At 40.1% G+C, this 243,793-nt stretch overlaps 1 long non-coding RNA gene across 1 annotated transcript; it reads right to left on the reverse strand.

The window, feature by feature from the left end:
• Window positions 1-62,939: 62,939 nt before the first annotated feature.
• LOC123478495 (uncharacterized) lies at window positions 62,940-243,414 on the reverse strand. The gene is made up of 4 exons (XR_006653704.2): window positions 243,076-243,414; window positions 164,823-164,920; window positions 70,513-70,640; window positions 62,940-65,029 (listed from the first exon to the last, which is right to left on the reverse strand). It is a non-coding gene; the product is annotated as an uncharacterized lncRNA (long non-coding RNA).
• Window positions 243,415-243,793: the final 379 nt, after the last annotated feature.

The following is a 243,793-nucleotide window of genomic DNA, read 5'->3' on the forward strand; positions in this document are numbered from 1 at the left end:
TGTCTATTTTTACACCACTATCGCACCACCAATTACCATAGCTTTATATTAAGTCTTGCGATCTCATAGTGTAAGTTCTCCCACTTAGTTCATCTTCAAGATGTTCTTGACTATTAGAGGTGTTTTATATACATAATGGTACCAGCTTGTCAATTTCCACCAAAAAGAAAGCTGAAAATTAGATTGAGATTCATTGAATCTATTGGTCAATTTGTGTCAAATTAAAATGTCAGAAATATTTAATAATATAATTCTCGAACATGGAATACTAGTCTATTTGTTTAAGTCTTAATTTCTCTCAGCAATATTTTATAATTTTCAGTATTAAGGCCTTGCACAATCTCTCTTAGAATTATTTTTTAGATATTTAATTTTTCATAATATAATCAATTTCATTTTCTAGCATTTGATGCTAGCATGGACAGGTAAAATTGATTTTTATATATTGACCTTTATCCAAATGATTTGTAAAATCGACTTATCAATTTTGTTTACAAATTCTTTTGGATTTTTTTATGCATAGTATTATATGATATTAAATAATGACAGTTTTGCTTTGTTCTTTCCAATGCTTGTTTCTTTTATTTATTTTAATTGCTTTATTTCACTGACTAAGGCTTCCAAAAATTATGTGGAACTGGCAACACAAGGAGGCAGGCTTCCTTGTTATGTCCCTGAGTTCAGGAAGAATGTGTCCAATGTTTCACCGTGGAGTACAACGTTCACCATAATACTTTTATGCATACCCTTCATCACATGAAGAAAGTAACCTTTCATAGTTTCTGAGAATTTCTTTTAAAAGAAACTGAGAAGAGAAAATTCTAAAAAGAAAAAATACTTCAGGAATAATAAGTAAAATGAGTACAAAAGTCTAAAGTGTAAGAAGAATAACAAGTACAGAAACTAATAAATGGGTAAATATGTGAGTAAATTTAAACAAATTCTTAATTTAATTCAAATTTAAGATAATGTCTGGTTTGTGGGGGGTTTCAATAAAAAAAAAACATAGGAATGTGGCAGGAGTTTAATTTTAATGCTTTTTATACCATGAAACCAATAAATCTCTCTCCTCTCTCTCTCATTCTCAAAGAGACTCAGAAGAATCAACAATCTCTAAAATACACGGAAATGATACTACACTCCAAACCAGACCTCAAGACCACATGGTGGCACAACAGAGGACAGGATACCCGATGGCTTTCTAGAACACTCAGCATTTTTTCTTTTACCTTTCTGAAAGAGAACACTTCGGTGACAAAACAGATGTGAGAAGGGCTGAGATGTCACAGACTCTAACTTGGGGGAAGTAGAGAAAGACGGAGCAGGAAGTGCCCAGGGGAGCTGCAATGGGTGGTCCTCAGAAAATGCTTTAAAGTGAGTCATCACTCCAACAGACGATAGTGTCTCTGAGCCAGCCTGTGAAACTTGGCAGCCCCGGGAGCATCGATAGAAGTCCTGAGCTGGTTATATTCTGACGTTCAGAAGCAGCCCCTCTAAACAAAAGCACTATGGTCTGTGGTAACAACAAAGAGAGATTCAATAAGATATTATCAAAAAGGGAGGGGGGATAAACAGCGTAACCATTTTACAGATGATTTTAATTCACGAGGAAAGTATGACTGCAAAGCAGATAAAATATAGAAACCAGGCTTCTGGTTTCAGTTCCAACATGTGAAGAGTTTAGAAAACACTACTTTCATCCCTAGAACAAGAGAGAAATGAACGAACTGAAAGCGAAGGACATCCCTGAAACCATGCGAGAACGGAAATCGCAGGGCATACCGCCAGGCTGAAACCCGGGGAGTCAAGTGCATCCAGAGAAATGCAGCCCCTGAGAGATGCTTTCCTGGAGCAGAAGCTGGTCATAAGCTGGGTGCTATAAACTGGTATCAACATTAAAACAATGATTTTGACAAATGCTAGAGACAGGGTGTTGACAGGTTTGAAGGTGAGAAGTGTATCTGAGGCCACAGTCAGAAGGAGACGTCCACAGGATTTTTTCTAAAAATTCCAATTTAGTGGGTGACCTGGATATCAGATAATCCAAGATGACCAAGAATTATTTTTAAAACCACATATTTCAGTGATGATACGGAACTTAGTGATTAAAATTAATAATTATTACGTAAATGCCATTAAGTTTTTTAAAAAATTGTTAGAGTAAAACATTCATTTGGGGACTAACCATTACTTTTAGAACTTTTAGCATAAGAATACGTGGTAACATACTTTTTACTATAAAATAGTCCATATGAAGTTGAAAAATAATTTTGAAGTGTCATGCTTCTTACCTTAACAGAAATCAAGTTTTTCTAATAACCAATAATCCTGAAAACAGCCAATTTTAGTAAGAATAAGAAAGTTTAATATTATTATAGCAATAATCTTGTGCTACTATCATCCCCCACAAAAAAATAGATATTAAAAAGATTTAAGAGTTTTGTTATAAAAGTTCAATTTATGTCTGACTGCTTTACATGACTACTTTTAATGTCAGTTAATAGTGACAATGGGGAAAATAGGGGAAGGTCCACCAAGGAACATGTATAAAGGACACATGGACAAAGCCAAAAGGGGTAGGTTTGAGGGTGGAAGGTGGGGATCGGTGGGGTGGGGGGTCGTGGTAGGATGAAAATGGAGACAACTATACTTGAATAACAATAAAAAAAGAAAAATATGCAAGTTTAATCTTTAAAACAAAAGGTTCGTGAAAACTGGTAAAAAGTTTAATAATATGTTGTTTTTTAATGTTATAAAAATTTTAAGAGAATTTTGGAGTTTTTTGTTTAAATTTAATATGTTTATTGATTCTAAAGAGAGAATGGAAGAAAGAGAGGAGAAAGAGAAACATTGATGTGTGAGAGAAACATCAACCAGTTGCCTCCCGTATTTGCCCTGACCGGTGATTGAACACACCTTAAACAAGAATAGAACCCCCAACCTTTGGGCATACAGGATAATGCTCCAACCAACTGAGCCACACTGGCCAGGGCAAGAATTTTGTCTTTTAAAAACTGAAGTACTTTTATACAAACCTAACAATGTATAGGACCTATATGTTAAAAACTATAAAACAACAATGAAAGAAATCAAATATCTAAATAAATAAGAACTAGATGCTCCATATTCATCTATTGGAAGACTTCATATTGTTAAAATATCAATTCTTCCCAATTTGATATATAGATCCAATGTAATCTCAAAATCCCAGCAAGCTCTTTTTGTAGATATTAACCAAAAGATTCTAAAGTGTATTTGGAAAGGCAAAAGTGCTAGAGTAGCCAACACAATTCTGAAAAGAAAGAACAAAGCTAGAGGATTCATATTTTGCCCAATTTCAAGATTGAATAGAAAGTTACATTAATCAGGACAGCATGGTATCAGTGAAGCATAAACATGCCCATCAATAAAACACGACAGAGAGCCCAGAAATAGACCCACACTAATACCGTCAACTGACTTCTGACAAAAGTGCAAAGCAATTTAGTGGAGAAAGGATTTTTTTTTCCAATAAATGGTGCTTCCAATGGATATCCATATGCAAAACAAACAAACAAAAACCCAACAACAACAAAAACTCTATACAGACCTTCATCCTTGCACAAAATTAACTCAGAATGAATCATAAAAAATGCAAAACTATAAAACATGTGGGAGAAAATATGAATGACCTTGGATTTGGTACTGAGTTTTCAGATACAACATATCAAAAACATGATCCATGAATGAAAAAAAGTTATCAGACTTTTCAAAAATTAAAACCTTCTACTATATAAAAGATACTAATAAGTTTGAAAGAGAAGCCTCAGACTGGAGAAGATATGTGATAAAGAATTTGTATTAATATACAAGGAACTCTTAAAACTCAACATTAAAAAAAGAAACAATCCCCCCCTCCAAAGGACAAAAGATCTAAGCAGAAAGCTCACCAAAGAAGATACACAAATAGCAAATAAGCATAAGAAAAGTTACTCCACATCATTTGTCACTAGAGAAAGGCAAATTAAAACAACAACAAAACTACTATGCACCTACTAAAATGGCTAACATCCAAAACAATGGCGCTATCAAATGCTGAGAAGGATGTAGAGGATAGGAACTCTTACTTACCGCTGGCTGGAACGCAAAATGGTATGGCCACTTTAGAAGACAGTCCAGCAGTTCTTATAAAGCTTATGGACTTAAATATGACCCAGCCATCAAGCTCTTAGTTATTTACTCAATTAATTTGAAAGCTTATTTCTACCCAAAAGCCAGTATGCAAATGTTTCTAGCAGTTTTATTCATAATTACCAAAAAGCATTAGCAGTCTAGGTGTACTTCAATAGGTGAATGTATTAACAAACTTTGGTACATTGATACAGTGGAATACTACTTAGAAATCAACATTCATGAGCTATTAATTCACTCACAGGATGGATAAATCTTAATGTGCATTGTTAAGTGAAAAGGGCTAGTCTGAGAAAGCTATACACTGCATGATTCCCATTATACGACATTTTGGAAAAGCCAAAAGTAAAGCAGTAGTAAAAAGGTCAGTGTTTGCCAGAGGCTCAGGGGCAGAAGAGGGTAGCATGAGTTAAAAAAAGAAAAAATGGTGATTTTTGTTTTGAGCATGGTGAATCTATTATATATATTATAACTGTAGGTTTGTGACACTATGGAAATAACTCACCATTCTGGATATCACTAAGGATGTTCATGATTCATGGGAAGAGGTCAAAATATCAGCATTAACAGGAGTTTGGAAGAAACAGATTCCAACCCTCATGGATGATGTTGAAGGGTTCAAGACTTTATTTAGTGAAGGAAGTAACAGTAGTGGAGCCTGAAGATGTGACTGAATCTCTGCAATCTCATGATAAAACTTGAACGGATGAAGAGTTGCTTCTTATGGATGAGCAAAGAAGGTGGTTTCTTGAGATGGAATCTTCTCCTGGTGAAGATGCTATGCAGATTGTTGAAACGACAACAAAGGATTTAGAATATACATAAACTTAGTCAATAAAGCAGTGGCAGGGTTTGAGGGGACTGACTCCGGTTTTGAAAGAAGTTCTACTATGGGTAACATGCTGGCAAACAGCATCACATGCTAGATAAATCATTAATGAAAGGAAGAGTCAGTCCATGCAGTAAACTTCATTGTTGTTGTATTTTAAGAAATGGCCACAGCCACTGCAGCCTTCAGAACCCACCACCCTGACCAGTCAGCAGTCATCAACATCGAGGCAACACCCTCCACCAGCAAAAACTCTACAACTCGCTGAAGGCTCAGATGATGGTTAGCAATTTTTTAGCAATAAAGTATTTCCCAAACTGTGTATATATTGTTTTTTAAGACATCTATTGCATATTTAATGGACTAGAGTAGAGTGTAAACACAGCTTTTATATGCATTGGGAAACTAAAAAATTTGTGTGACTCACTTTATTTCAATATTTACTTTATTGCAGTGGTCTGGGACTGAATCTGCACTAACTCTGAGGTTTGCCTGTATGGGTAGCAGTCTACAATCTAATGATTGGATTTTGTTATATAAGTGAAATATAATGAAATTGGTAGGCTGAGAAAGGAAGTGAGCAATACAAGAGATAGAGTAAAACAAAGACTTATAACATATTGCTGGTGAGAAGGAGGAGCAGAAATAACTAAGATGTTTGGCTTTATGGAGTGGGCTGTGGGAGAGTGTGGAAGGTCTCACTAGGTGGAGGTGGGACATGCCAATACAAACACCCTTCAGGCAGCTGTATGTACAAGTGTAAAGCTCGGCAGAAATGTGAGTGCTAGGGAGTAGTGAAGAGTCTGAAGCTATTGATTTAGAAGAGGCCCTCCAAAGACAAAGCACAGAGGTAAAGAAAAAGAGGAAGAGACTATAATTTGACCTCCGTGTACTCTATTGTGTGCTCCCTTTGAATTGTATCTTATGCATCTGAAAATTACATAATGTTATCCACCAAAAGGAGAGAGGGGGGCACAAAAGAACTAGATGTGAACAGCCAAAGAAATCAAAGACTTTTGTCATTAAAGGTTTAAGGAGAAGGAACTGTTCAACAATGTAAAATTTTACAAAGCTTTAATTCCCCTTTTTGGCTTCTTTTTCACCAATTATCAATCATCGAATCACACAAAATCTTTTGCGAAGATCATTAATGTATATAGGTGATCCAGCACTGTCAGACCTGAATCAAGAAAAAAGTAATGTCTATTTCCACTTCTTACCTTGCCTTAAAGCTAGTTACCTTCCTCTGTCCCTCAGCAGAGTGAAATAGCTGCCATTTATAAAATACAGTTTAGGACAAAGTTTCTACTAACTGAATTATACCTACAAATATAACAGCACATTAGAAAATGTTTCTCAGAGAAAATGAGACAAATAATAGAAATGCAATTCTGAATGGACTTCCAATTACTGAGCTTGATAAGGGAAGAATAGAACCCAACCAAAGCAAAATGTTAGGATAAAGGTACCATAAGTGGAAAATGCACAAGTACCAAGGGAGATTAATGCTAAGTCATTGAAGACCACTTAAGAGCAAATTCCCAAGAATTTAATAAAGTACAAGGTTTTTCTTTTTCTCAGAAAATAAAACTGCAACATTGCTAAAAGAAGAAATATTCTATGCTATTGTTTCAGCAGACCTCACTTAATTTCATTCCAAAATCAATTCTAAACCCAAAAATGATGTTAACAACTTTATTGAAGTATAATTGACATACAATAAACTTTGTATATTTAAAGTGTACACTGTGCTGTTTTGATATATGTATATACCCATTAAACCATCACTACAATCAAGATAATGAACCTATCCATTTCCCCCAAAGTTTTGTTGTGTTTCTTTGTAAACCTTTACTTCTCCGTCTTGACCTGGCACCCCACCCATATTTCTAGCCAACCGCTAATCTAATTTCTGTTGCTAGAGATTAGTTTGTATTTTCTAGAAGTTTATATAAATAGAATCCTACATTATATTAGATTCCTAGGACTGCCATAACAAATTACCACAGGCCAAGTGACTTAAAACAATAGAAATTGATTCTCTAACAGTTCTAGGGCTGGATGTCTGAAATAAAAGTACAAACACAGCCGTGCTGCCTCTGATGTCTTTAAAGAAGATTCCCCCTTTGCCTCTTCTAGCTTCTGATGGTTGCTGGCAATCCCTGGCATTTCTTGGCTTATGGCAGCATAACTCCACTACCTGCCTCTGCCTTTACATGGCCTCCTCCCCAGCGTCTCCTCTTTGTCTCTGTGTGTCCCCAGATCTCTCTTCCTTATAGGGCACAGGTCATTGCGTAACCCAGCAGAGATTCTATTTTAAAACGTGCTCACATTCACAAGTACCAGAGGTAAAGATTTCAGTATATCTTTTGGGGGGTTACAATTCAACCCTTAGGAGTCCACCCTATGGTCTCCCCAAATGCATGTCCTTCCCAACTACAAAATATATTCACCCCTTCCCAACCTCTTCAAACATCTTAACCCATTCCAGCATTAACTCTAGATCCCAACTCTTGTCTAAATATCATCAGCTCAAAAGGTCTCAGATCATCTAAACTAGGTATGGTGAAACTGAGTAGAGTCCATTCTGGGGTAAAATTCTTCTCTATTTGTGGACCTGTGAAACCAGTAAACAAGTTACCTGCTTCCAAAATATAATCATGAAACAGGTATAGAATAGGGTAGGTATGGCCATTGCAAAAGGGAGAAATTAAAATTACTAAGCCTGTCAGTTACCTTGCGTTATTTAAAAAATTCTTTCAAAGAGCAGAATTTTAAAATTTTGATTGTCAATTTATCCATTTTTCCTTCTATTAATCATATTTTGGGTGTTATATCAACAATATTTTATTTAGTTTCAAAGTTCTTACGAAGACCTACAAGATTCTAAATAAACTCCCCTCCTCCATTATCTTTCTGACCGCATCTTTTACTATGGAATTTTCTTTTTCGCACTCCTCTGCAGCCAAACTGGCCTCCTACTTCCTTCCTACCAGGGGTGTCCAACCTGCGGGCCGTGGGCCGCATGTGCCCCAGGATGGCTGTGAATGCGGTACAACACAAAATCATAAATTTACTTAAAATATTATGAGGTATTTTTGTGATTACATGTTGCAATGCATTTAATGTGTGGCCCAAGACAACTCTTCTTCCAGCATGGCACAGAGATGCCAAAAGTTTGGACACACCCCTGCAACATACCAGAAGCAGTACAGTGTCAGGGCACTTGGTCTTTCTGCTCCTTTTGTCTGAGATTCCTGAACATCTGCAGAGTTCATCCCCTGGTTTCCCTCAACTCTGTAAGTATCCACTCAGTGAAACCTACCCTGGCCTTTCTTGTAACAACTGCAAACCCCCAACATTCCCAATCCCACCACCCCTGCCTTGCTTTTCTTCATATTACATTCTATCATGCCACGTAAGTTCTGTTGGTTTTTATCTTCTAGTTCCCCCACTGGAATTTATTTATTTGTTTTCCATTTAAAAAAATATTTATTGAACTTATCAGGGTGACATTGGTTAATAAAATTATGTAGGCTTCAAGTGTACAGTTCTATAATACACCATCTGCATACTGTAGTGTGGGTTCACCACCCCAAGTCAAGTCTCCTCCTGTCACCACTGACCCTGTGAATCCTGGACCTTCAGAATCGATGAGCATGATGAAGTAGTTTTTCATGCTTCTAGGTCTAAGATGGCTTATTACACAATAATAACTGGGGTTCTGGAAATGAGTTTATCTTCTCAGTCATCTATGTTATTTGCATATTTAAGGCAAAAATAACTTTCTCTGAACCTGATTAATATGTCTTAGAATGTCTCCTGGACCATCACCATAGGTAGAGCAGATAATATAATTAAAGAGCTTAAAGATCCTGTTATTTATACCTCTAGGGTGACACAGTCACACTGATGGACAGAAAAGGTAGACCTTCTTTTTCTGTGTAATTCAGGTGATAAGATTTCTACCTCCCCACTTATTTTTGGTATAACTTTTTAGTCACGTAGGAGATTCCTGCTTATTCCTAGGTGTACGTATGTGATAGGAGGCCATGCTCTATTAGGATGAGCAAACTGTATGCCTTGCTTTTAACTAACCAGAAACCTCAGTGCCACTCCAGAGGCAGTCTTTAAACTTACTCCATCCCATTGTTCATGGAAATTTAGTCTGAGTCCATGTTTACCATGGCTATTTGTTTCTCTAGATCTTTCTAACTTTTCCCTGGGCTTCCAAGCTATTTATTCATGTCAAACTTTATTGTATTAATGTACTTATTTGCATACCTGTGTAGGACCTTTCTTAACCTCTCATTTCCTACTCCCAGGGCACCATTAGTGTCTTTTCTCTGAGTGTTCTTGTAGAGTTAAGAAATAAGTAAGCATTATGTAGCCTCATACTATCCTTCTAGGGTTCAAAAATTGAAGCCAGACACTCACGGTAAGAGCCAATGCTTATTACCACTCTCTTGGTATAGTGAAATATGATTACTGTATTTTATCTATACTTAATAATTACAGCAATTCCACTTTCATAAAGGAGAGAAGACAATCTGTATATAAATTATATCTTTTGACCATCTTGATGAACCAATGTAGGGCTGGGCTACAGTCCTTAGTGAGGATGTGTTAAAGTCTTCCAAACCCCTAATTTTCATAGATACAGATGTTGTCACTGTTTTAGGGTGACATTCTACTTAATAAGCTGGTCTACAGGTCAGAGACAGTACTTCATTTTCAAGGCTAACCTCCAAAATGCATGCATCAGGTTGCCTTTAATTTGAATAATATGATGTTATGCCCAAGAAAAAGAACCAAAAAATGTCACTTTTGGATTCTCGATAGTGCTGAGTGTTCATATACTAATTGTATTTATATAAGCACTCAAAGTACCTATACAATTTAAGACACAGGATTTGGGAAGTTTGGTGAATAGGGCTAGTAGCAGAATTATTATAGATTTACCAAACTTAAATATGGAGTAACTACATTTTGGTAGGAATTCCTCCTGTGGTCTCGGAATTATATCTAAAGCTGAGATAGTGTTATTTAACATGCAACCTAAAGAAAGCCAATAGTCTATCTCTAAGACAGTTTCAGGAAAAAGGGAGGGATTAATTATATCAAATTCATATGTTTAAAAAGACAATGATAGGGAAATAATTACTGTCTGATCTAGCAATTAGGAATGGTTTTTGGTAAAATGGTAGGAATTGATGCCAAGATGCAATTGAAAAATTGTATTCTTGAAGTATTTTTTGAAAAAGGAAGATGAGAAAGTACATAGGAGCTAAAATTAGATGCTCTGATAAAGAAGCCAATAAAGAGAAATTTAAAATATTCAAAATGGGAGGCTGAGCAAGGTTGGAGATGATAAATGTCGATGAGCCAAGATCAAGGTCACTGAACTGGGGCTCAAAGAACATGCAAATAAGTTGGCTGATATTATCAGAGAAGTGATTTGTTCAGTTTTGTAAAGAATGTTCTAAAAGTAGTCAGTTAAAGGGTCCCGGTGAAATTGAATTCCCACTTGTGAGCTCCTGTTTAGCTCATTGGTGTCACTTCCATTTCCTTGGAGCCGTCACAAACCGAGCATACAGCTTTGTAACTAACATATTTCATGACACGTTTTGTAATGAGCTACTGGAGACTTTATTACAATGGAAGCTAGTAATCATTTTATAGCACTGAGTTAAACATTTTTAAAAGCATATTGATTTCTACATTATCAATCAGGCCTTCCCATTTCTATGCATAATGCAAATATCAAAAATATGGAATTCTTTTAAAAATTACCAGAAAGTGTTAGAAGATGAGGCCTCATTTATACTTTTTCACATATCAGATATTTTTAAAGTTAATTTCATTTGGCCATAATTTATAGAAGAATAATAAAGCATACTTTCAAAAAGAGTTTAACTTTTTGCATTTCTAGATTATAATCATCCCTCTGTCCTCAGAGTCTTGTAATTTGATAGCATGCCACTCAATAAACAGCCCAGTTCTGCAAGTCTAATATACTTCTATCACATTTTATTATTAGGTGATTATTAACACTTAAACCCAGTGATTTTTTCTTGCCCTCTGTTAATACATACTGTCGTCCCTTACAGAAGAGATTAAAGGAAACAGAGTGCATGTGTTCTCCAAGGAGACAGATGCAATTTGTGATAAACTGGCAAATAAGCCTCATGAATCACTCCTACACAGTGTCCTTATTTTGATCCAAACTTTTAACTTGTGCAAAAAAAAAAGTACTGCTGGAGACAGAACAAGCCCAAACAAGACCATGCAGAGAGAATCCACTGGGAAGATGTCCTTGCTCAGATGACTGAAGTACCACATCTAGGTTTCTACACCTAAGTCACAGCTACCTTAGATTTGAGGAGCCCGTAGAATAGTCTGTTTGACCAAATGGTGAACAGGATGCCAAATATCTCACCAGATGTTTAGCAATTGCTGTGTTAGCTCTGGTGTCAGGGTTTGATGAGCTAGTGATGGGGCTTTCCCGGCCACTCCCACTCTGGACCCTTGGACCTAGCATTTACTCCATCATGGAACCTCAGAACCAAGAGAATTCACATGAAAAGGAATCAGGAAAAAATTAAGTGAAAGTCCAAGCCCATTGGCATCAGTGTGAGTGATTAATAAGGGGGAGTAAAATGTCAAGTAGCCTTTGAAGTCGAGCAGAAGGGCAGTACTGGAGAAATCCCCTCAAACGCTTTCTCTTACCCTCAGTCTCCCTCTAAGATGTGCTGACTCCCCCTCAAAGTCAGGACTCCAACAACAGAGAAAAATGGTCTTATGAATTATATTGGGCCACTTCAATATTTGGGAAAGTAGTAATTCCCCTGGTGGCTAAAACCTGCCAGGGTGTTATGGGAAACACCACAGTCTTGTTCGTTCAGGAAGGGGACATTTCAGTGTCTCTAGTCCTTCACTAGTAACTCCAAGTAGGGAAAGGCAAATGAACCTAAAGAAGGCGTCACATATCAGACAGTTCTGGGTTCTAGGTTCCTAAGCCCATCATTTTTACTTAAGTATATACTATGCAACTACTCATAAAGTACACAGGATGAGTTAACAAGTGCTTAATTGGTCTCTTTTTTTCCTTTTAAATCCTTAAAACTCAACTAATGGTACTTCAGAAGTCTGATTACCAGGGTTTTCCATGAAAATGCCAATCCTTTTAGCCCTCCTATTCATCATATTGCTGTCCGGGAAGCTGGGAGTTTGAATTTTAATTTTTCTCACTGAACAGATTTCATGTACCAAAATTACCTCAGAATTTTGCTTGACAGCGTTAGAAGCCACTACTAAATTACCATTCAAAATTCATTTCATCTACTTGCTAAACTGGCTCAGTAATTCATCTTCACAAACCATTCTAAAACACAGTACAAGAAACAACTATTTTTGTTCCCCCCAGATCAGAATAATTTATTTCCTGTGATGTTCTGGTGAACATACAATAACCAGATCTCAAAAAAAAAAAAAAAAAAAAATCGAAGCCCTAACGTGTAGTACTTGCCAATTGCCATAGAGTAAGTTCTCCAACCTTGACCCATTTCAGATTCCCACACAATCACGGAGCTGGGGGAAAATGTGCACAACCGCCTGATGACAGTGCAAGCAAACTTCGGTGCTCCCACTCATTTCCAAAATACTGGCGACACCCCGCACTCCCTAGACTGTTTCCAGTATTAACCTCAAGATACATCTCAATGTACAATACACATGCTGTATAATTGTACAGTCTTAATACTTACCAATAAAAAACTACCAGGCCTGGAAGAAAGTGCTAGCTTTATATATGATGTGATTAATAAATTTTCATTATACAGTAAGATGGTTATGTATCATACAAACTTCATGCTGTTCTCTTTGATTTTTTAGGCTCTATCAGGAACCTAGATGCAAAACAGTTACTGATTCTAAAACATCCTCTCCTAACCTTACCCTTCCCACACTTACATGCAGGAGCAGTCTTCCACACCCATGAAGGTGGCTGAGTTTGTATCTGTGTCCTTGCAATTACCAGTAGTCCTCCTGGCTATGGCAACCCTTCCCACAGTTAGTCATCGCCACTTACTTTTGGGGGGCAGTTCAAGGCCTTTCAATCTGGGCCAGTCATGCTCCTGGCAGTTCCTCGCTTCATCTTTAATTTCTCCATCTCACATCAGAACAACTTGTCTATATTTTTATTGATTTCCTAAGGACCATAACCCACCTCATAAATTAATTCACTGGTTCGTCATTATCAATACCACAATACTATGGTATGTCACTGCTCTCTGTTTCATTGTATCCCAAAACATGTTGAAGTCCTAACCATCTGTCTCTGAGAATGTGGCCTTGTTTGGAAATAAGGTCTTTGACTGATGTCCTTATAAAAAGGGGTAATTTGGACATGAAGGCAAACACGCATAGAGGAAAGACAATGTGAACGGACACAGGAAGAAGGTGGTCATCTACAAGCCAAGGACCTATTCACCCCTTGTAAGGAACCAACCCTGCCAACACCTTGATTTCAGACTCGGCCTCCAGAAATGTAAGACAATAAATTTCTGTCATTTAAGCCACCCAGTGTATGGTACATTGTTATGGCAGACCTGGCAAATTAATACAGTCACAATCGGAGGAGGTATGTCCCCAGTAATTTTTTACTCATCGGATTTGGAGAATTAGCTATACTTCTATTCTTATAAAACTTGAGCAGATTGTAGGTTATTCTAATAATGTCATTCACTACTTTTTTTCCGAGTGCTTTCACAGTAGGAAGAAAAAGAGTTACAGCTGGGCATAACGCACAACCTGGCTCTATCAATGAGAGAGACATGGGAATGTGAGCATCATTAGTTGTAGATGCCTTAGCAGAAAAAAATGGCTGAGAAATGCTTTTTGATATGAAACTACTATTAACCTGCTAAAGCCCTTACTAACCTTACTGAATGGGATTTAAACATATTAGTAGAGACTTCACCTTAACCTCTTCCTCTAATGAAGTAGTTTCTGCAAGTAAAAGCAAACTGGTGTGGAAAATGGTCTGGGTAAGAAAGTCCTCCTTGGAATTCTTTGGATGGACTCCATGGTCACCACAAACTCCACCTATATTAGTGGCAAGCTCTGAAAATGATTTTCTAAACCCAAAGGCACAAAAACAGAAAATGACACTGAAGCAACAGTCAAAAACTCTCATTTATTGAGTCAAAACACGGGAGAGCTGGGAAGTATCTGGGAAGCTCATATCTCATAGAAAAGAAGCGAAACCTAGAGTGCTTCCCCAAGGTTGCAATTACTGGGAAAACTCAACCTCGTTTCTTAGTTTCTTACATTCTAGCCCAACAACCAGAAATAAAGTTTATGAGCCTGATCATATCTCTTAGTCACTTCAAGAACTTTTATGAAAATGCATATCCCCAGGCCCCAACCTTAAAAATTCTGATTTAAATCTCAGGTTTGGCTCATGGATCTGTAGTTAAATTATTGGGGGGTCTGGCTACGTAGCAAGGTTTGGAGTCACTGTTGGAAAAGATTCTGCTCAGAGACCTATTACCTTTGGCCACCTTCTAATTCCACTTGGACCCAGCCCTGAGTGATGATTACCCCATCTCTCATCCTGAGAAAGACGCTCAGGTTCCCTGCTTATAATGCCTGGCACATTCACACTGAGACTTACACTGTAGAAGCTACTTCCCCTGAATCCTGGGAAGGTTCTAAGTCACAAAATATTTTAGGGCAGAAGAGGAACAAACAAAACCTAACCAAACCTGAAATTTCTTAAAACAACCTTTTTGAATGCTCTTATTTCATTCCCGGCATCTGTTCCTTAATGTGCCTGAGTGCATTCAAACTGCGGCCTCACAAATAGCCATTTACTCATTCACCAAGGGCAAGATGATTTATGTAGGATGGGTTATAAGCACATATTACATTTATTCTCTATCATTAGTATACCTCTTAGGGGGAGGACAGTTGATTTTAAAACAACACAAACATAAACCCCCCCAAAATTAATAAAACTATGACTTAGTGAATCATAATTATTTATAAATTTTGATAGTTGCAACTGGCACATAGGATTTCCTGGGGGATGTAGAGATGTAGGAGAATGCAGGAGAGAGCTGAACATAAGAAATTTGGAGCTGTGAATAACTTTGTGCTGGTGGTAGAGGTTGAAAGCTACGTGAATAGAATAAGGTTGAGTCTATCCTCTAGACATCCTTTCTCACTCTTACACTTGAAGATCCCATGAAACACGAAAAAGAGAGACTAAAACTCTAAAATTTGAGACATAGTTGTACTGGAGAGTTCCCCTTTGAAATGTATTAAGAGGATGTTCTTTCCTTAAACAAAACTGCATTCTAAAGCAACTCTGTCACCTGGCAGTGTATCTGGCAGAATTAGTGAGTAGGAATGACCTTTACTCAGTCTGTAATCTGTACATGTAATTGACGACAGCCTCCAAAATTTACTAACATCTGACCTGGCACTATTACATTTTCAAATGTGTATCATAATGATTCATTTAAAAACATGTAAAAGTAAGCTTATGCAGTCTTGGATATAATCACTTCTTCATATTCTCAGGATGTAAAAGAAGAGAAATTGGCTTTTCAAAATCAATACAGAAGCCTAAACCTGATGGATTATCCATTGGAACCTGTTCAGCTAAACTGCAGAGTCCAGTCCCAACATGGTTCTCCGTCGAGCTGGGTTACAATGGAAGGATCCCACCAACCCACCTCCCAAGGAAGGCTGCGGAGCAGTCCCAGTGGGTGAGAAATTAGAGTCCAGGCCCGGTTTAGGATGAGCCAAGTTCTACATGAGAGCAGAAAGAGATATGGCTCTAAATGCCAGTCCTGGTTCATTTTTCTACACTCTTTACATGTATAGTTCATGAAAGCCTGGAGTTGAGAATTCTAAGAGCCTGAGTGTCTTGGCGGAGCAGCAGGAGCCGTGATGGGAGAAGAGGAGTAATGGTGGTCACCACGCAGGAGGTGAGGGATGCTTCTGGATGAACTCTGTCCTGGCTGGTTGGGCGAGGGAAGCAGTGGTTATTTGGATTAGACCAATTATTCCGGGGACAGGACATCTTAGACCTCTGGGCCTTACTATCTTCCTGTGTGAAATGAGGGTGAAGAAGAAAGTTTTATGGTGAAAGGGATGCCTTTCCTTCCAATGGCATGATGTCCTGATGAAAGATAGGAGCAGGTTTCCAGGTGGGAGGCACTCACATGGCCTGGACTAGGCCAAGTGACCAAGGTGACAACAGGGCACACCAAGCTTCTGGTCACACTAGGGCCTACACGACTGGCATCAGCCGGGTCCTGGGACTCCCCTGTCTGCAGACGCACAAAGGGGTGGGACTCACTGGCTCAAGAATGTTCAAAAATGATTCACTTTTTAACTATTTGCATATACCATATAACAATTTGGGTGTTTGTAGGAATTTGTTAAAAAGGAAGGTGCGCAGAGGGGATGGGGGAAAACTGTGTGCATGGGGTAAGCAAGTGCTGAATACTTCCATATTAAATAAGCTAACTCAAATGTCAACATTTCGTAGCCATTCAGTCAGGTGCCATGTTATATATATAATATCCTTGTTTATTTTGCTACTAGAGACTGGTTTTTACAAGCCTGCATTCTGGATTACATTTTCTAAATTCTAACCTGGGTCTGTCATTGTATAAATCAGAAGCTCACACTTTCAAATATTACTTAATCATTAATGACTTGCATGGATATAATTTAAAACACATAAACACTATTCAGCTTTGATTGCCTTCAGTACACAATGGAGACAGAATAACTTCTCAAAGCAGTCATATCTACAAAAGTAACCACCCATGCCTACTTTAACAATAGCTGTCTAAGGAGTGAAACTGGAGCAAAACATACACTTGTAACACCTTTTCATTAAGAAAAAAGTAGAATCACGTCCAGATATGATTTACTGCCATGACTCACCATTTCCCCAATCCTCTTCACAAAAATGGGGGAAAGAACCTAAGTGAAACATTAGCTCAAAGTTCACACTGAAATCTTACAAAGCAAAAATTCCCACTTCTGTTTTTCAGTTAGTAGGAAAAATCAAACATTGACATCACTTATAACTGTGATGGTAACAGATGGAACCTTTCCCTAATCTATACCTCAGCGCCAGAAATCTGAGGCACAGGTGTCAGCTGTACAGACTTGAGACTCCATCTGAAATTTCTGGACGGTAATTGGCATAAAGGTTCTCAGGACAGAACCCAACAAGCACTCTGTAACTATTAGTTTTTCTTCCCATTTTCCTTCTAACATTACTAACTCACCTGGTCGTAATTAAGTCTTATTCCCTTAAGCCTTTAGAGCTTGAAATAAAATACGAACAAAATCCACTATCACAAAATATTCATAAACAAGAAGATCCAACTTTTTTCACTCCCTTTTAAGTGCCCTGTGCCTATGAAAACCATTTTCCTTAGCTCTACCCCTTGTCTACCTGTGAGTCACCAAGGGGGTCCTCTGTATTTCCTCTGCATGACATCATGTGCCCCTCACAAGGATCCCCCACATTAGCCTTGCAGGGATCCAGAAGAGATTTCTAGGGATCCATATACCATCATTTAGAAGGGAAATATTTGCTCCCGAGTACAAACAAGTACATGCCGGAAAGTGAGTAGTATAAAACGACACTGCCATAGGATGAATCTATATGTCATTAATTTTTTTAATGTTTATTTATTTTACTTCCTGCAAAACATGTTTAGTTTTTTCTTTTCTTTTTTAACATCCAAAATTTATTTATTTTTATTGTTGTTCCAGTACAATTGTTTCCATTTTCCGCCCAGCACTCCCCCCCCACCCCAGCCATCCCCACCTCCCACCCTCGATCCTACCCCTTTTGGCTTTGTCCATGTGTCCTTTATACATATTCCTTGACAACCCTACCCTCTTTTCTCCCCATTATCCCCTCCCATCTCCCCTCTGGTTACTGTCAGTTTGTTCTTAATTTCAATGTCTCTGTTATATTTTGATTGCTTGTTTGTTTTATTGATTAGGTTCCACTTATAGGTGAGATCATATGGTATTTGTCTTTCACCATGTGGCTTATTTCACTTAGCATAATGCTTTTGTGCCATTACAGTTGTCCCAATTTTTCCTCCTTTCCCCCCTCCCACCTAGCACCTCCCACTCCCTCCAGTGATCCCCCCCTCCTTTGTTCATATCCATGTCCACGGGTCATGAATATAAGTTCTTTGGCAACTCCATTTCCTACACTTGCTCTTAACATCCCCTTGCCTAATGTGACTTTGTTATCGTACCCTACAATCTTGACCCCTAGTCTTATTACCCTGTTTTTTGTTTTTTCTGATACTTTGTATCTCCTTTACCATGGATGATTGATTTAAAACCTATACTGTGCTGTACACCTAATACAAAATAATATTAAATGTAAACTGTAATTGTTAAAAATGTTAAAAATAAATAAATAAAATAAAAACCTATATCTATACTCTGCTTTACACCCATTGGCTAATTTGTCACTGATGTTCTGATGCACAAAACTCTTACTTTTTATTTAGAAAAAAACATTGAAAAATTAATATTCAATATTTCACTGCTCTGAGAAATTTCTGAAAGAAATTTTTTCCTGAGTCATCTAGTGGCCTCTATTATGTTTCATAACTTTCCTATAAAGTATCTCATTTCTTCATTCAACCAATATTTATTGAAAGTGTACCACGTGCCTGGTACTATAGCCACCAAGTACTGAAGCTATAAGAGTGAATAAGACAGATGATCCCTGCTGTCACGGAAATTCTATCTAGTGAGGAAGACTAAAACTGAGTAAGCTAAAACTGCTCTTAAAATTATCTGAAAAGATGAACAGGGTGTGATGAAGATTAATAAAGCAACTGGAAGAGGAGATCCTCTGGGGGGCAGAACAGTCAGGAAAGGCCATTTCTGCTTTGAGGAGGTGACGTGTGAACTGGCACTTGACAGACAAGAAGAAGCAACCGTGCCAAGGGCTGGAGGAGGGACACCTCCAGGAGTGAGACTAGCTCGTGATCTCTTCCTCAAAGTACACTGAGGACCTTAACTAGTGCCTGGAGGAAGGAGGGCCCTACGGTGTAGACATGATCACTTCTCTGAGGTCCTCTTCTGTCAGCCCTGATGGACCATCCAGGAACAGGCCTGCACCTTGACCCAGGGATGCTCTCACACTGCCTGAGGGTGACCTGCCATGTCGTGCCCACCAAGACGTCCCTCCAGGGTTTACCCATGTGGGTAAAGAACTCATTAATGGGTGACAACCAAAACTTGTCATACTGACTTTGCTTTCTGAAACAACGTCAGAGTGCGTGGCGCCACAGTGACTTTCAAGCTGTGCTCTGCAAAGACAGAGGCTCACTCAGAGAACTCCTTTGCAGGAGGCCAAGGAAGTGATGCTCTGCCTCACTGTGAGCCCTTTCATCTGTGCGGCGTATTAAAATCTGTTCATGATTTCATGTAATGAGTTTTCTGAGTAAAAAGGATTTTAAAATCCATTGTTTTTTAGTTCCTGCCTATTCCAGAAAATTTAAATGAATTTAAATCTCCCAAATATGGGAGGGGGTGTTGGCACATGTTTTGGGGTTCTTCCAGGCCACTTCCTATTTTTCCATTCACTAAACTAAATCTTTCCTGGTTCCCTAACTCAGGCCCCTTCCGGCTCTATTCCTTGCCTCCAGTTCTCGCTTGGCCTATGAACTATATGATGAGCCAAATTTTTCCTCCATTCTTTAGGACAAAAATAAATAAAGCAAAATAAAATAAAGCCCCTTATAATTAAAATACAGCACTCTTTGATGTATAAGGTTAGCTGGATCCAAAACCAAACATTTTTAACACTAATTCTAAGGAAGTTACTGATTTTTGTAGGAAAAAAATTGAGAAAAATAATTAAAAATTCAACTTGCCAACTTTTCAAAATAAATATGAGAAACATGCAGTGTAATCCAAACAGAAAATAAATCAAAATACATAGGATAGTTTATTATGATCCTCTCTTTTAAGAAATACACCTCCCACCATCTCTTTACTCTAGAAGGGCAATAAAGAGGACACTATCAAGAGTTGAAAGGAAAGATTAAAAAACACAAAGTCTGAAGAAAGTAGAAAGAGGAGAGCTGGACTATTGAAGATAGGTTTTAGTTTGTTTTGTTTTAAAAAAGATCATCTTTTAAACTTTTGAAAAACTGCTACCTCTAAAATGACTAGTCAGATATTCCGCATACATTTCTGTACAGTGATTTCAGGTCAGCCATCTATGAAATAAGGATCCTTAGAAGGCATCTGTCACTACTTCTTATGAAAATTTTGTCGATGACTCATTGCATTCTAAGCCCAGATGGACTGGTCCCTGCTCATTTGCAGGGCAGAACTTCACAGCTTGCTGGACTTTCCTTTCAGCGTTAGTTAAAAGGTACAAAGGAACAAGCTATCCTGTTCCTTTGTTATATTCTGGCTTATAACACAGTGCAATGAATGAATAGAATTAAAGTCAGCTAAGTCACTTAGAAAATTAGTGAAAACCTCAGAGTCATAAATCAACAAGATTTATATATGCAGTGAAACCTAAGGAAATTATCTGTTATTTAATTCTAAAATAAACATACCTGAAGACATAACCAAACTACCCCTCATTTGAATTATAGAGCTTAGGAAGCCAATATATATTCTCACAAAACAAGACAGGAATTACTGGCCTGTTTGCACATGAGCTGCCCATGGAAGGCTTTTGCGAACCACCATAAATCTGTTCTTACAACCTGCCCAAACCCAGCTGATTAACTGAGTTTCCTCAACCGCTTGATATAGAAGAAAATTTATAATTGCATATGCAAGATGTTCTTCTGAGTTTATTTGGAAAGAAAACTTATATTAAAATGAAACTATCAGCTTTCAATTATATTTTAGAGCAGATACAACATTCACTTAACATTTTAGGTCTTAATAATGATGAAAATTAATTCTGTGATCTCCAATCACTTCTTGAAATTCAAACCTGGGACTCCATTGGAGCGCTAGAGATATGAGTAGAAAGCCTTTCTGAGAACAGTTTGGAAAAGAGGTTCCCAGTGGAATAAGAAAGCAATCACATCTCCAAAGAAATCTGAGGGACACCACTTACGCAGGCAAAATAAAGTCTTTAGTTCCAGCTCAGCAGCGGCTCCCATTCCTGCCTGTACCAGATAGCACCACAGTGATTTAGGGTGAGGGATAGCACAGTGCTCACACATCTTTACCCAGACTCTACTCCCTCAGAGAATGACATCGTGTCTTCAAGCACAAAATTTTTGTCTTTGTGAGACCCTATGTCCTCAGTTGTCCCTCATGTTGCTTCACCAAAAAGACAAATTCACTTTTCGTGTATCAATACATACATCTTATTCTGACGTGCTTCATTTCCCACTCTTTAAACACTCTCTCGCTTTAATTTCTGATTTCCTGCCTGTACTGTTTTGTAAGGGACACTGAGGAAAACACTTTAATTTTCAAAACTTACCCTCAACTAAATGTTCCATTAGTACTGTTATCATTGTAGAAAATTGCAGTAGCTTTGGATTTTTCCACTAATGGCTGTTGCCCTACCTCCTGGGGAGAACCTCTATAGAACAAGTACACTGGATATAGTCGACCACAGTAACAGCATTGTAAAAATTGTATTGGTTATCTGTTTTTTACCATCTAAATTCAAGTTTTTAAAAACTGTGAGTACCAGAATATGAAACAACTATATCCTCACTAGGTGGAGGTGATGATAGCTCTCACACTAATTTAAGTATAAGTTTAATTTAAGAATCCTCTGGTTCAGTCACAGATATCACTAATCATTAAATTATAGACTGGATTATGCTTCATGTTTCTTCACTAAATGTTTGATTACCAATAAGCAAAAAGTTGAAGTTCACCTGTTGTTAAAAATAGTGTAATACAGCACTAATATGCCAATCTAACTGATCCAACAATCCAATTATATAATAATTAATAAAACTAATAATAACTAGTTTATCTTGAAAATAGTTTTCCTGGGAATGTTTTTCATGAAGAAAATACCATGGTTTAATAAGGATACCTTATCTTGGTACATCAAGATTTTATTTAGCATGAAGTATTAGGTTAAAGCATATGGAATTATTGAAATTTGACTGTTTTGACCTGAGGAAAAAAAAATTGTAATTCTATATAGTTCAAATTTATACCACAAGGATTTAATGGTAGTCAACCATTTACAAACTATAAAACATCAACTTTATCTGGGTGAACCTAATACTTAAATAAAAGCCAACTCTCATAAAATATTTACAAGGTGCTATTTCTTGGCCTTAACATTTTTAACAATTACGATAATTTTCACAATACAAAATGTAGATATTATCATCCTCATTCTATAGATAAGAAAATTGACTTTGGAGAATGTGGAATATGGATGTTAATGGTATTTCTAGTAAGGTCTTAGAAGGAAATAATGAAGATTTTATTGGACTCTAGAGGAAAGGTTATTCTTATTATAAAGTATTAGAAAATTTGGCTGAACTGTGTTCTACTATTACATGAAAAGGAGGGTAAACTATTGTAGGTAGAACTGTGTACCTCAGAAATATATATTTAAGCCCTAACTTGCAGAATCTGTGGATTATTTGTTAAGAATCTTTGCAGATGTAATTAGTTAAGATGAGGTCATATTAAATTAGAGTGAGCTTTCAATAAAATATGACTGGTGTCCTGTTAAAAAGAGATGACACAGATAAACAGACACACAGACACAGGAAACACAGGGAAGAATACCACGTGAAAATGTTGGTAGAGAATGGAGTTATACTAACAATGAGCCAAGGAAGCCAAGGATTGCTGGGAACTACCGGGAGCTAAAAGAGAGGCATGGAAAGGATTGTCCCTCAGAGCTCCCAGAAGGAACCGACCTTACTGACATCTTGATTGTACACTCCTGGCCCCCAGAATAATGAGAGAATAATTTTCTGTTGTTTGAAGCCACTTAATTTTGGTGAGTTGTTATGGAAGCACTGGAAAACTAATTGAGAGAGACAACTGTAAGTTCAGCCATTTAGTAGGTAATAAAGAGAGGATTCGACCCCAGCAGACAGACTCCAGAGCTCATGCTATCAATCACAGTGGGGTACAGTCTCCACAGTCACATTCATCATCTCATTTTATTTTTATCACATTCTATTAGATAGGCATTAGGGGTTATATTTTATAGATGGGAAACTGAACCCATCTATAAAATGAGGATTACAAGACAGGAAGGCCAGGGTTTGAGACCACATCAAGTAATTTCAACGCACTTTCCACAAAATCCAACCCGCATTTGGTAAGAATCCATATGCATGTATGAGTCAAAGGCTTAAGCATTATGTACCACTTCTGCAAATTCTACTTGGTAGCCTAGATTTCTAGACCTCCTCTAGTATTCTTTCATGGGGATGCATTCCAATAGCTGTATTCGGCAGAACTATTACCACTGCAACTGTTGCCACATTAAAAGTTTACTCTTTGCCTTGCAGAACTTTTTAAGTACCTATAGTAGCTGATGGCCCCAAAGAACTGAAGGAAGTTTGCAATTTTCTGTTGCACCTATAAGAAGACTGCCCCCTTCAATAGTTCCACAAGGTGCAGCTAAGATACAGTAAGAGGTTTGGGTAAGTTCTGAGAAGTATAGAAGGTTATACTGTTGTTCAGCAAATAGATACAGACATACCACTTCTACAGAAGGATAACACACTCCCACCCTATTGACATTGGGCTTACCCATATGACATGCTTTGGCCAATGGGACTTTTAGTGAACATATCACAAGCAGAAGCTTGAAATGGACTCAAATGGGGCTTGCCACCTTGTGTCTCTGCTATTTTCAAGGAAAGAACATGCCTTGAGTAGCCCATGGGAGCCAGCAGGAACAACAATTGTTGTGAAGCTCAGCCATGCCTAGCTTAGATTATCTGAACCCCAACCAACCCGCAGATACCTAAGGGAGAAATAGATGTTTATTACTGTATGGCAGCAATATGTTTGTGGTTGATAATTACGTAGCTGGTCATAGCTGCTCAATACAGCACAGAGATCTTTAAATATTATTATTATTTAGGGAACTATATTTTAATTTTAAAAAATCCCCTAGTCTCCAAAAACTTTTTTATTTTCTCCTGCCTCTGAATAACCTTGGGCAACTGAGCCTGTCTTCCAGGTGCCACATGCTTTTTATTTTGTCTGGTCTCCCTGGTCTGAAAGGCAGTATTAAGAGATTCAATCCATTGGGAAGAAGAAAAAATCCACTTCACAACCCACTGCAAGAAAGACAAGCCCTCAGCTGAGGCAAGGTCTAGCCCCAGCGTATACTAACTGAGGCATCAGTCTTTTTGTATGGACTTTCCACAAAGCACATTCTCTTAATTGCTCATCATTTACTACATTTGTGAAAAATATTATTATGCAAATTTACATGCTTTGGGATTACTTTTCTTTAGAAAATAAATAGTTATAGAAAATACAATTAATTATCTCAGACAATCTAAAATATTCCCACTGCTTGTTGCCCGTGGGGGGAACCTGTCATATTAATAAATTCCACCTGTGTAGTTAAACATTGCTTATACTGTGAAGTTGCCTCTATCCAGGTATTTCACTTGAAATAAGGAAAGGCTAAAAATTTTAGACTGTTCAGGAGTCTGTCTCTTATATAAAACTGAACTTTTATAAAATGGTAATTCTTATGCAGGAAATTCTAAGTTCTCATGTCTTTGTTGTTTTGTGTTTTTTGTTTTTTGAAACTTACCAACAGTGGGTAAACAATCATCAACAGTGGTCTTGGTGATAAATCTCGATGATTACATTATACACTTAAACAGTATTTGTACAAAAGAGATTAAGTACCAAGAACAAAAAGGGTTATTATATGATGGAAGGGAGGGTCCACTTATCACAAAGCATTCACTCTAAAAACACTTACTTAGGTGAGATGTTTTCTCAGCCCACACATTAATTCAAAGGAATGGAAAGAGTGCTGTATTTGAAGTATGATTAATATAACAAGAACAATTACAACAAAGGCCACCTTACCTGTCCCCATGTTAGAATGCCAGAGCAAAGTAAATTATGTGCAAATATACGTGAAAAATACAATGGAAACTATTCTTATAAAATGCATGTTATGGGCCCTGGCTAGTGTGGCTCAGTGGATTGAGTGCTGACCCATGCACCCAAGGGTTGCCAGTTCAATTCCTTGTCAGGGCACATGCCTGGGTTGCCCGCCAGGTCCCTGGTAGGGAGCACATGAGAGGCAACCACACACTGATGTTTCTCTCCCTCTCTTTCTTCCTCCCTTCCCCTCTCTCTAAAAATAAAAATAAATAAAATATTTTTTAAAATGCATGTTATGGGTGTGAAAAAGACAGTTTCTTTGCCCCAACAAGTTGAGACAAAGAGCAGAAATGTGTTCTGTGTAAAGCAAAAGAATTTAACTGTGGCCACTGATGAGGTACACTATGTTGCTCTATTTTCCCTCTACAAATTTAGGGTAAGTAGACAACTTCTCTAATCAGTAAAACAACCTCATAAACAGGCAAAGCATGGCATTTAGACTAAAGGAATGGGGAATGGGGACAGCCTAGTGACAGACCCCAAGACCTCAGGTCTGATGATGGCCCTGGCCCTGGTCAGCCATTTGTACTTGGGGAAGGTCATTTCAGACCTGCAGAGGGCTGAAGGAAATATTTTCCCTGGAAGTTGTGGAAATACTCAGCGCCAGCGTGTGGCAGCTCTCTTCCATGCTATCAGGCACAGGTCTCACCTGAAGAATGTTCCAAAAGGAAGGATCATAATTGGTATATTTAATACTCCTGTGGTCTGCAGTGCTTTGTTCTCCTCAAGCACTGCAAGAAAGAACTGGCAGAACTAAAAATCTTCAGGATAGGGTGTCCAACATTAGGTTTTTTTAAAAAATTGATTTGTTGTCCTCCTCCCCACAAAACTTAAAGCTGTACATCATTCCTGCTTCACTTATTAAAAATGCATACCCCAAACCCCACATGCCAGGAATTCTTATTTAACAGGATTTGGGGACGACCTAAGATATTGCATTTTTATAAATCCCTCCAAAGAATTTGAAGATGGATAGTCTGTAACCCACCCTTCACACTCCCACCCCCCATATGCCATCTTTCAGCCTGGAGGGATAAGTAATAAAAAATTAAAAGCAGTTATTATAAAAATAATTTTGTTATCTATATTTTCTACATTGGTGTGCATATTCATGCAACCAAATAATCAATCACAAAGGATTTTAAAAGAAATTGTTTTAAGATCATATGGAAGATCTCATGCTGTTTAGAGAACACATTAGTACCCAAAACTGTGGAAGAAAGTGGCTACTTTTCTCATGTAATTCAGGACAAGCTAATCCAGTCCTAGTCTTAAAGAAATGAGAAAGAAGGGATTTAGTAGGTGCTTCCAGCCAAGATGGAGGCATATGTAGATACACTTTGCTTCCTCTCACAACCAAAAGAAGGGTAAAAACCAATTAAAAAAAAACAACCAAAACTGCCAGAAAATAGAACTGTCTGGAAGTCAAACAACCAAGGAATTAAAGAAACATTCATCCATACTGGTAAGAGGGGCAGAGGCAGGAAGCCGGGGTGGCAAGGACATGTGACAAGGTGGTGGCTGGTGGACCAGGATATCCCACATTCATGAGAGGATGAGCCAGGAGGAGCAAATGGGGAGTGAGACAGACTGAGCAACCGAGAGTCTCAGTGTGGGAAACTAAAAACTCAAAACCTCTGACTGTAAAAACCTATGGAAGTTGCGGTGGCAGGAGAAACTCCCAGTCTCACAAGAGAGTGCGTTGGAGGGACCCACAGGATCCTAGAATGTACACAAGTCCACCCACCCAGGAATCAGCACCTGAAAGGGCACAATCTGCTTGTGGGAAGCCAAGGAAGTAACTGAAAGCAGGGAGAGAGCTAAGCAGGCATTGTTCCCTATTTGACCCTTCCCCCACATACAGCACCACAACACAGTCAAGGGGGGTTGCCCCACTCTGGTGAATACCTCAGGCTCCACCCCTTACAACATAACACGTGTGATAAGAAAAAGAACTGTGGCCCAAATGAAAGAACAGAACAAAATTCCAGAAAAACAACTAAGCAATGAAGAGATAGTCAACCTACCAGATGCAGAGTTCAAAACACTGGTAATCAGGATGCTCACAGAAATGGTTGAGTATGGTCACAAAAAGAAGGAAGAAGTGAAGGCTATGCAAAGTGAAATAGAGAAAAATATACAAGGAACCAACAGTGAAGGGATGGAAACTGAGACTCAAATCAAAGATTTGGAACAGAAGGAAGAAATAAACATTCAAGTGGAACAGAATGAAGAAACAAGAATTCAAAAAAATGAGAGGCTTAGGAACCTCTGGGACATCTTTAAGTGTTCCAACATCTGAGTCATAGGGGTGCCAGAGGAGAAGAGGAAGAGGAAGAAATTGAAAATCTATTTGAAAATAATGAGGGAAAACTTCTCTAGTCTGGCTAAGGAAATAGACTTCCAGGAAGTCCAGGAAGCTCAGAGAGTCCCAAAGAAGTTTGACCCAAGGAAGCACACACCAAGACACATCATAATTAAGTTACCCAAGATTAAAGATAAGGAGAGAATCTTAAAAGTTGCAAGAGAAAAGGAGACAGTTACCTACAAAGGAGTTTCCATTAGACTATTGACTGATTTCCCAAAAGAAACCTTACAGTTAAGAAGGGGCTGGAAAAAAGTATTCAAAGTCATGAAAGGCAAGGACCTACATCCAAGATTACTCTACCCAGCAAAGCTATCATTTAGAATGGAAGGACAGATAAAGTGCTTCCCAGATAAGGCAAAGTTAAAGGAATTCATTATCACCAAGCCCTTACTATATGAAATGTTAACGGGACTTATCTAAAAAAAAGAAGGTGATCAAAAATATTAACAGTAAAATGACAACAAACACACAACTATCAACAACAGAACCTAAAAAGAAAAACAAAAACAAACTAAGCAAACAACCAGAACAGGAACAGATTCACAGAAATGGAGATCACATGGAGGGTTATCAGCAGGGAGGAAGAGGGGGGAAAAGAGGGGAAAAGGTACAGGGAATAAGAAGCATAATTGGTAAGCACAAAATAGACAGGGGAAGGTCAAGAATAGTATAGGAAAAAAGGGAAGCCAAAGAACTTACATGTATAACCCATGGACATGAACTAAGGGTGGGGGGCGGAATGCTGGCAGGAGTGGGGGTGCAGGGTGGAGGGAGATAAAGAGGAGAAAAAATGGGACAACTATAACAGCATAATCAATAAAATATACTTTAAAAAAGACATTTAGAAATGAAAATGAAGACAATGGAGTAAAAGAAGAAGGGAAGACAGTAGAGAAAGATTAACAAAAAGAGAAAATGGTGTTACTATTGTCATAAATTGAATTTCACTTTTTCTCCAATGTTACTTTTTTGTTTACAAAGTCCCTTACTCATTCTTCATCCCCTCACTGTTATCCTTTTGTCCTGTATTCTTATATGTTCTCCTCGGATACCAGTAAGCAATTTCAGAAACTGAATCTAAAGAGAAAAATTACAGCTTCCAGAAATGAACTGTATTTGTGTTCTGCTGCTCTCAGCCCAACTCTCCTGGATCAGCTGCTTTTTAAATGCAACTGGCCATTTGCCTCCAGAACAGCACAAACACCAGCACAGAATAGCTCTGTGTGGTGTTCTTTCCTCCTGCTCCGCCACGTGCTCTGCGACACATCCTAGCAGGACTAAGCAGTGGTCAGGCATTATGGGAGAGGGACCAGTTACCTTCCGAGGCCCCAGATGCATGATCCCCATTGTCACTCTAGGCTCATCATTCCAGCTTTTTAACCTTAACATGTGGCAGGCTTCTTTTAACTGCATCTTTTTAAGAAAAGAAAAAGAAGCAATTGCGAAGAAATAAAATGATATTTTTGGATAAATTATGCATGTTTTATATTGAATATTTAAATTTAAACATAAGTATGCATGTGTCAAAAAATAATGAGTAGCTGGTGAGTCTGGTGCCCTCTGTTGTCCATATCCCCTCATGAGAGTGTGGGTTAAAGCCTCCATCTTTAGTAGCTTGTTAAAAAGTTTCTGAGTTCTTTGTTATTGTTGTCATTCAAGTTGTATGCAATCCACTGCATCTGTATTCAGACAGTGTCCCCACACAAATCCACATCAGTTCATGCCAGACTGGTCTCTGCCTTAGATCAAGGCCGATACATACACTAAAAAGTTTCAGGTTTCTGTCCACAATTATTCAAAGATCAGACCTCAAAGACAGAGCTTTTATCAATTCAGGAAAGCAGAGGTTCATACAGAATCAATAAGTGCAACTCTCCCCCATTTCTACAAATAGGTCTGCCATAAGCACCTGTAAATAGCCTGGGTGTCATGCTCACAAGACTTTTTTCTCCTTTGCTCTTGTAGGACTTTTATGGATTGCCAGGACATTTTTTAGAAAAGCAAAACTAATTCTTAGACTGAATGCTACTTGAAAAATTATTTTCTTGTACTCTGAAGTCATTTAGCAAGTTGTACTCTAAAATTTTCTGCATTTTCATTGCACCGACTGTAACAAGGGAGGAAAATATTTATTAATTCTTCTCCTGACATTTTGTTCCTTGGTTTAGCTTGAGTTCCAAAAGGATCTGAGACTAGGGTTCAAGAAGAGTTTATTTTAAGAAATGATCCCAAGGAAGAGGAGTTGGGACTTGGAAAGAAGGGTAAGTCAATCCAAATGCGAATTTTCAACCTAGTCACTTCTGTGGGTGATGGGGACTCCACCTCCCTGGAAACCCATGTGAAGAGCCATGTAACATAGGTTTCCAAACTTTCCAATCAAAGGACGAAAGAGTGCGGTATTTATCTACTAGTGTTTAGGAGAAATGGTGTAAGTCAATAACCAAGAATGAGCTTATGCCTAGAATCAAAATGAAAATTGCTCTGGATAGACCAAAAATTGCATCTTTTGAAGGAGATGATAGGAATTAAAATTGTCAATTATTCAGAAATGGGACCCAGAGAATGGGAGAACATATTCACCAGAACATCTATAAGGGGTTAATATCCAAAATTTATAAAGAACTTACAAAATTCAACATCAAAAAAACAAACAACCCAATTAAAAAATGGACAAATGACCTGAATAGACACTTCTCCAAAGAGGACATAGAGGTGGCCAATAGAGATCTGAAGAGATGCTCAATGTCACTAATCATCAGAGAAATGCACATTAAAACCACAATGAGATATCATCTCATACCTGTCAGAATGGCTATCATCAATAAATCAACAAACAACAAGTGCTGGCGAGGACATAGAGAAAGGGAAACTTCTTCACTGTTGGTAGGAATGCAGCCTGTTGCAGCCACTGTGGAAAGCAGTATGGAGATGCCTAAAAAAATTAAAAATGGATCTGCCTTTTGACCCAGCGATCCCACTTCTGGCAATATGTCTGAAGGAATCCAAAACACTAACGTGAAAGAACATAAGCACCCCTATGTTCATTGCAACGTTATTTACAGTCACCAAGATACAGAAGCAGACCAAGTGTCCATTAATAGATGAGTGGATAAGAATAACTATGGGACATTTACACAGTGGAATTCTACTGAGCCATATAAAAGTAGAAAATTTTACCCTTTGCAACAGTATGGATGGACCTGGAGAACATTATGCTAAGTGAAATAAGCCAGGCAGAGAAAGACAAAACCTTATGATTTTGCTCATGCAGAATCTAATGAACAAACGGAACTAACAAGGAAAGTGGGGACAGACTCCTGGATGGAGAGCAGGATGACAACTGGCGGGGAGAGGTTAGAGAGTGAGGGGATTGAGCAAAAAGGAAAAAGGACTTGTGAACATGGACAACAGTGTAGTGATTGCTGGGGGGAGGAGAGTATTAGGTGACTAAATGGTAATGGAAAATAAAATAAAATAAAATAAATAAATAAAATAAAATAAATAAAATAAAGATTAAATGAAGAAAGAAAGAAATGAGACTTAGTCTCAAAATAATTTGACTACAGGAAGCACGATAATGATGATTGCACATTTTAGAAATTCTAGACCATGCTGAGCACAATACAGTACTCTGAGAAGAGTCATCATATTACTTTGAGAGGGATATAAATCATAGAAAAAAAAATTTAAAATTGTGAAGTTAAGATAAATTATCAACAGCATATTTTCATTAGTAAGGGACTTTTTAAAGGTGTGCATATGTGGCATACTTAAGAAGCTTTCAAAAACAGGTTTCTGTTGTATCATTTGCCATGGTCAGCTATAGAATCTTGCACTGCATGGTTGATTAAGTATGTTTTGTAAATTTGTCCAAATGATTTCTGTGGAACTCAATAAATACTATATTTCAGCATATATACATTACTATGCTGGATTTATAGCATGGCTTAGTAAAAGTATTATCATCTCTAGCCACACATTAAAAAAATAAGGGAAGGCATGGCAGAAGGAGGCTTCCAATCATACCTGTTTCAACGTTTGGTAGGTTGAACTGGTGAAAATAAGAGATTCTCCATCAAAGTTAACTTAGCTACCATAATCAAAGATAAAAAGCAGGTTTGATTTAAAATGTCATTAGACCTGAGAACTCATAAATGTCTATATTATAGGGAAAAAAGAGCTGGCAGACAGAAAGAGAGAGAGACAGACAGAGCACTAGCTTGCACTCCAGTCACACGGAGGGAAAGGAAGGGAGGGAGGAAATTCAACTGACAGCGTTTTTCTCCAGATTCTGTGTGGCAGCCTAAATTCCTGAGGCAGCGTGCATTTCTTTCAGGTCTGTGACCTCATTCTGAGGCTTTCCAAAAGTCGTCTTCTTAAATATAAGGACTCTAAAATATTATTTCCGAAATACCCCAGTTCCCAGGTAGACAGAAATGTTTTCATAGCAGAATGGAAAGGGGGTTACAATTTAGTCATCTGATCACATTATCGGAGAGCTCTGCTCCTGTCCTGAGGTAATGTTAACAAAAAAAAAAAGGATTCAGTCTCACCCATTTTTAAGTGTTGCGTGGCTTGATGTTAGTGGAAAAGAAATACGTATCACTTCTCAAGAGAAAACCTGGACACAAATGGACAAAAATGGAAGTTGCTAAAACAAGGGCCCTAAGGTTACCCAAATTTTACCTCAGTTTTGTCCAAGTGGAGCAAAAATGTTCATATTATCCCAAGAGTATGACTTAGTTTAACAGAGTAGAAAGTAACCAACATTAACTTATGTTTTGTTACCATCACCCTTGTGCCAAATAACACCCATCAACAGCCACTATAGCACCTGAAATTCCAACAATCGGGGTCATTCCTCAGGGTCAAGGCATTTTCTTCCTATAGATTGTTAGAATAAATATAATGTTTGAAAAGGGTAAAAATTTATACCTTAGTTTGGATTCTGTTATACCAGTGTTTCCCGTACTGAATTCATCAAAAAATTTACTTCTGAAAGACTTCACTAAGACTTTAATATGCTAATGAGCATTGTGGATCTTCAAAAAGGTGGTAGAATATGTAGGATTTTACTAATTTATTTTGCCAAGGAACTCATGTTTTACCCCCTCCCCCACCGAATTTGTATCTACTAAAATCTGAGAAAGTATAGTTCATCAGATACACTCTCATCAAACAGAAAACAGGATCCTGTGGTCAAGAAACAAAGGACGCTTAAATCTAAATGGGAGCTAGGCAGAAAGGACAGACAGATGGACATGGCCAGGAGCAGACCCAGCACGGGCCAGGATGTGAGGTCTTGGGCCGCCCGAGGATGCAAGTGAGCACTAGGGAAATGAGAGGTATGGGAAAGGTCTGGGCACAGGGACAGGGGGCAGGTGGGAGTGAGAAAAACCCACAACCAACTTTGTCAACTGCATGACCTTGCCCAGGCAGGTACTGAGACAAAGCTCACCATGAACAAATGAAGTCTAGTGGCCTAATTAGCCCAGTGCTCTTAATCACCTAAAGCCAATCAAGCAACCAGTCTGATCACACTGGCTATATCAGGAATGAACCCAAGTAATATAAAAGGTTATGTTTTTTATCTCTTAGTTTGTCTACAGGATATTAAGCCTGTCTCTGTTAGAGAAGAAATTGAGTGGGAGTATTGTTGGACAGCCTTCAGAAAGATCTAGAACCAGGCCCCTTACCATAATTCTTCTTATCACACTAGGGATGCTATTTCTCGTCTCCTTCAGTATCCAGAGTCCTGGGTCCTGCCTACCCCCTTAATTCTAACCCTGATAAAAACCTTTTCTTACAAATATAACTGTTGAACTTATATACATCATGACTTAAAATATGGCTAGGGCTTAAAATTTTACCCCTTCCTGGGGCAGCTGCATGTTCATGATTCATACATATGTTCAGAGACAGGTGTTCTTTCCTGACTTTCCATCCTAATAACAAGGGCATTTTCCTCCTGAGGCAGCCAAGAAGGACCAAAATCCCATTCTTCTCTTTCTATAATTATTTAATCTTTCTTATTATTTATCAAAATTGTGTTTTCCTTTAGAGTGTCACCCAGTTGACAGTAGGTATGTCTGTTGTGAAACTGGCCCTTAGGGATCTAGTAATCTAAGACAATTACATTAGCGCTCCTGAAAATAGCACTGTTCCAATGTAGCAAAGAATTATTTTTTTACAATAACTAGCTTTCTGCAAAGTGTTTGATTTGTATAATAACAAACAGGCCAACCTGTTTGTGAAAAGAGGAAACTGTGAAAGAGGAAATCATTCGTGGGAGAGAAACAAGAAAGGGATTAACAGAGTCATTTTAAACTTAGAGTTGCTTCCATGTGTTGACTTAATTAATTTGGCAAATGACAGATAACATCGAATAATATCATTATTCAGTCAAAAAAAAACTGAAAAGGAATAAAGAATCTAAGTTTTCCATGTTAGACTATAACCCAGAATTCCAAACTGGCATCAGAAGCTTCAGTTTCTTAACCTAAAGTGAGAATCCTCATGGTGTAAAAGAACAAAATTAAAATGAAAAGTCATCACCATCATCCGCAGTGTAATAATCATCAGGGCAGCTGGAATGCTGAAGAGCGGATGCTAGCCAATGTCACCCGATGTATCTCTGCGACGCACTGCATGAGCTCAAGCAAATTAACAAGAAAGTTTAACCTTTGTTTCCTCTAAGAAATATGGGAACAATAATAGCTTCTGCACAGACTGGGAGACTAAAATGAGATCTGATATATATAAAAACTTTTTATATTCCGTAAAGCGCAAAATTGCTAGTTATAGTAAGGGTTTATAATAAAAAGCACTCACATTTCCACCAAGCTGCTTTGCACCCAGAAATCTCAATGAACTTTGTCTGCAACCTATTTCCAAGATAGAAGCTTTCTCCAAATTTCCAACTATCCTTCCTCAGAGCTCACTCTGACTCTACTCCAACATCCATGTGGGTCATTTCAATCAGGCATCCTATCAGCTGTCCAGAATTTTCAGCCCTTTCCCCAGTACTCTCAAGGTCCAATCACAGTCAGCACATTGTGAAATGCGTAATTACACTAAAGATTTCTGGATATCACTGGAGAGTGTCCATTGGCTTCCACCATCTCCATCTGTGCCCTGATATGTGACCTTCTCTGCTGAGAGCAGCCCATGGTAAGTGCAGCCTATTCTCCCATTACAAATGCTTACCTCTTGGAAAGTAGTCTCTTTGGTCCCAGGTAATATAATTATCACTGGTTTACCTTCTGCATGTAATGAAGATAGGACACAACTGAAAATTATGATAGCAAGATTGACCTGTGATCATATCCACCCTTGCGAGTTATTGAAAATGTATTTCTTTTTAGTTCTGCACTCAGGAAAATGAAGTAATCCTGAGGCACAGATTTGAAGGTGGGAATACAGTACAGACAAGAGGAGTCTATGGTTCTTTTACTTGCTCTACACTCTAAGGAAGGGGAGGAAGAGGAGAAGGGCAGTTCTCCACGGAGACATCATTGGCTTTCTTTATGAGACACCTCAAGTGGCTGCATTCCATCTTCAAAAGATAGAATGAGCAACTACTCAGTATTAGAGACCTTTTACTGAGATGATTGAACGAGTGATATTTTGGAAAAAAAATTTTCATATATACCAAAGCCTGCAGAAAATTGTCCAGCCTTTCTAAAACTACAGATGAGATATATGACTCTCCAGAGATTCTGAACTGATGCATTACAATGTTCTTACTTATAATGAATAAGGGAAGAAAGATCAGAAGCCTTACATATAACTTGAGAAAACAGACACTTGCATGCAAAGAAATATATTTGTTCTCCATGCCTTCCTAAAAAGTCTTTCCTTTCTCTCCTAATAGTACATGGTTTAGTTTGTTTATAAATAATAAAATTTTGTTTATGTTAGCCCTTCACTGTCCCCAAACACCCTTATTTCCATTTTCCAGAAATCTTGTATGGTTGAAAAAGATTGATCTTATGATTATTTCAATTTTTTAATGAGGAAACTGAGTCTCAAAGAAGTTAATAAACTTAACGACCACATAGCTAATACCTGGCAATGCCAGAACATAAACAGGTCTTCAGATTTTTCATCCCATAATCCCATGCTTCAGTGAAACAAATTTAATGAGACATGCAGCAAATCAATGCAAAAACCAAAATCTTATGTATGACATTTTGAAGCTAGAGCAAGTCTTCACATTATCTAAAATAGTTTCCTTATAAGCATTTTAGTTCCAATAGGACACTGTTAGAGTAAAGATACATCTATGGGTCACAGATAAATATTAGAACCATTGATATTCCTCACTGTCAGATTTTCCTAAGAACTGTCTTTACAAAGCACATTCATGCCTGTAGTTTTTTCTTCTGCAAACATGCTGTCAAATTTGAAGAATAGAAGCAATATTGATTCTGTTGTTGCTTTGGCCAGGATGCTTTGTTGCAGACAACAAACCCTGTAGCAACTATAAGCAACTATAGTAGCAACTATAAGCAGAAAGTTATTCATTAAGAGACAGAAACAGCCCACAGATCTTTGCAAGGACTGAAGAGGTGGATTCCAGGCTGAGCTTCTGGGGAGGACCACCAGAGCCACAAATCAGAACTGACCTGATAAAGAAACTGCTGCTTTTGTCACCATCAGAAAGTGGCTAGGTCCTAGGTCAGGACAATAATGCCAGTAACAGAGGCTTCCTCAATATCTGCAAGTTTGTGTGCCCCCCAAATTCATATGTTGAAATCCTATCTAGCCCCTAGACGATTGTGTTAGGAGGTAGGACCTTTGAAGGGCATTTAGGTTATGAAGGCAGGCCTTCTGGAATGAGAATAGTTCCCTTATAAAAGAGGTTCCTGAGAGATCCCTTGCTTTTCTTCTGCCATTCAATGAGAAGTCTAAAGCATGGAAGAGGGCCATCACCCAACCACGCTGGTACCCTGATCTTGGATCTCCAGCCTCCAAAACTGTAAGAAATAAATTTCTATTGTTTACAAGCTACCCAGTCTGTAGTATTTTCTTATAGCAGCCCAAACAGACTAAGACATTTCTCTGCCTCATTACTTGTTGCAAAATGGGAATTCAATAGCATGCCTCTTTCAATTCTAATGAAGTCTCTCATAGGCATATCTGATAGGTAGAATCCAAGCCACTTATTCTTGTTCAGAAACAAAGGTTTCATTTGTTGGTTTCCACTGGGATTGCAAAATTAAATTGCATGGAATTATTACAAAATGGAAAAGCTTTTAAAAATATTTTGTGGGGCAGATCCCAATTGGTGGACGAGTAAGTGGAAGGTACACTAACCTCCTCCCAGGACCAATCTGGAATAACAACTAAATTGAAGAGAAATCATTCTGAATAACCAACTGAACACTAGCTGTAGAGAAACCTTATAACCAAGGACAGACAGAAGAAACCACTACACCACCACAAGACTGATAGGGAGTGCAGAGGAGGCACAAGAGGGCTGGCTGGGCTCCCAGGGTGGCAGCTGAAGTTCCAGAGGGACATTACAGTGGCTAGGGGTACCCCCTGAGAAGTGTGGAGTCTAAACTCCAAGCTGGGCTCCCCATCCTACAGCATCATAGCTGGAAAGGAACCCAGACAACATCCAGTTGTGAAGAGCAGCAGAGTTTCTGTCTGCCAGGGAGAGATGGCTGGAGATGGAGAGAGCCTCTTAAAGGGCCAATGGACAAAATTTTGTTTGCAGCCACTTACTCTAGGCTCCGTCAGAGGGAGGGGAGGAAGGATTAGAGACACTTGAGGAAACTCTGATGTTGGTGGCTCTGGGGAAAGAACTGAGGAACAGCTGCCAGGATCCCTGTGCTGAGTCATTCCCCATACTGCAGAAGCCATATTTCTCAGGCAGAGCACTTCTCTCTAAATGCCATCAGCCTGAGGGGAAGCAATAGCCCCAGATATTAACCCATCTTACCCTGTGGCACTTAAGCCTTGGCTGCTGATTACCTTGATTAGTTTAATGACTGATAAGATCAATATCTAATTAGTTTAACAGCTAAGGTGGAAAATACAATGAAGCAGCCAAAATGGGAAGACAAAGGAACAGACCCCAAAAGAAAGAACAAGAGAGCTCTCCAGAACAGATGAAGTGGAGGCATGCAAATTATCAGAGAGTTAGAGTAATGATGATAAGGATGCTCAATGGCATGAGAAAAAGACGTAGAAAACATAAAAAAGGACGAATCAGAAATAAAGAACGCAATATCTGAAATAAATAATACACTGAAAGGAGAAATAGTAGGTTTGATGAAGCAGAGGATTGAATCAGTGATTTGGAAAATAAGGTAGAAAAAACACCCAGGCAAAGCAGCAAACAGAAAAAAAATTTAAAAATGAGGAGAGCTTAAGAAACATTTTGAACAACATGAACCATAACAACATCCGCATCAAGGGAATACCAGAAGGAGAAGACAGCAAGCAAGTGATCAAGAATCTATTTGAAGAAATAATGACCACAAACTTCCCTAATCTGGTGAAGGAAAAAGACACACAAGTCCAGGAAGCTGAGAGAGTCCCAAACAAGTTGGACCCAAAGAGGCCTACACTGAGACACACCATAATTAAAATGACAAGGCTAGAAGATAAGAAGAGAATCCTAAAAGCCAGAAGAGAAAAGCAGGTAGTTACCTACAAGGGAACACCAATTAGGCTGTCATCTCGTTACTCGGTCAGGATTATTTCAGGCCAGAAGGGAGTGGCATAAAATATTCAAGGTGATGAAAAATAAGGACCTACGACCAAGGTCACTTTCCTCAATAAGGCTATCATTTAAAATTGAAGACAAAATAAGGAGCTTCCCAGAAAACAAAAAGCTAAAGGAGCTTGTTAATAGCAAACCAGTACTGCAATGAATATTAAAGGCTTGGGAGAAGAAGAAGGAGGAAGAGGAGGAGAAGGAGGAGGAGGAAAAAGAGGAGGAGGTAGAAGGAGGGGAAGGAGGAAGGAAGGAGGAGGGGAAGGAAGAGGGGAAGGAGAAAGAGGAGAAGAAGAAAAAGAGAAAGAAAAGAACAAAGGAAAACAATCTAACAATAAAATGGTACTATGTACCTATCTGTCAATAATTATCTTAAATGTAAATGACTTCAATGCTCCAACCAAAAGAGAAAGGGTACCTCAGTGCATAAGAAAACAAGAGCTACATATATGCTGCCTCCAAAAGACCCACCTCAGATCAAAAGATACACACAGACTAAAAGTAAAGGGTTGGAAAAAGATATTTCATGCAAATGGAAAAGAAAAAATAGCTGGAGTAGCAGTACTTATATCTGACAAAATAGACTTTAAAAACAAGGCTATAGTAAGAGACAAAGGACACTACATAATAATAAAGGGAACAATCCAACAGGAGGATATAACCCTAGTACACATTTATGTACACAACATAGGAGCACCTAAATATGTAAAGCAAATCTTGATGGACATAAAAGGTGAGGTCAACAGAAATACAGTCATAGTTGGGGATTTAACACCTTATTGACTTAGGTGCATACATCTTCCAGGCAGGAAGTCAACAAGAAGACAGTGGGCTTAAAAAACACACTGGATCAAATCGATTTAATTGATATCTTCAGAGCATTTCACCCCAAAGCAGCAGAATATACACTTTTCAAATGCACATGAAATGTATTCTACGATAGACCACCTGTTAGGAAACAAAACAAGTCTCAATGCATTTAAAAAGCTTGAAATCATATCAAGCATCTTCCTTGACAATAATGCTATGAAACTAGAAATAAATCAAAAGAACACTGAAAAACATGCAAATACATGGAAGCTAAATATATTAAATAATGAAGGGGTCAACAATGAGATCAAGGAAGAAATCAAAAGATACATTGAAAGAAATGAAAATGAGGGCACGACAATGCAAAATCTGTGGGACACGGGGAAAGCAGTCCTATGAGGGAAAATCATAGCATTACAGGACTATCTCAAAAGACAACAAAAAGCTCAATAAACAAACTTCACATGTAAAGAAACTTGAAAAATAATGGCAAACAAAGCCGAATGTGAGTGGAAGGAAGGAAATAATACAGATCAGAGCAGAAATAAATTAAACAGAGTCTAAAAAAATGATACAAAAGATCAATGAATCCAAGAGTTGGTTCTTTGAAAAGATAAACAAGATAGACAAATTTTTAATGAGACTCATCAAGAAAAAAAAAAAAGAAAGGACCCAAATAAATAAAATAAGAAATTAAAGAAGAGAAAGAACAACTGACACCAAAGAAATACAATGTATTCTAAGAAAATATCATCAACAATTACATGCCAACAAACTGGACAACCTAGATGAAATGGATAAATTCCTAGAAACATATAACCTTCCCAAACTAAATCAGGAAGAATCAGAGAATCTGAATAAACAGATTACACTTAGTGAAATTGAAGCAGTAATCCAAAACCTCCCAACAAACAAAAGCCCTGGACCAGATGGTTTCATAGGTGAATTTTACCAAACATTCCAAGAACTAACACCTTTCCTTCTCACACTATTTCATAAAATTCAAGAGGAAGGAAGGTTCCCAAACTCATTTTATAAGGCCAGCATTATCCCATTTCCAAAACCAGATAAAGATAATAAAAAGAAAGAAAGAAAGCTATAGGCCAATATCACTGATGAACAGCGATGCAAAAATCCTCAACAGAATATCAGCAAACCAAATACAGCAACACATCAAAATATCATATACCACAATAAATGGGATTTATTCTGGGAATGCAAGGATGGTACAAGATTCGCAAATCAATAAATGTGATTCACTACATAAACAAAATGAAGCATAAAAACCACATGATTATATCAACAGATGCAGAAAAAGCTTTTGATAAAATCCAGCACCCATTTATCATAAAAACTCTCAGCAAAGTGAGATTGGAGGGAACATACCTAAATATAAGAAAGGCCGTATATAACAAACCCATTGCTAGCATCATTTTTAAATGGCAAAAAATACAAGCATTCCTCTTAAGATCAGGAACAAGCCCAAGATGTCTGCTTTCACCTCTCTTATTCTGCATACTGGAAGTCCTACCTACACCAATCAGACAAGAAGAAAAAACGAAAAGCATCCAATTGGAAAGGAAGAAGTAAAACTGTAATTTGCAGATGACATGATACCGTACATAGAGAACACTAAAGATTCCACCAAGAAATGACTAGAACTGATAAATGAATTCAGCAAAGTAGCAGGATACAAAATTAATGTCCAGAAATAAGTTGCATTTTATATGCCAATAACGAACTAACAGGAAAGGAAATTAAGAAAACAATTCCATTCAAAATTGCTTCAGAAAGAATAGAATGCCTAGGAATAAACCTAACCAAGATGTAAAAGGCCTGTACAGCAAAAATTATGACAGTCAAGAAAGAAATTGAAGAAGACACAAATAAGTGGATGTTCAATGTCACTAATCATCAGAGAAGTGCAAATTAAAACCACAGCGAGATACAATCTCACACCTGTCAGAATGGCTATCAATAAATCAACAAACAACAAGTGCTGGCGAGGACGTAGAGAAAGGGGATCACTTCTGTACTGTTGGTAGGAATGTAGACTGGTATAGCCACTGTGGAAAGCAGGATGAAGATACCTCAAAAATTAAATATGGATCTTCCTTTTAACCCAGCGATCCCATTTCTGGGAATATATCCGAAGGAATCCAAAACACTAATGTGAAAGAACATAAGCACCCCTATGTTCATGGCAACATTATTTACAGTCACCAAGATATGGAAGCAGACCTAGTGTCCATCAATAGATGAGTGGGTAAAACAACTATGGGACATTTACACAATGCATTGCTACTTGGCCATAAAAAAAAAAAAGAAGAAAAATTTACCCTTTGCAACAGTATGGATGGGCCTGGAGAACATTAAGCTAAGTGAAATAAGTGAGTCAGAAAAAGACAAATACCATATGATTTCATCCATATGTGGACTCTAATGAACAAACTCAACTAACAAGGAAAATGGGGACAGACTTACAAATGGAAAACAGAAGATAGGTAGTAGGGGGTGGAGGTTAGGGGGTGGAGAATTCAGCAAAAAGGAAAAGGGACTCATGGACATGGACAACGTTGTGATGATTGCTGGGGGGTGGGGGGGGTGAGGTTGTAAGGGGACTAAATGGTAATGGAAAAAATACAATAAAGATTTTTAAAAATATATTTTGTATAATAGGATATGGCAGAAGTCCTTAACAGTGTTTAAATGTTTAAATGAGAATAATAATAAAATCTAATACATGATATTGCCATATGGACTAAGAGAAATAAAATACTTAAAAGGCTTAATACAATTATTACAAAGAAAATGATCAATAAATATTGTATACTATAATGTACTGGGGTGTTTAATAGAACCTCTCATATTGTTCTGGAATTGACAACTAGGCCTCTCAACTGAGGACACAGGACTGATTAATACCCTATTTCCTAATAAAGATGTGGGCAACTGGGGATCCAGGTGGCCCCTCTAAGATTTTGTCAGAGATGAACATGTTCTCTCCGTTACCCCAAAATGTCCCTCAGGACACTCTCCCATATACCCATGGATATCAGCAGGAGCCTGGAGAGGAAGAAAGGAAAGAGGCAGATGGTCTACAGAATTGTGCACGACTGATTCTGAGCTCCAGTCAGGGGTACTGAAGCTTTTCCCCTGGAAGGAGGAAGGAACGTGAGAGCTCACCCACCAAAGTCCAGTCAGGGGTTCTCCAAAAAGCCAACTGTATGATGTGGGGGTGTCTACAAGAGAGACTATCATCTCATTTCCCAGTGTTACTTGCTAATCTACCCCTAAGAGCCTGTCTGAACAGGTAATTGAACACAAATGGCAGAAGTGAGGGAAGAGAGGGAATGCCATGTGGTGTCCTGTGATTTTGAGTGAGAGAGTGACATGTGATGTGTGAACTCCATAGAGGTCAAGAGAACACTGTGGAAGGTAGCAGAGCTTGAGCTCTGAGCTCATACCCAGGTCCAATTAGGAGGGCTCTCTGTTGCTTCAGGAAGCAGCAGGAGTTTGTGATCAGGTGATGCATTGAAAGTGAAGGAAACTGGAGGACAAGGGAGGAGTTTAAGCTGGAGACAGATCTTCTATGAGTGTAACTGTGAAGTGGGAGTCCCTCCCACAGGACCACCTAAGGAGCTTATACATGTGCCCGAACATCCATTTCTATCCTCCCCTCTCATTCCATCTCCCTCCTCCTTAGCCCAACACACCAGAGAGGGAAGAGGGGAGGGAAGTGGAATTTAATACTAAGTTCCCCCTTCCCCCACTATATGCTCCCTCAGGCCTCTGATAAACCCTGAGCTAGGAACAGCAGGGGAGGCGGGATTAGAGTTTTATTTTGCACTGGACTGGACATAATAACTGCAGTTTATTTGAAAGCTCTGAGATCTAATCAGGATGTGAGTAAGGCCTAGGAAAATCAGATTCAACAGAATGAGGTCAAAGGCACTACTTGAGAAGAAACAAGAGCCCTGCATGTCTCTATCCCACTAGGATAAACTTTCAACAACCAGTTACAATTGGATTGCTTTTATTATATGTTCCTATTCACTCCCCTATTTGTATACCAGGCCTTGGTTCACATTTTGAAAGAGAAGGTAACTAGAACAAGATACGCAGTGGTCTCAAGCAGTGCCATGAAAGCATCCTTGGAACATTTTCTCACTCAACATAGGCCCAAGTTTTCACAGTCTATGGCTGAGGCAGATGGAGGAAAACCATCTAAATTTTCTCTTCTTCTATCACACTTTTTTCTCTAAAGACTTATTTGCAAATAATACTGTAACTGGAACAGTATTTAGGGGAAGTTATCTTCATACTTTCTGTCAGACCATGATCTGCTTCCCTGTACCCCTTAATTACAATATTGGAATGTTGTTGAATAGTATCTGAAATGTAAGGACTATATAACTCACACGGGAATTGTTGAAGTGTAAATGCTGATTTTATAGGTTTGGAGAGGAACCTGAGGTACTGCATTTCTCACATGTCCAGGTTGGTGGATCACAACTTGTATAGCAGGGCTCCAGGGTAGAGAACACTTTGCTTCATTAAACGAGAAAACCCTTCCCCAATACAGGGGAAGGTGGGGAAGCAAAAACTTTCTAGCTCCTCTGAAAAGTCATCAGTAAGAGCGAGCAGGAGTTCTATTTATTCTGCCATTAGAACATCGCTCAGACTATGCTCTGTATGCTTTGACACTGGATTTTCACATTCACACTGGTCTCTTTTTCCATGGTAATGTTTATATCACCTGATCATAGTCATACTTTTCTTTCTAGTATTGGAGATTTTCCTAGGCTATTTAATAAAATTCATTTTGCACCTGAGAAAACCAACTGCAGTCAACATGCAAAAGGTGACTTCAGTGTCAAGAGGAGCCAACCTACACATTCACAGAAGAGGGGAAAAACATTTGTGGAAACTTAAATTCAGGGGTATCATTTTGACACACAAAAATGTGAGAATTGTGGCTGTAAAACTTCCTTACAAAGAAGGCTTTCAGGACTATCCCTGCCGGTGCCTGATTCTGATTGAGTTGTTCTGGAAGTGGGCCTGGCCACCAGCATTATTTTTCAGACCTTCCCCGAGAAGTCTAGTGTCCCCCTGTCCAAGTAAGGTTAGAAACCACTGGTCTAAAGTGTGCTCTTTAGTAGAACCACACAGCTAGTTGGGGGCAGAGCAGGGATTTGAATCCAAATGCTCGCCTTCCAGAACTCAACCCTATGCTGACATGTTCTTTCTCTTTTCCCTTGTTCCAGATCCATGGAATTATCTCCATGATCACCCAGATCTCAACTTTATGATTACCTGTGATTACTCTAAACTCGCTTCTGTAATACTTTCCACCATGTACCCTTCATCTAGGGAGTTCTCTCTCTCAGCCCTCATACACATGCACATTGAACTCTTCCCTCCTCATGTGCCTTTGCTATCTGCCTAATACTAACATAGCACTGGAGTTTAAAATCTGCCTTTGTTAGTATTGGAAAGTTCATATTGTTAAAGCTGAAAGGGTCTCTGGGATCAGTAAGTCTGGCCCCGCTTTACTGCTAATAATTACACTAGATTTCCCGGATGAGATCTTCTCAAGTACATACATTTACTGAAAGAAATGCTGAATGCAGTGCAAAGCAAATGCTTTGACATAACATACCAGAGGTATTTTTGTTCATTGGAAGAAAGAGGCTTACAATTGCCAAAGTTGTCTGTATAAATCTTGATTTTTCCTTTTACTGTTGTGCTCTGACCGATATATTCTGAAATCCAAACCCAGGGCTCATGTGGAGAAAAATCTAGACATTCAGCCTTTCTTTCAGGGTAAAGAAATAGGCCAAAAATTGCTAGGAGGGGATTAGCAAGTGATGCAAAATCCCAAGCCTATCTAATGGTCTGTGCCTTGTCTCAAAGCCCCAGATCACACTGGTGCTTAAAATTGAACATATACATGGGAAAGAATAGCATTAAAAAGATTGGGCAACTTGAAAGTGGGGAGCATTATCTTCAATTACTAGCCCTCTTCTGGAAGCCCAGACATGAATGGGGAATGCTCTCCCACAGTTGAATTACTTGACATATTTGAGGTTAAATCTGAGTATTTCATTAAAGTGGAAATTAAAGCCTGTTATGAACTAGTAATCGAGGGTTCCAGTGCTGCCCTGATAACAGCAATTCTCTACCTCAGATTTCTCGTCAGTAAACTGGGAATAAAGCACTTGCCCCGTGACCCTCATTACATTGGCCCAAGGATAACATAACTAATTGTATGTGAAAGAAATTTGGAAAACAAAATGAATTATCATTACTGTTTTTATTCTGTAGCCACATAATGTCCTTTCGTAGTAACTGGTAGATTTAGTTTTTCCTACAGGCAGAAGTGGCAGGTGTGCTGGGTCATGGTTTTAAGAAGGGATCCATGATGTGAGACCTTAGAGGAATAGCTTAAAAGAAAAGAAAAAAAAGCAGCTGCAGTAGCTGTCACACGTGGCCCACTGCTGACTTGTTCAAACGATCAAATCCCATGTGAGCAGACAGCTTGACTAGAATGCTCAAGCAACTTTTTCTGACACAAAAGTTCTTTGAAGTCATTGCTCCCACTGTAAGTCATAAGAAGTTCTGGGCATTGATTCTTTCTGAAAAGGAAATTGGATAAAAACCTGACCCGGAGAAAGATGACCCCAAGTCATCCCTCAAGTCTCACTGCAGGGGGCGCTGAAATAGGCACGTGTGGGTTTTTGACAATACGTACACTCCAGGAAACTTATAAGGAAGCCTGAAGGTATTGCTAATAAACAAAGTTCATGAGTATAAGCAGTTTCTGTTTTAACTTGAAAGTTAGATGGGGCCGCAAAAGGAATTGCAAATTAGAAATTACACCCCAAGCCCTAAGCATGATTTTTAATACGACTAGTTGGCAGTAAATATTTTTGCCATATTGCCAAGTGAGGGCTGTTTGACTACTGTGTGCTTTTGATACTCTCTGTGTTAGTACATACATATGGTGCAGGAGCTAGCACTATTTTGCTGCATATAAGAAAGCATTGATGTAGAAATAAAAATATGCTTAACATAAAAGTAACACCTGGTGAAAAGTAATCCAACACTGAAAATAATGAACCATATTTGAAAGGTGCTAGTTAGAAGACGACTCTGTGTGTGTGGAATCACTGCTGGTTTTCATGCTCGTGCCTTCCTTTGAACTGTGTTTCTCTTATCATCCCAGTCCAGATTCCCCGTGGTAATATCAAGTCCAACATGTAATAGGCTGCCTTCAGTTTCTCACCCACAGTGTCACAGAATGCTAAGAGCCAGAGGAGACCTGTGGAATGGCTAATTCTGGACATCTGTGTCCCTTCCCTCTGGCTGAGCTCATGGCAGTCATCACCAACCCACCATGGCCCCTTCTTTGATGAACAGAGACATAACCTAAGTGACCTTCTCAATGAGAGTCTGTTACAATAGGTGCATCGATCAGGGTGCCAGCAGGCAACAGATGGTATGGCCAAATTAAGATAATTCAGAGAGAGTTTAACAGACAATTTATCAAGGGAAAATTCATCAGTTTGTAAGATGCGGTGGGACCACAGAGGTCAGAGGCAAGAGGAACAGCAGAGAAATTCATGTAGGGATGGTCTGCTTGAGAGTAGTTATGTCCCTTGGTTGAGAGACAACAACAGCCCAAGGTCACTTCAAAGAAAAATCCAAGATCACCCAATCCCTCTCTCCAGGTTCTAGCTGAGGCTCAGCATTTACCCAACCCAACAGGAAGCCAGAAAGGTAGGAAGCCTTCGGATATAGTCATTAAATGTCAGCCACCTGATCCAGGCGGGTCAGAGAAGGATGGGGAAGGCATGGGTGGGTCTGGACAAAGGCAGTTATCTAGTGCCTGAGGTGGTCTGCCCTGGAGCAGATAGCAATTAAGTAACAGAAGAGAGACAAAAGCACAGACTTTGTATCCTTACTTTCAAGGCTTCTCTTTGCATGCCAGTCTGTGTCTCTGTGGGTGGGCCCATGCACACAGGTGAGTACACAAGTGTGCACGTTGAAGACAGGAAGTTCATCTGGCACCCTGGGACTGGTTAGCTCAAAATACCACAGTTGGTCCTTCCGTTCAAGCTCGAGTACCCTGTGAGCTAGAAATCCAACCAACATGAGCAGAGGCGCTGCAGCTTAAACCAAGGGCAGGCGGGGCCCTCCAGTGCCCTGACTCAAGAGCCGCAACGTGACCCTAGGGACTATTGCTTTCCTTTCACCGGGTAACTCATGCGGCTGCTTTCCAGACCCACCTGAGTCCCAATTAGCTCACCTGTCTGCCTCATGCCATCACTGAAAATGTCAACCTGTCTTCAGCTCGATGTCATTTTGGAAGTCCTGTGCCCATAATTACCTCAGTGTCATGCCCCAACCTCTGGTGGTATTTGGTGAAAGCAAACAAAGGGGATTTATTAATGACTGGGCTATTCATGATTGTTTAAAATGCCACAAATTTCTCAGTCACTACCGTTAGATAAAAGGCTTCCCTCTCCTTTTCTTTTTTAAGCTCAGAGCATGAAAATACATGTTGAACGTGCAGATTTGGGTTGAGACAGCCCTGTGTGTACTGAGACTTCCAACAGGACCACACTTCTACAAATTCAGTGAAAAACGTTTTGGTCTGATATTAATACAGTATGTTTTGCAAAGTACTTCAGTTTTCTACTCCAATTTCTTAATGCATAGACTGGATATTAAATTTCCATACAAATTACTGCATGTTTATTTAGCTTCATATGAAGAAATCAATTGCCACTAAGACAATAAGCTAGGATTCACATTCAATTTTCACATTCAATTCACATCAATTACTGACTCTCTGCTGGGTACAAAGAATGATACTATTTGCTGAATAAACTCAACAATAGGTAAAACAATTATCCTGAAACATTCCTGTTTCAAAGCTACTCTGTCACTAAAAGTATTGGAAATGTCATTAGTAAATATGAACGATACTGGTAAATATTCATAGTTTTTAAAATTATATAATTTATGTGAAAGAATTTTCAACTAAGAACAATTTCTAGATCAAAACCACTAATGGAAAGTCTGTTTCTAAATTACAAGAGGTCACAGAACAAAGGACCAATAATATAAATAATCATATCCGCATACACATGTTGGCATAGCATTCTCATGCATTAAGTCCTTTTGCATCCACATGAACCTCTGGAAGAGTTGAGGCTTAGTGCTTAGGGCAGGTGAAAGGCAATGATGTCAACAAAGGGATAAGAGAGGGGAAGAAAAGGAACTACATTTACAATTACTTCCCAATACCATGCCCCTCCTTTATTTTACCATATTAATTTATGAGAGAAACAAAACTCCTCCCCAGTTACCCAACTAGTTGCTGATAGAGCCAGAACCCAACTGCGGGTTTCTCATTCCTCTGGTGCTGTTTCCACTACCTTTCTCCTGATGATTCTCCTACACGTGGATTGAATTCCTAGCTCTTACCTTTCAGGGCAGGATGCTTCAAAATAAATGAAGATCTACTTTAGTTAAACCAAAACAATCTGTGTTAGAAATCAAGAGCAATTAAAAATCACATAATATCTATTTGTCTGAGCTAATCTTGCTTCAACAATTACTGGCCTAATAAAGTAATGATGATTCTAGGTTATAATCTCCAGGTGGTGGTTTATTGTAATGTAGAAATCATTTCTTTAGATACAAATAACTTCTATTTGAAGAACTCAAACTGTGTTCAAAGCTACATTCAAAATACCTTGAAAATGGTGATGAACCCTGAAGCCAGCCCAAACAAACATAATTAGTGAGTGGGCAAATAAAAATGTAATTGAAAATTAACAAGGACAACAGACACAACTAATCCAATTCTTTTAGGACATTGTTCCCATCTATATGTGGTTTTTCTCCCATTCCCACTGCCAACAAGCTAATACAGGCTCATGCTGTTTCTGATTCTGCCTTATAACTTTTGCTCCTCCCATCTGTCCTCAATGTAAAGTAAAAGCAGGGGTGGGAGATAGTTTCAGTAAGTGAACTAACATTCATTAAGCCCCAACTAAGTTTCAGGCTTAGAACAAAGAACTTTATAGATGAATTTTCTCTTTTGAATGGATATCCTTTGAAGTGGGTAATCATCTCCCCATTTTAGGTGACAAAACTAGGACTCAGAGAGGTTCATCACTTCCCTAAGATGCTGCAACTAGTAAATGGTAGAACCCAAAATATCAGGCTACAATCTTTTACATATCTAATCTCATCCCCGATCTAGTCCATGCCTAAACCATACCTATTCCTACATTATTGGATCATATTGGTCATATTGGGTTGGCCAAAAAGTCCACTACATTTTTCTGTGCAATGGCTCTAGTAGTGCTTAGGTGTCTTTAACTTCATTCAAAACAATTTTGTTAGATTGTATTGTGACAGCTGTCACATCAGAGTGAATTTAAAAAGAACTTATTAAAGTTGGCAAATTTCTGCACAACCATTTTAATGTTGAAGGTGGAAGAAAATACACAACATTTTTGGTGTACTATGCTTTATTATTTCCAGAAAGGTAAAAATGCAACTGAAATGCAAAATAAGATTTGTGCAGTGTATGGAGAACGTGCTGTGACTGATCAAACGTGTCAATAGTGGTTTGCGAAGTTTCGTGGTTCTACTGACATTTTGGCCACATAAATCTTTGCTGTGGGGCTCTAATACATTGGAAGATGTTTAGCAGCACACGCCTCCACCCACTAGAAGCCAATAGCCAGAGACAGCCGACATACTCAAAATATCCAAATCAATAAAGTTGTTGGTGAAAATAAAAAATGTGTCTTTTATTTTACAGAAAAAACTAAATGGACTTTTTGGACAACCCAATATTTTACTAGCACAATTGACATGAGTGACTGACTCCCCTGGGAGCTACAGCAAAGCCAGTCCCTTTGATGGATGATACTTAGGTTCACAATCCTTTCCCTGGCTTGTACATGCTGCTTCCTCCACCGAGAAGTATGTGTCAGTCATGTGAGACTCAGCTTTGGCTGAGTTTCATCTCTACAGGAAGCCTTCTTTATGTCACAGCTTGATTTCAACACCCTTCCTCTGCTTTGCTGTCCCCATTAGCATACCTCTATTATAGATCATACTGTAATCCAGTCTAGCGTTTGTCTGTCCCCCCAAAAGACAGTGAGCTCCTTGAGAAGAAGGGCTGTATTTTGTTCATCATTATCCAGTACCACATGCATCTTCCCACTGTAGGTTTCCAGGCTGAAGCAGGCAGAGCTGCGGCAAGGAAAAGGTATCACACTAAATGAAGGTTAGAGCTTTCACCATGTGTTCAACCGGAAATTGTACAGCATTGAGGCTAAGTTTGTGACTTAGGTGTATGGCAGAGGTCTATTACTCAAGAGTGAAGGGAGCCTCCATAGGACGTGATGGGCTATTATCCAGTGGTTGAGAAAGCTTAAAGGGCAGAGGAAAAATTCTATAATTTTGCATTTTTGTTACATCAGGCTTGTTCAACAAACTGGTCACTTTGTGCCTAGGACACTAAAGAAATTTAAAAAGTGATTTTCCTTGTCCTAACTATGAAGATTTCCCATGTTATTTCCTTAAAATCCAGGACATTATTCACCTTTCTAAATGAGCAAATTTTCCAGATGCCAAAGCCTTCATCTTCAGAGATCCAAAAAGTGAGAGGAACTGACTCTGCCTTGAGAAATTTTGTTCAGTGTAGCTAACACGTTTTTTTTATGTATTGACTCTGTGCTAAAAAGGAATGTGGCGGTCTGCTTATGCTGGACATTGTATAGCATGATAAGGAGTTCTACATATATTTTATCACTTAAGTCTCATAACAACCATTATTCCTCTTTCCATTCAATGGACATGGAAACCAAGAAGCAACTTTAAATATTCCAACATCCAAATCATAGGGGTTCCAGAAGGAGAAGAGGAAGAGGAAGAAATTGAAAATGTATTTGAAAAAAAAATGGAGGGAAACTTCCCCAATCTGGTGAAGGAAATAGACATGCGAGTCCAGGAAGCTCAGAGAATCCCAAAGAAGTTGGACCCAAGGAGGAATACACCAAGGTACATCATAAGTACATTACCCAAGATTAAAGATAAGGAGAGAATCTTAAAAGTTGCAAGAGAAAAAGAGACAGTTACCTAAAAAGGAGTTCCCATTAGACTATGAGCTGATTTCTCAAAAGAAACCTTGCAGGCAAGAAGGGGCTGGAAAGAAGTATTCCAAGTCATGAAATGCAAGGACCTACATCCAAGATTACTCTACCCATCAAAGCTATCATTTAGAATGGAAGGACAGATAAGGTGCTTCCCAGATAAGGTCAAGTTAAAGGAGTTCACCATCACTAAGCCTTTACTATATGAAATGTTAAAAGGACTTATCTGAGGAAAAGAAGGTGATTAAAAATATTAACAGTAAAATGACAACAAACTCACAACTATCAACAACTGAACCTAAAAAAACAAAAACAAACTAAGCAAACAACTAGCACAGGAACAGAATCACAGAAATACAGATCACATGGAATGTTATCAGCAGGGAGGGGGAATGGGGGAGAAAGGGGGGAAAGGTACAGGGAATAAGAAGCGTAAATGGCACATGCAAAATAGACAGGGGGAGGTTAAGAATAGTATAGGAAATGGGAAGTCAAAGAACTTATACGTATGACTCATGGACATGAACTAAGATGGGGGAATAATGGTGGGAATGGGGTTACAGGGCAGAAGGGAATAAAGGGGAGAAAAAATGGGACAACTTGTAATAGCATACTCAATAAATATATTTAAAAAAATAAATAAATTGGGGTGGCTGAAAGTCAGAGAGAGAGCCCTGAGGTCGGCAGGGAGAGGAGGTCTGACTGGAGAAGGTGGTGGCAGAGCAGATGGAGCTGCAGAGGACCTGCCTAGGCACCCAGATTCATGAGAGATGCTTGGAGCTGAACCATGACTGGGAATGCTGAGCTGCAGACTTCTGCTTTTCTGAAAGACAGTACTGCTGAGTGCCATATTCTGAAACAGGACTGGTTTGGCAAAGCAAGGCAGGACTATGTGTTTTGGGTTGTTTTTAAAGGGAGTGGGACTTAATGGCAGAAATCTGCCATTATTTTAAATCTGTATAACCTTAAGTAAACAGCCCCTTTCCTTTTTCACCAAAAAGAAAAAAGAAAAGGAGAAAGAGAGAGAATGGTTAGGAGTTCCAAGGAGCTCTTTGGGAAGAATGAGAAGTTATCTCAAAAGAGATGTGTTGGCATCTGGCTGTGAGGAGCCTTGTATGGCCTGATGAAGAGCCTGAGCACACCTGTGGCCTGCAGGGTGGGGGACTGCTCTGACAGCATCCATGGAAGATGGAGAGAAATTCAGGACCAGAAAGTGCAGACCTGTTAGACTCTGTTGATGAGAGTCTAAGGCAGTGGCAGGGAGAAAGAGAGGAGAGAGGCTTGCATTTAAAAGACAGTTCTGAAATAGAAGCAATAGTATTCAGTGAACAACCAAATATTAAGAGTAAATAAAAGGGAGGCAAAGAAGGTGATTCTGGGGCTTGTTTTGCGAGACCGGCTGGAGGGTTATGACAATGAGGAGCGGGTTTCCAATGTCTGGAGGTAGCTCAGGTGAAAATGTCATTGGTGGAATGTTATCTGGCAGCCTTTTGCTAAAATTTCCTTTTTTAGCCCACATGTATAGACTGGCATCTGGGCTGAAGTTTTAGAACTGAATGAAATTACCTGGGATGGGTATAGAGCAAATGAAAAGAAAATTGACTTTTTTTTCATTTTTTTCAATTTATATTCAGGTTCTTTTGATTAAAATGACATTTTGTTATTCTTCCAAATACAAATTCTGCCCTGGACAATACATTTTTATTCTCTAAGGTTACTTTGTATTCTTTATTTATATTTTGTTTTCATACTCCTCAGTGGGTTCCTTCCATATGAAATATAAGCTACACACCTACACAATTTTAGTCATGGTTCTCCAGAGACACAGAACCAGTGGGAGATAGATAGATGATTGGTAGATAAATAGATAGATAGATGATAGATAGATAGATGATAGATAGATAGATAGATAGATAGATAGATAGATAGATAGATGGATAGATAGATAGATAGATATTGTAGAAATTGCCTTATGGAGGCTGAGGAGTCCCATGATCTGCTGTGAGCAAACTGGAGACCCAGGAAAGCCAGTGGTGGAATTCAGTCCAAGTCTGAAGTCCTAAGAATTGGGGGGCTAATAGTGTAAGTCTGACCTGAGTCTGAAAGCCCAAGAACCAGGAGCACCCATGTCAGAGAGCAAGAGAAAATGGATGTCAGCTCAAACAGAGAGAGTGAATCCACCCTCCCTCTGCCTTTTTGTGTTACTCGGGCCCTCAACAAATGGGGTGATGCTCACCCATACTGATGAGGGCAACCTTCTTTACTTGGTCTACTGATTCAAATTCCAATCTTTGCTGTGGATACCCTCACAGACTCATCCAGAAATAATGCTCACCAGCTCTCTGGGTGTCCCTTAGCCCAGTCAAGTTGACATAAAATTAACCACCACAAGTCCACCCTTTGTCAACTAGGTACCCATGTGCATGTCCTTGAATCATACTTAAACTCTAGATAAAAACAATAACAAGGTCGTAATTCCACCTAACATAACACAGCTATCCTACAAACAATGGAAAATGCACTAATATCTTCCCCCAAAAAGGAGGTAAAGTCTTTGAGTGATATTTACTCTTTTCCTTACATCCCATAACCACTGTGATGTAAAATCAATGATTCTTAAATATTTATGTCAAGACAATACATCTTAGTACATGATAAGGGGATAAGAGCAGAAATAGAACAAAGATGTGTACTTAATATACATACATATACACACAAATGTATTCATAAAAATGAGGAAATACTCATGACAATTACAGTCCTCATTTCTATAACTGGTTCTGTGGTTGTAGCTGATATTTATAACTACCTTCTTCTACTACCCATATGTATTTCCTTTGCCCTCAAGCAAGCACCTCAGCTGGGTATGGTTATTTACTTGGCAGGATGCCCCAAACCTCCATTCCTGAGGAGTCTGGGTCATTAATAGTCTTGTCTAAACTGTGTTGTACTTTTCAACTGAACTTATTCACAAGGCATGGTAATACTGAGAGACAACCTCAGGGATCTCCTGTATTGCAGACATGGTCTCCCTTATCTCCACTGTGGAGCAGAAATACAATTTCCCCTTGATAGTCAGGACCAATCACCCCAGCCAGCACAGTAACTCTCTTCTTTGCCTGCTGATTCAGAGGCATGAGGGGTACAACGTGGCCAGGTCTTAACTTCCAGTTCAGAGGACTCATTATTGTGTCTCCTGGTAGAAGCATTCCTCCCTGTGGAACTAAGACCTCTAGGCCAGCAGAGCATAAAAACGTAGGAACAGGAAGCAAAAATGTTGCTAGTGGGTCGTCACTACAGGTAATAATGAGTGGTGCTACTCCCATCTCCATCCATTAATTCCTGGACCCCTGAATCCGGGCTATGGAAGAAACAGCACCATATATTACATGTTGATTCAGAGCACATACAGCCTTCTGGAGAACCTTCCCCATCCCTGCCGGGTACTACCTCCTAGCTGATGCTGTAGCTTAGTCTCAAAAAGCCATCACGCTGCTGTATCAAGCCAGCTGCTTCAGAATGGGGAAGACCATGGTAAGACCAATGAATTCCATGAGCATGACCCCATTGGTACATTTATTTTGCTGTGAGGTGAGTTCCTTGATAAGAAACTATCCTGTATGCAAATCTGTGTGCCAGTAAGGACCCCTTCCAATAAGAACAAAGCACTCCCCCTTCCTGATGAAAGTAGTCCAACATAATCAACCTGCTGTCAGGTAGCTGGCTCCCCACAAGAAATAGTGCCACATTTGGGGTCTCAGTGCTGGTCTCTGCTCCTGGCAGATGGGTCATTCCACAGTGGCCATAGCCAGGATGGCACTGGTGAGTGGAAGTCCATGCTGCCAAGCCCATGCACAACCTCCGTCCCTGCCACTGTGGCCTCTTTGTACATGAGCCCATGGGGCAAAGCAGGGGGTTCGGGATAAAGACTGACTTATAGCTGTAGGATGGATCATCCTATCCACTTGACTATTAAAATTCTCCTCTGCTGAAATCCCCCTTTGGTAAGCATTCATATGGAGCTGCACATACATATAAATTTCTCTTAATTTTCTTTCTAAAGTATACATCAGATGTCTTCATGTCATCTGGGAGTGGGGGTGGGGAGGGTGTATGCCCATTCTGAAAAGGCAGCAGACCTCACTTCTGGGACTTTCATCTCATTAGCTCACTTCAGCATCGCCAAACTATATTTATTAAGCTTTAGATCACAGACAGCAATTTTGCAAATCCACTTGTAGTAGCCAGAACCTTTTTGGCAAACTATCGAGTAATGAGCAGTTGGAGTTTTCCTTGTCTTAGGCAGTGCTATCTTCTCTGGCTATACTGGCTCCCACTGGCTTAGTAAACATAATAGGAAATGAATTATTTATATTGGTCTTCATTAATAATTAATAAAACTACAGGTGCCTCAGGTTTCCAGGCTTCCCAGCTCACATCAGTGAAACTGGTACACAATTGCCTCCTCCCAAAATATCACAATTAAATGATTGCTGCTGCATGTTTGGTTTTAATTCGTTCGTGCTACCTTCTCTGAAAAATAATGAGGTACATTTTTAAGTAGACAAACACGTTATGATTTGTGAGCTTTTTGTTTTTAGGGCGTTGAAATTGCATCAGACTCATTCTTTAGCTTCTTATAGACATCTAAAGAAATATTTATTAGTAAATTATTCTAAAGTTCCAGGAAAGAAAATGAGCAGTAGAGGAGTGTCCTTATAATCCTTTCGAATCCAATTTTTCTTGTAGTCACTTTGCCTATTACCCGCTCTGACTTTACCTTGTCACCATCCCCCCCACCTTCCTCTCATCCTTTTATGTGGACACTCTCCCTCTTCACTCAGTTATTAACAACAAAGAGTTAATGAGCATAGATTGTACTTTACAGAACAATTCATAACACTATTAATAATTTATTATATTTCTAAAGCTCTCTTAGAAAGTTTTTCAATGTTTTCAAAAACATTATTTTATTTTCATGGTCTATGCTAGTCTCAGTAGGGATACAAAGATGACTGAGATCCTGTATTCAGAGTAACGAAGTCTAGTAGTAGAAATAACATATCTACACAAGTGATCAAACCATGAATCAGAAAGTAGGAAGTGCATGTTATTCTCCACACAGAGCTCTCTGAAGGCAGGATACTGTCTCCTCTCTCTCGATTCCCAATATGTAGCTCTGCAGTTGGCACAGTGCTTGCAGACTGAGGAGCCTAAGTGTCATTCCTTTTACCCTGTGTGTCCCTACCTGTGTTGCCAGCCCAAGATAAGGCAGTAAAGACAACAGACTACATCCCTACCCTTGTGGTGCTGGCATTCTAATGGGAGAAACAGCCACTAACATGGAAGCAAACAAAAAAATTATAACAAATTTGATAAGCTCCATGAAGGAAGTAACAGAGCGATGGAACAGAGGGCAATGGGGGGTGAGCAGAACAGAGGATGGCTTTGGATCAGGAGATAGGAAGACCCTCTAACTTGAGAAGGCAGTGAGGAATGGAAGATCTGCAGGATGAGAGGGAGCCAGCCATGGAAAAAGCAGGTAAGGAGTACCCAACACAGAAGGAACAGTAATTGCAAATGCCCTAAAGTAGGAAAGCATGAGAAGGAACTGTAGGAGGACAAAAGCATTGCAGAAAGGCCAGGTGAATTCCAGTAAGAGAGAAAGGTACTTTGGTCTAGGAAGTGGACGTAGAAAGACACAGGTAGGTTTAAGATGGGTTTGAGACATGGTTTTCTCTGCTCTTGATTCTCTTGCAAATAATCTGTTACTTTCTGTCTTCTAGGAACTCTTCTCATTTTCTTTTCTTCCATTACACTTACAGATTTTTTTCAATCTTTTAGAAAAACGGAAAATACCAAATCTATTTCAAAGAATGTTGACTAGAAAGGAAAATTTGCTTTCACCCCATTCACACTCTAAGACTTGAGCTTCCTGCATGTTCTCACAGTGTCAATTTCCACCGTGTCCTACTCCCACCCTTCCCCCCTCCCTCCCCTCCTGTCACTGCAGCATCGATATAGAAACCCCAGGGCAGGAAATGAGAGGCCTGGGTGGAGTGCTGTCACGTTTCATCTGTGTGAAGACAGTGAGACCCTGGTCCCACAGCAGTGACTGGCATAAGATCAGTTGATGCCAAAATATTCTGATGAGGTATCTGAAAGGCACCTGACCTTTTCAATATTCAGAGTCCTCCCTGAAAATCATGAAGTAATTAAAGTTCCAAGTCAGGGTGACATGGGCAACAAGAGATGAATATTGTATACAGTGACAGTTTTAAAATGTACCCTTCAATTCACCTTTCTTGTCAGCATCCTATGCTTCCTGCCCATTCATGCATGTGTGTGTATGGGGTCTGTTGAAATGGGCGTATTTGTATAGTGGTTCTTTCCATTTCCAAGATGACCCAGATAATTTCTGTGTGCAATACTGGTTAGAGAGCAATCTAGCTGTTAAGTTTTACAAAAAATGACTTTTTGAGAAAAAATTTAAAAATAGAAAGTTGAGTTGATATCCTTTTTAATTTCTCCAAGTTTGAACACAATCAAATTATTTCAAGGTAATATTAAGTGCCAAAACATTGTTTTTATAGCATCTGATGACCATTTTAGTACCAAGCTGATGATGCTTGCAGGCCATAGCTTTCTGGCACCAGAATAATTGCAGCTAACCAATGTGACTGACTGAGTGTTCAGATGGAGGCAATCCCAATTACTGCTATCAATGATCTCTCTACACACATGATGAATTCCACCATCGCAATAAGTAAGCGTGTGTTAAAAGTTGGACAAGTTGCATACATCCATGCCATAATGTTTGCTAAAATATCAAGAAAATCATTTTCATTGAAGTTTAAGCCAGGCAGTAAAAGACAAATCCCATGTGATCTTACCTGTAAGTGGAATCTAATCAACAAAACAATCAAGTGAGCAAAATAGAACCAGAGACATGGAAATAAAGAACAAACTGACAGTAACCAGAGGGAAAGGAGGAGGGGATAATGGGGGAAAGAAGGGAAGGATCGAGTCAAGGAACATGTATAAAGAACCCACGGACAAGGACGAAGGTGGGGAGGGTTGAATGTGGGAGAGGAGGGGTGATCAGGGCATGGGGGAGTAATGGGGGACAATGGGGATGACTATAACTGAACACAATAAAAGGGTTTTTTTTAATTCAAGTTTACACATCAAAACAACTCTTTACACAATGGAAAAATGTCAGTGGGCCCCAACTCCTATTAGGCCATGTAAAAAATGGTTTATTTTGAATTTTACAATACTATGGAAACATACTCATAGAAATTTGTCATATTTTATTTCCAATTATCTTCTAAGAAAAGAGAATTTTGCTATTTGAAGGAAATCTATTGGTTAAACAGAAGAACACTTTCATCCTTCCTATAATGGTCTTTGATGCTACTATAGGCAGTTTTAACTAGTAAGTGGGACTATCAGTTTGAATTTAGAGCTCTTACATAACTAAATCGCTCTGCCTGACAAAGATAAAAGGGAATTGAGAATCCCAGTAAGAGCTCTAGAAAATGTGAGCCAGGAGCAAGAAGGCAGAGCATAGATGGGACAGGAAAGAAGGGGGAAACCTGGTAGCTATGAGGATGAGAAGATGGATGTGGAAGACCACACAGGGCTCTCTGAGCTCCCTGTAAAATCAGTGAGCTGGCCCTGTGCAACGCAAACGTCCCCCTTGAACTATGTTTATTTATCGTACAATGAACTAAGCAAACATGCAAACAAAAAACAAGCTCATAGACACAGACAACAGAATGGTGGTTACCGGAGCGGAAAGTGGGTGGGAGTTGGATGAAGAGGGTAGAGGGGATCAAATTCAAGGTGATGGAAGGAGACCAGACTTCAGGCAGTGAGCACACAATAGAGCATACATATGTTGTATTATGAAGTTGTACACCTGAAATTTATACAATGTCATTAACCAGTGTAACACCAATACATTTAATAAAATTAAATTTACAAAAGAAAGGACAGAGAAGAGGGACAGCAGCTTACTATAGCAATGTCACAGAAGCCTTGGGGATCCTGGACACATTCCCCAATGTCCCAACCACCATAATTTAGTCATGAGGGACAAACACTGACATGAGTGTGGATCACATAAACATGAGGGAACTTCAAGGTCTGGGGTCCCTTAGCTTAAATATCTCACTGGTTACCTGTCACCAGGGGACTGAAGGGAAGGCTGCCTAGCTTCCTTTCTTTTATGCAGCTACAAATTAAAAAATTATAGGTTATACGATAAATCATCCTGACAACCAGGTACAGTGTGCAAGAATGTGTGTAGATCGGGGAATCCATTCTTAGCAGCCCGAGAAAGACCCTCATTTACTTGCAATGAATGAATTCCTTGAGTTGATATTGTAAGAAGTTTGAAAACGGGCTATATTTCTCCCATTAATTATATTATGGAGGAAGATTATATATAGTCTAACTGTTAACCTATTCCTCCCATATACCCTCTTTCTCATCCCTGGGCTAGGAGAGGGAAGTACAGCTTTATCCTTTTTATCTGAAGTTCTTCACAAAATGCAAGTGAAATAATTTCCCAGAAAGAATGGAGAGTGTTATTACCAAAAGAAGAGGAATGAAAGGAAGCTGGGAGAAGGAAAAAACAACACATGCCCACCAAAAAATGCCCCATCTCAGGTTCTGAGTTTGAAAAAAGAGTAGCAAAAAAATATAAGTAGTTTCTGTTCTTGAGGTGCTTAAAATGTGTTCCAATAAATAAAATGCATACACATAAAAAGGTGCACAGCTAAGCTGGTAGGTCCTATTTAGACATGATAATTGAGTAATAAATAAAGATGAGAAGAGCAACAGAAATATTATTGACAGACAGGAGGAACTGTTGGGGGGGTTAATTTCTAGTATAAGGATGGACTTTAGGGGGCTTATATAGCTCTAAATAGTAGACACAATTTTGTGTGAGTGTGGCTGGGTAACACACAACATTGTAATGAATGTTTCTTGCTCCTTGTATTTCTCCCCATGCATCTATTGGACACTCACTAAATACAAAGCACTTTCCTATGCTTTAGAAGTACAGCAATGAACAAAACAGATCAAATTCTCCACCTTCAAACAAATTCTCTCAGTAAGACAAGACTTGGGATCAATACCGCCTGGTGTTGATGGGTGAGAGTGAGCAGTGCTGCCATAGAAGGAACAAGAAAAAAAAAAGACTCCAAATTCCTGGCTTTCCAGTTTTTAAAAACATTTAATGTAGGTATTTGAAGGAGAGTCCTTTTATTTGTAAACACTTTAAAAATTAAAACAGCTGAATTGGCATTGCAAAGTAGTGGACGCTTTGTGAAGCCCTGTTCCATCTCCAGATGCAGCTGGATGCTCAAGTGCATTTGCAGGCCAGGCCGTCTGCCGTAGACCCTGAGGCCAACAGGGCCTCAGGGGGTTCAATACTGATCTAATAAAATGTACGACTGATGTGTAGCTAGAATAACTGAGCTTCACTTTATCCCTGTTGCTCACTGCTGCTTGTGTCTATGCTCATGTTACTAACCTTTCCTATGTGCAAAATGTGAGCCATCATCCAAGCCTATATTAATCTAGGGTACAGGCTTTCTTTTTTCTTTTAATTAATTTTTTATTTTGACAATTTTCAAACCTATAGAAAAGTCGAAAGAAAATTACAATGAACACTTGCATATTCCTTACTAAGAACCAGCTGCTGATAATATCCTGCCTCACTCCTTCCAATCACCTCCCTATCTTCTGCTTCCCTTGGCTCACTCCCTTCTTTCTTCACTGCCAGTAACATGGAGCTGAGTCCTCCTCTCACTGCTGTCTCTCTGGTTCTCCCTCTTCCACGTATGGAGGCCCTCCTGATCACACTGGCCCACCGAAATAACCTAGATAATTTCTCCATCTCGGGGTCCTTAACTTCACTGCCACTGAGAAATTCTTTTTATTTTGTAAAGTAGCATGTGCCTGGGATTCGGACATGCACATCTTTGGGGGCTGTTGTTCTGCTGCCACAACATCCATCGACAATGCTTGCCTACATCAACTTTATCACGCTGGAGATGACAAAGTGATGATTGTTCTACCATTCATTCTGTATTTATTAGGTGGCTTTACTCTATTTGAAAGGGGGAAATCTTCTCTCTCAAGCTCTGTCTCTCTCCTCTACTCCCCCACCCACCCTTTTCCTTCTCCCTTTTCCATCCCCCTATTTCTGGATATCACTGTGAACTCATGAACCTCTTTATATGTATTAGCATTACTATTCATATTGTGTTCTTGACAAGCCCCAGTAGTCTTTGAACACTTCACCATTTCCTGGAAAAAGAAGTTCCAGTCTCCCTTTGTACTTTCCCACTTTAGCTGTTTCTTTGAGAAATTCTTTTTTCTTTTAGTGAATTCAGGAATTCACTACCTTAATCAGTGAATTGAGGTAGCAAATACAAGGCCCGCAGGCTGAATCCAGTCCTCCACCTTGTTTTATCTGGCCTGGCACCTTGTTTCTGCCCTGTGGCAGTGCTGAGCTACTCGCCCTAGTTAACGAGTAGTTACATTTATACAGTCCTAAAATTACATTCGGCCCTTTGAAGGCAATCACCAGGCTGATATGGCCCCCGGTGAAAATGAGTTTGATGCCCCTCCACTAAACAAATATGTGTTCAAATACACTCCAATTAAATATCTTCTCTGTAGTTATGTTGTCAATTTGATATGCAGTTAGGATTATTTCTTTCTGTCCATAAACAATTTTAAGGTTTTGTTTCCATCCTTTTTCACTTGAATTTTTTTTGAATACATAAATTTATGGTTTTAAAAGTCTAAATATTTAAAATGTGCACTAGGAAGTCTCACTCACTTCCTTGGTCCTTTTACTCCATTCCCACCCTTCCCCACTGGTAAATCATTTTCATTATTTTTCCATTTATGCTTTGTATGTTTTTAAGTAAGGAAATACATGTACATTTTATCATCTTCCCAGAAGGAGAATACTTTATGACAAGGTTATTTCTCCTGTCTGAACCAGAGCCTCCAAGTTGTTTCAGAGAAAGGAAATGAAGAGAACCTAGCACTGGTGTCAGAAGTCCTGCACCTGCCCATGTCCCAGGGACAGAAACAGAAACTGCTTTGGGAGTTTAACAGTTAAAGGATTAACCAGTAAAGGGAGAGAGGTACAAATTCCACCTATGTGCCAGGAGCAGGGGTGGGAGGGTTGGGGGATATTGGTCAGGAAGGATCAGGGCCCTAGAGGGCTTGGACAAGCCCCGGCTCCTCGGTCACAGAGAAGCCAGAAAGCAGCCACACTTTGACACACACACACTTTGTCAGAGCAAGAATCTGATAGTCTGGACAAAAGGATGTAGCAGGGACGGGCAGTGGGAACTATGGCTGATCGGGAAAGCAAGTGATGATGGACCAACAACCAGAAGCCCCAACACGCCGGCTGTGTGTCTCAGGGATACCTGCTCAGAGCAGATCAAGCACAAGAAGCAGCCCTGGCTGGTGTAGCTCAGTAGATTGAGGGCTATGAACCAAAGGGTCACCAGTTCAATTCCCAGTCAGGGCACATGCCTGGGTTGCAGGCCAGGTCCCCAGTGGGGACCACGTAAGAGGCAACCACACATTGGTGTTTCTCTCCCTCTCTTTCTCCCCACTTCTCCTCTCTCTAAAAATAAATAAATAAAATCTTAAAAAAAACAAAACAAAACAAAAAGCAGAGCCCCAGGGTTTAGAACTAACTTCAGAAGGAGGAAGAGGGGAGGAAATGGCATGATTTTATTGCTATTATTTTAAGTCCCAAGTCACAGAGAAGTCACTGAAGGGATGGTTTATCGTCAGTAGCTGGATTAAGTTTCTGCTATCAGGAAGAATGCAGGCTTGAGATTGAGATTAAATGCAGTTACAAGTGTACAAGGAAAAATCACAGTTTTGCACACCTCTTAGTGGACTTTGGGGACACTGTTCCTATTGGCGTTTTTCTAGGGAGGAAGCCTGTAATTTTAACCAGATTTCCAAGGCTCCTGGACCAAAGCAGGTAAAGAACCCCTGTGTGTGTTTAACAGAAACAATGTAGGGCAAAAAAAAATAACAATAATAATAAACCGAGGAGCTCGTGTCACTGTAGCACAGCATTTTACATTTCATGGGATCACTGGAGGCTTTAGCTCTCCTCTGCTCCACCCTCCTGCTGTCCTCATTACCATTCACCAGAATTACATTCACTCTGCTGTAACTATCATGCAGACCTCTTCTCTCTTTCTGTTTTTCTTCCCACCTGTTTTCCCTGGTAGCCTTACGTGTTTGTAGTTGTATGATAAATGGTGTTTCTTTTATCCTAATAATCATTAATTTTTAGTCAGTTACTCTTCTAAGTATTAGTTAATTATTCAACTAATGCTTATTGTGGTTAGCATGGTCCTTTTCAACATGCAAATCTAGAAGGTCAGTTAAAGTTGGCAGTGTTTGCTTTATACATTTACATTTTGAATAAAGCAAAATTCTGTATTAATATATAAAGTGCATTTATGTCCATTTTGGAGGAGTTTAACGAGGGAAGCGGTGTATCGTGGAAAAGCAGGAGGTAAGGCAGCGCTCAGTGATCTATGCTCCAATTATCACCCTCTCTAGAATTTAGCTATGACGCCCTAACCAGTGTGACTTGGTTGGTTGGGTATCATCCCACAAAGCCAAAGGCCACCAGTTCAATTCTTGGTTGGGGCACATGCCTGGGGTGCAGATTCGGACCCCAGATGGGGTGTGTACAAGAGGCAACTGATCAATGTTTCTGTCTAGCTTTGATGTTTTTCTCCCTCTTTTTCTCCCTCCCTTCCCCTCTCTCTAAAACTAAATAAATTTTTAAAATCTGAATAAAAAAAGAATTTACTTGTGTGACACTGCACATCTCTGGCTATATTCCCGTGCATGTGAAATCAAGGTGTTAAGTGACTATGAGGCAGCCGTGTGGCAGGGCTCTGGGCCAGGTTAAGGGGAGGACAAATAGAGACTGACAAATCTTTTGATTAGCTTCTCTCCGTGGTTCACCATCTTGTTTTCACATACATTCTTCTAATATCTTTGTCTCATAGCCTTAATAATTTTCATGTCATTGTTTGCTTAAAAATGTGTTGAAAATACACATATTTTGGAAATCATGAACTAAGAACTATTATTACTGTGTCTACTAACTTGTGCTTCTAGACAATATGACACTTAGGTCAATTTCCAAGCAAAATATAAACACATAAATGACACTGTTGTCCCCTTTCCCCCACTAAGAATTTCCAGTCCCGTGGAGGGTTAATATAGAGTAATATACCTAAGAATGAAGAAGAGGGAATTTGGAACCTTTAAAAAAAATACAAAATAAAAAATAAAAAAAATACAATAACTTTTACATTTTAACAACAGTTTTCAAAATCTTTCAAATATTAGGGTCAATGAATTTGGGGCTTCTGTGCCTGACTCCCCACAACCCTCTCCCTACACTGTCCTTGTGGGGCAGTGAAGAAACACCAATAGTCACAATATACACCATCATGTATAAACATTTTTTCTGTTTTCTCAAATCAGTAGTTTGAAATTTGTTATTTCCACCAACAGGTGGAAATTTCCGCCAGCAGGGATTCCACTGGTCTTGCTTGAGCCATTGCAGAGCCCGGCATTCTCCACCACTGGACAGAGAGGGGGTGCGTCCTCAGTGACTGTCTTATCCACACCAGACAGAGTGGAGCAAGATTCATCTCCTGTGGGAAAGCAGGATCTTGTTACAAAAAGAAGAGGAAATAGATGCTGGACACAGATGTCAGATATCTACTCTCGCATGACAGGCAGAAAAGCCCAAGTCTTTACCACTTTGCTCAGCCCCCTGCCAAAATCCTATAGCGCTTTGGTTCAATAAATGTCCTTACCCGTAATTTTGATTATCCTTGGAAAAGGTGTGAAATGCAGCCTTAAGGCTAATAATCCAGGATGGAGCTAAAGTAGGATCACCCTTGTGAGTATACAAAACACAGAGTTTATTATTGTATTATTTGTTAATTACTGTACTATTTTTCCATATGAACAACTGTAAACCTACTTTTGCCTACCTGTGTATTACACTTGGTTTTGTTTCCTGTAAATTTCAGTGGGGGTGGGTCAGTGTTAGGCCTGATTTTCTAAATCTTGACACTGATTCTATGTATCTGCTCAAAACAATGAAACAGAAACTCATCTTCATTTAAAAACACGTTTTGTTTGTTTGTATTGTCATGGAGCCTATAAGATTAGTCAAAACTGAAAATTAAGTATATTTACCCCAAAGTCACATGGTACACAGCCTGAAACATGACTTCATCCCATGTCCCAAGCCTACCTGCAAGGGTTAATGATGTGAACCAAGTATGACAATAACTCAGAAAATATAACCTCAAGAATATAAATGCTGAAGTCTTATGATATTTGCCCAAATACCTGAAATTTTAATAATAAAAACTCTTCACATTATCAATTTAATTTCTTTTCTAAAGTAAATTCCTCCTCTATTGACTCACAGAAAATGAAACTCCTAAAATATATATTAAAGCGTATCTCTTCCCCCTACCCAGTTCTTTGTACTTCTTATTCTGCTCAGAAAAATATGCATTGAGAAATGCATATTTTTCAAATTTAGAGGCTGGACTAAGCAATGCATTTTATGCCTTATTATGTCAACATTTTAGCCAAAATTTACAACACACTAAGCTAGAAATTTTTAAAATGTGCTTCCAGTTTGATAGAAAATGTCCAGGCTGACTTCAGGAGGGATCGGATATATCTAAAAGGGGGGTCTCTGCAACCCAGACTTCCTACTTCCCACTTTCTTGGGCAGCTAACTTTTGTGTGTTCTACATTTTAGATTTCTCCAGAAAGTTTCTTTGAAGAAAGGATGCCAAGGATTTTTTTTTTGAAAGTGCTTGAAAATAATTAGGCTAACACACCACATTTTTATCTAGCTATGTATATACTTTGGAGAGAAAAATGGCCATTTGAAGTTGGTAAGGGGTGTTTTGATTATTAGGGCTCAATTCTTTGTCATTATTTTCAACCATCAACTCCTGCATTTCACAGCTTTCTCAAATCAGCTGGTGAAGAGAGTATGGGAAATTTACAATAGGAAAGTCCTCTTACAAACACAATACCCTTCGTCTCTAAACAATTCGGTTTAGAATTGCTACTTTCTCTGAAGTATTCCTATGGCTTGGGGTTGACCTAGTAGCATTTCTACCTCTGGTCTGTCATGAAATTTTTAAGACACACTTCAGCTCAAACATTCACTCTAAACTTCTCTAAATAAGTCACTTTAAAAGAGAATGTTATTTGTCAGGGTATTTGCACTTTGGGGCTAAGAGTTTGAAGGATTTTATAAACCTAACTTCTGAAAAGAGCACTAGGGGAAAAAAGTAGAATTTCTATAAACTTTTCCAGACAATATCATATATTAATACTTGGTCGAAAGCAGCTACTTTCTGCACATTTGTGATATACTATGGCTAAATATTTGGAGCCTTAAATTATACTTGTGCTGATCCCCATAACATTTAATCTAATTGTTGTTGGGTTATTTCCTCCTTCACTTATGGCCATCCCTGGACATTTTTCATACTGCCTCCTTGTTAAACTGCTGCTTCATGGAAATCACTTTAATTCCTCTGACAGGAAGTGGGCGGTATACATGTGGTTAATATCTCACAGTAGGGAACCACTCAATTACCAGCTCTTTCACTCACTAAGTGTATGACCTTGAGCAAGTTAACCCCTCTGTACCTGAGTCCCCATTTGTAAAATGGGAGTAAGAAGAGCACCTACCTATAGGGTTATGGTAAGGACTAAATTACGGTATCTGACCCAGTAACTGCTGTAGAAATATTAACCAGTGTTATTATTTATAGTTCTCAGTAATAGAGTTAGGAATTCCATCTGGCTTCCAGTTGTCTCTCAACCCAACCAGAAATTAGCTAACTATTCAATTATTTAGAGACCAAAGTCATTGTGCTTTGTAAGAGAACTTTTCTAGATTTTTCCCTTTGGTGGTGATTCAAAGGAGGATATAAAGTATAGAAGCTGGTGGATAAAAATCATGACAAATAATGTTATCCAAATTATCAGCATCAAGACATGGGAAGAAGAATCTCCAGCTTGTGTTGCATTTTCAATCAAAATTATACAAAGGAAAGTTAAGTCTAGTTCTGCTTTTCAAGAGAATCATTTATAATTCTGTCAATCCTAAATAAATATGTCCCAATCCTTTTTAAATGTGTTTTCAGTCTGTATCTAGAGCACTTCTTAACATGTCTCAACAGGTTGTCTCCACTAAACCCACTAATGCTTTTCAGTATTTATATTAAATGTCCCTGTCCAGACCTCTAAGGAGCTTCTCTCATGCTAGATCTACATTTTTTAACAAGCCCTTCTTTCTCATATCTAGCTTGTTTGTGGCTTTATTGCTATTAATCAGATTCCTGCCCAGTCTTTGGTTTTCCAAATGTAGGTCTAATATCTGTTGTACCTTTTCAGTAGCAGCCCTTACTCTCGCCCTAGTTCCCTAACCTCTTCCCCCCCATGCCTACCCTTCATACGCACATGGTATCTCTCTCTCACTCTCTCTCTCTCTCTCTCTCCCCCTCCCTCCTTCCCTCTGTCTCTCTCCAATTACTTTATTTTCTGGTTTTCTCTAATACCTTCTTTGTTGTTAACTGGCAAAATTACCTACCATATTTCCAGTACTAATGTATCACAATTTGTAGGAGAAATAAAGATAACATCTTGTTTTCATTATCTCCCTTGCAGACATGCAATATTTTGTTTGACCTGTAGGCCTCAGCCAAATATTTAACAAATATCCTCATAGAACATTTTATACTGATTCCCAAGTCGTTCCTCATCAGAGTTCTGCCTTCTAAAGTCATCAGTAACTTTATAAAACTTAGAGGTTTACAAATTGAGAAGTGTGGACAACAGTGCTGATTTGCCACCGAAACACTGATGAGTTAACTTGCCTTAATCTCAACAGGTAAAATAAAGAGAAAGATATCTAGTAATGAAGAAAAAAATATAGTGTAGCTTTGGTTTTCTATAGGGGGGTGTTCATCACTATTTTGGAATTTCAGACATTTGTTAGATATAATATCAAATATAAGTTGATAATATGAGTTGAGGATGGCAAAAATGAGGTTTATGGGAAGTAAGTGGGGCATATTCATCAACCCCAAGTGCCCTATTCCACCTGTTCACTTAGGGCTGTGACAGAGTCCCTGGGCCTCTGTGCCTTTACCCTTCATAAGTGAGTGAAGAGAAGACCAATACTTCACCCTTGAAAAGTCAAGAACTGATTATCCAAACAGACTTGTCCTTTTCACTTTGAAAAAGCATGAAGGGAACTATTGATATGGTGATTCCCAATGTGTGCCTGAAGCTATAGAGAAAGAGATGTGAAGGGAAGGTTTTCTGCACTTTGAAATGCCTACAGAAGGAGGAGAGCACACAAAGGCGGCTGTTTAACCTAGATGCACCAACACCCTGCAGTCGAATTCATCCGCTGTGCACAGGGCATGCACCATCCTGCTTGTAGAGAAAAACTGCTTGTTCCGAAGGGGAGAAAAGCAAAGCCTGGCTATTTTTTCTGACTTATAATTCTCCCTCAGGGCAAAAAAAAAATGTTTTCAAATGTATTGATTATTCTGAGCCATGAGATTGAAAACAACCAAAAAAGGAACTTTAAAAATATCAAATGAAAGGCCTGTCTATAGGTTCTGGAGGGAAATAAGGGTATGCTACAAATGATTTCTGATATCCCAGGGAAAATGGTAATTGCTTGCGTAACTCTGGAGTACATATTCATTGTTCTCTTTTTGGAATCTTCTAGTCCCCAAGATCCCTGTATTTTTTAAGACAGTGGTTCTCTACCAGGCAATTATGATCCCTGGGGACATTTGGCAAATGCCTGGGACTTTTGCAATCTCTGGGGGTGGGGTTGCTTCTGGCATCTAGTAGAGAACAAACATCTCCCAGTGCACAGAGCAAGCCCCCACCACACAGAAATTACCCAGCCCGAAATGTCAGTGAGGCCAAAATTGAGAAGCCCTGCAATCAGAGATGAAAAGAGATTTGAGGAAAAAAGGCTGACACAAAAACCTGACTCTGTGGCAGTGCCTCTGCAGGGAAGCTGGTGAGCACCTCACTTCCTGGTTCCCCTGCAAGTCCTAGGGACTCAGAAAACTGAGGGACCAAGGCCAATAGAGCACAGTGTTATTCTACAGAGTGCAGAGCTCTGCAGTGCTGGTTGGGTGGGAGAATGCCAGGAGGAACTGAGGCCAACTCTGAGCTTCATCATCCTTTCCCCTGAATGGGAGGCAACCGGTCACACAGAGCAAGCCTGACCTATCTTACCTACCCAGTCAGTGCCCAGGAGCTGCAACCCACCATGCTTAAGTACCCCTTCGATACTGCCAACTCCTGGGAAGTAGAACTGAAGAGCCCTCCACTCTTTGGAAACATGGCATGTGGGTATTACCTCCAATCACCAAACCTCATAAATGTCAAAAAGGCTTGTTTGCACAGGAAGAGCACTGCAGTGGGCAGGTCCAATATTCAAGGCAGTTGTTTGTGGTTCCTTAAATTCACCACACAACTGTCTCTTTGACCCCATCTCCCATGCTTCCCTTTGCCAGTCATTCTGCTCAAGCCACACTGGTCTACTCTCTGTTCCTCCAAAGTGCCAAAAGCTCCAGCACTAGCTGCAGCACTTGCATGCCCTCTGACCGAATGCTCTCTGCCCAGAAATCCCTTACGTTATCCAGATCGCTGCCCAAATTACACCCGCACGGATCACCCAGCGCTGCACCTCTTACCCTCACAATGCATCAAGCTCTTATCCTGACTTACTTTTCACAGCACTTATCACAACCTGCCATTGTACAGGTGTACCTGCTCATTGTCCCTGTCCCCTCTCCATTGGAATACAGGCTCCATGCGGGCAGAGATCTTGCTCATTGTTCAGCGTTGCATCCCAGGGCCCGAGATACTGCCGGAAACATTATAGCCACTCAGTAAAATTTGTTAAATAAATATTTTAAATGGCTTCCTGTTTTCTTGCTCTCTCCCTATTTTCCTCCTATTAATTTTTTCTAAAACTCTGAAAACAACCATTTTCTGATTTCTTTTATCCATTTTTATTTCCTTTACTAAGTATTAAGTCACTGTTACTTACCACTTTCTTGACTCTTGGAGGTAAAAAATTTGCTGAATTTTCAATAAACAAATGCTGAACACCTGCTGTGACAGTTCTGGGAGCCACCGGAAATACAAAGAATGGGAGGGAGGGAGCCTGGACTTGACCTGTGGGAGAAAAGTAGGAGAAGTAAAGCATTCACAGCAACTCTTTAATGTAAGGACACATACAACCTATACCATGATGAAGAACGGAGGTCACAAAGAGGTCAGGCGATTCTACACACTGAGCTTACAAAAGGCTTCCTGAAACAACCAGTATTTGAAATGAAACCAGAAAACAAAAAGTGTTATAAGGCAGGATCGGGGGCAGGGGAAAGACAGTGCGGGTAGAATTATGAGGACATGCATGGAAGACGTATTAGACAATCAGGGTTTGGTGACATGGCAGACACGGAGATGAAATGAATTAACCAACCTGAATCTCAATGAATCAGCTGAAATATGGTGAAAAAAAAAGCTCCATGACTTTGTGACTATGATAATAGTGGTAACATTTGACGCCATTCACAAAAATCAGAAAGGGGTGAGAAATGATTAGTTTGCTTTCTGTCTTCTTGAGTTTAAGATTCCAGATCCGTTCCCAGAGGGAGGCAGAGCCTTGTTCCTGGCTGCGGAGCTTCAAGGCTTTGCTCTGTGGCCCTCCTAGAAACTCTCTCAGCCAAATGCTATCGTTTGTCACACTACTTTTCATTATAAAGTAACCAGAGTAGATTCTGCTGTTTACCAACATGACTTCTGATGATGCAAAGCCCATCAAGCTAAAGTTTTCCCACTTTATTTTTTATAAATCTCAATTAATTCTTTTAGGTTGGACCACATGAAATTGCCATTATTATAGGTTAAAAGTGACCAAATACTGGCAATTTGATGGTAGCGCTGTGGTGACAAGCCCATACTCTGGAATCAAACAAACCAGGTTTAATCCCTGGTTCCAAATTCATCAGCTGTGTGATTTATACTCCATAAGACTCTGTTTCCTCACTATAGAGTGACAACAGTAACCTGAGTGGTTTAGAGAAGTTTTGAGGGTTCACTGAAAAGGTGGATGTGGCATACTTAGCACAACACCAGGCGTATTTTATCTTTCTTTCCTCCTACTCCACAGGACATGAAGTCCCTCCTTATCCTTGAGGTTTCTTACTTTTTTTCTCTTCTTCCATGATCATTACTCCCTTATTACCTCTTTCCCACACCATGTATCAACTTCCCCCACTCTCTGCAATCATGCCCAGGCCTTCAGATCAGACCAAAACTTTGAGTCCTGCTACAGCCTGAATATTCATGTCCTCCCAAGATTCTTATGTTGAAACCTAATCCCCAATGTAATGGTGGACCCTTTGGGAGGTGATTAGGTTATAAGAGCAGAGCCTTCAAGAATAGAATAAGAGCCCTTATATAATAGAGGTCATGTGAAGGACACCATAAAAAGACAGCTTTCTATGAGCTAGAAAGTAGGCCCTCACCAGATACCAAATGTGCCAGTACCTTGATCTTTGCCTTCCAAACCTCCAAAGCTGTAAAAAATGCATTTGTTTGTAAACCATCCAGTCTATGGTCTGATTGCAGCAGTCCAAACTAAGATCATCCCATCAGTCCCTTCTGGACACATTGTTCTTTTCTTCATCCTTTTAACCAACTTTTGTAAGTATGTAATGTATAATCTCTGATTCAGCTTCCTGGGGGCCTACCCCATCTACAACTCCTTGAAGTAGAATAATTAACCTACAACTCTGCTGAAATGGTCATCTCAAACATCACCATTACCTTTAAATGAACAAATTTATCGATCCTTTCTAAATTGTAGTCCCTCTTGATTTCTTTAAATTATGTGAAACTGGTGGAGGATCCAAGATGGTGGCAGAGTATCTAGATGTTACACTCACCTCCTCCCGAAACCAAACTGGAATTACAACTGAAATATAAAATAATCAGCCCTGCCTGGTGTGACTCAGTGGATTGAGTGCCAGCCTGTGAACCAAAGGGTTGTCAGTTCAATTCCCAGTCAGGGCACATGCCTGGGTTTCAAGCCAAGTCCCCAGTGGGGAGCACATGAGAGGCAACCTCACATTGATATTTCTCTCTCTTTCTCCCTCCTTTCCCCTCTGTCTAAAAATTAAAAAAAAATAAAATCTTAAAATAAATAAATAAAATAAAATAATATACCTGAATAGCTAACTAAAGTCTAGCTTAACAGAAGTCTTACAACCAAGGATTTACAGAAGAAGCCACATTGAGACTGGTGGGAGGGGTGGAGACACAAAAGGGGCCGGCCCTGCTCTCATGGGTGACGGCTGAGATTCCTGAGGGGTATCTCAGCTGCAAGGGCTCATCTCCAGGGAATGTGCTTCCCAGTCCAGAGCACCAGAAATGAGAAGAGGCGGCCACCTAACATCTGGCTGTGAAAAATCAGTGGGGATTCTGCCTGTCAGGGATACAGGCACACCCTTAAAGGGCCAACGCAAAAACTCTCCTTCATAGCTACTCACCCTGGCCTTAGAGGAAGGTGTACAGAGCAGACCAGAGTTGTGTGAGAAGAGACTGGGGGTTGTGGCTCTGGGAAGAGCACTGAAGAGACAGCCAACAGGATACCCGTCCTGACTCACTCTCTCACACCACACACACCATTTTTCTTGGGTGGAGCACTCCCTTCCAAGTGGCATCAGCCTTGGGAAAGCAATACCTCTACCCTCTGGACTGCCTATAGCTCTACCACGCAGAGCTTGTGCCCTGCTGAGGAGCCAGCTGCCTGTGCCAGAGTATAACAGTCTGGGCATACACAGGGGTGTCACGGAATGAGCTGTGTGTCTTTGTGGTGGGGGCCATTCCACACACTTTCCTGTGAACCTGACTGGTTCAGGAAGATCCGCTAGCCCCATCCACCTGACTCCCTGTGGCCCCATCCTGCTGATATCACGTTCTGGGAAGAATCTAGAATAGTCTGAGTTATCACATTTTGCCATGTATAATACACACTTTTTTTCCAAAATTTTTGAGGGGAAAATAAGGATGAGCATTATACATGGGTAGTACTAATTCCATATCTATATAAATGTTTTTAATTCTTTTATTTATGCTTATGCATTAAAAGTATAACTCTAGAAAGCAATAACAATATCCATATGTAAAATAGTACCCTGGAATGCAATCATTGGTTTTGTTTCTAAATATAAATAAATAAATAATTGAATTAAAAAATTAAAATTAAAGATTTTTTTCCTGAAAGTTTGGGCCAAAAATGTGGGCATGCATTATACACAGCAAAATATGGCATGTGGCTCTAGGACAGGGGATATTTTTCCCTCATACACCTGACTGGTGCAGAGCCCTCCCTTCACACATCCAAATCTTGGTCAGTTTGGGCCTGACAAACTCTTCTGGCCTCACCCTGATAACTCCTAGAGATACCACCCAACCACAAAGCTCTGCAGGCACCCAGTGGGTGACAGCTGGACTTCATATACCTTGGAACATTTGCTGAGTAGCCTCAGACACAGCACCAGCACCAAGTCTGCACCTATACCAATCTGGTGAACACCATTCACCTCTGTCTGGTGAGTCACTGAGAACCTACCTCAGGCAACTCAAGTACTGCCAAAGACTGTTTCAGTGACTGAGCCTAACAAGCAGCCAGCAGATGGAGGCACGTAGAGGCAGGCAGAGGCGAATCTTTGGGTACCTTGGGAATTTTCCTGACCTGTTCCTGGACCTGGTGCTGGTAAAGTCTGGCCTTGGTGCACAGCTTGGTCCTTTCCACATACACCCAGGCCCAACAGAGACAGCCACAAACTGTGGATTGCTTTGTAGGTTGCAAGAGATTTCCCTGGGCCATTCACAGGCAGAGTCTGACATGGTCTGCACCAGAGTTTCTTTCAAGGGGCTCCAGAACCAACGCACCCAGTGGCCAGCCTCAGACAACATCAGAGCAGGATCCAATTAGCTTTACAAGTGGCGTATGCAAAGGGAGGCACCAGACCCTGCAGAAGCAAATTCTGCTTCATGTGGTCACCACCTGCAAGGCAGCTTATACACTGTGGTCAGGGTTGATCTTCATAGTCAGCCAACCTGAGAGTCAGCCCCAAGCACAAATGAGTCAATAGCAATCAAACATTCATTTCAAGTGCATAGGGAACATTTTTTAGGATAGACCACATCTTAGAACACAAAACAAGTCACAATGAATTTTAAAAGATTAAAATCATGTCAAGCATCGCCTCTGACCATAATGGTATGAAAGTAGAAATCACTTACAAGAAAAAAAACCTGAAAACACACAAAGACATAAAGGCAAAATAACATGTTACTGAACAAGGAATGGGTTAACAACCCAAAAACTATGGGACACAGCAAAAGCACTCTTAAGAGGCAAGTACATAGCATTACAGGCTTACCTTGAGAAAGAAGAAAAAGCTCAAATTTAAAACACCTAACTTTGTACTCACAGAAACTTGAAAAAGAATATGAAAAAGTGAAAGTGAGTAGAAGAACATAAATAATAAAGATCAGAGCAGAAATAAACAAAATAGTCTACAAAAACAATACAAAAAAATCAATGAAACCAAGAGTTGGTTTATTGAAAAGGTAAACAAGATTGATAAACATTTAACCAGACTCATAAAAAAATGATAATAAAGAGAGGGGACCCAAATAACATAAATTAAGAAATAAAAGAGGAGGAGTAACAACTGACACCACAGAAATACAAAGGATTGCAAGAAAATATTAAGGACAACTATATATGCCAAAAAAGGGATAATCTGGATAAAATGGATAAATTTCTCGAAATATATAAACTTCCAACACTGAATCAAGAAAAATCAGAGAATCTGAATAGGCAGAATACAACTAGTGAAAATGAAACAGTAATCAAAAAACTCAGCAAACAAAACTCCTGAACTGGATGGCTTCACAGGAGAATTTTACCAAACATTCAAAAAAAAACTAACACCTATCCTTCTCAAATAATTCCCAAAAATTCAAGAGGAGGGAAGACTCCTAAGCTAATTTTACAAGGCCAGCATTATCTTAGCTATAAAACCAGATAAATACATGACAAAGAAAGAAAATTATAGGCCAATATCCCTGCTGAACATAGAAGTTAAAATCCTCAACAAATCATTAGCAAGCCAGATCCAGCAATGCATTAAAAAAATCAAATACCATGATCAAGTGGGATTTATTTAAGAGATCCCTGATTGGTAGAACATCTGCAAATCAATAAATGTGATGCATAATGGGAGGGGAGGGGGTATTGAAGTTGGGAGGTGGGAGTGGGTAGGGCTGAGAGTAATGGGAGAAAAACAGGGACAAGTGTAACTGAACAATAAAACAAGAATATGGAAAGTAAGATAGGGAGACATTGAGAAGGAAAAGCAATGAGAATTGGCAATGTAGGCATGAAAGAGCCACCTAAGAGAATTTCAAGTCTTGCAATCTTGGAGGGGTTTTATGACAGAGTAGGTGGTTGCCACTTTCCTTTTTTGTTTGTTTTTACTTCTACTTTATTTATTTTTAATTGAATTTATTGGGGTGACATGGGTTAATAAAATTATATGGGTTTCAGGTATACAATTCTATAATACATTATTTATATATTGTACTGTATGTTCACCACTTCAAATCAAGTCTCCTTCAATCACCATTCAAAGACAATTAGGGCAGGGATAGGATTGGGCTTGGGAGGTGGGGGTGGGTGGGGTGGGCAAGAGTGGTGGGAGGAAATGGGGACAACTGTAGTTGAACAACAATAAAAAAATCACCATTTATTGCCCCCCCGTACAGTCTTCTACCTACCCCAACCACTGTTCACCTCAGGTACTCACCATACTGTTGTTTGTGTGTATGAGGGTTTTTGTTTAATCCCTCCACCTTTTTCATCCAGCGTCCTAACACTTCTCCCCAATGACAGCTATCGGTCTGCTTTCTGTATCTAGGAGTCTGTTTCTATTTTGTTTCTCAGTTTATTTTGTTCATTAGATTCTGCATATAAGTGAAATCATATGGTACTTATCTTTCTCTGACCAGTATATTTCAATTAACATAATACTCTCCAGTCCATCCATGCTGTCACAAAAGGTAAGATTTCATTTTTTATGGCCAAGTAGTATTCCACTCTAAATGTACCATGGCTTTTTAATCCAGTCATCTATTGATAGGCACTTGGGCACAGTGCTGCAATGAGCATAGAGATGCATATATTCTTTCAAATTAGAGTTTTGGGTTTCTTTTTTTTTCTTTTAAATCTATTGTTGTTCAGTTACAGTTGTCCCATATTTTTCCCCATTGCTCACCCCTACCCCATCCCCCCCAACTCCCACACTCAATCACCCCCCATTGTCCATGCCAATGAGTCCTCTATTTGTATTCCTTTGCTTGACCCTTCTCCTTCATTCCCCCATTACCCCCTCCCTCCTCCTCTCTGATTACTGTCAGATTGTTCTTTATATACAAGTCTCTAGTTCTATTTTGCTCCCTTGTTTGCTTTGTTGATTAGGTTCCACTTATAGGTAAGATCATATGGTATTTGTCTTTCACCACTTGGCTTATTTCACTTAGCATAATGCTCTCCACTTCTATCCATGCTATCACGAAGGGTAGGAGCTCCCCCTTTCTTTCTGCTGCATAGTATTCCATTGTGTGAATGCACCACAGTTTTTTGATTCATTCATTTACTGATGGGCACCAAGGCTGTTTCCAGCACTTGGTCATTGTAAATTGTGCTGCTATGAACATTGGGGTGCATAGGTTCTTTTGAATTGGTGTTTCAGGGCTCTTAGAGTATAATCCCAGCAGTGGTATTGCTGGGTCAATAGGCATTTCCATTTTTAGTTTTCTGAGGAAATTCCATACTGTTTTCCACAGTGGCTGCACCAGTCTGCATTCCCACCAACAGTGCACTAGGGTTCCCTTTTCTCCACAACCTCTCCAGCACTTGTTGTTTGTTGATTTGTTTATGATGCCATTCTCACCTGTATGAAATGGTATCTCCTTGTGGTTTTAATTTGCATCTCTCTGATGGCTAGTGATGCAGAGCATCCTTTCATATATCTCTGGGCCCTCTGACTGCCCTCCTTGAAGAAGTGTCTGCTCAGGTCCTTTGCCCATTTTTTAACTGGATTGTTTGTATTCCTGGTGTGAGTTCTCTCAACAGAAATACTACAAGCCAGAAGATGTTCTTATTTTTCCATATTCTTACCACTTTGTCTACTTAAATTTTTAAATCAGCCTTTATATATACCTAAAATATATCACCAAAGTGAAAATATATGAGTAAATTTTTTTTTTTAGTTTTTAAATAAATGAGTGGGCAGAAGAGGGAAATGACTAAACAAGGACAACAGGGATGGTTCAGACTGACTGGTTGGCACCCTCTAAAACTAGTTCTATTAAAGCAATTGCTGCATTCATTTCAAAGTAGGCAGAGTTAATCCATCTGATTCACAATCTGTGCTTGTGATGCTTTCTCTGGGCATGTGCCTGACCGTCAGACACGGCAAGGAGAGGCAGGGAAGGAGGTGATGGGCTTTAGAAAAGGAGAACTACAAGGGAGACGTGATTAATTGGCTTCCCCTGCTAAGGTCTTATCGGTACCATACACAATGTGCCACATATCTCAGGAGAAAAATCTATTTCTGGGGCCCTTGATAAGCCTGCTTGTGGTCATTGCCTTTTCGCTTTAAGCTCTTTCTCACTAAATAATCTCCTCTGAGTCTTACAATATATGATATGTTTTTTCCCAAAACATGTTTTCCATGAAATCTTTAAACTTAGTCTTCTTCTTAAATACATTCCTTATTATCTCAAGTTCAAATTTGGATCTGTCTTAGAATAAATCCAAAATTGTCACCAAAGGGAAATTATAACAAATCTGACTGTGTAATTCTTTAAATTTCCAATTATACTCAGTTCTTAAATTCATTTCTGTATACCTACATTTCAGAAACAATTGGTACTTGAGTGAAATATTCAAAGCATTTTGCATGTTTTTGAAGAGTTTGTTTCTCAATTCAAAAGGAACACAATTCTGAAGTGCAATTTATTTTTAATGCTTTCACCAAAAGCACCCAGGAGGATTTCATTTTTGCTTTCCTTGAACAAATCAGATCAATGTTATTATGACAAGCTGGCAAGGGGACATCTATTTTAAAACTTTTGGATTGTTTAAAAAGTAATATATTCATATATGAAAATAATATATTCATATATAATATATTCATATATTAATATATTCAATGGTTCTTATTGGAGCATCCTTTTTTTCTTTCTCTTAACATAACTGATCTCTCTTTATTCTATGTTCTAGGATCTTTCCATTTTTCCTCATATAGGAACTAAAAATTTTTTTCTCCAACCTACAAGACCCAAAGTTTTGTATACATTTTTTCCAGTTAAAGTAGAATTTTTCATTTCTTGAAACAAAATGAAATAAGAACAAAGAGAAAAATGAAGCTAAGATCACCTTGCCATAAATGACTGAAAGCTACAGAGAAAATGAACAAGGAAAAGCAGAAACAAACATCAAATGAATATAAATGGATCGAGTCAGACTGCAAAGAGAAGCAAATAGGTCACTGAGGAAAGTGGCAAGGGAGCAAATGTTTAGAAAGTACACAAAAAACCCTCTGCTCAGCTCTTCTTACTTCACTGCACTTCCTGTCCCCTTCTTGGTAAACTTACAGACCTTTTTTACTTATTTTATTCATGCAAATTTCCCTTGCTCTCTAGAACTCCACTTTGCCTTTATCAAGGGCAAATTCAATTGATAAATATTTGGCATTGTCCACCCGGCCACATGGGACTATAAGGAGGCATGAAGAAGGCACTAAGTCATGAGTGAGGAGGCCTAGGTTCTGTTCCCAGCTCTACATCTCAAAAAAAAGTGTTTCTTTCAAAAAAAACTAAGAAAAAAGATGCATGGTCATTACACCCTATGTGATGAGGTATACAAATAAGTTGCCCTAGCAAATGCTAGATGTTAAGAAGGTATCAGCACCGTGAGTGGGGTTAAGAGCTATCCACAGAAACATTAAACCAAACTCAGGACCCGGCGTACGGTAAGTGTTCTGTAAATATTTGTTGAATGAGCAAGTGAATGAATGACATATTAATGAGTGTATGTAGACAATGCCAGACCAACCAGTGAAATTAAGAAAGAGAAACTTAAATTGTTTGTAATAAGATATATATAGTTATGGCTCTCATGCAAACATAAGATGAACATGTGTGAAAGGTTTTAATTCATTGATTTAATGAGGAATCCAGTATGATGTATAAAACGAGTTCAAAGGAGAATCTGAACAACAAACTCATATATGGGCAATCAATAATGCTAAAATGGCCTGGCCAGGTGGCTCAGCTGGTTGGAGCATTATTCCATACACCAAAAGGTTGTAGGTTCAATTCCTGGTCAGGGCACATACCTAGGTTGTGAGTTTGATCCCAGGTCAGGGCATGTACAGGAGGCAACCAATGTTCCCTTTCTCTCTCAAATCAATAAACATCCTCAGGTGAGGATTTCACAAAAAAAGGAAAGAATGACAAAATGAATATGCTAATAGATGTAAAACTAAGGAATATCCACATGATAAGCATCAGTTACATCTCCACTGAACACAATTTGCTTGCTTCTTTATGGGGTAAAATAATTTGCATTACCATCAGTTTTCTACAACTTCCAGAGTTGAAAAGTAGGTCAAAGACAATGAAAGATACGGACTTGTGGACTGAGAAGACCCCAAAAGAGCACTCTAGACCATGCTCTAGCTTTCACTGAAAGGACAACTATCTGGCAATCTTTTTGCCTATTTCATCTTTTTTCACAAATGTTCTTGATATAGTAGGACTATGCATTCTTTTTTGCCTCATTGTTCTTTTATTGGCTCTTCTGGCAAAACTCCAACCCCTCATGGACCCAACTATCTGCTTTCTCCTTGCCCACACTTCAGAAAAATCCCATAATGATAAAGACCATAAATTCACAATGACCACCAGCAAATGAGCCCTTGATAAAGCTTTCAGGAAGTCTACTGCATCCCTGTGGTTATTTTACTTCCCATTCTAAACAACACCCATGTCAAGTATTTTCTTCTCTCAAAAAACCTCAGATCACAGTAAACTTCAAAATATTTAACTGCCAGGAAGGAATGCTGTCCACCAATCAGAAAAGGGGCTGTATGGAGCTTTGGTTCTGGACCATACTATCCTCTAGATGTGAAATCAGGGGTCCTGGGTAAGAATGGGGCACAGAAATCAGGACAAGTAGGGACTCACAGCATGGCTTAGAAGTATTCCCATATTTTAATCATCAATACGGCCATATATCTCCATGACTCCAATTCACTTATTTCCCCCCAGTATCAAGAGATGACCTCACCTTCTACTCCACAGAGAAAATTAAAGCCATCAGAAATCCCTTAGTTTTCCACTCACAGCCCTATCATCCCACCATATCTACCCCATTGCCTGATCATTGCTGGGTATAGAAAGGAAACTGTAAGACACACAGAGAGTATATCCTACATTTGTTACAAACAGAATAACAGGGGAAAAAAAGAGAGAGAGAAAAGATTGGACTGAAATGATGCAGCAATACAGAAGAAAGAGAAGAGACTGAAGGGAAGTAGATACCATTGGTTGTCTCTTTTATGTTTTATAAAAACTGCAGGACAGTATGAACAAGAAAGATCAAATACACATGGCTTCTGTAAGAGGATCCCTTCAAGGAAATTTTGTTGTAAGTGACATCAAAGGTTGAGAAAGTCACTTCCCAGCATAAGTTATTAGGTAGCCTGATTATAAATTCAATTCAAATGAACCCAAGGGACATTTGCAATATATCAAATCCCTAAAAATAAGGAATTTATGTGTGCTTCGGAATAGTAGTGGAATGGAATTTCTCTTGAGGCCAGCACCAAGATGCATAGGACCAGAAATGGTAGGAAAACTTTCCGTATTTGCATTTAGTAGACAAGGATAAAAATTCTGTATATGTCTTCATTCTGTGTTAGAAGTGAGTCTAGATAACACTGTGAAAGAAACAAACCTCTAACAAGAATTCAAGAACTGTAAAGTGTGGCATGGAATACTGAAAATTGACATTCTTAAAGACAGTTTTTATATTTTAACCAGTAGCTCTTAAACTTGAGCGTGCATCAGAATTTTCTAGAGGACTTGATAAAACAGACTGCTGAGCCCCACTTCCAGAGTTCCTATTCCAGTAGGTCTGGGACTCAGCCTGAGAATTTGCATCTCCACACACACCCAGGGGATACTGATGCAGATGGTCCAGGCACCACACTTCAAAAGTTGCTGCTCTGAACTATATCTAAAATTAACCCAATGGAAAAATACTTATTTGAGTGAATGGAGGGGAAATAGATTAATGGCAAATTAAGAAACCAGTCCTGAAGAAATAACTTCTAGAAGCCTTGAACAAATGTAATGCTGATGAACTCAGTATATCACAGCTGAAGAAAACAAACTGTCCTTTCTCAAAGTCCTTTTGCCATATTTTTCCAGACGGCACATCATTTACTTTATACTTTGCTCACCATCTGCTCAGTTTTTATGGCTTTTGCCATTTCCCTGGATTTCTCTGTCACTTACACCATGGTCCTTCGGTTATTTCCTGATATTTGTTTAGCCCTCTTTTTTCTCAATTCTTTGGAATGCCTCTTCCCCAGGGAGCATTCTTGTTGTTCTGATTGGTATCAGTAAGTCATTCACTCCACTAGACTCTTCCCATTGTTTTGATTTTTCCCCAGCTAATTTCAACTTACTGAAGGCCAGGCTAATGGAAAAGTGAACATTCTAAATTAAAATCAGACAACCAAAGTGATATAGATGGGATAGTCTCAGCTCAGAATGCGCCCTGTCTTATTTTCGTACAGTCAACAGAGTCCACTACAGACTGTGAATGGATTATTTACCTGACTTGCTCTCCAGCTGGCCAGAGACACCTGAAGGACAATAAATCCCAACCAGCCTTCTGCATGAGGCAACAATGGATGAGTTTGGGGGGTACTACATAGAAGAAGTCCATTCAAGTATCTAAAATTCTATAAGTAAAAAGAAGACACTATAGCCACTCCTGTTTTTAAGAAGAGTTAATAAGAGAAGGGAGGTGAAGAGAATTATGATTTTTTACAAAAAGAGTGCTGAAAAGGTCCATTTGCCTGTGTGCATCAAAGCCCAATAAGACATGAGCAGGAGTTTGCAGCCAAGAATGGAAGGATTTATTAAGGACATGGTGCCATGCCTGGAGTCACAAGTAGCTCATGCTCAACGACCTGGCTCCCCGATGGCTTTCCAGGGGATGGATTATATAGGGAAAAAAATCATTAATCATGGTGATGAATAGAGTTAGGGTCCTGATCTCTGCTGACTGGTTGGTGCTAGGGTCGGGGGTAAGTGATCATTGCGTCTGGCCCTGATGTCAGCTGTGGAGCTGTTCTGTCAGCTTCACAAAGACTTGTTCTGTGGCATCATTCCACTTTCCTGGTTCCAGAGCTAAACCACAACTAAGACCAAGATACATTTAGTGTGATTGAAAACTCCGTGTAAATAGTAGATAGACCAAGAACCTTGTTTCTTGGCCTGCTGGGTGTGGACCAGAACCTCACAGTCCTGAGGGCTTAATGATGAAGCAGGGGAGAGGATGATGGGGGAGTCAGGTGAGGCCAGGTTGAGTCCAAGGAAAAAAATCAAAATAGAAGGCCAGGTTAAAAATAAGGTTTCAGCATAGTTACAAAGGGGAAATGAAGCTATACAGAAGTTTGCACAATCAAAAATTAATGGATGCCTCTGTCACCTGATTCAGAATTTAGTAACTTGTAGTGGGGAAGGAATAGTGGGAGGAAGAAGGTAGTAAATTAATGCAGCATAAATACATCTGAAATAGCAAAGAAAACCCATTAGTAATTTTTAAAATTCAAACAGTAAAGCTCAAGTATTAAAAAAAGTTTTCCTGCCACTTGAAATTGATTTCTAAAAGATTATATTTCTATACCATACAACCTCCCTGCAAGCAAACAAATTAGTTTCTAAGAGATTTTAAGTATTGTTGCTTTGTTTGCAATGCTCAGTTTTACCCAATTTAGCTAGGTTATAGTCCCTGGTTATTCAATCAAACACTAATCTAGATAGTACTAAAGATATTTTGTAGATGTGATCAAAGTCTGTAATCAGTTGACTTTAAGTAAGGGGGTAATTTTCAGGTAATCAGGGTGGTCCCAGTTCAATCAGCTGGTAAACCTTAGGACTAGAACCCCTGCTTCCCCGAAGAACAAATTCTGCCTGTGGACCACAGCTTTAGCTTGGACCTGAGCATTTGGCCTGCCCTCCCTGGTGATTTCAGACTTGTTTAGCCAGCCCTCACAATCCCATAAGCCAATGTGGTGCAACAAATCTCTTAATATACAGGGTCCAGCATAAATAACACCCCTTTTTATTACAAAATCTTTTATTACAAAATCTTAAGCATGTAATTCTGTAACATAACAATATCATACACAAGCACGCCATATGACATTTTAGGTGAAATATTCAAATTAAAACTATAAATTACTACCCCATATTCTTACCCTACCAACCACACTCAAGAAGGTGTTACTTCTGCGAGACCCTGTGTATCTTCTGCTGGATCTGTGTCTCTGGTTGAATCCTGACGGATACATTTTCCTTGCATAACATTATATCACATATCTGCCTCCTGCTGATGTCCCTAGGCCAGTGTCTTAGACACACTACATCAGGTCTCTACCTTCTAATAAGTGAACATGCCAGAGAAGCATGACTTCGTAACCATTAAAAGTTAGTAGAGAGTTTCTGTTTAAAGGAATGATCACAATCCAATTTCCCAATTAAGTGAGAAAAGAACTTTTTTTAATAGAGGAAAAGCATTGGGTACTACTCATATGCCAGAAAAAAATTATATTTATTTTTTTGTTGTTGACACGATTACAATGTCCCCCATTTCCCCCGTGCTTTGCCCTCTTGTACCCAGCCCCACCCTCAGCCTTCACTGCATTGTTGCCTGTGTCCGTGGGCTATGCATATATGCACCTGTGTTCTTTGGCTAATCTCTTCCACCCCTCCCCCTCTGAGATCTCACAGTCTGTTCCATGTATCCATGCCTCTGGTTCTATTCTGTAGCAAAAGCAAAGACCTGGTCTGTCCTATTTATCATCATAACTCCAGTGATCAGAAGTGTCAGGCACAGACCCAACCTCAATAAATATTTGTTGAATGGATCAAGTTTTTGCTATGATCATGAAGTTTCCAAACATAGCCATGCTTCTGTGCCTCTCTCAAAAAAGGACAATATCAAAACATCAAAGAACATAACCCCCCCCCCCCTTTCCTCTTTCCCTGAAACTAAGGAGACTAAAGGAACAATCTCTGAGAGAACGCAGCTCAACTTCCAACACTTGACTAGACATAAAAGACACCCCCTGTGAGGATGGCACATAAAAATGAGCAGGCGATGGAAACGTTTGAGCAGTTTCAAAGAAAGTGAAAAATTGGGGAAATCACAGCAATTAACTAGATTGTACTGTGACAAATACTGTAAAGGTTGCAAGATGTAATTTATTCAGGTTCTTAACTGTATTTGCAGGTATGAAAAAGGAATGATATGAGTTAGAAAAGATTGCCTTCAGATGAAAATCGAGAGAGATGAGCTTCACTAGAGGCAGTAAGTGGAATTGATTAGGTAAGAGCAAAACAAGTAAATGAATTGGAAAACATGTTTGACAAATTCTCCCAGAATTCAGTGGAAAATTACAAAGAAACAGAAATACATTGAACCGAACACTGGCAATGTGGACGGTGTCTAGAATATCTAGCACAGAGCACTTTAAGAGGAGAGAAGGGCCAGGGCAGAAGCAATAATTGAACAGCTCGTGTTAGCTGAAACAAGTTGCGATGGGAGGGAAGAGAGAAAAATACTTTAAACTAGGAAGATGATATAGCAGAGTAGATAAAAGAAGCCACAAAAGCCTGGGCTCAAATTCTGACCCTGCCAATTACTAGCTTTTTGCTCTAAAGCATGTGACTTAACTTCATGGAACCTATTTTCTCATCAGTAGGTGGGGATATTAATATTTACAGAGCTGCCGCCAATATTAAACAATCTATGTAAATCACTCAGCATGCTAATTGAAAGACAGTAGGCACACGAGCTGCTATAAAATGCTAAATTTTTAATGTAGACAGAGGAATATGCATTCAAAAATAACCACCAGAAGAATAGAAGTGTCTACTAAAAATAGCACATTGCAAATAAACCTAAATAGGAAAAAAAAGGGGGGGGGGACAAGAAAACCTGTGAAATAAATCAGAAGGCTAAATAAAATAGAATAGATAGTATAAAACCAAATTATCAGAAAAACAATAATAAATTATAAATTCACATAGCCACAGTTACAGTAGAAAATATGTACACCTCTGTCAGTTCTTGACAGAGAAATTAATGTAATAGTAGAATTGATAAGAGGTATATGCCAAACTTTGTATCTGTAGAGCATATACATTACTTTTGAATATTCAGAGAATATTTACAAAAAAATTGATCAAATTTTAGGCTACTAATAAATTCTCAATAATTGCCCCAAAATGTTTAAAAGTCACTGGGGCAAAAGGATAAACCAGGTAGGGAGCTGAACTGAGAAACCCTCTGACGCTGGACTCAGCACAACATAGAAGTACATAGTTTACTTCTACAAATTCTTTAGATAAACAAAGCAAAAAAGGAGACTTTTGTTCTGTGCTGGTTCTCAGACAGAAGCCTATGTTGTACGAATGAGCTCTTGCGTGGATGAAAGGCAGACCTCGTGAGGGACACCAGTGCTTGCAATCAATAGGGTGACATTTCACACATCAAGGCTTCTGTTTTTCCTTTGAGTTGCCCTCCAGTTACCGCATCTCCTAAAGCATGTTGGAAAACACTCCAGCCACCGCCACCCAGTTATTTGCCTATCAAGGGGTCTCTAATGAAAGCAGTGACTTCCCAAGCACTACCAGATTAATGAGAAATCTTCAGACGGAAAACAGGAATGACCTACCTAAAAATCCTTATGATACTTTTGCAACTATGATGGCTTACCTCTTGTATCAAATTAGTTGTCCTTGCATATACATTCAAATATATTTGGACATAACTTGCCTTTCAAAGGAGATGCTGCCTGAGGATGAGTGAATTGGAAGAAAATTACTGTCCCACCGAGAACACACTGTACTCATTCTGTTCCCCTCACCGCATTATTCCTCCCTTGGCCTCTTTATTTCACAAGTGCCTCCTTGTCCTTCAAGGGCCCTTATTTATTCTACACAACTTCCTAACTCCCCCAACCATGCCAGCCTTTCTTACCTCGAATCTTGCCATTCTCATAATTTAAGCCCAATTTAACACTTAGTTATTTCTTATATAAGAACCATGTCTTACTTTCTTACTAAGCCTCACAGAAGCCGGAACAATGCTAGATGCACAAATGTAGAGAATTTAATTGAACTTTATTTAATTTTCCTGAATATGTATTTGAAATGTTTTCTTTTGCTCTCTATTTATGGTTCTTTTCAAGTTACTTTAGATCTGTGATTCTAATGATATGACTGTATTACATATTACTATCAGATTTCTGCTATAATAATAATCATTAATTTTATGATTTTTACAATAAAAATATTTTAAACTATATCATATTAATGGGAAACTTTATGCAACACAATTTTCCTTTGAAGCTAAAAAACTGAGGATTAATTAACTTAAAGATAATCTAATTTTGGCATTAATATCTATACATTTTTCAGTAATTAGAAAACCCTATATAACATAAGAATTTAACAAGTACAGCTGTTAAATTCATAATTCGTAATGCTTAATGTGAGTGCAGTTCTAAAGGCTTTGAGATTAGTGATTTGCATCAAATCAGCAGAGCAATACAAAGACAAATGCTATTCCAAAATACTAGTAATAAACAAACCAACAAACTGAACAAGCCTTCATTTGAACAATGGCACGAAAAACTATTTAGATAATGTCATTCTTTTCAACCAGGCTATGAGAAGAGGCTAAAACAAAATAGTCAGCCCGATTGAAATAACAATTGATGTCTTACAGGAACGATTCAGAAACCATTCTTTTTGGTCATATTTGGGAGGTTTCAGATATTATTTGTTTTCTTATTTTAGTGCCTTTGCCCCTTTTGTTCTTTACAATGTAGGACACCAAAAACTAAATAAACAACAGTAACAAATTTTAAAAACAACCTGAAAACATTAGCATGTTTGGTTTGGGGCGGCAACGAGGCTACGAAATTTCAGAACACCTTTGTGGCACCAGGAACTCCAGGTGCCTGCCTGGGTCACAAGGAGGACTCTAGCTCTGTTTTTTCCCTGCACTCCCACAGGTATTTAAAGAATTTATTTATTTTATTTTTAGAGAGAGGAGAAGGGAAGGAGAAAGAGAGGGAGAGAAATATTGATATGTGAGAGATATGCTCATCAGCTGCCTCTTGCACACCCCCAACTGGGGGCCTGGCCTGCATCCAGACACGTGCCCTGACTGGGAACTGAACCAGTGACCCTTTGGTTTACAGGCCAGCACCCAATCCACTGAGCCACACCAGCCAGGACAAGTTCCTCATTTGATCTAATATTTCACACCGTCATCCAAGAGAAATTGGACTATGCCTTCTATGCTTACTAGAACAAAATATTAAGAAATGGGGGTAACTATATTTAAAGTTTGACTCCTTAGTTGCATGAGATTTTCTTCTAAGTTCTTCTAAAATGAAGTCAGAGTTTTAAAAAAAATTTAATAAAAAATAAAATGAGGTCAGAGAATATGGTCCAGAAGAAACTGTCTTTATAGTTCAAACACAATTTTTTGTAAATATTTCATAAGCTAGAAAAATATATAATTTTAAAATATTTATGAATATATACACTGTTTTCTCCAATTGTTGGGAGCAGTCAGTGTTCAAAAGATAACAGTTGGATAAACGCCATGATACAGTCGTCCAAACTCACAGAATGTATGCACACCATCAAGAACGAACCCTAATGGAAACTACAAACTTTGGGTAATTACGGTGTGTCAGTGCAGGCCCATCAGTTTTAACAACTGCACCATCCCAGTGCGGGACGTTGACGGCAGGGGTGGCTAGGCGTGTGTGGGGAATATGGGGAAACCCAGGCCTTCCTGTTCATTTTGCTGTGAACCTAAAACTGCTCTAAAAAATAAAGTTTATTTTTAAAAACCATTAGATCAAGATGGGTAGTTATATTTTCAGATCTTCTATATCCTTACTGACTTTTGTCCATTTATACTGAGAGAGGAAAAAATTACCCCATTACGGCAGTTGATTTGTCAACTTCTGCCCATATTTTAGTTTGATTTTTGTATTTAGTTTAATTTATATATTTCCAATCTATGTTACTGTTTCCAACTTAGAAATTATTATCAATAGCTGCCTGAAAATTTGAAACTTTTATCAACATGTAGTAAACTTCTTAATTTCTAGCAATGCTTTTCAACACTGAAGTCCACCTTTTCTAGTTAATGTAACACCAATTTTCTGTTTTGCTTTATTTTTCCTGGTATATCTTTTCCCATTTCTTTACTTTTACTCTTTCTAAGTCCTTATAAATTGCACAGGACTCTCGGTCTCTTATAAACAGCAAATTGTAGAATTCTTTTTAATCAAGACTGAAAATATTTGAAGTTTAACAAGGAATTTACCACACTTACATTTATATGATTACTAATATAGCTAGATTATTTTTATACCTTATTTTGTGCTTCCTTTTTGCCCCAATATTTTTTGTTCTTGGTTTTTTTTTTTCAGTTCTACATTGGAAGATATAACACCCTACTTCCATTTTTGTTGATTACCTTGAAAATTTTAATATGAATACTTAATTACTGAAGTCTAAAGTAAACCAATAACTTTAAAATCTTCACAAAAACACCAGCATCTTAGGGTGTTTTTATTCCCATCGTCCCCTTCCTGATTTATAAATTGTTGTCCAGTGACTTAGTTCTGTCTTTATTCTTAATCCAGAAAGTAGACATTGATACTGTGATTCTAATGTGTATGTAATTTCCCTGTAATATGTTTTGTTTCTTTGTTTCTCTATGCTCCATCTGAGCAATTTCCTCACTGATACACTCCAGTTTACTAACTGGTTTACTTCTCTTCAGTATGTCTAGCCCGCTGTTTAAACTTGTATGGCCTTTCTAATTTGAGTTATGTTTTTATTTCTCAAAGCTCTCTTTCAGTTCTTTTTCAAGTATCCCTGATTATTTTCAACTGACAAGTGTTCCTTTGTCGTACTTTCAATGACTTCTTTTATTTCCTTAGACCATACTATGACCTGATTCTTTCATATGTGGTATCTGAATGTTCCAACATCTTTATTTTTGAAAGTTTGATTCTGTCATTTGTTACTTTGGCTGACTGTTGTTTATAATGGCTTATTTTTCATATGTTTTGTGATTTCAAAAACGTAGCTGTAGGATTTCTTTGAAGTCTTGGTTTAGAATGTTCTCCTCCAGAGAAGATTTGTTTCCTTCTGATTATATTTTCTATGGGTTCCCTAGAGAATGTGATTTCCATCCCCAAATTCATGTGGCTGCAGGATGGAAATGAGGAATTTTATGGCAAGATGTGTTTTCCCCACCGTACCCAGAGCTAAGGCAAAAATAGACAGTATGCTCACCACTTGCCTCTATGAGGTGGGCTTTTTCCTAATACACTTACAGGGAAAATCAGCTTTATTCAAGGGCCTTTGGTCTGATCTCTACCCTCAAACTCAGCTATTATCCACCCATGCATACAGGGTACAGGTGACCCATTAAAGTGTGACCTACTATGACAACTGCCCCTCGGCAAAAGCCAGCTCTGACATTCATTTACCTGTCTGGAGTCATGCTCTCGCATTGCTTTTAGCCTAGTATAATTTCCTTTACTGCAAGATTAGCCATTCTAAAATACAGTTTAAGAAGCATTTTGTATATTATGCTTATATAGCTATCTGGAGAATATATTCCACTACATCGATTGAAAATCAAAGTTAGCCCTTTTTACTTATAATTCTGCAAGAACTTTGGATGGTTCCCTAACTTACTCCACTGAAAAGTGTGCACCAGTGGTTTCGAACAACACCTATTCTAAAAGAGAGCTTCTAGAACATCTGTTCTTTCAAGGATTGACTTGATGAGCCTTGGGAATCCATGGGGTTGATCATGCTGCCTTATCTATGAAAAACAATTACAAGATGCCTCGCTTTCAACAAACCTCATTGTTATCTCACTTTGTCAGCAACCAGCCCATGAACAGGGTAGGGAAGGCATTACGTGTCCTATGTACAAGTAATGAAAATAGCAGAATGCACACTTCACTGTGAGCAGCTTGCGGTGGGACCCACACGCAGAGACTAAGCGCAAAAAGTCTGGTCATTTCTTTCACAGTCCTTTGCTCTTCCCGGAAAGGCTTTGCATCCTAGACAAACTGGAACTGGTTTGTTTGTGAATAAAAGCTAGTAAAAAAAAGTGACCAGTAGAAACTTCAGTAGGCATCCTAGAAAAATATTTTGCTTATAAATGTAGAGATAAGCACCCCATGTTAACAAGAAAATTAAAAAGAGAACTTATTAATGCTGATGCAAGTAACAAGGTTCAGAAAACTCTGTTTTTCAAAACTTGCACCAATGCTCTTGAATTATGAGCAACAACACGTCAGCTACTTCAGACCTCTGTGTCTGGAAATTGTCACGGATTCATAATAGTTCTCACTGCACCAGCCTGATAGTATCTTCTAAGGGATTTGTCGGTCTTGACTGAAGCACAAATAAACTGGTGGATGGAAAAGGGCACATTTTAATCAAAGCTGAATGCTCACACTTCAAGACAATGGCAGCAGCTCGAACAAGAAAAATTCGTGTAAGTTTCACCTTGACATCTCAGGAATTTAGCAAACTGCCACTGTCGTTCTTGTACATTTTGTTCCTAAAATGCCCTCAGCCCAGTTTCCTATGATGACTCTGAAGGCTGCCTTGGGAACGATGACAAAATTGGGCAGGGGCCTGAGAGCTCATTCCACGGGGCCCTTCAGCAGGCAGCAGGAAACATCTCCCAGCAGGCTCCTATATCTCTGCACCCTGGCCCACATGTGGGACTCTGCTCTTCCCCAGTGTCACATCTAACAAGAACACGACATCCAGAAGGGGTCCAGTTTCAGCCCCATCCCAAAAAGATCAGACTCTTGCTAGTAGCCTAGCAGACGTCAGTCACAAGGTGCAAGTAGTAAGTGAAGGTAACAATCACGCCTCTCCTTTTCCCAAGTTGCCTCTCAGTTCATACACACTCAACATCAAGCCAGCTTGAAATCCCTCTCCTCAAGCGGTTGGTCCCAGGGGCTTTGTCCTAACACTTCCTCTGTAAGAAGGCTGAGAGCTTTCCTGTTTCTATCCCTGCCTCTACCCTTGAATTTTACAAAGTGGCATTTACAGAAAATACAGACCTCTCTCTGGCTTAGTACAAACTGCCTTGCCTAACACAACTGTGATGTATTATTATGCTGAAGGTCCCCGTCCCCAACAGGGGTAAAGGCATGAAGGGTCAGATGGGGTGAAAGGAACAAAGGACCTTACTCTCCAGTAGCACACTCACCAACCACGGACAGGATGACAAGTCTTACTACATTATAGTTGGACTTAGCACAACGGCTCCTAGCAAGAGATGTCTCAGGCCAATCATCAAATCACATCCATACAGACAAAATCCTAAGTGATATTTTACTTGGACATTGAATCCAAATAAAAGGTAAGGTTTTAGATGTAAAGACATTGCCAGGTCTTACTTATTTGCTTACTTGGAAGGTCTAGGATTCTGGGAACCAGAAACCTGAGAATATCTTACTTGAATTCATTTATGGCACTGGGCCCCCTCCACCCCTCAAGTTATGAGGAATAAGCAAGTGGGTAGGGATTCAGTGAGGGAAGGGATATGAAGCCAGCAGGAGACCCCTCTGTTCATAACCTCTTGATTTACTTTACCTGCTGCACACCCCCCATAAAGATCAACTGTGAACCCGATATCATCCATTTGAGAAGAACTCCAGCTTTTAAAATGAATTATAATTTCCCAACTGCTCTTGCTCTTCATCCTGGGAGGTAGCACCCAACAGCCATTGTATTTATTGCTGTTCCAATTCTGCATTGCTTTTCTGCATCCCATCATTCCACCAGACATTTGAGAGTGGGAAGAACACCTTGGATATTTGCAAATGCCTAGGCAGATTTGCCAAGACACTCCAATAAGCATCTGATAACATCTACAGAGAGGATGCTCTGGGTCTTGTGCTGTGCAATCTGAGTTTGGTGAAACAAGACCCTCCCTAGAAAAGGTTACAGGCGACAATAAGGAAAAAGGAGATTCAGCAAAGTAGACCGATAATTGGCTAAAAGACATCACTAATGGAAGGAAGAGGAGGCAGAGGAATAGAAGAATGGGAGGTGTCTTCTGAAACATAGTTTTCCCATCAACCTTTTAAATTAAAAATTATATGAGCACATTCAGAACACTCGAAAGGGGGGGGGGAGTCATCCATAATTGCAAGGCTTAACAAAATCTTCTTGCTGAATTATAATTTTTGTCCCTATGGATCTGGTGTTCTACTTAGTCACTGTCATCAGGGACATACTATGCCTGAGTCTTGGTGTTATTTCTTTGTCTTCCTATGCATGACCTTCACTTTTCCTGACTCACTGTCTTCTAAACATCTTTTCTGGGGTGCTTCCTTCAGACACATTGTGCACCTCTGCTGCACCTTGTTTCATGACCTGGGCCTCCTGTGAACCAGAGTGACCCGCTTCAAAGGGCTCTGGACAAACCTCAGAACACACGCTGTTGCCGCTACTGTTATGGGTGCTGCGTGTCTTTTTTCTCTGCCTCTTCCTGCCTCTGTATCTTCCCACTCTTCACAGTGCCGTGCTGCTTACTCCTGGGAGAGGAAAACAATAATTCTTTGTCCATGGTAGAAGGAAGAATTATTTTTGTCCTGCTATTGTGAAAACCATGTGTCTTCTCATTAGCTTCCACATGTGTCTTTGAAAACAACTTCCCCTTCCCTTTCCTGGAAATTCGAGCAGGTGCACTCAATTGCCCTTCCTGTTTCCCATTTCAAATACTTTTTAGCAACTATTTGGCACATCAAGATAATTTTCTGGCCCTAGGTGATGGCTACACCTGTTAGAGATCTCCACATTGTAATCAGTTAATATTTCTTACCAAAATATATGGTTTAAACGTGTAATATAAACGCATTTTAAGAAAATAGGGATTCAACCTTTGAAACCTTCATGTCACTTGATTTGAGTCACAATGAATCATAAATCATGCCTGCTGTGATGTAAATATGCATCGACACCATTGCACAAAACCACTTATGTTCGAAACTCCAGTCGTTAGAATGATAAGATCTTTGACCTCAGTTGTTATTATTGTTTCAGATTTTTGTTTGTTTCAGGGGCAGTGGGGTCTGTTCCTCTAGGGCAACAAAAAATGAGGGAAGGATCTTACCCGTACATCATTGTGACCACCACATTTGTTTCCTACTGCTGCTATAACAAAGTACCACAACTTTCACGGCTTAAAACAACACTAATACATTATGTTTCGAGTCTGGAGGTCAAAAGTCCAGAATGGATCTCACACAGCCTAATCAGCCTCCAGCAGAGTATCCATTTCCATGCCTTCTGCAGCTCAGACAGGAGGCCAGCCTGGTTTGGCCACGGCCCCCTTCTACCTTCAAAGCCAGAAATTCCATCACTGGGAACTTTGCTTCTGTATTCATCTCTTCTGCCTCACCTGCCTCCCTCTTTCCCTTATTAGGACCCCTGTGATTACATCAGACCCACCCTGATAAATGCAGGATCATCCACCTCCCTTTGTGAAGATTCTCAACCAGTCACATCGGCAAGCCCCTTTGCCATGTAAGGTAAGCTACTCACAGACTTCTGGGATTGGAATGTGAGAAGCCATTATTCTGTTTATTACAGCCACTGTTGTCACCTTCTAATATGATGCCACTGTCAAAACGTAGTGTTTGGACACCACTGTCCTGGATGCTCACAAAGCCCTTCATCATATTCTCTCTGCTGAGAACGGGCTCAGCCACAAGCCCCGCCACTGTCTTTAGTGGTCCACCTTGGGGCCTGGGACCATCATCAGATTTAGCACAAAGGAGGTTACCTTTAGTGAGAACAGCTTCATGGAGAAGGGCAGGGCAGGGAGATTGCTGGGCAAAGAAGTGAGTGAGAGATGAGAACACTGAGAAGATGCTTCCCCAACGTTTGTGCATAGGAGAAGCAGTAAATGAATATAAATATAATTTGCTTAAGAAAAAACCGGCTAAAGCAGGTTAGACTGAAATTTGTGAAATCACATAAAATTACAGTAGTTTTGGTTCCATCTCTTGGTTGGTCTCTCTGACTTGATTGTTCTCCATACAAACTATAGAATAATTCTGACAAGTTCCAATACATTCAGCTGGTGTTTTATTGAATTTAATATATAATTTCAGAAGGATGCCCATCTTTTCTATATTGACTTTTCTCATCCATGACTATAACATACCTTTTATCAACCCCTCCCCCATAAGGATCCTGCCCATTTTTCTTTTAGTTTAATCTTATTTTGTGTGTCTCTGTGTGTAAACCTATATTTTGACCAGCTGGTTCTCAAGTCTGAGCATCAGAATCACCTGTGGAGCCCTTCAAAAATATGTGCGCCCAGGATGCACCCCTATAGATTTTAATTCAATGCTGTGGGATAAGCTGTGGCAACATTCTTTCTCTTAAAAGTAATTTTGACACACAGTCAGGATTGAGAACATTTGGAAAATACAGGAAAGTAGATACTAAGTTTAAAAACTTGGTGCTTTCCTTCTTGGCTTTTCCATATTTTTAATAGTATTGTATCTAATGTCTTAACACTAGTCCCAAAGCTAATTAAAATGTCTTTTAAGTGTCATTTAGTTGCCTCCATTATATTTCATCTTATGGACGAATTTACTTAACTGTTCTCTACACTTACCCTCATTTCTCTTATAAGGAAATACCATATTTGGGGGGGGTGTAATAAAGAAAAGTACATATTCCAGAATCCTAAATATTTCACTTTTTCTTGCTAAAACATTCTAGAATAGACACCTTTGTTGAATTTATACTCTTTACCATATAATCTAGCAGATGTCACGGGGAAAGGAACGCTGGTCTACATCAGCGGTGTCACGGGCCGATACCAAACAGGCGGACGCGCGTCAGCAGTAGCCCTTGCTGCTGAAGTGAAGCAGGGGCTCTGATGGCATCAAGTACTTAAGGGAACACTACAGGTAAGTAATTTGTTATGAGGTATTTAAAAATGTTTCCTTGGTGTTAATAATACCGGATATGTTTGACTTTGCAATTTGTAACAAAATTGTGCAAATAGTGTTCTATAAAAGCTAGTGGAGAGGTTTCTGGGCTGAAATGAACTTATAAATCATGGTGGATTCATACAATATATAAACTGATATAGTGCAGTTATAATAAATGAACTCTAAGTACTTGTATCCCAAAATATGGTTGGGTGATTAAAAGAAAGTTGCAAAATGATATTGTTCAATTTAAATAAGGATTTTTAACTCCAGAATGGTGCTGTGCATTGTGTAAGAGCTAACACATAGGAATTAGAATTATGAAAGACTCAATTCATAAATTGCTACCTCTGGGGAGGACAGATGGGAATGAAAAAGTAAAGGAGTGTAAGGGGAACTTCAACAGTATCTGAAATACTTATTCTTTCAAACAAAAAGAAAAATATAACTGAAACTTGTAAAATATTACAATGAAAAGATACTGGGTGATTTTTTAAATAAATATTTGTTATGCTAATCTATACAGTTGGGGTTTTTTAATTTTTAAAAAAATTACTAGACTAATTCAGAACACTGAATTCTAACGTTAATTTTCACATCCCAGTTTGATCAGGAATACACGTCTTACCTTCTCTGTTCTTGAGGTCTTTTTGTCAGTGAAGGGAAATATTAATGTTTGCCCTTCCTCACGTTTACACAGATAACTTGCTAAAAGGGGCACTAACCTACAGGACATCAAGTTCTCTGTAGAATTAAAGCACTTAAGTCAAGAAAAAAGCTTGTTTCCCCTCTAGTAAAGAACTGCTCATCTACAGCAACAGGAAGAAAAAATCAATTGAAGGTCACACAAGTTAAAAGTAATTCAGTTTAGCTTTTTTTGCTGTCTGCGTTCAGCACAGTAAAACACTCTGTATACTGATTTTTTAAAATTAACAGGAAACATAAAATGGTACCCATAAATATAACAGTTAAAAATAAACTTCCTACGAATGGGCAGTTACAATATATTCACGGGGCTGTAAAGCACAGCACAGAGAATACAGTCAATAATATTGCAGTCAGGGAGTGTGGGGCCAGGTGGGTACTGGAAATATCAGGGGGACCACTTCGTAGAGTACATGATTGTCAAACCACTGTGCTGAACTCCTGAAAGTGATTCAAAATAATGTGGAATGCAAACTGGAGCTGGAAAATAAAATTTAAAAAGAAATAATACCATTCATAGCAATAAAAACTAAATAAATAAGAATAAACTTCCTTTTTTATTATTTCTAAATAAGGGAAACAGGGCAAGAAGAACGAGAGAGAGAGAGGTAAAGAAAATGAAATAGGAGAGAAGGTGTAAATAGAGCAACGGAGGCAGAGGGACACGTATCTAAGAAAAAAGCGAGTTTAGTCCTGAAAGAGAAACATGCAGAGAAGGACCATCCCTACGCACACAGCAGCACCTACCAACAAAAGGAGGATGGAGAGAGCACACAGAGAGTGGCCCTTACTTCTAGGAGAGAAAATCTGAGTCACGGTATATAATCAGACTAGTTTACAGCTCCCACATGCCTTGCATAAAAACCTCTCCATTCCTTATCCACCAGCCCAGCTCAGTTCCCAGTCCCCAAGACCAACCCTGCTTGAGTCAGGAGGGATTAGCCGTTTGTACGGCTGTGCTTCAGTAAGTCACTAGTCACACTGGCTCTACCTTGATCTTTCTTCAATTTAACCCACTGAGGTTCTTCCCTTCTAAATGGCCCAGTTTATCTTTTACCAACATGGTTCTGACTTTAACACTCCTCGAGTCCATATTATGATAACCTGCCTGTTTTAACTGCCAACTATTACTCATCTGGATTTCCCATTTCTGCTTTTGTTCGCCTGTTAGAACTTAATAACACTTCATCTTGGTCTCTTATGGTAGGTGGTCTGCTCACCTGGGAAAGGTTGCTAGACCATCAGATGCTAGATTTAGCTTGCCCAACTGATCATCATATCTGCATCTTCAGCTGGGGTTACTCTTTGAATTAGTGGGGAGGTCTGGTTCTAGGCACTGGTCTCCCCCAGACATGGCCAGATATATTCTGAGAGAAGAGAGAACACACCCAAACCCTCATAAAGCAGCAACTTGGGACCTTACATCACGTGATCATTCATCACGACTGGTCTGAGACTGTCTCGGGGTAATTATTAATAGCCCTCCCTTCACTCTTGGAAGTGTCCTGGTTTGGACAATAAATTATATGGTCATCCTCAGGCTGTTCCCGCTAAAGACTTCTAAATCCATATTTCACTTTTATAGCTATAGTTAAAAGTGGGATATCAATTTTCAACTGTATTTGAATAGCTGATTAATCAGTCTAAATCCTGAGTGCAACCACTGACTGAAGATTTATCGCTCTAGTTTAGAAACTATGGAAGAAAATATAGGCCACCAGAAGAGAACAAAAGCAGTAGGAGATATTGCAACACTATTGCACTCAGAAGAAAGAACTATTAGAAATAAAAGGAAATGAAATAGAAACAACAGAATTTGAAAGCAAATTATGAGGCACATACGACTGTAATAAAGCCTTAACATGCTTATTTCACTGGTTAGTTCTAAATCAAGATCTTTCCTTTCTGTTAACACCTGACTCCTGGATCCCAGCAAAACCCCTCACTTAAGTGTGTTTGGGAATCCCTTTTGGTGTCTTACCTAAGCTCACACTCAGGTCTGTCCACCTCGATCTGCTCCAGGCCAGAAGCCTAATCTGGGCCCTTTGGAGATGGCCTCCTTGCCACTGCCAGCCGTGCGGCGCTTGGCAACATTAAACATTCCACAGCCCCTAGACAATATTTATGTCCTCTCCCCAACCCGCACCACCACCACTGCCAAAGGTACCGTCTCCCAGTGGCTCACTATGCCCTACAGGTTCCCTAGTGTACCCGAGACATTGAGCAAACAAATCTGGGGAAAGTATTCCTTTTTACTGTACTTCTTCTAACCAATATTTATTGTTGGCAGCATTGTGCTGGGCACTTGGGCTACAGCGGTGTCCAAAGACAGGCACGGCATCCGCTTACAAAGGGCTTACAGTTCAGGGAGAAGACTAATGAACACTTCTGCACGTTTCCAGTATGTCAGGAACAGTGTAAAATAACTTACCTGTGTTTCTCCTTTGTCATCACAAAACAAGGAAGTAGACATTTTTATTTTCACCACTCTGTAGGATGCTGTGGGAGGCTGAATGACGGCCACTCAGAAATCCCTGGAACCTGCGCATGTTGCCTTGTAAGGGAAGAGTCTGCGCAGATGTGGTGAAATCAAGAATCTTGGACTGGGGAGAGCAGGGGCGTGAAACTCATTTTCCCTGGGGGCCACATCAGCCTCTCGGTTGCCTTCAAAGGGCCGAATGTAACTTTAGGACTGTCTAAATGCGAATACTGCTTAACTGTTAAGCAAGAGCTCAGCGCTGCCGCCAGGTAGAAACAAGGTGCCGGGCCAGATAAAACAAGGTGGAGGGCTGGACTTGGCCCACGGCGCCTTCCTGCTTCTGTCCTCTCTCCTTTCTCCAAAAGAAAATCCTCATGAAAACAGATTCTTACAAATCAGTTTCTTTTAGGCCACCCAATAGTTCCATAAATAAGTAAGAGAACGACTTTAAATAACAATGCCCTAGATTTACATTATATGTCAAAAAGTATCTCTAAGGTAATTAGTCAACTCCCTAGGTAGAAGAATATTAGATAAAAAAAGAAAACCAAAAGGCAAGTAATAGGAACATTCTCAAAGTAAACAAAGCTATTCTCCGGATTCTTTCCTCAATGTTGTACGTCACATGTTTATCTATATCCAAAATATGCAAGATCTTACTTATGATGCAATTATTCTAGTGCCTGCATCTATACTAATTCAGTGAACTGACCATTTCTTGAAAGAACGTCACTAAAATATGCGTTAGAGACATTCCCGAGGAAGCTTTGCACAACTGAAAGTCACTTTTTTAGTTTGTTTTAGAGCTGCTGTGAGGTGTCTCCCCGGAGTCACAGATTTAATTTTATGAAACATTAGGAAAACAAAAATTAGCTCAGTGTTTCAGAATGTGGAGGCAAGGACTTCATTTTACTTAATCTTGGGCTTTGAGCTCAGTGGACGTGTCTAATCACCTCTGAATGCAATGTTGCAGCAGAGAGAGATACTTTTTGATTTCATACATCATTTGTAACTTCTACAGCAATGTTACAAAACCAATGGACATTCTTCTAAACCAAAGACATAATATCCTGATTTGTTACTCCACTGGTCACTGGGAATTCTGTCCAAGTATAAATAGCTTACATTTCCATAAATAGTGTTAACAAGTGTTTAAAACATGATCAAGCACTTTTATCTTGACCTGGAAGTCTCTTCTCACTGCTTCTCTAGTTCTTCTCTCTTTCCACCCTTGAAATACAGCTGTTGCCTCAGGTTTAATGGGTGGTCTTTTCATTTTCCTACATAAACAATTGCTTTTCTCTCAACTACAATGTCATTCATGGCCTCAAATATCACCTGTCCTCAAAAATCTCCTCTATCCCTGATTTTTTTAATAAAAAACTTTAAACAAATAGAAAAAAGCTAAACTTATCTTTAACATAATAATAGCATCTGTTTAATAAAAAAATAGGGCTATTAATGGGGCCCCATTAATGTCAAGAACAAGGTAAGGACAGTAAATAATTCTACTGTTATCTTTATATTGTTCTAGAGGAACTAGTCAACACAATTAGGCAAGATAACAAAATAAATTGTATAAAAATTATAAAAGGAAAGGTAAAATGATTTCCCCTTCAGGTAACATGAGTCAGGGGGCCACCATGTCTCACAAACCCAGGGGTCACCATTCCCATTGTATACTGGTTGCATCGTGTGGCAAATAATAGAATCCACTGAAAACTATTACAGACAATGAGAGAATTTAATAAGGTGACAGCAAGAAATTAACATACAGAAAACAATAGTTTGCATGTATAAAACAATGCTAGTTAGAATATGTAATGATAGAAAAAACTTAATTTATAATAACATAAAAATATTAAATAGTAAATACTTTAATGTTAGGGTTATAATAACAATAAAACTATTTAATGTTGTTATTATAACCCTAACATTAGAAGGGCAATGTGAGACTTCTGGTTTTCGGTCCAGCAGGTAAGGACTTTTGAAGTTGTCACTCTGTCCTGACAAGTAAAAAACTAAACAAGCTCAAAAATCAACATCATCTCCGAGATCTACAGAGAAGTGAGGTCACAGGGCAAACCACTGCTCCAAGGATTGGAGAGACCAACAGGAGACGTGGAAGATCACAGCTTAGAGAGCAGAATCTCAGAAGAATACACCTCTCAAGAAACCCGTGCCAGGGAAGGAAAACCTAAACTGTAAATGAAAAACTGCAGAAGGCTTAGTGTGAAAAAGTCTGAGAACTGAAAACTCAAGGGAGCTGAGTCACACATAAGACTCCACACTTCTGGGGGTTTTACCTCCAGGAGCCCTGCCAGGTTCTCAGAGTGAAAATCAGAGAAAACATGCGTTCAGAGCTTCCAGCCACAGGAGGAGGACAGAGCCATTTTAAAGTACACCAGACCATTCCGTTCTTAACAAAATCTGACCTTGAGAGAAACTATCTTACCACACCCTAGCCTGTTGTGGTTTGATCAAGGCCTAACTGATTTGGGAGAAGAACAAATACCCAACTCTAGTCTATTCTAGCCATCCCGTCCACCTAAATTTGGGGGAGGTAGGTAGGAATCCATGAATCGCTGGAGAGGTTGGCAGTCCAGGGGCACAGCTCACTCACTAAAAGACTAAAACATCATATGAGGCTATAGTATGCTTCCCCACCCTCACACCTCACCACCTCACCACTAAAGCCTTATTTCTAGCAGTTCATTTTACCCAATACACCTGGCTTTTAACAAAAAACTACAAGGCCAACCAAAAGATAAAAAACACAATTTGAACAAGCAAAGAAAGCATCAGAACTAGATTCACATATGGTAGGGACATTGAACTATGAAATCTGTAATTCAACACAACTAATGTTAATTTACTGGGGGCTCTAATGGAAAAAAGAAACAACATGAAAGACCACATGAATAATGTAGGCAGAGAGATGGAAATTTTAGAAAGAATTTTAAAAAATGCTAAAGATCAAAAACACTGTAACAGAAATGGAGAATATTTCTAATGGGCACAATAGCACACTGTACATGCCTGAGAAAAAAATCTCTGACATTGAGAATATGTCAACAGAAGCTTCCAATACTGAAAAAGCAGAGAGGAAAACTATGGGGGGGGGAACAGAAGAGAATATTCAAGAACCATGGGACAACTACAAAAAGTGTAACAAATGTGATAAGAATACCAGAAGGAGAAGAAAGAGGGAAAGAAACAGAAGGAATATTTAAAGTAATAATGACTGAGAATTTTCCCAAATTAATATCAGGCACAAAACCACAGATCTAGGAGCTCAGAGAACGCCAAGAAAGATAAATTAAAAACTGCAACGAAGCAAATTATATTCAAATTGAAAAAAATCAAAGAAAAAATTTATTTTAAAAAACCAGAGGGGGAAAACACCTTACCTATAGAGGAGCAAATATAAAAATTGCATCTGACTTATCCAGGAAACCATACAATGAAGAGAAGAATGGAGAGAAAAAACATAAATCTACACTTCTGTATCCTTCAAAATATTTTTCAATAGAATAGGAGAAAAAATAAATAAAGACTTTATCAGCAAATAAAAATAGAGAAAATGCATTGCCAGTAGAACTGCCTTACAAGAAATGTTAAAACAAGTTATTTGAAGAAAAGGAATATAAGTCAGAAACTTGGATCTACATAAAAAATGGAAGAGCATTAGAGAAGGAATAATTGAAGTTAAAATAAAAACCTCTTTTTAATTCTCAATTGATCTAACCGATAAGAGTTTGTTTAAAAAAGAAGCAATAATGTATGTATAAATGAAATAAATAATAGTAAGGAAGGGTGTGATTTGGATTATTTTGCTATTATTAGGTATCAGCACTACCCATTAAGCTATATGGTACTATTTGAAAGAGGACTTGGTTTAGTTGTAAATGTACATTGCAAATTCTAGGGCAACCACCAAAAGAGGAGGTATGATAAAGAAGGAGGGAAAAAAGAAATCATATCAAAAGATCAAGTAAAACCACAAAAGGCAGAAAACAAATGGAAAGCAAAAATAGGGAGAAATAACCAGGTTACCCCTCAATAGAATGGAGACCATATATGACAAATACACAGCTAACATCTATTCAATGGTGCAAAGCTAAAAGCTTTTCCTCTAAGACTAGGAACAAGACAAGCATGCCCACTTTTGCCCATTTTATTCAATGAAGTACTGAAATTCTTAGAGCAATTAGACAAGAAACAAAAAGACATCCAAATCAGAAAGGAAGAAATAAACGTATCACTGTTTGCATGTGATATGATACAGAAAACCCTAAAGACACCACCAAAAAAAATGTTAGAACTAATCGATGAATTCAATAAAGTTGCAAGATATAAAATCAATACACAAAAATTAGTTGTGTTTCTATGCACTAATAATAAACTATCAGGAAGAGAATTAAGAAAACAATTCAGAATAAAGTACCTAGGAATAAATTTAAACAAGTGAAAGGCCTTACAATGTCCATACTGCCCAAGGCCATCTACTTACTCAGTGCAAACCCCATTAAAATTCCAATGGAACTTTTCATAGAGATAAAACAAGCTGTCTTAAAAATTTGAAAGAAATCACAAAAGATCCAGGATAGCTAAAGCAATTTTGAGAAAGAAGGACAATGATGGAGATATCATGCTTCATGGTTTCAAGCAATATTACAAAGCTATAGTAATCAAAACAGTATGGCATTGTCATAAAACCAGACACACAGATCAACACAACAGAATAGAGAGGCCATCAAGAAACCCATGCATATCAATCAATTAATTTACAACAAAGGACAAAGAATATACAATGGAGAAACAGTTTCTTTAATGAATTGTGTTATAAAAACTGGATGGCCACATGTGAAAGAGTTAAGCTGGACCACTATCTTAAACCATACACAAAAATCAACTCAAAATGGATTAAAGATTTGAATGTAAGACTTGAAACCATAAAACTCCTAAAAAGAAACATAGGCAATAAGCTGTATGATGATGCTTTTTTTATCTGACACCAAAAGCAAGGGCAATAAAAGCAAATTTAACAGTGGGACTACATCAAACTAAAAAGTTTCTGCATAGCAAAGGAAACCATCGACAAAATGAAAAAGCAAGCAACTCAATGGTAGAAAATATTTGTAAACCATAATCTGATAAGAGATTAATATCCAATTATATACAAAAACTCATTCAACTCAAAAGAAAAAAGTGAAAATCAAATTTTAAAAATGGACAGAGTATCTGACAAGACATTTTTCCAAAGAAGACATACAAGTGGCCAGGAGGTACATGAAAAGGTGCCAGCACTCTAGTCATGAAGGAAAGGAAAATTAAAACCACAGTATCACCTCACATCTATAGGGGTAGCCATTATAAAAAAGACATAACAAGTGTTGGCAAGATGTGAAGAAAAGGAACCCCTGTGTGTTGCTGTTAGAATGTAAACTGGTATGGCCACAATGGAAAAACAGTATAAAGGTTCCTTAAAAAATTTAAAAAGGAAAGTACCGTTTAATTCAGCAATTTCACTCCTGGATATATATTCAAAGGAAATGAAACAGGATCTTGAACAGATATCCTCACTCCATGTTCACTGTAGCATTATTTGCAACAGCCAAGATATGAAAACAATCTACATACCTGTCAGTGGATGAATGGATAACGAAATTGTTGTATATACGTACAATGGAATATTATTCAGCCATAAGATAGAAGGAACTCCTGCCATTTGTGACAACATGGATGGACCTTGCGGGTATTGTGCTAAGTGAAATAAGTCAGACAGAGAAAAATAAATACTGTATGACCTCACTTATATGTGAAATCTAAAAAAGCCCAACTTGTGGGGAAAAAAGTAGAACAGTGATTATCAGTGGAGGTGGGGACAAGAGGGAGATATTGGTCAAAGGGTAAAAACTTTCAGTTATGAGATGAGTGAATTGCAGAGATCTAATATGCAGCATGGCAATTATAGTTAATAATACTGTATTATATACTTGAAATTTCTAAAAGAATAGATATCAAATGTTCTCACTACACAAAAGAAATGATACTTATGTGATGTGTTGGAGATGTTAGCTAACACTCTGGTGTTAGTCATTTTGCAATATACAAATGTATCAAATCAACATACCATATTTCTTAAACTTATCAATATATATTATATGTCAATTATGTGTTAATAGAGCTGGGGGCGTGGAGAGAGATGCTCTCACAATTGGTAGCTTGCAAATATTTGCAGATACAATCTTTTTTTTCTTTTGCTTTCCTTAATTGTCATACTCATGATGAACAGCTTACATCAAATGTTCAAGTCTTGTATATTTCAATTCCTTCCAAAAATAAGAACATAGATGGGGTACAGCAAAAACTTAATGTCCCTTACATTGTTTATTAGACATTCTGATTTTACATTTGCAGTAGGGGTAAAATTGCTTAATAGCAAATACATAAAAGTATGTCTAGAAAATCAGGGTTTCCAAAGAAGATATTAAGAATCTCTCAGGCTTTTTTGTGCTATCAGAGATAAAATAATGCCATTAGCTAGTTATCTACAGCTGAAAAGATGGATAGTTTTACTTTGTCTGTATAGGTCAGCAAGAGAAAGCCTAGTAGCTGACATTTTTCTAATATTATAATATCTGAAACACCAGAACAATTGTAAAAGGGGATTACTCCAGAGAAATAAAATGATCAAATGGTTAATTAAAAATTAAAAATAATTTTATAAAGTGATACTTTCACAGATATAAGGTTAACTTCTGAATAATTTAGTATCCTGTTGAGATACTAATTATTTCAAGGGTGGGAGAGAGCGGGAGGCAAGGAGGGAAGGAGGGGAAGAGGGAGGAGAAAGAGAGATCAAAAAGTACTACTAAATTAGGAGAACCTTCGAGATGTGAAATGTAATTTATGGTTCACACCAAATAAATGAGCTTTTTGGATCTGATGAGCTGGTGTGTAATTCAGCCTGTAGGTAATATGTAACACCTTTTTCTTATAGGTTAGTTGTACTTTAAGAACATTTCTAACCAATTCAACAGTTTAGTTTGTTGATTTACTTTTAAGTGTCTTTAGTAACTTGTGCTCTTTAGTAGCTTTCCCCATTAAAGGTGATTAAAGATGGCTGACCAAAAAGCATTTTGATGGCTCATAGCAGCAATATCAACAATATAACATATTTGAAGTGGGAAAAAGGTGCTTCCTAGAGATAGCTGATTTGGACTTTATTAAAATGCAGAGAGAGAGGAAATCTGTCTTTCCCTGAATTAGGTGATTTTCATTCCATTGCTTATAAATTACACTAATTAGACTAAATTAGACTAATTAGGTAACATTAATTAGACTAATGTTACTGGGCGATGATCTTTCAAACTTGAATAGAAACAGAAAGTCACAAGTTATTTTCTCATTTTTACAAAACATTTTTTCCATGTGCTACTATTTCTGAAATCAGAATGTGATTCATAGTGAGGTGCAAATTTGTTTCTTTCATCCATGATCCCCTCTCTCCCTCAAAAAGAACCATTCTCAATTTGATGATGCACCTTAGAATGAACAGGGACTTAAAAACAAAGAAACAGGAGAACCTACATATAACCTGATGAACAAGGGAATTCAATTTTTAAGAACACGCTAACAGAAAACAATGGTAATGTCACTCTTACCTAAAAGGAAGTTGTGTCTCAAGATAATGTCAACATCAAAATTACAACTAAAATATAGAACAGCTATCACTCAGAACCATCAGAAATCGAGTTGAATTGAAGTCTGACAACTACAGAATTAAAGAAACCACATCCATCCAGACTGGTAGGAGGGGGAGTGATATGGAACAAGCTTGTCCCACATCCATATATAGTGGGTAAAAACTCAGGAGGCATATCTTGGGAGCAAGGAATCCCGGCCCCACACCGGCCTCCCAGCCCAGGGTTTCAGTGCTAGGGAGATGAATCCTTATAACTTCTGGCTGCAAAAACCACCAGGGATTGAGTCAGTGGAAGAAACTTCTGGAGTCCCAAGTAATTCCCCTTAAAGAACTCTAAACAGGCATACTCAGACTCCCTCTGAGCTCCCGCACAGGGATAGCAGCTTAAAGGCACCAGTGGCATACCAGGAGGAACTGGAGCATCTGGCATTGAGGCAGGGGCCAGGGAACAGCTTTCTCCCAGACAGAAAGCCAGGCAGAGACTGATGTCCCTTTTCTGAGCCCTCTCCCCACTGAACCACAGAGCTGGTGGTTGGATGCCATATCTGAGACTCCATCACGCTGGCTAACACTATTTGCCCTGACCTGAGACTCTGTCCCACCAGTATACAGGCCCACCCAAACTGTCAGCTTTGACTTTTCCTTATGAATGGCTAGTCTTGGCTCCTAAATCCTATCAAACAAGCAATAGCTGACTTTAGGCAGGGTGCTCTGGGAAAAACACAGGTTGGGGGTGACCTTGGCCTGCACCACCCAGGAAACCCCAGGGCCAGGACCCTCAGTGGACAGCTACAGACTATACTGGAGCATCACCACCCTGCCCTTGCATAGCTGATCCTCCACAGAGGGTGGAGATTGGTGGTCAGCAGTCACAGCCAGTCCTTGCAGCTGACCGGCCTGGATAAATCCCTCCCATTGACCTGCCAACAGCAACCAAGGCTCAACTACAAGACAAAGGTGTACTCAGCCCACATGAATGGTGCACCTCAAGTACCCAACTTGGATGATAGTGGAGTCTGTGCCACTGGACCCTACAGGACATCTACTACATTAGTCCACACCACCAAGACACAGAGTCAAAGCAGCTCTACCTAATACATAGAAACAAACACAGGGAGGCTGCCAAATGAAGAGAGAAAGAAACATGGTCCAAATGAAAGAACAGATCAAAACTCCATAAAAAGAATTAAACAAAAAGGAGATAAGCAATCTATCAGATGCAGAGTGCAAAACACTGGTTATAAGGATGCTCAATGAACTTATTAAGGACCTTAACAGCATAAAAAAGATCCCAACCAAAACAAAGTACACACTAATTCAACATGTCACCTTCACAAGTGTTATTTGTAACAAATTGTCCTCAGTCCTAGCTGCATCTTAGAACCTTAAGAGCTTTTAAAAATACAGTTTCTCAGGCCAGTTACAGGCCAATTACTTCAGAATCTTTGAGGGTAAGGCCTGGACATCTGTATTTTTTAAGTCCACCCAAGAGATTCTGATGCACAGTGAATATCAAGACCCACTGTTTTCTTTTTTTAAGATTATTTATTTATTTTTAGAGAGCGGGAAGAGAGGGAGGAAGAGAGAGAGAGAATCAACGTGAGAGAGAAACATCGATCAGTTTCCTCTCAAATGCACCCTGACCTGCAATGCAGGCATGTGCTCTGACTGGGAATCGAACAAGCAACCTTTTGATTTGCAGAGCAACATCCAACCAACTGAGCCACACCGATCAAGGCAAGAATCACTGTTTTTCTACACTGTCTCCAAACATCCACAAGTACTTGGAATAGAAGCTACACTGGCATGTGTCATATTCTTTTCCATCTAAAGAGATAATACTTCCTAAAATTTATAAAGCACAAGGGGGAAATAGCCTAATAAAAGGAACCACTTTCCTAATACTTTAAATGAGGAAAAATGATCATAGAAGTAGTAGGTTTTGAAATTCATCCTTCTGAGTAACATTAAGAATTACCAAGACCTCAAGCTCTCAGCCTTGGACTTTGACTTTTGGTATAGTTGTCAATGGTGTCAAATTTTTAGTCCCATCCAGCAGACAAAAGATGTGGCCTGCCACAGTACAACCAAATCAATATTTGGAACTGTAAGGTTTCATGCTCCATAACCCAAAGTTTTCCTGGAAATACACCTCTCCACAACTGCTCCTTTTTACCATGAGACCCACTTTAAAAAGAATGCATCGCCTTTTATTAGTGTCCCTGCTCATGAAAAGTGCCTCCTAGGCAGTCTGTGTGCCCCAGAGAGTAACTTTCAAGTTTCCTGTAGCAATATCCCTCTGCGTGGGGGACAAGCTAATAACTTTACCCACCCTGACATCAAATTCTCTTTGGCTAAAGTGGTATCTGAGAAACACCCCCACATCTCCAAATTCTAAAAGGATGTGTTCTGTTTTCTTTTTCTCAACTGAGAAGATGTTGATTCACACAGAGCTTGTGAGAGGCCCTAAGGGACCACTTTGTCAGCATTCCGTTAGAACATGGAGAGAGGAAACGGATTATTTTCAGAGTACTACAGGTCTGGCCAACTGCTCACTGGCTGCACACAGAACCTTCCATCAGAGGATTCTACCACGCATGCAAGTGCGTGATGATGCCGGCATGCATGCGTTGAAGGTACCCACACAAACGCCACGTGCCCGCCAGCACTGGAGGTGGACTTGATCCTGGGGACGTAGGTGGGAGAGAGACACTGTTCTAAGTAGCTGCTACTTCATTCCTTTGCAATCAATACTTTTAATTTTATTGGGGGTGATTATGGGAATGCTTAGAATGTTTTTTTCTACAGGTCCACAGTGGCTTCCCTATGGAAATACCTCTGAGCTCTAACTAAAACAGTAATGATTTCAATAAGACATAATGTATCATTTTTCCTTCCGCAACTTACTGAATGCAAACCTTGTTCACCCACTCCCATCAGTCTATCCCTGACTGGTAAAAGAAATACTTAGAATAATGGTGTAAAGATAGCTGGGTTAGAGAAATGAGGCGTAAATAGTATTTATTTCTAATTGTACTTGTGTGTGTGTGTGTGTGTGTGCGTTGGACAGTCAGTTATTAATCATGAATATATTAAGCACACTCTAGGTCAAAACGCAGGGAACTGTGTCAAGGAATCCAAATACTTCTCAGTTGCCATCCTCTTCAAGGAACTTACAAGAAATGAGAAAGATTTCCATTTTGAAAGTACCTGTTTCAGAAATGGTTTGTAATGACAAATAAGCAAGCAGAGCACCCAGGGAAATTCTTCATATACCTTGACCCTTTTTCATTATTATTAAAATCATTAAAATATCTGCTGGTGACACATAAAATACCTAAAATGAAAGAGAATCATTTGTTTTGGTACAATGTCTGTTACCAGAGTGCAAAATAGCTTGTATGGGATCAGTAAGTGAATGTGTGATATCAGCATAAATGTGGAAGTTGTGTTGGTTTACACATGATGTTTTTTGTAGCACATTAGTGTGTGCCATCAAATATTCTCAGATGAACTCATGCGCGCTGACACAGATGCATACAGCAAGTCGCTGTACATTTGCCCGTGTCCTTCCTCTTACCCAGCTAGGTCATGGACTTTGTCTTAGAAGGGCTACTCCGGGTTCTCCCAGATCAGGGCACATTTTCCTCTTGTCTCCCTTACTCAGCAGCCTCGCTCTTGCCTTATCTCTTCCCCAGCCTTCTATTATTGAAGTACCTTTTTTTTAAAGGAAACTCCTGCATCTACTATAGTGTTTCTCATTTCTTAGGAATTTAACAGGTCTTTTGAAACCCTACCAGAACTAATATTAGAATTTTTCTTGTTTTCATTAGCATTGTGATCACAAAGTGGCATAGGTTTTGAGTGATCTGCCCCAAATCTGTTTTCCCCATGAGTTCTGGTACATTTAGTGCATGACTTTGCAGAATACAAGGTTTTCCAGGAACACGTATGCAGGCCAAATGGGAACTCAAGAAAGATGAATCACTGTGGGCACTGGAAGATGATTGGGGATGGCATTAGCATTACAGAGCTTGATTCGGAGGTTGACGGAAGAGCAAGGCTCAGTTAAGCACAGATGAGGCAAGAGGTGGGGGAATACAACAGGGGCAAAGAGGGAAAAGCCATGAATGTAAACCAAGAGTGTAAAACCATCAGTAAAACGAGATCAAATAGGTTTGCCAAGAATATAACAGCCTAAGGTCCTAAAGCTTCTTCTGTAAAAAGTTAAAAGCCACTGGAGACTTCAGGGTGGAGGTGAGGAACAGGCGATTGGCAAAGGAATTCCCTTTTGGTGAAGCAAGGGCTTCTTGAAATATTCTAGATTGTCTTTGTTTTTTTCTGTTTCAAAAACTGAGGTCCAGGTAGATGACTGACTTGTTCATGTTCACATTTATTCATGGCCTGTGTCTCCTTGTCCCCGAGCCAAAGTTCTATGACTATACAAAATGCATTTAAATAAGAATCTGATGATTATGGCAATGAGCCAACAAAGACCTGGTCTATGCAGATACATATGCTAGAAATAGAGGGGAAAGAATTTACTCATGAGACTTCAGGAAGAAAGGATCTCTATTTAGGCATAGTGAATGATGAATGAGTGATGATTTCTGAGGTGGTAACTTTACATATGTCATTGTGTATATAACAAATTACTAGAGGTAATTCACATTTGTCTTTGGTGATATTACATAAAGCACTAAGGTAATATTTGATAACAATTAACAGGTACTTGCAGGGTTAAAAATGTAGACAGTATGTGGCTCATCTCTGATAATAAGATCAGATTGAGGAAAAAAGAAAAGTTAAACAAATTATAGGATGGTGGAATTATTCCACGAAGCTGGAGCAAGACTGAGTTCTACTCTACTTTTTCCAGGAAGGGAATTGTCAAAACAAGAAGACCCTCCTCCCTCCACGATCTGGCTGGCTAGGAAGAGAATCAGTGAAGACACTCCAGTTGTGCTAAGGAAGCCAGACCATCACAGCCACATGGCCAGCAAAGTATATGCGTGGAACCACCTGGTGCAATGATCTGGTCCTCTAGGGAGACCTCACCAGAGCAGCATTTCCTTGGTGCAGTCCAGCTTCTAAGCCTAAAATTATTATTTTTGTCTGTTTTCCCAGAGTTTTCCATTCTATGAAGGACTAACACCATTCTCTCGCGTTAACCAAACCCACAAAAGACTGATGCATCCACCAAAATACCAATGAAAAAAGTGGACCGCAATACATAAGTAAGTGCATTTTCTCTTAAAATCTGTTTAGGAAGCCAAAACATAATCAAAAAGTGTTCAGTGTACATAAAAGCAAAAAGAGGAGAATCATGCAAATGACCTTGAAGTCCATCAGTGATAGTCTCAAGCATCGCCATGCAAGCGGATGTAGCTCTGCCAAACAGATGAGAAGGCACATGATCACTGGTGAGGGATGCAGTAAACTGGCTTTAAAGAACCATTTTCATGAAATGTTTTATAAAGAACAACTTGCTGTTAGCTTCGTGAGCAATTATAAGCAACTACGTAGGAGTTGCAGTTAGAATCTTGACATGATATGCAAGTTAAAAATAATTCAAAGAAAATTTCCCTTTGCTGAAAGCTCATGTTTGTCAAAACTATTCTAAGAACTCTTTCCAGGTAATTTCAGATTAATCTGATAACAGCTGCTAATTAGACTATGAAGGAAATTAGTGAATTAATTGTGGTTATCTTGGAACAACAGTCTTCCAGAAAATTGGGATGGGAAGGAGACTTGCTTAAAGTTGCTTACTTCAGAAATAGGAAATTGAACAGGAAGTCTGGAGAGAAAAGCAAACAGCATTATTGGAAAAAAAGCAAACTTTCTAACACTGTCTATAAATGTGACTTACAGAATAATATTAGATAAAAACAAAAAATGTTTTACTCAATTGGATTTAAAATGTATTATTAAAATTAATGGCACAAAAATGTGCATCAAATTAAAATCTTACATACTCTCTGCAAAATCTCATAATTTTATGTTTGGTACAATGTTTCATTACTCTTCCAAGCCTGGCTTGGACCTTTCAGATGTTTTCAAATTTTTCATCTTTTTCATTAAAAGAAGCTTGCACTTTATCTAATGTGGTACAATGATAAAAAGATCAATATAAGGCAATGAGCTCTCCTGTCTGCTAATGTTGCCAAGATACCCACTCTGCCAGATAATGTCAAGTTCTGTAGAGAAGTTTTCTTGGCACAAAGGGATTTGATGGTACAGTGCAGCAAAATGCCTAATTTGGCTGTTATTTCCAAGATGTCTGGCTTTTTCCTTTGATTCTGACCCTAGAAGGTAGCCATCCCCTTGTAGAGCCTTCCCTTCCTCTTCAAGGTGACTCTTTGTGACAGCAATATACTTCCAGCAGGCTGGCCTTCCTGAGTGCAGAAAACATGACTCTACTGCAGGAGTGAGTAGGTGTGTAGATATAACACACACATGCAAGAGAAGATACAATCACAGAGGCTTGTATCTCCCTCAATTACAAAGAGTTCTGATTGGCAAGTTAATTCAGCCTATCATTTTCACGGTCTGAAATGTGTCTACTTGAAAGCTAGTAGTTTCTCTTTTCTTTTTTCTTTTTTTATCCCTACCTCCTTTTTGGGCTAAATTCTTCACTTCTACTTATTCAGACAATCTTTCCATCCTCGTTTAATTACTACTCACTCATTTACTTACTGATACATCACATAAATAGTTCCTAGGCAAGAAGACTATGCTAAGGATTGGTGACAATATAAAAATGTAAGACATAGTCTCTGGTCTCCAAATGCTATACTCTAAGTAGGGAGAGAAAACAGGTCCATTATACGGTTAAATGAAGGTATGGATTATTCAAATAGATTCTATACCACCAATAATTACAGCAGAAAGTACTTCTAGACTTCAGAGACTGAGAAAATGGGTGTGGGCAGGAGGACACGTAGCAGTGTGGGATGGAGCAATGAGAGGCTACTTGCGGATGGTGGACCTTTTCTTTTTATCCTCACCAGAGGACATTTTTTTCATTGCTTTGAGAGAGAGAGGAAGAGGGGTTGGGATGGGGAGAGAGAGACAAAGAGAAATATCAATTGGTCACCTTGTCATATGTGACCAGGAATCAAACCCACAACCTGGGTATGTGCCCAGACTGGGAATTGAACCCACAACCTTTCAGTCTACAAGAGGATGCTCCAACCAACTGAACCACACTGGCCAGGGCAGTGCAGTGGACCTTTTGACCCAGACAAATTCTCAGTGAAGGATAAACTATGGCACCTCCCACTATAAGACAAAATTGTTAGACAGTATACACGGAGGGTTAGAGCCTGAACTGAGAGCCAGGGGATCTGTTTCAAATCCTGGGTCTGCCACTCAACAACTACAGGTAGGACATATAACGTCCCCGTAACTCGGTTTCTCATCAATAATTTAGACTTGTGTGAAGTATGAGATACTGGACCTCACACAGAATAAGTGCTCTCTCTATATATGTTTTCCAATATTATTACTATTACTACTACTACTACTACTACTACTACTACTACTACTACTACTGTTAATTGTTGAGGAGACTGAGAGCTTCTAAAGACACATATAGCTTCCTGGCAGCACTCCTGGCCACAGAGATGTGGATCTAGTCTTGAATGCACAAGACAGGTCACTCCCCCTTTTTAGTAACAAGATTCAATCAACAGAAACAGTAATTTTGGTGAGGGGAGTTTTAAAAAGTATAAGCAGAAGGGAGAAAAAGAAGAGGAAAAACAGGTGAGGTGATCAGATCTCCAATTTCAGATTATTCTTTCCTAACCAGCTCAAACTACTAACCTTGAGCCTTGACTTAATAACAAAATGGGCACAGCTTTCTTCTCTTCATGTTTTGGTAAAAATTTACAAATTCAAGAGTAATTTTCCAAAGACTTTCTTTGTCTCTACCTTCTTATTTTGTGCATTAACATCAAAAGCTGGCTCAGAAGCACAGCTTGTTTTTCTAAGCACCCTTCTCATTTCCCTGTAGAACTCTGTCTAACCCTTCATCCTTGATAATATCAATAGATGCTTTAACTTATCATTATGAGTCCCAGAAAAATGCCATGTACTTTGCTCTTGCATGTCTTGACTAACATTTAGAAGTATTGTTGGTGGCAGCTGGCCAAATGCTTTTTGGTGGCAGCTGGAGAGGGTGAAGGTCTTTGATATTTAGAGTCAATGCCTCAAATTGTTGTTTTTATGGAAACATTTGGAAGAAGAATTCATGAGCTGGGAATGCCCATGAGATAGAAAGGCAGGACATCTTCAAATGTAGATAAGAACTGAAATCAATACTAAATGCTGGGAACAGCAGGGATGGTAAGTTGGAAATTGAGTCTTTGTTTATTTTAAATGTGCATTTCAATATCACATTTATATGTCATTCTGTTAAGGAGACCAAGATAGTTCAACTAACCCGAAATAATTACCATGTGGGACATTTCAGAGGAAACATAAAACAAAAATTGGAAGTATTATTATCATCATCATTATCATCATAGAAGCAGTATCGGTACTAGGTGACAAGTACTTTGAAACAAGTTTCAGACTTTGAGGAAGCTCATGTATTAAATAGAACACCACTTACATAAAGTTGTGTTATTAAAAAATCAAGAGTAAAGAGAGCTGCCATAGGAGAGAAGAAAGAGAGACAGAGGGAAATGGGAAAACCATTTGATGAGAAAGGCAAGTTAATAAACACATCAGAATTAAGCAGAGTAACACTGGTTTCCTTTGCATCTGAGCGCTACCAGTGTGGAGATCAGAATGGGTTTCTCCTCATTCCCTTCTAAAGCTCACGGTTGCTATTCCAATTGCTGCAACTGTTGAAAAGAGTTGGGAACACCAGAAATCCAACATACTCTTCAAACTTCTTCAGAATAAGACAGAACACTTAAATCCTGCATTCTAGGGATGTGCATGGACATGGGTGAGGGTAGTAGCATGTAAATTAGGAGCATTTAGAATGATCTAAAGCCCTGGTATTATCCAGAAGGAGAGTAACAATGTTTATTATAGATTGTGTTGACTATGATACATAGCTAGGATGAGTACTAAAAGAATACACAGAGTGTACGCAAATTCAAAGGAGTAGACGGAATGAGAAAAAAATCCAAAAGATCGTAGGAAAGAAAAATCGTAATAATCAAGCAGACAGAAAACTCATAATAATATACTAGGAAAATATTAACCCTTCAGACATCACAGGGCTTGCTGCCTCACTTCAGTCAGGTCTCTGTTCAAATGTCATTTCTTTACGGAGCCTTCTAGGCCCGCCCTTTGTAAGGTAACAAGTGCCTGACATGGCTTTGCTCTATCACAGTGCTTATCTCAACTGACTGATTAACTCCTCCATCCCACAGCACCCTCTCTCGCTCATTCAATGACAGCAGCACTTTTTGGTGTGTTTTCTTTTTGTCACTAATACATCCCTAGCACCTAGAGTGGTACCTGGTACACAGTAGGCATTCTCATTATTGTTGAATCAATGTGCAGAATATAACTGCTTTTATCATGACATTCAGACAGTCACAGGTGACTTTCATCATCACCTTCATCCTTGTCAGCCCCTGATGGCCCTTCCCCACGGGAATCAGGTGAGCAATAGCTGCTCAGCCCTTCTCCTGTCAACAGGGAATTCTGAAACATCTCAGCGCCCTTTCTTCCTAGTGAAAAGGGAGAGGAGGCTTAAATATATGTTAAAATTCACTGGGGGTTATTTGTGTTATTAAAATATTACTAAACTTTGTTTGGGCTGCTTAGTGTTCCCTGTCAACAGGTTTAAATCATACTACTAAGCTTTCTTTTTGCAACATTTGTTATTTTAAGAAGAGACTATTTTAAAGCAAAAAATACGAGTGCTTCTTTAATATCTGTGTTCTTGGGGGCATGGGTATGTCTAGCCATTTATTTTGGGCATATTCATGGAATTTAAGAGAGCCCATTTTAGAAAATCACTGCATTCTCACCCCATTATACCTCCCATTAAATTACTTACGTTTTGTTTCATTCTGAAAAATAGCTTGTCATAAACCAATTCTTTGGACCTTGGAACCCACATTTTGCTTAGAGAGGGACTGAGTATAAAGCCACAATTGTTAAATTTGAAGTTTTTCAACCGGTAGTTTGTTGTCTTTTTTTCCCCCTGAAATTATAGACAAATGTTAAACTTTGAACTGTCATCTCTTCATCGCCAAATAGTCAATCCTTCCCTCAGGAAATTGCTGCTTCTAAAATCACTGATTGTATCTTTTCAATTGTACTATATTCCCAATATGAAATTTTAGTAATTGTAACTTGGCCAGAGTGAAATAAAAAAAAAATATGTCAAAGCCAGGCATTTTATAAATAGATGTCTTATATTTTAATAAAAATATTTTTAAAATATTCCTTTCTTGAAACACAATATCTCAAAGTCTCTTTCTAATTTTAAAAGATATTTCCAACAAATGGAATGTTTTAAAAAGAGATTATGCCTTTATTATAAAGAAGAACCTGAAATAGTTCATTGATGTTATAATGTTTCTCAACAATGGGCAAGTTTTAGAACTGTGCTTCCTTCAAACTACTGTCTCAAATAAATGTTTTCTTTTATTTCATCCACAGTGTTACAAATTGTGGTTAAAATTACACCTCCTGCCAAGAAATGGTTACTGAGCATGACAATTTGGCTCCTTCAGTTAAAGCTACATGAGTAGAAGAAAATATAATGGAAAAGCTTCATGACATTGGACTTGGTAATAATTTTTTATATATGACACAAAAAGCAACAAAAGCTAAAATAGGTAAATGAGACAACATCAAACTTAAAAACTTTTGCACATCAAAGGGCACAATCAAGGGAGTGAAAGGCAATGTATGGATTGGGAAAAAATATGAGGTTCGAATCATATATCTGAAAAGGCATTAATGTCCAGAATATAACAATAATTCTTACAACTCAAAATCAAAGATCTAATAACCAGATTGAAAGAATGGGCACAGGATTTCAATAAACATTTTCCCAAAGATGATAAACACATGGTCAACAAACATGTGAAAAGATATACAACATCACTAATCATCAGAGATGCTCATCAAAATGACAAGATATTATCTCACACCTTTTAGAGTGGCTACCAAAAAGAAAAAACAGAAAATAATAAGTGTTGGCGGAGCTGTAGCAAATACGGAGGACACCTCTCACCCTCCTGCCACGTAAGGACATAAAGAGAACACGGCAGTCAATGACGCAGCAAGCAGGCTCTCACTAGACACAAATCTGCTGACGGCTGATGTTGGACTTCTCAGACTCCAGAACTCAACTGGTACAATACAATCAATGAACATCAGAGAAGGATAGCAAGAAATATTTAAAAAGTCCATATAAAACAGTCCATAATGAAAATAGAAATTGTAGTTTGACCCATAGCAGGCAACTAGAAGACTGCATTCTTCAGCCTTCCTTGCCACCTAGTGTGGCACACAAAGCGCGGGCCAGTGGGACATGGGAGGTGCTGGTGCAAGTTGTATTTCTGTATTTCTAAATCCATTTGAGTAGCTTAAACACATACACACATCTACAGAGATATACACACTCACAATGTCATTATGGAGAAGGATCTAAAGTTCCTTACGAAGAAAATTATATTAAAAGGAAGAAATATATTAACAATAGAAATTTTTATAAAATCTGGCATAGGCCAAGCACTGAAATTATTAGTCATATATACTAGTATACAATATGTCCATATGAAATAACAGAGATGCTGATATCTTTTATGAAATAAAATGGGTCACATTAAAATGCTTTTTAAAATTATTTTAAGCTAAAAACCATGTTTATCAATAACAACCTGAAGAGGTAGGAGAGTGCTGTAGTACACAGGAGAATATTTGCAGTGAGAGATTTAAGGCTGACTGCTGCATACATGGAGATTCTAGTTTCCCTTCAGTGGACTAAAAACCCAAAGGCAGCAAAGTAAAAGATGCCAACATTTGGAAGAAAGAAAGATGACACCAGGAGGGGGGATTTCAGCAGGACTTGTTTTTGTTGAAAGTACATGGAGAATAGTATTAGAAATATAACCTGTAGCAGCATTGTGGTCAGCTGAAAAATGGCCCCCCAAAATATCAGGTCCTAAACCCAGGAACCTAGAAATGTTACGTGACAAATGTAAAAGGTCTTTGCAGATGCAATTAAGTTAAAGATCTTGATATGGGGAGGTCATCCTGGATTATAAGGGTGGACCCTAAATACACTTACACATCCTCATGTAATCTTTGAAGAATTAGAGAGATTTTACACACACACACACACACACACACATAGGATAAGAGATGTGAAATGCAGTAGAGAATTTAAAGTTTGCAGTGATGTGGCCATAGGACAAGGAATGCCAGCAGCCACTGAATCTGGAAGAGAAGGCAAGGAGCAGATTCTCCCTACGATCTCCAGGGGGGATGCTACCAATACCTTGATATTAGCCCAGGTATATTAATTTCAGTCTTCTTGCCTCAGAATTATGAAGGAACAAATTTCTGTTGTATTAAAAAAAGAAAATATGGAAACTTTGTGCCATGTGCACTATTTATTGAATTGCAAAATTGTGGAACCAGCATGGAAAACAGTATAGAATTCCTTAAAAAACTAAAAACAGAATTATCATATGATCCAGCAGTCCCACTTTTCAGTATATACCCCCCAAAATTGCAGGATCCCAGAGAAATGTTTTCACCTCATATCCACAGCAGAATCATATTATTTAAAATAGCCAAGAAGTGGAAGCAGCTCAAGTGTCCATTGACATAAATGTATAAACAGTGATAGATGTAGATGTAGATAGACAAGTATTTATGTAATAGAATATTACTCAGCCTTAAAAAGGAAGGAAATCCTGTCACATGCTACAACATGGATGAACTTTGAGGACATTGCGCTGAGTGAAATAGGCCAGTCACAAAAAAATAAATAAATACACTCTCTATGATTCTGCTTATATGAGGTAAAGTAGGCAAATTCAGAGAAACAAAAAGTAGGAAGGTGATTAGCAGGGGCTGGGGGAACAGGGGTGGGAGGCAAGGGGAGTTGTTGTTCAGTGTATACAGAATTTCAGATCTGCAAGGCAAAAATTTCTGGAGATCTCTTTCACAACATGTATCTACTCCACACTACTGAACTCTATACTTAAAAAGAATTAAGATGGTAAATTTTGTGGTATACATTTCTTACCACAGTATTTGTAAAGCTGTGTGAGTGGTTTCATTGGCCACATTATCCAAAGAATTGGTGTGACCCTTCATGAAAGTGAGCTCTAGACACATGTCCACGGAAGTCCTTAGAGAAAACAGCCATTGCTGACCCTTCGACACTCAGCCCAGAACTAACTAGCATATGATGGGAGAACAATACCAAAAAAAAAATCATGGGTCACCCATGCAATATAATTTAAATAAAGTCCGAAAAATTCTGTGTGATTCAAAATGTCTGCCCCATAGTGTTTGAAAATTTCTCTTCTGCTTTTGCATGCTGCCTTAGGTGCTTTCCATTAAAAACTAATGGAAATAGTTTCCATTAGTTTTCCAATAGTAGATACTAATAAGTATCTACTTCCAATGGACGATTAGCAAGAAATAATTGGGTCTTATGGTGTTTTTCCTTCAGCTTACAGAGACTTGCCACAATGAGGTATGACTGAGGAAGAAAGGATGCCCTGGATACTTTAATGGAAGCCAACCTAGGTGGAGTGTTCCAGCTCAGATGCTAGAGACACTAGAGAGGTAAAAGGACGAAAAAGTAGAGAGGGAGACTCAGACTAATAAGTGCTCCAGCTGGACATTTGAAAGTTCTCTGAGCCTCTTTGGTTCTGTGTCCCACAGCTGGGGAATTTCAAGCAATAAGTTTATTCCATTTAAATAATAACAGGCTAGTAAAGTACAAACTTAATTATAGGTTGGGCTAACTTTATTGCTTGCCTTTCATTTGTTGTTAATACAAATGTAATATTTTGTATACTTTAGTATTTTATGTACTTTCTGTATTTTAGGATAATGTATTTAGTATATTAATACTTTAATATTTTATTTCAATACAATAAGTTGATGGACTATTAGGACAGCATGCTTAAGGACATGCATATGAAGATAAGTTTTATTATGAAAATAGTGCCAGGAAAATATCTATAAATAAAAAGTTTAGACATATTAATCTGAATAGTTTTTTTATAGGGTTGATCTTTCTAAATATTTTTTTCTGTTTTATTTACTGTGCCACCAAACTCTATAGGTCAGCAGTTCTCGAACTTAAACAGGCATCAGAATCTCATTAGAAGACTTGTTTAAAATACAGGTGATTGGGTCCAGACTACTGAGTTTCAGCCTACTCAGAAGTTGTGGGATAGGCCCAATAATTTGAATTTCTAGCATGTTCCTAGATGAGGCTGATGTTACTGGTCAGAAACCAGAATTTCAGAACCCTTGCTTTAAAATAAATTGTAATTTTTATATAATAAGCTGAGTATATTGACCTCAAATGTATGCATTGTTGATAGATGACATGTCTGTCTGTCTGTCTTGGCATACAGCTCAGTGGACACCCCAGCACATCACAGCATACGGTCCCTCCCAAGTCCTTTCCAGAATGGTTCTGCTGCTGTGTGAAGCACCAGTCAGCCTGAGGCTTGTGGGCATGCTGGACTCTCGTGTTGGCAGCTCTCTTTTATGAACAGTACATACAGGATCCTGCTAAAATCATAGTCATTTCACAATTCATAGTGAATGATAAAATAAAACTGGATAGCAATTTGTCCATGAAGAGGAACCACTGCTAGTAGGCGGGCTGCTTAATGTTGCCTTGAAATACATCAAAACAGAACGACGACAGCAAATGAAGGGAGCAGAGATAGAGGGCAGAGAAATGAGCAAAAAAGAAAAAGGACTCATGGACATGACAACACTGTGGTGATTGCTGGGGTGAGGGGGGTATAAGGGGACTAAAAGGTAATGTAAAAAAATACAATAACGATGAAAAGTAATTAAAAAAAAGAAAGTAAAGAAAAAAAATGCACCTGTGCTCTTTCTATTTTGTTTTCTGTGAGGTGACATATAGAAAAAAAGGATAAAAAATGGATCTTTTCATAAGCAAGATGTAAGGATAACACTAATTAACACTAATTCTTAGCAAGAGAACCAACACATTTTCATACTATATACATCAAGCACATATATAGCACTTTAAAAAAAAGAAGCAAAGTTTTAGCATGCAATATTTTCTTCTCATTTATCCTGACAGAATTAAAAATAAATTATCCGAGAGGATGCAAAAACCAAATCAACACCTTTCACGGCTAAATGTTTCAGTCTTCCTTTAGTTGACAAGGTTAGTACACAAACACTTCAGTCGGCTCTGAGATAACTTCTACGAGTTCCGCCCTGACAACCTTCTCACCTTCTCTTCCAGCACTGCGCATGGCTCTCATCATGACACCTCTCTGTGTGGACACCTTGCCTGGCTTTGCTGGGAACAATCTGAAAGGAGGAGCTAAAGTTTTAGCCATTACTAACGAGCCTGACCTTGTGCTGGGTGAGGGTCAGGTGTGAGAGGTGGGGCTGGCATGGAGCCAACCTGGCAGGAACCAATGTCATACTATGCTTAGTACGTTCTAGAACACGGTATAGGCATCTTTAAAAATACTTATTGATAGATTTGGTTATTTTGTGATTGAAGGAAACTTAAAATGTGCTAGACATAGTCCTTTGGAGTCATTCCATCCATAAATACTATATTATCTGCCAGGAAATTCACTCATATAACTTTGACGTCCTAATAAATTTCAAGGTTCCAGGAAAGGAAGCATTTCAGATGCCAAGTTTCATATAAAAGTCACCACTTTGCTTCATCACCCAGAATGCATTTTCTCTAATATAAAATATAAATGTGATAAAGATATATGCTATTTTATATATTTTTTAGATGTAGACATCTTTGCTTTTAGAAAATTTCTAAGTGCAGGGTTGATATTCATTCCAACATTGCTTGTTGTTATTTTTAAAGCCTCCTGGTGACAACTGAGCCGGACAACCAATTTGGCTCATTTTTAAGGCACCAAAGAAATCAATTGGTGACTTTGGCATCACCTGACCATCTGACTAAATTGTGCACTAAGTCAATTCAGTTACAAAGCTGGACAACAATTTTAAGAGGGTGTGTGTTTCTCTGCAAACCTCTAAAATGCCTTTAAGACTGAAGACCACATTTAGTTGCCCTTGATTCAATAAACACTTAAGTATGAACTCAATCCAGTGAAAACCATATGCAGAGGTGAGCAAAAACAGGTTTATAGTTGTTCATATGGAAAATAATGCAATAATAAATAGCAATATAAGAATAAACTTGTATATGCACAACTGTAAACCTACATTTGCCCACCCCTGTATTATGATCGTGGTGGTGGTTACATGATCCTAAACATGTGTGAAAACTCACCAGATTATCCCCTCAAAATAGAGAGTTGTCACCAGAAGGCTTTAAAAATAATACAGTAAGGAATGCTGGAATGAATACCAACCCTGAACTTAGAAATTTTCTAAAAGCAGTCAAAGATGTTTACATCTAAAGGGCTATTTTCAAATCTCATTGTTGGAACCCCTCCTCTCCCTTCGAAAATGCTTCCAGAAATTGAGATAAAGATATTCTCAATCTGGGAGAAAGGGAAGAAAAGAGTAGATATTTGCAATCAACTAAAGGAAGCTCTCCCTGGAAAAATATGAAAACAAGCTCCATGGTTCTGGCTTCTCTTCCCTGGAGGAGGAATCTGCTCATTATTGAAGAACCAGAGAGGGAGCTCAGGTGAGGGTTTGCTGACTAGGGAAGTGCAGTATGATTACAGCAGTCATATCAAAAAAAATTGTGGGGAACAGCATTACTAAGAGGGGTATATTTACTACCTAATTTCAAACTTAAAAGACACATGCACATTTCTATTTTTTGAATTTAAAAAGTCATTTGATTAGAATTTCACGGTATATCTTGTCGGACTGAAGCAGTGAACAGATCTGATATCAGAGTGCCGTAAAGATGGCCTATCATTCTGAGAAGACGTGTACAAGGAAAAAAGATCACATTTTTGCAGAAGCAAAGCACATGAATTAAACAGACATATTTTCAGGACCTTTCAAGCCAGTTCTGAACTAATGTCATTTGAACCAAGATTATCTAAGAAGTAAAACTTGAATTTAAAAAAAAACACTTTTTTTCAAAGAAGAATCAGAGCTTCAAGGACCAGCAATATGTGTATGTTTTTAATGGTATGTCAGGTGCTCAAGTAAAAATAAGTCAGATAAAAAAATGTTTAAAAATTCCTAGCTCTGTACTTCTGGTAGAAATGCTGTGTAATATGGATGATATGCATCCGGTGAAGACCAGTATGATTAATAATGGGGAGCCGAAGCACCCAAATGGCAGAAGAGTAAGCCAGGCTGACTGCTCAATGTCAGAGCCAGAGTGGGGCTGCCTGCCTCTGAAAGGAAGCAGAAATAATGTGAACTGAGGAGGCTGCTGCCTGAGGATGCCTGCACGCTCCAGAGACAGGGAGAAGCAATATCAGCTTCCCCACCAGGACCTTAGTTCGATGTCCACGGTTCAGTGCGACTGATTATCAGAGTGAGACAGAAAACTCAACACAAGACCTGGAGGTATCTGAAAAATTGCCAGGTAGGAAAATGTGCAGGCAGAGAGAGGGAAAATTAATACAAGTCAAGTTGCAGGTGCAAACTAAAACTCCAATGTACTAAAAAAGCCAAACAAATGAATAATTGGAAAAATGAATTTACTCTAAGCAAAATAAAAATGAAACAAATGGGGTAATATGAATTTCATATCAAGTCAGAATAGACAAAGTTTGTAAGTGGTTATTCTGTGAAATAAATATACAGGTCCACATATGAAAACATTTATGCAGCATTATTTGCAGTAGGGAAAGAACAGAAAGTCCATTAAAAATAAAATATGCACAATGGAAAAGTATGCAGTAGTCAGAAGTAAAATACAGTAACATGGATAGAGCTCAAACCAATCAAACTGATGACAGGGTTTGCTTGGATTGATGGTAATGGTGGACCACGGCATAAGAAACACAATCAGCTGGTCTAACCCACCTAAAGCACTTGAAAAAGGAAGAATATGAATGAGTTGATTGTAGTTTACCATTATAAATTTTCTTTTGTAAAATTTCAACTGAGAATAAATTAACACACACTTTTGGTAACACCTTACTTCAGAAAAAAAAATTCTTAACTACTGAGCATAGAATACAATGAAGAAAAAAACAGTTCTCTTCAATATGTGGGATGTATTACTTCCACATCTCTTATTAGTTAACTGGGACGCATAACTCAACAAGGATTTGAGACGTTAACTCCAAATGGCAGGAAATCCCCATTAGAAAGCTCAATGTAACAAAAATAGGAAAGTTGTCCTCCTGAGAGACATTATCTGTCACTTTTTAAAAAGCTCATGTGTTATCCTGTAAATGCGAGGGAACTGACCACTTGTGTTCCCACAAGCTTCCCTCTCGATAAACTGCTACTCATCCTGTGGTTTTCAAAATATACTCACTTTTTAAAAAGTAAAATATGGTATCACTGAATAGCTGAGTACTTTTCATACCAAAATATCTTTCATGATTATTGTGCTCAGGAATATTATGGTTTGCTAAACAGGACCTATTCCATTTCTGTCCAGTAACCTACACTGCGACGGTCTAAACCCCTCACAAGATAAATAAACTTGGACAGTGTTAGAATCCGACAGGCCCATCACATTGTCCCTCAGAATTTGGGTTAGAAATAAGCTCACAAATCACAGAAGCACCTTGGGAAGTATGCGTCTGTGCTGCTGGCCCGGACGAGGGCCTGGATTTTCCAGATAAACTGTGAAGCGCGTCCACTGAACACTGGAAAAATACTATGATAGGGAATGATCCAATGATGATGTTTTGGGACAATAAAATCTGGGCCTGAATTAGCCCACAAAATTGTTCCCACCACTTAGTCTTAATTCAACAGTTGATTTAATAACATCCTACTATGGATAATATTCTCAATTAATAGGGCATGGTTTTAATGGTGGGAATCATTTACGAGAATGAATCTAATTGACAGGCAGGTTGACTAAATCAATGGGGCCATATATAGTCAAACCACTGAACAGATCAGGCCTGTGGATACTAATTTATGTACTAACCACTTCCACCAGTATTAACATCTCCATTTAGATCCCTTTTAAACAAAGTCTCTTTAACCTGTCAATAAGTTACTCTAGGTCAAATTCCCACGTACAATCTTCTGTATTCCCTAACATCAAATTATTCTCCTAACTTGTCTTTATTTTAATCCTCCACTCCTTATAAAAAAAAATAACGCATTTATTCCTTTACTTGTATTTTATACACTCAGGAGGTTTTGACCCATTGAAAATACATGCATTTATATATTATATAGTTTGATCTTTATAATCGTAGCCTGACTAAAAATTATCCTAGTTAGCAAAAGCAGTAACAGCAAGTTGGTGACTTAGAACCAACTCCCCACAAGTGGAAAGGTAACTAAAACCAGTGCATGCACGAGAATCACTAACAAACCACAAATGCCTTCTCATTTCCTGGCCTTTATCAACAACTGAGTTCATCAAACATGTCTCACACCTTCAGTGCATTGTTTTATATTTAGCAAAGTGCTCTCCTACCAGCTGCCCTGCATGTTCTTAACAGCCAACTATGAAAGTAGATGGAATATATTTACACTCTCATATTTTAGATAAGGAAATAGGCAAGGAGATAATGTATTCATTCATTCAAAAATACTGAAATCCACAAAGGAACACAGGGACTGTGCCAAAGCTCTAGAAGCTCAGATATGCAGAAAACGTAATCCACAGAGTCCACAGGTTTGTGGTAAAGAAAGAATAAACAGATAAGCATATGAAAAAGAAAACTACCACTTAGTGAGGGCCTCTATACGATGTGTCAAATGTTGTACACAGTTGTTTTACAGTTAAGAAAAATTAAAATTTGGAGAGGTTAGCAATTAGCTCGAAGTCTTATGGATAAGACATGTTCAAACCCTCACTGCATGATCCTGAAGCTTGCCTTCCAGCATAATAATTAGTGCAATGAGCTCTATATGCTCTAAGAAAAGAACAGAGTACAATGGGAATTTGGGGTTTGATGGCAAAGGGAGCAGGTGAAGGTAGAAAACGAGGTTTTATATAAAAGAGCTTTCATCAGTGTGGTAGAATTCTGAAAATGACCCCACCCAAATTCTTTGTCCAGGGCACGCTCTCCCTGGGCACGCAGATCCAAAAGGCTAAGGCATTAACAGCCAGGGAACGGCCCTCAACCCACGGCTGACAACACTTGCGAACAAGTGCACCAGCTCCTTCATCTTCGATTACTCCAGGATGTGTTCCCCATGCAATCATGCTCCAGCTGCCCTCAGTGGTAGCCAGCTTGGTAAGTGCTCTAGAGCAGCCAAACTCGAAGAGTGGATAATATGAACAAAGGCAGAGATGCCTGAGTGATGGGGCTGAGGTGCCGTGTTCTGGAAAGATACTGGGCCAGAATACAGAGACTCACACACACTCTCCGAAGGACTCAGGGACCACTTCTGGAGTCAGTGTGGCAGGAAGTGCAGCCCATTTCTTCCCTAGTAGCTGAGCACCGAGTCATATGACCAACTGAAAAATTCCATTTCCCAATCTCTTTTGAAGATAGGGATGGCCTATGAAGTGAAAACAAAAGCTCTTAGTGGAGCTTCTGAGAAGCCCCTTTTCACACCCCCTCCCTTCTTTCCTGTTAACTGTGAATGGACATGATCGCTGAAGCTCTAGCAGCCACCTTGAGACCCTGGGGGAAAGAGCAAAAGATCAGTAGAGACGTTAACAAGGAAACTCTTGGGGTGCTAATCCAACACGAGCAACGATCTACTTCAGGCTTAACGTTAAAAAATAAAACAAAACTTTCAAGCTGCTGAAGTTAGGTCTATATTACCAGCTAGGCCAAGTGCATAACGGACAAAGTGACAGATCTGAAAAAGGTACTCAGATTTTGACCGTTTGCCTACTGCTCTGACACAACAAGGACAGAGCGACCCCCACCTGCCATGCCACTGGAGAGACATGACCACGAAATCTCGGTTCATCGTACAGAAGCAGCAGCAGGCCCAGCAAGAAGTCTCGGGACACGTGGCAGAGGCACCACAACGCCTTCCGCACTTTAATTACAGAACCCCCACGCCAACTTTATATGGCCATTTCACATTTACTTATGCAGAACCTTCCGTGTTCTCAGAGTCACTTCAGGAGTGTTAATGAGGCACCAAGCAACAGTGTTTGTGGTCTCTGCGTGGTTTGATAATGCCAACAGCACAAATGCCATGTCAGCATCACTGAAAAACTTTTATTCCACCAAGCGCTGAAATCACTAATTATATGGAAAAGAAATCCCCACCCAAAAAAGCAATGTTATTTTTGCTATTGCTCTGAAAAGTATAATACAGTTCACTGGTGCGTGGGGGAGTATTTCTACCACGGCATCTCACTGCTACCGCCATCACACAAAAGGAGAGTTGCAATAAGATAAATTTTGGCACAAGTTTCGATAGGTAAATAGATAGATGATAAGAGTGCTCTTTGGCATGTCATCAAAGCAAAAATGCTACTGTTTCACTAACACTTAATCAAGTAAACTTTTTGGTGCATTGATGTCATCAAATTCAATAAATGGCTCCACGTCATGGGTTGCTATTTTCCTTGGTATATTAATGTGTGTTTCTGTTACGTTAGAGGGATCTGATATTAAAAACAAGAAGGAAACATGATCAGAAGGGCCTTGTGCCACCCGGAGAAGATATCTGAAGTTCCTCAATATTAAAAGATATTTATCAAATATATTGCCAATGGGTTTAGAAACATACCTATGAAAACATGCTATCTGTTGATCTAAAAGCATTTCTCATGTCTACAAGATCATTCATCTAAATGACACTTGGAATGGCATAAACAAATTTCCTCTCTGTCTCCCATATTTATTCAATTTAGAAATCCCAAAAGCCTTTATTCTCTTCAACCTTGCAACATTAATATTGATATGAAAAGACATGATGATATTTCTGCTTCCTGCTTTAGCCCTGACAAATTGTTCCAGAGTTACACTTTCCTTACCGTGTTGATTTTGTGACTTTCAGGGGCATCAAATAAGGAATGCCAGGGCCAGCTCAGCCTTGTAGCTTTTAGAGAGCTGCTCCTGCCCCACACTAAAGAAACGTCACTGTTAAGAAAAGTAGCGCCACTGTCTAAGGCACAAGTGAATGGCAATCACATTAAAGCGGGGGCAGAAAAAGGAATTCAAGAAGAGGTTTTGTAAAGGAAAGCAAAAGTAAAGGATTAAATTTGTCCCCAGATTTTTTCTGTATTATTTCTTCAGGTCTAAGAAGTGATTTTAAGAAGCCATTATCAATACAATGACACTTTTTGCAAAGGGGGTAAGTCACTACTTTTAATTGCAAGGTGTACCCCATTTCGGGGGGGTAGGAGACTGAGGAAACATGTGACTAAGAAGAAAGGTTACTTGTCAGACTTTGTCTTCCTGGTGGTGCTCAGTTTCAGGCACTGCTGTGTCCAACCCACTCGTTGAACTGCTTGCTGTGTTTCATAGTGATTAGCATCTCCGGTCCTTACCCCAAAGCCTGAGGTGCCCCAGGTTGTGCCATTCCTAATTCCCAGCTCAAGTGGCTGCTCTCTCTAAAGGTGCCCTCCAGCTCCCCACCTTTCACAAAGGCCAGCTCTGAATTCCAACACAGTGACTAAGACCCAGGGACAACCTTACCTTCCTCTCCTCTTGAGGGACCTCAGCCACTGCTTGAGAATCTTACCTGTGTGGTCCAGACCAGCAACATCAACATCAGCCAGGAACTTGTTAGAAATGCAAATTCTCAGGACACCCCTCAACATCACCCCTGACCTACTGAATCAGAAACTCTGAAGGTGAAGTTTTACCAAGAATTCTAGATGATTCTGAGGCAAGACCAAAGTTGAAAACCACTGATCTAGGTCATTTCTCCCAGAGTATTGCTATCAAAGGGAAGTTCTCTCTGGAAAATAAAATTAATGGACTAGCAATAGCTAACACTTCTTGAGGGATTGCTATAAGCCAGGTACTGTTTTAAACTCTACAAGTTTTAAACCCATTAGTCCTCAAAATAACCTAATGAGGTAGTTATTATTCTCATTTACATTTTGCAAAAAGACTCAAAGAAGTTCCTCCATTCAAAGACACACAGATACCACATAGAGAAGCAGGATTTGGGCACAGGTATCAGCTGCAGAGACTGGCTCTCATCTGCTTTGTTACACAGCCTCTGACCACCTGTGCATCTCAGAGGTACAGCAAAGCTTTCCATAACAGGGTACCGGCCACACTAACCATTAGGGTTCTTAACATGGGCTAATAGAACCTTCAAGGCAAAAGTTTGAAATAGTCCAATTTCCCAGATGAATAAAGATAAGGCAAATCTCACTAATCTAAACTTTGTTGATTTGGAATTAATAATTGGGTTAAATTATATCTAATACTTAATGAATATAAAGTAATATTTCTCCTTGTGAATTTTCAGGCTTCTGCTCACAAGTAAGAGAATCCAATTTAAAAAATCAGTCACATGCTCTGCCCAGGTAGTGAGCTGGAGCACAGTCCTGTGCACCAAGAGGTTGTGGGTTCCATTCCCTGTCAGGGCACATACCTAGGTTGCTGGTTTGATGCAGGGTCAGGGCACGTACGGGAGGCAACCAATCGATGATTCTCACATGGATGTCTCTCTCCCTCTCTCTCTTTGCCTCTCTCTCTCAAACAAATACACGCTTCCTCCGGATTTAAAAAAAAGAAGAAGAAAAACAATCAATCACATTTTATAAAGCAGGGACCCCAAAAATGGGCATTCCTCTCTTTGTGCCTTTGGTCCTAAAAGAGTAAACATTGAGCTGTCTGCTTTCGCCCTGTGTCAAACACTCTCAGTCAAAAGAAGTAATATTAGAAGTGACGATCTATAGAGAAGAAACCAGGAGAAACCCCCTGAAGACTCTGCTTCCGGTGCACTTGTGTCGGAGGCCTGGTGGAGGAGGCCGGGCGTGGGGGAGCTGTGGGGTGCAAAGCTGACAGAGCTGTTTCAGTCAAAACTCTGTGTGACATGGGAGGCAAACTCTGATGACATTGGTACCAACATGAAATGTGCTCCTCGCGTCTGCATGGAACAAAGGGCAGGGTTCCCGGAATGCAGCAGTGCCGACCTATTCAGTGGGGCACTGCAGCACTGAGCAGAGGGAGCAGGGTCACCTGGCAGGTGCCGCTACACCCCGTGGGAGACAGCCATTCCCAGGGGAAGTGGTTTCTCTGCAGGCTCATTCAGGAAGCCGAGCCAACAGCAGACACCTGGGCAGCAGGTGCTGGAGAGAGAGACCAAGGAGGAACCAGCAGAGGCCGTTCCTGAGCAGGTGGACTGGATTCGTTCTGAGGACAAGTTATCCGCCCTGGCAACTCCCAGGGATGAACTGCTGTGAGGAAGGGGGGTTTAATAGGTTCCAAAAGACCTGCAATAGCCAGAAAACTTATGAGACAGGAAATGCCAAGTGACATGTTTATATTGAACTACAATATTACTTCTGAAGTCGTGGTATACCCTTTTCACAATAATTCCATTTTTAGTCATTCCACTAGTTAGCTTAAAATAATTGTGGCTTAACTTTCAGGTTAGCGATTAATTGTTGAATTTTTATTATGTCATGTGAAGAATAGCACTAGGCTTTATCTTGACTGCTTGACCTACTTTATACCTGCATCATAAAATTATATACTGTCTAAAATGTTTTAACCTCCTTGAGGGAAGAGTAGCAAAGAATGTGTGGACATATGTTAAAACAAGTACAGTGAGGAAATGCTTTAAGCTATAGTTTCTAAAAGGGAAATTGAGAGTTTTTACCATAACCTCTTTGTCTTTACCCACCATGCTGAACTATTCACTGAGTGTGTTCACAAGCCTCAATATCTTACTCTACTCCTAAAAAATTATGAATCATTTAAAACAAATAAAAGATGTTAAGTGATAATACCCTTGACATATAAAAGACTTGTCGAGGAAATTCTAGGACCTTTAAAAAAAGCTAATTCATTTGTTTCATAATGTTAAAAAACTCAATTTAATAAATGAAAAGAGTAAAGTTAAATAGTACAAAATATGTCATATTACAATTATTATTTTGTGGCAAAGAGCATAGAAATTATTTCTACTATGACATTTTTCCTTTCACATGCTATATAATCAAGCAAAAAAGTTGTAGCTCTATGGTGTTTCAAGACATATTTCAAAAATTGTTATTTCCTATGTCATTTCTAATTACAGGGTGGGGCAGAATAGGTTTTAGTTGTTCATATGAAAAAATACAATAATTAATAAATAATAACACAAGAATAAACAGTTTTATGTACGCACAACTGTAAACCTACTTTTGCCTTACCCTGTATATAGAAATAATTCCAAAGGAAATCACACAGAAGCACCTCTTCTTTAAGACTAGGTTAGATTCTGAAATGTTGTTCTAATTAAATCTACAGATCTGTAGCTTCAAACTAAAGGGTTTTAAGTTTTCTGTCCCCAGATGCAGTTCCTCAAAGTGAGTGCACAAATTAGTCCTCAAAATGGAAAAGCTACCGTGGACAAAGACAACAGGTTTGGGTGGGATGGCAGGGCGGGGGAGGATTGAATGTGGTAGGTGGGGATGGGTAGAGTAAGGGAGGGTAATGGGGGAAAAATGGGGACAACTGTAATTGAACAACAATAGAAACAAAGAATAAAAAATGGTAAAGCTAGTCATAGTCTTCTCCTTCTTGATGAAACATAATCTATCATCTTTCTTTTTCCTCAAAAGTTGACCAATTTCATCTACATTAAACTGTTGAGGCAAGTTTGAGGTAAACCCCTCGGCACCTTTGTGGGTACACCACTTAACTCCTATTAGTTTAAGGTGGTACTGAACAGAATGGGGGTTACACCTAGGATGCCTTAATGTACAGAAACCAACTCTCCATCAACGGCTCTTCCCTGTGCTCGGTTTTAGGTACTCAGACAGTATTAGAGCCCCAGACATTCAGCTGACAGATGGCACTCTACGAGCAACCTCTCATGCCTTTGGAACCAGGCAGCCCCTTCACATCCACTCAGATTTGATTGTTTGGTTGGTTTTTTAACTTAACTTTATTGGCAACATTGTTCAAGCACATTACTTAAGTTTGAGGTGTACAATTCTATAATACATCCTCTGTACATTGCATTGTGTTCACCACCTAAAGTCTAATCTCCTTCTGTCAACATATATTTGACCCCTTTTACCTTCTTCATCCTCCTCCCACACCCATTCCCCTCTGACCACCATTCTGCTCTCTGTGTCTATGACTTTGTTTGTTTTGTTTACTACCTTCTGTTTTATGTCCCCCATATGAGTAAAATCATATGGTTTTTGTCCTTTGCCGTCTGACTTATTCCACTTAGCATAGCATTCTCAAGATCCATCCATGTTGTAATAAATGGTCGCATTTCAACTTTTCTCATGGCTGATTAGTACTCAATAGCTATTTATATGTATATTTGTACCATGTCTTCTTTATTAAATTATCCACTGAAGGATGCTCACATTGTTCCCATGTCTTAGCTACATATATAATGCTGCAATGAACATAGGTGTGCATATATCCTTATGAATAAATGTTTTCAAATTTGGGGGGCAAATACCCAGAAGAGGGTTTGCTGGGTCATATGATAACTCTATTCTTAATTTTTTGAGGAATTGCCATACTATTTTCAATAGTGGCTGTGCCAGTCTACATTCCCACCAGCAGTGTATGAAGGCTCCTCTTTCTCCACATCCTTTCCAACACTTACTTCCTTCTTATTGGAATAGTCATTCTAACAGGTGTGAGGCATATCTTATTGTGGTTTTGATTTGCATTTCCCTTATAGCTAGTGAATTTGAGCATTTTTTCACGTATCTGTTGGCCCTTTGTATGTTTTCTTGGAAGAAGTGTATGTTCAGGTCCTTTGCTAATTTTTAATGAGATTATTTTTTCTTGTTGAGTTGTATGGGTTCTTTATATATTTTGGATATTAGTCCCTTATTGGAGGTATTACATGCAAATATCTTCTCCCATTCAGTTGGTTGCTTTTTTGTTTTGTTGATGGTTTAGTCTCCTGTGCAGAAGTTTTTTAGTTTGGTGTAGTCCCATTCTTTTCTTTTTGTTTTTACTTTCCTTGCCTTTGGGGTCCAGTTCACAAAAACCTTTCTGAGAACAAGGTCCATAAATTTAATACCTGTTTTCTTCTATGTATTTTACTGTTTCAGGTCTTATATTTAAGTTTTAATCCCTTTTGTGTGAATTTTTGTGTATGGTGTCAGATAGCAGTGTGGCTTCATTCTTTTGCATGTGGCTTTCCAATTTTTCTAATATCATTTGTTAAACAGGTTTTACTTTCTCCATTCTTTATTTTGGCTCCTTTGTCAAAAATTAGTTGTTCATATACGTGTGGGTTTATTTCTGGGCTCTCAGTTGTTTTTTAAACACTGTCTCAGGATTAGTCCTAGCTCCAATTTTCGTTCTCTATACTCTTGCCGCACACAAAGTTTAATGCTACTTGATTACCTGCCCTTGTCTCTTTTTGAAGGAGATGACACTTTTCCACATTGCTTGGACCAGTCTTTGGCCTTCTGAATCACTTTCACAGTTGAAGAATTCATTCCACAATTGCCTACACTGTGGCCTTTTATCACACTTACACTGCTTAAATTATCTCTCATTTGGCTTCTGTCATGATCCTAACCTTAATGCCAAGGCGTTTAATACTCTAACGACTGTGGCACTTGGAGAGGAGGGAGTTAATGCTTGAACTCAACTCAAATCAAAGTTCAAATAAAGCAAATGATCAGAGTCAAAAAAATGCAGTGACCATGAACAACAAAAATGGCTATTTGTTGACGACTGGCAGAGCTAATGAACTTTCCCCTGGCGCATAGCTTTGTTCACATCTATGGATGCGATTAAGTAGAAAATAATAACATTACAACAGCTAAGAGTTTGCTGAGTAGTTACTACATGACTCATGCTGTGCCGTGGACTTTACACCATCACTTTTAAAATTTGCCACAGTCCAGAAAGGCAGATACTTCTATTGTCAATGTTTTACAGAGTTGAAAACTGAGATGTAAAACAATTGTTAGCATTCTTAAGCCTCACAGCTAGGACAAGCATTTGATTTGAATCCAGGTGTCTGAATATAGTGTGCAGATTCTAAATGTCTATAGACTAATACATCTCAAGTTGTACAAGGGTTTTGTTTTTATGAAAAAAATCACTACTTTGTCCTCAATTCCAGTAGAACTCTAACTTCTCAAAATATATAGTTTTGAAAGTACAAAACTACTATTCGTGCAATACAGGTATTTACTTAAAGTATCTCATTTGGTAAATTAAATATATAGTGCAAAAAATCTATATATCAATTTTTCAGTTTGAACTCATGGAAAATAATTGGAAGCTATAACTTGGAATAAACATCACAACTTTTTTATGATATTCACATTAAAATGAGAATGCATTCACCAAAAATATAGATGATCATAAAATGCAAGCACTGGATCTTTACATATTATATTTTACTAAAGAAATAAGTCGAAAGCATGAAAGCTAAATAAACAGAAGTAAATTCATTTTAAAGGAAAACTTTTAAACATAATATATAACACTAAAATATATTTGGTGTTTTATGTGTATACACAAATTTTTATGAGGGAGACCATTTTTACAATGTTAATGTCAATTACATCTCAGTTAAACTGCTGGGGTGGGGAGGAGAAAGGCCATCTTAAGAATCTTTTCAGAGGCGACAACTAAGAATTTAAGCCCTGGTTGTGTAGCTTAGTAGTATAGAGAGTCATCCCCATAAGTCAAGGCTGCAGGTCAATCCATGGTCAGGGGCACATACAAGAAACAAAAAATGAATGTGTAAATAAATGGAACAACAAAGTGATCTCTCTCTCCGCCTCTCTCTTCCTCCTTCTCTCCCCCTCCCTTCTTCTTTCTCTGAAATCAGTAAATAAAATTTTTTTAATAATTTAATAAGAAAAATGTGTGACAGGACCTACATACTTCCCTGACCCAAGTTTCAAACCTGTCCAGCAAATACGTTGTAACCCTGTCTGTATTTGTACTCCTAGCTGCTGTGCAAATACACTCTACAAATACTCTACAAGTGGACAGCAGACCCTTGTTTAAAAACCAGTGACATGGAAGCCCCTGTTCTTAAGACAGTTCATCTTTAGACTCTTCTTAAAGATTGTTAAAAGTTCTTCCTTATTGCCCTGGCTGATGTGGCTCAGTTGGTTGGAGCTTGTCCAGCAAACCAAAAGGTTGCAGGTTTGATGCTTAGGTTGCAGGTTAGGTCCCCGGCTGAGGCACGTACAAAAGGCTATGGATTGATATTTCTCTCTCTCCCTCACTTTCTCTCTAAAATCAATAAGCATGTCCTTGGGTGAGGATTTAAAAAAATTTCTTCCTTATTTTTAGTTGAAATTTAATTCCCTGAAACATCCACTTTATCTGTCCGTGGGAGCCTCAGAGTTAGACAACTGGGTGGACAAACCGACTGTGTGGTGATGAACCGATGTGTAAAAATTCCTGCCCAGCAGAGGACTTTACACAGCCTGTGGAGCTCAGCATAGAGATGCCATCATTACATGGTTGGCCCCGATTTTCTTCCTCTGGGGACTTTCCCACCCACGTGACCCAAGCTGGTTGATCAAAATATTCTGTTGCCCTGGATGGCAAGGTCGTTTGGGGCATGTACACTAGGAGGGGAGGAGGGATTTTCTCCCATTCTGAGATTGCAAGCTGTGCTTGAGAACGATGCTGTGCAGAGCCCAAATCTGAACACAGCACGACAGGAACGTAACCACTTTATTTGAAACTCCGGACGCCTGCAGCTATGCCTTCATCCTTTCTTGTTAAATGAACCAATAAGGTCCATTTTTAAGTTAGTTTGAGTTAGGAGTTTCAATCACCTTCCACCAAAAGAATTTTGGTGGATACATCCAAGTGACAATTTCACCTTCTTTACAAGTTTTTCTGGCACAGACTCTAACTGGAAGAGAAAGGCTGAAGGGAGTGCTGGCTGGTGGAGGAAGCAGACTATAGAGAAATTGGAAGTTGTGTGATAGGCAACGGAAAATTGGAAAGATGAGAGATGAGGAACTGTCCCCTGGACCTGCCTTACTTTAGGCAGAAGCTTGCCTGTGTGATAGAATTTCTGGAGTGTTACAAGGGGCCATTGTGCCCCAAAAGATCCTGCATTAATGACCCGTGATACTCCAAAGTCCCTTTACAAAGAATAGAGGCATTACAAAACTATAAATGAGTTGTTAAGATCTCTGGCAAGCTCAGGTGGGAAAAGGAGAGAAGTCACAAAAACTTTAGGAAGGGCACTGTCCTCAAGGTGGCTGGGCATTGGAGGAGAATCGAGTGACAATCTCCACCCACTTCATGTTTTCCTGAATACAGGCCCTGCTGTCACAGCCCAATTCTCAGGAACAGGAAGAGAGGACCCCTGCCTGTAGCTTATCTCCGCAAGAGGCTTTATTCCTGGCTAATGCCATAGTGTTAATTAAAAATGTCCTTGAAGATTTCTAGAGAGGATTCCAGGACAAAAGTCATGTCCCCAAATATCTTTCTTGCTAGACCCAGAAAACTGCACTATAGTGTTTAATAAAGATAAATCTATCCATTGACAATAATTAAATCTAAACTATTAAAATATAGGTAACTAAAAATGTAAAGCTTCATCCCAATGCAATGTCTCACCCAGTACGTTCTGTTTTACACCTTTACTCTTCCTGTACGGTTCTGCATAATTTTCAGTACAAGTGTAATCTTGTATCAGTAAGTGTATCTTTCATCAGTACAGCTGGAGAGTAGGCTATCAAACATATGCTGGGAATAAACTGCCTTCTGTTCTCTTAGACACTTCCGTTTTCCTTCTCACTTTCTGTGCTGAAAAGTCACTTCTACAAATATACTCCATGAAAGGTAGCAAAGAATTGAAATGACATTTCACTAGCAGTGAATCAGCATCTCTTCCCATTGAAACTGGGAAGAGATTCTTCAGAAGTATGACGTAAGCGCTGCCATATATGGGAAAGTGTAAGACTTTAGAAAATGGTAGTCTGGAGTGTGGGAAATACCAGTCACACCTTCCCTTTGCTAGTTGATCTGCCACGGAATTGTTTGGTGGGTTTGCAAATGGACAAAATCCTTGGGCAAGTCTGAATACAATATGAATATAATATGGCCCTGCTGAGAGTAAAACTGAATCCTCTGGCATTTGAGATGATTTCCGGAGTCATCAGCCCACCTTCTGTCCTTCTGAAGACTCTGTATTAAGGAAGTAGTTTCAGTCCATCTGGTTGAAAACAAAAAACCAAAACCCCAAGATCATAGGGTGATTATGTTATAATCTTTGAGTGAATATAGAAGATGATTAAAACAATTATTGAGTGCTACCAGGTTCCAGGCACTGGGCAGGCATTGGGGACACTGTGATGAGTAGCCAAGAATGGTCTCTCTCCCCACATAGAATAGATTCTTGCAGAGGAAAACTTCAGATATACTTTCAGGGTGTTATAGGAACATTGAGCAAGTAGGAGTTGAGCTGAACCTTGAAGGACTAGGGGATAATTAGCTGAGGGGGTTAGGGAGGGTATCCCAGACAGAGGACAAAGTGTGTGAAAGGCCCTAAGGGAGATGGAGGCATGGGTCTCAAGGAAAAGAGAGATCAGTAGGGCTAAAGCATAAAGGTACAGGGTCAGAGGTCAGGATATGGTAGGGTAAATATGTCCTTGAAGGTCACGTTAATTTTTTTTTATTTTAAAGATTGTATTTATTTGTTTTTACAGAGAGGGGAAGAGAGGGAGAAATAGAGGGAGAGAAACATCAATGTGTGGTTGCCTCTTGCACATCCCCCCACTGGGGATCTTGCCCACAACCCAGGCTTGTGCCCTGGCTGGGAACTGAACCAGTGACCCTTTGGTTCACAGGCCGGCACTCAGTCCACTGAACCACACCAGCCAGGACTTGTTAAAAATGCCCAAATTAAACACTGACCTCAAATCTGTTCTACCTATAGATTCTTCCCTCTCAATAAATGGCAACTCTATCCTTTTAGTTGCTTGACATAGTCTGTGACTCCTCCCTTTCTTTCATATTCTACACTGAATTCATCAATAAAATTTATTCACTCTATCTTCAAAATATATCCTTTACAGGACCACTCCTCCCCATTTTCATTCTAGTACCCCGGCCCAGGCCACCATCTCCCCTCTCAGAGACTGTGACAACAGTCTGGTAAGTTGTTTTCCTACTTCTACCTCTGCCCCTAGGAGCAGCCCTTTTAAATCATGAATCAGACCACATTGCTGCTCTTCCAAAGATTCCCACCTCATTCCTAGTGAAAGTCCACGCCCTTTCTAAGGCCTCTGAAGGCCCCACATGGTCTGGTCTGCTATTAAGTCTCTCACTTTGTCTCCCAACACTCTCATTCTCATTCTATATGCCCCAGACCCAATGTCTTGGCTTTGTTTGAAAGGCAGACATGATTCCCTCTCCGAGCCTTGGCACTTGCCATTTCCTCTGCCCATATTATCTTTCTTCAAATATTTTTGTGTTTCATGTCCTCTCACTTCAAGTTTTTGCTCAAATGTCCTTTTAGGGAGGCTTCCCCTAACTAGCCTATTTAAAATTACAACCCACCCTTTCTCTTTCCTTTACCTGGTTAATGCTTATCCCTAATATATCACAGTAAATATTTGCACTTATTTACTTTGTTACACACACACATGAATGCACGCTCCATTAAGAAATTTCTGTCAGCTGTAGTCACTGTGTGATCTCTGGGTCCTGGAATATTGCTTGGGACAGAGTAAGCACTCAATGAATATTTGTTGAATTAAGGCTTTCATCCTAAGAGCAATAATAATCCACTGAAAATCTTCACACAGTCATGGTCAGATAGAAGTTCTTAAGGTCTCTTCAGCTGCCTATGAAAAGAATGTTCTAGAGGGGAGTGGGGAGGGGACAGTGAGGAGAGGGGTTTACAGGAACTACTATAAAGGACAAAATCAAGGGTGAGGGTGGAGGCGGGGGAGGGATGGGGAGAAAATGCAGACAACTGTAATTGAATAATAATAAAAATTTTAAAAAAAGAGAAAAGAATGTTCTAGGAGAAGGGGGCTAGGTATGGTGGGCAAAAGTAGAAGCCTGGGAGAAAACTAGCTCATCTTCATTTGTAAGAAGTTAGTAGAGAGAACTGAAGAAGTGAGACTTTCTAGATCAGCAATGACTCAGTATGGCAGCAGCTTCTGAGATGCCCCCTACTCCTCCACCCCATGATCCATGCCAGCCAGTATTCACATCGTTACGTAGACCCCTCCCATGCTGAATGGGGCTGGCCCTGAGGTCACTAAATGTGACAGAATGATGCTACATGACTTCAAGTCCAAGTTACGAGGCCTTGCAACTTCCACCCTGGTGTCTTGAAACTCACTCCTAGAACCCTGAGCCACTGTGTAGATCTCTCTAAGCCCCAAATGCTAGAGAGATCACATGGGAAGACCACATGGAGAAGTCCTCAGGCTTCTAAAGAGAAAGATGCCCTACCAGTCCCCAGCTGTTCTAGCCTCTAATTATTTGGTCCTAGACCAGGGGTGTCAAACTTGTTTTCATGGGGGGCCACATCAGCCTCGCGGTTTCCTTCAAAGGGCCGAATGTAATTTTAGAACTTTATAAATGTGACTACTCCTTAACAGTTAAGCGAGAGCTCCGCACTGCTGCCAGGTGGAAACAAGGTGCCGGGCCGGATAAAACAAGGTGTAGGGCCAGATTCAGCCTGCGGGACTTGTGTTTGCCACCTGTGTCCTAGACCCTGGGAACAGAGACGGGCTTTCCCACTGTGCAGGGTCTGAATTCCTGGTCCTCAAAACCAAAACAAAAGTAGTTTAAGCCACTAAGTTTAGGCGTAAGCAGCAATAAATAACCAGAACGCTCAGTGAAGACATTTCTTGTTAGTGGGATTTCACCCACCAGTCATAGGTTCAGGGTTAACTTACTTGAAGGACAGAATATTTCAGGTGCCTTCTATGTTTACAAGCCTAGTTAGGATGAGCAAAATGGATCACTGTAATAAAAGAAAAATACAGCTGCTTCTGAGTAGTTCTTAATCTAAATTGTTAAAAATGTACCTGCCTGATTTTTCCCCAGACAGATTTTTCTTGTACCTGAGCACTGCAAGAAGTTCTGAATTTGCTTGATTAACTGAGGGAACTGTATTACCGTGGCATCTTCCTTTTCCAACCCCTTGCAGAAGTTCAGAGCAAACCAGCCGGAATCAGTGTGATCTCTCAAGGACAATGAGTTAATTGTTTGCTCTGAAGTTCATCAGAAAACTAATTGGAACTGTTATTTCAGGAATATTTGATGCCTGAACTCTTTATGCTTTTCTGTACACATCAAAGACTAAATTGTGATACCAGAGATCTTAAATTATAAATGGAAATAGAAGCAAATGAAGTGCCCTTTTAAATCATGAACAGGGTTACATAATAGCTTAAAGTAAATGACAAGAAAAACTGGTGACGTTTCATTGAAACATGAAGACAGGAAGAAGGCAAAAGAGCTCTACAGTGACATTCTGAGTTCTTGCACAGAATCCAAGCATAGTTATTCTAGAAGCACTCATTAAATTGTATCTTGGAAAGCTGGTATACCTGCAACAAATTCCGCCTGTGGTAAGCTTATGGCAGATGGTTGTCCTGCCCCAAGTCTGAGCCCTATGAAAAAGAAATGTACCAAAATTCTCATGAGTCTAAACCCGAGCTACCTCAACCCACCCCAAAGGAACAGTAACACAAATGCATATATAGTCCAACTCTTGCTTTGATTACTATGGGCTCCCCAATGACCATCCTGAGCTTCATACTGCATAAGAGTGCTAGGCTAATGGTGAAAGCCCATACCAAGGATAGGACAATATTAAGAGGTCAACATGACAAAGGCTCCCCATCACCTACAAAATAAAGTTGTATTTCCTTAGTCTGACACACAAAACCCGCTATGATCTCACCCTTGCTTCTATCTCTAACATCCTTTCTTGTTACAGCTTTTCTAATCACCACCATCCTTACTTGCTCGCGTGCACACATACACCCACACACTTTTCCAACAGTACTGAACTAGTTGCAGTTCCCTGAAGGTACTGTAGTGTGTCAGATATGCACAACTTCGTTCACATCCCTCTCCCAGACTAGCATCTAGCACGTCCTTGCCCCTTTAAGACTCAGTTTAAGTATCACCTCTGCTGTGAAACTCTTCCTCTCTTCTCTCCAGCCAGACTCTTCCCATTCTATCCTTCAAGCCCTCAAAAAGCCCCAAATCTCATTCTTTCACTTTGCCTCCCTACACCTACTCAGCTGAGTCACGTGGGGGAGCAAATAACCTTATTTAATTATTTCCAAATCAGAATCACCTAAAACACAGGCCTTGTCTTGTATGTGGAAAGAATGGAAAAGAAAGAGCAATAGCCCCTACAAAAAAAGGAAGAGACTTAAGAACTTTAGCTTTTGGGGACAATGCGATTGACTTCATCCTTGTGCAGAATAAATCATTTTCCACTTCCTGTCAGCAACATCACTCGTAAATGAGGCCATTCTAAAGCCTCACCCTCCACCATGAGGGTAACTAACTGCCACACGTTACCCTCAAATCATACCTTGACATTTGTTAGGCATAATTTTGAGTGACAAATAAACAAAACCATGGCACAGAAATCTGGGGACCACAGAACTATCCAGCCTATTTTACAAAACTCCCACAAAATTGCAAAAAAAAAAAAAATCCACAATGAACAAAACACCAGCTCGCCGCTGTGCATAACTCACTTCAGCAGCATTCTCTCACAACACAGAATGCTGCTCCCAGATACTGTGCGGGTATAGGCACATGCAGGGTATGTCATTGAGGACATGTCCTTGAATTATTAAGAATTGTTGAGGTGGTCAGAACATCTGAAAGGGATTATAAAGCCAAATGCCAATCTGGTGAGGAAATAGAGAGAGAAGGTCAAGATGCACACTTACTAAGGAGAAATGGTGACAAAGTCATCCACCTCTATCTCTGGGAGCAAACGGAGGTTAAAAACTGCCCGAGAGTGCAAAGTAATACTTAGGATTGGCTTCTAGTCTTTGCCCATTTTAGGCAGGAGCTATTATCCCAGCTCCATGGGAATTCTAAAATTTTGAACATTTATAGATTTGCTCCTGAGTGGAAGGTGCCTTAAAATGTTGAATTCCATAGAAATTTTCAAAGTAATATTATGGTCACTCAACTTTCAGCTCAGGCTTTAAATACTATGACAGCCATCATGTAAAAATTATAGTCTGTATTATTATCTAGTCAATTTTCTTTAAAAGAATGGCCACTTATTAGGATGGACACAAAACCTCCAAGAATAAATGGGGCAGAAAATAAAGTTTTAAAGTGATAACTACTGGAAATCTTTGTCATTTTGAGGCAGGGTAGTATGAGCTAGGAAAATTCCTGGGCCAGTCGAATGAGGAAACTGAGACAAGAAAATCAAACAAGGTCAAACAGTTGGAGTAACTCAGAGCCAGCTGGTGAATCACAAGAACATACCTCCCCTAACCAAGGACACTCGGAAGTGCATGGCTTGTACGTCCCCTTCGTCACCAGAGAATACACAGCTTAAATCTCCCTTGTCTGGGAGACAGAGAACAGAGACCCAGTTACTGCCATTTGTGCAAGCTAAACCCAAGGACAGATGAAGTCAGGGGAACAAATAACAAAAACCCCATTAAAAGCCAGGCAGACCCAAGATAAAACTAAAACAATACAGCAGACCAAAGAATATTCTCCCAACCCCCACTATGTGTTCATTTTGACACATCAGCATATTAAAAATGCACCTGGAAAATTAGTGAATATTCTCTTAAACCCTCCCCTAAGATTCTCACCTACAGAACAACAGTAAAAAAGATTAAAAGCCCTCAGGACAAAAATTCGGGGTTGGCTCACCCTAGAGCATATCCATACCCCTTCTCAGGCATAGACCTTTCATTTCCTCCTAAACTCTAAGGGTCCCAAGGAGACCTGAAGCCAGGGGAGGACCAGGCAGTGGAAGCTTGACCCGGGCTTACCCCTGATCCTGTCTCCAAGGACCCCCTTTCTCTAAATTCCCAGTGGGCTAAAAGTAGCCCCACCTTGGCTCACTTCTTTTCTATAACTTTTCTAGGGAACCAAAGCATAGTAGTGCCTAGGCTCTCTCCTATTACTTCTTCTACCCTAAATCTTTCCTTCCTTTCACTGTCCCCAGCCTTAATAAACATATTCTCAAAATCACCTGGACTCGTGTCGTGAGATCTTTCCTACACAAAGTCCAGAACCCACACACCACGGGCCGGCCTGAGGCAGACCCACTGCAGGCCAGTGCCTGTCCGGTAATAATTTCAGGGAGGCCCTATCCCATAAAGGGCATTTAAAGTAGAGACTCATCAAACGCAGTACCTGGGAATTATGGAACGGATCTTTGGGAGATGGAACTACTTCCACTCGAGCATTTGGGAAGGAGATGAGTGACTGTCTTCCCCTCTTCACTTTAATTCTGAATAGTGGGCAATAGTGCCCTGTTGAACTGAGGTGGGGAAGGGGATAATCAAACCAATGTTAAACAATTCACCATTTTGTAAAGCTTTTTGTTCTGGAACTTCTCAAACACACCCAAAAGCTGAAAGAATGGTCTACCTCCATAGTCTTACCAGACAGCTTTAAGAACTAGCAACATTCTATCCTTCAGTTTCATCTATCCACTTTCCAATCTTTTTTCCTAGAGTAAATACCAGACTTTATATCATTCCACTAAAAATACTTCTGAATCTGTCTCTAACAGATAAGAACATTTTAAAATAACAGCAGCAGCATTTTCATAACAAACATAATTTATAATTATTCCTTAATATCATCTAACCCCCATTCCCTACTCATTTTTTTCTGATTAGCTCAAAAATGTCTTTTGGCATGGTGTATTTGAATCAGAATCCAAACAATATTCACATGCTCTGTTTGGTTGATATATTTTATGTCTCTTTTAATCTATAGCATCTCCCCTCTCTTTTTTCATGACACTTGCTGAAGATTTAGATTTGGCTGATTGTACCTTCATGGCATTATTTTAAATAACACTCTATCTGTCATATTTCCTATGAACTAGTAGTTTAGAAACTGAACTAGATTCAGATTCAAATTTTGGGGCAAAAATATTTTAAAGGTGATGCTGCAAGTCACCTCAGGAGGCAGGTAATGTCTGTCTGTCTGACTTTTAGTGATGTAAATATTGTTTAGTGGTTTGGATGATATTATCCTGAATTGTCTATAATACAGCACCCCATTAACATTTCACCTAACGATTTCAGCATCTAGACTGCCTAGATCCATTCTTTCATTGGTGGTTAAAAATGGAAATATCCAAATCTTTCATTTCTTCACCTTTATTTTCTGCTATTCTTCTCTTCTAATAAGAGGAAAAAGAGCCCTGACTGGTGTGGCTCAGTTGGTTGGAGTATTGTCCCACAGACAGGTCAGGGGTTCAAGTCACAGTCAGGGTGCGTACCTGGGTTGTGGGTCTGGTTCACTGGTCATGGCGCATGCAAGAGGCAACCAATCAATGTTTCTCTCCTTCTCTCGCTCCCTCCCTTCCCCTCTCTCTAAAATCAATAAGCATGTCCTCGGGTGAGGATAAAAAAAAGAAAAGAAAGGAAGAGGAAAGGGAAAGGAAGAGGAAAGGGAAAGGAAAGGGGAGGGGAGGGGAGGGGAGGGGAGGGGAGGGGAGGGGAGGGGAGGGGAGGGGAGGGGAGGGGAGGGGAGGGGAGGGGAGGGGAGACAACCTTTCATACAGAAACAGAAAATCAGCCTGACACTCAGACCTGGACCTCAGTGTTCTCTTGTTGGACACAAACAATCTCACAGAACATCAAGTCATCTTGTGACTTTGAAGTGAGGCTAAAGAAAAAAGACTACTTCATAATGTTGTTTAATTACAGGCAAAAACAAGGTCACCATGTAGACCAGGACAATCAAACCTCCTCCTTTTCCAAATACTATGCATGACTGCTGCTTCCATGACAATGACAGCTTTGGCTTTGCTCTAGCCTACCCTATAGGATGAATTAAGTGCCAAGTCATATCATTCTTTAAAGATTTATTAAAATACCCAGTCATAGAATTATTCTCCCTTCCAGTCCAGAGCAAACCCCCTCTTCTCTGAACCATTCCCAACATCTTACCACTGCTCAAATCCTGTAATACTGTTGGTCCTTTCTAACTTCCTGTTATTGAAATGTCCCACAGTTCCCCAAAGCTCAGTTTCCTTCCCTGCAACAAGTAAGAAATTTGACTTGCTAAGTTCTGGCTCTGCTCCTAGTAGCCTAAGACATGGGGAATAGGAGTGCATGGGAGGGCCATTTACACCTATATGGTTATCAGGAAACATAGTCTACACAGGAAAGACAGGACACACTCAGTTCTTTCACTTTCTCACTCTGCAGAAGAATGAGTTTGTGCTCTGGCAACCTACCACATAGTGAACTTTCTTCCTTTTCAAAGTATTGATACCGCTTGAATTCATAGATTTTCATTATTGCTGTAGCCGTCTCTCTCCCTCTCAGGGATCTGTGAGCTCCTGGATAGGGACACAACGTGGTCCAGGATCTTTAAGCTCGTCCAGTTTCAGGGGCTGGCTGCAGCACAGGCACACTAAACTCGCCGGCATGGAGGTGCTGGACATTTTAGACCCCTACATCCCTCAGACTGAGGACCCACCACCCTGGCCCCGTCCTGGCCCCGTCCTGGCCTGGGGACCTGACATGAGAGTCACAATTTATGGCAGCCATTTTTTAATGCTCAAATAGTCCCTTCTTTGACCAGTAGGAGACCCTTAAAGTTGAATTCTGTGTCCTATTGACATGTCTCAAGAAGTGTTTAATGGCCTATGCTGTCAGGAAAGTAGTGTAGATGGCCCAGGCTTATTTTCTGCTTAAAAGAAGTATCTAGTCTGGTTTCTCCAGAGAATAGAACCAGTATGAGAAAGAGAGAGAGAGCGGATAGATCTGCTATAAGAAATCGGTTCATGCAGTTATGAAGGCTGAGAAGTCCAAGACCTGCAGTTGGCGAACGGTGTAGTCCTAGTCCGAGCCCAATGGCCTGAGAACAAGGAGCGCCAATGGTGTTAGTTCCAGTCTAAGTCTGAGTGGAGGGTGGGGAAGACTGTGGTCCCAGCTTGAAGACAGTTAGGCAGAGAGAATTCTTTCTTTTCTTCCATAGAAAGCTAGTTTAATTTCAGTAAACCTCAGTTCTACTAATAAAGGAAAACTATTATTTTTTGAAATATTCTTGTAAGTGAGAATTCTTTCTTTTTCACTCTTTTACTGTATTCAGGCCTTTAACGGATTGAATGGGGCCCACCCTCTTTGGGGAGGGTGATCTGCTTTACTCAGCCTACTGATTCCAATGTTAATCCCACCCAGGAACATCTTCACAGACACACCCACGATTAACGTTTACACAAATATCTGGGCACCCCATGGCCTGGTCACGTTGACAAAAAATTCATCGTCGCATCAAATTAGCCATTTCTCCATACTATTCACTTTAAGCAAGAGACTAGAGTGGTGATATCTTGCCAAAAGACAAGCTTTGTGCTATATCAAGGGACAGGCAGACCAGAGGGATGGGCAGACCCATATAAGAACATCAGGGGTAGTTTCAGTTACCATACCTTTACAAGAACATAGATGCAAAGCAGTTTTAAGGAAAAGCCATAAAAAAATGATTGGAAAAAAAATTTTTTTTAAATGTGTCCAAAGAGGGACTATTAAGGAACTTACTACAAAAGAGAAAACTAAAGAACTTTTTCATTACTGTCCTTAAATAAGAAAATTTTTTCCAAAAAGATAAGTTGGGCAGTCAGCACCATGCTACAAAACTCTTGGCTAAACTAGAGAGAAGAGATTAAAGCAAGAGACATTTGGCTACACCTGGAGAATGTCAAAGTCACCCAGTCTCAGGTATCTAGAAGTGGCCTATTCAAATCTGGAGACTAGCTCTAGGTGATTGAGGAACTTACCTAAGTGCCAAGACCATGCAGCGCCTAAAGTTCCTTCTGGGAATGTAATTCTCTGTCATTTAGTTCAAATAGATTCTCTCCTATTTATTATGTTCCAGTTAAAGGTGAGATCATATGGTATTTGTCCCTCACCGTCAATAGAAGAAAAAAGGAAACAAAATATAACCAGAGCCATTGAAGTTAAGAACAATCTAACAATGGTCAGGGGGGAGTGGGGAGGGGACAGTGAGGAGAGGGGATTACAGGAACTACTATAAAGGACACATGGACAAAATCAAGGGGGAGGGTGGACGCGGGGGAGGGAGGGGGATTCAGCTGGGGTGGGGTGGAGGGATGGGGAGAAAAGGCACACAACTGTAATTGAATAACAATAAAAAATTAAAATCATTAAAAAAAAATAGATTCTCTCCAGGTGATGCAGTGGAAAGTTGATAAGCCTCTCTCTCTAATCCATCCCAAAAGGCTCCACAGAGGCTGGTTTATGGCTGCCTTTACACAGAGCAGAGGATGGTCGGAGGTGGTGGGGAGGGTGGCTCATTGCCCCCTGCATGGAGATAGGCCAGCAGCTCCAGAGACCACTCTGATGTGAAAAGGAGCAACAAGCTCCTCCAAGAGCTAAAGAACCCTAGAGGACATAAACACGAAGACGGTGCTTCCCACAGGGAATAACTCTGCAGTTTGCAGCCATCCCAGGGGAGAAAGTACGATCAGGACACTGAATGGAATCCCTCTCCTCTAATTTAGTAGGGGGGACGTGGGAGCTGGGTAACTGGAGGGAAAAGCACTGACAAGAATAAGTGTTTAAAAGGAGGATTTCCTCAAGAAAGGTTGACTCAAGGACAGCAGGGGAACTGCTTTTGTGAGCTAAGGGAGCAGGATGGTGGAATTTCACAAGGAAAGCACAATGTGACAGAGGAAATAACTCCAACAGTCTTAATAAGGCTACAGGTTTGGGGTTTTTTTCATTCCTTTCTAAGCCTAGAAGCTACTTTCTATTTTTATACCTTTTTTCCTTTTTTGATGGGTAAGAAAGGAAAGCAAGGTAAAAGTAGACTGTTTCTTTAATAAATTGTTTGACTACACATCATGAAGCCAAGATTAGATGTTAAAATACCTCTACAGTCGATTTCTCTTCCACAGTTATCTGTTGCTTCCATCCTGTATATATAGATGTTCAACAAGAAGAAAACAGTTTGATTCCATTCCCTTATTATGTAACTAAATGGTGCCCATTCCCGTATTATGTAACTAAATGGTGCCCATCAGTGCTATTTCTTGGTGGGATTGTGATGAGTTGATGCACTTAAGTTACCACAAATCCTGTTGATGAAATGGTTACTCAGAGACTGATTCAGACAAAATCTTGAATCTAGCACCTGCATCCTTTATTCTGATTCTTATCCTATAAAAAATGTTTGACCAAGGGGAAAGCCCTGACAAATAATTTCAAGTCTTCAAGGACTTGTTGGTAGTGTGCTGAGCGGTGCCCCCCAAAGAAGATACGTCCACATTCTAATCTCTAGAACCTGTAATATTACCTTCGATGACAGAAGAGTGAGTAATATGCCTCATGTGGCAAAATATGTACTAAATTTAAAGGTATTGATAGGAGGACCTTTCTAGATTACCCAGCTGGGCCCTGAAAGCATACATGCCCCTGTAAGACAGCAGTGGAGGAGTTTGGGACAGACACACAGTGGAGAGACCCACAGGGAAGAGAGGGCAATGAAGGCAGAGACTGGAGTGATGTGTCCATAAGACAAGGAATGTCAAGGCAAGTCAGCAGATACCAGAAGTGGAGTTGGCAAGGAACAATTTCTCCTCTATAGATAGCCTCAGGAGGGAGCCTGGCCCTGCTGATATCTTTATTTTGAACTTCTGGCCTCCATGACAGTGGGAGAATACATTTCTGTTGTTTTTAAGCCATCACGCTTGTGGTGATTTGTCATAGCAGCCACAGGAAATTAGTGCATATTGTCTGTCCAATTCCTATTGCCTTCTATAGAGTAGCCCGTGATAAAGGACTCAGCCTAAATTGCATGTTTGTACTATGTAACCAAGACCTCCAGCTACAGCTGATGGGAATCAAAAGTAGACACTGACCCCAAAAGCCAATGGACTAAGATGAGCCAATCAGATTCTCCCTCTTAAGAATCTGAACTAAGAGACATAAAAAACATTGTTAGACCATGTAGGACACAAGGGCTGTAGGGCTGCATCAATTTGAGGCTAGAGTTAGTCTCATTTTCAAGCAAAAGTGACAGTACAGGTAAGATGCTAAGTAAACTGAGAAATGGAAAAATGAAGAGCTGAGCAGAAAAACGCAAATACCGGACACCTCACTCCATACTTCACAGAGAAACTAAGTGCAATCAGATAAGAATAATAATTTCCCCACCATCAAACTGTCATCCTAACTGGATCTATGCCCACACAGTCTTTTGCCCATTACAAAGGAAGGATTGTCCTTGCCCCTGTCTCAGGAAAACCCTTCTACCTAGATTATGGATCCCAGCTCCTTGCACCTGCTCAGGGACTTCACTGCAGCAATTACCCCTTCTCTCAGAGACATGCCCTTCTGCACCGTGGGCCCTGAGAGCCCACATCCTCCTCCGGTGACCACCAACATCTCTGCTGTCTTCCAGCTCTTCAGGGAGGTTGTCCATCCTCACTGTATCCGTTTTCTTGCCTCCAGTTTTTGCCTCAACCCCATGCAAAAGGATTTTGTTCCTAATGTTTTATTGAAAGCGCTCTTATTAAACTCACATATGACCACAAAAGCCCTCAGTTTGCTTGACCTCTCAGTAGCATTTGACAGCATTAATACTTCTCTTTGAAACAATTTTTCAGTTTTATGTCAGCAAGTTTCCTCCTACCTCCTCTAGTCTCTTTCTTTGTCATCTTTGCTGGCTTTTATTCCCCCAGATCTCTAATCACTGTCAGGCCTCCAGGATTCTGCCTTTGACTCTCTTCTGACCTTTGTCCATACTCTCTTCCCAGAAAATCTCTTCTAATCTCTTGGCTTTAAACAAAGTAAGCACATTCTGATACTGCAACTTTTCATCAGCAGTCTAAATTTGTCCCTGAGCTTCAGAGTCAAACATCCGACATCTCCCTACTCAGTATCTCCCTACGGCTAATAATTATCTTACCCTTAACATGGCCAATGAGTATTTTGATTTCCTAGCCCACAGCTTCCTACTCTGGCTCTTTTCAACAAATGGCACCATCATCCTCTCAGGTGCTCAGGTCAAAAATCCTACAAATCATCCTTAATCCCTCTCCTTCCATCATATTCCATATCTAATCCATCTGCAAATCCCATGAGCTCTATCCCCAAAACTTACCCCGACTCTGACCACCCCTCACCAGTTCTTCACCACCACCTCCTCATCATCTCTCACTAAATTTCTGCAACAACTTTTTAACTGTAGTCAGTTATACAGACATCAGCAAGATCAGTTACTGTATTGCTTATCACTGTTTGATTAATTTCCATTGCATCCACATTAAAATACAAATTTCTTACCAAAACCTAAAAAGCCCTGTATGGCCTGTTCCCTGCTTACTCCTTTGACCTTATTTTTCACTTCTCTCCTTAATTCTTGCATTTGAACCACACCAGCCTTATTTCCACCCCTTATACATTCAAGTTCAGTTTTGTTGCAGGGCCTCTGCCCTTCTTGCTCCTTCTAGTTGGAAGTATCTTCCCCAGATCTTCATATGCGTGACTTCTTATAATTCAAATGTCACCTTCTCAGAAAGGCTTTTCCTACCTACCTCAGCCAAAGTAGGACCTCCTGCCCCATAACTGTGTCTTACATGTCCCTATTTTATTTTCTTCATAACATTTGTCAGTATCTAAAATCATTCTGTTAATCCATTTGTGTTCACTTTTTGAAGTGTCCCATTGCAGCGTCAGCTCCTTGAGGCATAACTGAATTCTTCACTGTGCGCCCCCAAGTGCCTGGCCTATGTCAGACCATCAGTAACTATCTGCTGACTTGCTGACTGATACACAACCGCTCTGAGATGCTTTAGTTCCCACCTCCCTTAGACTGGGTGGTATACCACTTCCTGTACTAAACATAAGGCACTAATTACTACATTCTTTTAATAATCTCCTTTAATGTGTAATACTAGTCTGAGTTTCTCATCTTCGTATGAAACAGTCTTGATGGAATTGTTGAAATAATGTCGTATCCTGAATTTGGACATTCATTGACGATCCCTGACAGTAAGGCTAAGAGTGTAGAGGGGAGGCAAAGACAACACAGTGGCACTCCTGTCACCTGTGCTGACACACTTGTTTTCTTGATACAGATTTTAAAATCTGACTTCCAACACCCGTTGAGGAGTTAAGAATGCTATCTCCATAGATTCTACCCACTTTCTACAGCTATATACTTCTTCCTAGGAGAAGAAATAAAACCTTAGAGATGTAAAAATCTATTTCCTGACTTTGTCAAGGTCATTGAACATAAACAAGGTATAAGAGTCTATCCAATCATTAAATATAAGGCAGCGTGAAAACAGCACAGGCCCAGGAGACAGAGCTCTGAACCATGGTCCTAGGCTGACCTTGGCAGGCGACTTAGCCTCCCCAAGGCTGTTTCTCCCCTAAATAATAAGGAGGTTGGGCCAGTTTACCACATCACTCTCTGTGAGTATTACCCAACTTCTTGGTTTTTCTTTTTTCGTTGGTTCTATTTTAAAAACTGCTTTTTCCTCTCACTTTCCTAGGAGAATTCTGGCTCTGGAAAAGCAGCTGGCTAAGTTTCACTTGCAAAGCACTTCTGATCACACAGAAAAGCATGCAGCTCCCCTGGCAGCGAAATGTGTGATGGTTGACTTGCACCTTGCTGGCTGAATCCACGCAACGACAAGTGGGAGTTTTATTGGGTTCGCAGCACTGAAGGATAGCAGGCCTTCTCTTTCTCCTAACTCTGGGGTATTTTTGTTTGCTTGTTTGGCTTGAAGAAAAAAACACATTTATTCAGGTGTTCAGTTCACAGAGCGAGGGTGGCTCCACACCACTAAATTGTGTGCAGTGAAATCCAAACTGCAAGCTGTAAGCCCCCACACACTTAGACTGAGCAAGCCAGCTTCTCACCAGGGATTTTCAAAGGTGAGGCGAAATGCAGATGGCAAATGCCAGGCTGTGCATATCTTCAGCAACACATACGTGTTTGAACTGATCTTGCCATGACTGCAGGTTAAACTGAAGTCACCTACATGTGAATCTCTGGGTACCAGGCCTTACTGGGATGATGTCTGAGCCAGTTTTCACCTTCATTGAGCCCTTTCTGAAGTTCTCTTGGCTTCCCATGAAATGAGGACAGGATGATGGTGAGATAGGTAGTCATAGGTCAGTCCTTGCCCACACTCGGAATTGTACACGGCCTCCAATGAGTGCCCAGATCTGTTTATAATACCATTTGCCAATGAGGAGAACCAAAGCTCTTGGGAGACATGACTACTTCTAGGACTGAAGCAGGAAATACAGAAAAGGAGCCTGTAGGATATAAAGTACAGCATAGGGAATATAGTGAATAATATTGTAATAACTATGTATGGTGCCAGGTGGGAACTAGGTTTATCAGGGCGATCGTTTCACAAGTTAAATAAATGTTTAATCACTGGATTGTACAACACCTGAAACTAATATAATATTGTACGTCAACTATAATTAAAACTAAAAGATTATTTTTTAAAATGAGCTTGTAGCTTCTTGTATTTCTAGAAGTAAGGGAGTTCTCAAAAAAACAAACAAAACTTTAAAAACACAATGATGGGATTATGTCAACAGGACAAGGAGCCAACTGAAAGAGCTCCCAATGGCCAAAGCTAGAACAGTTTGAGCAACAAAATCAAGTAGTGTTGATTTATAATCCAACATGGATACATGGATGTATAAAATAAACATCCACGTATCCATATTGATGTGAATAAATGATTAAATAACTAAGTAAATGGTGGAGAAGAAACAAATCTCCCATGCAGAATTCCCAATAATTTATGTAGATACTCCTCCCTCAAGGAGTTGAAGTATAACTCCCCACACATTAAGTGTGGGCTTTTTATATAGTGTCTTCCTTCCAAAGAGCATAGGAAAGGGAAAAAAGAAACTTCCCTAGTGGAGAAGCCTGACAAGCACACAGCACCTCAGACAGTGGTCAAGATTCCCAACAGCAATGGGGGCACGTTGACAGTGTGTGATGAGGGCAGCACTTTGTCTCTGGGGTCTTCCTCCCCAAAATCCAAAAGCCCACTGTAATTGTGAGAAACACATCAGACCAATCCCAAATGAGGGTCATTCTACAAGACACCTGACCAGTACTCCCCAAAACTTTCCAAGTCGTCAAAAACAAGGGATGTTGGAGATGCTGCCACCATCACAAGGAGCCCGAGGGTAACACAACAACTAGATGTCCTGTGGTCTCCTGGAGGGGATCCTGGTGCAGAAAACAAACATCAGGGGAAATCTGGGAAATCTGAATAAGGCATGGACTTTAGTTAATGACAACATATCAATCAATATTGGTCCACTAGTTGTGATAAATGTACTATACTAATGTAAGATGTTAATAATGGGGGAAAGTGAGTATGGGATATGTGAGAACTCTGTACAATCTTTGCAAGTTTTCTGTAATCAAAAACAATTCCAGAAAAACTTACCTGGTTCCAATTAAGTCAATAAAATAAAGGTGTAGGGCAATTTTTTTCTTCTTCAACAATTACTTCCTTTATGTCTGCTCTCTTGGTTTTAAAATACCTTAATGTTACTTCTTGCCTTTTCCAACAATTCTTTCTCTCTCACTTTCTAGCATATTTTTGCATTTCATAGAAAGAATAGGATTTTTTTTTACCTTAGGCCTGAGCTTTTCTCTCCTTCCCTTTGGTGTTAAAATCTGAAAACCATATAATTCACTCTGGTATCAATGTGATTCCATTTGTAAAATCTGACAGCAAAATACATTTGCAACATTTGTATTTATCTCTCTCAACATCAGTTCTCAGGTGCACCTTGCAGCCATGTACAAAGATTTCTCCTCTTCAGCCCCTGATTGACTTTCCAGTCTGTTCCCTCTACCAGTAGTACAGAAGCTCCCTGGGTTCCCTCAAACACTATGAAGAGTGGAGGCCCTTTAGTTCTCAAATAAACACGGCTTGTGTAGTTAAGGATTTCACATGCTGGGAAAAGGCACTGATTAAACCATCTTTTGGTGAGAATGGAGGGAAGGGAAGACCTAGCACTTGTCTTAATTATTCAGTCCTTGATATTTCACTCATTTTTTGAAACCTGCCTGGAACTAGTTTAAGATTATCCTCAATTACTTGCTAACTTTGGAGCAGAGTGACCAGTAAATTCATCTTACAAATTACTGATGCAAAGTTATATTTCAGGGATTTTTCCCCTACACCAGGGGTGTCATTTTCGCTGGGGGCCACATCAGCCTCGCAGTTGCCTTCAAAGGGCCAAATGTAATTTTAGGACTGTATAAATGTAACTACTCCTTAACTAGGGGCAAGGAGCTCTACACTCAGCCCTTTGAAGGCAACCGCAAGGCTGATGTGGCCCCTGGCAAAAATGAATTTGACATCCCTGCCCTAAACTATACCTCTACGAGGAGAACATTTTCATACATGTGGTATGTAAGGATGCATGAGAAGTGAAGGGAGGTATTTGTTAATCAGCACTGATAACTGCTCACATAGTATGAATTGAGCAATAAAATAAATCCCTATTGTCCTTCAAAATCTCCCAGCAAGTCTGAGATAGTACTGGCTACTGAAATCTTCATCATAAGAGTTGTTCCTTTAGTTTAAATGATATTCCTAACCCTGGATCCCTGATTCTCCTAGGGTCCCAAAGGCTTTTTTTAATACCAAAAAAAAAAAACCCCAAACCCCCCCACACACCTACCAATGCACAGTACTGATACTTATTTCAAGCTAAACAGAAGCTCTAATTAACAGGAAAGTACATCCTTGGTTATAGTTCTTCAATTGACAACATTCTTGTAAAATTTGGGCTCAAGGGAAGAAAATTGTAGGAGAGATTATCAGTGGTAGAAAGACTTGGTAAGACTGGATTATAGTCTTTAAAAAGGGGTTCAGCCTCAAGAAAGCCCCTATAAGTGGACAGAATTAGGGGAACTGAAGTACAGCCCCGCAGACCTCCTCTAAGCTTCTCCCATGGGAATTTAATAGACTGATGAATTACCACCTCCAGCAGGCACAGAGGGAGGACAAGGTCCAGGATATACACTTGTCCTGTTCAAGCCCAAATGTCTGGAAAGCCAATATGGTTGGTGATCCATGCAAGCAGATGGAAAGGAGATGGGGAAGAATGAGACACTAGGGGCAGGGGCCAGGGCCATGGCAGCATGAGAAGAGACCCAGGGCCACAGGGCTCCTAGCATAAGCACCTGGTACAGGAGAGTGGAAAGAATGTGGAGGGAATGATGGGAAGGAGCTATGTGGTAAGTTGTTTGAGGAACAGTGAGTAACAACTTGCCCATACACACATAAAATTACTTCTAAACACACTTAAATCTTCACTGGTGTGGCCCTACTTCTATTTTATTCTAAAAAGAATGTGGTAAGAAATAATCTATTGATATTGATATAGATGCAGACATAGATATAGATATGATATAGGTAGAGACATATAAACCTATATTATCAAACTTCAAGCCGCACTAAAAGTCTAATGCAAAGGGCTTCTCTAGACCTAAGGCCTTGTTCGCCGCTATTGTACACAGGATAGCAAGTGCCAGGCATGTAGCAGGAACTCCGTGAGCATCACGGAAGTAAAGGGAGGTGGAGGGAGAGAGCAATGTAGAAAACAACTAACATTTTTGTGTAGGTTCTGGTTTTTGTCAGGCACTATACTGGGAGTTTCACATGGATTATTTTTATTTAATCCTGGTAACAAGTTCATAAAATAGATGAAAGAGATGAAATAGAGAAAATTGGTGAAATAGACTCCCATTTCATAAAAGAGAAAACAGATTCAGAAAGGTTAAGTAATTTTACTGAAGCTCATACCACTAATGACTAGAGGAGTCGGGGTATTTCTTTTCCATATTGAAGCTCTAGAGTATTTCACTTAAAAAGCATTTTCGCTGCTTTGAAAATGGAGTCTATATAGGAAATAATCTAATAAAAAAGAACACTGAAATATTACTAAACTGGTTTCTGGTTAACTAAAGGATTATTTAATTTAATTAAAATTTAAAGTTACAATCTAATAAAATATTCTTTGTGGCCATTCCAAAGCCTTGAAAAATAAAATCTCTATCTGACATTTATTCTTTTACAATTGCTTTAGGGCTTAAAATAAATGTTTACCAGTTATTTTATACACACACATATCATTTGAAGGTAAAACAAATTGAAGAAAAGACGTCTTGTTCGGCATGTGGGGTTTACCAGTTGCTGCAGGGACCCCCAAAAAGCATTTAATCAAATGTCTAAAAATATTTCTTTAACACTTCAAGTTCAGTTTTGTAGTTATGGTGACCAAAGTACTCTTCTTTATTTGAACTTTTGAAATTACCCCCAAGTGGATGAAACAAGTTTTAATTTTGCAAGCCTCATCTAAAAATGTCACTACAGAGAAAGCACAATGATGCTTCATTTTATGGGAAAGGGTATATCTTTAAAAAACTATCTTTTTAAGGCTGTGTAAGGTCTAGCATCTGCTGTTGTTTAACCAGAATTCCATTCATTCATACAATACCTGAAGGCCTGCCAGCTACCAAGCACTGTACAATGTACCTAGTAATGAAAATACATCCCTGCTTTCTAAAGACTTCCATTCCAGGTGAGGCTAGGCACAAGTAACAAATGAATGAACAATATAATTTCTAAGAGTGGCATGATTTCTAAAAATAAAATAACATAAAGCAGGGAGATGTGACACAGCGGCACACTCACGTAGGTGGGTGTGCCACTATATCGCGTCTGTCTAAAAAAGGAGTTCCAAAAGACGAGCTCTCCAGGGAAAGTCACCCAGCCAGGATGTGACTCTCCTGTTCAAGGACGGAAATAAGGCCCATGGGGCCAGAAGGTGGTGAATGGAGCAGTAATATGAGATGAGATCAGAGAGGCGGGCAGGGACAAGGACAACAACGGGCTGGATTCTCAATGCCTGGGAAGCAGCGAAGGCTTTAAGCGGGAGAATGAGGAGAATGAAGTACTGGGATTTAGCTGTTCAAAGGTCACTCCAGATACACTCCAGAGAGTAGGGGGCTTGGAGGTGGGCAAATAGGTTGCATGACAGTTTAGGATAAGCTTTGTGGAGTCAGGAGACTTACAGGTGCATGAAATACGTGGGGCAAGGGACAGAGGAGATCAAAAGTGAGTCCTAGCTTTTTGACTTGGGCAGCCCAAGGCAAAACCTATTTCCTGCAATGGGAACTATTTCCTAAATGTGTGTGACCACAGAACACTTTCGTCTGCTATAATTCTTAACAAGACATAAAGCACTAGAGTCTGCGAAGCACAGATTAAGTATGCTGTTTTAGAGTTTAAAGAAGTATCACTCCATCCTTTCCTTGGAACCTCGTCACAGTCCTATCCCCTGAGGGAAACTGAAAAGCAAAATGTGGTATTGCTTATAGGAGTTTTTACTTTTTTTTGTAACTCTTACAAGTGATGTTAATGAGGTGACTTTTGGACCACAGCTAAGGGGGGGGCTGGTTGCCAGGAGAAAAAACCGTGTGACGACAAAGTTAGATCTGTTAGCCCCACCCCTGACCTCTGGGGTGGGGAGAGAGGCCAGAGGTCGAATCAATCCTCACTAGCCAATGATTTAATCAATCACCAATCATGTCTGTAATGAAGCCTCCATTTGGGGAAAAGAAAAAAAAAAACCCACCAAAAATGAGGTCTAGAGAGCTTCTGGGCAGGGGAACACAGGGAGACTTGGGGAAAGCAGTGCTCTCAGAAGGGGCATGTAGCCTGGACAGGGAAACTCCTGCCCTTTCCCCACCCCTCGCCCTTCGCATCTCTCCCATCTGGCTGTTCCTCAGCTATGTCCTTTTATAATAAACTGGGGACATAGCAAGTAAAATGTTTCTCTGAGCTCTGTGAGCCACTCTAGCAAATTAATCGAACCCAAGAAGGGGGTCATTGGAATCTCCAATCTATAGCCCATAGGTCAGAAGCCCAGGCGACAACCTGGATTTATGATTGACATGTGAAGGGGGAGACTTGTAGGACTGAGCCCTCAACCTGTGAGGTAGTGCAGACACTGTGAGAATTGGGTTGACTTGTAGGATACCCAGCTGGGTCAGCAAATTGCTTGGTGATGATGGGGAAATCCTACAAACACGTATTGGAATGGGGTGTAGAATTGAATGCAGAATTGTATATAAACAAGTCTCAAATCTGACAATATTTTAATGTGATTATTTGCACTATAACTATAATTCTAACTCTTTCTGGCTAGATTCACCCAAATAACAATGACTGCCATTTATTGAGCCCTTGCTATTTTATATACACTGTCTAAAAGCTGTATGTAGATCAGAACATTTAAGCAGCATTTCAGTCCTGGGAAGTAGGTATTATTATATTAATTTTACAGAGGAGAAGTAGCCTGAAGTCACACAAGCAGGAAAGGGCAAGTGTCTGTCTGTATTTAATCCTGGGTTTGTTTCCTTAAAACTTGGCTCCTAGAGCTAGAGTCCAAAGTATATTTCACCATCAAACAAATGGCAATGGTAGGTAAGAAAGAAAAGCAACACAACAAATGTATCTACTCTGTTAAGACTTAACAATTAATTATTTCAAATCTCCTTTTCCTCTAAATTTTGCCTAACCGCTGAAAAATAATGACAACATCTAAAGATGAAGAGAAAATCGACCAAGAAAGAGATTTGTTTTTTCAGGAGGTAAGTAAGTTCTCTAGCCTGAGTTGATTTTATTTAAAGCTTAAGAAAAAAAAAAGTGTGAACTACTAAAAGAAAACATTGTTGGAAGAGGAGGGATAATGAGAGAGAGCATCCAGAGGTCACAAGGCAAAAGAAAATTCCCAGACTTGATATGAATATGAACTGGCATGTGCTGGGGAAGGCTGGCCCCCAGAGAGGGACAGAACATGTCACCCCGTTCATCGGCTGTGCCCGCTGTGGCCATCAGCAGGGTGAACCGTGGACAAGACCTCCTTCCACCTGAAGTCCACCTTCTGACAGTTCATAATGGCTGCTCACCGTCCTCTGCTCTCCAGGGGATCTTAGGTATAGACACTTCCAGGTTCTGTCTGCCCGAACAGCATTTGCAGTATGTGGACGGGAGATAGCCTGTCCCCAAATTACTACAAGGACCTGGCGTTTCCCTTGGTGGGGGTGGGGAGAGCTTGTGTAAGCAATAAATAGGAACTCTATCCACCACAACCATTCCACAAATCTAAATTAAAAGTCACGTCAGCATCTCTCACAGTTCCAACTACATCTTCAAAGTAAAGAGAAGAGGAAATAACAGGTATAAAAAAAACACCAGGTTTTGTTTCTTTATTGTTCTATGGGGTTGTTTTGGTTTGTTGGTTTTTTTTTAAGTTTTTGTTTTAGCAACTAGAGCCACTAGCACTGAAGATAACTGAATATTACAATGTTTATTTTTTAGTTGATTGAAAAATCCTTAACTTTAGGTGCCTTGGGGAACCAGGTTGCTAGAAAGCAGTCTTAGTTTTTTGAGTGAATCTTTCTTTTCTAAGTTAATTCAATTAAATCAACATTTATTTAGTGATTATTTTGTGCCACACATTGACAGACACAGCAGACATGATAGTGGATGTAATCCCAATCTTTGTCTGTCTGTCTGTGCGTATCTGTGTGTCTCTGTGTGTGCACATACAGGGCGGGGCAAAAGTAGGTTTCCAGTAGCAAGCACACAAAGTAGTTTATTCTTATGTCTTGTATTATTGTTTTACTTTCCATACAAACAACTGTAAACCTACTTTTGCCCCTCCCTGTATATAAAATCATGCCTAACCTTCCTCTGTGTCTGACTCTTTCTCGAAGGTTATTTTGCAATTCAGTCTTTCTCTTCCAGGCACTCAAGCCACTTACTCAAGATAATCTAATTTGCACACTTAATGACATGTTCTCTAGTCCACCTTCCAAATCAAAACACCAAATAGGACTGAGACAGTATGACCTTGTGCCACCCTTGAGACATCCTAATCAGAGCTACATGCTCTCCAGTTCACAGGGCTCTGATATTCACCATACGGTTTTTGAAATCAAAATGTTCCTACTTTCAGGAAAACATAAAAGAAGCCATGTATTGGTGACCTACGTTTCTCCGAGTGCCTGCTGAGGGATTTGTCCCCTGAGAACGGACTCAGAGGCTTAGCCGGCACCTGCATTACCTAACCTAGGGGACCTACACACCAGACTGATGCTGAGATAGCAATGGAGGAGCCAAGATAAGAAACAGACCAAGCGCACCTTTATACCTACGAGCATTTAAAGCGCTATAGGCCTTTTTCTGAGGTACACGGATATGTGCACTTGGCACATGGCTGACCAAGGTCAGCCAGCTATTTGCTTTCTGAGCCTTCAAATACCAAGCCCTCATCACCTGCTTTGAATATGCATTGTCCAGATATGCAAATTAGTACTTGCCTGTTAAATAAGGGCATTAACAAAATTACTTCTTCTAAAATCTTCATTTTAATTAAAATTAGTCCTACAGCCTCACAGGGCCCCGGCACATTTCTTTAGGCTCTGGATGTTATTTTTTTATTGGATGCGAACCTAGGGCCTTGGGAAAAACTGGGGAAGCTTTTGTGAGTTTCGAGTGTTTTCATTTTGTTTCATTTCATTTTTGTTTTTTCCATTTTTTTTCCTACAAACCTAAGACAATCAAATGTTTGTCTTGGCTGTTAGCAAAAAAGCTTTAAGACTATATAAAAGAAGTATTCAAAGTTAAGTAAAGCATTAGAAATGCTATATTAAATCCCTAGTGGTAACAGAATCCAGCAAAATATACTAACATAATAGAAGTTTTGATGACATTAAAGTCATAAAGGAAAAACAGAATATCCTTCTGTAATTCAAAGAAGACAAGTGACATTTTTACCACCATCATCGGGAGCTTCACTGTCTTGGTAGCTGCTGTCAAAGGGGTGTCTGACCTCCCCTTAGCCCTGGCCTTTGTGATGACGGTGCACGGTCCCCTCATCCGTTTGTCCCACAAACCTGTAAAGCAGGTAGTGCTCTCCCAACTCACAGGAGAGAAAAACGGAAGCTCAAAGAGGGTGAGCACATCATCCAACGTGACACAACTTAAGTGACACAGTAGACACAAACCCTAGTCTCTCCCACTCCAAAGTGTGGGAGAGCCACCAGCGGGGCCACCCTGCAGGAAGCACTCACGGTTGAGCACATGTGGTTTCAAGGGGAGAGCAGCTAGCTCCTCCTCCCTTTAGGAGGATACGATTTAGGACTGAGATCATCTCAGAATATGTCTCTCAGACCAAAGGTGAATCTCTTGCCCCAGGTTAGGTCAGAGCAATAGGCACCTTGGCCCTTGGATTTCCCACTCTGGTCCTCATAAGTGTTTATTTCAGAGTTTCACTTTGGCATTATTAACTTAGCCAGGCAAATGTAAGCTAATCAGATGCCACTTGGGAACACCTATTTTGTTTATTACTAGAATGTACTCTGGTGTTAAGGACAATGGGTCACTAGTTCTCACGGTTCTCCTTTAAGAAGACTCAGAGCAAACACTCTCCTCAGGTTTTGAGGCCAGGAAACACTTATGTCTTTCTTGAGGAACAGATGTTTCTACAGCTATTGTGAGCCTTGTGCCTGATCATGTTTCCCTTTTCCCTTTGACAGCTAGGAAGCTTAAAACCAGTGGACTGCACAAAGTTGTGCAGACAACAGCATAGGAAATACAGTCAATACTATAGTGACAACTATGTACGGTGACAAATGGGTACTAGACTCACAGGGTGATCACTTCATAAGCCATATGAGTGTCTAATCACTACGTGATACACCTGACACTAATGTAATAATGCCTGTCAACTGTAATTAAAAATTTTAAGTATTTAAAAATAAAATTAAAAAATAAATTGTACAGAGTGTTAGGCATTGCCTCATGTATAATTTCCCAGGCTTAATTTCACTACCCAAACCTTTCTGCCCATTTTTCCTCATTAATTTTTTTCTCCTATGGTGTTTTACTGCAGGGGTTTATGTATTGCTTTCCAAACCCTATCCTGAATAGAGGAATTCACTCATTTTTTACCTATTTCTATGTGCCACAGAATCTGTGTGCTTGGGAGAGATAAATAGCCCCATGGACTGAGAGCTCCGCAAGGCCAGGGAAGACCTTACTCATCTCTGCCTCTTCAGCACAAACCTCCGCTTCGCACAGCCTTAGCACTGACTAAACACCTACTGAACTGAATTTTCAAATGTTCCCAGGGAAGCTTTGAGAGAGTCTGAAAAACTACTTAGAACTTTGAACAACCATCTCAGCGCCTTAGTCACCATTAGATGAGAGAGCTGTTTGTCTCTGTTCCGACTCTTGTCATAAGTGAAAAGAGAGATTGTCTTATACTGCAGCACATGTCTGAAAATGCCAGTCCCCTAACAGACTGTTCCTAACATAGTGTCCCTAATACAGCATCTCTTACACAGCACACCTATCAGAGCACCCACATAGTATGGGGGCTTAATAAGTGTTTGCTGAGTAAATGTCAAAAACTGAGCATCTTGCTGATTTTGTGTGTAGATATGAGAACACGCTTTCTTCTGACACCACCCCCCCCTTTGATTCTCCTCAGTAATCTGTTGAGTAAATGGAGCAATGCATGGGACTGAAAATTAAGATGTTGGGCTCAGACAGTCTTGGGTTCAAATCCTGCCTGTGCCATTAACCAGACTTGCAACCTTGCACCTTCTAAGACAGCAAGTTATCTAACCCCATCTAAGCCTCCAATTGTTCATCGCTAAATGGTGATTAGTCACAATACTTACTTCTAGGATCACTATAAGGATTTAATGACACCTGTCAGTGCACAGAATTTGATGCCCTGTATATTGTGAATACTCAGAAAACAGGGACTGTCCTACCCACTTTCTGATACTCATTCCAAAGTCAAACATCAAACACCCGCCCTTAGAAAACTGAATCGTGAGTAGCATGTGTGTGACCGAAACACCCTCTATGTATTTCAAACCCTAACGGCATCTCAGACTTGCTCAGTCCACCCTCCTTCCCCAAGTCCTGAGCCCTGTGAGTTTCCACCCTCCTCCCACTATGGAGAGTTGGTGTGGGAGGGTCAAGAAGGGAGCAAATAACTTCAAAATTCTCTTAGTCTAGGAATAATTGAAAAATGACAATGGCTTCTTAACTATTTCCAAGAGATATTGAGAAATAGGATTGGAATTTAAAGAAAGTGTCATTAACAAGATTGAAATATTTGAGAGCTTCATGGCTGATTTCTGAGGATTAGATTTAGAAAAACAAATACTCTTCTAAGTGAAGCATGAACTGAATTTATGAGTTAGAGATAATTCTTTGCTTTGAAAGATAAATCTCTTCACAGTGATGACAATATAAAAATGTGTTTGCATTTAATTTAGTCTTTATGAAAGACATTGTATACTTACCTACATAGAACTCAGTCTCAGAGGCCTAGAAGTGGGTGATTAGTATAATCTCTCGCTGAAGCCTTATCTTCAAGTCACCACAAACCCATCTGGGTCCTCTGTGTGGAGGGAAAAGAGAATGACATTAGCATCACGTCTCCACAAAAATCGACTTTGCATTTAGAGACAGGGTGAAGAAACCACTGAATAGGCTTGGTCCTCCTGAGCACAGATGTGTGTGTCTCTGGGGACTTGGGCTTCAAGGTCACCAGCACCACTGTTGGGGTGTTCTGCAGCTACCCAAACTGGGGTACAAAGAACTCATGTTCAGACTCTTTGGGTCCATCTCACTTTCAAGGAGCCAAATTGAGTGTTCTCTCTTTCTTCCCACCCCACACTCCCAAATGGAGGCTGGTCCTCTGGGCTCAGAAACAACACAGTCTTTGTTGTTTTCCATCTGATAATTACAAGTGGGCGGCCAGATGGCGCTACCAGCTGGATTATACCCTGAACCCGTGCGGAGCCAACACGAAGCATGAGGACACCACCCGGAGACGGTGGCCTCCTCCCAGAGCGGGCTGGCCCTGCTCACAGACAGCTTCCATCTGAGAATGTACACTTGTGTTTGCGTCCGTCGCTCTGTGCTTAACAGCACGGACTTGGAGCCGACTGCAAGGGCTGGAACCACTGTGTGATGTTGGGCACGTCGCTTTCTTCCTCCCGCTTACTTCAGAGAGTTGTTGGGATGAGTACGTGAATTAATGTGTCTGTTCATCTGCTGGAGCTGCCATAACAAAATACCACAGACTGCGTGGTTTAAACAACAGACATTTACTTTCTCACAGTCCTGGAGGTAAGAATGTCCAAGTGGCTGAAAAGAACAACCCAGCGGGCCTGGAAGGGAAGAAAATATTTGGGGGAAAACCAATAAAGCCTACAAAGGATAACATCTGACAGTTAAATGCTGAAGCATAGTTTTTCTAATACCAAAATAGGGTTAAGAACATGTTTATAAAACATAGGAAAATTATCTAATTTAGCTCTAACGGATAGGGTGTTTTTTTGTCTTTCCCTGTTGGCGGGTGGCTAAAAGCAGTATAATTATTCTTTCCACTCCCAGCCAGGCCAAATATGGGAAAATAAGCAACTACTGCCTTATAGGGTAGGGGTAGTGGGGGACAGGAATGAGGGAAGGCCGGAGGACTGGCAGGGGCCTCATTTCCTATGCTTGGGAGATGGCATTTAGATCTGCCCAGGCCACTGTGGAAAGAAAGAAATACCATAGAACAGGGGCCTAGACAAACCAAACATGTATTTCTCACAGTTCGGGAGGCTGGGAAGTCCAAGCTCAAGGCACCAGCAGGTTCAGTGCCTGGTAAGGGCCCACTCCTGGTATAGACGGCTGTCTTCTGCCAGGTCCTGCCATGGCAGAAGGGTTGAGAGAGCTTTCTGGGCCTCTTTTATGAGACACGCATCCCTTCCATGAGGACTGTGCCCTCTGGAGCTAATCCTGCCTCTTCATATTATCACACGGGGAATCAGACTTCAACATATGAATTTGGGGGGACACAGATTCCAGTCCATAGCATTCCACCACTGGTCCCCCCAAATGTATGTCCTCCTCACATGTAAAATACATTCATTTCACCCCCAAAGCCCCCAAAGTCTTAACTCATTCTAGCATCAGCTCTAAGTCTGAAGTCCAAATTATCACCTAAATACCACCCAAATGAAATACAGGAGAGACATGAAGTTCAGTTTATCCTGAGGCAAAACTCCTCTCCGGCTGTGAACCTGTGAAACCTCACAAGGTGAGTGCTTCCAACGTAAAAGACATCAAGTTGAGAGTTCAAAACCTGTTTTGAGCAGTGGAAAACGCCAACCCGACAGGTGTGTTGCATCAAATGGAGAGTACTTTCAAGGTGACTGAAGTTTAAACATGTGAGAATAAATACACAATTTTTGATAAATAAATTCTGGGAGGTTTTGGGTCCCCCCTCATATGAACTCCACAAAACCTCTCTCTGCTTCTTTTTGGTGGTCCCTTTCCTGGACTTGGATAGTTTCCCACAATCATGTGCTGATCACAGTCAGATGAAGCCTGAAGGAGGACCCCTAAGATCTCCAGAGCCTTTCCTCTGTCCTACTCCCCATTTACCAGTACTCTGTCCTATGAATTCGGGCCACTTCAGCCTTTCTGGACATGGACATCTAGCTCTATCTCTTCAATCAGGGAGCTCACTGGGCTCCCTGGGGTTCCTGTTCCCTACATCGCAGCCTGGAAACTCACTCCAGTCGCTGAGCTGAAGAAATCACATTGTTCACCCTGTTTGTTTGCCCACTCACAGAAATCAACATACCCCATTGCCTAATACACAACATGTTAAAACCGTCATTTCATATATTTTGCCATGTTTTTAGATGAGAGGATAAACCCAGTCTCTATCATCTCTCTCTTCTAGAAGGACATTTTTTAAGAAAGAAATTGGCTCCTTACTTCTTGCTTTATCACCACAAATTCAAGTTACATAAAATGTTATTCCCTTATAAAAAAATAAGAGGTTAGATTAAACTGAGAAATATGGCACTCAGAAAATTAACTCAATTTTTATTTTCATAAACTGGAAAACCTATAGTTCAAAACCATCTTTTATTTGCAGTTTCTATTTTTTAGTTATCTTTATTTTCACTAATTTTTATCATGATGGGATATATTTAACATTCTAAAATAGTTCCAGTATGTTCATATTGTATTTTTAATATACTCTCATGGAATTTTCAAACTGGAAAAAGACTTAACCACCCTGAAGATTTTTTTCTACATGACAAATAGACCCAGAGAGCTTTTCTGGTACACTATAACACGGTTACCCAGGAGCAGAGTAAAAACCCAGAGTCCATCTCTCCTGTCATGAAATCACTGATGTACTAAGAGATCAACTAGGGAATCCAACTCAGTGCCAGGCACTGCTCTAGACATTTTCTGCCAAACTGTTTTCTTCCCCACCCTAGTGATGCTCCCAGTCTAACAGTGGTGACAGTCTTTCAAAGGATGATTAGAATGCAATGTGGAAAATGCAGCCATGGAAGCGAGCACAGGATGCAGTGGGAATAGGAGGGGAGTGATTTTGTTGTTGCTGCTGTTTTCAAAGCCACAGAGGTATTTTCCCTCTTAATATTAGACATAAAATTTTCTTCAACTCTTTGTTGAATTGTGGCATACATACAGGAAAGTGTGTAAATCGTTTTCATAAAATGAACCCACCCATGTAATTAGCACCCAAGTCAAGAAACAAAACATTACCAGCACTTGGAAAGTCTCCTTCCAGTCCTGCCATCTCCCCACCCCAAGGTCAACGACACTGGTGACTGTGCCTGAGGGAGTGGAGCAAGTCACCCCCCAGGAGGGGCCACACAGGCTCCATCCCCATTCATTTCCTCTCTCAATTGCACCAAATGTCCCTCTTGTTAAAGCCCTCTAAAATCTTCCAAAATTCACAGATTCCACAGAAACTCTTCTATATGATTAAATACAGGATATCATTATACTATCTGTATTATTTAGATAATTCATGTTTAAAAGATCTTTTTAAATACTATCAGGGGGGTTTTACTTAACAACTTTCCCTGAAGCATATACGTACCTTTAGAATCACTCCATGGATTATTTTTTAGGCATTAGCAAACACAAGTGTAAAAGTTTTGAGGTATGACACTGATGACTATAAAAATCAGGCATAAACAGTCTTGTCACATCTGGAAATAAACTACTCAATCTTTTCTTTCTCTTTCAAAATAATTAAAGTCACGATGTTTCATCAGTGAGTAAAACAGAAACCTATAATAATGATCAACTCTATCCATTTTCCTGTCCAAAACAAAATAAAATGTTGATTCTAACAAGACAATGTACTGGTGAACGTGGTTGTTCCTTGGGAAAAGGGACGATGACAGAAAGTGTGTTGCAGAGACTCTGCTTTTAGAGTCCTGACAGGGGCTCTCTTTTCCCCGTTGTCTTCATGACACGTGGTTCTATGAACAGCAGTAGTCCCTCGGGTTTTGTCTTTTGGAATGAGGGGGCGCACAAGAGAGGCAAGTGGAGAAAATACGTAATGCTATGGAAATATCGATGGCCAGAAATGCTTAGAGTGTCAACACTCAAATTTCTACTCGAAGAAAGGTATGGTAGGGTTGCTGTCAATACCAATCCTAGTTAATTATTAAATTAATTCTTAATGTGGATCAATTTTCTTTTAAATTAGCACTGGGAACTGAACCTATGAAATGCTACTAGGGGATGAAAGTTCAAGAAGTGGAATGCTGCTGAAGAGGACAGAGCCTGGCTTCTGCTGCTTGTCCCTTGGTTATGTTTCACAAAATCAAATCTGCCTTTCATTCCTTCATTTGACTCTCTCCGTTAAAAAGAAATCTGTAATGCTTCACAAATTTTGTAATCCGCAACTCAAACAATTGTCTAGCAAATCATCAAAACCAGATGCTAGTGTATCAAATTTATGTGGAAAATGCTAGTTACTGCCTAATTTTAAATCACTCCAAAAGCCCTAGCAGTGATTTGTTATGTCTGAGGATAATATGTTTGTGATTTTAATAAACATATGAATCTTACAAAGTCCTACAGATAGCCCTACCTTCACAAAATATCTGTTTTATTCCAAAGTTGGCGGGGGTACTTCTGGTCAAGATGCAGGTGTAGGCAAACATGGCTCACTTCCTTGAACATCCAGATCAAAATTACAACTAAACTATAGAACAACCATCACTTAGAACCATCAGAAATCAAGTTGAATGGAAGTCCAACAACTACAGAATTAAAATAAACCACATGCATCCAGACTGGTAGGAGGGACAGAGATGCAGAGTGGGTTGGTCCACGTGTGGTGGATAAAAATACAGGACTCTTAGGAAACTAAGGAGACTAAGACTCTGGGACTCTTAGGTGCAAAGAGTCCCAGACCCACACCAGGCACCCCCAGCCCAGGGTTCCAGTGCCAGGAAGATAAGTCTCCATAACTTCTGGCTGTAAAAACCAGCGAGGATTGAGTCAGTGGAAGAAACTTCTGGTTTCCCAAGTAGTTCCTCTTACAGAACCCATACACAGAGTTACTTGAACTCAGTCCCTCTGAGCTACAGTACCAGGTTAGCAGCTTAAAAGGCACCAATGATTTGGAACATAAGAAAGCAAAAATCAACCAAGAAAAACAACAAGAACAAAGAATACAAAAAAAAAAGAGGGTAGTGTAAGCAGCCTCTGGGACAACTCCAAGCATTCCAAAATTTGTATTAGAGGGTTGCCAGAAGGAGAAAAGAAAGAGCAAGAAATTGGCAATCTATTTGAAAAAATAATGAAAGAAAATTTTCCTAATTTGGTGAAGGAAATAGACATGCAAGTCCAGGAAGCACAGAGAGTCCCAAATAAGATGGATGCAAAGAGGCTCACTCCTAGACACATCATAATGAAAATGCCAAAGGTTAAAGTTAAAGAGAGAATCTTAAAAGGACCAAGGAAAAAGAAGTTAGTTACCTACAAGGGAATTCCCTTAAGACTGTCTGCTGATTTCTCAAAAGAAACTTTGCAGGCTAGAAGGGATTGGAAAGAAATATTCAAAGTCATGAAAAGCAGGGATTTATAGCCAAGACTGCTCTACCCAGCAAAGATATCATTTAGAATTGAAGGACAGATAAAAAGCTTCCCAGACAAGGAACACCTAAAGGTATTTATCGTCACCAATCCATTATTATATGGAATCTTAAAGGGACTTAAGTAACAAAAAGGTTGCCAGATGGAAGGGGAGTGTGGGAGAATGGGTGAAGATGTAAGAGGATGAAGTACAAATAGGTAGCTACAGAATACCCATGGGGATGTAAAGTAGAGTGTAGGAAATGGAGTAGCCAAAGAACTAATACGCATGACCATGGACATGAACAATGGTGTTGGGAGTGCCTGAGGGACTGGACAGTGATGGGTGGAGGGGGGCAATGGGGGAAATATTGGGACAACTGTAATAGCATAATCAATAAAATATAATTAAAAAACAAAGTTGGCTGCAAAAGTTGGCTATTTCAATAATTTTCATTATAATTATGGAAATTATTTTGCATGTTCCCTCTTGTTCCTTCCTCAGAATTGATGGGTAAACATAGGACAAAATGTATTTTGATGTCATTGGATTTAGAGTTTTCTCAGAAGGACAATCTGTGGTGCTGCTAATTCTAGAACAACATTGCTCTTTTATCCTTAAGTGAGGTGCCCGTTTTCTTCCAGATGTTCTAGCTCGGGAAAGAATCTTTGTCAAGTCTCATCAGGGCTCAGAAGATACTCGTAGATCCCAGAGAGGCCCTGATCTTTTGGAGAGCAATTTCAAGAGCAGGTAGTGAGGCTTTGAGGACAGAGGCAAGCTATTGATGCTTATCCTTCAGTGAAAAGCATCTGAGCAGGAAATATCTCAGAGAGAAGATTTGGATTTTTTTAGTTTCAAGGAAAACCAAACACCACTCTAGGGGTGGGATGCAGACCCTGAAAGTGAGGAATCACCATTCTATACCAATTCCACCCCAACCCTGAAGTAAAGTCACCTGAGGCTGCACTTTCTTGTTTATGCATGAAGGACTAGGGCAGATAAACGTTTATAATAAGAGATCCAAGAGAGTGGAAAGGGGTGCCAGGGCATTGAAGCTCTTTTAGTGTCAAAGACCTTTGGCTTTAGCTAGTCTAAAAGCGGCAATATTTACTTCAACTAGCCATTACTTCTTTATGTCTATTGAAGAACCACATGTATTTAGGTGCCACCATCCACTGGAACCTCTGCTAGAAGTGTGTGTATGTGCATGTGAGAGAGTAGGATAGAGGAGAGGAGGGGAGAGGTGGGGAGGGGAGAAAAAAGAGGACATTTAAAAACTAAGTACTGGGATGCATGGTTACCAGACTTATCATGGTGATCATTTCATAAGATATACGTATTGAATCACTATGTTGTATACCTGAAATTAATATAATATTGTATATCAACTATAATTTAAAAAATAGCCCTGGCTGGTATGGCTCAGTGGATTGAGTGCCAGCCTGCAAACCAAGGGGTCACCGGTTCAATTCCCAGTCAGGGCCCATGCCTAGATTGTGGGCCAGGTCCCGGTGTGGGGCACATGAGAAGCAACCACCCACTGATGTTTCACTCCCTCTCTTTCTCCCTCCTTTTCCCTCCCTCTAATAATAAATAAATAATATCTTTAAAACAATAAAAAGAAAAAAATCTTAAGCAATTCCTTCAAGTTATAATTCAAATCGAACTCTTACCTCTGGAAACAGCACTTAACAAAAATAAACCTATGAACTAGAACTATTTGAGAGACGATGAAACAGGTCTTAATACAATTAAACAACAGACCTACAGTTGTGGTCTTGCCACAGCCTACCATCAGTCCCCGTTCAGAGCTTCACCACATTTTCTTCCCTCTGGAGCATGAAATCAATGACTCCCAAGTTATAATTGAGTATGTATGATTCTTCTTGCTAGGTGTTACTCCAACCAACATCCTGGCTACATGTTAACTCCACTGAGCAGAAGGACAAGGCCTCCTGAGGTCAAGGCAGGAAGCTGCCTTGGAGGCTGACCCTGCAAGGTAGCTGCTTCCTCTCTCAGTTTTCCTTGTCTTCTCTGCCAGGGAAATGCCTTCCAAAATCCTTTTTCACTCCTGCTCTCAGGTAAAAGCACTGCACTGCCAGATGTTTTTAAAAGTCTGTTGTGTGCATAATGGTAAAAAAACCTCACCTTTGATTTAATTCCCCAATTTGAAAATAAAGTCATTCAATGAGATCACCCTGTCATCCTCAGACATTTTATGAATTAGTACATTAGGTACCTTAACATATATGTACTCTTGGCAAGCAGGATTGAGAACAAATAATTCTGCAATAAGTGGTTAAAATTAATAACTAAAAAGTGACTAATTGCACACTAAGGACCTATTCATAGAGTAGAGCCTTTTGTAGAATCTTAGAAGTCTTTAGTTCTCTTAAAATAAAGACCTATTATACTGAAGCTTTAGTAGGCACAATTTCTAAATGGGCCCATTAGGGTTGGAGACTGTGATTTCAAGTTTTGCCAAATACATATATAAATATGGCCTCTGTGGAGTCCCTCTTGCACAGTTATGATTTTATGGTTCATTTATGAATTCTCAAATGGGTCAGGATTAGCTCTGTTGAAGTGTATTTTTCTCTCTGTGAGGTGATTACTTGACTCAACACACAGTCATACTAAGACTCAGTAGTAATACAATGTACTGTATAATGTACTGTGTACTGAGCCATCTGCCCAAAAGTTGCACCAACTTTCTCTTCCCGAGGCCTTGCAAGGTCTGAGATACTAAAAAGCAGGAAAGAGGCATAATTCTGGTAGAGACCATTCTCCCTTCTACGTACAGCCAGTGAAATTGGGGACTTCCCATAAAGGATTCTGTTTCACGTTTCACCCAAGTCCCTTGGTAGACTCACTCACCTCCACTCACTCTTCCCCAGCAGAAAGGCCAATCACAGCAAAGCAGATGCAGCAGAGAACAAGGAGAGGAGAGCACATTCCCTACACTACTCACCCCTTCTTGCCATTCAGCTTCCCTCTCAACCGTCTGGAACACCTAAGGCACGTCAGAATCACCTAGAGATCTGATTTAAGATGCAGCTCATGTTCCACTGCAGACCTACTGAAGTAGAAATGGGGGAGGCGTGGCCACGAGTCAGCGTTTGTAATAAGTCCTTTAAATCACTCTTAGTGCTCTAACCTTTTAGAACCTCCAGTCTCTGCACTGCTTTATGGGAACAGTAAAAACACCAAATAAGTAGTCCAGGTCTCCTTGCTGACAATCCACAGCCCAAATACCTGGGTTCCCCAGACATCATTGACACGATCCAGCAAACCCTTTATTCTCTCTCTACCACAGAGGGCATAGCAGAGGACACAGCATGAGGGTACCCAACACTTAGTAGAGAAGGCAGGCAAGTGCAAGTTCCTTTATTTCAACACATTCCCCAACCAACAGAGCACCCCTACACGAAGCTTGGCTTTACATCAACTCTACCTGACTTGGCCATGTCTAACTTCCATTATGCCTGAATCAGGAATCTGTGTTTATCAGCCAGTCAGTGAAAGACAAATACCATATAATCTCACTTATAGGAGGAATCTAATGAACAAAATAAACTAATGAGCAAAATAGAACCAGAGGCATAAGATCATGGAACAGACTGACCGATGTAAGAGGGGAGAAGGGAGAGGGGCACTGACTGAAGGAAGGTGAAGGGATTAGTCAAAGAACATACATGAAGGGCCTGTGGACTTGGACAATGGTGAGGGAACTTATTATGGAAGTGGGGGCGGGCTGGGTGGAAGGGTTGAAGGGGGAAAAGTGGGACAACTATAATAGCATGAACAATAAAACATTCAAATGTAAGCTTGTCTCCAGTGCTTCTTTCTCTAATAAGAAGACTCACACTGAATTCTTTTCTCTCCTTCCCTTCTGGCCCCACTCTTTCCTGAGTCTCTCTTAACTGTTAGTAGCTTTAGAGAAAAGTCTAAATGAAGTTACTTCAGAACTTGCACTTAATAACTAAGTGGGTTTTAGCTTAATAGCAGAGATAGTCCTTACCATGGCTATACTTTTTAAAAGTATATTTTGTTTCTTTTTAAAAGTACTCTTTGTGCTATTATAGTTGTCTCACTTTTTTTCCCTCTACCCCCTCCACCCACCCTGTCCCCCACTTCCGTAGTCAGTCCCCATACCATTGTCCATGTCCACAGGTCCTTCATCCATGTTCTTTGACTAATGCTCTCACCATCTTCCAATCAGTCCCCACCTCCCCCTCCCTTCTTACAACTGTCAGTCTGCTCCCCGATGCTGTGCCTCTGATACCATGTCTATCCTCTAAATCATCAAAGTGCTAGGAATCAATTACTTTAAAAGAAAGGGATCAGTTTATAAATTTCTTCTTAGACTACCCTGTTGTACTATTTATGACAATAAACTTATTTTGCAGCACTGTAGGAAGTAAATACCACAATCACATTCTATCTCATCATCAGGGCCAGCATCTGCCTTATAAGCATCACTAAAGACTGATAACACAGCTTCAGACAGTGAGTCCAAATTCACCTTCCTTGTAATGTACTCTTCTTCCTTAAATATGATGTCAAAGCTAGTGAACTTCATTTTGTTATTTCAAAAATTAAATAAAATTGGAACATTTTGTTTCATTGTGGATGGTTAAATATTCAAAAGATTACTCCACTGAAAATTGCTCTTAGAATCACTCTTAAGCAGGTGATTCAGCAAGTAGCTGTGTTGCTTTGATAAATGAGCAGCACATTTCTGATGTGTTAAAATGTTTGAAGTACGCTGAAAAAAATCCTGAATCTCATTCTGAATCAGCAACCACACTATCTCCCATGATTATTTTTAAAAAATACAACAGAACGAACTAACATATGTTGGACAAAATGTTATGCAAATTTTGATATTTTCTCATGAGTACAAATTGAAATGTGGCTTAGTGTTGCAATTATCATTTTACAGGTGACGTTCGCAAGGAATTTGGTGATCAAAGACTATAATGCATTTAAAATTTAACTTAAAATAATGAAAAAACAGATTTTGCCTATTGCAAAAGTAATGTAAAGAGATTTAAAAATAAGATTAAATAAACAAGCAAGACTTAAAAGATAAATAGAAGAGAACTATAATAGTATTTTTATTATCCAGCACTATCCAACCACTCAACCCTTAACCACACTGAGTGGTTACATAATAAATATCCAACACATTAATATTTTGGTAACTGTTATAGTAATTTTTTGTAAAACAGTTTAGTATCTTCTTCCAAAATATTTGTAGAGCATTTTCTATATACTTTCATAAACTATTTATGAAAATAAATGGGATCTCCCTTTTCTTCTAAATGGTTTTTAGTGAATACAGAAAAGCAGTACATACTTTATATATTTATTTTATAACTGAACATAAACTCAGTGACCTCTCTTATGAGTTGTAATCTTATCTCAGTTACTTCTCTTGAGTTGTCCAAGTAGGCAGTTACATTTTTTGAAAAAAGTATTTTTTTCTCTCCCCTACTTATATTTATATATTTTCTTATTGAAATGTCCAAAATCATGTCAAATGAGAATAGTATCTTGGATATCCTTAGGATATTCTTATTTTTTCACAAATTTCATAGAAATGATAGTAGAGGTTTCTACTAAGTATGATGTTAGCTACTTGTTTAATATAGATAATCTTAATCATGTTGTGAGCTACCCTTCTTTGTCTACTAAGATATTTTAAAATCAGAATTGATATTTATCTCAAATATTTAGATATCTAGTAAGGTGGTCAAATCTACTTTTCATTTGACTCTTTGATAAATTCCAAATAAGTTTTCTAATATTTTAATATAGTGCTCATCTACTTGTAATTATTTAGTATTACTAATCTGCTTTAAGAATTGCAGGATTTTTCTAAAAATAACTTTTTAAAAATATCTTAATTATTATTTCTGATTGCAAAAGTACTACTTTAATATTGTAAAAACATTAAAATAAAGAAATATAAGTCCCTGACCAGTGTGGCTCAGTTCAATGGGCATAGTCTTGCAAACCAAAAGGTTACTGGTTGAATTGCTCGTCAGGGCACATGCCTGGGTTGTGCGTTTGGTCCCCATTTGGGGCTCTTGCAAGAGGCAAGTGATCGATATTTCTCTCCCTTTCTTTCTCCTTCCCTTCCCCTCTCTCTAAAAACAAAAAAAATCTTTAAAAATTAAAAATAAATAAGAAGGAAAAAAGTGGAATTCCTCCATGATTCCTCCAATTCCTCTCCCCCTCTGAAAATCATCACTATTCATTCTTTAGCTGTTTTTGAGTTTAGCTAATTCCCTACTAATGAATATTTAGAAGACTTCAAGGTTTTGCCATTATAAACAATATTGTAATGAATAATCTATATAAACACACATTCCTCTGGTCATATGAAGGGATATTTCTTTAAAATAAATTCCCAGACATAGAATTGCTTTTGTAAATGTTCTATTTTAATAGATATAGCTAAATTTTCATTTCAAAACATTGCACCAATATACATTGCCACCAACTAGTAATATGTAAAAGGGGAACTGTTTGTCTACTTTTGACACATTGGAACAACACGACAGTTGAAAAAGCTGTCTCATTCTTCAATTTGTATTACTTCAATTATTAATGGGAATGCAGATCTTTTAACATGTTTAATAGTCATGTGTTCCTTATTGTGTGAATTATCTCATTGTGAAATTTGTCTATTTATCTATTGAGTGGTATGTCTTAATTTTTAAGTGTTCATTGGCCTTTGACTGCCAGTAGGTGGGGCTAACAACTTCCTGTTTGTCATTTCTTTTTTGATTTTATACTGAATTTTTCTGTGCACGTTTGTTCCCGTTATTTAAGGAAGTGTTTGGTAGTATGGTACATTGGAAAGCACTTAGATCTGAAATCGAACTGACTGGGCTCAGAATTCCATCTTCACCATCTACTTCCTGTTATTTAACTTCCCTTTGCCTTGGTTCCCAAACCTGTAAAAGATATCTACTATTAAAATCTATATGCCTTATCAGGTTGTGGGTATTAAATGGGTAAAAGAAAATTTAAAGAGCCCAAAGAGTGCCTAGCACTTAGAAAATGACCAATAAATAGTTAGCTCTTATTACTGTTTATTATCCAAATTTCCTTTATGAGTTTTGGATTTCAAGTCAGTTAATAACTAGGAAGACTTGCACAACATATATAACAAAAATAAATAGACAACCATGCTGCCTTCTATTGGTTTTATAGTTTTTTGTTTGGTTAGAGGGGTTTTTTTTATGTGTACATCTAACTCAGTGTTCTATCCAAAATTTATATCAGTGAATTCAGGTTTATTAATTTCCAGATAACTACACAATATTCCCAGAACTTTTTTTCTAAAAAATACATATTTTTCTCATTGATTTAAAATATCATCTTTATCATATAAATTTTTAATTTTTTTCAATTACAGCTTACGTTAAATATTATTTTGTAATACTTTCAGGTGTACAACAGTGGTTTGACAGTCATATACTTTACAAAGTGGTTCCCTGATATTTCAAGTACCCACCTAGGACTGTACATAGTGTTTCAATATTATTGACTGTATGCCCTATGCTGTATTTTACATCCTCAGGATTATTATGTGGCCAACAATTCATAGTTCTTAATCCCTTCTTTTTCATCCATCCTCAACCCACCCCCCTCTGGCAACAATCAGTCTATTCTCTGTATCTATAAATCTGTTTCTGTTTTATTTGTTAGTTTAGTTTGCTCTTTAGATTCCAAAGATAAGTGAAATCATGTGGTATTTGTCTTTCTCTGTCTGATGTATTTCACTTAGCATAATACCCTTTAGGTCCATCAATGCTGTCAAAAATAGTCAGGTTTCATTCTTTTTTATGACCGAGTCATTCTCCATGGTGTATGTGTACCACACCTTCTTTAAGTATTCATTATTGATGGTCACTTGGGTTGTTTCCTTGGCTATTGAAAATAATGCTGCAATGAACATAGGGGCGCATATACCCTTTTGAAATATTGTTCTGTGTTTCTTTGGATATATACCCAGAAGTGGAATTGCTGAGTCATAAGGCAGTTCCACGTTTAATTTTTGATGAACCTCCATACTGTTTTCCACAGTGGCTGCACCAATTTGCATCCCCACCAACAGTGCACTGGGGTTCTCCTTGCTCCATATCCTCACCAGCACTTGTTTTATGGATTATACTTGCTTTATGGATTATAGTCATTGTGATCGTTGTGACATGATATCTCATTGTGTTTTTAATTTGCATTTCTCTGATGATTAGTGACATTGAGCATCTTTTCATATCATATTTTTTAAATTTACCTTTAGAGTATCTCAGAATTACATTGTCTAACACATTTTAGTATTTGTCAAGGTAAGCTCTGTTAATATTACGTCATTTAAAATTTCTTGTTCATTCTCACATTTACTTTCTTTCAGATACTGTTTAGAGTCATTTTATCAAGTTTCAGAAAAGTTTGTTGATAATTTAGAATTACATTGTTTATAGATGATCTAGATAAAACTTACATTTTTATAATGTTGATTGGTTTACCCTACCTAAAATCAATGTATTCTAGTTTTTCAAAAGCTTTACTTTTCTAATAATTTCAATGAAGTACCAAATGGCACACTTTGAGTCTCTCTATTTAAGACAAAAATTTAAGAACACATATAGCCCCTCCCTCATTCGCACCATATTAGCTCCCCTTCTCAGTCTTGTTGATGTTTCTATGATTTCTCTTGTGATTGTATAAGTTGAAAAAACGATGTTACACTAATCTTTACAATTTTATTATGTATTATTTACTTTAATAACCAGATTTGAATCTATTATTAGTTTCTAAACATAGAAGGTAGTGTCCTTTGATAGATAAGTGGATAAAAAGACATGGAGCATATACACAATGGAAGACTCCTCAGCCATAAGAAAAGGTGAAGTAGTGCCATTTGCAGCAACATGGATGGACCTTGAGAATATCTGCTCAGTGAAATAAGTCAGTCAGAAACAGCCAGGAGCCATGTGATTTCACTCATATGTGGGATATGAAACTGAAAGCAACAAATGAACAAACAAGAAAAACAAACAACTCATAGGCACAGACAACAGTATGGTGGTTACCAAAGGGAAGGGGTTTCGGGGTTAGTAAAGGGGGTCAAATATATGGCAGCGGAAGGAGATTTAACTTTAGGTGGTGGTCACACAATGCCATACATAGGTGATGTATCATGGAGTTCTACACTTGAAACCTACATAATTTAATTAACAAATGTCACCCCAATACTATACATAGATACACATATCTATATCTATATCTATATCTATATCTATATCTATATCTATAGATATTTGGGTTTGAAAGAAAATTGGTCATATCCAGGAATGCCCAAAACAATAAGTAAACTCAGGGCCAAAAGAAGCGGGAGTTAGGGTTTAAAATGATGGGAAACACTGCCGGCCAAGGCCTAGGCCCCCAGAATAAAGCTGAGAGCCAGTGAAGTGTTGTCCCATCAGCAACGGGGAGGGAGAAAAACAACACGAAGCGCAGGGAAACCGTGTGGAAGCACTTCACCTGTGCTGCTCTGGACAGGAGCCACCCGCAGAGAATCAGCACTCAGTCCGCCCTCCACTGGGGGCCAGCGGGCTGAATTCAATTCACACTCCCTCATGGTGAGCTTGGGACACATTACTACTTAGGGGCTCTCAATCTGTGTCTGAATTTTACCCACCACCATTGTAAATATCATCAAGATTCCTTTGTATTTAAAACAATAGCAAAGTTAGTCTAAAGCTTAACATTTACGTCTTCTCACTTCACTTTATTCTCATTTTGTTTTGTAGATGGACTATAACTTGAGGTAAATATTTACTTTCATATCTGCCTGCCCTCACCTTCCTTCTAAAAAGGATTTCGTATTATTTGCCTTCGTACCTCCTAGCACTAGCAAAGAAAAAAATGTTGGTTAAATTGTTAAATGACGTACTGAAGCAGAAAGGTGAGGAAGACAACCTTCTTTATAGCTTTTCCTGGAATCAGGCTTGGAGAGGCACAACCATTTGAAGTAGAAACTCCTCATATTTAGAGTTTATTCCTGTTCTACTTTAAAAACGTCCATTATCAAGAATGTTAGGGATGGCTTCCACTCGCATACCTCACACTCAACCATGATGATCAGCCAATGAAACAGACGGGATTACATTATCCTAGCAAACTGTTTTAACATGTTTATCTCCTTTTGATTCTGAGGGCCCTCTAGGGTCTTGTTAGGCCTTAAGGTAACATATTATGAACATTCCTTACATGGTTAAACGCCATGAGGAGAAAACAAATATTTGAGGGAGGTATTGTTTTGGAGGGTGTGGAGAGGTTGGTTGTTTGTTTTGTTTGGTATGGATCCTGGATAAGAGAGTACTCACTGTGGCTTTAGAATTAAGATTCCTCCTCATTGCCATAAGAGGAAGTTACTTCATAACAATGGGCACAGAAGGTCACTCACTTCCCATGTCTCCGATTCACAAGCCCACCTCGTCCATGAAGCCCATGGCCAGGCGCCCAGCCTCGCCTTCCCTTGCCTTCCCAGAGCACTGCATTTGTTCCCTCTTCCAACACTGTTTCTAGAGCTCCTTGTGTGTGTGCCACTAGGCACTCCGGAGGCCCTAAAACCAGAATCATTCAGCACGCCCATTTCAATAAATATTTCTCAGATTCCTGATAACAGGAGAAAACACCTCAGCTGTAACTGAACCTCAAGCATTGAAGACCTATGCTGCTACTCACAGGTTGCATTTTCTTTAAGATTTTCATAAGGTAGAAAACAAGGATTTTACATTACAGGAAATATAGAAAAGATGAGGGAGATGGAGAGGGACAGGAGGATAGAGAGCTAAACAGAGTCAAGCAGACAATAATCCTCCCCAATCTCAAGGCCCCAGAAGAGCATCACACACTCTGTGCTTTCCTCCCAGCCTTGACTATCACCTATTCCCCACAAAATGATGGTTCAAATAGGGGAGGGGGAAGTGCTAAGCAATTCCATGCAAATATGGTCAGGGTATCCACATCTTCATCCGTCTCTCTATCCCAACATCCGGAGAAGCCCTCAGAATCTGGTGCATTCCTCCCCCAGGGCTACCTTTCTCTTTTCCTTCCCTTGCATCAGTCTCCCCCACCAGGACCCTGAGGCCCCAGCAGGTACCAGCACTGTTCCTGCCCTCGGGAAGGGCACAGAGTTAATACTCCCTATCCTGCTTTCCCAGAGCTGTTTTTCCTATTGATTAGAAACATTAACAATTAAACAGACACTCCCTAAGGACTTTTTTTTTTCCAACTGGCTGTTTCCTTGGGCTGCTCCAGATGACAGGAGTTAGCCCTGAGGGAAATCTGACTGAGCAGACTCGGAGGGGAGGATGTCCAAGCTCACTGAGTCATGCAGACTCTGGGGCGCATCTTTCTCACAGTGCTCCCTCCTCTCTCCCCACTCCGCCTGCCTTCCACCTTCTGTGTTTGCCTTCCAAAACAGGCTGCTGTTATAATGAGGACCCTGTTGCAGTAAAAAAATTAGTTTCTGTTTTAAACATTTGGAAATCTTGAAAGTACATTTTTAAAAATTATTTTGTTTAATTACAATTGTCCCCATTTTTCCCCTATTGATCTCCCCTGTCCTACCCAACCCCCCTCCACATTCAATCCGCCCACCCCACCCCACCCCAACTGTCCTTGTCCATGGGTCCTTTATACATGTTCCTTGACTTGACCCTCCCTCATCTTTCCCCTGATAGCCCCCCTACCCACTCCCTTCTGGTCACTGTCAGTTTGTTCTTTATTTCCATGTCTCTGGTTATATTTTGCTCACTTGTGTTTTGTTGATTAGGCCCCACTTATTTAGGGGACCATTCTGCCTGGCTTGGGAAATGTAGCCCAAACCCCACTCAGAAAGGCCAGTGGGGAGCAAGATCTGGCACACAGGACCCGTGCCCACAGATAGGTTTTCCCATAGGAAATCAGGCCTGCACTGTACCAAGGCTTGCTTTTGCTAAAACTCCCTCACCCTGGATTGAGGCAGCAAATGTTTACTGCAAACCTCTAAAGTCCTAAAATCTGTGCTAAACCTCCCAAGGACAAATGTAACTAGTTCAACCACTTTTCCCTTTGCATTTGTAAATATCCTTCTTCTTTGATGTAATTAGCAACATCCTCTCCTTTGTTTTCTGTAAAAGGTAACCACCTAAATCCAACCTATGCATAGTAAATGAGGACCTTCCTCAATGTAATGTACCCAGAAAAACAATAAAATCCTGCCCAGGCAGGGGCCCTCTCTCTCACTTAGACAGCGGCCATGCCATCCCTTTTTCTCCACAGGACTTCTATAGTCCTTGTGAATTTGTTTATCGCGGTCACAACACACGGACCCTGCGGGCCAGGGTCTGCATCACTTATAGGTGAGGTCATATGGTATTTGTCTTTCACCGCCTGGCTTATTTCATTTAGCATAACACCCTCTAGTTCCACCCATGCTGTCACAAAGGGTAAGAGTTTCTTCTTTCTTTCTGCTGTGTAGTGTTCCGTCGTGTAAATGTACCACAGATTTTTGATCCACTCATTTACTAATGGGTACTCAGGCTGTTTCCAGCACTTGGCTATTGTAACAGTGGGGTGCACAGGTTCTTTTGAATTGGTGATTCAGCATTATTAGTGTATAATCCCAGCAGTGGACTTTCCAAGTCAAAAAGCAGTTCCATTTTAGTTTTTTGAGGAAATTCTAGACTGTTTTCCACAGAGGCTGCACCAGTCTGCATTCCCACCAACCATGTACTAGGGTTCCCTTTTCTCCACAGCCTCGCCAGCATTTGTGCTTTATTGATTTGTTTATGATGGCCATTCTGACCAGTGTGAGGTGGTATCTCATTGTGGTTTTAATTTGCATCTCTCTGATGGCTAGTGATGCTGAGCGTCCTTTCCTATGTCTATGGGCCCTCTGTATGTCCTCCTTGAAGAGTGTTTGTTCAGGTCCTTTGCCCATGTTTTAATTGGGTTGTTTGTCTTCCTGGTGTGGAGTCAGGTGAGTTCATGTTCTCCTGAGAAGTACGGAACAGGGCGTGGAGACCAGAGAGATGCCGTAGACCAGGTTATGGCAACACATGCTGTGTGTTGATTATTGTGTGACACTGATTATTGGTGAATCAGCCTCAGCGAGGACCTTGCCAGCTCATTACCCAGGAATCGTTTTAGACTTCCAAATGGCACACGATGAGTCATGGAAAGCTCTCATTACCAATTATGACCTCCTAAGGTCTATGGTTCATCATAAATAGGTTTATTTCTTTAGAGTCTGGGCAACTTGATGACCTAAGAGTTTTAAACATGACCAGAACAAGTTTGTCTGATATTCACTCTGAAATCCGCACATTGCTGTCACTTGTATTTTTTATTTCATTATGACAACAGCAGGTGACTACGGCAACCAGAGTATTGGCACTGTAGCAGGACAGTGTTGGTTCAAATAATAAAAACTAAACAACTTGCCTGAGAGAATTAGAATGAATAGCATGAGACTATTGTTTTGTGATAGAAATCAAATTATTTATGAATATTTAATTATTTATAAAATAAGTTTAAGAGTGACTTAAATATAAGTATTGCACCAAAACATAATGAAATTTACTAAAATATCTTATTATAACATAATTAAAATTTCTAAAATAATCTTCAAATATTTTATAATTTTTTTAATAATATTTTTTAATTTTTAAAAGTACTATTGGTCTTCCCTGGCTTTAATATGAAAGTGTTCTCCAGAATTTTACTAACTTGCAAGTTCTCTTAATACAAGAATACTAACTCTCTATTATATGTGCTGAAAATATTTCTCCCAATTTGTCTTTTAATTTGCCTTATCATGCTTTTGGTTTACAGAGCTTAAGTTTTTATCATTCAAATTGGTATTCTTTTCCTTTTGTGTTCTTCATTTAGATTTAGAAAATTCTTCCCTATCCGGAGACCAAATTTTCATCTAATAGTCTGATAAATATGTAAAATGTATTTCAATAAATGACAGGAGTTAAGGATCTAGCTTCATTGTTTTTTGAAGAGTTTACCATTTGTACCCAAATTAGAATTTCCTTTGAATCTGCTCTCCTCAAACCCTGCCAGTTAACTCCCTACTCTGCCCTTCTCTGGTAGGTCTGAAGTTTACTTGCACTTGGGCTCTTCCAGAATAAAAATAAAGAATCATTTACCTCAATCAGGCAAAATATAGAGTCCTTTCACTTAGTAACTCACTAATTCAATAGATGTTCCTTCTGCGTTTTATCGCCTTCACAGATCTGTCTAATTACTGTCATTCAACACCTACCTTGGATCCACAGAAGTGAAGAGATGTTTTGTCCTCACCTGTTTTCACACAATACATAAACGACTCCATAGCAGGAACACGTTAACTGGTGGCTAAACTTGTCTACACCTCACTTTCCTGTTCAGCTCTTCAAGTTCCCTGATATATTTTCCAAAGCTACACTCATTAATTCACTTGAATAAGTATGTGCCAGGTACTGAGCAAAGAACAAAGTGAAAAAGGAAGCAATAAGATAGCTATTTTTTACCCACAAAGAGGTTTCAGTCAAGTTTCCACGCAAACATATAAACAACTATATCATTTGTCTACTGTGGTATAACAAATTACCCCAAAACTTAGAGGCTTAAAATGACATTGAACATTTATTGTACCTCACAGTTTCTATGGGTTAGGAATTCAGGAAGAGCTTGACTGGATATTTCTGGGTATTGCAGTCAGGTCTTGGCTGGGGCTGTGGTCACCTGAAAGCAGCCCTGGAATTGGAGGATCTGCTCCCAGGGAGGTTCACTGACATGACTAACAAGCTGATGCTGGCCTTTGGTGGGAGGCCTCCGTTCCTCTGTGCATGGGCCTCTCCACAGAGCTGCTGGAGAGTCCTCACAGTATGGCCACTGGCTCTCCCCATGGTGAGCAACCCAAGAGAACAAACACCACAATTCCCTGGATGCCCAGACTAGCCTGATTCTGTGTGGGAGGAGACTACATACAGCCGTGAACACCAAGAGACAACACTCATTGGAGGCCATGTTGGAGGATGGCTAACACTACAACTGGTACATTAGGATAAGATAAGCACAAATGGAGAGCTAAGTAATCTTTCCCCTCTCTCAAAGTTTTCAACCCCACTCTTTTCTCTCTCACTTTCCTAAGTCCACCCTTTCTCTTAAGCTTTTTGAGATCGATGTCATTTATTTTGATCTCTCTTGCCTTCATGTATCTCCCTCTAAAAATTAGTACTTTGGTCAAACTTTATTCCCCTCCCTCCTACTCTCAATGGCTGTTCCATCTCCTTGTCTCCTGGCATTACTCCAAACAAACACGATAAAACCTGCTCCATCTTCAAGGTTCATGTCACTCTTAAATTCTATCGTTTTGTCTACAAACATGTTCTAGTTTCCCTTATACTGCAACTAGATATCTCTAAGTGAGAACCTTTTAATACACAGTTCTAGGCGTGTCACTTTCAGGGTTAATAATATCTGTTGGTTCCTTATTATTATCAACCAAACTATCAAGTGTTAAGTGTACCAAGTAGAGCTTCTATAGTAGTTCCTAACTTACATATTTTCATCTGACCTCCCAGTACTCCACCCTCTACCCAAATGGAACCAGCTTCTCTTCTCCAGACATGATGTACATAAAAGTGCATTTAACTCAGACAATGAGAAACCTAAGATTGACATAAACATGCAATAAAATTGTTTTCTTAACAAGACCTCTAGAGGTGGGTGGTTCTGTGCTTTGTTTAGCAGCTCAGTGGTATAAACGTCCTTTCCATTCTGCTCCACCATATACAGAATGTTGATATTTTGTTATCATGCTTGTTGCCTTGTGACCAAACAAACAAACAAAAAAAACAGCTACTACAGCTCCAGACATGAGTCCTCATACTCGCATGCTAAACAGGAAGCAAAACAGTTAGAAAAGAGACTTTCCTTTTATTTCTCTAGCCCTCCATTTCCTTACCTCCAAAGTGAAGGTAATCACAGTATTTATTTATAGGGTTTCATTGAGATTGAAGAACATAATGCATTTGAAATATGATCATAGCATCCTGCTCATAGTGGAAAACAAATAATAAGTAGCATTGTATTTGTTTGCTTAATTGCAATTTTTTGTTTTTCAATTACAGTTTACATTCAATATCTCTTTGTATTAGTTTCAGATGTGCAGCATAGATTGCATTATTGGAAGGCTGAAGGAATATCTAATAAATCCCAAGGAAAGAAAGTAAAATTAAGTTTCAAGAAAATGGACATGAAAAATTAGGAAGTCAGAAACTGAAGTTACTCCTCTACCTCTCAGGATCCACATGGTCTTTCAACTCTGCCTCTTTCTTCTCTATTGCCCCTGTCCCCACCGTGCTTTCTTAGTTTCTTCATTCAGTTATCCGACAGAGACTCGAATCTTTGAGCCCAATTCCAGATTTTCCAAGGAAAAGAATGTGATCGGTCCATTTTGTCTATCCCAGACCCAAATTTCTCTGATGGGAGAGGGAAGAGAACAATCATATGATCTATGGCCCATTTATCAGGGTGTGAGGGAACAGACAGTATTTTAAGAAAGATGTGTAGGAGCTAAGATGAAATCATTGATGGAAGAAATGATTGGCCTCTCTAGTACAAAGCCATTACCATTTGGGGCTTTTTATGAGTCTACATGAAAATAGGTGTTGAAATTGGCTTCCTCCTAAGAAGTGCAGGGCTTGTGTAACTCAAAGAACAGCTCAGCCCAAGCTGGTGGCTCAGGTGTTTAAAATGTTATCCCGACATACCACAGCTGCAGGTTCAATCTCTGGTTAGGGCATGTACAAGAATCAAAGAATAACTCGACTACTCAAAAGACCTATTTTGAGAGTAAAAATGTAAACATCAAGGCACTTTACTTGTTGGTAATTTTCTTCTTGGAGGTGGTCATTAGCCGGCATTATTCACAATTTATTTGTGTGTGTGTGTGTGTGTGTGTAGATATTTGTTGCCCTACATTTACTCAAAGGGGCCATCTAAGTGAGACTGCTAGTTCTGTGTCCACAGGATGAACAGATTTATTTTTATTTTTACTTCTTTGACTCTGAGTTGGATATGTGATTCATTTTGCTGAAGCAAATTGTGTTATAGGCTGAACTGTGTCCCTCCAAAGCTCATATCTTGAAGTCCTAATCCCCAGTACCTTAGAATGTGACTGTACTTGGGAGAGAAGACCTTTGAAGAGGTACTTGTGTTAAAATGAGACTGTTAGGTTGGACTGTAATCCCATCTGACTAGTTCCCTTATAAGAAGAGGTAATTTGAACACGTGGGCACAGAGGAAAGAGCATGTGAGGACATAGAAGGCAACCATCTGCAAGCCAAGGAGAGAGGCCTCAAAAAATTCCAATCTTGCTGACACCTTGGCCTTGGACTTCTAATCATCAGGACTTTGAAAAAATACACTTCTGTTGTTTAATCCACCTAGTCTGTAATATTTTGTTATGGAAGCTATAGCAAACCAATATAGTGGAATGCATATTTTATTTATTAAACAAGTAAAAATTTATCAACATAATTCAACAAGTATTTACTAGCCACCTCAAATATTTTGTGGAATGAGGCAAGAAATCAATAAAAAAATAATTATTGAGAGCCTACCACAAGTCCAGCACTCTGGCAGGTAGGTGACTAGAACACATAGATGACTGAGGAGTCACCAGGCCCAGCAGGGGCCCAACGTCTACCAAGAAAGTCAAACTCGTGGCTTAAGGACCAAAAAGAAGTCTATGCGAGGTGCTAAGTGATGCCTTTGAGAAGATGAGTATGTGTTTCTGCTGGACTAGAAGAACAACAAGGAAGAGGGGAAAAGCAATCATCTTTTTGTGATATTTTAAAATTATTTCTGAGTAAGAGTAGTCTTCAATAGCAGATAAATCCCTATTTTACTTTGCAAAAAGAGAAGCTCGGCATCATCCATACTAAATGAAAATGGGACACTCATTTGCCAACAATTACACTGGAAATACTAAATATCCACACTGACTATTTCCACTTAAGTCTCCTTATATATCCAAATTTATCCAGCTGACTCTTCATCACATAATCCTCTCTTAAACTAGATATTTTTCTAGGGTCACATAGTCCAGGAACTTCCAGGAGATATCTTAGTGGTCAAAGTAATCATTGTATAATATTTGCACTTTTCTCATTTTTACTCCCCAACTATGTGCTTCACATTAGGTGAAGCATAATTCCATTTTCAATCACACATTTGTTCAACTCTATGAGCCAGTCCATTAATTCAAGGACATGAACACATCTGAGAAAAACAATGCCACCATTTTTAGCCACACTGAAGGCCTCCAAAGACCACCTCTCTAGAGAAATAAAGAAGCCCTGGTCTGGACAAGAACTGAAGTCAGGCTCTGAAACTCCCACAAAAGTCAACAATTCTAGCACTGAAGAATAATGTACTTGCTTTACCCAACCTGCACCACAAGCAGTTATGTCAGAATCCAGTCATGAATTGACTGTAACGCTGTACTTGCCAAAAGCTTAATAAAGCAAATTGTATTTGAAAGAGAATCTATTGAACATGTTAATTATGTAAACTCTAAACCTTAACTGACTTAAGGTTACCAGGGAAAGAAAAGAAAAAACAACTCCCAACTCTCCCTTGCAGAAACAATCCAATGCCACAGGTTAACACTTTGCTTTGGTGCAAGAAATCACAGTTTAGAACACATGTCCTTTCACAAAACCCTGTTTTGAATATGCTGTTCTTATCGTACTCAACAGCCATTATATAAGGAGCTTCACGATCTACACAATAAATTCATCTCATATTGTGCAGCACAGTAGGAGGAGAGAGTAAGTTTGCGATTGTCTTTTTCATTCTTCCCTTTGTCTGTTCATTCTGCTAAAATGGGAGTGTTCCTAGGTTAGGTCCTATTTCTCTCTTCTCGTTACCCCTTCTCCACCTCAGTGACTTCATCTAGTTTCCAATTGCAGCTATCATCTCTAAGTCATTGATCCCAAACTTCTCTCACCACGACCAGCCCCAACTCGAGGACTAGCAATGTCCAACAGAACTGTCAGTGATGATGGAAATGTTCTAATCTGTGCTGTTCAATATAGTAACTACTGGTCACATGTGACTACTGAGCATATAATTTAAATTTTAATCTGATCGCTAGTGGCTACCACTTTGGACAGACAGCTTGCATTTGGAGCTGCTTGCCAAAACACTTGACTTCCTGCCTACCAACACTGCAAAACCAACATGCCCAATTGAAGATGTTCCGTGTGTGCCCCCAAACAGCTCCTCCCCTTCACTTGCTTACTCCTATTAATTATACCACCATCCTCTTGTTCATCCAAACTACTGATGGTGAAGTTATTTTTGATGCCCACGTTTCCCCCACATCCAGTTCGCTTCTTACAGTTACTACACAGTCACACCTCTGGTCAAGGAAGAAAAATTCATTTAAGAAAATAATTACAATTTTAAATAAATGTATACAGCAATAAGTTAATGTATTTATAGTTGGAATTTTAATTATACTCTTCCCTTCTGCAAACATTACCAGTATCAATATTGCATCAATATAAGGTTAAGTACATTCTGTATTGATCAGAAGGGGTGGTTTCATAGGAAAAATCTATTATACATAGGAAGTGGGGAAGATGTCAAGGTTAGGCAGCAGAATAACATGAGTTAAATTATTTAACTTGAGAGAAACTGCAGGTCAGTAGAGGTGAGAGGAATAGAGGGAGAAGAATGAGGAGGAGGAAAGGAAGGGAGGAAAGAAAGACAGCACATAGAATTCTTTTGACTGGATGATGAAGAAGGTCTTTCTGGTATTTTAACAAAAGGAAATTATGCAGACTACTCCTGGCTGCTCAGGGCAGTGACTTGGTCTTACGGTAGCTACTCTTCAATAAGAAAAGAGCAGATAAATGGTAATTAGAGGAGGAACTACACGGGGTCTAGAGTAACACTAATTAATAGAAAGATAAAAAGACACACATGCAGTTTTATATTTAAAGGTTTTTAAAGAGAGAGAAATTTACTTTTAATATACTTTATGTGATCCAATATACCTAAAATGTAATGATTCAACATGTAATCAATGTTCTTAAAGTTTTTTATGAGATAATTTACCTTTTTTATAATACATCTTTGAAATCTGGTCTGTGTTTTACAATTACAATACATCTCAATTTGGACACTAAATTTTCAGTGGAAATATTTGATGTGTATTTATATTTCATAGAATTAGTCGTCAAAAATAGATATACAGATACCATGTTGTTCTAAACATTCATAAAATACTTCCAAAATGGAACTCTCAGTTTTAAATAAATCAAATAAAATTTAAAATTTCATTCCTCAGTCACACTCAACACATTGCAAGCGTGCAATAGCCACGCGTAGCTAGTGGCTACTATGTTGCACAGAAGAAGCCTAGAGCTTGCACCACTTTAAGAAAAAGCCTGGGAGGATTTTGTCAGAAAGCTGTGCTGTAAACAAAGGCTGCATGACAAGCGAGAGAATTGGAGTTATGTACGAGACCAGAGGTGATGTGAGCATGCACACCAGAGAGACTGTTGGGTGTTGCCAACCTATGTCTTCTCACCACTGATTCTTTCCAGGCCAGTGGAGGCAAAAAAGCACTTGGTTTACAGATCCACCTTGTCTCACTGCTCTCTACGCACTGGCCCCGCTGAAAGGAACATTGACCTGAGAAACACAGGCAGCTCCTCACTTGAAAACTGCCCTATGATATGGGTGGGATAATGAGAATAGAACAAGGAGACAGGAAAATAGAGATTCACATTCTTGGGCTGTGAATCCAAAAAGTCGATGGTATTTTTTTGTTGCATTTAACCATCGTATTGCTATCCAATTAGAAGAAATATATTAGGAGAAATGTCATATCAATTTCAATAATCTTCACAAATTTAAAGATTCATACTAACTGAAAATAGTAACCTGTCAGCTCCGAAAGGACACAAATTTCTGTGTCCTTTTTTCACTGCTGTATCTCTAGAACCTAGAATCTAGACCCAAAGCAGGAGATTAACCATTATGTGTTTAGCAAAGAAATTAATAAGCAGCTCAGTAGCTTCCCACATAATAACCACACAATAGCAAAATCCCACAGAATTGTGATCTGAATCTGCTATTCATTCATTTTCTCAACACACATTTTTAAGTATTCACTATGTCAATCAATCTGTTAGATGCCAGATATATAGAAATAATAAACACAAAAGTGACTGAAGGAAAAGGAGCAATGTCTATGAAGCACTCTACTTCACAACAATTAAAAAATCATCTTCACATCCTTTAAAGGATCCATGTGACTAATACAGTGGTTTTGCTTGCTTTAATATTATATCAAACATTAAATATTGATATCAAATATTTAGCTGCACTCTAATCAGAAGCCACCAGATTCTAACTAACTCTTAAAACCTTACACAAGCTCCATCAATGGAGATCAACATTCCCCTTCCATGAAAAGTACTGCAGATTTGACTCTCTCTGGTTTTATTTGTCATGCCCCAATTAGGCATCTCATCTAATTCTCTTTCCAAGTTCATGTGGGAGTTTTCCTATTATTCCTTGCCTAGCCCAAATGATTTTTTTTCTATTTTCAGACCATACTAATCATGGGCATGCTTCCAAAATATATAAAATTAGAGAAAGGAGTTGATTGCTTAATTCTTGCCTGTGACCCGGAGCTTGCTTTAATTAGCTGAAGCCAGAGTCCTCAGCATGCTCTCCAGGGCCCTGTGATCTGCCGATTAGCACAATGACAAAGCCATCTGGCCTTTCCTCAGCACACTAGAGAAAGTGTCTTTTGGCATAAAAATTAGAGATGCCTGTAATTTAGAATGAGTCAAGTGCTGCCAGCGCTTGTAAGAGAGATGGTGCCTGACTGCAATATGAGGCCTGTCCCGAAAGCAGCTATGCCCGCGAACACCAATGCCGGGATCTTAAAATCCAGCCTCACTCTCTGGACCTGTGTGGCCTTCCTTACCTTACGTTCCTTTGTTGAATTCCACTCAACACTCCCGTCTATCATGATGGAATCAGCAGCACACGCTCACTGGCGTATTGAAGACAGACAGCTCTCTCGGCCTCTCTTGGCCAAAGATTTCCAGCCCGGAAAGATTGGCATCACATCTCCCTGGGATCTCAGGTGATCGCCTTTCATGTAGAATGTTCAGTGTGAGGCTCACAAGTCTGGCATGCCCGGGAAGTTGTGTAGGCCTTGTATTGTATTAATTTAAAAGTCTGCCTTTTTAAGTTGCCCAGATTTTTTTAAGACACTGGACTTCTCAAGGCTGACTTATTTTGGTTGCATGCTTTTGTGAAATTAGTATTTTAATTTGGACTAATACTTTTCCATGTAGTTAAGTAGACGGGACAGGTCTGAAAAGACTGCAAATACCCACAGATTCTTCCTCTTCAGCCTCTGTGTGAACTAATGGTCTCAGATCCAGCATAAGCATTTGATACTCAGCTTAGGTGAGAACAGACACAAAAGCAGAAGAATTCCTTACTCTGATGGCAAGAACTCTGCACCTAATGTTACAAACCACAATCCCTCAAGCTGGAAGAACTACAGTCTTCCAAAGAACCGGGATTAGAATTCCCTCTGGCAGCCCTGCTTATCACTCTTGATTATAAAAAGTGCAAGAGGCTTAGCTGTCACGAAGGTGACAAGGTTCTCTGCAGATTTTAATGTTCTCCCAACATACACGTCATCTGTGATTTCCTATATTTAGTTTGGCAAAGCTTCTATCCCTGCAGAAATTCCTCTAGGTGTGCCAGTACCCTTTCTGCATATCATGTTTCTTCGCAGCTCTAAATCAAAATAAAGAGGAGATGACTATATGGTTATTTTATAGCTTCTCTCTTACAAGGAACCCAAGACTCTGAATTAAAAAAAAAAAAAGAGTAGATTGTTCTTTGGATAGGAACATTAATTCTTTCAACGTTCTTATGTGTCATTTAACAAATTATCCATTCCAAGGCACTAAATGGTCATCTAGTGGCCAGGCTGAATTAACAGCAGCAACCTTTTATTTATAATGTACTAATGACACTCACTATATCATCTTCCCAACCCTTCATAATGGTGAAAGGACAAGTTGACAAAGCCAACCCTACAAACGGACACACTAAAAGGCCACCCACCCACTGGTCTCACCAGCCTACCCACAGTGATCCACCCCTGCTTACCCAAAATAAAAATCATTTAACAAACATGTATTTATTGAGGGCCTACTATGTGCTTGGTCTATCCTCTCCAGGGGTCACCGGACATACAACAATAAGCTGTGTTGCATGTACTCACAACTATAACCCTACTTTTGCCCCACCCTCTATATGATCTGCTTCCCTCTGTGAGGACGGGGACCTTTGTTTTGTTTACTGATACATCTGTGGAGTCTAAAACAATCCCCAGCACATATGAGTTCAATGAATATTTGTTTAATTAACAGCTCTAATAAAATAGCATGTGCTATTAATCAACAGATCAGCAAGTATGTTTTCAATGCTTAGGGCTCCCAAGGGCTCCTCAACCTTCCCAGTGGCCTCATCCACCGTCACTTCCATTGCTTCTTTACCTCTCGCCGGTGGGTGAACCTGACTCTATTTTCCTAAGTACAGTTTCTCTCATAAAGTTCATAGTTTTGAAAATTGCCTTGGTCAATCCCTTAAACTTTCATTAGCTAGGTACATGAATTTCAGCATCTTCAACTTTTATTTATAAATAAAGTTTTTATATCTCTTTTAGACTTTTTAGTCTTCTAAAGATCCTGTTCAATTTTTCCCTATGTTTTTGAATACATAAAATAAAATATCCCATTTTTATACCACTTATTAGTTAGGTTGATAGTTTATGTGCATGAAAATGAATGCTGTCTAATTTTTTGTTGTTCAGTTACAGCTGTCCCTTTTTCCCCATTGCTCACCCCTACCCCGTCCTCTATCCCACTCCCACAATCAATCCCCCACATTGTCCATGCCCATGAGTCCTCTATTCATGTTCCTTTGCTGGCCCCTTCTCCTTCTGTCCCCCTTTAACCCCCTTCCCCTGCCCCTCTGGTCACGTCAGGTTGTTCTTTATTTCCAAGTCTCTGGTTCTATTTTGCTCATTTGTTTGTTTTGTTGATTAGGTTCCACTTATAGGTGAGATCATATGGTATTTGTCTTTCACCACCTGGCTTATTTCCCTTAGCATAATGCTCTCCGGATTCATCCATGCTGTCGCAAAGGGTAGGAGTTCCTTCTTTCTCTCTGCTGCATAGTATTCCATTGTGTAAATGTACCACAAATTTGATGCCATATTAGGACTAGCCTCAGTTGATTTTTAAAGATTTTTCTAAAAACTAAGTGGCTCATGAAGGCAGGTGCTTTAAAGCACCTATATGAATATGCATGGATGATAAGTCCATATTTAAATTCTCAGACACTATATACAAAGATAAAACACACCTGATACTCAATAATAATAATACCTAATATTTACTGAGTATTTATAACACCTAAGTACTAGGTGTTATAAATAAAACACCTAATATTTAACACCTAATAATACTTACTTACTACATGTCAGAAATTATACTAACTACTTCGCAACATATTATTTAATCCTCACACCTTAGGAAATAGGTACTATTATTATCCTCATTCTACAATTAAAACAAACTGAGGCACAGGGGGGCTAGGTAACGTCCTCAAGGTCACACAGGTATGATGTGGGGAGAACTGGATTAAGACTCGGCTTAGCCACAGCTGAGCCCACAGTCAACCAGGAACACAACTTTGCCCCGAGTCCCTGGAGTCCAACACACTTCTTAGCCATCATTCCCCACCTAGATAGTCTGAAGGACAAAGAACTCTGAGTGGTTCATTGGCCATCCCATAATGATGATAAGAGAAAACATGTTAAAGTGGTGCTGTTTAGTGAAAGAGCAAGTTACAGAACAACTGAGAATATTATGATTTCATTTGTGAAAAAACAAGGATAGTTGTTTATAAGGTAATATATATATATATATATCAATATATGGGACATACATGCCCATGTGACTATTAATAGCTATTTCCACAGTCACAGACAATTTCTGGAAAGATGAAAGAAAAATCTGCCAACACACAGTGCTGCCACAGAAGAGTGCTCAGAGGAGGTGAGGGGTGTTTATTTTCCACTACACCTTCTCAATTAGTTATCACAAACTTAAATAGGTTACCACACTAATGACACTGATATCTCATAAGGAGGCAAAGGCTGAGACGATAATAACTCCAATGACTTTACCACAAAAAGGCATTGCTGGCAATCCCCAAGTACCCATCTGGAATTTCTTCCATGGTTATTAGTTTTAAAGTCTTCGTTCCCTTTATATTGCTAGCTACTTACATTAATAACTACGAGTATTAGCAAAAAAAAATTAGTAGCCATAAAATACCTATTTCAACTTGGCTTCATGAATAGCTTCTGAAAATTAAGTACATCCAATCAAAAACATAAACACAAATTGTCCCACCATAGGCTTTCAGATCGGTGAGCATTTTAACTGCCAACAGATAGCAAACACTTAACCAGTGAAGACTGATAAAGTTGTGATGTAATGGCTGGTTCAAAAGGAGAAGTTTTAAGATAATAACTTGATGCTTCTCCAGCTCCAGCAGGCCATCCTTATGCTTGGATGCGCACGGTCTCAGCGTCAGGGAAGGCGTAAGTTTGCATGGAAACACAAACAGTACCTAGGTCTGTAGGTGGTGACGTTCAATTCAAAAGGATTAGTTAAGGCAACAACTTGTTGGAGAACAAAATGTATAGATATTGAATCCTCAGTATCTTAGAATAGTGAACTGGTTAAATTAAAGAGCATTCATAGACTAAAACAAAAAGCAGGCACTGAATTCATGCAAAATATGACATAAATCGACATTCCACCTTACTGCAAAGCTCCACATTGTTTTTTCCGGGGGTCATTCAACATCAGTGTCATAGACTGCTGACGGCAAGAGGGCCTCATGTGCTATGCATGCATACGTTACTAATTAAGCAAGATGAGTTCATTGCCCTTGCCAGCATTTCTGGAACCTATTTCTCCACTGGTATTCTAGGACGTATGTGGCATTCATTGCCCTGCTAATTATGACCAGTGTGCCTGGCACTGCTAACTCTCTTACACTGCTGTCGTCTTAACTGTGCAAAGTAATCTTCACGTCTCCCTCCCATCAGCTAGTTTTGCTTGCTTGTTTCTCTGTGGCCTGGCCCCTGCTGCGGTGGATACAATTCTTTCTTCGAGGAAGACGCTACGTAACATGGTGGCGCCGGGGGATCAAATAAACCCAAGTTCGAATCCAAGTTTCACCACTTACTAACCATAGGACCTCAGAAAAAATATCAGACTTTTCTGAGGCAGTTTTCTCACCTTTAAAGTAGAACTGACTTTACATACGGCTTAATGGATTAAATGAGGTAATGTAAGATAAATGTACAGTGCTTAGCACAGTGTGTGGCAAATAGTAAGCGCTCAGCAAATAATGATTTTTAATTCCAGAGTTTCTGAACTATAGAGCATGCATGTCATAATAAACAAAGTTTCAGGACCTTCTGGTTCAGGTGGCGGCATAGGTAAACATAGCTCACCTCCTCACACAGTCCCATCAATATTACCACTACATTAGAGAACAGACATCACTAAGAACCAGCAGAAATCGAATTGAGAGAAGTCTGACAACTACAGAATTAAAGAAACCACATCCATCCAGACTGGTATGAGGGGCCTGGTCCCGCATCCACATGTGATGGATAAAACTTTGGAGGGATATTTTGGGAGCAAGGAGTCCTAGCCCCACACCAGGCCCCCAGCCCAGGGTTCCAGTGTCAGGAAGATAAGTCCCCATAACTTCTTGCTGCAAAAACCAGCAGTGATTAAGTCAGTAGAAGAAACTTCTGGATTCCCAAGCAGTTCCTCTTAAAGAACCCACACATGAACTTACCCAGAATCACTCCCTCTGAGCTCCAACACTAGGGTAGCCTCTTGAAAGGCACCAGTGGCATACAGGGAGGAACTGAAGGGGCTGAGCTGGGAGACAGCTTTCTCCCAGACAGAAAGGCAGGCAGAGCCCACAGAGCTGGCAGAGGCAGACCGTGCCACATCTGAGACTCCATCAACCCAGCTAACAACACTGTTTGCCCCACCCTGGAGATCCTCAGAGGCTCGGTCCCACCCAGCTCACAGATGTTAACAATATCTTCTCCATATGAATGGCTGGTATTGACTCATACTTAACAGTTTCCTAAATCCTTTCAAAAAAGCCAACAGCTGGCCTCAGTGAGCCCCAGGCCCAGCACTAGCAACAGCCTGCCTAGATTGACAGCTTGGCTTTGCCTGGAAATTTCCAAGCCCAGCACGACTAGCAGCCATCTCAGATAGCTCTACAGCTCAGGCAGGGTGGCCACAGGCAAAAGACAGGTGGGGGCTGGCCTTGGCATGCACCACCCAGGAAACTCCAGGGCCTGTGCTCCCAGGGGACAGCTACAGACCACTTCAGAGCACGACCACCCTGCCCCTACACAGCTGATTGTCCACAGTGAGTGGAAGTTGGTGCTCAGTGGTCATAGCCAATTCTTGCAACTGACTGAACTGGGTAAAGCCCTCCCAATGACCTACCAACAGCAATCAAGGCTCAACTACAAAAGGAGGGTATACTCAGCCCACACAAAGGGTACTCCTCAAGTACCCAACTTGGGAGATAGGGGAGTCTGTGCCACTGGACCCTACAGGACATCTACTGCATTAGGCCATACTACCAAGTCAGGAATTCATAGCAGCTCTACCTAATACATAGAAACAAACACAGGGAAGCTGCCAAAATGAAGAGACAAAGAAACATTGCCCAAATGAAAGAATAAATCAAAACTCCAGAAACAGAACTAAACAAAATGGAGATAACCAATCTATCAGATGCAGAGTTCAGAACACTGGTTATAAGGATGCTCAAGGAACTTAGTGAGGACCTCAACAGCATAAAAAGGATCCAGTCAGAAATGAAGGATACACTAAATGGAATAAAGAACAATCTACAGGGAAACAACAGTAAAGTGAATGAAGCTAAGAATCAAATCAAGGATTTGGCACATGAGGAAGCAAAAAAACAACCAATCAGAATGACAAGAAGAAAAAAAGAATGCAAAAAAATGAGGATAGTGTAAGCAGCCTCTGGGACAACTTCAGGAGGTCCAAAATTCACATCATAGAGGTGCCATAACGAGCAGAGAAAAAGCAAGAAATTGCAAATCTATTTGAAAATAAAATGAAAGAAAACTGCCCTGATTTGGTTAAGGAAATAGACATGAAAGTCCAGGAAGAACAGAGTCCCAAACAAGATGGATTCAAAGAGGCCCACGGCAAGACACATCATAATTAAAATGCCAAAGGTTAAAGATAAAGTGAGAATTTTAAAAGCAGCAAGAGAAAAGGAATTAGTTACCTACCGGAGAGTTCCCATAAGACTCTCAGCTGATTTCCCCAAAGAGATTTTGCAGGCTAGAAGGGACTGTCAAGAAATATTCAAAGTCATGAAAAGCAGGGACCTATAGTGAAGATTGTTTTACCCAGCAAAGCTATCTTTTAGAATTGAAGGGCAGACAAAGAGCTTCCCAAATAAGAAAAATCTAAAGGAGTTCATCATCACCAAACCATTATTATATGAATTGTTATAGGGACTTTTTTAAGAAAAAGAAGATCAAAACCATGAACAATAAAATGGCAATAAATACATACCTATCGACAATTGAATCTAAAACACAAAGTAAACAAGCCAGAAGAACAGAGACAGAATCATGGATACCGAGAGCATTCTGATGGTTACCAGATGGGAGGGGGTGTGGGGGAATGGGTGAAGAGGTGAGGGGATTAAGTATAAATAGGTAGTTACAGAATAGCCATGGGGATGTAAAGGACAGTATAGGAAATGGAGTAGTCAAAGAACTTATACGCATGACCCATGGACATGAACAATGGTGGGGGGATTGCCTGAGGGAGTAGGGGGTATTGGGTGGACATGGGACAAGGGAGAAATTTTGGGACAGCTATAAAAGCATAATCAATAAAAGATAATTTTAAAAAATTGTCCGAGAACAGTGTTTCCTTTTGCAGGGGGCATAGAGCATTGATACTGTCACTTTGCACCAGATTTGGTTAAAATGCAAAAACCTTTAAATTAAATGAAATACAGATGAGATTGCATCTGGGAAAATTTGATAAAATTCGTTTTCAATTTTCTGTGTGTTTGCAGGGACAGGAAACTGAATAAATAAAATTTGTATAACACACAGACAAAAGAAATCTAGTTTAAAACAACCCACTTTGCCCTCTTCTAAAGCCCTTTGTCTGGGAAGTTTGCAGATGGTACCAATCTCAGTTTCTTCCTCGGCTCGGAGCGCAACCCCCTGAGGAGAGGCAAGAAATAAATCACAGAAAGATGCTGAACACACACAGCCCCGTGTTGGAACGCAGGCCATGCAGGATAGCGGTGCTCCGTGGTCAGCCCCTAATTATAAAGAAGCCTTCCTTATTTCAGAAAATTCTGCAGGAAGAGGCGGCCCAAATAGCCCACACTAAAGCAGCCTGGAAATTTCCAAGTGGAGCTCTCCCCAGCTTTGCTCAGAATTCCTGGCTTCAGGAAAAGTCAGTATCTAATAATCTGAGTGAACGATGCTGACTTTCCCTCATTCATTCACTCCTCCTCTGTACATACCGTTTTAAAAAATGTCATAAACCAGCAGTCATGGGCTAAATCCATCTCAGATGTGTTTTATTTGGCTTACAGGGTTTTAAAGAAAAAGAATATTTTTACTTGCAAGCACTTAAAATGGAAAGATTTCACATAAAATTTAGATCTCTGCCTCCTCTTAACAATGTCGGGGATTTGGCAATGCCAGGCCAGCATGCCCAGTGAGGGCACACAAGGGCGTTCTCTTTCAAGTGGGGTGTGTGCTCTCGCATTGGCCACAGTCCCCACCACTCTGTGTCTGACATCCAGCCCACCACAGTCATTTACATGAGCTGCCTGGCGCTGGTAGATACCTGAGTGCCCAGGGCCTCCTAGAACATCAGGCTGGAAGAGACAATTGAATGTAAGCAGCCACCGATATGCCCATTAACCAGAACTGAAATCATAACAGCAGAGAAACAAGCTGTTTAGTGGAAAAACCCTAGACTGGCTGTGAAAATACATGGGTTTCCTTCGTAGGTCCACAACTGTGTAAAATTAGGAAATTACTATCCTTCCTAAATTTTAGTGTCCTCAATAAAAAGTAGAGGATAATGTGTCATCATTTATGTTTATAGAACATAATTTATGCCATTTCAAAGTCCTGCGTAAAGAAAATAAGGTAAGTATAGAATATAGGGTGGGACAAAACTAGGTTTACAGTTGTTCATATAGAAAACAATACAATAATTAATAAATAATAATATAAGAATAAACTGTTTCACATACAACTGTAAACCTATTTTTAAACCTACTTTTGCAGTTGTATGTGAAACAGTTTATTCTTACATTATTTATTATTGTACTTTTCTACATGAACAACTGTAAATCTACTTTTGTCCCACCCTGTATAACCCTAAATCATTCTAAGCAATAGTTCTCTCAAGAATAAATTGGAAAGTTACACTACAGATGGTTTTAACGTTCTCATAAAAATATTCTAATACACCAACCTGCTGATGATTTCACATTACTCTCCACACTTTGCCAATTCAAAATGCATGCATTTAAGTGCCATAGCCACACTTTGAAATCATTTGCTAGAAAGAGAAAGAAAAATTAAGGAAAAAAGGATGTGCATTTGTCTCTCACTATATTTAGTTTAATTATAGTTTGGGTGACAGATTTTAGCTTTCTAAAGGCTAATGGGAATTGGAGCAGCTCACCTGAGGCTCTGGATAAAGTGCGCCAGTCACTGCACCGCCTGCCCAGAATGGCACTAAGCCGTGTCTGGGTCTGAGTGCACCATAAATGTTCTGTGCCCAAGTGAACTTCCAACAAAGCTTCCTAACGGGACCAGAACCTGTTAAGCCTCTTCCTCCCGAAACCACGGGCAGGATTTGTGATATGACACTGACTAAGCTCCTCCTATTGGCCTCCCTTAATAAACCAAATAATTTCCAACCCTGAGAGACAGATAACATTAGCAGAGGCAAGGGGACAGCCAGATTAAGAACCTAAAGGTCTGAAACAAGCAAAATTTCTTACAATTTTCCCTCATCGGGCCAAGAATCCCAGTGCTAAATAGAGGAACTGTTCCGTGAATGATGCATTGACTGTGTCAGTGTTGGTGCCTGCCCCACGAACAGCCCCTGTCACAGGGTTAGCCCCTAAGAAGTCACAACATGTGACGCTGCCCCTTAACAAATGACAGGACCTGTGGCCCAGGACACGGAAGAAACAATGGGAAAAGGGATTTTCCTTCTTTGAGAATATAAACCAGGAAACACCAAGATAAAGAGTATTATTTTATTTTGCTTGTAGCACTTACTATATCCTGCAAAAAAAGTGGTTCCTGTGCACATCTGTGTGTTCAATCTAGACAACGCGGCCCAGTGCCTGGTACACAGTGAGTGCCTAACACGCTCCTTACTTGAACTAAACCGCCTTCATTTTCTAGTTTTTTATCTTAGCAGCACAAAAGATCTATAAACCTCAAGGCACTTTATCTACCTAGGACCTTCTCCATTTTGACCTTGGTGTGCATTACGGTAATATATTTACCTCAACTGGGCAAAGTGATAAGTTCGTTTGAAATAGATTGAACTGTGCACAGTGGATCTCCTAGGTTCTATGAAGGCATATGGATAATGCAGTCATGGTATGCCACCATTGATAGAGAGCTCAGCCCGCAAAATTCAATGTCTGATTGGGAAGGGTGAGTTTCTCCAGCTCTACTCCGTGTCCTGCACTCCCATCTTTTCCCTCCAGGGGGCAGCCTAATCCACTTTCACACTGGGCTGGAAGAGAAATAGCACATTGGTAGCTCAGCAGAGGGAGCATTCGGTTTCTGCCTCTGGCACTCTGACACAAACTCTGACACAACCAAGAACTTAAAAATCTCTGTGTCTTGGTTTTCTCATCTACAAAATGGGGTAAGAGTTCTTACTTTATAAGATTCTTATGAAGATTAAGTGAAGTAATGTATGTCAAGGGCTTGGCACAGTGCCTGGAACACAATAATTAATCGTGTAACAGATGTAATCACCCTAAAGTAAAAGAAGAGTAAATGACCAAGTGGGCCAGAGTGAGCCTGGGAAAGATGATGGTATGCTCATGTTTTTAAAGCTGGCTGCCAGGCTCTGCAAGTGCAGGTTAGTGTTTCCTAACTGACCTTGATTATTGAAATCGCCCCTACCTGTTAAGTGAGCGCATGCCCTGGGGCCTGTTGGAGGCATCAAAATTCATTCTTATGTTTTGTGTTAAAAATTTATGTCTTTTTAATTGGCTCTCAAGCAAATCTGTCTTTGCTTTAATGTAAAAATAATTTTACCCCCTCCTAAATCTCTGAGACAATTAAATCTCTAAGGAAATGTGCCATGATTATATTGTGACCTTGCCTACCCCTTGTCACCTTCCCCAGACACTTAAGGATAAATGGGTCGCAATTTGCTACCCACGTGGAGTTGTCTTTCCATTAGCACAAATGATTGTGTGGGTCCGACTTGGGATACTGCAGCATCTCATTATAAATACATAAATCTCCGAGGCCCAGAGCAGCTAAAGGACATTCTCCAAATCACAGTGTGGGAAAGGAACCAGGGACTAGCTAGCCCTTTGGGCTCAGTTACCTTCCTCATAAACACCATAAAATAGAGAATAATGCATTTGGGCACAAAGTTAGGACAGCCAGAGTTCTAAAATGGTCTTAAAGGAATTACAAGCATTGTAGGAATCCTAAGGGAAAGTATTTCTTAACGCCACAACATTTGAGAGGAGGGCCTGCCATTTCCTAAATAGAGGTAAGTAAATAAGGTATGTCTTCTATGGCTCAGTTTGGAGAAGGAAGATAAGGACTTTGCATCTGACTACTTCATAAAAGTCACAATAGCCAAATTTGTATTTAAATAAAATACAGTATTTCCAGATTGGTTATCCGCAATGACTGCTCATGATGGTTTCTTAGCCCGAAGAGAATGCAGATTCTGACTGGTTTGTAGCCCTTAGATAGAAGTAGCTATTGCATAAACACTGCCATTGTAAAATAACAAATACGCTCTCTATTAAAGGATAACTAGTTTATTTTTTAATAAAATATTAGGGTGCTTCTTAAATGGAACTTCAAGTAACATCCATGATATGCAAACCTGAAAAAAATTTTCAAGTTTCTGGCCACAATAGTGATGACCAGATACCTACCTCTAGGGGGAGCTCCAGGCTCTTTTGCTATTCAATCTCATCTTCTGGTGTCTTCACTGACACAGTCCTTGGGCCTCCCCATTTAGGAAAAGATGCTCCACCCTCTTCAGCACCCCAAAAGAGAGCAGAAATGTGGGCAGGCCTCAGAGAAAAAGAGGCTCTGGGCAAACCATGGGGCTAGTCTGTGGTCTAACAGCCCTTTGCAGCGCACCAAGTGGCTCTTCTTCTCTTTGAGGATGAAGCAGAGTTCGCATCAAACCCAGTGCTTTCCTGGAGGGTCCCCTTGGCGAGTGCCCCAGACAGGCAGCAGTACCAGTGTCTGACAATGGAGTACTCGGTTCCCAGCCACCACTAGCTTCTCCCGAGCATGACTACTGACAAGGACTTTCAACTCCAGGATTTCTGATTGTAGATATACCTTTTTTATATTTCAATTTCTTTACTTTACATATTTACACTAGCATTTCCCAAAGCGCGTTTCAAAGAACACCAGTTTTATACTAAATTAACAAATGTTATGTAAATGGAGAGTCAAAAAAGTTTAGGAAACACTGGGTTGAAGTTCAAAAGCGTTGTATATGCAGGACTTCTCAGTCTTTAATGCATTGTGACTCTACAAAAGCAGGGACAAACAGAAGTGCTTCCCAACCTCATGTGACCGCAGAACCTTTTGTCAGAGCTTCCGCTCGAGACTGCTGTTAGAAGATTCTTTCAGAACTATCACTGAGATTGCTAAGATTGTAGTCAAGAAAAGAAGCACAGATTTGAGATTTTTTAAAAACAATTTATCCTAGTCTATTTCAAACAAAGGGTGGGGGGAGTCTAAATTATCTGGATGTTTGTTTCAATTGGCCATTCTAATTGGCATGTATAAGAAAGCTTCCGAGTCTTTGGGGTCAGCTCCCTCCCGTCATCTAATAATTTCTATGGTAGAGAACCTCATTAGGCCAATAACATCTGTATAACTAACTCCCCCTCAAAAAAAGCAAATGACGGTTTACATTACAAATGAGACTCCCCATAAAACCCCTTCAGTCATAGATTCTCCCAGCACATTTAGAAATGATTCCATTTACAAAATAAAATAAGCTCACTTGCTTGCAGCTTTTCAAGAAGACACCTGGTCTATAGTAAGACACGACCGTGCGTCATTGTGCAGTGGTTTGAATGATGCAGAGGTGATGTTTATAAAATTCATATGAGTTCTGTTTTCACATGACACCAAATATTTGTTTTACTATTCTGCCTGGCTGTTTTGCTATCGCATTTATCCAAGAACAAGCTGCATGGGAAAAAAAACAAAACAGCAAGTCTTGTTAACGTGTTTCCTAGGTAAGGCATTTTTGTCACTCCTTGTCACCATTTTCAGGAGACAAGGTGGCTGCACTGGAAAGTATAGTGGTGCCGGGGGGCAGCGTCAGGATCTCCGGCAGACCTTTTCCAAATCACGGTCCTCGGGTTTCTCCTCTCGGATTCTCCCCTCAGGTGAGAGTCACTGCTCTGCAGTGTTAAGAGAAGTGAGAAGTATCCCAACAATATACCAGAGCACAAAAACTATTAAGAATCAGATTATCCTTCTTCTTCTTAACCCCAGTGTTACAGCTGTGGTTTCCCAAGTAAGCTTATAGAACCCCAGAAATTGTTGTAAAATAATAGAATTTCTGTTTACATTTTTTTAAATCTCAACAACTAGAAATTAGACTTTCGCCCTGGCTGGTGTGGATCAGTGGATTGAGTACTGGCCTGTGAACCCAAGGGTCGCTGGTTCGATTCCCAGTCAGCGCGCATGCCTGGGTTGTGGACCACATCCCCAGTGTGGGGCGCACAAGAGGCAACCACACATTGATGTTTCTCTCCCTATCATTCTCCCCTCTTTCCCCTCTCTCTAAAAATAAATAAATAAAATCTTTTTTTAAGTTTAAAAAAGAAATTAGACTTAATATTTAATATACAGAATGAGAATAATACATGAGAATAATATAATTCGAAAAAATATGCACACACAATTTACAGGGAGACATTTTCCAAATATTTTGCTGGTGGGAGGCACAATTTAAAAGTTGAGCGACTACTGGTATAGAGATAATTATGGCTCAGAAAGCATATGTCACAGTAATTAGAAGACAACTCAGACAGATGTGAGCCTGCAGCCCAATAACAGTCTCCCGCCGTCAAATAAGTGCCAAGATGAAACTAAACTTATTTCTGAAATAGTCCCACACTATTACAAGGACAAATCTTCACGTTCTGCTAAAAGTGGCACTTGAGTAACAAATAACAGACCTTTAGACGATGAGAGCAGCTAAGGAAGAAAGAAACAAAACTCAAAAAGTAAGCCTTTCATGCTATTAGGGTCAAGATATGGGCTCTCTGCTGAAAAATATCAGCAAGCCATGAATTTTTGGTAGTATTTTTCAGTCAAAAAATATTAATCAAGAGTAGTCTAAAAACATATTCACTTTTTACATTTAAAAGATAATGTGAACATGTTATTTTTGAGTGGGAATGAAGCTTGTGAGGCTTGTGAGGGCAACTAGCTGGGCTCCTTTCCAATTAAAAAGTGCCAAGAAATAGTCTGAGTAAAAAGTGAGATTCTTCTTCTAAGATTACGGGGTGAGTCTCTATGCAGAATCTTCTAAGTTTATTCAAATAGGGCACAGGCTGTCTTGAGAAATGTTTTCTACAAGATAAATTTTATTTTCATAAGTGAAAAGTTCACTCTTCCAAGATTAATTATAGACAAGTAAAATGAGTTAGTGTAAATATGTTTCAATAATCACATCCTTTTTAGATAGAAATATACTCATGTTTATATAAAAGGCCGATATAATAACTGCATACAAAATATTTTTGCTTCTATGTGAAAACACGTTTGTCATCTGGTGACATTCATAGCACACTTTGGGGGATAAATTGAAAGCCTGGATATTTGTCAAGATCTTCACAGTCTGTATCAGTTCTAAATCCAGGGAAACCAGGGACTAAGTCCTTATGGAAGCAATTATGTGCTTTTTTTTTTAGTTAAAAAAAAATTTTTTATTGTTGCTTAAAATAATTTCCACTTTCCTCCATTCCAAAATTAAATAAAATAACCAGAACCATTTAATCATATTACCCAAAGAATATCTTGTTTTCCCTCATATTCACCTAAAAGTTCCCGTCATAAATTTAAGTTCAAGAACTGAATATTCTAGAATACTCTAGAATATTCTAGGAAAAAAAATTCAGTAAAGGGGTGGACCAGGTACCCTGGACTATTGTACTACAGGAACATAAGACAGGTAACACTGATGTCGGCACAAAAAGTCAACTGTGAGTGAATAATGATTTCCAAGGCTTTTCAGTCCTCGAATTGAAGACCACACGAGATAGATGGCTTCCATCCAAAACCTTCCCAACACACCTCTCCAGAGGAGAAATCACTGAATGTCTGCACTGCTTGGCATGGCTTTCTTCCATATCCTCTCAGCTATTGTCTTGCCTCTCTGCTGGTTCAAGGCTATAACTTCTTAGTAGACAGCTCCATTTTTAATCATGGTCATCTCGAGAACAATTATCAGGTGGAGGACTATTCAGACACTGACAAAGCTAAACAATCCAGATCCAGCGAAGGGGATATCCAAACATTGTGGACCATATGGCCAAGCTTTGAACTGTAATAATAACTCTTATCTTAGTTTTGCCTGGTTTGGTATCAGGTATGTGGTCTCCGGGGTCTTAAATGCAGCTGTACAGTCATTGCCACACTGGAGGAGTCAACAGCTCATCCTGCAGCTGAAGAAACGCGAGGCGCTCGCTCTACTTCAACTGCAGATGCATTCGCTGAACCACCTTCAGATCAGCAGGCCCAGGACGAGAGTGCAGATCCACACTGATGGTGTCCCAGGGATCACGGCCCTCCTCCAGCTTCGGCTAAAGACCGACCAGAGGAGAGTAACGAAGAATTGAAACAGAACCCACAGCTTGCAAAATTGCACCATGACTCACAAAATAAATGAGCTGAATCAAATCATGGCCTGCAAGATGAACAATCTAAGCTCAAACACTTTACCAGCTGCTCATTCAGACTGTATCTTCCAAGATAAAGCCATAGAATCACCTTGTTTACAAATTCTGACTAATCCCCACCTCACTTACCCTGTGGCTTACTCTGCTCCCCCAAACCCTATCAGCATCCCTCCATAACTTGCCTCTTGAGACACCCAGGGTCACCCATGGAGTACATGCTTTCCCACTGAAAAAAACTATTGAACTTTTTTTTTTTAACTATAGGTATGTTTCTGGTGCTCTTTGGTCAGTGGGTCTTAACAAAGGTCATAAAGTTACCTGGCCACATGCTGAGTCTAAATTAAGAGGGTTTGTGGTTGAGGAGTATTTTTTGAGTAAATAAAAGCAGGACCAAAAAAATTGAAAAAGGAAAGAAAATGGGGCTGCTACTTGGAAAATATCAAATTCTTAGGCCTTGGGGAATCCTTACCTATGCTGCCTTCATGGAACAGAGAAATATTCATGTTCTTTGTAAAGTGATTTAATGCCTAGTTAGCCTATGCCCTTCCCCAGGGGTCTTCGAATACTACGAGCAATCATAGGTGCAATGTAGGTAGCGGTGAAAATAACAATGGCAGTGCGTCTTCGTATATGTACAGGAACTTCTAAGTTTACTTTTACAGCATTGTCTTATTTGAAATAATGAATGACCCTGGAGGTGCTCTTGTTTTGGAGACAAAGTCTCAAAGGATCTAGGTAAGCAAGCCAGTGTCAAACAGCTTAAAAAGTGGAATCAGAACACAACCTCAGTTGCTGACCACCCTGATAAATTCTTTTTCATTTTTTCACAGGCTTTGTAGAATAAGAACCTATGTCATGTGGAGTAGAATGGTGTAAAAAATGAGGTAAGTCATTGTTCTGCGTACAGAAAACTAAAATTCACTTGAGTTGCCTTTTTAAGACTGTTATGGTCAACACTTGACCTTTTAATCACCGTCGTCATAGACCATAGTCTTCACGCAATCAGAAGTGGTTTTAATTAGGCACTAACGAAACCAAAACTTTTCATTAGAGTTAGCAAATACTCGCAGTAACAATACCAAAGGTTTAACTTCACCTTACTGAGAGGTCAAATAAAATCAAATGCTTTAAAAAGGCCCTCCACCACACCATCACTCTCTCAAAATAATCACCTTTTAGATGGTTCGAGGTATTTGAAATGTGTGCAAGCCCGCAGGTAAGACCAATGGCTCATGGAGAAACTTAGAGCATTTTATTATACTGGACTATTAAACACATTCATAGTTCATAAATTTTAATGGTCTGTCTGTAATGATTTATTTTTAAGTCAGTCAGGGGCTTTAGGAGACCAAACCATGACCAAATGGCATCAAGTACCCTGTAAAGCTTAATGGTAGCATTTAAAGTCTTACCACAAACGTACAAATTAACTGCTTTCCCCCAGCATGAACTCAAAGTCTCCCTTAAATAAATTGAAATGCTTCCTGACCTACCAGAGAGTTCTCTGAGCCGAAATGATACATTCTTTCCAGGGGTACTAGGTCAAAAATGTTATGAAAGAAGTCAGAATCATTAAAAATATCCATATAAAGGACTCTAGAGCACATGAAGGGCCGAAGCAAGATGAGGTGCCTGAACACCAGGACAATCATTTTTACTGGTGGGAGGAGAGGGTTTGGTTTTTTTAAGCTTTATTATATTTTTTTCCATTACCAGTTAATCCCCTTACTCCTCCCTCCCCCTCCCAGCAATCACCACACTGTTGTCCATGTCCATGAGTCTTTTTTCCTTTTTTGCTCAATCCCTCCACCCCCTTCCTTCCCCACACACACTCGCTGTCATCTGCTCCCCATCTATGAGTCTGCCCCCATTTTCCTTGTTAGTTCAGTTTGTTGGGTAGGTTCCACATGTGAGTGTGGTCATAGGGTACTTGTCTTTCTCTGACTGGCTTATTTCACTTAGCATAATGTTCTGCAGGTCCATCCACGCTGTTGCAAAGGGTAAAAATTTTTTTTCTTTGTTTACAGCCAAGTAGAATTCCATTGTGTAAATGTCCCATAGTTGTTTTATCCACTCATCTATTGATGGACACTTGGGCCGCTTCCATAAGGAGGAGAAGTTTTTAAAAAGGAATATTAATAGAAACCAGCTCTCTACTACACAGGCTAAGTCTGATGACAGTGAAAACAGTGCAGGGTCAGTTCTGTCACCACAGGCTTTGGCATTTCCACGTAACCTGCTAGCTAAGTGGAAATAGCCGTTTAAACTGCTTGCCTCCTGTTAATAAATCATCTAATGCACACGTCCACGTTCTTTCCCCAAATGAGCAGCTAACCTGTCAGGGGACTCTCTGCCATCTACCTGCTCAATGCTCATTTATTACATCAGTGTGTGACTAAGCTGATGACTCTTAGTTTTATGTCTGCATGTGTTCACATAACCACACACTCCTAGAAAGTGGACTGGGAAATGAAGTGACTAAATGGACAGTAAAACAGAAGAGAAGTGAAGCCCTCAATTAGCCACAAACTGAGAGAAATTCCTAGTAAAATCTAAAGAGAAAATAAAGGTCGATACTGATTCACAACCCAGAGTTAACCAGAAACACACCACCTTACTTTTTTTTTAATTAATTATTTTATTGTTTTTCAGTCACAGTTGTCTGCATTTCCCCCTTAACTTTTAATAGCTTTTTGTGTTATGTAATCTTCGAAAACATTTTGACCAGGTACTATCAAATGACCGGGTACTATCTCGACCAATCCCTGTGGGCAAAGCACTCCAGCACAGGTCTGAGAACGTTTTCCATTTGGGTTTATAAGTGTACCCTATCCATCCACCAAGGTCTCTGAACGAGATTTACTAGCAGTAATGTTGTAGTCAAAAACTGGAACTATCAATGGGATCGTGGTTAAATTATAAGCCTCCGTAATAGCTATTCTAATATCCTTCGAAGAATTTGATAAAAATTTAATCTTTTGGTAAGTTTGGCTTCAAAAGAGGTTAAAGTTACTGTGAATGATTTTTACCGTTAAAGAATTTTTTTCTGCAGGCACCCATGACAAAACAAGTTAAAGAATGGTATGTATTTCTGGAAAGAGTTCTTGGTAAGAACTTTAATTTTCTCATCTTTATGCCTCCCCACTGCATATTACTTTAGACATTTTATGCTACAAGCTAACAAGTTACCACAGCAGAGCTTCATGGATGCTGGCAGAAGACGCAACACTCCTGGGTCAGACATGAAGCACTATTACTCAAGGAAATGGAAACAGTCAGAGTGTCAGCATTTTATTATATCTGTTCCCAACTGCTATTCCCACGAGGCATCGCAAAGTGGGCTAGATGATACCCGCATGCATCCTGTATTGTGTTATAAGAAAATAACCCTGAGCTTTAAGAATCTGAATGTTTTATACAAGTCACGAAGCACACTCCTTTTTTGCTCTGGAAGAAGACATCTCTATTTTCCAAGGTGGTTATGCAAACATGCTTAAAAACATCATCTGGAACAAAGGCAATCAGTGCCTCTGCTCCTAAAACATGCAGAAATTCCAGAGACTCGTGCAGAATCGGTTCCCAGCAAAACATATATCACTGTTTTTAGTGGCTGCACATTTCATTGTACCAGAATTCTATGATACTTTTAACTAATGTCTTAAGGGAACTTGTAGTTGTTTCTAAAGCCACTATTAACATCCTTGGACTTGTCCAATTATTTCTTTAAGATTAATCTAGAAATGGGATGGTTGAAAGATTTTCTTATGTGTACCTTGCATTGCTCTCTAGGAAGTTATAGGGATTGTCACACCCTGCTAATAATAAAGTTTGGCTTCCCCTTGCTTTCACTGACATGGGATATCAATCTGTTTCATCTCTTCAAATCTAACAGGTGCAGTGACATCTCACTTGTTTTCCTTTTTTATTTTCTTTATTTATTTTTAGAGAGAGGGGGAGGGAGCGGGAAAGAGGGGGAGAGAAATATCAATGTGTGGTTGTCCCTCACATACCCCCAACTGGGGACCCAGTCTGCAACCCAGGCATGTGCCCTGAGTGGGAATTGAACCAGCGACCTTTGGATTCGCAGACCGGCGCTCAATCTACTGAGTCACACCAGCCAGGGCTCACTTTGTTTTCATTTTTATTTGTTGATTACTAATAAAATTAAATATTTATTTTTGTATTTATTAACCAGGTATTATTCTTTTAGAACTATTGACATCAATCTATCTTTTTAAAAAAATTTTTAATATGCTTATTGATTTTAAAGAGAAAGAAAGGGGCAGACAACTATAATTGAATAACAATAAATATTTTTTTAAAAAAGACAGAAAGAAAGGCGGAGAAAGAGAGAGGGAGAAACGTGGATGTGAGAGAGAAACATCAATCGGTTGCCTACCAAACATGCCCTGACCAGGGATCCAACACTCAACCTAGGTATGTGCCCTGACAGGGGAATGGAACCCCCAGCCTTTCAGTGTCCTGGACGACACTCCAACCAATTGAGCCACACTGGCCAGGGCCAACCCATCATTTTTCAATGGAGCATTCTCCTCTGCCTTACTGACTGGTAAGAATTCTTTTTTTTTTTTTTATGATTTTATTTCCTTCTAGACAGAGAGGAGGGGAAGGAGAAAGAGAGGGAAACAGCAATGTGTGGTTGCTTCTCTCGCACCCCCTACTGAGGACCGGGCCTGCAGCCCAGGCATATGCCCTGACTGGGAATCAAACCGGCGACCCTTTGATTTGCAAGCTGGCACTCAGTCCACTGAGTCACACCAGCCAGGGGAATTCTTAATGTATATATTAAGACTATTCATTCCTCTTCTCATGGTACATTTCATTAATATTAAGAATTTTTATACAACAGAATAAATGTAGTTCAATATCCAGCCAAAGTCAATTTACTCCATTCTGGGGGGAAAGCCAGTGTAATTCCACAGCTGTAGCGTGACTGTAAACCTGCTTATTTCTTCGTTTGGGCAGCTCTGCCTCAACAAATCATCAAAGGTCTGCATTAAATAGCTAAAAAACCATCCAGTTGCACATGTAAATTTTCATATAAGTCCTTTTTTCTCTTTCTTGTCAAATTTTATAGGATTAAATTTGAAACGAATTATAAAAATAACGTGAAGCACTTAGAAACAAAACTAAAAAGCCTTTAATGGAGGAGTTAATCTTGGCCTGTTATAGAAACGTCTCATCTCTCTCAATGTTACAGTCAAAGTCATTATCCACCAACATCCTAATTTCCCAGGCCACGTCAAACAAAAGGCTGTTCAATTTGCATATTAAACACTTGTGGTTTTGCTGTATATATTATAAAACTTAAAGAAGTTACCTAATGTGTAAACTTTGCTAGTGGTCTGTCTGGAGAGTACTTTTAATTACCTTTCCAAATCTTGTTCCATCAAAAAATAAATCATTTTTTGCAAATGACAGCTAGGAAGTAGAGGACTATAATAGTGAAAATACATTTAAATTTAAACAAGTTTTTAAAAAGTGACTACAGCATTAAAATGAAGTTCTTTAACTTTTTAACTAAGTATCTTTTTCCCAAAGGAAGAAAACCCAAAGCTGTTAGGCTGAGCTGTGTTTAAACAATTTATGAGAAGGAATTGGACAGAGGCTCTTCTGTGACATGAAAGGGAACGTGTCTAGTCAGAACTCGGTGATGAATGGCGAGCCTCAGATGTCTCAAGGAAAACTTGCCACTGATTTCTGGTGGCTGATGCACATTAGGGAGTAGACATTTAAATGTAATTTTAAAAAATAATTGCAAGATCAGAATAAAAATAAAATAACATTAAGAGATTCAGGTTCATACAGGCTGGTGTCGTTTGCAGAAATCAGAGTTGAACTGAAATCCCTAAAAGGCTGAGAAACAAGCAGCCCCTGGATGCTCCAAGCTCCTGAGGGCAAAGAGCACCTTCCCTGCACAGTTAGTGAAGCCCATGGGCCCAAACTTGCCCAGTGCCCGCAGAACCCAGCACTGCTGCTGGCACCAGAAAGTGAAAGGTGCTTGTACGACCAGATGGTCTCAGTATTCTCTACTCTCCAGGTCATACAGAAAAGACTCCCAGTGGCCAGGATTTGCATGGTTTTTCTTCTTATTAGGGGCCTAAGGATAACTACATACTCTGTATATATGTATATATACATATACACAGGATGGGGCAAAAGTAGATTTACAGTTATTCATATGGCAACTAATACAATAATAAATAATAATGCAAGAATAAACTGTGTTTTATGTACTTACAAGGTAACCATATTTTGGCCCCACCCTGTATACACACACACATAAAGCTTTAATACGACCACCCCCTAAACATTCCTCTCAGTTTCTCTATCTTACTCATGCCTGTACTAGAACTTAAAAAGATAAACATGAATTTGGACCAGTATCAGCTCACCCTACCCCTTTTATTTCCTTCTTTCTCACAACCACCCCCCATTATGTGCCTAGCTTCAGAGGGGTTAGTGACTTATTTTTTATCACACACCCAGAGAACAGTCACTAAACACTCAGAAACTTCCAAGACTTGCTTTCTCTTTGCCTCTCTTGGCACCTGAGTTGGATGACCTTCTAGAGCACATGGAGGGGCTGTTTGGCTTTCTTAACCTCCCCAAGGTGATCACAGATGCCCAGCACAGCAGACAATACCTCCTGCCTTTAAGAGAGAGATACTATATTCTGCTATTTGTACAACCTACACCAGGTATAGCTAAAATCCTGAGCCAGGAGGACGCAGCAGTGGGTGAAGTTTCCCATAATTTTCAATAACTGAACTTGTACATTGGAACCACAGGCTTGCATGGCATCTTGGATTCACAGAATTATGGAATCCTGGATCTGAGTAGTACCAGAAAGCTCGCTTGATCCAAAAAGTGATTTCCTGATTAGGTAAGATAGTAAACCTCGCAGATGTTCTCTGTTCAGTAATGCAATTCTCTGTGTATTGTCGAGTACAGCGTGGCAGGTCCGCTGTGTTGGCACCTAGGTTAAAATCCACCACATATCTCTACCCCAACCTTTCACATAAAAACAGAACGGCAAGGTCAAGGACAATGGGGGCAGGCATGCTAGGTAAAGTGGGGTGTGTTAGAATGGAGGCCCGATGTTGATTGGGAAGAAAGCTCTAAGAGCCGGTGTAAGATTTGGTGAAGTTATTAATTGAAACCACTTCGGTATTCACTTTTCCCTTAAGTTTACTTACAATCAAACCTGTCACTCATCTACTTTGAAAGTCAGGATGAAAGTATGAACTTAATTTTTGCCAATTAGAGGAACAGATTTTAATAAGGAAATGTGTCTCTTGTGTCAATCCTCTTATAATCTCCTGACTAGTGCTAGCTCTCCAGAGAAGTGGTTGAATTAATTTGATCTGTAAAACCTGACGCCCCCCAGACCCCAGACAGTGCGGAGAAAAGCAGATCTGCTGCGCGGCTAACGGAGTCCGAAGTTTCAGGTTCCTCGGTAGTTCCACGGTCCTGGGAGGTGCCCATGATTATACGTTTTTGTAACATTTTCAAAAGTAAAATGTCCTAACTGCTACCGGGTGATTAGGTCCAGTGTTCTTTCCACTCCAGTGTCTTCTTCATACAGATGTGGGAGTGGAGAGAAACAGTGGTCTTAACCAACCAATTGCAATAGGAGTGGCTGCAGTTATTTTGGGATCCAGCTAAGAGAGGAAGTTGAGTTTGGAAACACATTTGGTTTAAATTTCGTGAGAAGTAGTTACGTGCTTCACAGCCACTCCCACATATAGTTAAACAACTGCCAGCTGGCCCAATGGAGGAAAGGCTTCTGGGAAGACTCCTCCCACTGCCACCATGCCAACCCCTAAATCGAGGGTCATGTCGCTGTGTAAGGGGGTGGGTCCTGCAGGACCCAGTGATCGAAGTACGTAGGTAATGGAGGAGAAATAATAACTGTAAACTAAAAGCTTTTATGTTTTGGTTTTTTTTATTGTGTGTTCATGTACAGTTGTCTCCATTTTCCCGGCACCACTTTGCCCCACCCCACCCACTCCCACCTCCCACCCTCAATCCTTCCCCCTCTGGGTCTGTCCATAGGTCATTTATACATGCTCCTTGATGACCCTTCCCCTTCTTTCTCCGTTATCCTCCTCCCCCTTCCCCTCTGGTTACTGTCAGTTTGTTATTTCCATGTCTCTGTTTATATTTTGCTTGCTTCTTTGTTTTGTTGATTAGGTTCCACTTATAGGTGAGATCATATGGTATTTGTCTTTCACTGTGTGGCTTATTCACATAACATAATGCTCTCCGGTTCCATCCATGCTGTCATGCAGGGAAGGGGCTCCCCCTTTCTGCTGCGTAGTGTTCCATTGTGTAAATGTGCCAGTTTTTTGATCCACTCATTTACTGATGGGCACTTAGGTTGCTTTCAGCATCTGACTGTTGTTAATTGTGCTGCTATGAACATCGGGGCGCATAGGTTCTTTTGAACTGGCATTTCAGGATTCTTAAGGATATAATCCTGGCAGTGGAATCACTGGGTCAAAAGGCAGATCCATTTTTAGTTTTCTGAGTATGGAAAACAGTAAATTCCATACTGTTTTCCACAGTGGCCGCACCGGTCTGCACTCCCACCAACAGTGAACTGGGGTTCCCTTTTCTCCACAACTTCACCAGCACTTGTTGTTCATTGATTTGGTTATGATGGCCATTCTGAGTGGTGTGAAGTGGTATCTCATTGTGGTCTCAATTTGCATCTCTCTGATGGCTACTGATGCTGAGCATCCTTTCTTTTGTCTCTGGGCCCTCGGTATGTCCTCCTTGGGGAAGTGCTTTTCAGGTCCTTTGCTTATTTTTTAATTGGATTGTTTGTCTTCTTGGAGTGGAGTCGTGTGAGTTCTTTATATATTTTGGAGATCAGGCCCTGGTCTGAGGTATCATTGGCAAATATATTTTCCCATACGGTCAGTTCGCTTTTCATTTTGCTGATGTTTTCTTTGGCCACGCAGAAGCTTTTTAATTTGATATAATCCCATTTGTTTATTCTTTTTTTTATGTCCCTTGCTCTAGGGAACATATTGGTGAAAATATTGCTATGTGGAATATCTGAGATTTTCCTCTGTTCTCCTTTAGGACTTTTATCGTGCTATGACTAATATTTAAGTCTTTTATCCATCTTGAGTTTATTTTGTGTGTGGTATAAGTTGGTGTTCAAGTTTTATTTTCTTGCATCTAGCTGTCCAAATCTCTCAACACCATTTGTTAAAAGTGTAAACTAAAAGTTAATCCAAAAAACTTCTTCCAATCATGAGTTCTATAAAATTATAAATAGAGTATGTTCTCGTTGATACTAAGCCAGAAGGAATTTTTCTCATATTAAGAATATGCTCAATAATACAGTACATCAAGTTATAACACCCATATTTTATTTTCTGTTGAGAAAAACACTGTATAGAATTTGTACTATTTCTGTATATTTTTGTAGGATGCAAACACATTAAATAGCAAGACATTTATAACAGCTCATATATGAAACTTGGCATTTTCCCACATTTGACAACAATCCTAAAAATATACACTAACAACAATGAGTTGTGAAGCTAAAAATAAACTAAATCATCAATAACAGAAAAAACTTTTAAGCAGCATGCTAGAAAAAGAATTGTTTTTCCACTTCCTCTACTTATAGAAATATCATTTCTACAAATGTTAAAAACTTAGTGTCACATGAAGAAGAAATCAAAAGGTATGCAGGCTCAAGATATTGAAAATAATATTTAAACTATTACTGTATTAACAGGTAATTAGTTTTTAAAACCTATGTTGTTTTTCTGATGTTATAGGTCTATCCTATCCATTCATTTTTTAACATAGGACTTTCCTGTAATTTCTTTCTATGTTCTAAGTAAAAATTGACTTTCATACTTCATTTTGTATTTCTAAGTTTGAATTCCTTTTCTTAAACAGTGCTCCCCAAATGACAAAGTCCTGTGCCCCATAAAACCTGAATCTTCCCCTGGAAGATCCTCCCTAGAAGAACCAGGAATTCTGAAGAGCCAAGAGGCCTGGAGAAAGAACTATCAACAGGCCACATTGCATGTCCCCTACAAGCTAAAGGCTACTCCTTGGGATCGGTCCGGTAATCTTCTTCTGTGCATTTCAGTGGTGAGCCTCACCTGCAGAGTGAGGGAAATCAATCTATGAGGAGTGAAGGGAATGAAGCGGAGAGCAAAGGGATCGGGAACAATGCAAAATTTCTCTAAAACGAGAGAGGGAGAAACAGACATTCATGGAACCAAGTGCTCAGGGGAGGAGGCCATTTGGTGCCTCAGCCCACACCTGAGATAATACCCACTAGCCCTCTGCCCTCTGCCCTCAGGGACAGGACAGATCTGACGACCTTGAGACTGGGGGCAGGGGAGGAGGGTATAGCCAAAGTTTGGGGTGCATGCCCCATGTAGAACCTTCATCTCTGAGAAATACCTTTATGATCTGTGAGATAGCACTTTACTCTGTTAATAAATTCTCCTTTTTGGATTAAAGTCATACTCTCAGAATCTCACAGGAAGGCAAGATATCTCCCCTCAAAAAAGGAAAAAAAAGCAACCTTTTCTGTATTGTCTTTTTGGATTTAAATCATCTGACATAAAAAGCCGCTCCCTTGAGTACGTATCCATTTCCACAAATTACACTGGGCCCTTTACACTGAGCCCCATGGAGACGAGTGTGGGCCCGAGCAAGATAACAATGTGGTTTCACTTTACATTAGTATTTGTTAAGCCCTTGTTCACCTTTTATTTAATGGAGAAAGAATTTTCTATTAAAATTTTCTACTCCTCATATTCAAAACATGAGATTTATTATATTCATTTATATTAACTTCAGCTTTCCTGCCCCCTCCTCAGTGTCTTCCACCATCCCTTTCTGTGCTAGATTAAATATGGCCACAGATTGGTGGCAAGAAGCAGAACCTAATTTCTAACCGCTGAAATCTGAGTTGGCCTTCTGATTTGCTTTTACTAGTAGAATGAGGCAGAAACGAGCTGTGTGATTTCCGAGCTTCAGCTCACCTGCAGCTTGCAGCTTACTCACCCACTGCCACCTGCTGAGAACGCCCAGCTTGCCCCTCCAGGAGGAGAGCCTCCCTGGAGAAAGCGGTCAGTGGAAAGAGAAGCCCAGTAACCCCGTTCATTCCAGCTTTCCCAGACATGTGAAAGAGGCCGTCCAGGCCCCATGTGGCAGTCTGGGAATATCCTCCCTTGTCTACTTGGCGTAGTCATTACAAAGCGGGTGAAATTTTGCATACTTGGCGATTTAAAAGAACAGTATGTTGACAGATGGTACCTGCAGGCATTTCCTTTGGTCCCAGCCCAGCCATCCCGGACATCATGGCTGTTGTGTACACAGACATCACTCTTAAGAACGGTCCTGATTCAAGAAGAGGCGGACTGGGGAAGGAAAAGAGCTATTGAGTCACGGACTACTGATCTCCTATTGAATAAATAGAGGAGGGGGATTTTATGCGAAGTAAAGGTAGTAGTGAGACAAATTAATCTCATCCAAAGTAAAGTCAAGGACCAGCTGAAGATAAAACTAAGCCAAGCAAAGAGTAAGTATTTGTCAAAGTACTGAACAAACAGAAAAGATAGGAGAAGGGTAATCATAGAATCCTGTATTTTAGAAAAACTGGAAGTTTGGAATAATTTCAGGAGTCTCGTACGTCGTTGCACACTGACGGTGGTTAACCCAGAGAGAGGCACGAAGGCACCGAGGCGGTAGTCAGTATCACGTAAGGTGGTAGACTCGGTAAAAAGGGACATTATTTAAATAAAGGAAAAAGAAAATAAGTGTAGATACAAGAGTATTTAGTTAGACTCTTTGGGGATGATAAAATAAATAGGTCCCAGCTACATCCTCTTTTGAGGTATAGTAGAAAGACAGGTGAAGCGTGAGGAGGCACAAAGAAATGTCTCAACTACCAATGAGTCTTTCTGAGGCCACATGTCCGACTTAAGAGAAAGGACAAGCTTCACCAAGATCTGGAACCAAAGTTTGTCACTGTTCAGGTCCAGCAGAGCCCTAGGAATCCAGGGCATCTTGTCACCCTGTCAGAAACAATAGTCCATCAATTCCAGCTACTTAGTATATTGTATCTCAAATTTAAGGTTTTAATAAAAGGGATGTGATTATGTCAGATACAGAACAGCCATGTATGTTCCAAATCACTAGATGGGCCTTGACTTCCTGTAAGTTACCCAACATGAGGTGATCTTTTAATCAATAATTAAAACAAATATTAATTGAACACCAACTAGGTGCTAGTCATAGGCCCAGGCACTGGAGATACGACCAGAATATTAAATGGAACAGGGGGCAGGGGGTGAACCTGGGCTGGAGCAGAAGTGAACGGGAAAGACCCAGAGCAGGTGGTATGAATGACTCCTGGTAATAGACTGCCGAGTGTGAGGCCAAGGGGCAGAAAGAGGTCAGACATGACAGGAGGGCATCTGGCTACAGGGGACAGAGTGAATGGGTATGTTATTTATAAAGATTAGGAATCAAGAAAGAAGAGCATGTTTGAGGAGGAAGATGATGAGGTTGGGTGTGAACTTAAGATGCCTATGGGACACCTACCTGGGTAGCTGATGCGTGGTTACATAGATACAGAGTTGGAGCTCATCAGGAGAAGAGTCTAACCCAGAGGTAACAATTTTGAGTGTGTAGATGATAACAGATGCCAGGGGCTTGAATGCACTCGCCCAGCATGAGTCAGCTGGGACCACACGACAAGGTTACTTGGCATAAAGCAAAGCCACTTTCTGTAGAAACAACTACCTGGCATCAATTTTCTGAGAAAGGACTGTGAGAAAACGCTTCCAGGACTGTCTAATGTAGTGGGTGGAGAAGGTGAGCCCCTTCCCCTTGGAAGAATCTTTCTGTCTCAGGCTTTGGGCTGTGCTACCAAGTACCCCAGACTGGACAGTGCACAAACCACAGGAATTTCTTGCTCCCAGTTCTGGAGCCTGGAAGTCTGAGATCAGGGTGTCAGCATGGTCAGACAAGAGCTCTCCTCTGGGTGGTAGACTTCTTGTGTCCTCACGTGGTGGAAGGGGCTAGGGAGCTAATCCTGTTCGTCTGGGCTCCGCCCCCAGGATTTAAGCACTTCCCAAAGGCCCCATCTCTAATATGGTTACCTGTGGAGGTTAGGATTTCAACATACAAATTTGGGGAGAGGGGTGGACACAAATATTAATACCATAGCACTTTTTGACTCAGAGGAGTCATTTGTTGATATGATTGTCTGGAGCTGAATGACATGCACGATAAGACAAATTTTTTTTTAAATGCAACTGATAGTTCTTCTTAGAGGCCAAACCATAGAAGCCCAGCCAAATGAAGTAGGGTAGGGTAAGCTCCAAAGCTCCCAGAATTCCTGTACCCCCTGTCCACTGCTACCAGGTACATGTGAGAGAGAAGAATGTCAAAATGGAAGACACAGGAAAGAACGAAGAGCACTGGGAGGAAAGTGCCTCCGAAGTCACCGGACATAATGCCCTGTGATGGCAGTCCTCAGCACCCCCAACAAGCGCCCAGAAACCCCAGGCTGCCAACTCACGCCAGCGCCCACCCCCAGCAGCCTTCCCAGGTGGCGCCTGCCCAGGAGAAAGACAAAAGTATGTTCCTAGCACACCTTCCTTTCATTTGCAAAACCGGGATTTCTCGTAGCTAGGAGCGCCCTGGGTCGCTGTCGATGTGCAGCTTCACGTTCGCACTATTGTTTTATATTGTCGAAAAGCATTTCTTTGAACCCACACCTCTACCAAAAGTGAGAAGGGGATTCTAGCCGGAGGAGGCTTGGTGTTTTACAACACTGACATTAGTTACTTTACTCTACCCTTGTGAATCCACATTGCATGCATCACTAACTGGCTCCTTGTTTATGAGCAGTGTGTGGTCCATGGCCTAAGCAAACTTCCAACATCAGAGTCTTTGAATTATGGAACAAACTTTCAGTTGTTCAGGGTGTTGTGAGCTTAGACAATTTAATTAGCTCAAAATGGTACAAATCACAAGATCATGATCCCTATTTTTAACAATGGCAAACAGAGCCGCTGCCAAGATCACTGGCACAGAGTTATAATTAATCTAAGAGCTTTACATATAAAGTTCCAAAACACCTCTGAAGTCAACACGTAAGAGACAGATTTCAGTAATATAATTGGCAAAATGTTCAACACACACACAGTTTCCTTACTAAAATGCGTGTGCACTGTGTTTTACTGTATCGTTGCCGTCATCCACCTCACTGAAGCATGCTCAACCCACCTGAAGTGGCTGCCCTCCTGCAAATGGAGCGATCACTCCATGGTTGTTTTGCTGGGAACTAGAAATGAGATGACCAAAGCTCGTAAGAACATTTGCTTTATGCTTCCATTATAACAATAAAATAAGTCATTATAAAATAGAAAGAAAAAAAAACAGGTCACCTACTAAAAAGTAAACAATTATAAATACTCAAAAATCCTCTCAGGATCCAAATCAGAAGCAGCATCTGGGAGTCACGCACTCCCTGGAGACTTACCTACTGCAACTGCTAGAGTAATGTGGTACAATCACAAGAACAAAAGCCAGACCGTCAACCCAGCCTCCAAAACCTGAAGGTAATCGAGGGCTAAAAGTCCATTCATAATGGACCACTCCATGGCTGGGGATTGCCGAGGCTCCTGTTATCCAGCTGTGTTTTCCATCATCATAAATGACTCTCTTTCTGCCCTGGCTGGTGTGGCTCAGTTGGTTGGAGCGTCATCCCATAAACCGAAAGGTTAAGAGTTCAATCCCCAGTCAGGGGCATATACTGGCGGCAATCAACTGATATTTTTCTCTCACATCAATATTTTCTCTCTCTCTCTCTCTCTCTCTCTCTATCTCTCTGTCTCCACACCCCCTTCCTCTATCTAAAAGCAATGAAAAAAATGTCTTTGGGTGAGGATTTTAAAAAAATAAGTGCCCCTCCTTCTTATTTATACTCTGGTCATGCTTTACACACAAGTGAGAGAGAAAAGAGAAGTCATGGAGACCCACACCCAACTACAAGAGCAAGCCATCATTCAGCCCCTGGAAAATGTACTGATTTTGAGCAGAAGGCCATTTGGGCAAGTACAACACTCACAGCTTAATTGTTGGCATAAACTTACATTTCTTTGCATATTACATGAGACAATAAAAGAAGGAGAAATGAAAAATCTCTCTCCATAGTCAAGTCCAAAGGCCACAGGATGTTGACTGAGAGGTACCCATTAGCCTGCCATTTGTAGTCTTGTCAATCAGCAATGGAATTCCTTTCATAATCACTAACAGATTAAACCCTAAAAGGACAGACATCATCTCTAGAAGACCCGGAATAAACCATGTATTTCTTAAGATTGCCTCTGTTCCCTTAGCATAGTGTGTGCTAAGTGAGTCTACGCGTTGGGAAGATGGGCAGGCGGGTGCAGGAGTGAACTGAACAAACAAACGAACAGAAAGCGCTGGTGCTGTGCTGGGGGCGGGGCCAACGGGGAGTCAAAACAGGAAAGAGATACCCTAGGGGAAAGACATCTACAATTAAAATGTATATCACAATTTTGCACAGAAATATGATATTAATAATTACTGAAGCACATTTAGGGGTCTTTCCTTCATAATGAGTAAATTTGAACAGTCTCTTTGCTCAATGGTCCAAAGTTTAAGTAGCCCTGGCTTGGCCTTGAGAGGTGGCCTGGCCTTGGTCTTCCCATTTAAAACTGTGAGGCATTTTTTCCCCTCAATCCACAGCTGGCAAACTGCAGTGTTTCAATATTTGAACCAGACATGAACAACTTTATACAGAATGAAATTTCAACTAAGCAAGTTCTCTGAACTCAAAGTTTTCTTGCAAATTAGGCATATCCTACAAATCCACTCTTGATAAAGTTAATGGTGAGTCATCTTAGACAGCCAAGCCTGCACATTTGAGGGTTTTGACGATGCTGAATGCTGAATTTGTGATTTTAAACACAAGTTCTGGTTATTTTAAGCTATTCCTGTCTTCTTGACGGCACTAAAAGGAAAGAACCTCAGTCAGAATTTTCATTTTCTCATAAGTGTTTCTAGCAAAATATTACTCATTTATAGAAAATTTCCATTACCTAATGAATGTATCTGCCCTTCCCTCCCCCAAACAATCAGTTAATAAGAGTATTCTTCAATACACACAGAGCAGAAGCCAACAACCTAACCTAAGTCTTCATTAATCAAAAATTAATTAGTTTCTCCAATATCCTGAGAGGTTCGCACTAATTCATCTGTTGATGGATGTGCAGCCAAAAACCATTCAACAACCCCATGGATCTCTGCAATCAGGTGAGGGGTTCATCAATTGCCAGGGAGATGCCAGCAAATGGGAAAGGCCATTCCAACTGCGCGTCTCCAGGCGCCGGGGTCCTATTTGTGTGACTTAACAAAAGCCAAGATTCTAAAATATGTATTCTGCTAGTCTGAAATGCTACATCTGAGCCATTCTTTTGGGTTAAGTAAAAGCTTTGGAAACAGAGAGAACTGGAATCCACACAGCTGGGGAAAACTTTTCTGGCAACCCTCCTAGGGAGGGGTCTCCCTACAATGACACACACGCCTACCTCACCCCATAGCCTTGCTCACTCCTCCCTGCAGGTGAGTTTGTAAGAAGGGACCAACCTCATCACACTTCTCCACTTGCATTTCTATCTTCTGAAACATAGAAACAGACAACCATGAACCCTAATTATATTTTTTATGTTATTTAAGTGAAACTTTTGTTGGAGTATAACACAACAAACACAGAGGCAAGCACAACAAGTATACAGTTCAGTGAATTTGTATTGAGTAAACACACTCAGGAAACCACCAGCCAGGTCAGGAAATTAAATATTACTAACACCTCTAAAGAATCTTTTGTGTCCTGTGTCAGCCACCTTCCATACGTGACTTCAAATACCAGAGGTTGGTTTTGCCTGCTCTTGAAGCTTATATAAACGGAGCCCTGCAGTACTGTACTCCTTTTGTGTCTGGTTTCTTTGCCTCCACATTATGTCTCTGAGAGGACACCTTTTGTTGCTTGTGACTTTAATGTGCTCAGTCTCTGCTGTGTAACATCCCATTGGGTGAATGCACCACAACCCACCCATCAGACTGCTGAGGGACATTTGACACATTTCGAGATTGGGGCTATCACCAATAATGTTACCATGAATGTATCTGTACAAGGTTTGGGGCACATAGACATCGATTTCTGTTGGTTATATTCCTGACTGATTGCATTTTGAGTACTGCTGAAGACAAATCAATGGAGCTCCCTGACAGGGGACTGTTTATGCCTTTAGATCCAACCTATTGAAGGATACAGTGCAGCGTCTTTTGTTCCTATTGACTGGATCCAAAGTGGGAAGAGGAAACATACTGCCCACAGAGAACTAGATCCTAGCTGTGCTCAGCCGGAGAACAAATGACACGGCCAGCCCAGTGGGATCATTTAGTGAAGATGGGATTTTGTGGAAGAGAACAGCACCTATTACGAATAGAAATGAGCTGTGTGATGAGGCTTGATTTGACGAAAGGGGCCAGGCTTTTCAGAAGGATACCTGGAGCAGGAAATAAAAGTCTGGGCCCCATCTGCTATCTGTCCAGTTACAAAAAGAGCCTGGGACCAGTGTGAAAGGCCAGAGACCTGCATAAGACACAAACACCAGCCACACTGTTTATTTGGGTTGTGTTGTGTAATTACCTTTTTGTTGCAGCAAGCCAGTGGGGACAGGGAAAACTATTTCAAGATGCCACTCTTGAGACAACGAGCCACTCTTGGCCAGAGCTGCCTGCAGAGTGGTTGAGGGCAGGGGTCGGGGGCTGCCCCACTCAGCAAACCATCCCAGCAGAAGCCTCTGTGATGGGTGTCAAAGGTAGGTCACGGCACCACAAGAAATGATTATCTATGTTAGAAAAAGAACTGCCACTTACAGATAAACTAAGAGAATGCACACACACAATGTCCACTCCCACAAATGGGACACAATTCCCACTCACAGACTGAAAAACCAGTCCTGATTCCTGGGCCTGGCCCAGAAGAGGCCTAAACTCCAGAGTTTTTCATTCAACAAACAATCATTCTAAAATACTGATTGGGCACCTCATATTTACTGAGTAATTATGAGAATGCCAGCCACAGGGAAGCACTTTCTCTGGTTAGAGATCTCCCCTGTGAGTCACTTTGTAGAGAAACTCCCTTCTCAGAAATTCTCCTATGGAACACTCAGCCTTCCAGGTACTCTGCTGCAAAATGGGAAGTTTTGGAAACCCCGACTATCACATCCCTTCTTGGAGACTCACAATGTGTATTCATGTATTAAAGGCTCTAAGAAGTTCTGCAATAAGTAAGCTTGTTGAATTTTCTTTAACCTAACATTTGCCAACCTGATCTGATTTTGGAATCCTTTTTTATGTAGCACTGTATTCCTGGCCCACAAGCTGAGAAATGATGTTACTGAGAGCCTTTTATCAAAAAGCCTACATCGGTTCACCCAGGCAGCTTGCACTGGACTGCCTCGAGTACACCGAATGCAGGAAAGGCCTGGGGTGGCAGCTGTGTCCAAGGACTCACTGGGTAGCCTTTGCCTTATTTGTAAGTAAGCAAGTCACTTTGCGTTCTATAAAGCTCAGTTTTCTTATCTGTAAAATGTAGAGTACCTATTAATATACCTACTTTGAAGAGTCATACCATTAGAGAAAAATAGGGTAAGTCCTATAAATTAAAATAAATAAATACAGGGGTGGGGAGAGGGAGGGAGGGAGGGAGATTACTAAATCTACACAAGCTACAGGCTCCCTTCAAAAGAACAGTACCCTAGAATAAGGATCCATCATAATGATGTATGTAATTTTCCCCATTACAGATCATAACCCTTCGGTCTACCAGCAAGCGAGGGAGGTCTTGGCACTCACAGGTAGAACTGGCTTATTGAGAAGAATCACCTTCCTCACTGCCCTTTTTCTTGAGTGAAAATGCCCTCCTCACTTTTTACATAGGCTGTAAAATCAAGCTTTATGCAATGATGGACACGTGACTAGTAGCTTCCACACTAGACAGTGTAGTTCTAGACACCACCCATTGGCATGAGGCCTTTCCTCTCTCTCTTCCCAAATGCGGGTCCTCCTCAGAGCGGGCAAGGCCCTGAATCTCCTGCATTGTGGCAGGTCAATTACAGAGGTGGCTTTGTAATTAGGGTTGCTGCTAAGCTTTGGAGGAGGAGAGAGCTGTCTGTTCAGCAGATGTGAAGAGTGCTGGAGAACGTTCTTATGAGGCAAACCCCTTATATAGGCATAGTGCTCCATCTTCTCATCATCATTAACTTTTTTGGAGTATATCCCGGAAGGCGGCTGCTAGAGTGTAACTATGTCACAGAGGAGATGGTACAGTAAGACATTATCAGCGAAGAATGCCTTTGTTCCACTACATGATCAACTTCATGGCAGAGAAGGCCGTTAGGGAATGAGAGATGAGACGGGTATGGCTTGATGGAAACATATTATCAAGAGCATGGCGAACTTACCGCACAAAAAGGTAATGCAGTGGGAATGGCTGAGCAGCTAGGCAAGGGCTGCGGGGGGAGTGAGAGGGCATTTAGGAAACAAAATACCAAAGGAGAAGAGAGAGAAGGTTCTGGGGACAATTTCTGAACCACTTTGAAAACGTTTTCATATGGTTTCATAAACTTGTGCTTTATTCTTTCCAGTAAGTAGTTCAGGAATCTCTAAAACCTATGCTCTTTTATTCGCTCACCACCAACCCTTGGCGTGGGGCACTACCTACTCCCTTTCGATCACACAGCCTCGTGGGGTCATGAAGTGAAGACACTGCTAGAGAATTTAAAATGCATCCTCTGTGTCAGGTGAGACTGTAACCTTCAGAGAAGAAGGTGGTTTTAAGTCCCTTACCATTGTGTACAGTTCCACCAGTTTCTGATTTAAAAGGAAAAACCATCTATTCATTAAAAATGTTACTTTTCTCATAAGTTGCTCCTTTTTATGAACAAAGAATGATCACAGCTGCGGGAGAATATCTGTGGAGTGAAAAGTATATCTAGCTTTATGGTAGTTCTAACCCAACAATACCAAGATATTGAGGTAGCTCACTTTTGTATTTCTTTGTATAAAATTTAAGCAAAAGTCTTGGGAGAAGAAGAAGACAGACAGACACACATATATATGTATGTATCAGAGCAACAATCTTGAGTTCAAGACTTAAACTAGGCTTTGCTTCAATGTAGCTATAAAGAGTACAGAATACATAGATGATTGGGGAAAATGAGGTTTCATCCCACATCATAGCAAAATGTCACACTCAGCTTTTTGAAAAACGGAAGTCACTTAAAACTCACTTTCCTTAACCAAGAGTTAAACCCAGGAAACTTACACCACTGTCCCAAGGCAGGAGAAGACAGCCAGAAGATAGCACATGGGAATTCAGGCAAGGTGTTCCAAGTAGCTCTCTGACAGGCTGAATAGCATTAATCAGGGGAGCCAGGAGGTTTCCTTTTAGGAGAATATTTAGAACATGATAAACTTCTTGGAAACCATCTTGCAAATCTCCATGGAAGTCAAGGGGTAACAAAAAGAACGACAAAGCTTTCTCAGTCCTCTTCCACGTGTACTGTCACTGGGCAGGAAACACAGTTTCCAGGACTGATCATTGACAGGGCAGTCAACCTTAAGAAAAAGCTGCATCTCAAGCCCTCCCGTTGGCCAGTTTGGTGTTCTGTTCCTGCTCCTTCTCACTGTGTGGATTTATTACCACCAGATTACCAAGACACAGAAGCTTTATGTTCCCCATGTCCCTCTCAACTTGTACCTGTATTTGGTTTGATGAATTACTTTAATATATACTAAAGGGTTGAAAAATAAAAAACAATCTATGCCAATCAGTAGAGCTTTAAAAAGAATTCCTGTGGCTCAGCTTTGTTTGACTACAGCGGGAAATTCACCTGTGGTCTAAAAGTACGAAGTAGAGTAATAATGTAGATGCTAAGCTCTGATTAAACCAAAGTCATTGCCAGCTGGGCTTATCTCGGAGCAAAGTGAGCCAAGTATCTCCAGGTATTCTGTGTCTTCTAGTTCCACATCTCAAAGTGCCAGAGGATGAAGCAGTCAGACAGCCAACCTGGCCCACAAAGATGCTCATGGCTGGAAGACACTTGGAACTCAGATCTCATGGCTCTTGTCCCCTCTGTCTACCTTACTCCTATTCAGGGCTATCTCAGGGGGCATTTGGATAAGAAGATGCATCCTGGAACGGGGGCCCATGTTGTTCTAATTTGAGCAGCGCAGCTAACCGATGGCCTGACCAGAAACATCTTCCCCTGACGTGGACCACCACAGAGATGGAAACCCCCTATTTCAGCCCCTTATTGAGACGAGTCCTAGAAGACTTCTTTTTGAAGGCAGGAAGTGGGTTAAGTGTATTATATGCTATTAGCAGATAATGACAATTAGTGTAGCCACACATATCACATTATCTGGTCTCTATACCTAAGAGCATTTGTCAGGAGAAGAATAAAGGTTGACTTGGGGAGGGAAGCATGCAAGTTAAGGGCCATAAAAGTCCTAAAGCGGGGATGTCCGACTTTTGGCATCTCTGGGCCACACTGGAAGAAGAATTGTCTTGGGCCACACATTAAATACACAAGCACTAATGAAAACTGATAAGCAAAAACAAGATTTTAAGTAAATTTATGACTTTGTGTTGGGCAGCATTCATAGCCATCCTGGACCACATGTGGCCCACAGGCCATGGGTGGGATGCTCCGTCAGAGTTCACCTCAGCGGATACCTGATTCGTCTGTGGGGAATGACAATCTAAAATTAAGCCAGCTTTGAGCTCTCATGGCAGTCACTGCCTTCTGACAACCTCCACCCAGGCATCTGGCTGCTTAGGGAGAGCAGAAAACTGACACATCTTCATTACGTTAATTATGACAAGTCATTATCCGCACAGCTATACATCCAGAGGGAAACACTGTTTATGAGAGTTGAGATCTGCGCTATCTCTGTAGGCTATGCACAGTAAGAACTCACTTCACACAGGAGAAACCAAGGAATTCCGTTCCCATTCTTAAAACCTTTTCTGCAGCCAAAAAGATACTCCTAGTGCTCATCTCTAATAGGCTAGGTTCTCACAATTTGTGTAATTACCTGGCCCACTAATGAGTCTTTCTAAACTTGGAAAGTTCTGCGTCTTCCAAGAATGGTACAAGGGACTTTGACCTACCTGTACACACATGAAGCCCTCACTCCACTGCTCTCTGCTGCTTCTTCCTTCACATGCTGGAGCTTCCTCTCCAATTCCCTAAGTCATTTCTTTATTTTTCTTTCCAATAGCTTTCTAAAATACTTCTCTAGTCAGAAGATGGGTAAATAATACCTGTGAATGTTGCCTATAACAAAATGCCCATAATCTTTCCTGATTCCAGCTACCCGTCTACTACCATGTCTGGACTCCACGAAGCTGGAAACGCTGCCATCACAAACCCCTCTCCATCGTGTGTGGTGTCGGTTCCTCGCGTTGACGTACGCCGTCCATTTCGGGCCTCAAGGTGGGCCTTTCCCTCCCTGTCTCCTTTGGTCTTAATAGCACTACCCAATAGAAATACAATGTGAGCCACGTCTAAGTTTAAATTTCCTATCAGTCACATTAAAAAGGTAAAAAGAAATGGATGAGATTAACTTCAATGACATACTTTATTTAGCCCAATCTATCCAAACATCAATATATAATAAAGATATGACAATTAGTAGTGAGATACTTTACCTTTTTTCCTATTAACTTTTCTGAATCCAGTACATGTTTTTATATTTATAGCACATCTCAATTTAGATGATTATATTTTCTTTGGAAGTACTTGGTCTATAGCTTCATAGAATTTACAAAGTAGATTTGCATACCCAAGTTGTTCCACACTTTTATTTTTTAATTTTTATTGTTATTCAATTACAGTTGTATGCCTTTTCTCCCCATCCTCCACCCCACCCCAGCCGAACCCCCCTCCCTCCCCCACCTCCACCCTCCCCCATGATTTTGTCCATGTGTCCTTTATAGTAGTTCCTGTAATCCCCTCTCCTCACTGTCCCCTCCCCACTCCCCCCTGACTATTGTTAGATTGTTCTTAACTTCAATGTCTCTGGTTATATTTTGTTTGCTTTTTTCTTCTCTTGATTATGTTCCAGTTAAAGGTGAGATCATATTGTATTTGTCCCTCACTGTCTGGCTTATTTCACTTAGCATAAGGCTCTCCAGTTCCATCCATGCTGTTGCAAAGGGTATACTCACAGACACGTCCACTAAAGCAAGGGACATAAAGGAAAGAATAAACAAATGGGACCTAATCAAAATAAAAAGCTTCTGCATGGCTAAAGAAAACAGCATTAAAATACAAAGAGAACCAACAGTATGTGAAAACATATCTGCCATTGATACCTCGGACAAGGGCCAAGTTGTTCCACACTTAAAAGTTTTACAATAACTGAATCAGTATCCGTTTTAATTTTAAATTAATTAAAATGTTTTAAAAATCAGAGAAATCAGTTCTCTCTAAAGCCATTCTCATGAGAGGCTGCTTCTTCCTCTGCACTCCCTGAATTTCAGAATCAAATGGTAGTGTTGCCATTTCTCCTTGTTCATGAATGACCCTTCCAGTATACCTGTACAGCGCCCTTCCTCACTGAAGCTCGTGCCATCTTCTCCCCTTCGTCATCTCCTGTGACCTCCTCGTCACTCCCCTATATCTGTCAGCCTTTGGCATCTGGTCCCCTCTCGTCCTCACCACCTCAAGTCATTTCAGTCTCTGGATAATCTCTCTGTTGTGTGAAGTCCCAACCAGCACCTGGCCTCAGAGTTTGCTGACTCCTAAATTTCCGTGACCTTCCATTCCTTTCCATTTCAGCAACCCACATCCACAGCTACCCTCTAGACTTTGTCATAACTCTAAACCACTTCACGTCTCAAACCAAATGCTCTCCCCATTCCATATCCACAGTCCCCTAACCCCCTGGCCCTTCTATTCCTCTGACTATATAGAAACAGCCCCTGGAGACCTCCCTTTCCTCCCAGTCCACTGTCCAAACTCCTGTCCTCCCAGCACAGCGAGAGGTTGAGGAGAGAGTTCCTGCAACTAGACTCTCCGAGGTTGTACCTAACTGCTGCCCCTTACAAGCCATGTGGCCTTGGGCAGATTATTTGACCTTTTTGCCCTTGGCTGTGCCCCTGTCTAAAATAAGGTTAACAATCTGTGAAGTAGGTTCTGTGAGAATCAAAAATAAAGCACTTAGTATCGTGTAGCCATTATATAAATTTGTTAAATAAATTTCTACACAGCCAGGGTGAAACAATACTCTCCCCAGCATACCGGACTCTCCTCTGCCTTTGTACTCCTGCCCCGCCCACCAGGCAGAACCACATCCAGATCACAGCTGCTGTCTGCCTTCTGATTGTCTCTGGCAGCATTTTCAGCCGGTATACAGAAAGAGTTTTTAAAACATGCAGTACTTGACTATTTAGTCAGGGGCCCTGACCTCTTTTCCCTTAGACTGTCAAATACGAAAATGCACCCTGGCTGCCATAGCACAGTGGATTGAGCACAGGCTGTGAACCAAAGGGTCACTGGTTTGATTCTCAGCCAGGGCATACACCTGGGTTGTGGGCCAGGTCCCCAGTGGGGGCCATGTGAGAGGCAACCACACATTGACACTTCTCTCCCTCTCTTTCTTCGTCCCTTCCCCTCTCTCTAAAAATAAATAAATAAAATCTTTTAAAAAAGAAAATGACAACCAACACAACAATAGCTGTCTGGTGTGAATGAATCAAAATTATACCTATTTTTTGTCACATGAGGAAAAAAATGTATTTTTGGTGTGCCACAGAATTTCAGTAATTAGTTTATGTGCCATGCATGGGATAAAAAAGCCTGAAAAATCACTGGTCTCTACCCAGACAACTAAGTTCCACTGGAGAACTCTGGCCGAGCAGCTAAGTCGGTGCGACCACAAATGCTAGGTCTGTCAGCTCCTGCCTGAGCAATGCATTCATCTCCCGTCAGTTCTCCCTGCCATTCACCACCCCTGCCAGGCTTTTCCTGGTCAGGACAGAAGGCTGCGAAGGCCAGGGTGAGCCCTGGCAAATCTCTAATGAGAAATGATTGAAGAGCTGAATACTAATTGGTTTGCGTTTTTTGTTTGTTTTTGCTAGATTTCAAACTGTAGTAACAGTTTTGTTATGGGAAAATGTAAATGGCCTCTGCCCAGTCTAAGTCATCTCTAGGGGGTCAGACTGCCCATGGTCTCAAGGAACTGGGATGTTATAGTCGGAAGAGAGCGGCAGGACAGCAAAAGCAACTTACAGGAGACATGAAAATAAAGCTGAAGGAAGAAAGGAATTCCCTTAAGAAATGAGGCACTTAGAAGCCAAACTGGGCAACCTCAAAAGAGAGGGGTCACTGTCCCTGCTATTAAGCATGGTGTAGTAGGGTGAATAATACCCCCAAAGGTGTCCACACCCTAAGCCCCAGAACCTGTGACTGTCACCTTATAGGAAAACAGGGAATTTGCAGATATAATTAAATTAAGGATCTTGAGATAGGGAGAATATCCTGCATTATCTGGTGGGCCTCAAGGGCAATCACAAGTGTCTATATAAGAGGGAGGCCCAGGGAGCGTTGATGTTGAAGTCAGAGCTGTCAGACAGAAACGAGAGATCAGGATGATGTGAGGAAGGGGTTGACTGTGAGCCAAGCCATGTCAAGGCAGCCTCCAGAGGCTAGAAAAGGCCAGGAAATGGATTTTCCCCTAGGGCCTCAGTAGAAACCAGCCCTGCTGATACCTTGACGTTAGCCCAGTAAAATGGATTTTTGCATTCTGAACTGCAGAACTGGGAGAGACTAAATTTCTGTTGTTTTAAGCCAACAAGTTTGCAGTAATTTGTTGCAGCAGCAGCAAGAACCTAATACACACAGATAGTATGGGAATCGTCAAGTGCTACGGAGCATTTCCAGGTGACAGGTCTGGCCTGTGCCATGGGGGAACACACTCAGGTTCGGTCATCAGGGTCTCAGCCCTGGTGCTGAGGCCAGCCCACAGAGGCCGGTCATCAGGACAGCCCTGGGTCAGGGCAAGCCAGGGTTCGTCGATCTCCAACACATGGTGCCTCCTAGAAGGAAGCAGCCTGTTCAGAGGGAGTAGTGAGTAGGACTTGTCTGAAAGCAGATGCTTTAGGTGCTCCTAGAATTAATTGATTTTTTCACATATCTCTACCTACTGGGGACCCTGTGGGACCAAGTGGGATGGGTTATGTCAGAAAATAAAATCTCTATATAGATTTCTTAGGGGTTGAATTGTGTTCCTCTAAAATTCACGTGTGGAAGTCCTAACGCCCAATACTTGAGCATATGACCCTATTTGGAAATAGGGTCATTGAAGATGAAATTCACTAAGATGAGTGAACCTCTACTTCAGTATGACCAGTGTCCTCTTAAAAAGGAAAAATTTGAACCCCAAGACACAACAGAACATCACACAAAGACGGGTTGAGCTGGCACAAGCCAAGGAGCCACCGGAGCTCAGAGAGGCCTGGAGGAAACTCTTCCCTGAAGAGGAAGCATGGCCCTGGTGACCCCTTGACCTCAGGTGTCTCATAGTTCTGGCCGTCAGAACGATAGACAATAAATTTGTTGTTGAAGCCATTCAGTTTGCAGTTCTTCGTCTAGCACACAAAATTCTGCAGGAAAGAATAAAGAAAAGGCATGAAATCTCCCTGATTTAATAGACAGTGCTGGCTCAATGCTGGGTAAAGAAAGAACAGGCCTAAAGGAAGGAGCTGGTTAAAAACATTCAAGCTCAGCCTGGCCTGCGTGGGGAGGAGAGGAGAGAGGACAATTCAGGGGGAAATGCACCTCCCAGCTGGAGACGAAGACAGAGAGGGTTGTTTCTGCTGTCTGATGTGGTCACATCCCGTGTCTGGAGGTCACTGGGGTATTCATGAGACCTTGGGCACGAGCTGCGAAAGCATCAACCTCAGCTTTTGCTTGGGAATATAAGGGTGATTCTCAAGCTGAAGCAACTGTGGGCACAAAACAAGCAGTTCACGTGTCCAAGGAATTCCAGAGCGGGAGCCAGAGCCGTGGTGGCGGTGCCTGGCCTTCTCTGTCCATTCCTCTGGGCACAGGGCCCACAAGCAACAATGCCCTGGGACCTCTCAAGGATGAAGATCTTGAGAAAAGCTGGGACAGCGGAGACTATGAGGAAATCACACATCTGTACTTTATTTATAAGTTCCTTGCAAAACGCCTCACGTCCAGTCACAGCACACCCGTTTTATTTGCCCAGCTCTGCTGAGAAGGTGCTGTTATACATGGCAGGAAACTTGCTTATGCCAGTGAATGGCAGGTTTACCACCGCAGCTCTAAGAGGGGGAGGAGCAGTTTATATTGAGAATGAGAAGAATTTTTGTCTCACAGAAGAGAAAGCCGACTTCCCAACTGGGTTAGAGGCTCCCTGAAGGAGGGAGAGAGCTTCAACAAGCCCCTGGCTGTCCTCCCCGGGTTCCTGCCCACGCTTGTGGGAGGAAGCCTGGGGGGGTGTCGGGTTGCCTGTCAGCCCCTGGCCATCTCTGGCATGGCCATACCCTCCCCCTTAGCTTGCAGGCTCACAGGGCAGGAGCCATCTGCTCTTGCTTTTAGAAGAGGCCCCAGAGGTTCCATAGTGTTCACTGATGGAAGGAGCAACACTAAGCCATACAGACTTGTAATGATTGGCCCAGAGCTGCCATCCTTTGTGGGATGTCCAACCTTTTGGCATCTCTGGGTCACACTGGAAGAAGAGTTGTCTTGGACCACACATTAAATACATTGTGACACATAATCATACAAAACAAATCTCATAATGATTTAAATTTATGATTCTGTGTTGGGCTGCATTCATAGCCATCCTGGGCCGCATGCAGGCTGTGGGCCACAGGTTGGACACCCCAGTTAGAGAATCAAACACAAGGAACAACCCTTGACTACAGTCAATTCAGGATCAGGGTGGAGAATTCTTCACAAAAGCTTCATTAACCCAATCCTTGATGGGCCGCAGGTGAGGGAAATCTGGGACATGAGAGTTTGGTCCAGAGAATATTTTAATATTTGGGACTTATTTATTGTGTAATTCACATGCCAGAAGATACTGTCTGGTCCTCTGGTATTTAAAACATTCTAACTCAGGTCCCCTTTCCCACAAAGCCTGCCCTTTAGGGCAGTGGTCCCCATCTTTTTGGCCCCAGGGGCCAGTTTTTCCATGGATGGGGGGCGGCAACAGGAGGCGGAACTCAGGTGAGCTTCCCTCCTTGCCAGGTTCCTTGGGGACCTCTGCTCTAGGGGGCTGCATTCCCAAGGTCACTACCAGCCCTCAGAGTTCTGTTCTCAGAAAACCCTCCACCTCTTAATGGGTCTCCCTTTCCCGGCTGTTCCCCTGGAAATCAGTCCTTTTCCCCTGAATTCCCCGGCAACTCTGCCATTGCCAACACTAAAAGCCGACCACAACAAAACCACCACTCACCCAAGCTGTTAGCACATGCAGCCTATGGTTGCAGGAGTTCAGAGGGGTTTGTCATGTGGCAAACAACAGATCATTTTAAAACGACTACTAAACATCCCTGTTCTTAAAAGCAGTTGCCCACTCCTCCGTGGGGAAAACCTCAAGGTGCATCTCCTCCACGGGCTCCAAGCTCCTCTCCATGATGCTCCACCTCACACACAAGCGTGTGCCCTGTGACACCCCACCTCCTCCAGGCCCTCCAGCACATCCCCATCCTTCCCCAGGTGGCTCACGAAGGTTTTCCTACAGGAGGACAATGAGCTCCCTAAGGTGTTTTCTGGTGCCAAATAGTGAGTCATCCACCCCAGTACTGTTCAGATCTGGTTTAAACTGCCCCCTTGGTTTTTTTGGGGGGGGTATTCTTCTCGTTTTCCCTCTTTTTAATAACCAATCAGTGTGATTCGTTCTATTTCTTAGCTTCCTGCTGCATTTGGCTCAAGTTGCTGCTATAAATAACCTGCTCTGACTCACCTACACTATGCATTTTGCTTTACTTCATGTTTTGACAAATCCTGACAAAGTTAAAAAGAAATATGAAGCTACCAACTGCCTCCACTTCAAACTTATCTTAAAAAGTTAAATTTACTCTTGTTAATAACAACCCAGGAAAGGGGTACTTATAAAAATCAGTAAATCCTTTTTTCTAAAATGGCAAAAAAAAATTTTTTTTCACTTTCATTCAAAAGTAGTTGTACAGAGAATTGAGCTATTAAATGACTAACAACTTACTTTTCTTCCAATCCAGGAACAACATGGGAACCTATAAGTGGTTTCACACAGAATTGGACATTCCCCCCGGTGCCCTTAAATTTATTGCACCTCATTTAAATTTTTAAAAGCAGGGAAGGTAGGGGAAGCATGTTTGTGCTAATGGTGGGCTGATTGGCACCAGTCGTGGCCTGGGAATTCCGCAGTTCTGATTCCAACTCTTCCCTGCTCCCCCCACCTCCCTCAGAGGGGACCGGGGTCCCCTGGACTCCATACACTCTAGCCATTGCCTTAAAAAGTGAATTCTATTTGAGTGGACGTAACAGATCTAGTGAAAAGAACAGACATATGAATATTTGATTTCTGGCTCTGCCATTTTTAGCCATATAAGTTTGTATAAATTATTTAGCCTCTTTGAGACTCAATTTCCCCATTCACAGCTTGGATTTGTTAAAAGATTTATCAAAGAATTCAAAATAAATAAAAAGGATTACCAAGTGTTCATTTAGTGTAGCACTATGTTTGCCTCTCTATTGTCTGGGATATTTTTTTACTCTGTCAAGGCAGAATTTTTTTTTATTGTTGTTCAAGTACAGTTGTCTCTATTTTCCTGCCACCAGTTTTTGTCCAGTAGGGGTTGACGGGGTGTCTCAGAATACTTGAGAGTCAGCTTTCTGGGAGAGCGTTCCTACCCTGTTGTCCTTAAGCACTGAGGAATCCTTACTTTTCTATGAGGCTTGATACCTGGGTTCCTCCCCTGTTGAGCATCAAAAGGTCTGAGAGAAAACTGTGGAGACCAGACTTCTGCATATCACCTGAGAGAGGTCAAGCACTCTAGGTCGGAGCTCCCAAGTGTAGCCCACAGACCCTCCAGGGTCCCTGAGAACCTGTCGGTTGGCCCATGAGGTTAAAATTCTTTTCATAATAATATTAAGACATCATTTGTCTTCTTCGCTGCTTTTGACATTTGCGAAAGCAACAGTGGGTGACAGTGCCGGCACTGGAACACAAGCCAAGGCAGTGGCACCGAGCTGTACCAGTGCTCTCTGCACCCTTCCCCGGCACGCACTCACGGTGTAAAAAAATGTGTTTCACTTTAAAATCTCCTGGATAACTCAGTAAAGAACAGCACTTTTAGTAAATCTCGATCGCCAGCATACATCTTTTTAATAAGCTTTGTGTCAAAATCAGAAGTGAGCATAAGGCACGTCTGTCCTACGGCTGTCTCAAGGAAAAGCACCGGCACTACTGAGCTGCCCGCGGAACTGGCTGCTCTCCTCGGGGTGCGGCGTCCGCACTTGCAGGAATGACCGACAAAGTGGTCGGTGGACATTTTCTCCACAGCAAACCGAGTGAGCCTGTCACTTCAAGGAAACCTGACAGTGTTAGCAAGTAGAAAACATTGAGCTCTCATGCAAAAATAGAATTTTGGAAAACGCTTCGGCCTTGACAACTTCCAAACACTTAGACTTTTCTGACGTAAATAATTGTGATTTTTCTGATATTACATAACAAAATGTGCCAACATTTGAAAGAGCTGTATAATATTTTCCAGTACCTTCCAAATAATCAATGTGGGACGCTACAAAGCCATGTATGGATAAACTAGATCCATTCAAAGTGCAATGTAGCCCTATTTTTAATTGTAATGTACATAGGACAAAAATTCAGGGATGTGTCCTCAGATTCTACATGGTGAGTAACCTTTAAAAAACTACCTCTATTGAGATGTGGGTTGGTATCTTTTTAAAGAAACCGTATTCACAATTATCTAAAAAGACTAATGAAATACTTGTCCCTTTCCCAACTACATACATGATTAAGTTCAGATTTTCTTCACGTGCTTCAACCAACACAACGGTTTGCAGCGGAGTGAATGCAGAAGCAGGTGTGAAAATCCAGTTGTCTTCCTCTAAGCCAGGCATTACAGAGATTTGTAAAAATGTAAAGCAATGCCATTCTCACTAAATGTTTTGTTTTGGCTAACACAGTTCTTTTTCATAAACATCTGTTACTTATGTTAATATGTAATGGATTTATTACTGTTAGTCTTTTTCAACTGGATTTACTGGGGTGACATTGGTTACCAAAATGATGCAGGTTTCAGGTGCCTAGTTCTATACCACATCACATGCATTGTTGTTATTCTTAAAGAAACAAATATTCTCTAATGTCTTTTTTAATTTCAAATATGGTAAAGACTGACATCAAGTAAAAGCTCTTTGGAATCCCCAGTACTAGGTGATAGTACAAAGGGAACTGAGACGAAAGCAGGAGGCCTGCAGACGGCTTTGTTTACACTGTGAGGAAGGACCGAGGCAGGTTAGAAGACAGTCACACTGGTATTCCAGGGAGCCTGGCTACCCTCAGGCCCCTGTCTGTAAGTAAGGGTACTTGACCTTCATACCGAAGCCTCCCTAACACAAGGTCTGTGTATAGAGCTCACTGGTCCTCTGCAGCGAAGCATAATCATCCTTGTGGGTAAGAACCATAAGCACATACATGCTTTTGTGTGTGCTGAGTACCTAACCAATGGTAAACACTTCGTATCACAGATTGATTTGCATCAGGAAAATGCATCTCCTACGGAGCTATATTCTCCTGGAGACTTGTGGTTGGTGGCAGCGCTTACACAGGCTGGGATAAAGCACATTATGCCTGTCGGAAAGGCCCGTGAGGAAAGGGGAAGACTCCTACCTAGTCAGCCAGACCAACGCAATTTGACTTCTTCATTCTAGAGTTGCAACCAGGTTCCCCACATCCCGAGGGCACCGCGTGTCAGCCTGCAGCACACTGACACAGCCCCCACAGGCACAGCAAACAGGGAGGAGGCCACTGGGTTTAATGGTCTTGTATTCGAATGGCACTTCAAATGGCCTTTTCAAATCATGTGGACCTGTCACGGGATTCTCACAGCACCACTGCTAGGTAGGGTAGCCATGATCACCTGCCATTAACCAATGAGCACGTAGGCGAGAGAGACGAGATCACCCACCTGTCCATACGACAGCGTGGAGCACGTCAGTCCTGGGAGCCAGGTCTCCTGACTCCCAGCACGGTGCTCTTCCCACTTCCCTGTGGGAACTCTAACCCTGCTTTCATTTTGGTTTGCAAGGGGGCAAGGAGAAGGCCAGCAGCCACCTTTGCTCTCACATTTTTGTTTCTTGCTCTAATTCTTTGTTCATAAGCAAGAGTAGTTCATTTTTAAATAATTACATCCTTACCTGGAATATTTTCATCTTTAAGAACGTCCAATAGGTCTCTGAGATTCCTTATGGATAGCCCTATAAATCACAACTCAAAACAACTTGTCCAGAAACACGTAAACATCACGCTGTGGAATAGTAATGTAATTAATTGCCTGCTCTTTTACGTCTTACCTAGTAATACATGTCCAAGTGCTGAAGTTGTAACGTATAGAGACGTATATATTCAGGCAGTCCATGTTCTCATATTTTCCAGATGTAAGATACAGGTCAAGTCTGGAAAGCACTTTCCAAAAATACTTTGCTGTTAGAAAATATATAGGAGCTAAAAAACAAAATTCCCGAATTTCAGGGCTTCCTGCTGGAGCTCACTTGCTGTTTCAGGTCTGGAGTACTGAGTTGGGTCTGAAACACCAGCTGTAGGGAGTGCAGGGGGAGGGCCTCGGGGGCTCTGTGCATAAGACAAGGGTGTTTATAAACAGGCTCGCTTGTTTTTGCTCCCAGCCTAGCGTTACACCTGAAGACAATCTGGATGCATTTTTTCAAAACCATGTGGGGGATTCTAAGCAGGGACAGATCTGTACTCAGATTTGAGATCCCACCCTCGTCGCAATCAAGTTATGACTGTTTCACTGGTGGTTTCCTCACCTCCACAAACCGCAGGACCAGAGCTCATAGAGTCCACTCACCTGAAATTAACTCCCATTCAGCCCTCAGGCCCCCCAGAGACACCCAGCTAGTGGAGGTCCCCTAAGACCTGTGGTTCTCTCGTTTCATGAATGTACGTTAAAACAAGGAATGCTGGACTTGAAGCAGGGCTGTCACTTTAAATCCCAAGGTAAATAGTTTGCAGTTACCGATGGAGAGGTCCCTTCTGGTCTTCACTCCTTATTTCATCTTCTGATGATGCCTAAGGCCCATCAGACAAGGGGCCTCTGAGGAAGCCAAGATAACAGGGTCCCGGAGCTTCCCTGCTGCTGATTTCCCACTCTGGGAAGATGGGACAGGCCTGGGAGGGCTCATGCTAATCATGCAGCTGTTTCTACCATACTTCCCAGCTGTTGGAAGCAGAGGCCCACTTGTTAATGCCTCTTAAAATTTTCCCAGCAGCTTTTGGATGTTGTTGATGCTAAGCTTGGCCAAAGCATAATTAGTGTATTCTGAGACGAGGCTTTTGAAGTCAGACAGGCCTAGGTTAAAATCCCAACTATATCCTCTATCTGGCACTTGCACAAGCTACTTAGCTCCCCTGAGCCTCAGCTTGCTCATCTGTAAATGGGGAACAAAATTCTCATTTGTGAGGGTCAAAAGAGATATTTTATGTAAAGTTCCCAGGACAAGGTCTGGTACATGAACATATTTCCTTTGCCTTCCAAACCACATGACATTCACTTATCCAGCAGAAGCTATTTCACATAAGCTCCGAAGAGTCAAGACTTACAGCCCCAGATACAACCCCGTCCTTGGGAAGCAGAAGGATATAGACAGAAGTCTGGGAAGATTAGCTCTGCCAACCACAGGTTATACCAATGGCTCTTAAGCTGGCTACATGTCGAAATCACCGGGAGAACTATGGAAACATATCACTGTGGTTCCTACCCTCAGAGATTCTGATTTAATTGTCTAGGCCAAGGCTTCTGTATTTTAAAGGCCACACACATGGTTCAAGTACGTAAAAGACTGGGTTCTGCTTGAAAAGTACCTAGGTTACCCCAGAGGGGAATTCGACTTTGGTCTCTTCTCTGCAGATGCCCCTGTCACCTGTGAGAGGTTGATTCATATTAATGTTTGTTTCCTTGGGACTGGCAATGACTCTAGCCAGCCATTACTAGAGGAAACCTCGCTCTAGTCATTTATTCACATTCTGAACTTTAGAAGCCTCAACCACCTCCTGATCTTGTGTCGAGCACCCTCGCTGCTCAGGGCCAGGTGAGGCGAGGACGGGCCTCACTCTGATTCTGGTTCTTTCTGTTATGTTTGTCTTGGGACATTTGGGCTCCAAATATGAGGTCCTGCTTTTACCTATAATTTATTTACCTATCAGTACTCATTCCAACAACAATAATTGGTTAAACTCTAAAACATTCAAGCAAAGAAGAAAGCATCTTTTATAGTCCTGTCTCCTCAAATGAGAACTAGGTTGCTTAAGAAAATGTAGAGAATTTCCAGTTTTATTCTCTAGACTCATGTGCCAAGCCAGGAGGATAGGGAAGAGGGGGTAAGGGAGGCTTGGTGGAAGGACAGGGGCAGCTGAAGGAGTAAGAGCCTGTTAGGAAGCAAGTTTCCAGACAGCCGCGGCCTGCGGTTCATGCTCCTGGAGCCCTGGCGGGAACAGCACCATCTGGGCAAGAGGTGAGGAAGCACCAGTCAGGAGAATGTCCTGGCTCCTTGCAGATGTTCCTCTAGGGATCCTGGTTACCTGAAAATCACTGGTGGCTGGGCCGTCCAGTGAGCGCTGCCACCTCCTGGAGAAGGCACTACTCTGCTCCCACACCACTTCTTTGTAAAGCATGTATCAATCACAACCCAATTCACAGAGGAGGACACAGAGCCTCTGAGAGGCAAGTCACTCACCTCAACCAAGGTTGAGTCAAATCCACATCTTCTAGCTCAGTGTCTTTTCCAGGGCCCCATGCAGGATTAAAATGATGCTTTTATTCTTGAAAGCATACACTTCCTTCACAGTAGGATACACTTCCTTCCCAGTGAAAGTAACTAAAAACGGCTCCTATGAAATCACAGTGGAAGGCTGGCCCAGTATCCTTGGCTGGATTTCCAGGGTCCGACTGGGTTCTCTGATCAGCTGACAGTTTAGCTAATCTGACTGGGCTGAAATAGACTCGCTTTCTTCCTCAGTGAAATATATTCATTGTTTGCTCTCAGACTTCGTCAGCAGAGACTTGCCGCATGGCCTTCTTCTCCTTCAGGCCCGGCTCAGGTGGCTTCCTCTCAGACTCAAACCTAGTCTTCCCCACTGGGTCCCGCAGCATGTAGGCACCTCTTCGTGAGTTTATCCTTTTTCTCTGGGTTCTCTTTCAACTTGCCTGCAACAGCTCTCTGCTCCTGAAAATAGCAAGGCTCTCTCATCCTGGCAGAAGGGAGAAGTGCACCCACCTCTCTCACACCCTCTCTTGAATGTTAGACTGAGAGACAGAAAGGCCCCAGCAGGGCCACCCAGGCCGACAAGCTTTCAGAGAAGTCACAGTTCCAAGTCCTGAGTACAAAGCCTTCACCCACATCGGTGCAGTGAGGCAAGGAGCTAGACACCCCACCCCACCACCACCAATGCCTC

Source organism: Desmodus rotundus, chromosome 1 (genome assembly GCF_022682495.2).
Source record: "Desmodus rotundus isolate HL8 chromosome 1, HLdesRot8A.1, whole genome shotgun sequence".
Classification (NCBI taxonomy): Eukaryota; Metazoa; Chordata; class Mammalia; order Chiroptera; family Phyllostomidae; genus Desmodus; species Desmodus rotundus.